This window comes from Erpetoichthys calabaricus, chromosome 1 (genome assembly GCF_900747795.2).
Source record: "Erpetoichthys calabaricus chromosome 1, fErpCal1.3, whole genome shotgun sequence".
In the NCBI taxonomy this organism is placed as follows: Eukaryota; Metazoa; Chordata; class Cladistia; order Polypteriformes; family Polypteridae; genus Erpetoichthys; species Erpetoichthys calabaricus.
In genome coordinates this window covers 167707124-167995481 of record NC_041394.2, presented here as the reverse complement: position 1 = coordinate 167995481, position 288358 = coordinate 167707124, and the positions used below count along the sequence as shown (strand labels likewise).

Sequence of the window (288358 nt, the reverse complement as noted above, 5' to 3'; positions counted from 1 at the left end):
TCATGAAATATAGTGTAAGACAAATGAAAGCATAATAAAGTGAAAGTAGATAAATCTTATGGTGCTTGAACACCTAATTAGAATACCACTTGTAAAAAATAATAATAAATGTAGTCTTTGTGGCAGTATTGCAGATTCTTGGCAGGTTCCCCATTAATTCAGTGCCTTTATTTTAAGAGTAGCATTTTTTTTTCATTTTGGACTCCATGAGGGACTGAAAACATTTGGTCTTCAGCAGCAAATTCAGACATATCCCACAATCTTTGCTCCTTTTTTGTCACAAAACTGAAAAACTAACCGCAGAAAAAATGGACAATCTCTTTAAAGTTTGTTTTTCTCCTGAAAGAAACAATAAAAAGACAGCGGAACTTTCCATTGTTGCTTTTTGGAGGGATTTTTTACTGGATGTGGAAGGTAAGAATGTATATCTCAGTCTTTACAATAGACAATGTGTTGAGAAATAAGTTTGTAGAATATAACCTCCACTGGTATTATGTTGATTTAATGATTAAAGCAAATGGAGTAATGTAATAATTAGCCCTAAACACCATAATAAGAAATAAGGGGGTTCCATTTCCTTGCTTTTTTTTGGACCTTTATAAGTGACACATGATTTAAATATGTATTCTATTAATCAAAACTTGAATTTTTGGCTAGAATTCTTAAAAGGCATCCCTATAACACTGATTATTATTTCAACCTTTTGACACTTAAATATTCCTTTTTTATATAGGGAAAGATTTCAAAATGAATTGAATGGTGTTACAAAATAATGGTATGTTTGTTTCTGTTCTAAACGATTGCTACAGTCAACAATGTTAAAATTGCTATTAATTTAGTTAAACAGATTTGATGTAGACCCTACTGTCTGTTGGCAGTACAGTCATGGCTACAAAGGTGACCTGAAAAAGCTCATGCGATTTTCAACTACACTTACGGTGAAGAGATGCACTTTATGTATGTTTGGTGATGATTGTCTTGAAAGTGTCTCATTTTCTTTTTACCTTTTTTTTCTTTTTCAGAAATGGAGACATCAACCACAATGGAAGGGATACTCATATTTGCTACAGGTGCTGAATGTATCCGTCCATGTGGCTTCTTCCCGGACCCTTCCATTGAATTTCTGCATCATTATGGTACTGCACATCCAGGGACTTTGCATTTTGCAGTACTCAGGGATATGGAAAAGAATAGTTATTTTTTTAAACCAGTTCTCAATTCTGTTACTGTTGTGAAGTATTTTATAATACAGTATATTTAACATTTTAGTGAAAGACCAATGTTTGATTCTAAGTTGATTGGTGTTACACATACACTTCTGTGTTGCAATATTTTTACAAGTAAAAAAAAAAGAAACAAGACAGGAATATACTGCATATTTTGCTAAATTTAGGCATGTTTACTTTTGACTAAATAAATTGTGTATCGTTTGCTTGGAAATTGATCTTAAACTTTATTTTGAGAGAATCAAAAAAAAAAGTCATTTCTGCATTTATTTTTCACCTACACAATTTTGGTGTCTGGTACATTATTAAATGACTAAGCCACTTTTGTCCATTAAGAAATGTAAGAGCTTTTACTTTCTGCGACACAAACAGATTTATTCTTTATTTAATCATTTTCCAACAGGTTTCTATAGGTCTTTTACAGTTGATTATTTAACATGTTCCCTTTAGTAGACACACATAAAATGGTTAACACTGTGATTATCAGAAAGCCCATAAACTTGAAAAGAAACATTCAATATCTTTGAACAAGAATTAAACTCCATCCATCCATCCATTTTCCAACCCGCTGAATCCGAACACAGGGTCACGGGGGTCTGCTGGAGCCAATCCCAGCCAACACAGGGCACAAGGCAGGGAACCCATCCTGGGCAGGGTGCCAACCCACCGCAGGACACACACAAACACACCCACACACCAAGCACACACTAGGGCCAATTTAGAATCGCCAATCCACCTAACCAGCATGTCTTTGGACTGTGGGAGGAAACCGGATCGCCCGGAGGAAACCCACGCAGACACGGGGAGAACATGCAAACTCCACGCAGGGAGGGCCCGGGAAGCGAACCCGGGTCCCCAGGTCTCCCAACTGCGAGGCAGCAGCGCTACCCACTGCGCCACCGTGCCACCCAGAATTAAACTCTTTAAGTCTTATTATATAATCAAAAGAAACAATTAAATAACTTTTACATTTGTATGTCAGTCAGTCAGTCAGTGAACTTATGGCATTGTATGTGTTGATACAGCATTGTAGATGTTAATATAAATATCTGTCATTTTCCAATGGATCTATATTATTACTTAACCACATTTGCATTTCTTGATCAGAAATATCAGGTGGTACTATTGTACTATTCTCTCTTTGAAATACTGACAGTGCAGGATGAATTTCACTTTCAAAATATTCCAAGAAATGGAATTTAATATTCTTAAATGCCAGAGCTGTAGTGGACAATACCCATTTTGTGTTGAGAGCCCATGGTTGTGTCATTGATTAATAAACTCTGTCAATGATCTTTGAATCTGGGGAGTGTACACATAGTGCAGACTGAGAATATGCAGTCCGTTAATAGTATTTAGAATGCCTTGTTGCTCCATAAACAGGAAAAGATTGCAGTAATGGGAGGTAACAACTGTTCTTCTCCCAGTGATAAAGCTTCCTCGATTAAGACCTCTTCGTTCTAAGATAAATCTCACAACCTCGGTGTTCTCTCCACCGTGATCATCACGCACTCTTGAGGGTAGCCAAAATGTATGACACCTTCTTCAAATGATGTAAGCATGCTGGAGGCTCTGTTGTTGTCAAGACAATTCAAATAAATGATTGTGCAACTGAATCCATCTATATAGCCATGAAAAGCCAATCTCCATGAGATCAGTTTATGATTACTGTCCATGTGCCTTTAAGAAAAAGTTCAATTTTATCAATAATATCAAGAATTTCTGTTAAACTAACAAAGTACATAGTCTATAAAAAGATTTTGATGTGTAAAATATATCTAATGCTTATTCTAAAATAGTGTTGAGAAATTTAGTAGGAGAAATTTCAAATTAAATACGATGGACAAATGTTTATTGTAGAGGTTGTATACTGATCTCCTTGAAATGGGTATTGTTCATGACTAACACTCTTATTAATAGATAAAAAGAGTCAATAGATTCTGTATGGCACAATATAAACAAACTTCACAATAATAATAATTAATAAAAGGGAATAAGCATGACATTCTTTACAAAACTGAGTGATCTGTGAGCCATACATGGCTTTATTTTCATGATACAGTGGAAACATACATGTACTGTATGTTGGAAAGTAGTATGTGGTTCATAGCTCAAAATTTGAGCTTTGAATTTTTATATCAATTACTGAAACTGATTAGCCAAATAGTGTTTGGGTCTGTGCATTTCTAGAAGACATGTTTTGCAAAAATGTTAAAATACATTACATATTTACTGTACTTACCACAATGCATTTGGGCATAACACGTTGTAAGCTCTTCTTCTAATTGCTTGCCTTCTACGGAAAGCTCTCCTAACTGAATCAATTTGCTGAAGACACTGACGACTGTGCCAACGTTGCCAATGAAAACCATGAGATCTTAGGCTACCTCTTACATAAGTTTCACCTGCATTTGGGATTCTAGTTAGGATCACTCTAATAATATTACATAAATGGATATCAGTATGTACACCAGTTTGTATTCTATGACGATAAAGTATCCTTCTGTTAACAACAAAAATCCTTGATATTATTTACCAACTCAGTCCTAATGACAAAAAATAACGGATTTGCTCAGCTGATATTGCAAATCTAGGTCTTCCACGCATTCCAGATTGTATTAACTCCAGAACACTTGAATGACAATTATAAATATCTTCATTTGTAAGACAGTGGCAAATAGTTAGCAACTGAAATATTGAACTATAGAGATTTTGTAAAAACATAACCAACTCTTGCCTTCTACATACATCATGTTCTGAGCATAAGTACAAAAATGCATCAATGACTTCTAAATGATCGCCTGGAATCCTGTATGCATGTTGTCTTAAGCAAACATCACCTGAAACCTCATACTGATGTATTGTCTCCAGGCATTTTCTTAATTCTTTTAAATATTCAATAATATCTTCATCATTAGATTGAAGAAAATTGATGCACATAGTAAAAATAAAAATAAGCATCATCAAAGAATTAATTTTTCAAATGAATGTTTTCCTTTCATATTTTTATTTATACCATGCAGTATGTGGTCTGTTTTGATCTATTGCACACAGCATACATTTAAAATGGAGTTTAAATATTCTCATGTAAATCAAAGGCCTTTTTTATGGAATGTATGTGACTCAGTGTTTAAAGTGTACAGTGTGTTTCATTATACTGTGTATGCATTTCAATATAGTGTATGTGTCTCAACAGACAGTATATATATTTCATCATATAGCTTATGCATTTCAGTATACAGTATATGCATTTCACTATGCAGTATATGTGTTTTATTTGACAATGTATATATTTCATTATACAGTTTAAGAGTTTCAGTATGCAATGTATACATTTCACTATAGAACACATGGGTTTCAGTATACAGTTTATTTGTTTAACTATGTAGTCTATGCGTTTCACTATACAGTATATATGATTCACTGCAGAATGTATGCATTTCACTATACAGTGTATATATTTCACTATAGACTGTAGGTGTTTCAATATATAGTGTACTCGTTTTACTATATACTGTATGCATTTCATTCTGGAATGTATACATTTCAGTATACAGTGTATGTATTTCAGTATAGAGTGTATGTACTGTTAAGAATGATTTATGTCTTAAATGGCATCTCATAGATAACCGTTCCACTTTGTCTTGATAAGTGGAATCTTTCCCCCCAGAGATGAGCCCCACTAAAGTGGTGTCATCCATGAATTTGATGATGCTGGTGCAGGCTTCTGATTAGGATAGACCCGGATGCATTTGTCTATGGTGACAGTGTCTGTGAAGAAGTTAACATAGCCCAGAACTGTTGTAGTGTACTCTTCCAGGTCCTGATGTTCAAAAATATCTGTTTGTTCTCTCGAAGCAGTCCTGTAGCTTTTGATAATCCCCTTCAGGCCACATGTTAACAGTCTTAGATGTGATAAGAACACTTTTCCTGAGTGGGGTATATGCCAGAATTAAAAACAGGGACATGTGGTCGGACTGGCTCATGTGTCGTAGTGGTTTAGCTCTGAAGTCCTGTTTGATATTGGGTAGAACTTGTCCAGTGCATTTGTACCCCTAGTACCACAATTAATGTGCTAATGGAATCTGGGGAGCACTGCTTTTAAATCCACATGGTTGAAGTCCCCTGCTATGATGTGAAGAGCTTCAGGATAAAAACTCTGCTGACTGCTAATGGTGCTATACTGTATAAATAACCAAGAGCCAAGTTAACATTTGCATCTGGTGAAATATACACAGCAGTTACCATGACTGCAGAAAACTTCCGGGGAAGATACACATACTCCACATCCAGTGAACAGTGACTCTGTACAGTCTTGGAGTGTTAGTGCACCCGCTGTTTGTTGACATACAGGCATAATATTTTTCTCTTACTGGAATCTCTGGTCCTATCCTACCAGTGTACTGTGGCCTGCTAACTCACTGTATCCAGCTGTATCCAGAATGGATGAATGAAGCCAGGTCTCTGTGATTAGCAGAATGCAACTGTCCTTAATGATCTTACTCACTGCAACCTGTAGCTTCAGTTAGGAGGAAGATCCTTTAGAAGAAGATGAGCTAAATGCTAAGGAAAGTGATAAGGGGGAGAGCTGTGAAGAAAGAGATAAGGAAATTGATGAGGAGAAAGCTAAAATAGGGATGTCAGAAGAAAGAATAACACAAGTTAAAAAAATAACTTAGGATATAGTACATAAGGACATTATGGGGTGTAAGCTGTGTTTATTGGACAAGCCTACCTGCATGCAGAGACTTCAGGATATGGAGAGCTTAAAGTCACTACATATATTAAAGGGGCTTCAGATGGCAGTATTGGTTAAAGAAAGGAGAGCTCAATATATTTCATGGAGGACCCAAGACTTACAAAGCCTGGTGGCTAGCCTACCCATCATGCTTGAGGGTTAAGTTACATAGATAAGAGCATTTGAACAAAAAACAATGTTCATGCCAAAAAGAGTTAGGTCATGTCTGGTCCCCTTAGTTAACAAACATTTATCAGCTTTATTGTTTAAAAAGATCATTAATTGTCTTATCAGTAACAGCTGGTCCTTCAAACTCCAAAATATTCTGTACCTTTTAAGAAAACAACTAGCACAAAACTATTTAAAATGTAAGAAACCCAGTTCATTACTTATTGTTAAACAACATGTATTTTCCTAGTCACTGGATTTAAAGTTTAAAGAGCAGAATACAAACCCTGAATAGACATATACAAATTGAGCATATATATTTCAACAATGTACACTGAAACAAAGAGTGTGAGGACCAGAGAAAAGAGTACTCTGTGAAGTTTGATCTGAAAGCATTAAAGGGATTGGCAATCAGGGACTCAGAAAACCCAGCCACTTATGTACACAAACAACTGCATGGATGGAAGCTGGAAACAGAGAAAGATCCACAAGGGGACTCCATTGATGACAGTACTGTTCAAACGGCGTGTTCTGTGACCATGTTGCTGACGTAGTGATAAAATAGCACAGAAAAAAAACTTAATGAACCAGAAAAAGAGGTCCATAGAAAACTGGCTCAGCTGCAACTGTGAGAGTTGACAATTAAGAATAAAAAGAAAACACAAGCCTCAGTAATAAGTGCTTCAGCAAAAAGAAACTAAAACAGTGGTTCCAATGGTTTCTCTGTCCCCTGCAGTATGTCCTGCATCTACCAAAACTCCGCTGGTGTCACCAAATCCTGTTAAGGTACATGTCCAGCAACTTAATTTGGATAAGAGACAACAAGAAGTAAAAAAGGTACAAATAAAATTACACCTAAAGTACCACCTGGGGTAGATTGGGGATGTGATCAACTTAGACATTGGAACATTTAAAAAATCTAGATGAGAATGAACCATTCTGCCCAATAAAGTTCGCCAGTCTTATCCACTTAATTGTTCTAAAATAACATCAAGTCTAGTTCTGAAAGTCCCTAAACTCCTACTGTCTACCACACTACTTGCTAAACTTATTCTATGTGTCTGTGGTTCTCTGTGTAAAGAAAAACTTAATAATGCTTGTGTGAAATTTACCCTTAACAAATTTCCAAATGTGTCCCTGTATTCTTGATTAACTAATTTTAAAATAACAGTTGTGATAAACCACCCCGGACACCAACAGGCAGACACTGGCAATTCCAAAACATATATGTTTATTTTACAAAACTATCCTACACACAACACAGTGCCCTTGCACAAAACACCCTCTTTAATCCGGGCCCTTCAATAGTCCTTCCTTCACCGCCTCCACTCCTCTCCTCTGAGCGTTATCTTCTTCCTCCCGACTCCAGCTAATGACTGGAAGAAGGCAGCCTCTTTTATACCCACCTGGACGTGCTCCAGGTGCCTTCTGACGATCTTCCTGCTGCACTTCCTGGTGTGGCGGAAGTACCGCATGAGCACCCGGAAGCACTTTGGGTGTCCCTAGTAATCCTCTTGGCAGCACTTCCGGGTGTGGCGGAAGTGCTGACATCCAGGGCTTCTCAATCCTCCGGGCGCCCAAATAAGGTTGAGCTTCCATGCTCAGTTCCCGTGGCCCCCATACAAACTAGGGAGGCTGCCCTCTCGTGGTCCGGGGAAGGCATAGTTCCTCTCCCGGTCCTTCCAGGTGTCTCGGCTGGACACAGCCCCCAGCCGACCGCCACACAGTCTAGATCCACTGTTCCAATTCCCTTAATAATTTTAAATATAGTAATCATGTCTCCTCTTAATCCTCTTTTGTTTAAACTGAAAAGGCTCATATTTCATCCCTTGTAGCCTGGGAATCAGCCTAGTCACTCTTCTCTGGATTTTTTCCAGTGTTGCTATATCCTTTCTGTAGCCTGGAGACCAAAACTGTACACAGTACTCTAGATAAGGCCTCACCAGTGTATTATAAAGCTTGACCATAACCTCCTTAAAACTACTCTGCACATTTTGCTATATAACCTAACAATCTGTTAATCTTCTTAATTGCTTCTGAACACTGTCCGTTGATAGTATACTATAGAGTCCACTATGACTCCTAAATCCTTCTCATAAAGTGTACTTCTGATTTTCAGACTTCCCATTGTGTATTCAAACCTAACATTTTTACTTCCTATGTGTAATATGTGACATTACTTACATTGAATTCACCTGCCACAAATCTGTCCAAACCTGTGCGCTGTCCAAGTCTCTCTGCAATAATTCAACAGATTCAAGATTATCTGTCAATCCACCTAACTTGGTATCACCTGCAAACTTAATCAGCTTGATACTTATATTACTATCCAAATCATTTATATATATTAAAAAGAGCAGCGACTTTAACCCAGCCACAGGGGATACACAAGCAAGAGTGTTTCTTTGTGCCGGTCCCAGGCTGGGATAAATGGGGAGGGTTATGTCAGGAAGAGCATCTGGTGTAAAATTTTGCCAAATCAATATGCAGACAACAATTGAAATCTCCATTCCTGATCGGTCGAGCCCCGGGTAAACAATGACCGCCACCAGTACTGTTAGCCAACAGGGTAATGGCGGAAATTGGGCTTCTTTTGGCCAAAGAAAAAGAAGAAGGGGGAGACGTGTCCGGAGGCAGGAGGAAAGGAAGAAGGTAAAAAGAGTGGAATTGAGAGTAGGAACTTTGAATGTTGGCAGTATAACTGGTAAGGGGAGAGAGTTAGACAATATGATGGAGAGAAGGAAGGTTGATATATTGTGCTTGCAAGAGACTAAATTATAGGGGAGTAAGGCCAGGTGGATCGGAGGTGGATTCAAATTGTTCTGTCATGGTGTGGATACGAGGAGAAATGGAGTCAAGAGTGTTTTGGAGGTGAAAAGAGTGTCAGACAGGGTAACGATTATGAAGCTGGAAATTGGAGCTGTGATGATGAATGTTGTTAGTGCATATGCCCCACAAGTTGGGTGTGCGATGGATGAGAAAGAAGATTTTTGGAGTAAGTTGGATGAAGAGATGAGCAGTATACCCAAGAGACAGAAAGTGGTGATTGGATCGGATTTCAATGGACATGTTGGTGAAGGGAACAGAAGAGACGAGGAGGTGATGGGTAGGTATGGTGTCAAGGAGAGGAATGAAGAAGGTCAGAGGATAGTGGATTTTGCCAAAAGGATGGACATGGCTGTAGTGAATACGTATTTTAAGAAGAGGAAGGAACATAGGGTGACATACAAGAGTGAAGGAAGATGCACACAGGTGGATTACATCCTATGCAGAGGAGTCAATCTGAAGAAAATTTAAGACTGCAAAGTGGTGGCAGGGGAAAGTGTAGTTAAGCAGCATAGGATGGTGGTCTGTAGAATGACGTTGGAGATCAAGAAGAGGAAGAGAGTGAGGGCAGAGCCAAGGATCAAATTGTGGAAGTTGAAAAAGAAAGACTGCAAGGTTGAGTTTAGGGAGGAGGTGAGACAGGCATTAGATGGCAGTGAAGAGTTACCAGACAGTTGGGCAACTACAGCAGATGTAGTAAAGGTGACAGCAAGAAGGGTGCTTGGCGTGACATCTGGACAGAGGAAGGAGGAAAAGGAAACCTGGTGGTGGAATGGGGAAGTACAGGAGAGTATACAGAGGAAGAGGATGGCGAAGAAGTGGGATGGTCAGAGAGATGCAGAAAGTAGACAAGAGTACAAGGAGATAAGGCACAAGGTGAAGATGAGAGGTGGTGAAGGCTAAAGAAAAGGCATATGATGAGTTATATGAGAGGCTGGATACTACGGAGGGAGAAAAGGACCTGTACCAATTGGCTAGACAGAGGGACCAAGCTGGGAAAGATGTGCAGCAGGTTAGGGTGATAAAGGATAAAGATGTAAACGTACTCACAAGCAAGGAGAGTATGTTGAGAAGATGGAAAGAGTACTTTAAGAGGTTGATGAATAAAGAGAACGAGAGAGAGAGAAGGTTAGATGATGTGGAGATAGTGAATCAGGAAGTGCAATGGATTAGCAAGGAGGAAGTAAGGACAGTTATGAAGAGGATGAAAAATGGAAAGGCCGTTGATCCAGATGACATACCTGTGGAAGCATGGAGGTGTTTAAGAGAGATGGCAGTGGAGTTTTTAACCAGATTGTTTAATGGAATCTTGGAAAGTGAGAGGATGCCTGAGGAGTGAAGAAGTGTACTGGTGCCGATATTGAAGAATAAGGGGGATGTGCAGGACTGCAGTAACTATAGGGGAATAAAACTAATGAGCCACAGCATGAAGTTATGGCAAAGTGTAGTGGAAGCAAGGTTAAGAAGTGAGGTGATGATTAGTGAGCAGCAGTATGAATTCATGCGAAGAAAGAGCACCACAGATGCGATGTTTGCTCTGAGGATGTTGATGGAGAAGTATAGACAAGGCTAGAAGGAGATGTATTGTGTCTTTGTGGACCTGGAGAAAGCATATGACAGGGTGCCTCGAGAGGAGCTGTGGTATTGAATTAGAAGGACGTCAGGGGTGGCAGAGAAGTATGTAAGAGTTGTACAGGATATGTACAAGGGAAGTGTGACAGTGGTGAGGTCTGTGGTAGAAGTGATGGATGCATTCAAGGTGGAGGTGGGATTACATCAGGGATCAGCTCTGAGCCCTTTCTTATTTGCAATGGTGATGGACAGGTTGACAGAAGAGATTAGACAGGAGTCCCCGTGGACTATGATAACAACAACAACAACATTTATTAATATAGCACATTTTCATACAAGTAATGTAGCTCAAATTGCTTTACATGATGAAGAAAGAGAAAAAGGACAAAATAAATAAGAATTAAAATTAGGGAACACTAATTAACATAGAATAAAAGTAAGGTCTGATGGGCAGGGAGGACAGAAAAAAAAAAAACTCCAGGCGGCTGGAGAAAAAAATAAAATCTGCAGGGGTTCCAGGCAACAAGACCGCCCAGCCCCCTCTAGGCATTCTACCTAACATAAATTACCTCAATCAGTCCTCATTGTATTCAGGGTTCTCGTGGAAGAATTTGATAATGATGGTCATGGGGACTTCTGGCCTTTAATCCATCAATGTAGGGACATCACGGTGCTTTGATTAGGTGGCAGTGGCACAGATCGCCACCACAGAAAACCGGAAAAAGAACAGAAGAGAAAGTAGGGATTGGTACAGATTTTAGAGCCATGATGAATAATAATGATAATTAATTGAATATACAGAGCATCAGGATTAAACTAAAATGAAGCCATGTGAAAGCCATGTTAAAGTAATGTGTTTTCAGCAGTGTTTTAAAGTGCTCCACTGTATTAGCCTGGCGAATTCCTATTGGTAAGCTATTCCAGATTTTAGGTGCATAACAGCAGAAGGCCTCCTCACCACTTCTTTTAAGTTTAGCTCTTGGAATTCAACTCATTTGAAGATCTAAGGTTACGATTTGGAGTGTAAGGTGTAAGACATTCCGAAATATAAGATGGAGCGAGATTATTTAAAGCTTTGTAAACCATAAGCAGTATTTTAAAGTCAATTCTAAATGACACAGGTAACCAATGTAATGACATCTAAACTAGAGAAATGTGCTCGGATTTTCTTTTCCTAGTTAAGATTCTAGCAGCTGCATTCTGCACTAGTTGCAATCGATTGATGTCTTTTTTGGGTAGTCCTGAGAGGAGTGTGTTACAGTAATCTAGTCAACTGAAAACAAAAGCGTGAACTGATGACATTGTGATCTATAGTGATAGTAGGGAGCAGGTTGAGAAGACCCTGGAGAGGTGGAGATATGCTCTGGAGAGGAGTGGAATGAAGGTCAGAAAGAGCAAGACAGAATACATGTGTGTAAATGAGAGGGAGGTTAGTAGCATGGTGAGGAAGCAGGGAGTACAGTTGACGACTGTGGATGAGTTTAAATACTTGAGATTAACAGTACAGAGTAATGAGGAGTATGGAAGAGAGGTGAAAAAGAGAGTGCAGGCAGGGTGGAATGTGTGGAGAAGAGTGTCAGGAGTAATTTGTGACAGATGGGTATCAGCAAGAATGAAAGGGAAGGTCTACAGGACGGTAGTGAAACCAGCTATGTTACAGTATATGGGTTGGAGATGGTGGCATTGACCAGAAAGCAGGAGACAGAGCCGGAGGTAGCAGAGTTAAAGATGCTAAGATTTGCACTGGGTGTGACGAGGATGGATAGGATTAGAAATGAGTACATTAGAGCAGGGGTCCCCAACCCCCGGTCCGCGGCCCACTACCGGTCCGCAGCCGTCTGACAGCCGGGCCGTGAGAGAACTGCCGGCAAAGGCGACTCACTCAGACTTTTCAGAACGCTTGGCGGGCGGGGCTTTGCAGCGGTGCAGAGAGAGGAGAGAGACTGAGGTGAGAGACTATTACAACAAAGTATTTTTATGGTCCCGACAGTTTCCCCATATGACATGAGTCTATAGAAGTCACGTTACTACGAAGTACATTCAACAGATGCTTTCATTACAACGAAGTGACCTTGAAATGCTTGAATGAATCATCCACAGAGCAGTTAGATCTGTGGTCGCAGCTCAGTTGTGCATGTTTGCACAACGATCCCCAAACAGAAACATTGTAAAAAAATCTCTTTCTTCGAACTTTCCTTGTACTGTTTTTTTTTTTTTTTTTTGCTGTTTTTGTTGTCTGTGGTTTTCATTGATTCCTTTTGCTTATTGCTTGTCAACATTTGAAAAACATCCATTGGAATTTAACTCATTGTCACCCTCCTATAGAAACGGCAGACACAAAAAAAAGATTGCAGTGTTAATGTTTGTGATGTGCAATCTGTTGGATTGGCAAATGTAAAGCATATGTCTTTGTTATATGCAAAAAAAGAAGAAAAATCTCAGATTGCAAACGTATGCGAACTGCTTAATAACTTTAATAATAATAGAAATGTTATGTAAATTGTGTATAAAACTGCCCCCCCCAACTAACCCCACCCCCCCCCACCCCCAACCGGTCCGTGGAAAAATTAGCATCTAATAAAGTGGTCCTTGCTGTCAAAAAGGTTGGGGACCACTGCATTAGAGGGTCAGCTCAAGTTGGACAGTTGGGAGACAAAGTCAAAGAGGCGAGATTGCGTTGATTTGGACATGTGAAGAGGAGAGATGCTGAGTATATTGGAAAAAGGAAATTAAGGATAGAGCTGCCAGGTAAGAGAAAAAGGGGAATGCCTAAGATGAGGTTTATGGATGTGGTGAGAGAGGACATGCAGGTGATGGGTGTAACAGAGCAAGATGCAGAGGACAGAAAGATATGGAAGAAGATGATCCACTGTGGCAACCCCTAACGGGAGCAACTGAAAGAAGAAGAAGAAAAAAAGAGCAGCGACTTTAGTACTGACCCCTGTGGAACACCACTCTTAATGTCGGCCAATTCTGGTAGGGTTCCTCTTACCATAACCCTCTGCTTCCTGCGTCTGAGTCAATTTTGCACCCATCTACAAACAATACCCTGAACTCCCACTTCTTTTATTTTGATGACCAGCCTCTTATGTGACACATTATCATATGTCTATGTCTATCAAAGTCTAAATAAATAATATCTGTAAAAGATAGTCCCGGACACAGACAGACACTGAGACAGCCAGATGTCCAAACCACACACATTTTATTTACAGTCCATCACACTCACAGTGTCCATGCACCAAACACCTTTTGAGTCCGTTTCTCTCCCTTCTGGACTTCTCCAGCCACCTTTTCTCCAGTCCTCCCGAACAATGCCTTCTTCCTCCCGACTCTGGCTCTCTTGCTCGAGGGAGGCGGCCTCTTTTATAATCACCCGGATGAGTTCCAGGTGCTTTCTGACAAACTTCCGGCGGCACTTCTTGGTGTGGCGGTAGTGCCGCATGAGCATCCAGAAGCACTCCGGGTGTCCCTGGAATTCGTTCTGCAGGTCCAGGTCTCCACAAACCTCCAGGCTCCCCCAAGGGCCCAAATAGGGTAGAGCTTCCATGCTCGGTTCCCGTCACCTCCATACAGACCAGGGCGGATGTCCTCTCGTGGTCAAGGGGAGGTATAATCCCTCTCCTGGTCCTTTCAGGCGTCCCAGCTGGGCATAAGCCCCCAGTTGTCTGCCACATATCATATGCTCCACTTTGATCAAATCATTTTGTTGTTTCTTCACAGAATTCCAGCATGCTTGTAAAACATGACCTCCCTCTTCCGAACCCATCCTGACTGTTCAGGGAAAGTCCACATGTTGCTCTATCTTTCCCATAATAATTCCTTCTGTCAAATTACCTGTAATGCACGTTAAGCTTTCTTGGCTTATAGCTTTTTGGATCTGCCCAGTTACCCTTTTAATATAAAAGGTGTCACAAAAACAACCAAGAGACATTAGGAAGGTTTGGGGCAGCCACCCTTATAATATTTCCCGGCTGATTAAATAGAACAGACATGTTTACACGACTGAGTCCAAAACAAAACTGACTGCTGTCTTAAGAAGAAGCAAAAGAAGTGATGTCATCAAGACTGGAACCGGAAGTGTCGTTGTTGGCTGCCCCATGACTGGGCGGGACTTCCCGAGAATGGTCTGCAAGGAATTGAGAAAGAGACTCAGTGCACTTCGCTACCCCCTGGTTAGGCGTGGAATTATGTTTATTCAAGCCCTTAAGTTGTCCCCTAATCACGCGTGTGTGACACAGGATAATGCTTGGAATTTTCCAGTCCTTCAAAATTTTCTAAATGCACAGTCACTTCCTAAAATATGTGTCAAGGGTTTATATATGTACTCTCTAACCTCATTAAGAACTCAGGGATAAATATTATCTGGTCTTGTTGATTTGACACAATCAGTGTCTCTTTTGCAGTCCCTTTTACTGTTGGGAGGTTACCTACTCCCTCACATGAGAAAACGTTACAAAAATACAAGTTTACAGCATCAGCTGTTTCACTGTCTGTATTTTTTAATTCCCCTTTACTATTCCTGATGTACTTCACCTCTTCCTTGATTGTTCTTTTAATACTAAAATAATGAAAGAAAGAATCTTTTCATTGACTTCAATTCAATTTTCAAAACAATCCTCCCTCAGAAGCTCAAAGGGAAGTCGAGTCTGCTAGTCCATAACACTTTCCTATGCAACCAGATCCCAGATAATCCACGTTAGAAACACCATCTCTAGTACCTAGAGAGAGCAACAGTGCCCTCAGGACTGTGTACTTGCCCACTTCTGTTCACTCTGTTGACTCATAACTAAACAACTGCATACATTTCTAACACCATCATCAGCAGTGGGGATGTGTCAGCTTACAGAATGAACATACGACAATTGGCAGACTGGTGAGGGTGCAACAATCTATTTCTTAATGCGAACAAGACAAGACAGATGATTGATGATATCAGAAAGGCCCATTCTGTTCACACTCCATTGCACATCGAGAGCGCTACGGTGGAATAGGTTAAATACACCAAATTAGTTAGTGTGCACCAGGCAATTGACCTTACTTGGCCAATTAACACCATCTCCATAGACTACAACAACATTTTTTTCTAAAGCATATTTTCATAGAAAGGATGTAGCTTAAAGTGCTTTAAAAGACTTTAAAGAATGAGTACAAGTAAAAAAATCTAAATTAGGTAATTAAATTGTATACAACAAATAATGCACATTAATATATACATCAGTCAGTCAGTCAGTCATTCTCTAACCCGCTTAATCCAAACACAGGGTCACGGGGGTCTGCTGGAGCCAATCCCAGCCAACACAGGGCGCAAGGCAGGAACTAATCCCAGGCAGAGTGCCAACCCATCCATCCATCCATCCATCCATTGTCTCCCGCTTATCCGAGGTCGGGTCGCGGGGGGCAGCAGCTTGAGCAGAGATGCCCAGACTTCCCTCTCTCCGGCCACTTCTTCTAGCTCTTCCTGGAGAATCCCAAGGCGTTCCCAGGCCAGTCGAGAGACATAGTCCCTCCAGCGTGTCCTGGGTCTTCCCCGGGGCCTTCTCCCGGTTAGACGTGCCCGGAACACCTCACCAGGGAGGCGTCCAGGAGGCATCCTGATCAGATGCCCGAGCCACCTCATCTGACTCCTCTCGATGCGGAGGAGCAGCGGCTCTACTCTGAGCCCCTCCCGGATGACTGAGCTTTTCACCCTATCTTTAAGGGAAAGCCCAGACACCCTGCGGAGGAAACTCATTTCAGCCGCTTGTATTCGTGATCTCGTTCTTTCGGTCACTACCCATAGCTCATGACCATAGGTGAGGGTAGGAACATAGATCGACTGGTAAATTGAGAGCTTCGCCTTGCGGCTCAGCTCCTTTTTCACCACGACAGACCGATGCAGCGCCCGCATTACTGCGGATGCCGCACCGATCCGCCTGTCGATCTCACGCTCCATTCTTCCCTCACTCGTGAACAAGACCCCGAGATACTTGAACTCCTCCACTTGGGGCAGGATCTCGCTACCAACCCTGAGAGGGCACTCCACCCTTTTCCGGCTGAGGACCATGGTCTCGGATTTGGAGGTGCTGATTCTCATCCCAGCCACTTCACACTCGGCTGCGAACCGATCCAGAGAGAGCTGAAGATCACGGCCTGATGAAGCAAACAGGACAACATCATCTGCAAAAAGCAGTGACCCAATCCTGAGCCCACCAAACCGGACCCTCTCAACGCCCTGGCTGCGCCTAGAAATTCTGTCCATAAAAGTTATGAACAGAATCGGTGATAAAGGGCAGCCCTGGTGGAGTCCAACTCTCACTGGAAATGGGTTCGACTTACTGCTGGCAATGCGGACCAAGCTCTGGCACCGATCGTACAGGGACTGAACAGCCCTTATCAGGGGGGGCCGGTACCCCCATACTCTCGGAGTACCCCCCACAGGATTCCCCGAGGGACACGGTCGAATGCCTTTTCCAAGTCCACAAAACACATGTAGACTGGTTGGGCAAACTCCCATACACCCTCCAGGACCCTGCTAAGGGTGTAGAGCTGGTCCACTGTTCCGCGACCAGGACGAAAACCACACTGTTCCTCCTGAATCCGAGGCTCGACTATCCGACGGACCCTCCTCTCCAGGACCCCTGAATAGACTTTTCCAGGGAGGCTGAGGAGTGTGATCCCTCTGTAGTTGGAACACACCCTCCGATCCCCCTTCTTAAAGAGGGGGACCACCACCCCGGTCTGCCAATCCAGAGGCACTGTCCCTGATGTCCATGCGATGTTGCAGAGGCGTGTCAGCCAAGACAGTCCTACAACATCCAGAGCCTTGAGGAACTCCGGGCGTATCTCATCCACCCCTGGGGCCCTGCCACCAAGGAGTTTTTTTGACCACCTCTGTGACCTCAGTCCCAGAGATGGGGGAGCCCACCTCTGAGTCCCCAGGCTCTGCTTCCTCATTGGAAGGCATGTTAATGGGATTGAGGAGGTCTTCGAAGTATTCCCCCCACCGACCCACAACGTCCCGAGTCGAGGTCAGCAGCGCACCATCCCCACCATATACAGTGTTGACACTGCACTGCTTCCCCTTCCTGAGACGTCGGATGGTGGACCAGAATCTCCTCGAAGCCATCTGAAAGTCGTTCTCCATGGCCTCCCCAAACTCCTCCCACGCCCGAGTTTTTGCCTCAGCAACCACCAAAGCCGCATTCCGCTTGGCCTGCCGGTACCTATCAGCTGCCTCCGGGGTCCCACAGGACAAAAGGGTCCTGTAGGACTCCTTCTTCAGCTTGACGGCATCCTTCACCGCCGGTGTCCACCAACGGGTTCAGGGATTGCCGCCACGACAGGCACCGACCACCTTACGGCCACAGCTCCGGTCAGCTGCCTCAACAATAGAGGCACGGAACATGGCCCATTCGGACTCAATGTCCCCCACCTCCCTCGGGATGTGGTTCTGCCGGAGGTGGGAGTTGAAGCTACTTCTGACAGGGGGCTCTGCCAGACGTTCCCAGCAGACCCTCACAACACGTTTGGGCCTACCACGCCTGACCGGCATCCTCCCCCACCATCAAAGCCAACTCACCACCAGGTGGTGATCAGTTGACAGCTCCGCCCCTCTCTTCACCCGAGTGTCCAAGACATGTGGCCGCAAGTCCGACGACACGAGCACAAAGTCGATCAACGAACTGAGGCCTAGGGTGTCCTGGTGCCAAGTGCACATATGAACACCCCTATGCTTGAACATGGTGTTCGTTATGGACAATCCGTGACGAGCACAGAAGTCCAATAACAAAACACCGCTCGGGTTCAGATTGGGGGGGCCATTCCTCCCAATCACGCCCTTCCAGGTCTCACTGTCATTGCCCACGTGAGCATTGAAGTCTCCCAGCAGAACGAGGGAGTCCCCAGAAGGTATGCCCTCTAGCACCCCCTCCAGGGACTCCAAAAGGGTGGGTACTCTGAACTGCTGTTCGGTGCATACGCACAAACAACAGTTAGGACCCGTCCCCTCACCCGAAGGCGAAGGGAGGCTACCCTGTCGTCCACCGGGGTAAACCCCAATGTACAGGCTCCAAGTTGGGGGGCAATAAGTATACCCACACCTGCTCGGCGCCTCTCACCGGGGGCAACTCCAGAGTGGTACAGAGTCCAGCCCCTCTCAAGGAGATTGGTTCCAGAGTCCAAGCTGTGCGTCGAGGTGAGTCCGACTATATCTAGCCGGAACCTCTCAACTTCGCGCACTAGCTCAGGCTCCTTCCCCTTCAGAGAGGTGACATTCCACGTCCCAAGAGCCAGTTTCTGTAGCCGAGGATCGGACCGCCAAGGTCCCCGCCTTCGGCCACCACCCAACTCACACTGCACCCGACCTCCTTGGCCCCTCCCATAGGTGGTGAGCCCATGGGAAGGAGTGCCAACCCACCACAGTTAATATATATAATATATATATGTTGTACATTGTGGTCCACCAGGCTGGCACCACCAGCCGAACCCGACACAGACACGCATGGGACACAAGTTCAATGCACACTCTTGATTTTATTTTCTTTTTCCCTTTTGGGAAATGCCTTACCTGTTCCCCACAAGTATAACACAGTCCCGGCACAAGCACAGCACAAACAATGAATCCCTTCCTTTACTCTTTTCCTACTCCTCGGGTCAAGCTTCGTTGCTCCTCCTCCCGACTCTGGCTCCCTGAGTAGTGCTGCTAGCTCCTTTTATAACGCACCCGGAAGTGCTCCAGGTGCTTGATTACTCGTTTCCGGCAGCACTTCCGGGTGTGGTGGAAGAACTGCCCATAAGGGCTCAGCAGCTCCTGCTGCAGCACCCCCTAGTGGCGCCTGCGGATCCCAACAGGGCTGCACCACACTCCAACTCCAATGCAGCCCTGTGGGATTTCAAGGCACTGCTGCAACCCAGGGGGTTTTCCATCTAGCGTCCCGAGGGAGGTAACAGTCTGGCCACACTTGCTGCCCCGGTCCTCCCAGCATGGAGGCATCCTAGCCGGGCAAGAGCCCTGGCCGCATGCTACAATAAATATATATATATATATATATATATATATATATATATATATTGTGACAAGAAATACACTCCAGACATTATAAAGGTTTGGGGCAGCCACCCGTATATTATTTCCTGGCTGCAAAAGTTTGAAAATAATTGAACAGAGATTTTCACAAGACTGAGTCCAAAACAGAACTGACCAAATGGACATAAGATGGAGGCTTTAAAGGCTTGGAGAGGAAGTGACGTCATCAGGGCCGGAACCGGAAGGGACATCCTCAACGGCACCAGAACTGGAAGTGACATCATCAAAGAGGGCAGAATCTGTGGGATTTCCTTAGAGCGGTGTGCAAGAAACTGAGAAAGACAGTCAGCACACCCTGCTGCCCCCTGGTCTGATATGGTATTGCCATTACTCAAGCCCTTTAGCTGCTTCCTACTCGCACGTGTGTGTGAGAAGTAATGTACTCGAGAGAGAGTATCGGCGTTGGCATGGAGAGAGCCCCTACGATGAACAAGCGAAAACTTGTATGGTTGAAGATCAAGAAACCACCTAGTGACCCGCGAATTCGACTGCTTGTGGAGGGCCATCTACTGTAGTGGCGCATGGTCCGTCATGAGAGTGAAATCACGACCCAGGAGGTAGTACCTCAACTGCATAATCGCCCATTTAATCGCCAGGGCCTCTCTTTCCACATACCTGGTCTCCCGATCCAGCAGTTTCCGGCTCAGGAACATAACAGGGTGCTCAACACCATCGATACCCTGGCTCAGCACGACACCCAGGCCTGTGTTCGAAGTGTCCATCTGGAGAATGAAAGGTAGAGAAAGGTGCTAGAGGTAGGTGCTTTCAAAATAGGTGTTGAAGTAAGGGCCTGCTTCAAGTCACAGAATGCAGCGTCCTCTGAAAACCGAGGTATGAACCGGTGGTAGTACCCGGCTAATCTGAGAAATGCTTGGACCTGCCGCTTGGTTCGCGGACGGGGCCATTTCAGAATGGCTTCTACTTTTGAACATTGTGGTTTGACAGTACCCCGACCCACCAGATAGCCTAAATATTTAAGCTCTTTCAGTCCAAAGAAACACCTCTTAGGATTGATTCGAAGCCTGGCTTCTGCTAGTGTCTGCAATACTGCTTTAATCTGCTGTACGTGACCCTTCCACATGCTGGAATAGATGACAATGTGATCTAGATAGGCAGCACTATACGCATTATGGGGTCGGAGCACTTTGTCCACCAGACGTTGGAAAGTCGCAGGAGCCTCGTGTAACCCGAATGGAAGGACACAATTCTGCCAATGTCCGCTAGGTGTGCTAAACGTTGTCTTGACCTTAGAGGATGCCGTGAAAAGAATCTGCCAGTACCCCTTAGTCATGTCAAGTGTGGTCAAAAACTTTGCTTGGCCAAGCCTTTTGAGGCGGTCGTCCACTTGAGGCATTGGATAAGTGTCAGATTGGGAGACTTGATTAAGCCTACGGAAGTCATTGCAAAACCTTCAGCTCCCATCAGGCTTACTAACCAAGATGATCAGACTGGACCAGGGACTACAGCTTTCCTCTATCAATTCTAGTTCCAGCATACGCTTCATTTCAAGCTCCACTTTTATTTTCTTTACTTCGGCAAGTTGATAGGGCTGCTCTCTAATGATAACCCCAGGCGCTGTCACTATGTCATGCGCAATCAGAGAGGTCCTTCCAGGTTTTTCACTCACCACCTCCAGGACAGACATGATAGCTGTTTCAAGCTCTCGTCTCTATCTGGAATTTAAATCTGCACTGAAATTCAACCTCAATCAGTGGAAGGGGAATGAGAGGCGCTCGGTCCCTCCTAGAAATTTGCCATTATTGAAAGTCTGGGCAAGAGACATCATCATGACTAGAAGTAACATCAAAGGCGCCGGAACCGGACGTGACATCATTGGAACAGGAAGTGACACCATCAAAAGGCTCCCCCAGAAAAATGGAAGTGACATCATCAAAGGACTCAAAACCTGGTGTGATTTCCTGGGAACGGTCTGTGTCACTACTCGATCTGCGGTGCCTGCCGAATCTGCGGGCACATGTGCACAAAGACAACCCGAGCGCGGACGCATGCGCAGAGCTTTACTATTACAACCGTTCTGGATCTGCATTTTTTTACTTTGCGACATGAGTCCCCATCCAATTTGTCTCACGCATGCGCTCTCTGCTTAATAAAAATTGATTTTGTGATGCTGCCCGATTTGTACTGCGCATGTCTAATATTTTACAACACGTGTCACTTGTCAGGTTTGAATTGTACTTGAGAATCATTTTTGTGTTGCCGTTTATCTCTGTCTTTAAGTGGACTTCTTACTGGAAAAGATGGCAACTTTTGAATTTTATAACATCTTGGAAGAATATTTGTCACCTGAAAATTTTAACTCCATTTGAATGAAGAGGGAGTGAAATGAAATGCGACGTATGTCTGTGAACTTTATAACGGATATGTATAGCTTTTTCTAAGTACATCATACTGATGAAAAAGGCAATAAGGATTTTCATTTATAATTGCAATTTGACATTCGTAATCTCGTGGTTTAAATGTGAAAGTTGCAGAATTTTCCGTATTTGGGTTAATGGATGTATTTATTTCATAACACCCTATTAGCATTTGGTGGTGTGTTTCTTTTAATATTTGTTCACATTTTTTATCTTAAAGAGTGAACGGCGTGCTAATAATTAAGCAAAACAATGTAATCGAGGAGTCGAATTAGGAATAGAATTAGGAGTGCACGTCTGACACGGTGTAAAGTGTGCCCTCCAAATCCCTCAGTATTTTTTATTATGTTGATAGCAGATTACATCAATACAAGAGTATATCTATAATAAAGTTAATAAAATATAATGATGAAGGCTAAATTACATACAAGAGTAGCAACAACTAAGTTATTACAAGAAAGCGGGATGCAGATAATAGCATTACAAATTGTTAATGAAGCAGCTCAGAATCTTACACTTTTTAATTGCTTTAGTGTATTTTATGTTTTTAAAAGCTATTTCTAGCATATGTGATAAATTAAGGTCTCCGTGACCCCTTGAACCCTCAGACTAGACGTCAGACACCAGGTAAAAGTCCAAATAATGGTTTATTAATAATAATAATAATAATAATTGTGCACAAAGCACCCTCCTCTCCACAATACTCAATAATAAATCAATAATAATAACCAATACACAATCCTCCTCACTCCCAGACGTGTTGCCCTCCTTCCACAAAGCTCAGCTCAACGTCTGGGATTTCCCATCGTCCTTTTATATTCCCTGACCCGGAAGTGTTTCCCATCCTACAGTCCATGTGATTTCTTATCACTTCCGGGTCAGATAAAAAGTCCTTTTCTTCAACCCGGAACTTGCCTACGACAAACTTCCGGGTTATAGGGCACAAACAACTCTCTGGGCCTCCCTGCAGCGTCATCTGTTGGCCCCTGTGATATCCAGCAGGGCTGTAAAGGAAAACTCCATCGTCCATGATTCCCTGCTGGTATTCGGGGCACTTCCATGCAGCAGGGACAGCTCCATCTGGCGGCCTGGGGGTGTTGGCCAGGGTGACAGTCCGGCCATATCCCACACATATTAATGTCCATACTGAAAGATGTAATAGAGGGTCTAACATTCTTAACTTTACACTTATGAATAGGAAATTTACAAAGCAAGGAAACCACAGTTACTGCATTTTCTAACATTTAGTCTTCAAAATTGTATACAGAAGAAGCACAATACTTAAACAGTGAGATATTGGTTTGTCATTCAAGACAGTAACAGAAATAAATCTTTATAAAAAGTTTTGGAAAAGAAGCAGAAGTAAAAGAAATGTGAGAGGGGATTTGTCTTCATTTGTACAAAAATTACATTTTGGGGATATATTAATGTCATACTTTTGAATTAATTTGTTAGTTGGGAAGTATTTATTCATAATTTTGAAATGGATTTCTTTAACCTTATTTAGTAGAAAAAATTCTATGGCACAAAACAGGCAATTTAAAAATTTATATCCAAAGCCATCAGAGAAGTGTGGTGTGCGTCTGATGTGGCACAGTGACCGGCTAGGCACCTGCTATTGTCATGTGTCATAAGCTTATAGAAGTACAAACACATACCTTTAGCTGCATATAATGGAGAAGGCTTGCTCCTTAGAAATAAGTTATTTTTTATTGCTGCAGTTAGAAAAACAATGCCACTTTATTGTATTTTTATTTCTTGACCCTATAGGATACCAGCCTTCCATGTGGCTGAACAGATGCCAGCGAACCCGAATTCTGAGACACTGGATGTTCTTTTCTTCTGCTTTTAAGATTCCCAATTCAAGATGATGTGCAGTTCATGTTAGATTTGCTATTTATACAGGTAAGACAACAGAGGCTTTCAGTTTCGGAAGTAATTTGTGCACAATTCCTGCAAAGCCTCTCCATATTTATTATTTGATCTGCAATATTTTGCTGGTTTGAATACTGTATTGTATGTTTGCTCACTCTGTCCAGTAACAAACATTAGCTTTTTAATTTTAGATAGGAAAGCCTCAGAGTGTGACTCCTCACAAACAAAGAGAATAAGGCACATCAGTACCAGCAGTCACTAAACAGGGATGTTGTTCCGTTTTGCAAAATAACATTTACTTTCTTAAGTTACTGTGCTTTGTTATTGAATTTTGAAAAAGCTGAGACTTAATTTTAACTTAAAGCAAAACTAAGGCAGGAGAGAAAAACGAAGATGTTTTCATGTAAGTAATGACACCTGTGCACATCACATTAGAAGTTCAGATATACAGAGATTGTAACACAATGTCTACTGTATATATAATGTAAAAGAAAAAAAAATGATGCTACATATAATGACAATTAAGTTGGGGTTCTTTCAAAACCCAACAAAAAAAAAACACAGTAATTAAAAAAATATATTATTAGTTTGAGTTTAGTTTAAGCAGACCTTTATCTATTGTGATGGTTAACTTTGGTAATAATTGATCTGCAGGTATACCAAGAAAAGAGGCGGAACAAGAAGTAAGGGTACAATTTATTAATGTTTGAGCTCCATGAGTGAACAGCATTTATCTATTGTGTTTATGTTTTTAACAGTTACAGTGAGGTGGAAGAGTCCAGCCGTGTTTTGGGGCAGCATTTAAAGAAGAAGGAAGGAGATATGTGTGCCATGTTGAAGTAGAGGCTGGCCCTCCTGCCCGGCACTTCTAGAATCCTCCATCTCAATCTCTGGTCTGATCTGCTGTGCCTTTGCCAAGTGATCAGGAGGTATTGGCCTATTTTGTTTTCTTTTCTTCTGAAAACTGTCTCGGTCTCATTACACTGGCTGCCTGTCTCACATAGAATTGATTTCAAGGTTATATTAAATATATAGAAAGTTTTGAGTATTTTAGACCCTGCCTGTATTTTGGAGTGTCTGATCCCAACATTTCATATTCCAAGATCAACCATAAAAAACGGCAGCTTTCTGTACTCATGCAACAAAATCCAGAATGCTTTGCCAACAGAGAAGTGCCTGGCTACAAATGTTGAGCATTTCAAAAAACTTTAACAAGCCCACTTCTATAATTTGGCTTTTTCTTAATTACTTGCATTGATTGTAATAGATTAGATATGGTACTGTGTACAGTTTGTAAGATCTGCACTGGGCAGTAACTTCTGATGCTTTTCTCATTTTCTTTTCCAGTTTATTGCAGTGGTGCCCACCTGCGTCTCCAGTGTCTGTTACATCAGCTCCAACTGCCTGTGATGCCAGAAAGAAACAAAGTTCACAAGATGTCCTGAAATGGAATTGTGATTGGACTGAGACGGCCACAATTATGTATACTGGGATGTGCAGAGGGGGCTTTGGCTTGAAACCCCCAGAGGTTTATTATCTCCAACATCCTTGAAGGTTGCAAGTTTATCCCTGGCCATTTGACCATGCAATGTATTTATTACAAATGACAAGTACCCATCCATTTTCTTCTTATTTACTTTTGTAATCCCTTCAATTTTTCTTTGTAACTGTATATTTTTATAGAGCAATTTGAGCTACACTTGTAAGCAAAGGTGATATATAAATATTATTACTGAACAAACGTTAAGGGACAGATTGGGAAAAATATCAGTTTAAATAGAACATATTTTTAATGGAATACTGCTGGATAATTACTCTTTGAGTAGTATCTTGTTCATAAAGCTAAATTAGCATTTATCCTTTTTGACAAATTTAATGATTCACTTTTACTGTGTTCAAAACCTTGGCTAACATTTTTTTTTAAATAGTAAGGTAAAAATCTGTAAATATGCTTGTGTTCCCTTTCCCTAATAGTTTTTAACACCTCCCCATTGTTGGCCATTTTCATTGTATTTGTGTTCTAGTTAAATGCATTTACCTTTTATACATCTTTATGATTACTGATTTATATATACTGTATATTTATACATATAAACACTGTTTATAGCATTCCATGCAGTTCTCGGCCAGCGGTATACATAGGACAAGCATCAAAAAGAATCGCAAAACATATACAGGAACATCGCAATGCTGGCAGAATCTTGGCTATCAAACAAAAACGCCATTAACTGATATTTGGACATAAACCCAGCATATACAAACTTAAGAAGAACATGTTCATAATAAATAAAAAAAATTTACGACCAATAACAACCCCCACCTTATTACCCCCCCCCATGCACACAGTGACTTAAGACCACCCCACCCCCCCACCACCACTTAATTTTGCTACATATTGCCTTTGATTCTTGTATGTCTAAATATTATCCTCTGATGACTGCACCTGGCAGGGGCTGAAAGCTCTGGAATAAAAACTACTTTATGATACGTGATTCATCTTCTCCCTTTGTGGATCTCCAGCTGCAAATATGCAAACCGTATCACAGACTGTCACTTCCATTCATATATATATATATATATAATTTGTGTGTGTGTGTGTTGTGATGGATGGCCGGCTAAATATTCTGGCCCACACCTCCAGGCCACCAGGTGGAGCCCTCCCAACAGCATGGAGGTTCTCCGAATTCCAGCAGGGCCTTATGGACCTTGTAGTTTGTATACACAGCCCTGCTGGATACCTTGGGGACCACCGGGAGTCGCTGTAGGGAGGCAGTCAGACTCTTACGTGCCCTATATCCCGGAAGTGCGTCATGATCACATGACAAGAAGAAACGATGTGCTTCCGGGTTGAAGAAACGGACTTTTACCCTGACCCAGAAGTAATGAGAACTTGTGGATTGTGGGACGGGAGCACTTCTGGGTCGGGGAATATAAAAGGACCAATGGAAAGCCCAGACGTTGAGCTGAGTTGGGAGGCAGGGTGGCTAAGCATCTGGGAGTGGAGGATTAAGTATTGTTTATTGTATTGATTATTGATTGGTTATTGAGTATAGTGGAGTGGTGGTGCTTTGTGCACTTTATTATTATAACAAATATTCATCTTTGGATTTTACCTGGTGTCTGACGTGTGGTCTGAGGGTTCAAGGGGTCACGAGACCTTAAACTGTCACAGTGTATATTTTTTTTTGTTGAGAAACATTGTTTACTGATCTTTCACTTTTGTTATTTTTAAACATACCATTTATTGAATAAAAAAATGCATGAAAAAGTGTATTGTATTTCCTTTTTTAAAGTTATAAAAATGAAATGGCTATGTATCAATATGGTTGAAAAAAACCATTCACATGAGATGAATCTGCACACAAACAATGGTATGTTATGTTGATTAAACTTGTAAGAAAGAATGTCACTGCCCTCTTTACACATGGTGTTAATCACAAACTGTACTATTTCATGCTGTTTAAATTTTGCTCAGTTACTGGAGAATATATTATTTTACAGCTGTTAAATTCGGTTCAGTTTTATTGTCTTAATAGGTAAGTTTGATTTCTTGGGGGGGGGGGGGGGTTACAGAGACACCTTGAAATAACATTAAAAACACTTATTACAAATATGAAATGTAGCAGCAAGCGCATTTTGATTTGACTAATGACTGATTCAAGTGATAACAGTTCATTCACTTAATTTAAGTCTGTGAATTTAAAGTTGAACTTTTTTTGTAAGATTAATAGCTGTTGGAATAAAGGAGGATTTGAACCTGTGGCTTTATACTCTTGATTCTTTCAGCATCTGACTTGATTGCTACAACTGAGAACGGATTAAAGAATCTTAATATGTGGATAGTCAGCACAATGCCATGCAACACAATATTACATTCTTTTGTTGAAAAAGAACTATTTGTTTCTATAAAACTGGTTGGCTACATTAGGTGTGGTAAACCTGATGCCTTCAGACTAATGGCAATTTTATTAATAATAATTGATATCTAAAGACATTTTTAAACAAACACAATTTGTCCATAGAGGGAAATTGCAACAATGATCAAAATGGAAAGGGGACTTTATATAATTCATTACGTGACTGGAAAAATAAAAACAGTACATATTTGTCACACACGTGTGCTTGGGAGTCAACTGAAGGGACCAGAAAACACCAGTTTCCATGCCAGGCCAGAGGGTGGTGGGTTTTGCTAAACCTCTCTATTTTCTCTCAGCAGACCAAATACAAGAAATCCTACCTGTCCCGGCCTGAGGACATCACTTCCTGGGAACAGACTATAAAAACCCGTCATCTTTCATATCTAATCAGTTCTACTTTGGACTCAAACCTGTACACATTGTACTCAACTAAAAGCTTTTTGCAGCTAGAGAAGCTATACAGGTGGCTGCCCTAAACCTTTGTTTTGTTTGTCAAGTTGTTTATTTAACATTGGCATAGTCGGCAGGATGGCCTCATTCAGAAAACAGGAGATGGACCCTAGAAGAGCCTGGACATGCCAGGCGAATAACCGACCACTGAGGAGACAGGTGGGAGATTATCTGACCCACATTCCTACTGGGGATGTCAGTTAGTGTTGGGGGGGGGGGTACCCGAGGTGCGCTTCAACCCAAGGGGCTGCTAAAATACCCCGGGCACATGGACAATAGGTCTACGGACTAGGGTACTGATTATGGGCTCCCGGGTGAATAAACCACTCCACAGGCCCCCACAAAGGGAAAAACCCTTAATAAATGTGGGAGTACCCCAGGCTGGCAGGCAAGGAGAGTGATGCAGTGGGAGTTCAGTTGCCGACTGCCTCCCAGGCCACACAATTATGGACTAAAGTTGGGTGCTGTTTAAAACCAGACCTCAATAGCACCCGACAAATAGTCGAGCAGGTGGCATTTGCACTACTGCTCAGAACTCTGCCGTCCAACCTTTCCCAGCTGTGGTCAGCTGATTAAGAACATGGCCTTGTTAATCGAGGTCATACAATCATTGAGAATGAGAACTTATCCTGGAGAATCAGAAAAGGAACCCTGTGAATCTGGACGTTCTCGCGTTCCTATCGCAATGCCTTGTCACCACACTATGAAGCAAACCCCGGGACCCTCTGACCTGCAGCGGCCGTCTTCCCGTGGGGAGAAAGGGGTCTGTGGAGGCACGGAGATGGGGAGGTGGTGTGCTCTCACTAACTCTCTGGCTTGTGCACATACAGGGGAGGTGTTGTTAAATGGAATTAAAACTTCAGCCATATTCGATTCTGGCAGTAACATTTCAATTGTTTCACGCCACTTAGTGTTGCCGCGACAATGGCTTAAACCCAAGACCAGAATAACCTGTGTACACGGGGATATCCGCAGTATAAGTCCGCTTATGCTTTGTCAGCTATGACGGGGCAGTAAAGAGACTGGCGGTAGCTGTAATGGAAGACCCTCTGTTCCTGGTAATACTCAGGAGAGTCTGGTATAACACTCACCACCCCTAAACAACCGCTGGGCCTAGTGATGGACGAAGAGACGGCGTACTCGGCTGACTCCACATTGTGTTTACAGCCAAAGGAGAGAAACTCCCAGACCGTTGTGTGTGAATGCGTCAAACGCAGACGCCGCGGCAAGGCAGATGGAAACCATGCCCCTTGAGGTCGCCTCCGACCCTCTCTTACAACCGCATTTTCAATTCAGGCAGACTCCAACTTCTTTTAAAAGGGAACAATGGAACGATGACTCCCTTAAGTTTGTAAAAAATGCAGTCGTTCTGATAAACGGCCACCGCACTCAGCATCCTATGCCACAGGGTCCTCACTTTGTCCTAAATAAAGACCTCCTATATCGGGTGGCTGAACACGAAGGAGAGGTGTGGTCACTGTTGCTAGTCTCATGAACTTACCGGCGACAAGTCTGTGAACTAGCACATACCCACTTCCTCAGAGCCCATTTGGGGCCCGAAAAGACCCTGGAGTGGATCAAGTTCCAATTTTTTTGACGGGAATCAACGAGGAGGTCTGCCGCTTTTGCGTGTCCTGCCTGGAGTGTCAACTGCAGCAAATTCCCAGAAGAGACCATGATCCTATCATTCCGCTGCCCCTCATTGATGTCCCTTTCAAGCTTGTCGGGGTTGACGTGGTAGGACCCCTATAACCCTCGGCCAGGGGCCAAAAATACATAATGGTCCTGGTGGATTATACCACCCGATATCCTGAAGTTGTTCCATTGTACTCAGCTACCACTAAAGTTATCACTCGGGAGTTGGTAGGGGTCTTCTCGTGAAGCGGCATCCCTAAAAAAATCCTGAAGGATCAAGGGACACCCTTTACCTTGGAAACGTTAAGGGAAACAGTTAAGTTACTGTGGATAAAACATTTAAGAACCTTGGTGTATCATCCTCAAACTGATCGTTTAGTGGCGTGGTTTAATCAGACCCTCAAACAGATGCTTCGTAAGGTGGTCAGTGAGGATGGAAGGAACTGGGATCAGCTCCTCCCCATCATTCTTTTTGCATACTGGGAAGTCCCGCAAGCCTCTACAGGGTTCTCACTGTTTGAATTATTATATGGATGACAGCCCCGGGGCATTTTAGACATTTCAAAGGAAGGCTGGGAGGAAGAGGCCCTCCCTTCCACAAACATCCATATTACTAATCGAGAATGCTAAACCGGATGATGGACGCAGGGACATCCGGCCATGGGCCGTAGCTGCAAAAAGACGTACTCCGCAGGCGCAAAAAGAGTCCGTGAGAGTCGGCTGAGGAGCCGAGAAAGGCGGACAAAAGAGGGCGAGAGAGGCGGATGAGGGTCTGCGAGAGGCGCAGGCGCAAAAAGAGTCCGCGAGAGTCGGAGAAAGGCGGACAAAAGAGGGCGACAAAGGCGGATGAGGGGCCGCGAGAGGCGGACAAGACCACAGAAAAAAGGAGTGAGCACATACAAAAAGGAGTCACAGAAATGAGGTGCAACAAGCACCGAAAAAAGGAAAAGGCACATAAAAAAGTAGTCAAACGCGGGCAAAGCACGAAACACATTGCACACGAAACTAAACACACCAAAAAAAAAGAACAGACGAGCACACAACAGCAAGGCACGACCACACCCCCCCCCCCCCCCCCACCCTACAGGCACGGGACGGGACACACACCAAGAGGGGGATTCAACAAGCCCATGGAAGACAAAAAAAAAGAACACAAAACCACCCCACAGACCCTACAAGCAAGGGACGGGACACACACAAAGAGGGGGATTCAACAAGACACAGGAACACAAAAAGAAAGAAGACGCTCGCGCAACAACAATCCTCACCCCCCCCCCCCCACCCACACACACACATCCATAAGAAGTGACACCCAAAGCCACATATTCTAAAGTGAACGTCAACACCTTCACACTAGGCAGCATAGGTGTCAGCATGGGTGGATCTCCTTACAATAAAGCACTATTAACCGTTCAACTGCAGAAAAGGAAACATATTAACAGAGGGATCACACTCCTCAGCCTCCCTGGAAAAGTCTATTCAGGGGTCCTGGAGAGGAGGGTCCGTCGGATAGTCGAGCCTCGGATTCAGGAGGAACAGTGTGGTTTTCGTCCTGGTCGCGGAACAGTGGACCAGCTCTATACCCTTAGCAGGGTCCTGGAGGGTGCATGGGAGTTTGCCCAACCAGTCTACATGTGTTTTGTAGACTTAGAAAAGGCATTCGACTGTGTCCCTCGGGGAATCCTGTGGGGGATACTCCGAGAGTATGGGGTACTGGCCCCCCTGATAAGGGCTGTTCAGTCCCTGTACGATCAGTGCCAGAGCTTGGTCCGCATTGCCGGCAGTAAGTCGAACCAGTTTCCAGTGAGAGTTGGACTCCGCCAGGGCTGCCCTTTGTCACCAATTCTGTTCATAACTTTTATGGACAGAATTTCTAGGCGCAGCCAGGGTGTTGAGGGGGTCCGGTTTGGTGGGCTCAGGATTGGGTCACTGCTTTTTGCAGATGATGTTGTCCTGTTTGCTTCATCAGGCCGTGATCTTCAGCTCTCTCTGGATCGGTTCGCAGCCGAGTGTGAAGCGGCTGGGATGAGAATCAGCACCTCCAAATCCGAGACCATGGTCCTCAACCGGAAAAGGGTGGAGTGCCCTCTCAGGGTTGGTAGCGAGATCCTGCCCCAAGTGGAGGAGTTCAAGTATCTTGGGGTCTTGTTCACGAGTGAGGGAAGAATGGAGCGTGAGATCGACAGGCGGATCGGTGCGGCATCCGCAGTAATGCGGGCGTTGCATCGGTCTGTCGTGGTGAAAAAGGAGCTGAGCCGCAAGGCGAAGCTCTCAATTTACCAGTCGATCTATGTTCCTACCCTCACCTATGGTCATGAGCTATGGGTAGTGACCGAAAGAACGAGATCGCGAATACAAGCGGCTGAAATGAGTTTCCTCCGCAGGGTGTCTGGGCTTTCCCTTAAAGATAGGGTGAGAAGCTCAGTCATCCGGGAGGGGCTCAGAGTAGAGCCACTGCTCCTCCGCATCGAGAGGAGTCAGATGAGGTGGCTCGGGCATCTGATCAGGATGCCTCCTGGACGCCTCCCTGGTGAGGTGTTCCAGGCACGTCCAACCGGGAGGAGGCCCCGGGGAAGACCCAGGACACGCTGGAGGGACTATGTCTCTCGACTGGCCTGGGAACGCCTTGGGATTCTCCCGGAAGAGCTAGAAGAAGTGGCCGGGGAGAGGGAAGTCTGGGCATCTCTGCTCAAGCTGCTGCCCCCGCGACCCGACCTCGGATAAGCGGGAGACAATGGATGGATGGATGGATTAACAGTGAGTGCGATCCTCCTTATTACTTATCCATATTTCGCATGCTGAGAAAGAAACAAGTCATGAATACACGATCACGGGTACAAAACGATTCGGAAAGGATAACAGGAACAAACACACGAACACGAAAGAAACAACAAAATAGACGGCGGAGCATAAAACGCGCTTCTGAAACTCCAAAAGAAAAAATGTCGCGGATCAAAAAACGCAAAGCACAAGTAACACCGTTACAGAGACGTGCCCAAATGAACAGACACGATGAACGTAGGGTCATACAGCGCGTGTCTCAAAGTGCTGCATCGAAACAAGCACGATTTCAAAACGAAAGAGCTCGCGTCTCAGACATACAAAAAAGGGAGCGAAGAGAAAAAATAAATGAACGCTGACGTGTACAAAGCGCAAATGAACTGCCAGAAAAAAAGAAAGCAAGACTCCAAAAGGAGAAAGCTCAAATGACCGACATACAAAAACGGACAAGGCTCGATACAAACAATGCAAGACGTAGACTGAAATGGACTTTGCGCGAAGCGGAGGCGAATAAATTAAAAGAAAAAATAGCGCGTCCCAAATACTGGACATGCAACAACGCGGCACTCAAACGCCAAAAGCAAAACATGCACGTAGCGGACATCAACGCCAGACACATATTAAACGCTTAAGCCAAATGGCTGAAAACGCCTTCAATAATGAATCCACTATTGAGGAAAATTCATTGGGATTAATGAATGTCTTTTGCAATCATTGTCATTCACTTAACTTCCCAGAAGAAACAACTGGCAATACAAATAATGAATTTACACGTTGTTGTCAAAAGGGGCAGATTAGACTGACTCCTTTACATTCTTATCCTGTATATCTACAGAGGCTTCTAACTAACGATGTGCCTGAAAGTAAAAACTTTATATGAACTGCATTAGATCCTACAATAGTTCATTTGCTTTTGCATCTACCGGAGTAAATATCAGGCCACCAAAAGGCAATGGCCCATACTGCTTTCGCATATGTGGACAAATATTGCATCGCATTGGAACAGTGCACCCTGAAACAAATCAACAACGCAAATATGCACAAATCTACATCCTAGATCCAGATGAGGCAATCTATCAACGAATGAACCTTCCTGAAAACAAACAATGCACAAATCTTATAATAAGAAACGTCTCTCATGTCATAAACAATCACCCATTGGCTAAGTCTATAAAAATGCTACATGAAGTTGAAAAGGAGGCCAATACAAAAGCAAATGCAGAAGGTATAGCGGCAACTACAATTGCTTTGGTCTTGATAAAGGACAAAGAACAAGATCCAAGACTAACCCGGCCGGATTACCACAACACAACCTTACCCTTAAAAACGGAACAATAATCATGCTATTAAGAAACCTTAACACTAAACAGGGTTTATGCAATGGCACACGGTTAGTCGTCAACACCATGACACACAATGTTATTCAAGCAACAGTTCTTAGAGGATCACATGCTAACAATACTGTTCTCATTCCTAGAATTGACCTTACGAGTTCTGACCTACAATTACCTTTTACATTGAAACGCCAACAGTTCCCCATTAAACCTGCATTTGCAATGACCATCAACAAATCACAAGGACAAACCATGGACAAGGTTGGCATCTACCTCTCTGAACCCGTTTTTGGACATGGACAACTTTATGTTGCCTTCTCACGTGTTCGACGTTCATCTGACGTTAAAGTTAAAATTATAAATGATCCATGCCAAGGAAGACTCATTCAAGGACAAGACACCATCTTTACTACTAATGTTGTATACAAAGAAATATTCCAATAAAACATTACTCTATGCCGAACACTCTATTTTTTATTTCTATACGCATCATCCAAACCTGCACACTGTACTATATCTAAATCATACATCTCACTCTTTGTCATGCCCCAACGCCAGGGGTTGGCGAGCGAAGCGAGCAGGGGGCGAAGCCCCCTAGTATTGGACTATATTGCACAGTTACGCGATAGATTCGATAAAATATGGCCCGTTCTAAAAACTCACATGGAAAAGGCGCTCTTATGACCATGGCACATCACTTCAGGAGTTCCAACCAGGCAATTGTGTCATGGTCCTCATTTCTACCTCACATTCTAAATTGCTTGCCCAATGGCAAGGCCCTTATGAATTTAAGGAGAGGAAGGAGATTGTAGACTATTTGGTTAAACAACCAAACCATCGACTGTATGAGCAGATATACCACATAAATCTGCTAAAATTGTGGAAGGATAGGGACTCTGACCCCTCCTCCAGACAGCCCCGTTCACTCTTTGCTCGTAAATCTGATTTTAACTTCCATCCTGATTTGACAATCCAGCAGCGCCAAGAGCTCGAAGCAGCCATCTCGGCTGTTCCTGAGGTAGTGAATGAAAAACTGAGGCGGACCTCACTGGTTGTGCATGACATAGTGACAGAGCCCAGGGTAATAGTCAGAGAATGCAACTTTCACCTTCTGGAGGCAAAAAGAGCAGAAGTGGAGCTGGAGATCAAACGAATGCTGGAACTAGGTGTAATAGAGGAGAGTCATAGTCCCTGGTTCAGTCCCATCGTGTTGGTCGGAAAGCCTGACGGGACTTAACCAGGTCTTCCAATTCAACACCTACCCGATGCTGAGTGTGGATGACCTCCTCGAGTGACTGGGGCACTCTAAATTCTTGACCATCCTTAATATGACAAAGGGTACTGGGAGGTTCCCTTAACGGATTCCGCGAAAAGACAGTGTTTAGCACCCATAGTGGACACTGGCAGTATTGTGTCCTTCCATTTGGGTTACATGGGGCCCTCGTGACCTTCCAGCGTCTGGTGGACAAAGTGCCCTAGCCTTATAACTCATACAGTGCTGCCAACATGGACGATGTTATCATCTATTCCAGCATACGGAGGGAACACCTACAGCAGGTACAAGCAATATTGCGAACGCTAAGTGAAGCTGGCCTATGAATTAATTCAAAAAATGTTTCTTCAGGTTAACAGAGGCCAAATATTTGGGCTACCTAGTGGGCTGGTGTATTGTAGGACCACAGTGTTTGAAAGTTAATGACATTTTGAAATGGCCCCATCCAAGAACCAAGCGGCAAGTCCAAGCCTTTCTAGGACTAGCAGGCTACTATCGCTGGTTTGTGCCCTGCTTTTCCGAGAGAGAGCGGTGCCCTTGACGAACCTCACAAAGAAGAGGTGCCCAAATCATGTTGTATGAGATGCTAAATCAGATGCTGCATTTAGTGACTTGAAAGAGGTCCTTATGTCAGCTCCAGTATTGAAAATCCCTGACTTTTCTTTGCATTTCAGAGACAGGTGTTGGTGCCACTTTGAGCCAATGCGTCGATGGGAGTTGAACACCCCGTCATGTATCTTAGCCGGAAACTGTTGGACCGCGAAACCAGGTATGTGGCAGTGGAGTGGAAAGCACTAGTGGTTAAATGGGCGATCACTCAGCTGAGGAACTTCTTCTCTTCACCCTGGTGACAGACCATGCTCTCCTACAGTGGATGACCTTACACAAGGAGTGGAACCCATGGGTCACAAGGTGGTTCTTGGACCTACAGCTGTACATGTTTTCAGTCCTTTACCGTCAGGGTAACCTACTGGCCAATGCCGATGCCCTCTCGAGGTCTCACAATCTCTCGGCCAGGTACGCCCGAGCTGAGGAGGCGCCATGTCACACATGTGCATTTGGGAGTCAACCAAAGGGACCAATCTCATGCCAGGCTTTGGGGGGGGGGGGGTTCAGGTTGTGCTACAGACCAAATACAAGAAATCCTTCCTGTCCCGGCCCGAGGACGTCACTTCCTGGGATCAGACTATAAAAACCCATCATCCTTCATATCTAGTCAGTTCTACTTTGGACTCAAACCTGTACACATTGTAGTCAACTAAATGCCTTTTGCAGCTAGGGAAACTATATGGGTGGCTGCCCCAAACCTTTGTTTTGTGTCCAGTCATTTATTTCACAATATCTTGTGATATATTGTAAAAGAAGTAGTCTCAACACACTAGGGCAGCCACCCGTATATTGTCCCTGGCTGCAAAAGAGTAAAGAAAAAAAACTTGCTGTGTTTAGGTTGAGTTTCAGGACTGAACTGATGAGGTTTAAAAAGATGGTGGTTTTATAAGAAGTGATGTCATTTGCCTGGAACCAGAAATGACATCAGTCTGGGCAACGGAACTGGAAGTGAAGTTAAATCAGGCAGGTTTTCCCTTATTTGGCCTGCAGAGATAACAGAGATAGATTTATTGCACCCAACACCCCCTGGCTTGGCAGGTAATTAAAAACCACCTGATCCACTTACCTACTTTCTAGTCTCACGTATTTGACTATCTCTATATATAATCTTCATTTGGATCTTGATCTTTGTTTGTCCGCGAATGAATTAGAAGAAGAAGCACTAGATGGCAGTAGAGAGACAGCTAAAACATAGGCATTGCATTAAGAATCTCCTCCAGGCTTATACTACTGAAGACTGTAGTACTCCAGTCACACCTCAAAACACAGACATTCAAACTAAACAAATTGTTGTGCTTTAAATTAACTAATCTTTATTTATAATCTTCATTTGTTATAATCTTGATCTTTGTTTGTCCGCAAATTCCATGCATGCATAAACCACCTTCCAGTTTAGTACGCTGTTGTTACTCACGGATATCAACAATGTGCTGGAATACCGAAAGGGGTGGTGGACAGTGTTACGCTGGTTAGCTCCTGAGGCCTGGTTAGAGAATGAGATTGCCGAAGATAAAAGGTATGTGCCTATGTAACATATGAATGAAAGAAAGACAGTGGGTAAAATGAATGACAACGTAACAGCATGTTCCGGAAATTATTATTGTTACGTTGTAGCCGGCGAGTGCTGCGCGTCTCACAGTTGTACCCTGGCTTGCTCACATGTCAGTGAAGTGATCCCTATTTATGCTTTAAAGAGCCTGGATACCTATGTGTCCCCCTTTTATAACCATTGCTCCGTGTATATTGCCTTACTCTTTGGATTGCCACAAAGCAACCTGCGAGATTGGAGAAAGGTTGAGAAGAGATCATGAGAGGAAACGACAGCGTCGTGATAACGAGATGGACTGTGAACAGAGAGAAGCAGAAATGCTCCTCCACCACCACATAATTACTATTTGGACAGTGATTCCGAGTGGGCCGTTCCTATCGAATCAATGTCCAAGGGTTTTGTTTTGTAATTTTGTTTCCCTTATTAAAAAATCATAATGCTGTGCGACGAAGGGCCCAGTTCACAACTGGCAGCCGCATTTAAACAGGGAGCCCTTCACAGACAATTTTAACACGTGCAACGTAGTTGGGTGCACATGGCTAGTATATATATATATTGTCACGCACAAGCGCATGGGGAGCGGCTTAAGGACCCAACGGGCGCCACGACAAGTCATACCAGGGGACAATAGGGGGTACTAACCACTCTTATTCTGTCTCTCCAGAAAGAATGAAGCACCGCCACCATGACTATACCCGGAAGACTGCAGATCCCACCCCTTTCCGGGTTCCTTTCTTACCTCAGGTCCCCTTCTGATGACGCCAATTACCCATCCACCACCACGACTTCCCCATCATTTACATCACTTCCTGTCCTCCCCTTTAAATTGTCTGCCAACCATTTTTTGTTTGCTGAATGTCTGTATAAAATTACTGACCGAAAACCACTTGCTTTACAGTATACGGGGCCTAAACACCCCAAACCTTTATGCTTTGTTTGTGTTTCTTTACGATATATATATATATATATATGAGCGCATGCGTGCGTATTGAATTGCTACGTCATTGTACACTTTACATTGCTGTCCAATCTGTTTAACGCACACATGAACACTTAAACGGCATGTTAGGCTTTCAATACACATGCGCGTGTGAATCGGACAGGCATGCAGTTTGGGTAGTGACAGGCACTGCAGATCGGGAAGTGACACACGGCCTAGACATGACGCATGCGCCTGCGGACGCTACTGCTACGCAAACATTGTACTGTTTTTGCTTGCCTGCGCACTTTACGAAAATCTGGAAGATTTCACAAGGTGGCAGTGCAAGATACCATCACGGTGAGAAAACATTCGGCTTCACTGTGTTGTGAATTTCCTGAAACATCCATTAAATTCCGAGGACACTTTGCCACAGTATCTCTGATAAGGATGGATGTTTAATGATTACATCCATCAATCCAGGGATGCACTCATTCCAGCAAGCATCAGGCTCGAGGCAGATACAGTGCCTGGACAGAGCATCAGCTCATCGCAAGGTGAATACAAGCACACACATACACTAGTGTCATTTTAGCATTACCAGATTCCCAAACCTTCATGTCTTTGGAAGGAAACCAGAGCACATTGTGGAAACCCACCAGGAAAACATGCAAACTCCAGGTAGGGAACACCTGGGACTGACTCCCTGTGAGGCAGCAGCACTACCGCTCTGCCACAGTGCCACCCCAACATGTGTAATTATTAACAGTATTCATTATTTAAATCTGTAAAATGTAACATACATACTGTAAAGGCCAGCCCTGACACAGACAGACGTAGGACACAACTTCAAAGCACACAGGGCTTTTATATTATTTTCCCTTGTGGGAAACACCTTTCCCGTTCCCCACAAGTATAATACACAGTCCCAAGCACAATACAACACTTTTCTTTCTCCTTTTCTCTTTCTTTCTCCTTCACTCTACCTCCGGCAAGCTTCGTCCTCCTCCTCCCAACTCTGGCTCCCAGAGTAGTGGCTGCTGGCTTCTTTTATAATGCACCGGCAGCACTTCTGGGTGTGGCGGAAGAGCTGTTCTGTAGTGCTCAGCAGCAGCTACAGCACCCCTTTACTGCTCCCACGGATCCCAAAAGGGCTGCACCAAACTCCAACTCCAATGAAGCCCTGTGGGAGTCCTAGGCACCGCTGCAACCCAGGGGGGCTGCCATCTAGCGTTCCGGGGCAGATACTGTCCTGACCAGGCTTGCTCCCCCGGTCCATATAAGGGAGAGGCGTCCCGGCCAGGCAAGGGCCCTGGCCATCCACCACATTGCCCCTCCCTCAGCTTAGCCATGTGGTGCGAAGTGGCCCGTCCCGTGAGGGCTGGCTTTCTCCATGATGGGGAGTCAATGCTGCTTGGTCCATGGTTCCTCCCTGCAATACAACAAGAAGAAAGGGATGGGGAAATGCTGCCCCGACTCCATGCCCTGGCATCCACTGCCATTCTAAATGGACAGCACCTCCAGATGTGACCCAGATTTTGACATTTATAACAGCGTTGCCTCCCCCTCCTGCTCCCATGCCCTGCGGACGTGAAAGCAGGACAGGAAGCCCCGCTTCACCTTGCGTCCAGCCGAGGTGGGTGTTTCTCTCCACCTCCACGCAGCGAAACTCTCTGCTGCACGTGAGTGGATGGGCTTTCACTCTGTGCTGTTAGGAGACCCAGTTTTCTCTTTCTGGGTCCTCCTCTTGCTCTGGGGTGCAATGACAGTCTGGGTCTCTCTATAGAAAGAGAAGAGACTCTGCGCTGTCTGCACCTCTTTAGACTTGTGTGAGATCGCCACCAGTATTTGGGGCGGCGCGCTCTGGCTGCCGGCACTTACAAGCTGGCGCCTCGCACACACCGTATCCACCCCCACCACGTGACCGTTCATCACACCTGAGTCTTCTGTTGGAGTTCTAGCTACTCACATTCCCTCAGGTGTAACATGAGGATGCAATTTGCTCCGAGCTCCCTCTTTATTTACGGTACAGGAAACACTCACCTGTACCACCACATCACTTCAGCCAGAGAATCCAGCGTTGCACCATGGGAACGCGTGGTAGCCATGATGAGTGTGCGTACATGTTCTGAGCATGAAGTATAAACCGGCCTTTAAAGGTGTATATTGCATACGGTGCATCTATTTTACTGGTAGTTTTGACAAAGTACCTCTTTTATGTGTGTTTTACTTTATTATTAGTTTGCATTTTCTATTACCCAGTTAGCTCTGAAAGACCAAAAATTGCAGGCAAAAAGACAGGGCAAGTGACTTTATTATCATATTATCCATGCACAGTATCAAAGCATACAGTGGCACCAAATAACATGAAAGGTAATAAAATTATACAATGCCATAAATAGATTGTAATTATTTGAAATAGACAGTAATACATAATAATAACATTCAATAATAAAATAATATAAGTAGCTACAAGTGTAAAAAATGTAATGTATATAAATAAGCTACTAGCAGCAGATCTGAGAGCAGGAAGGATGCATGGAGTTCAGTGTCCAAAGGATAGATGCTGTTGCAGAACCTGGCTGAACTAGTTTGGGTGCTACATTACCTTCTACCAGGTAGAATTGGGACAAAGAGTTTGTGGTAGGGTTGTGAGTAGTCCTTCACAATGCTATGGTCTTTGTGGATGTATCGCTCTATAAAGATGGCTTTAATGGAGAATAGAGAAGTCCCAGTGATCATTTCCCCTATCCATTGCATGGCATTACAGTAAGAGACACTGCAGTTCTCAAACCAGACAGTGACAGCTGGTCAGAACACTCATGATGGTGCCCAGTATGGCCTGTAGAATGTGATGAGAATGGAGGGAGGTAGGCTTAACCTTCTTAGATTAGATCATTTATTTATAAAAGCACAATTAAAATAACAGAGGTTGTGCCAAAGTGCTGTACAAAGAAGCATTAAAATAAACACAATGCATTACAATCATGCAGAAGCAAATTAATAAAACAACCAATTATAACATCCACCACAATACCATTATACAGAGTGAAAGACGGAAGAAAACAAGTAGGTCTTAAGACGACTTTTAAAAACCATCTTCAGCCACCGAAGGAAAGGAGACATTGCTGTGCCTTCTTCCCACACCCAAGATTTACATTAGCCTGCTGCAGTTAGTAAAGAATGCAGCTGAAAGAATCTTAGCCAGAAAGAGAAAATCTAAGCACACCTCACCAGTTTTAACGTCAATAAATTTGTTACCTGTGTCTGAGGTTCAATCCCCATAAGGGGATGCAAAGGTGTGTACACCTCATGAGCCCCAATAAGGGCAAAACACATGTAATTTACTCTTTGTATTATTTGGCAGATACTGTATAACATATATATATATATTTTAGTGTGCATTATTTGTTGTATACTATTTAATTACCTCATTTAGATATGTCATTTTTTGCTTGTAATAATTTCTTTGAAGTCTTTTAAGGCAGGCATGTCAAACACGCGGCCCCCGGGTCCTAGTTAGCACTGAACTTGTACAAAATGATTACTATCGTTTGTGATTGAATCATTCTGCATCTTTGGTGTTACTTATTGACTTTTCTTACTTCTGCCTTCTGACAAAAGCGCGTTTTCCCATGGCATTATGGTACCGGAAACGTCATCTGCTAGTATAGCCACGAGCCTTGACCAAAGTTAATGAGCCGCAGCATCACAACTGAAGTGCTAGGCTGCAGCAGGGGTGGCCTTAGGCATGTGCAAACTGTGCACCTGCACAGTGCCGCCAAATGCCAGGGGCCGCCACGCCAATATATATTGAATATAAAACAGAAAGAGAAAATAACGACACAGCTGACGGCAATGTGGCCGAAAAACATTGTGTTTCTTGTTAATTACTACGCTGTATTTACTAATGTCACTAGAGTTGGAGCAGTAAGCTATATGTAGTATTATAATGTTTTGCTGTAATGAGAATATCATGGGCCGCCACTTGGTTTTCAAGTTACTAACGCGTATATAGAAGCGTGTCATGAGCACGAGGTGGCTATGCAGTGTCCGCAACGGATGTGGCCATCCGCCGTGCATAACATACTGTATTGACATTGCCAGGTGAAGGGGCCACCGATTCTTTCTCTGCCCAGAGCCGCCACGAGCCTAGAGCCGCCCCTGCTAAGGCTACACTATTGACTGGGCTGCTGAGACTGGCCACTGGGCAGAACTGACCATTACGAGTAGTAATAGCCCGCATATTTTCATGTTTTTTTGCTCTAGTTTCATGTAATTTTGTGCTAGTATTGTAACGAACAGGTAGTGCAGACTACAGCTGAAGATCTGAAGTGGACGCGAGAAGTTGGTGAGTTGTTTATTAACATATTTTTGTGATTTTGAGTTTGTAAAGTTATTGTAGGTCAGGTGGCTTTTTGCATATCGGCTTATTTTACAATATAAACTTTGAAGTAAATTTAGTAAAGTAAAATTAGATTTTTGGAGGATTGGTTTTTCAACTTGAATTACTGAGCAATGAATTCAGTGAGCATTTCCGTGATTTCAGTTCACACAAACGGCATTGCGCTGTTCTCTTACAACGTTGAGAATGCGCCTGAGAATTTCAAAATGGAATTGATTGAAGTGCAGTCAGATTCTATTCTGAAGGCAAAATACAACGAAGTTGGTGTGCCAGGCTTGTATGCTTACCTGCCACCATCGTATGTGCAGATCCGTAAGTTGGCATCGAGAGAACTGTCAATGTTCGGAAGCACTTACCTTTGTGAGCAATTGTTTTTGTTAATGAAAGCTACCAAAACCCCACATCACTCAAGACTTACCGTCGAGCACCTTTCATCCCTCATAAAAGTTGCAGCTGCACAAGATTTCAAGCCTGATATTGACGAACTAGTTACTAACAAGAGATGCCAAGTGTCGGGACAAAAGAAATAAATCTCACACTTTGTCATTCCATTGTTCTCTCACACTGTGGCTCCTATATAAGCAATGAATATAATATAATGAATATCAATTATCAAGACACTATATAAAAGCGGTCGGGATTGTACTTCCGTCCCGTGAGTGCAAAGCGTAGCAGTATTCTGTTTATCACAGACTTACTACTTGCGGCTTGCGGTACGAAACGACGCGATGTGAGCAGAGTTCTGGTGCTCCCATCGTTCCCTTGCTTTTGTGCGCGATGCGCTGGAAAAATAGACAAAATTATGTCTCAGGAAATAATTAATGTTGATGGAGTACAAATGCCTCACCGCGTAGTAAATATTAGGGGAGATGGTGCTTGCTTATTCTCAACTATAGCTTATTTAGTGCATGAAACTCCGTCTTTAGCGGTACAGATTCGGGCTGACATTGTACGACATGTTTTAAGTAATTGGTCAAGGTTTCAGCCATTTACAATGATGCCGTCAGGAATCTCTTATACAAATGAGCTTCAGTATCTCACTGAAATGTCAAAGTCTCAAACTTATGGTACCATTTCTGAGCTAATGGCAGCAGGAGAGTTGTTCCTCAATGAGTTTCAAGTATATTATTATGGAGTCCTACACTCCAAGTTTGGACAGGCACTCGAGGAGATAAAAAAACTTAGGTTTTCGGGAGATGTTATGAATGGGCACTTTGATGTTCTCATTCCCTACACTTACATGCCTAATGTACACATGGAGCGCACACAAATTGAGGATAAAAGTCGGTCGCCTTAAAAGGAGGGTGAGCCTAGTAATATAATAAGGACCTAGCTAAGAGGTTAAGACTCTAATTCTACACTGTTGTATGGAGACTGCATGGAAATAAATTGCTTTTCTTTAAACTTTAAGTGTTACATTTTTTAAAGTTTTCAGTATTGGAAAGTAAGCTACAGTAACTTCGTATAATAGTATAATAGTATTTGTTACAGTACGGCCCGCTGACATACGTATGGCAGTCGAAGCGGCCCACCAATGGTAGTGAGTTTGACATGCCTGTTTTAAGGCACTTTAAGCTACATCCTTTGTATGAAAATTTATTTTGCAGATACTGTATAACATATCTGTGATGTGCTTCTCACAACCGTGAGGACAAGGTGAATGTTTGCCAACTAGCCGACCAACCACAAGCATTACCTGGTAGGTAACCTCCCAAATAATCAAATTGTGATTCAGACCTAAGAATATAATACTCCAATCTTCACCCTATTAAGTACGCAATCCAGCCACTGTGGCGCAACATCAGAGGCTTTGCCTCAGGCGCTGATGTCTGAGGTTCAGGGTATGGAAAGGTGCATACACCTGATGAGCCCCAATAAGGGGCCCTTTGTATTATTCATACTGCATTATATATATATATATATATATATACAGTATATATATATATATATTGTGAGCTGCGAAGCTGATCGCACCCCCAGAAGTTACAGACGCCCCTGGGAAAACCCCTAAGAAACTTAGACAGTTTACCTTCACATTCCTCCTTTCCCTTTTAGCCGGCTCTGTCGCGTAATATGCCTCTCGCGTGGTATTCCGCCTTCTTAAAAAGCCTGCACGGGCTTCTCTCAGTTTGTTAAATTGATTATCTCTCCTTCTCTCTCTCAGACCTCTCCTGCTCCTGGCATGTATTCCTCCGAGGAAGAAGAAGACCAAGGTTACTTTTAAATGTCAAGCGGAGGTGTTAACTCTTTCCTTTCAAGGAGCAAGTTTGAGAGATAAATGTTTGTTTGCAGTGTTTGAATAAAGTCTCCTCAACTTCCTCTGGTTTTCCTGTGCAATTTTGTGACCCAAGCATGACAATATATATACATATATATATATATATATTGTGAGAAGAAGAGACAAGAGACAATGCAAGGTTTTGGGCAGCTACCCGTATTATTCAATATCCTGGCTGCAAAAGTAAATGATTCGTTGTTGAGTCAAGTTTACAAGACAGAGTCCAAAACAGAACTGACTTCCAGGGAAAAGGTGTGAGGCTTTATAGGAAGTTTGGGGGAAGTGATGTCGTCCTCAGGGCGGGGACCAGAAGTGATGTCGTCCTCGGGGCCGGGACCGGAAGTGATGTCGTCCTCGGGCCCGGGACCGGAAGTGATGTGTCCCGAGTCGAGGCGGTGGCTCCTGGTGGGATTTCCCGGGAAAGGCCTGCAGGGAACTCAGAAAGAGCATCAGTGCACACTGCCCACCCCTGGGCAGACATATTATCATTCATCTCTAAGCCCTTCAGCTGCCTCCTATGCACACGTGTGTGACAAGACTCCCCCCTCAGCCCAGACCCGTCAAGTTGGGCGTCCTGCACCGAGAGGTCGTGAGCCCGGGAGAGGGCATCAGCGTTGGCATGAAGAGACCCCTGGCGATGAACGAGCGAAAACTTGTATTGCTGCAGGTCAAGAAACCACCTGGTGACTCACGGATTTGACTCCCTGTGAAGGGCCATCCACTTTAGAGGTGCATCATCTGTCACCAGAGTGAACACCCCGACCCAAGGGGTAGTACCGCAGCTGCGTAACCGCCCATTTAATCGCCAGAGCTTCCTTCTCCACCGCTGCATACCTGGTCTCCCAGTCCAACAGTTCCCGGCTTAGGTACATTACGGGGTGTTCAACACCGTTGACGCTTTGGCTCAACACGGCTCCCAAGCCTCTGTCCAAAGCGTCCGTCTGGAGGACAATTGGAAGAGAAAAGTTAGGGGCAATTAATATAGGTGCTGAAGTTAGAGCCTTTTTTAAGTCACTGAATGCAGTCCCTGCTTTGTCAGACCATACCACTAGGTTGGGAGCTCTTTTCTTCGTCAAGTCGGTCAAGGGCGCCGCTCTCTTGGAGAAGCGAGGCACAAACTGGCGGTAGTACCCGGCCAAACTGAAAAAGGATCGGACTTGCCGCTTGGTTTGTGGACGGGGCCATGTCAGTATGGCATTTAATTTGGAACACTGTGGCCTCACAGTACCTCGGCCCACCAGGTAGCCCAAATACTTGGCTTCTCTCAACCCGAAGAAACATTTCTTGGGATTGATCCGAAGCCCAGCTTCTCCTAGTGCCCGCAATACCACTGTGACCTGCTGTAGGTGCGTCTTCCATGTGCTGGAATAGATGACGACGTCATCCAGGTAGGCAGCACAATACGAGTTATGGGGTCGGAGCACTTTGTCCACCAGACCCTGGAAAGTTGCAGGTGCCCCATGTAACCCGAATGGAAGGACACGATACTGCCAATGTCCGCTAGGAGTGCTAAACGTTTTTTTTTCCTTCGCTGACTCTGTTAAAGGAACCTGCCAGTACCCCTTCGTCATGTCAAGTGTGGTCAGGAATTTAGCTGGTCCCAGCCTCTCGAGGAGGTCGTCCACGCGAGGCATGGGATAAGCATCAAATTGGGAAACCTGATTAAGCCGACGGAAGTCATTGCAAAACCTTCAACTGCCATCTGGCTTAGCAATCAAGACGATGGGACTGGACCAGGGGCTAAAACTCTCCTCAATCACTCCTAGTTCCAGCATTCGCTTGATTTCCAGTTCCACCTCAGCTTTCTTTGCCTCCGGGAGTCTACAGGGCCTCTCTCGGATGATCACCCCCGGGTCAGTCAATATGTCATGCGCAACCAGAGAGGTCCGGCTGGGTTGTTCACTCACCACCTCTGGGACGGAGCGGATAGCTGCTTCCAGCTCCTGCCTCTGCCGGGGAGATAACTGCTCGCCGAAATTAAGGGAACTTGTTTGAGCAAAGAGTGAGCGGGGCTGTCCGGAGGAGGGATCGGGGTCCCTCTCCTTCCACGGTTTCAGCAGGGTCACATGATACACCCGCTCGCTTGGTCGACGATTGGGTTGTTTCACCAAATAGTCCACCAAACCCTTCCTCTCCTTAATTTCATAAGGGCCCAGCCAATGAGCGAGCAATTTGGAGTGAGAAGTGGGCACCAACACCATGACGCGATCCCCGAGACGGAACTCCCGAAGAGTCGTGCCACGGTCATAAAGGCGGGCCTGTGCTGCTTGCGCCTCCTCCATATGACTCATTAGAATGGGTCTAATTGTATCAAATCTATTGCGCAACTGGGTGATATATTCCAGAATATTTGTTGAGGGAAGAGCCTCTCCTTTCCAGCCCTCTTTTAAGATATCTAATATACCCCGGGGCTGTCGTCCGTATAACAACTCAAACGGTGAGAAGCCCATAGAAGCTTGGGGGACTTCCCGGTAGGCAAAGAGGACGAGGGGGAGGAGTTGATCCCAATTCCTCCCATCCTCGCTGACCACCTTACGAAGCATCTGCTTGAGAGTCTGATTGAATCTCTCCACTAACCCATCGGTTTGAGGATGATACACCGCGGTTTTTAAATGCTTTATCTTCTTTAACTTGGCAGTCTCCTTGAACGTTTCCGAGGTAAAAGGTGTCCCTTGGTCCGTTAGGACTTCTCTAGGGATGCCAACACGCGCAAAGACTCCTACTCGTTCCTGTGCAATTATTTTGGAAGTAGCCGAGCGCAAGGGAATGCCTCTGGGTATCGGGTCGCATAATCCACGAGGACGAGTATATATTTATGTCCTTGGGCTGAGGGTTCCAAGGGTCCTACTATGTCAACCCCAATACAGTCAAAAGGGACATCAATCAGAGGAAGGGGGACAAGAGGAGCACGGTCCCTCCTGAGAATTTGCCGGAGTTGACACAGCGGACAGGAAATGCTAAAACGGCGAACCTCCTCATTAATCTCCGGCAAAAAAAACTGGAGCTTGATTTGCTCTAGTGTTTTGTCGAAGCTGAGATGGCCCCCAAGAAGGTGGGAGTGTGCTAACTCGCATACCTGCCGCCGGTAGGTTCGCGGGACTAACAGCAACTTCCGCTCCTTCCCCTCATGCTCCGCGACCCGATATAACAAGTCATTTTCAATGACGAAGCGAGGTCCCTGTGGCATGGGCTGATGCGTGCGTTGGCCGTTGACAAGGACCACTGCATTCTTTGCATGTTGCAGAGAGTCGTCATTCCATTGTTCTCTCTTGAAAGAAGTCGGCGTGACTCTAAGCTGAAAGTGCAACTCAGAGAGTGGGTCCGGTCTGACCTCAAGGGGTGGAGATTCCTCCCGAGCTGCCGGGGCGCTGGTAGATGACATAGCAGCCTTCGAATGTCCAGGAGTCTCTGTGTCACTCTCTTGGCCTTCCGCCCCACTCCCTGGCAGCTGATTACACGGCGTGGAGGCAGCTTGAGACGAGTCTTTCTCACCTATAACTAAGCCCAAAGCTTTTCCAGGAATACTCACTAGTCTACCGCTGTTACTTTCAGACCAGTCCCGCCTTAGGATTACTGGAAACGGAAGATCCGGAAGAACCGCGACGGTGAGTCTTTTAAGGGTTGTTTCCAGACATACGTAACACCGGGCGGATTTATGCACGCGGACATCTCCGTGTATACATTTAAGACTGGTCTTTCTTTTAATCCACTGTTGCGGTAAAACATAACGACGAGCAACGACAGACACGTTACTGCTGGAGTCAAACAAGGCCATCACTTTATATCCATTAATGAGTAGCTCCCCAGTATGGTTATCCGCCAGAGGGTTTCTAAGGGCACACAAGCAACACTGCTGTGTACCCCTGTAGTCCACCTCGTTCCCCGACAGGTCGCAGGCCAGGCGGTCTGGCGACTTCGGAACAGGCTCCGGAGCGAGCAGGAGGGACTTTCTAAGTGGGACATAGTCCCCAGGGATTCTACTAAGGGGCCATTCTGCCCCCCCAGGTTTCAAGGCCGGCCGTGGGGTCTTTAGGAGTTGTAACAGCTCCTGCATGGAATGGAAGTCATCCCAGGCTGGCTAGGCAAAGTCCTGGGGTAGATGTTGCAGCAGCAAAAAACAGGCAACTTGCTGCACAATTTGTAGTGGGGTCCTTTTAAATGGCCGTAGCCACAGACCCACCTGCTGCCAGAGAGCCATAGCTTGTTCTGGGAGTGCTTTTTTTGGGTTAAACTCCCAGGTCTGCAATTCCTTCACCTGCTGGCCTGGGGAAAGCCCATCTGTATCAGGGACCTTGGTCCTGATTTGCGGCTCAGCTCTCCCACCCCGGAGAGCATAATGTGCCCCTTTTGCATCCTCCCCGGAAACCAGTCCACGCCTGTGGGTCCCTTCAACACTCTCCACCAGATAGGGCTTCAGCCCAGGGTTGCCCTTGTGGAACGGAGCCTACACCGGGTCCTTCCTGACCCCCGATGCACTCCCCGCCCAGATACTTGGCCCCGGTACTTTCCTACCTGGTTTGTTTTAGGGTCCTGTCCTGGGTTCTGCAGGGACAGCATCCTGCCGACTACGCCACTGTGAGAAGAAGAGACTAGAGACATGGCAAAGTTTGGGCCAGCCACCCGTATAATTCAGTATCCTGGCTGCAAAAATAAATGATTCGTTGTTGAGTCAAGTTTACAAGACAGAGTCCAAAACAGAACTGACTTCCAGGGAAAAGGTGTGAGGCTGTATAGGAAGTTTGGGGGAATGATGTTGTCCTCAGGGCTGGGACCGGAAGTGATGTCGTCCTCGGGGCTGGGACCGGAAGTGATGTGTCCCGAGTCGAGGTGGTGGCTCCTGGTTGGATTCCCCGGGAAAGGCCTGCAGGGAACTCAGAAAAAGCATCAGTGCACCCCGCCCCCCCCCCCCCGGGCAGATGTATTATCATTCATCTATAAGCCCTTCAGCTGCCTCCTATGCACACGTGTATATATATATATATATATATGTATATTGTAGCAGTAGAGGCTGTTATCGACCTCTTGCACCCTCAGGTACCACGCCAGACACCAGGTAAAAGTCCAAGACTTCTTAATTTTATGATAATAATGTGCACTAAGCACCCTCCACTCCACACTGTACATACAATAATCAATAATCGAAATACTATAATCACTCCTCCTCTCCTAGACACTTCGCCACCCTACCTCCCAGCTCAGCTCAGTGTCTGGGCTTTCCCAGCATCCTTTTATACCCCCTGACCCGGAAGTGGTTCCTGTCCAATCATCCACAAATCCTCATTACTTCCGGGTCAGAGTGAAAGCCCTTCTCTTCAACCTGGAAGCACGTCGTTTCTCCTGTTCATGTGACCAGGACGTACTTCCAGATTATAGGGCACATAACAGTCTGTCAGCCTCCCTACAGCGACTCCCGGTGGCCCCCATGGTATCCAGCAGGGCTGTGCATACAAACTACAAGGTCCATGAGACCCTGCTGGAATTCGGGAAACCTCCATGCTGTTGGGAGAGCTCCACCTGGCGGCCTGGGGGTGAGGGCCGGAATATTTAGTCGGCCATCCATCACAATATATATAGTCACACACATACAAATTGGAGGCAGCTAAAGGGTTTGAGTAATAGTAATACCATATCAGACAGGGAGCGGCAGGGTGTGCCGACTGTCTTTCTCAGTTCCTTGCAGACTGTCGCTACCCGATCTGCGTGCCTGATCAATCTGCACGCGCAGGCGTATTGAAAGCCTAACATGCCGTAAAGTGTTCACGCATGCGTTAAACATATTAGGCAGCACTGTAAAGTATGCAATGACGTAGCCTTTCAATACGCACGCACGAAGGGGCCAGCAACGGGGATCAGGTAGTGACACACACCGCGTGTGCTAAATGAAAAAAACAAAAAAATCCACTTTACGACATGGCCCGATCTGAACTGTGCATGCTGATTCACAACTTGACATTACAGTATATTAATTTTAGTTCCACATTAGTTTACCATTGTTATGGTGTATAAAGTCTGTACATTTTGGTTTAATTTTCCATTATATTTTGGTCAAGATATAACAACAGATGAACTACAATTAAGACAAATCAAAGCAGGTTTTCTTACACCTCACTTTTAAAACAGCTGTTTCCAACATTGAAAGGAAGACATTCTGATGGATCAATTATTTTACAGCCTGGGAAAGGATGCTAAACTGACATCTCAGGCTATTGATTACTTTATGGATGGACACTAAGGAGAACATTTGGGGTTTATGGCCTGGGAAAGGGAAACTGAGGCAATATCAAAGAACTTTATTATCTGGGAAAGAATTTGAGCAAAATTCATCAATCATATTGACAGCCAGCCAATCAGGTGCATGGAACATTCATGTGCTGTGAAACCATGGCATGAAACTTTATAATAAATATGCCTTGGTTTGGGAAACAGAATGAGGAGAAGAAGAAAGAAACAGCATTAGAAGAAGAGGAACAGACGAAAACGTCACTGGTCGTCAGAAAGGCATCATGAACATCGATTGCTAAATCAAACGCCTCCCTGGGACATTCATCCTTGTCATCTGTAACTTTTTCGTAAGCTTTTCCTAAAGACTATATATATTCAGACTTTCTTATCAGTACCTATTTTCTATTATTCTTTGTTCCAGTGGTATTATTATTATTCTTGTAATAAATACCATGCTGCTTTTAACTTTCTATGCTTTGTCTTAATGTCTAGAGTGATTGAAGTAATAAGTTAGATTTCTTTGAGCACCTGGTGTAGACAGATTTTTTGCCATTATTTCTGTGCTGCGAGATTTATAAGGCTGAGAGTGAGGGCGCCACTCAATAGAAGGGACAGTACGATAAAAAGAAGGTATTCTTGGCTGATAAATGGCCTATAGTCAAGAGTGCTGAGTCTTTGTATGTTTAACTGTATTCTTATAGACCAAAAGTAATATTTAGGTCTGAGATATCACTAAAACATCGTATGTTGTTCGTGCCGATAATAAGTAAGTCTCTTGAAGTGCTGAGTGACAGGCTGATGTGTGGTTTAAAGTGCTAAGGGTTAATCAGCGTGTGTGTGTCATTCATGGGGCACTGTTGTGGTTAGGGTTTGTGTGTGTGTGTTTATCTATGTGTGTGTGTGTTCATTTTAAAGTGCAACAGTAGACCAAACCGATAACGAACTTGACGAGAACATTTACCCTTGAGAAAACAGGTAAAGGGTAAGTAGAGGGAAATACTGTGATAATACAACCATAATGAAAATATTAATCCTGCAAAATAAATGAAGCAGCTTTCGTGGCATAATATTGACATCCAAGGTTCGATCGCCGTAAGGGGAAGCATAGGTTTGCACACCTGATGAGTCCCAATTAGAGCGAAACACATGTTGTGCACTCTTTGTATTATTTGGCAGGTACTGTCTGTGTATGTGTGTGTGCATATATATATATATATATATATATATATATATATATATATATATATATATATATATATATATATATATATATATATACTGTATATATAAATATATATATATATATATATATATATATATATATATATATATATATATATATATATATATATATATATTAAACAAGTATGTAGTGTTTTTATTTTTCTACTCACGTAATAAATTATATAAAGTTCCCGTTCCGTTTTAACCAACCAGTTTTATAAAAATAAATGGTCCTTTTTCAACAAAAGAAAATAATTAACAATGTGTTGCATGGCATTGTGCTGACAATCCCCGCTTGTGTTAAATGTGACAGTCCACTTGTTAAATTCTTTAATTCGTTCTCATTTGTGCAATCAGGTCAGATGCTGAAGAAATCAAGAGTATAAAATCCTAATTTATTCCAACGGCTATTAATCTTACAAAGAAGTTCAACTTTACATCCACAGATTTAAATTAAGTGAGTGAGCAGTTATCACTTGAACCAATCTATTTGATGTTTATTACAGTAAGTTGCTTGCTGCTACAGTTCATGTTTGTTCTTAGTGATGTGTTTTTAATGTTGTTTCAAGGTGTCTCTGTAAAACCCCCTGAGAAACCAGCTTACCTATTAATATAATAAAACTGAACTGAATTTAACAGCTGTAAAATAAAAATATTCTCCAATAACTGAGCAGAATTTAAACAGCATGAAATAGTTCAGTTTATGATTAACACCATGTGGACAGAGTGCAGTGACATTCTTTCTTACAAGTTTAATCAACACAACACACCATTGTTTGTGTGCAGATTCACCTCATGTGTATGGTTTTATTCACCCATATTGATACAGAGTCAGTTCGTTTTTATAACTTTAAAAAAAGGAAATACAATTAACTTTTTCATACATTTCTTACTGAATAAATAAATGGTATGTTTAAAAATAACAAAAGTGAAATATATACGTGAGCAATGTTTGTCAAAAAAAATTATACACACACACACAAACATAATATCTATATATATATATACATTGGAACCTCGGTTCACGAACGTCTCGGTACACGTACAAATCGGTTTATGACCAAAAAGTTTGCCAAACTTTTGCCTCGGTTCACGACCACACACTCAGTATACGAACAAGCCAGTTTCCCTTTCGGTTTGTGAGTGCCGATGATTTCCGCACGTGTTGCATTGTTCTTGGTCAGACGTGCGTGCTTGCATAGTTAAAGAACTATGACACACTCTTAATAGTCAGCGACTTTAATTTTCATATAGATAATCAGTGTGACCAAAAAGTAAAAGAATTTATGAACCTCCTGGACTCTTTAGATTTGAGACAGCTCGTTAATCAGCCTACACATAAAGCAGGTCATACGTTAGACTTAGTGATTACTAAAGGACTAAAAGTTGATACAAAGCAGGTCATTGATACGGGTCTATCAGACCATTTTCTTCTACTTTTTAATATAGAAATAATGATAGAAAACACTCATGAGAAGCAAATTGTTAAAAAACGCTTCTTTGACTCATCAGCAGCTTTAAAACTTACAAACATTCTAAGCAATCAGTCCGTTTATAGTGCCAACTATAATAGCGAGGATAATGTAAATAATAAGGTGGAAAGATTTAATACTAAAGTGAGAGCTGCTGTTGACATAGTTGCACCTGTAAAGACAGTTAAAAAATCTTCTAGCATTGTTATACCATGGAAGACCCAAAGAGTGTCTGATTTAAAGAGAACATGCCGTAGAGCTGAGCGTAAATGGAGGAAGACTAAACTAATTATCCACTATGAAATATTAAAAGTCAAAATAACAGAATGCAATAACAGTCCGTCTTGAGAAGTGCTGCTATTTCTCTAAGATTATAAATAACAATGCTAGTAATCTCAGAGTCTTATTCTCGACGATTGATCGTCTGCTAAACCCAGGTAACTCAAAGGAATGCCTCCTAATTACTTCCAGTAAAACCTGTGAGGCTATTGCTGTATTTTTCAATAAAAAAATTAATGATATTAGAAATAACATAGTATATCTCCCCAACACTAAGGATCCTCCTAAACCCCAGTATTCCGTTACAAACAAATTAAACTCTTTCACTAGGATAGATTTACCTGATTTACATAAAATAATTTCTCAACTGAAACCCTCCACCTGCATCCTTGACCCAATACCAACAAATTTTTTCAAAGAAGTATTGGGCGTGCTAATCGATAATATTCTTGACATAGTAAATTCGTCATTAGATACGGGGGTCTTCCCAGACTGTCTTAAGACTGCTGTAGTTAAACCCCTACTTAAGAAAAATAATCTTGACCCCTCTGCTCTTGAAAATTTTAGATCCATCTCTAACCTGTCTTTCTTAAGTAAAATTCTAGAGGAGGCAGTCATTATGCAGTTAAATGAGCACCTCAATAAACATACTATTCTTGATAAATTTCAGTCAGGGTTTAGAACAAATCACAGCACAGAAACTGCACTCGTTAAAGTAGTAAATGACTGAGTGCCGCATTTGACACCATTGATCATAATATTCTTAGAAATCGCCTTAGTCAATGGGTGGGCCTCTCTGGCAGTGTCTTAAATTGGTTTGAATCCTACCTGGCAGGGAGAAAATTCTTTGTTAGTTGTGGTAATTACAACTCAAAGACACATGATATCCTATATGGTGTTCCACAAGGCTCTATCCTGGGTCCGCTGCTTTTCTCAATGTATATGCTTCCGTTAGGTCAGATTATCTCAGGGCACAACGTGAGTTACCACAGCTATGCTGATGACACACAGCTGTACTTATCAATGGCACCTGATGACCCCGATTCTCTTGATTCGCTAACACAATGTCTGACTTGTATTTCTGAATGGATGAATAGTAACTTTCTCAAGCTAAATAAAGAGAAAACTGAAATCTTAGTGATTGGCAATAATGGATACAATGAGGCTATTAGAAATAAACTGGATACATTAGGATTAAAAGTCAAGACGGTGGTAAAAAGCTTAGGGGTAACTGTTGACTGTAATCTGAATTTTAAATCGCATATTAATCAGATCACTAGGGCAGCATTTTTTTTCACTTAAGAAACATAGCAAAAGTTAGACCTCTTATATCATTGAAAGATGCTAAGAAATTAGTTCACGCATTTGTTTTCAGTCAAATAGATTACTGTAACGCAATCCTCTCAGGAATACGCAAAAAAGACATAAATCATTTGCAACTAGTGCAGAATGCAGCTGCTAGAATCCTAACCAGGAAAAGAAAATCCGAGCACATTTCTCCAGTTTTGATGTCACTACACTGGTTACCTGTGTTATTCAGGACTGACTTTAAAATTCTGCTTATGGTTTATAAAGCCTTAAATAATTTCGCCCCATCTTATATATCGGAATGTATGACATATTATATTCCAAATCGTAACCTCAGATCCTCAAATGAGTGTCTCCTTAGAATTCCAAGAGCAAAACTTAAAAGAAGTGGTGAGGCGGCCTTCTGCTGTTATGCACCTAAAATCTGGAATAGCCTGCCAATAGGAATTTGCCAGGCTAATACAGTGGAGCACTTCAAAAAACTGCTGAAAACACATTATTTTAACATGGCCTTCTCATAACTTCACTGTAATTTAATCCTGATACTCTGTATATCCAATTCATTATAATAACTATTCATGGTGGCTCTAAAATCTGTACTAACCCCTACTCTCTCTTCTGTTTCCTTTTCCGGTGTTCTTTTGGTGGTAGCTTGCGCCACCACTATCTACTCAAAGCACCGTGATGTTCCAACAGTGATGGATTAAAAGCCAGAAGTCTGCATGACCACCATCATCAAGTCCTTCTGTGAGAACCCTAAATACAAAGAGGACTATTTCATTTATGTTAGGTAGAATGCCCAGAGGGGACTGGGCGGTCTCATGGCCTGGAACCCCTGCAAATTTTATTTTTTTCTCCAGCCGTCTGGAGTTTTTTTTTGTTTTTTCTGTCCCTCCTGGCCATCGGACCTTACTCTTTTTCTATGTTAACTAATGTTGTCTTATTTTAATTTCTTATTTTGTCTTTTATTTTTCTTTTCTTCATTATGTAAAGCACTTTGAGCTACTTTTTTGTATGAAAATGTACTATATAAATAAATGCTGTTGTTGTTGTTGTGTGTGCGTGCTTTCGCTGCGAACTCTTTGTGCTCTATTTCATTTCCCTTCCGGTTCGTACGTGCCGATTACTGTATTAAAGCACGTGTTCATTGTTCTCAGTCAGATGTGCGTGCTTTACCTGTGAACTCTTTATGCTCTACAGTATTTCGTGTGCTTTTGCAGTTAACCATGGCTTCTAAGCAAGTGAAGAGTGGTGAGAAGAAAGTTTTGCAGAACATTGAAATCGAAGTAAAGAAAGAAATTATTGAAAAGTATGAGCATGGCGTTCGTGTTACTGATCTTGCCGCCGAGTACAAGAATTCGACTATTCTAAAGCAGAAAAAATCTATTAAAGCAACTGATGTTGAGAAGGAGTCACAGCGTTAACCAGGCAGAGGCCTCAAGTGCTGGAAGAGGTGGAAAAACTGTTGCTAGTGTGGCTGAACGAGAAGCAACTTGCAGGGGATAGCGTAAGCGAGGCAATGTTATGTGAGAAAGCCAGGAAGATTCATGGCGATTTGCTGCAAAACTATCTTTCTACGAGTGGCGAAAGTGAGGAATTGAAAGCCAGTAGAGGATGGTTTGAAAAGTTTGCAAGAGAAGTGGCATTCATAGTGTGGTAAGGCATGGAGAGGCTGCTAGTTCCGACGCTGAAGCTGCAAAAGAATTCGTGAAAAATTTCACAAAATTAGTGGAGGATGAAGGCTACATCCCGCAACAAGTCTTCAACTGCGACGAGACTGGATTGTTCTGGAAGAGGATGTCGAAGAGGACCTACATTACCCAGGAAGAGAAGGCTATGCCCGGCCATAAACCAATGAAGGACAGGTTAACCGTTTTGCTGTGTGCTAACGCTAGTGGCGACGTAAAAATCAAGCTGCTACTTGTTTACCAATTTGAGAATCCTCGTGCTTTCAAGCAGCACAATGTAAACAAAGCCAGACTGCCTGTGATGTGGAGGGCAAACACGAAGGGGTGGGTAGCAAGGACCTTGTTTTTGGAATGGCTGCACGAGGCTTTCACTCCTGCCGTGAAGCGATATCTCGAAGAGAATAACCTGCCTAAAAATGCCTTCTTTTGATGGACAATGCACCGGCACACCCTACAATTTTGGTTGATGATATAGTCGAGGAGTATGACTTTATTAAAGTCATGTTCATCCCCTCCAACACGACTCCTCTTCTGCAGCCCATGGACCAGCAGGTTATTTCAAATTTTAAGAAACTGTACACCAAAGGACTATTCGCCAGGGGCCTCATGTATAAACGGTGCGTACGCACAGAAATGTTGAGTAAGAACGTTTCCACGTTCAAATCACGATGTAGAAAACCTACACTTGGCGTAAAGCCACGCACTTTTCCATGGTACCTCATACCCTGTCGTATGCAAGTTCTCCGCTCGGCTTTGCAGACTGGCGGCACCCAGCGTCAAAGCAGTGCTACTGTTCCTGTGTGGTTACCCTTTCTTAGATCCACATCCACGACGGCGGCTTTATCAAATACACTGAAATTAACCGCATATCGTTCATAAATTTAATGCATCTGATTGTAATTAACCTGTAACAATATAATGGTCCATAGAATGGTCAAACTATTCTAAATACCATAACTGCTTTAGCGTTTGCTTGCACCTTCTTCTTCTTCTGTCAGCTGCTCCCATTAGGGGTTACCACAGCGGATCATCTTTTTCCATATTACTCTCACTGCACCACTCGGAGTATTCATATCACCGTATCTGAGTGTGAATCACAGATCTACAGCGATCGGAAAGAGAATTCTCGGTATACAGCACTCGCTGCCTCAGCCATTCGCTATTTGAACTGCTCTCATCCGAGCAACGCTTCACAGCCTTTCCTGTTTGGACCTCGCGGTTCACAAACAGTTCCATCCCAAGAACTCTAAACGCACTCAATCAGTCCATCAAGTGCTCCTTGTAGAACTGTTTGTACTTGCAAGTTACCGTGAGGTAACTGTATTTATGATACAGTTATAATATTGCACAACCTGAGCCACTTTATAAAGCACGTATTTACATATGATGACGATATCATTTTTAAGATGAAATGCAGCAAAATATGTGGATTATATTATACAGATAAAACTTTAACTTTAACTACACGGTGCCACAGCGCTAGCTAGCGTGAGCTTCGTTCACGGATTGTTCCTGCCTCACGCTGTATTCATACTGTGGCTGGCGCGACACTGGAAGGATAAATGGATAGAATAATTAAACATTACGAAGATATTTCGATGTTTCTTAAAAGTTTTGAAGAATCTGTGTTCTAAGCTTACAGATGGCTTAATGTCAATAATAGAGCTGATTGTGTGGCGATTGGGTATTTGGAGAAAGAAAAGTAAGGACAGGAATTGGGGGATAGTACGTTTGAAAAAGACAGTACTTCTGTAATAAAGCATTTCATTGAAGGTCACGCATGGCGCAGCAAGCATCTTGTGTAAGACATGAACAATCACTGTGCCACTGTGTTCCCATGTTTAATAACATGCTTTAACTCATATCATCATGAAAATGTTATCACGTATACTTCTCAGTATTTTAATTATTCAGAGAGCTGTAATATTACGAACGTAATGGATTCTGTGTCCTATCGGAGGAAGAGCACGTAGTGATTCAGGCACATAGAGCACATATAAGATCAAATACACAACAAAGCATTTAACATGCTACCTTAGTTACAATGGGATTTGAGAAACTAGTAAATTAAACGATTTTAAGATGAAGTTTATGATGTTCTACTTTAATGACAAAATAAACTACGTGATTAAAGTGGAAATTTCGTGCTTTTTTCAAATTGTGTGCCTTTTTTTTCACTGTACCCTAATAAGCTTTCATAAGACACTCAGACAATGGGCTACGAGTTGCCTTTTCACACCGACTTTGATACTGTATGTGACAACTTCTTTTTTATTTCGGGCACTGTACGACTTTGTGAACTTGAGCTTTCGAGTTTCTCCGACATGCTATGTCACTCGATCAACTTCCTTTTGTTGCTTATATAACTGTTTAAACCAACAAATAGTACGTTTTTCTTTGCCTCCTTTTGGTAATCGCTGAAATTCTTCTATTTTTCCTCGTACTTTTGCCATTGCCTTTTCACAGAACGCTGAGCTTAAGGGCTATTTATATTGATTTGCATATTCAAAGATGCTAAGATTTCGGTTTTTTCTTTATTTAATTTGAGAAAGTTACTATTCATCCATTCTGAGATACAAGTTAGACATTGTGTTAGCGAATCAAGAGATTTGGGGTCATCAGGTGATATTGATAAATACAGCTGTGTGTCATCAGCATAGCTGTGGTAGCTCACGTTGTGCCCTGAGATAATCTGACCTAATGGAAGCATGTAGATTGAGAAGAGCAGTGGACCCAGGATAGAGCCTTGTGGAACACCATATAGAATATCATGTGTCTTTGAGTTATAATTACCACAACTAACGTCATGTTATAGTGCAAATTCTACGCACGGCATTATGCATGAGGCCCCAGGTGTTTCAAGGTGACCGAGGAAATGTCTTTGACCCTGAAAGAGTTCTGGAAGAACCATTTTAATATTGTTCATTGCATCGGCCTCATTGACAAAGCCTGGGAAGATGTCACACACCGGACCTTGATCTCGGCCTGGAAGAAACTTTGGCCTGAATGCGTTCCTGAACGGGTTTTAGAAAGCTTTGAGCCTCCTGCTGTGGATGAGACTGTGTCCATGGGCAAGAGCATTGGTCTTGAAGTGGACAATGAGGACATCGAGGAGCTGGTCCTGGATCACAAGGAGGATCTGACGACGGAGGAACTCGCTGAACTCCAGCAGGAGCAGCTTAGGTTGCTCACCGAGGAGCAGTCCTCCGGGGAAGAAGAGGAAAGGGCGGTTATAAAAAGTGATGCGATAAAAGCCATCATGGAAAAATGGAACGAGTGCCTGGATTTTTTCGAAAAGAACCACCCTGACAAAGCGGTTATGAACAGCGTGATAAACATGATGAACGACAATTTCGTCTCGCATTTCCAAAAAATTTTAATGTGTAGGAAAAGGCAAGTCATATTAGACCGCTATTTCGTGAAGTCTGATCCACCAGCTAAACAGCTAAAAACACCAGAAACCCAAGAAATCACAAAGAAAACACCTGAAGGAGAACATTCCTTCATCGCGGAGCCGGACTCTCCCTCAAAACTGTAACCTCCTCTCCACTCAGTTCCTCCTCACTTCCTTCATGTCAGAACTCGACTCATGCAAGGTGAGTTTTCTTGGTGGTTTATGTTCATTTTTCAGTTCGTAGCGTGAATTGTTGCAATGTTACTTTTCTTGGTTGTTTATTAAATTTCTGATTTTTCAAATGCTCATTTTTTTCCCTGTGCTTAAAACTCATTAAAAAAAGTTTACACAGCGATCGGGTTGTAAGGCTATTTGCTTGAACTCCTGCAATGTTACTTTCTTGGTTGCTTATGGTTGGCTTTTAAATAAAGTTCGGATTTGTTCAAATGTTCCTTTTTTTCCCCTGTGCTTAAAACTCATTTACAAAGAGTGTTTACAGTGATCGGGTTGTAAGGCTATTAGCGTGAACTCCTGCAATGTTGCTTTCTTGGTGGTTTATGGTTGGTTTTTAAATAAAGTTCAGATTTGTTCAAATGTTCCTTTTTTCCTCCTGTGCTTAAAACTCATTTAAAAAGAGTGTTTACAGCGATCGGGTTGTAAGGCTATTAGCGGGAACTCCTGCAATGTTACTTTCTTGGTGGATTATGGTTGGTTTTTAAATAAAGTTCAGATTTGTTCAAATGTTCCTTTTTTCCCCCCTTTGGTTAAAACTCATTTAAAAAGTGTGTTTACAGCGATCGGGTTGTAAAGCTATTAGTGTGAACTCCTGCAATGTTACTTTCTTGGTTGCTTATGGTTGGTTTTTAAATAAAGTTCGGATTTGTTCAAATGTTTGTTCAAAAAAAAAAAAAGTGTTTACAGCGATCGGGTCATAAGGCTACAGTATAGCGCGAACTCTTACAATGTTAGTTCTCTCTGTTGTTCAAGGTTTTCTCAGTGTTATTCAATGTTTTTACATTTAGTTTACTACTAGCAAAATACCCGCGCTTCGCAGCGGAGAAGTAGTGTGTTAAAGAGGTTATGAAAAAAAAAGGAAACATTTTAAAAATAACGTAACATGATTGTCAATGTAATTGTGTTGTCATTGTTATGAGTGTTGCTGTGTTTTATATATATAAAATACACACACACACATATAAACATATATATACATATACATATACACATATATATACATATCTACATATATATATATATATATATATATATATATATATATATATATACATATACACATCCACATATATATATACACATATATACACACACACACGCTTTATGGGTGATGATTGTTTTACTGTTTTTATCTTTATTTTATTTTATTGTAGAATCAACTCCTATCTGCGCACAGCAGGGCAGCCGTGGGCGGATGCGTATGGTGTATTCACTCCATGTTATCGTGCATTGCGCTGTCAGTGGTATTTTGATAAAAGAATTTGAACAACATATAAGAAGCGTATAAATTATTAAACAGTAAAACATTAATATTTAAGAAGTAAACTTACATTAAGTACTACTGCAGTGCCTTTGGGTATACCTCATTTTTTGTTTGCCCATTACATGCTTAAATGTATACATTTTTTGGTGCACCTACCCGAGAACACGCGACATATAACCGAGCGTGGGAGAAGCATGGATTTTAAACACGCGTTGAGTTCATCTGCTGGTCTCCCTCGTGGAATAACTGGTAATGTTTGACTAAAATCTACAGCGAGTAAAACGACATTACCTCCTATTTTTTTTTTTACGATCTCTGAGATCTTGCTTTTTTCGGTTCAAGGCTTCATAAGCTCTTTTATGTTGTATGGTGTACTTATCCCAAACCATCATCTTTGAATGTTGCAAGACTTTCGCCTTGTATGTAGATCGGGGTAATTACATTCATTGCATTCCTAGTCTGAATCACAATCTGATTGTATGGGTGGTTACCTGGCACTGTAGGGTTGCCACCCGTCCTTTAAAATACGGAATCGTGGCGCGTTTGAGAATGAAATTGCGCGTCCCGTTTTGAATCAATACTGGACGGGATTTATCCCGTATTTTTTTTATCATTTTTTTTTTAAAGCAGCGTCTCATGCAAATCATCCCACACGCATTTTATGAAGATGCCTCCTTTCCTACTTTTGATTGGGTAATACTTGATGTCATCGTTAGTTTGATTGGTGTTTTTAACTGTGCAGTGAGGAGGGCGTGTCTTTTAAGTACAGTCTGCAAAGTGTTGGCACTGAGATGTGGCGTCAGCGCCATAGTTGAAGCCCCTAACGTTGCGGTCAGCAAGTCGGCTAACATCCGTCATGTGCCATCTTTCAGTTGCGAGAAGCAGATCATAGAATGGTTGAAACTGTTGCCCCTAACGTTGCGCCACGGCGTGTGGTTCGTTTATACCTCGTGTCTTCTCATTAAACTTTTATCTCACGAATATGTTATTGCAATCCGCAGCGGGAGCGTTTCTATAAACTTAATTTAAACTTACGTTTTACACCGTGCTTTGTTTCCCTTATGAACATGCTTGTATGCTTAACTCGCTCCGTTCTCAATTGTTTAATTAATTTTTTGCTCTTCGCTGTTTGCGGCTGTTCCTCCATTTCCCCCTACTTCGTTCTTTTATCTCGCGAATATGTTATTGCAATCCTTAACGGGAGCGTTTCAATAAACTGATTGAAAATAGTTTTGCATTTACCTTTTTAGTAAAAGGCGAGCTTTTAAGCCTGAGAAATCACCCCGTAAATGCACACGTTTAATTGCACATGTGTTAATATGTATGCTTACACAGTATTAAAAGACAGTGAACAACGTTAGTTACCTTCGTTCCCGCGTGTGACTCGTGCTGTAAATCTCTTCCTTGTTTTTAGTTCACGTGATTACGTAGGAGGCGTGATGACGCGATACGTGACTCCGCCTCCTCCATTACAGTGTATGGACAAAAAATATGTTCCAGTTATGACCATTACGCTTTGAATTTCGAAATGAAACCTGCCTAACTTTTGTAAGTAAGCTGTAAGGAATGAGCCTGCCAAATTTCAGCCTTCCACCTACACGGGAAGTTGGAGAATTAGTGATGAGTGAGTCAGTCAGTCAGTGAGTGAGTGAGTGAGTCAGTCAGTCAGTCAGTCAGTGAGGGCTTTGCCTTTTATTATTATAGATAACGCTGTGCATTCTATGGTTTAGTTAACTATATCTGTGCTTAAAAAACTTAAAAAATATATATATATTTACATACAGTTGGTATGGTCTGGAACGGATTAATTGTATTTACATACAATCCTATGGGGGAAATTGCTTCGGTTTACGACCAGAGTTTTGGAACTAACTATGGTCGTGAACCAAGGTTCCATTGTATATATATATATATATATATATATATATATATATATATATATATATATATATAATGAGTAGAAAATTCAGTAATAATAAATGAGTAGAAAATTCAGTAATAATAAAGATATCTAAATGCTAAATGCATTTAACTAGAACACAAATACAATGAAAATGGCCAACAATGGGGAGGTTTTAAAAACTATTAGAGAAAGGGAACACAAACATATTTACAGATCTTTAAAAAAAAGTGTTAGCCAAGGTTTTGAACACAGTAAAAATGAATAATTAAATCTGTTAAAAAAGGAAAAATGCTATTTTAGCTTTATGAACAAGATGCTGATCAGAGTCAAAGTGTTATTATCCAGCAATATTCCATAAAAAATGTGTTCTATTTAATAATAATAATAATTCTTTACATTTATATAGTGCTTTTCTCACTACTCAAAGCGCTCAGCAATTGCAGGTTAAGGGCCTTGCTTAAGGGTCCAACAGAGCAGAGTCCCTTTTGGCATTTACGGGATTCGAACTGGCAACCTTCCGATTGTCAGTGCAGATCCCTAGCCTCAGAGCCACCACTCCACCTATTTAAACTGAATTTTTTCCCTGATACGTCCCTTAACATTTGTTCACTAATAATATTTCTATATCACTTTTGCTTATAAGTGTGGCTGAAATTGCTCCACAAAAATATAGAGTTACAAAGAAAATTGAAGGTACTGTATTATAAAAGTAAATAAGAAGCAAATGGGTGGGTCCTTGTTCTTTGTAATAAATACACTGCATGGTCAAATGGCCAGGGACAAAGACAAACTTGCAGCCTTCAAGGTTGTTGGAGACAATAAACCTCTGGGGGTCCCAAGCCAAAGCCCGCACAGCCCCCTCTGCACATACCAGCAAACATAATTGTGGCCGTCTCAGTCCAATCACAATTCCATTTTAGGATGTTTTGTGAACTTTTCTTCTCTCCGGCATCACAGGCAGTTGAAGTTGATGTAACAGACAGTAGAGATGCAGGGGGTCACTACTGCAATAAACTGGAAAAAGACAACAGAGAAAAACAGCAGAAGTTATTGCCCAGTGTAGAGCTTACAAACTGTACACAGTACCATTTCTAATCTATTACAATCAATGCAAGTAATTAAGAAAAAGCCAAATTAGAAAAGTTGGCTTGGTGAAGTTTTTTGAAATGATTGACATTTGTAGCCTGGCACTTCTCTATTGGCAAAGCATTCCAGATTTTCTTGCATGAGCACAGAAAGCTGCCGGTTTTTATAGTTGATCTTGGAATAAAAAGCAAAGCAACGTTTGAGAAAAGAAATGTTGGGAGCAGACACTCCAAAATACAGGCAGTGTCCAAAATACTTAGAGCCTTCTATATATTTAATAGAACCTTGAAATCAATTCTATGTGAGACAGGCAGCCAGTGTAATGCATGGGACCGTTTCAGAACAAAAAACAAAGTACAGTGATCCCTCCTCCATCGCAGGGGTTGCGTTCCAGAACCCCCCGCGAAAGGTGAAAACCTGCGAAGTAAAAACCATATGTTTATATGGTTATTTTTATATTGTCACGCTTGGGTCACAAATTTGCATAGAAACACAGGAGGTTGTAGAGAGACAGGAACTTTATTCAAACACTGCAAACAAACATTTGTCTCTTTTTCAAAAGGTTAAACGTGCTCCAAGACAAGACAGAGATGACAGTTCCATCTCACAATTAAAAGAATGCAAACATATCTTCCTCTTCAAAGGAGTGAGCGTCAGGAGTAGAGAATGTCATAGAGAGAGAGAGAGAAAAGCAAACAATCAAAAATCAATAGGTGCTGTTCGAGCTTTTAAGTATGCGAAGCACCGTGCGGGAAGCATATCGCTTGACAAAGCAGCTGCAAGTAAACCCAGCAATGAAGGGAGCAATGTGAAGGTAGTCTTTCAGCATTTTTTAGAGGAGTGTTCGTATCCTCTAGGGGTGCGAACAGCCCCCCTGCTCACACCCCCTCCATCAGGAGCAGAGAATGTCAGAGCAAGAGAGAGAGAGAGAAAAGCAAACAATCAAAAATCAATAAATGCTGTTTGGGCTTTTAAGTATGCGAAGCACCATACGGGAAGCATATCGCGCAACAAAGCAGCCATAAGTAAGCTCAGCAAGGAAGGGAGCAATTTGAAGGTAGTCTTTCAGCGTTTTTTGAGGAGCGTCCGTATCCTCTAGGGGTGCGAACAGCCCCCCTGCTCACAATATATATGAGGAGTTTTATTTATTACGTAATACGTGCTCTGATTGGGTAGCATCTCAGCCATCTGCCAACAGCGTTCCCTGTATGAAATCAACTGGGCAAACCAACTGAGGAAGCATGTACCAGAAATGAAAAAAACCATTGTCCACTGAAACCCACGAATCAGCAAAAAATCTGCGATATATATTTAAATATGCTTACATATAAAATCTGCGATAGAGTGAAGCCGCAAAAGTCGAAGCGCGATATAGCGTGGGATTACTGTAGGCAAATACCACGTGATCACTTGGCAAAGGCATAGTAGATCAGAGCAGAGGTTCAGATGGAGGATTCTAGAAGTGCCGGACAAGAGGGCCAGCCACTACTTCAACATGGCACACATCTCTCCATCCTTCTTGTTTAATTGCTGCCCCATAACACCGCTGGACTCTTCCACCTCACTATAACTGTTAAAAACATAAATAATGTTCACTCACTGAGTTCAAACATTAATAAAGTGTACCCTTACTTCTTCTTCTGCCTCTTTTCTTGATACACCTATAGATCAATCATTACCAAAGTTAACCATCACAATAGATAAAGTTCTGCTTAGAGTAAAGTCTAACTAATAATATTTTTTTTTAATTACTGTGGTTTTATGTTGGATTTTGAAGGGACCCTAACTTTATTGTCATTATATATAGCATCATTTTTTTTCTTTTACATTACACATACAGTAGACATTGTGTTACAATCTCGGTATATCTGAACTTCTAATGTGATGTGTTCAGGTGTCATTAGTTACATGAAAACCTCTTCGATTTTCTCTCCTGCCTTAGTTTTGGTTTAGGTTAAAATTAAGTCTCAGCTCTTTCAAAATCCAACAACAAAGCACAGTAACTTAAGAAAATAAATGTTATTTTTCAAAATGGAACAACATCCCTGTTTAGTGACTGCTGATACTGATGCGCCTCTGTGTTTGTGAGGATTCACACTCTGAGGCTTTCCTGTCTAAAATTAAAAAGCTGTGTTAGTCACTGGACAGAGTAAGCAAACATATGGTACAGTATTCAATGCAGCAAAATATTACTGATCAAGTAATTAATATGAGGAGGCTTTGCAGGAATTATGCACAAATTACTTCTGAAACTGAAAGCCTCAGTAGTCTTACCTGTAGAAATAGCAAATCTAACATGACCTGCACATCATCCCGAATTGGGAATCTTAAAAGAAGAAGAAAAGAACTCCAGTTGTGTCTCAGAATTCGGGTACACTGGCATCTGTTCAGCCACATGGAAGTCTGGTTACCAACTGGATGCTCTTTTCTTCTGCTTTTAAGATTCCCAATTCGAGATGATGTGCAGTTCATGTTAGATTTGTTATTTCTACAGGTAAGACTACTGAAGCTTTCAGCAGTAATTTGTGCACAATTCCAGCAAAGCCTCCCCATATTTATTACTTGATTAGTAATATTTTGCTGCTTTGAATACTGTACTGTATGCTTGCTCACTCTGTCCAGTAACTAACATGGCTTTTTAATTTTAGACAGGAAAGCCTCAGAGTGGGAATCCTCACAAACACAGAGACCGAGGCACACCAGTACCAGCAGTCACTAAACAGGGATGTTGTTCTGTTTTGCAAAATAACATTTATTTTTTTAAGTTACTGTGCTTTTGTTGTTGGAAATTTAAAAGAGCTGAGACTTAATTTTAACTTAAAACAAAACTAAGGCAGGAGAGAAAAACGAAGATGTTTTCATGTAAGTAACGGCACCTGAGCACATCACATTAGAAGTTCAGATATACAGAGATTATAACACAATATCTACTGTATGCGAAATGTAAAAGGAAAAAATGATGCTACATATAATGACAATTAAGTTGGGGTTCTTTCAACATCCAACAAAAAAACCACAGTAATTAAAAAAAATATTATTAGTCAGACTTTACTCTGAAGCAGACCTTTATCTTATGTGATGGTTTACTTTGGTAATGATTGATCTACAGGTGAACCAAGAAAGGAGGCAGAACAAGAAGTAAGACTACACTTTATTAATGTTTGAACTCTGTGAGTGAATATCTACTGTGTTTATGTTTTTAACAGTTACAGTGAAGTAGAAGAGTCTGGCCGTGTTATGTGGCAGCAGTTAAAGAAGAAGGACGGAGAGATGTGTACCATGTTGAAGTAGCGGCTGCCCCTCCTGCCCGGCACTTCTAGAATCCTCCATCTCAACCTCTGCTCTGATCTGCTGTGCCTTTGCCAAGTGATCACGAGGTATTGGCCTTTTTGTTTTTTTTTTCTTCTGAAAACTGTCTCAGTCTCATTACACTGGCCACCTGCCTCACATAGAATTGATTTCAAGGTTCTATTAAATATATAGAAGGCTTTGAGTATTTTAGACCCTGCCTGTATTTTGAAGTGTCTGCTCCCAACATTTCTTTTCTCAAACGTTGCTTTGCTTTTTATTCCAAGATCAACCTTAAAAACCGGGAGCTTTCTGTACTCCTGCAACAAAATCTGGAATGCTTTGCCAATAGAGAAGTACCAGGCTACAAATGTCAAGCATTTCAAAAAACTTCAACAAGCCCACTTTTCTAATTTGGCTTTTTCTTAATTACTTGCATTGGTTGTAATAGATTAGAAATGGTACTGTGTACACTTTGTAAGCTCTGCACTGGACACTAACTTCTGCTGTTTTTCTCTGTTGTTTTTTCCAGTTTATTGCAATGGTGCCCCCCTGCGTCTCCACCGTCTGTTACATCAACTCCAACTGCCTGTGATAGAAGAAAAGTTCAGAAGATGTCCTGAAATGGAATTGTGATTGGAGTGGGATGGCCACAATAGGAATGCTGGGATGTGCAGAGGGGGCTGTGTGGGCTTTGGCTTGGGACCCCTAGGGATTTATTATCTCCAGTGTCCTTGAAGGCTGCAAGTTTGTCTTTGTCCCTGGCCATTTGACCATGCAGTGTCTTTATTACAAAGGACAATGACCCCTCCATTTGCTTCTCATTTACTTTTATAATGCCTTCAATTTTCTTTGTAACTGTATATTTTTGTAGAGCAATTTGAGCAACACTTGTAAGCAAAGGTGATATAGAAATATTATTAGTGAACAAATGTTAAGGGCCAGATCAGGAAAAATGTCAGTTTAAATAGAACACATTTTTTATGGAATATTGCAGGATAATAACTCTTTAACTCTGAGTAGCATCTTGTTCATAAAGCTAAAATAGCATTTTTCCTTTTTGACAAATTTAATGATTCACTTTTACTTCATTCAAAACCTTTGCTAACATTTTTTTAAATACTAAGGTAAAAATCTGTAAATATATTTGTGTTCTCCTTCCCTAATAATTTTTAACACCTCCCCTTGTTGGCCATTTTCATTGTAGTTGTGTTCTAGTTAAATGCATTTACCATTTATACATCTTTCTGATTACTGAATTTTCTACTCATAATATTTATACAGTATATATACATGCAAATATGGGTGTGTGTATAATTTTTTTGTGAGAAACATTGTTCATAGATTTTTCACTTTTGTTTTTAAACATACCATTTATTTCTTCAATAAAAAATGTATGAATAAGTGTATTGTATTTCCTTTTCTAAAGTTATAAAAATGAACTGGCTCTGTATCAATATGGGTGAATAAAACCATTGACATGAGATGAGTCTGCACACAAACAGCGGTGTGTTATGTTGATTAAACTTGTAAGAAAGAATATCACTGCCCTCTGTCCACATGGTGTTCATCAAAAACTGAACTATTTCATGCTGTTTAAATTCTGCTCAGTTAGTGGAGAGTATTTTATTTTACAGCTGTTAAATTCAGTTCAGTTTTATTATATTAATAGGTAAGCTGGTTTCTCAGGGGGTTTTACAGAGATGCCTTGAAATAACATTAAAAACACATCACTAAGAACAAACATATTACAAATATGAACTACAGCAGCAAGCACTTACTGTAAAAATAGATTGATTCAAGTGATAACTGCGCACTTCCTTAATTTAAGTCTGTGGATATAAAGTTAAACATCTTTGTAAGATTAATAGCCATTGGAATAAATGAGGATTTGAACCAGTGGCTTTATGCTCTTCATTTCTTCAGCATCCTACTTGATTGCACAACTGAGAATGAATTAAAGAATTTTAACATGTGGACAGTCACAGTTAATACTGAGGGGGACAGTCAGCACAATGCCATGCAACAGTTTTAATTTCTTTTCTTATTTTGAAAAAGGGCCATAAATTTCTATAAAACTGGTTGGATACATTAGGTTTTGTAAATCTGATGCCTTAAGACAAATGGCAATTTTATTAATAATAATTTATGTCCAAAGATATTTTTAAACAAACAAAATTTGTTCATAAGGGGGAAATTGCAACAATAGATCAAAATGGAAAGGAAACTTTATATGATTTATTACATGAGTGGGAAAATAAAAACACTACATACTTATATATATATATATATATATATATATATATATATATATATATATATATATATATATATTATATATACAGTGCATCCGGAAAGTATTCACGGCGCATCACTTTTTCCACATTTTGTTATGTTACAGCCTTATTCCAAAATGGATTAAATTCATTTTTTTCCTCAGAATTCTGCACACAACACCCCATAATGACAATGTGAGGTTTTTGCAAATTTATTAAAAGTAAAAAAACTGAGAAATCACATGTACATAAATATTCACAGCCTTTGCTCAATAGTTTGTCGATGCACCTTTGGCAGCAATTACAGCCTCAAGTCTTTTTGAATATGATGCCACAAGCTTGGCACACCTATCCTTGGCCAGTTTCTCCCATTCCTCTTTGCAGCACCTCTCAAGCTCCATCAGCTTGGATGGGAAGCGTCGGTGCACAGCCATTTTAAGATCTCACCAGAGATGTTCAATCAGATTCAAGTCTGGGCTCTGGCTGGGCCTTTCAAGGACATTCACAGAGTTGTCCTGAAGCCACTCCTTTGATATCTTGGCTGTGTGCTTAGGGTCGTTGTCCTGCTGAAAGATGAACCGTCGCCCCAGTCTGAGGTCAAGAGCGCTTTGGAGCAGGTTTTCATCCAGGATGTCTCTGTACATTGCTGCAGTCATCTTTCCCTTTATCCTGACTAGTCTCCCAGTTCCTGCCGCTGAAAAACATCCCCACAGCATGATGCTGCCACCACCATGCTTCACTGTAGGGATGGTACCAGGTTTCCTCCAAACGTGACGCCTGGCATTCACACCAAAGAGTTCAATCTTTGTCTCATCAGAGCAGAGAATTTTCTTTCTCATGGTCTGAGGGTCCTTCAGGTGCCTTTTGGCAAACTCCAGGCAGGCTGCCATGTGCCTTTTACTAAGGAGTGGCTTCCGTTTGGCCACTCTACCATACAGGCCTGATTGGTGGATTGCTGCAGAGATGGTTGTCCTTCTGGAAGGTTCTCCTCTCTCCACAGAGGACCTCTAGAGCTCTGACAGAGTGACCATTGGGTTCTTGGTCACCTCCATGACTAAGGCCCTTCTCCCCCGATTGCTCAGTCTAGATGGCCGGCCAGCTCCTGGAAGAGTCCTGGTGGTTTCGAACTTCTTTCACTTATGGATGATGGAGGCCACTGTGCTCATTGGGACCTTAAAAGCAGCAGAAATTTTTCTGTAACCTTCCTCAGATTTGTGCCTCGAGACAATTCCTTTGACTTCATCCTTGATTTGTGCTCTGACATGAACTGTTAACTGTGGGACCTTATATAGACAGGTGTGTGCCTTTCCAAATCATGTCCAACCAACTGAATTTACCACAGGTGGACTACAATTAAGCTGCAGAAACAGGATGCACCTGAGCTCAATTTCGAGCTTCATGGCAAAGGCTGTGAATACTTATGTACATGTGCTTTCTCAATTTTTTTATTTTTAATAAATTTGCAAAAATCTCAAGTAAACTTTTTTCACGTTGTCATTATGGGGTGCTGTGTGTAGAATTCTGAGGAAAAAAATGAATTTAATCCATTTTGGAATAAGGCTGTAACATAACAAAATGTCGAAAAAGTGATGTGCTGTGAATACTTTCTGGATGCACTGTATATATATATATACAGTAATCCCTCCTCCATCGCGGGGGTTGCGTTCCAGAGCCACCCGCGAAATAAGAGAATCCGCGAAGTAGAAACCATATGTTTATATGGTTATTTTTATATTGTCATGCTTGGGTCACAGATTTGCGCAGAAACACAGGAGGTTGTAGAGAGACAGGAACGTTATTCAAATACTGCAAACAAACATTTGTCTATTTTTCAAAAGTTTAAACTGTGCTCCATGACAAGACAGAGATGACAGTTCCGTCTCACAATTAAAAGAATGCAAACATATCTTCCTCTTCAAAGGAGTGTGCGTCAGGAGCAGTGACTGTCAGAGAGATAGAGAAAAGCAAACAAATCAATAGGGCTGTTTGGCTTTTAAGTATGCGAAGCACCGTGGCACAAAACTGTTGAAGGCGGCAGCTCACACCCCCTCGTCAGGAGCAGAGAAAGAGAGAGAGAGAGAGATAGAGAGAGATAGAGTTTGTTTTTCAATCAAAAATCAATACGTGCCCTTAGAGCTTTTAAGTATGCGAAGCACCGTGCAGCATGTCGCTTCAGGAAGCAGCTGCACAGAAGGTAGCAACGTGAAGATAATCTTTCAGCATTTTTAGACGAGCGTCCGTATCGTCTAGGTGTGCAAACAGCCTCCCTGCTCAATCCCCCTACGTCAGGATCAGAGAAAGTCAGCGCAAGAGAGAGAGAAAAGTAAGTTGGATAGCTTCTCAGCCATTTGCCAATAGCGTCCCTTGTATGAAATCAACTAGGCAAACCAACTGAGGAAGCATGTACCAGAAATTAAAAGACCAATTGTCTGCAGAAATCCGTGAACCAGCAAAAAATCCGCGATATATATTTAAATATGCTTACATATAAAATCCGCGATGGAGTGAAGCTGCGAAAGGCGAAGCGCGATATAGCGAGGGATTACTGTATATATATATATATATATATATATATATAGTACCTGCCAAATAATACAAAGAGTATACAGCATGTGTTTCGCCCTAATTGGGGTTCATCAGGTGTACACACCTAAGTTTCCTCTTACGGCGATGGAACATTGGACATCAACGTTACGCCACAAAGGCTGCTTCATTTATTTTGCAGGATGAAAATTTTCATTATGGTCAACTAATGTGGTACTAATGTACTAATGTGCGCAAAGACAGGCAGTGTCGCTACCTGATCTGCGTGCCTACCCAATTTGCGCGCGCAGGCGTATTGAAAGCCTAACGTGCCGTAAAGTGTTCACGCATGCATTAAACAGATTGGACAGCACCGTAAAGTGTGTGATGACGTAGCCTTTCAATAGGCACGCGCACGCAGATCGTGCCGGCAACGGGAACCAAGTAGTGACACACACCGCATGCGCTTAATGAAAAAAACATTAAAACTAAAAAATCCACTTTACGGCACGGCCTGATCGGAACTGTGCATGCAGTACAACTTGACATTATGGTTTATTCATTTTAGTTCCACATTAGTTGACCATAATGAAAATATTCATCCTGCAAAATAAACGAAGCAGCCTTTGTGGCGTAACGTTGATGTCCAATGTTCAATCACCGTAAGAGGAAGCTTAGGTGTGCACACCTGATAAGCCCCAATTAGGGTGAAACACGCTGTGTACTCTTTGTATTATTTGGCAGGTACTATATATGTTATACTAGCAAAATACCCGCGATTCGCAGTGGAGAAGTAGTGTGTTAAAGAGGTTCTGTAAACATATATATATACATAAACATATATACATATATATACATATCTACATATACATATACATATACAGTATATACATATACACATCCACATATACATATATATATACATATACAAATTTACATATCTACATATATATATATACATATAAATATAGACATACATATATACATACATACATACATTCACATATATATATATATATATATATATATATATATATATATATATATATATACTGTATATATACATATCTACTTATTGGCTCCTGTATTTAGGATATAGCGGGTTGGATAATGGATGGATGGACATTTGTATGCATAGCCCTATTTGCCCGTTTTCGTTTTTTTTCTTTCTTCAGTAATATTTCAGCAAACCCGGAGCTTGTCAGTTCAAATCCTGGTACTGACACCACTGTGTGACCCTGAGGAAGTCACTTCACCTGCCTGTGCTGCAAAAAACAAAAGTAATGTAACAAATTGTACCTCAGATGTTGCAAGGTGCTGGAATAAAGGCATAAGTAAAATAGATAAATATGTATTATACACATAGGAAGTATTAATTTATTTTCAGTCAAGTCATCTGCAGCAAACCTTTATAAATGAGGGTTTCTCCTTTTTAGATAGTGCAAACTGTTTCTTCTTCATTGAGGTTTTCTCTTGGAGAGCTTTTTTAATTTCATTGAAAATTAAAGCAGCAGCTGACAAAATATGTAGCTTTCTTATTAATTTTTCAACATTGTGTAAAATAACTTTATAAAGTAACATAAAAGGTTTAAATACTGGTTATCCTTTTACACTAAAATATTACTAAAGAGATACAAAAAAAGTAAAATGCATATGTTCTTTTTCTTTAAGGAGATTTAATATTACTGAAGGAAAAAAAAAAACTAAAACAGCCAAATGGGGCTTTGCATACAAACTTAAAAGGTTTAAATAAAACAGAAATATACACTTTTATTTTTACTTGCTTAACTTGTGGAGGGTGTATCCTGTAGCAAAGCCCTAACTTTTTTTGTGAAAGCCCGTTTCAGTCAATAAGTCTTAAAAACAGGTGTAAAGATATTGACAATAAGCTACGCAAACCCACCAAGACATGGAATCGTTTAAATCAAGTATCATTACATCTTCCTTTCTTAAAGAGAAGTAAGGCAGTACTTATAAGCTTACATATATATATATATATATATATAGACATACATACATATATATATATATATCTATATCTATATATGTATATCTATATATATCTATATCTCTATATACATCTATATATATATATATACATATATATATATATATATATATATATATATATATATATATATATATATATATACATACATCTATATATATATATATATATATATATATATATATATATATATATAGTGGAACCTCTAGATACGAGTTTAATTCGTTCCAGCACTGAGCTTGTATAGCGAATTTCTCGTATCTAGAACAAACTTCCCCATTGAAAATAATGGGAATCCAGTTAATCCATTCCGCACCCCAAATATATTAACATAAAAATCAATTTTCCTAACAAATAACACTGATAAATTATATATACTGTAGTCTACCTTTAATAAATAACACTGGTAAATAATATAACTGACTATTAAAAAAATGAAAACAGGTGTCTAAAGTGCAGTAGAGCATTCAATAAATCTTTAAATAAATAATCCTTAAAATAGTTGTGAAGTGGAGGTTTAAAATACACAAGAATAACAATCCTTTAACACGAGGTTAAAACGTCAATAGGAAGCAGTCTTTAAAAAACAGATGACAATCCCCGGTGCTTCTTCTCTGTTAGCGTCTCACCTGCGGGCTCTGCAACAGGCGAGACACTCTTAATGCAGCTGACCTTCTCTACACCGTCCTGCTTCAGCTGTTTGGCTCGCCTGTTCAGCTCACTGTTCAGCTACACGCGAGCCTGCACTCGCTCACGCACTCGCGGGCGGGTGGCCTGCCGGCCTGCCTGCCACCTCCGTTCTCTCTCCTCTCTTTTCTTTTACTTCTTCTCCCCCTTAACCGGCTCGCGCTTCTCTATATATGCGGGGAGGACATGGCAGCTGCAGCCCATCAGCCACAGGAACAATCATGGATGTGGGCAGTTTCCCACCTGTGCACTTAAGTGAGAAACGCAGACACCGCAGATCGCGGCTCGCAAATGCTACCACGCCCCCTCGCTAAGCTGAGAGCTATACCCACAGCCTGGCTCGTGGCTCGTTACGCGAGCAAATGCTCGCATTTAGATCTGAATTTTTCACTCATATTTTCCTCGTATTTTGAATTTCTCGTATACAGAGGTGATCGTATCTCGAAGTTCCACTGTATATATATATATATATATATATATATATATATATATATCTATATTTAAATCCCCGCGAAGTACTGCTTTTAAATTTTTATTAAGAAGAAAAGCTTTTTAAATTGAGGGAAAATATCCCAATAGCAATCTGTTCTCGTATACAGAGGTGATCGTATCTCGAAGTTCCACTGTATATATATATATATATATATATATATATATATATATATATATATCTATATTTAAATCCCCGCGAAGTACTGCTTTTAAATTTTTATTAAGAAGAAAAGCTTTTTAAATTGAGGGAAAATATCCCAATAGCAATCTGTTAAGGATCTGTTTTTTTGTGAAGCAGCATTAACACAGCTTTTCCGCTGTTTTATAAACAAACGCCATATAAGGTCTTCCTTTTTCCTTGCTTCGCCAAGGAAGGAGCCTTTTTATTAAATCCAAGGGTTCTTCGCTTTTTTTTTTGTTTGTTTATTACAATTGTTATAGTTCTGTTTGTATACGACGTTGTTAGTTCAGCACTCAGGTTGTAATATGACCAAGCTGTGCAAGCTTACTGTTAAGAATGCAACGTATAGTTGTACAGGAGAAAAGCAATCTTGCCTCAAATCAATGGCAACCTTTTGTAGGTCTATGAACTTAATGTAAAGTTTAGGTTTACACGGTGCTTTCTTTCTGAAGTACCTGCACTCATGAATATGTCTGTATGCGTCAGTCGCTCAAATCCCCGCGCTTCGCACCGGCGAAGTACTGCTTTTAAATTTTTATTAAGAAGAAAAGAAAACCTTTTAAAATTGAGGGAAAATATACCAATAACAGTTTGTTAAGGATCTGTTTTTTTGTGAAGCTGCCTTCACTCGAGTGGTCACTTCGAGCTGACTTGCTGGCTAACCATAAGCGTTACCTGGTAGGTAACCACCCATACAATCAGATTGTGAATCAGACTACGAATGGCGTGAATGTAATTACCCCGATCTACATGCTGTCAAATAAACGAACCACACGCCGTGGCGCAATTTTAGGGGCTTCGCCTCTAGCGCTGACGTCCGAGGTTCGATTCCTGTAAGGGAGTGAAGTGAGTGGGTGGTTACCTTCCAGGTAACGCTTATGGTTGGCCAGCAAGTCAGGTAACATCAGCCACGGTGCCTTCAGTTGTGAGAAGCAGATCATAGAATGGATGAAAATAGTTTACTGTCAAATAATGCAAAGAGTACGCGACACGTCTTTCCCCCTTATTCTTGGCTCATCAGGCGTACACACTCACTGCATTCGCTTACGGTAATCGAACCTCGGACGTCAGCGCTAGAGGGGCTTCGCAGCGGTGAAGTATTGCTTTTAAATTTTAATTAAGAAGAAAAGAAAACCTTTTTAAATTAAGTCTTAAAAAGAGGTGTAAAGAAATTGACAATAAGCTACGCAAACCCACCAAGACATGCAATCGTTTAAATCAAGGCGCGAGTCGAAAAACACCATCCCATAATATTAGTTAACGATTAACACATTTCTATATGTATTGTAAGCAAACAATACAACTGATAATATGTTGCGCTTATTTATCTGGTGTACTGACATTTTTGCGCGTTTAACGGCTGAAATCTAACGTGGTTTGTGCCCTTCAGAATGAAAAGAGTTTGCATTTACCTTTTTAATAAAAGGCGAGCTTTTAAGCCTGAGAAATCACCCCGTAAATGCACACGTTTAATTGCACATGTGTTAATATGTATGCTTACACAGTATTAAAAGACACTCAACAATTACACAGTATTAAAAGACAGTCAACAATTAACATCATTTACCTTCGTTCCCGCGTTTGACTTGTGCTGTAAATCTCTTCCTTGTTTTCAGTTCACATGATTACGTAGGAGGCGTAGTACGTGATGACGCAATACGTGACTCCGCCTCCTCCATTAGAGTATATGGACAAAAAACAGGTTCCAGTTATGACCATTACACGTAGAATTTCGAAATGAAACCTGCCTAACTTTTGTAAGTAAGCTGTAAGGAATGAGCCTGCCAAATTTCAGCCTTCTACCTACACAGGAAGTTGGAGAATTAGTGATGAGTCAGTCAGTCAGTCAGTGAGTCAGTGAGGGCTTTGCCTTTTATTAGTATAGATAAAGTATGTAGTGTTTTTATTTTCTCACTCACGTAATAAATCATATAAAGTTTCCTTTCCGTTTTGATCTATTGTTGCAATTTCCCTCTTATGAGCAAATTGTGTTTGTTTAAAAATATCTTTAGACATCAACTATTATTACATAAAATTGCCATTTGTCTTAAAGCATCAGGTTTACAAAACCTAATGTATCCAACCAGTTTTATAGAAATATATGGTCCTTTTTCAAAAAAAGAAAAGAATGAACACTGTGTTGTATTGCATTGTGCTGACTGTCCCCCTTAGTGTTAACTGTGACTGTCCACTTGTTAAAATTCTTTAATTCGTTCTCAGTTGTGCAACCACTTGTTAAAATTCTTTAATTCGTTCTCAGTTGTGCAATCAGGTCAGATGCTGAAGAAATGAAGAGTATAAAGCCACCGGTTCAAATCCTCATTTATTCCAATGGCTATTAATCTTACAAAGAAATTTAACTTTATATCCACAGATTTAAATTAAGGAAGTGAGCTGTTATCTATCACTTGAATCAATCTATTTGATCTATTTTTTTTTACAGTAAGTGCTTGCTGCTATAGTTCATATTTGTAATACATTTATTCTCAGTGATGTGTTTTTAAATGTTATTTCAAGGTGTCTCTGTAAAACCTGATGAGAAACCAACTTATCTATTAATATAATAAAAATGAACTGAATTTAACTGCTGTAAAATAAAATATTCTCCACTGAGCAGAATTTAAACAGCATGAAATAGTTCAGTTTATGATGAACACCATGTGGACAGAGGGCAGTGATATTCTTTCTTACAAGTTTAATCAACATAACACTGCTGTTTGTGTGCAGACACATCTCATGTCAATGGTTTTATTCACCCATTTTGACACAGAGCCAGTTTATTTTTATACCTTAAAAAAAAGGAAATACAATACACTTATTCATACATTTTTTATTGAAGAAATAAATGGTACATTTAAAAATAAAAGTGAAAGATCTGTGAACAATGTTTCTCAAAAAAAATTATACACACACCCATATTTATATGTATATATACTATATGTATATTATGAGTAGAAAATTCAGTAATCGTAAAGATGTATAAATGGTAAATGCATTTAACTAGAACACAACTACAATGAAAATGGCCAACAATGGGAGGTGTTAAAAACACAACACAAATATATTTACAGATTTTTACCATAGTATTTAAAAAAAATGTTAGCCAAGGTTTTGAACACAATAAAAGTGAATCATTAAATTTGTCAAAAAAGAAAAAATGCTATTTTAGCTTTATGAACAAGATACTAAGCTACTCAGAGTCAAAGAGTTGTTTTCCAGCAATATTTCAGAAAACATTGTTCTATTTAAACTAAAAATTTAGACATTTTAACTGATCTGCCCCTTAACATTTGTTCACTAGTAATATTTTTATATCATCTTTGCTTATAAGTGTAGCTTAAATTGCTCTACAAAAACACACAGTTACAAAGAAAATTGAAGGTATTATAAAAGTAAATAAGAAGCAAATGGAGGGGTCCTTGTCCTTTGTAATAAATACACTGCATGGTCAAATGGCCGGGGACAATGACAAACTTGCAGCTTTCAAGGTTGCCAGAGATAATAAACCTCTGGGGGTCCCAAGCCAAAGCCCACACAGCCCCCTCGCACATCCCAGCATACATAATTGTGGCCGTCTCACTCCAATCACAATTCCATTTCAGGACATCTTGTGAACTTTCTTCTATCATAGGCAGTTGGAGTTGATTTAACAGACGGTGGAGACGCCGGGGGGGGGGGGGGGGGGGGGGGGTTGGTGTTACCATTGCAATAAACTGAAAAAAAACAACAGAGAAACACAGCAGAGGTTAGTGCCCAGTGCAGAGCTTACAAAGTGTACACAGTACCATTTCTAATCTATTACAACCAATGCAAGTAATTAATAAAAAGACAAATTAGAAAAGTGTGTAGCAAGGCTACATAACGGACAGTCGTGTTAGCCTTCTGGATTGTCCGTCACTTTATAATGTTGGCTGGGAGGGTGTTTTAAATAGCCCTTCAGGCACCTTTGGTGACACCCTGGTCTGGAATGATCCCACCCGAGTAAATTTTCCAGCTGCCTGTTGCTGGCGTGAGGTTCCCATGACAACCGTGAGGGGCAAGGATTTTCGGCGGAAAACTTTTTCTTTTTAAGGGGAATGGCGGAACAAGTTGGGGAGGAAAAAAGAAAGGATAAGGCTGAAGGCATCGCAGCGACTATCCACGCTCTAAGAACTATTCAGGATTTTACTTCACCCAGGGACGTCTGCTATTCATGGGTGGCCACCCCGAAGAAATATTCAAGGACGAATCCCAGAGAAGAGGCCAGGGTCTGGTGTTCTCTGGGTGCTCCCGTCTGGTGAGTCAGATTCCTGAGTTTCATTCTTCGTGATAGTCCACGGAGAAGCCGTTCTGCCAAAGGACGGTTGTGTTTCCTGCCTTCATGGAGGAACTAAACTGCAGTGTTTCTTGTTTTCCTATATTTTGGACTAAGTGAAATCTTCCTTTTGCATTCTCAAAGAACAGTTTTTCTTATTATTTACTTTTTTCCTTTTTTTTGTCTGTGTCAAACCGGGGGTTAGTATTTGGGCGCTAGGGAGGGCGTCTGGGGAAGGGGTTCACTAAGGGGCACTCAGGCACCGGTCAAGTTAATGTAACAGCAACTGTTAATATATTTTTTCTGTTCCACTTCCTGTTGCGTTTTATTTGCTGCAAATTATTAAGAAGGGAATCGTGGCAAGAGGGGACGAGGACCGAATATGGTTGTGCTATTATGCTTTCAAACATCGTCCACCCCCCTGTACGGGTTGTGAAGTGTAGGAATCGCGTTTCCGTATTTTGCGGTTGCTACAAGTGGGCTTGTTGAAGATTTTCGAAATGCTGGACATTTGTAGCCTGGCACTTCTCCATTGGCAAAGCATTCCAGAGTTTGTTGCATGAATACAGAAAGCTGCCGGTTTTTATGGTTGATCTTGGAATAAAAAGCAAAGCAACGTTTGACAAAAGAAATGTTGGGAGCAGACACTCCAAAATACAGGCAGGGTGTAAAATACTCAAAGCCTGCTAATTATTTAATAGAACCTTCAAATCAATTCTGTGTGAGACAGGCAGCCAGTACAATGAGACCGACACAGTTTTCAGAAGAAAAAAAAACAAAATAGGCCAGTACCTCGTGATCACTTGGCAAAGGCACAGCAGATGTTTAGATGGAGGATTCTAGAAGAGTGGGCAGGAGAACCAGCCAATACTTCAACATGGCACACATCTCTCCATCCTTCTTCTTCAACTGCTGCCCCATAACACGACCGGACTCTTCTACTTCACTGTAACTGTTAAAAACATAAACACAGTAGATACATGATGTTCACTCACGGAGTTCAAACATTAATAAAGTGTACCCTTACTTCTTCTTCTGCCTTCTTTCTTGGTATACCTGTAGATTAATTATTACCAAGGTAAACCATCACAATATATAAAGTTCTGCTTAGAGTAAAGTCTAACTAACAATATTATTTTTAATTACTGTTGTTTTTTGTTGGATTTTGAAAGAAATCCAACTTAATTGTCCTTATATGTAGCATCATTTTATTTACTTTTACATTATGCATAAAGTAGACATTGTGTTACAATCTCTGTATATCTGAACTTCTAATGTGATGTGCTCAGGTGTCATTACTTACATGAAAACATCTTCATTTTTCTCTCCTGCCTTAGTTTTATTTTAGGTTAAAATTAATTCTTGGTTCTTTCAAAATCCAACAACAAAGCACAGTAACTTAAGAAAATAAATGTTATTTTGCAAAACAGAACAACATCCCCGTTTTGTGACTGCTGGTACTGAAGTGCCTCAGTCTCTGTGTTTGCGAGGATTCACGCTGTGAGGCTTTCCTGTCTAAAATTAAAAAGCCGTGTTAGTCACTGGACAGAGTGAGCAAACATAGAGGTCAGTATTCAAGGCAGCAAACTATTACAGATCAAGTAATAAATATGGGGAGGCTTTGCAGGAATTATGCAGTAGTCTTACCTGTAGAAATAGCAATTCTAACATGAACTGCACATTATCCCAAACTGGGAATCTTAAAAGCAGAAGAAAAGAACATCCAATTGTGTCTCAGTATTCGGGTACACTGGCATCTGTTGAAACACATGGTAGGCTGGTTACCACTGGGCATCCTGTATGGTCAAGAAAAAATATATAATAAAGGGGCATTGTTTTTCTAACTGCAGCAATAAGAAATGTTATTTCTAAGGAGTAAGCCTTCTCCATTATATTCAGTTAAATGTATGTGTGTGTACTCCTCCTAAACCAACAGCTTAAACGATAAGCTAATGACACGTGACAACAGCAGGTGCCCAGCCTGTCACTGTGCCACATCAGACACACACCACAATACTCTGATGGCTTTGGACATAAATTTTAAAATTGCCTGTTTTGTGCCATAGAAGTTTTTTCTACCAAACAAGGTTACAGAAATCCATTTTAAAATTATGAATAAATAGTAGCCAACTAACAGATTAATTCATAAGTATGACATTAATGTATCCCCGAAATGTAGTTTTTGTACAAATGAAGACAAATCGCCTCTCACATTTCTTACTTCTGCTCCTATTCCAAAATGTTTCATAAAGATTTATTTCTGTTACTGTCTTGAATGACAAAACAATATGTCACTATTTAATTCTTGTTTTTCTTCTGTATACCATTTTGAAGACAAAATGTTAGAAAATGCAGTAACTGTGGTTTCCTTGCTTCATAAATTTCCTACTCATAAGTGTAAAGTTCTGAATGTTAGACCCTCTATTACATCTTTGTGTATGGACATTAATATGCTAGAAATAGCATATTAGCATATTATAAAAACGGAAAACACACTAAAGCAATTAAAACGTGTAAGATTCTGAGCTGCTTCATTAACAATTTGTAATGCTATTATCTACATCCCTCTTTCTTGTAATAAGTTAGTTGTTGCTATTCTCCTATGTAATTTAGCATTCATCGATATACCCTTGTATTGATGTAATCAGATATCAACATAATAAAAAATACCGATGGCTTTGGTGGGCACACTTTACACCAGTTGAGTGACAGTCGTGCACTCTTTATTCTATTCCTAATTCGACACCTCGATTACATTGTTTTGCTTAATAATTAGCACGCCGTTCACTCTTTAAGATAAAAAAATGTGTACAAATGTTAAAAGAAACACACCACCAAATGCTAATAGGGTGTTACGAAATAAATGACATACATACATTAATCCATTAACCCAAACACGGAAAATGCTGTGATTTTTACGATTAAACTATGAGATTACAAAGTATTGCAACTAAAAATGATTTACTTACAAAAACCTGTACATGTCCATTATAAAGTTCACAGACACACGTCGCATTTCATTTCGCTCCCTCTTCATTCGACTGGAGTTAAATTTTTCAGGCGACACATCTTCCAAGACTTTATAAAATTCAAAAGTTTCCATCTTTTCCAGTAACAAGTCGACTTACAGACGAGGATAAACGACAACACAAAAATGACTCGCAAGTACAAGTCAAACCTGACAAATGACGTGTGTCGTAAAACATTAGACATGCGCAGAACAAATCGGGCAGCGTCGTGAAATGAATTTTAATTAAGCAGAGACAAATCGGATGGGGACTCGTGTCGCAAAGTAAAAATACGCAGATCGGGCAGGGTCGTAATAGTAAAACTCTGCGCATGCGCGCGCAAATTGGGTAGGAGTCGTCGCTACCCGATCTGCGGTGCCTACCCGATTTGCGCGCGCATGTACACGCATGCGCAGAGCTTAACTATTACGACCCTGCACGATCTGCGTTTTTTTTACTTTGCGACACGAGTCCCCATCCGATTTGTCTCGCGCACGCACTCTCTGCTCAATTAAAATTCATTTCACGACGCTGCCCGATTTGTTCTGCGCATGTCGAATGTTTTACGACACACGAGAAATAAAGTTACCACGGGATTTTAATTTCTTGGTCTGCATTAACAAATAGAACTTCCGCCATTCGAGTGAGAAGGAGAAAGAACAACGCTGTAAAGAATAGGAGCATATTGAATTTTTTTCCTGGCAGAAGAATATTTTTCACTTCTTGAAAAAATGAAGACTTTTCAATTTTACAACGACTTGAAAGAATATCTTTTACGGGTTAGAATTTAGCAACAATTTAACGGTCAGAGAGCGAAGTGAAATACGACATGTGTCCGTGAATTTTATGATTAAAGGTACTGTATGTAATGTTTATTGAATGCTTTTCAATTTTTGAGAATACAGTATATACTGTAATATAATCTAGATATATTTAGGATTATCTGATGTTTTGTTTAATAATTGGAATATTACAAAATTTACCGTTTTAAATAGGCTGTTGATTTCAATGAACGCGCATGAATATTTTGAAATATGCAAAACTTTTAATAAATTGTGTTATTAAAAAAACTGCTCAGGTGGACTTTCCTGTTATTTACTGATTTATACTTGATTAATGGATTAGTAGGTTTTCTCTTTTTGGGAATATGAAAAACTGAACTGGCTAGATGTATCTCAGATCAGGTGTCTAAATTTTACAATTCTTTTAAAGAGAGAAGTAAATTGGTATCCACTAACGAATGTTAAAATGTGTTTTTTCTTATGCAACTCCCCAACATTAGAGCACAATATCTTAGTCTGTGTGTGAATCCTCGCAATCCCAGTAACTGTTGTGTTTTTCTCATTGTATGAGTTTCAATAGAAACAAAACCAGGCTGTTTCATTTGCAAAATAAAGCACACATTCTTAGGGTATTATGCTTTGTTACTGGGTAATTGGTGTATGCCTTCACTTATAATGTGATGTGGTCATATTTCAGTTACATGCAAGCAACTTTTGTATTCTGTTCTTTCTTAATTTTGGATGGTCCATCATCCATGCCCTGGCTGCTCTACAGGGTGTATCAGGACAGGAGGCAGAAGACTTACTTCTTGGTGGCCCAGAATACAGTATCAGGTAAAAGTCAAGTCTATGAATGTTTGAAGTAAGCTTTTAAATATTTCTTGTTTATTATTTTTATATTTTACTTGCCTTAGTGAAGTGGAAGAATTTAACCGAAAGATAGGGCAGCAATTAAAGAAGGAGGGAATGCTGTGATATCTGTTGGAATAGAAGATGATGCTACTGCCCAGTGCTTCCAGAATCCTTCATTTGAGTCTTGGGTCTGAATCTACTGCGTCATTGCCAAGTATTCTGGGGTAATGGATCTTGTTTTGTTTACATTTTGTTTTTCTCCATATTCCAAGCTCATTTACTTGACCTTAGCTTTAATAAACTGGATGGCGGTCTCCTTCACAGTTGATTTTAAAGTACTATACTGTTCATTACATAAAAAGCTCTGAACAATTTAGTCCCTTCCAGTATTTGGTACTGTCTCTCCCCCAACACTCCTCAGTGTAATCTTTAATCCACAACCACTAATTTGCTTATGAAAGAACTGGTGAAGCAGCTTGCACATGTATACCAAAAATATAGAATGCCGGCTATAAATGAAAAACCTTTCAAAATACTTTTAAAACTCCATTTTTAAACTTCACCTCTGCTTAATTCCCACTTCTATCAGTTTATGATTTACTTCTGGTTTATGAATGGAACTGCATACACTTTGAAAGATTTACACCAGATAATAGCCATTGTTTGTTTTTTTTTTTTTTTCTGTTTTCTTTTTTTTGTCCAGTGATGCCCTTTACCATGCACCCTGGTCAAGTCTCATGCAACTGACTGTGGTGCTGAAGAGAGAAGATTTCTGAAGACCCTCTTGAAGTGGAGCTGCAATTGGATTAACACCACAACAGTATGCTTGGTGAGAATATCCACAGGGGTCTGGGGAGGCTGTGACCTTGTGACCCTGAGACGTTGTTTTGTCAATCATCCTGACCAACTGGACCTTTATGTGTTCTTCAACAGGGCCATCTGACCAGCAGATATATTTAAGGAGAAGGACCTTTCAATTTTCCTCTTGTGTACTTTTTAATTGTATATATATTTTTTCGTTTTCATAAAGTTATATATATTTGTTAAGCAGTTTGGGCTTTATTAGTATTAAAATATGTTAGAGAAGTTATTTGTGGAATAATTTTAATGATCAAAATAGCAAAAAATGTAACTTTAAATTTTCTGTGCTCTGGGTAAAATATGTTAAAGCTATATGGTGATTTTTTACAATTTTTTTTTTGTACATTTGATATGTTTTTTTAGGTGCATTGTTCTCACATTGTTCACTTTTGTTGTTCTCATAACATTTATTCAATAAAATTTGCATGAAAAGTGTTTTTCCTTTTTCATTATTCAGTTATTAACTCACAGTTAAGACACTATATGGGTGAATAAAAGCCATTTAAATTTGAGTACAAGACGAGCAATAATATCACAGAAGATGGTGCTGGGGTTGTGCTTTATGTGGGTTAGACATGAAATGAAGATTTATTTTTCTTGAAAATGACTGTTTATGCAATCCACTAGTTATCACCGCAACAGAGTTTTGTAAACCATGATGCCCTATGACATGTGTATTTCATTAATAATAATATGTAAAGTTATTTTTAAAGAGTTTTTCCAGGGATGAAAAGTGCATCAACAGTTCATTTTTACATATATACACACTTATTTTGACTAACTGCATGAAAGCCTGTGGATCATAAAAACATCACAAGACGTTCAATGGAACTGACCTGCCATCACTTGATCATCGATACAAGATTCCCTGTGTAAGATGGGCTAAAAACATCATCAAGGAGAACACTCATCTTGGACCGAACTTGTCTGAGCTTCTCCCATCTGGCAGGCATTTCAGATATATAAATGCAAAGAATTATTATTATTATCAATCTGCATGCTACAAATAGACAAAAAAAAAACTTTTTTCCAACTGATATAAACTTATTGAACTCGTATATCTCCTCAATCTGAAATCGTTTTCATTGATCATGTACAATTAATGTAGGTAGTGCAGGTAATCTATACTGCTGTACATTTATGAAATAATAATCCATCCTGGTTACTTTTAACATTTTTATATGGCATCTTGCCAATATTTTGAACATATTTTGTATGATTACTCAGTTTTTAGTTAATACTTTATTTATTTATTGTATTGTTATATATCTGAACTATTTCACATTGGAATTTAAATGCAACGTGAAGTTGACACGAGTAATTTCGTTGCGTTACTCAATGACAATAAAGTACTTGAATACATCTATTTTTAAAACTGTCATTTATTTTTTATATGTAGACTATAATAACATATGCAATGGTTAAATACTTCTTTGTACAATGGGAACTGAGAAATGAAGTGCTATGTAAACTAAACGAAGCGATCTCAGTGATAAAGAATTAACGTTTATAACGAGGAGTACGACAAGCTTAATTTAGCCCTGAAAACAGAACGTACAATGAATATTTAATAATATTATCGTTATGGTCAACTACTACGGCATTTAAATGAAAATACTGTACTGCCCGTTGTGTATCGACATGCGCAGTTGAGAGCGATCCGTGCCGTAAAGCGAAATGTTTAGTATATATTTTTATTATTACTAAGCGCATGCGGAGTGTTATTGCATACGTATTGAACGATGTCGCTACCCGATCTGCGTGCCTACCAGATTTGCGCGCGCAGGCGTATTGAAAGCCTAGCATGCCGTAAAGTGTTCACGCATGCGTTAAACAGATTGGGCAGCACCGTAAAGTGAGCGATGACGTTTTCGTTCAATACGTATGCAATAACACACTCCGCATGCGCTTAATAATAAAAAAAATATATATACTAAACATTTCGCTTTTCGGCACGGATCGCTCTCAACTGCGCATGTCGATACACAACGGGCAGTACAGTATTTTCGTTGAAATGCCGTAGTAGTTGACCATAATGATAATATTATTAAATATTCATTGTACGTTCTGTTTTCACGGCTGAATTAAGCTTGTCATACTCCTCGTTATACACGTTGTTTATCAATGAGATCGCTTCGTTTAGTTTACATAGCACTTCTTTTTTCAGTTCCCATTGTACAAAGTATTTAACCATTGTATGTTATTATAGTCTACATATAAAAAATAAATGAGTTTTAAAAATAGATGTATTCAAGTACTTTATTGACATTGAGTAACGCAACGAAATTACTCGTGTCAACTTCACGTTGCATTTAAATTCCACTGTCAAATAGTTACGATATATAATAATACAATAAATAAATAATGAACTAAAAACTGAGTAATCATACAAAATATGTTCAAAATATTGGCAAGATGCCATATATGATGTTAAAGTAACCAGGATGGATTATTATTGCATAAATGCACAGCAGTATAGATTACCTATACTACATTAATTGTACATGATCAATGAAAACGATTTCAGATTGAGGAGATATACGAGTTCAGTAAGTTTATTGCAGCTGGAAAAAAGTTTTTTTTTTTGTCCATTTGTAGCATACAGATTAATAATAATAATAATTCTTTGCATTTATATATCTGAAATGCCTGCCAGATAGGAGAAGCTCAGACAAGTTCTGTCCAAGATGAGTGTTCTCCTTGATGATGTGTTCAGCTCTTCTTACACAAGGAATCTTGTATCGATGATCAAGTGATGGCAGTTCAGTTCCATTGAACGTCTTGTTCCACTGCAGGGCTTTTTTGGCAGGTTTGGTGCAGCTGTTGTACCAGGCTTTCATGCAGTTAGTCAAAACAAGTGTGTATATATGTAAAAATGAACTGTTGATGCACTTTTCATCCCTGGAAAAACTCTTTAAAAATAACTTTACATATTATTATTAATGAAATACACGTCATAGGGCATCATGGTTTACAAAATTTTGTTGCGGTGATACTAGTGGATTGCATAAACAGTCTTTTTAAAGAAAAAGAAATCTTCATTTCATGTCTAACCCACATAAAGCACAACCCCAGCACCATCTTCTGTGATACTATTGCTCGTCTTGTACTCAAATTTAAATGGCTTTTATTCACCCATATAGTGTCTTAAATGTGAGTTAATAACTGAATAATGAAAAAGGAAACACTTTTCATGCAAATTTTATTGAATAAATGTTATGAGAACAACAAAAGTGAACAATGTGAGAACAATGCACCTAAAAAAAACATTTGTCAAATGTACAAAAAAACCCAAAAAAGTAAAAAAAATCACCACATAGCTTTAACATATTTTACCCAGAGCACAGAAAATTTAGTTGCATTGTTTTGCTATTTTGATTATTAAAATTATTCCACAGATAACTTCTAACATATTTTAATACTAATAAAGCCCAAACTGCTAAACTGCTTAACAAATATATATAACTTTATCAAAACGAAAAAATATATATACAATTTAAAAGTACACAAGAGGAAAATTGAAAGGTCCTTCTCCTTAACTATATCTGGATGATCAGATGGCCCTGTTGAAGAACACATAAAGGTCCAGTTGGTCAGGATGATTGACAAAACAACGTCTCAGGTCACAAGGTCACAGCCTCCCCAGGTCTCTGTGCACATTCTCACCAAGCATACTGTTGTGGTGTTAATGCAATTGCAGCTCCACTTCAAGAGGGTCTTCAGAAATCTTCTCTCTTCAGCACCACAGTCAGTTGCACAAGACTTGACCAGGGTGCACGGCAAAGGGCATCACTGGACAAAAAAAAGAAAAACAGCAAAAAAAAAAAAACAATTATTATCTGGTGTAAATCTTTCAAAGTGTATGCAGTTCCATTCATAAACCAGAAGTAAATCATAAACTGATAGAAATGGGAATTAAGCAGAGGTGAAGTTTAAAAATTGAGTTTTAAAAGTATTTGAAAGGTTTTTCATTTATAGCCGGCATTCTATATTTTTGGTGTACAGTACATGTGCAAGCTGCTTCACCAGTTCTTTTAGTGGTTGTGGATTAAAGATTACACTGAGGAGTGTTGGCGGAGAGACAGTACCAAATACAGGAAGGGACTAAATTGTTCAGAGCTTTTTATGTAATGAATAGTATAGTACTTTAAAATCAAATCGTGAAGGAGACAGCCATCCAGTTTATTAAAGCTAAGGTCAAGTAAATGAGCTTGGAATATGGAGAAAAACAAAATGTAAACAAAACAAGATCCATTACCCCAGAATACTTGGCAATGACACAGTAGATTCAGACCCAAGACTCAAATGAAGGATTCTGAAAGCACTGGGCAGTAGCATCATCTTCTATTCCAACAGATATCACAGCATTCTCTCCTTCTTTAATTGCTGCCCTATCTTTCAGTTAAATTCTTCCACTTCACTAAGGCAAGTAAAATATAAAAATAATAAACAAGAAATATTTAAACACTTACTTCAAACATTCATAGACTTGACTTTTACCTGATACTGTATTCTGGGCCACCAAGAAATAAGTCTTCTGCCTCCTGTCCTGATACACCCTGTAGAGCAGCCAGGGCATGGATGATGGACTATCCAAAATTAAGAAAGAACAGAATACAAAAGTTGCATGCATGTAACTGAAATCTGACCACATCACATTATAAGTGAAGGCATACACCAATTACCGAGTAACAAAGCATAATACCCCTAAGAATGTGTGCTTTATTTTGCAAATGAAACAGCCTGGTTTTGTTTCTATTGAAACTCATACAATGAGAAAAACACAACAGTTACTGGGATTGCGAGGATTCAATGTTGGGGAGTTGCATAAGAAAAAACACATTTTAACATTCGTTAGTGGATACCAATTTACTTCTCTCTTTAAAAGAATTGTAAAATTTAGACACCTGATCTGTTGTAAAATTTAGACACCTGATCTGAGATACATCTAGGCAGTTCAGATTTTCATATTCCCAAAAAGAGAAAACCTACTAATCCATTAATCAAGTATAAATCAGTAAACAGGAAAGTCCACCTGAGCAGTTTTTTTAATAACACAATTTATTAAAAGTTTTGCATATTTCAAAACATTCATGCGCGTTCATTGAAATCACCAGCCTATTTAAAACGGTAAATTTTGTAATATTCCAATTATTAAACAAAACGTCAGATAATCCTAAATATATCTAGATTATATTACAGTATATACTGTATTCTCAAAAATTGAAAAGCATTCAATAAACATTACATACAGTACCTTTAATCATACAATTCACGGACACACGTCGTATTTCACTTCGCTCTCTGACCGTTAAATTGTTGCTAAATTCTTCCCGTAAAAGATATTCTTTCAAGTCGTTGTAAAATTGAAAAGTCTTCATTTTTTCAAGAAGTGAAAATTATTCTTCTGCCAGGAGAAAAATTCAATATGCTCCTATTCTCTACAGCGTTCTTCTTTTTCCTTCTCACTCGAATGGCGAAAGTTCTATTTGTTAATGCAGACCGAGAAATTAAAATCCCGTGGTAACTTTTTTTCTCGTGTGTCGTAAAACATTGGACATGCGCAGAACAAATCGGACAGCGTCGTGAAATGAATTTTAATTAAGCAGAGAGCGCGTGCGCGAGACAAATCGGATGGGGACTCCTGTCGCAAAGTAAAAGAAACGCAGATCGTGCAGGGTCGTAATAGTTAAGCTATGCGCCTGCGCGCGCAAATCTGGTAGGCACGCAGATCGGGTAGCGACAGGCACCGCAGATCGGGTAGCGACAGGCAGCATAGACCGCAGCGCATGCGTAAATTTTCGCGCGCGGCTCGGGTTGGTTTTGTGCGCATGTGCCTGAGGATCGGGCAGGCATCATCGGGTATGTTGGGCAGCTTTATCTATGACTGACAGTCACTGTCTCCAATTATATGCGAAGGCATGTAAAATGGGTGTCCCTATTGGCCGGAAAAGAGCTTTTCCTCATTCGCTGTTAATCTCCCAATTATACGCGAATACACAAAATGGGCGTTACTTTAACGGGAAGTTATTTTCTTCGTTTAAGAACTGCGCTGTTAAGGTAAACAGGTAAGGTAGGTAGAAATTGTATATTTTTTTCTGTAGAGCATGGTTTAAATTGTGAGGAAATATCCAAGTACGATTACCTATAAATAATTGATGTTTTTCATTTATTTGTTTTTATTCTTGGAATACGTTAGTGTTATAGACATTGCATTCTGTCTAGCGAGATTTCCGTTGCTTATGCAGAAATCATATATCATGTACAGTATAAACTATAGAAAAATGATTAAATTGTGTACTTATAAATTCAGCTGCGACAACAACGTACAGTAATTGATTCATATTGCTTCCTGGTCAACTGCCTCAGAATCGAGCTGACAAGACATGGTTTACGTCTTCAATTGCATAAATCTTAATCGACAAAATGTAATATTTTATTTTAATAGAACTCATGTGTTTTCACTCAGTCTATCTTCACCAAGCCAGATTTGTATGAGCTTCGGGCGCATGACTGAGGGTTATTTTATTACATTAAGGGTTAAAAGAGTACTTTTGGTTTACATTAAGTTAGGATAATAATAAGCGAAACAAAACGAAACGTCGACAGGTAATAAAACTGAATTAAGTATTATTTACCATCCTTTTAATTTCCATTTAAATTGAAACTTGTTGGCTGTGAAACTCCTCGAGAATAGTTGATTTTAGTTTGGTGTCTCTCTCTTTGTGTGTGTGTAAGGTTAAAATTGATTTTCACGTCTTAAAATACTATTTTTGCGTTGTGTAGCGCTCTGGATGACTAAATCCCAGCAAAATAGTAAATTTTAGAACAAGCATTTCCGAGATACCCACCATAAACATATGTATAACAATAGTTTACGAAAAAAATTACCAGTTTCAAACAAGTTGAGTTTTTTTGTCTCGTTACGGACCCAAGCCTTTTGTTTTTTTGTCCAGTTTGGTCTGGTACTTATCCCCGTATCATTCAAAAACTATTTGACCTGTGCAATGATAACAATTTTCTCCGTTTAGTCCTGGGACCAAGGCTAATGATTTGCAAAATATTTCCACGAGTAAATTTTAAGATAATTTATTGTGTACAGTATACACAGACACACTCTCAAACATTAATTTAGGTAAAAATAGCCGATTGCTTGTTTGCCTTACAAGATCATATTCTTGATTATGAAGAAAAAAGAAACGCACACACCCTAAATCTGTAAAAGCTGATGTAGATGGCCATTCCATCCCCTGTCTGTCCATGCAGCTTGTTTACTTCATTGACCTAATGTGTTTAGTTTCAAATTAAGTATTATTTAAGTTGTTCATTTGGTTTAATTTGATGTTCATTTCACACTAGATTTATTATACATAATAAATGTTATATAAGGAGATGTACTTGATTCCATATTATTGTACAGTATTTAGAGTTGGATTGTAAAGTCTTTTGTTGAGTAATATCCTGTAGTTTACATAGGAAGCACTCTATGGATCATTTCTTTTATATCAGTATGTCACAGAACAGGCAACACCAGTCTAAGGATGTCACAATATCAGAAATTTTATATTCAATATCAGTACCGGTGAAATTTTATAATACTCAATACCTTTTGATGCAAAAACAGAAATGTCATTCAGAAACCTTTTTATTAAAGTACCTCCATTGCTGAAATAAACAATATTGTGTCTTTTTCAATAATAGAATATTAATTATATAATTATTAACTGTAACAACAGCTTTAAAATACTGGTATATCCATCAAGTCATTCCCAACACACATTTTAGGAAATAAGTATAGTTATTCATAAATATTAAAATACAATTAATTTAATACGTGGCAGAGATGGGTATCCCACCCAGTACATTAACAAACTGGTGAATTTATAATCTTGATTGATTTTAAGCAATGTTTTTTTTTTTTTTTAAAGATTTTTATCATTATGAACTACCTGATGTATCTTAGCAAGTGCACATTTTACATTTACTCTCTGATGTTTTCTGGCCAGCATCTGACTACTTAAAGTCCATTATAAATATAAAAATTCAAACATTGTTTTATATATATATATATATATATATATATATATATATATATATATATATATATATATATATATATATAATGTATGTATGTGTGTGTGTGTATGTATGTATATGTATATGCACTGTAAATATACTGTTAGTGAATTCCATGATAATGACTAAATGTTTTCTTGGCAACCAATTACAAACAACATGGTGTAAGTAGCATTTCAAAATAAATCTCAGTTTTTGGGTTGAGTGTTACTTAAGCAGTTGTGGATCTTAAGCATTGAAAGTGCAGGAAAAAAGATTCTGGTTTCAATTCCCAGTAATTAGCTCCATTGCATCCTGATAATGTACTATTTAACTGAAATTTAGTCAGGTCTTTACATGAAAGAAAATCTTCTATCATGTTTTAGGAATTTGTTACCCTTGTGGCTACTAAAGATTCAGAAATGGAAGTGGTTTTGTAAAACTTGAGTTATTTGTATGGAATGTTATTTGATTTTAATAAAATCTATAAAATCAAAAAAGAAATGGGAATGGTTTATGTGAAGGATTTTTTTTCATTAACACTTTTCTCTACTTGCATGAAAAGATCCAATATAGGGGTGTTTTGTTGCAGTCACAGTTACTATTTGTTATTAACAACTTTTATTGTAGATAGTTGGCAGGATGAATTCATTGACTCACCAATATTCTGATTATCAATCCAGTCTGTGTTTTTTCCAGTTTTTAGTGGCTATGCTCACGTTCCTTAACGCACTGACTAGTACATTGTTACATTTTGTTTTTTTTGCTGGTGTCATTGACAGGCTACAACAAGCTGTACTGTATGTTCTGATACACATTTTTCACTACCACTATCCTGCTTCACTTTTAGATCACAGACTCTGGACTATTAAGGCAGAATCCTACTACTTGACTTTTCCAGCAATTTTTAGTTTTAACCTTCATTTGCATAATCTTAGCATATAGCAAGTAAATTCCGTAGTCAAGAGTTGCTTTTTCCAGCTTCATCTATTAGGTAAGATCAAGCCTTTTTTATCTTCTAGGGATCTTGAGAAAGCTACTCATGCTTTTATTTTTTCTCGCCTCGATTACTGCAACTCGCTGTATTTTGGGATTAACAAATCTCTGATACACAGGTTACAGCTGGTCCAGAATGCTGCCGCTCGCTTTCTGGTTGGGGCAAGAAAGTATGACTCTGTTTCTCCTATTTTAGCTTCTTTACACTGGCTGCCTGTCAGTTTTCGAATTTTAAAATCTTGCTACTAGTTTTTAAATCTTTACACGGGCTTGCTCCTGCCTATTTATCTGAATTGTGTGTTTTACACCAGCCATCCAGAGTGCTTAGATCTTCTGGTCAGTTGTCTCTTGTCGTACCAAGTGTAAAACCAAGGGGGACAGGGCTTTTGCAGCTTCTGCTCCTCGCCTGTGGAACTTTTTACCTCATCACATAAAGGAATCATCTACAATTGAACTGTTTAAAACAAGATTAAAGACTCATTTCTATTCACTTGCATTCCGTGACCTTCAGTAATACTGATGGTTTCCACATTGTGATTATATAACATCACTTCTATTTATTATTTATTTTACTTTTATTTATGTTCATATATTTTTATTTCTATTTATGTTATTTGTTATTTTGTTTGTTTTTTTTTTTCTTTTATTCTATTATTGTAAAGCACTTTGGCCACAGCATTCCTATGTTGTTTTAAATGTGCTATATAAATAAATTGACATTGACATTGACATATACATTGGTAAGCAGGTTTAGAGTTTATATGAAACTTCAACTTTCATTGTAAACATGAAAATGATTTGTTCTTGGTAAACATGGTTCTATTGTTGAAGCTAAAGATAAATGTCCATCCATTATCCAACCCGCTATATCCTAACTACAGGGTCACGGGGGTCTGCTGGAGCTAATCCCAGCCAACACAGGGCGCAAGGCAGGTAACAAACCCCGGACAGGGCGCCAGCCTACCGCAGAAAATATATGTCTGGTATGCTTATATTGTCTGAAACCAATTATGAAATGATTATTATATGATACATTATATTATGTGAGAGTGAAGGTCTGTGATATGGTTTGCATATTTGTACCTGTTAATCCACAAAGGTGGAAAATGAATCACATATCTTAAAATGTTTTTTTTATTCCTAAGCTTTTGATTCCTTCCAATAACTATCATCATTATCATCACTTTGACAGAAAACTCACTTTCATTTTAATGGTATATACTACAGATAAAAAGAAGGCATGCCAATGGGATCACCATTATCAGGACCCTTAGTGGAACTGTTAATACAGTGATTTGAAAGCATGGCTGTAACTCCGAACACACTAAAACTATGGATACAGTACGTTGACGACACATTCATCATATTAAAAAGTGACCGGCTGAATGTTTTCCATAACCACATCAACGCAGTAGTCCCTGCAATCCAGTTTACTATGGGAAAAGAAATAAACTGATGAAATCAATTTCCTGGACATATTTATTGAAATAGGTAACAATGCCACCCAGATTAAAGGTGTTTATCTTAAGAAATATTATGCAGACAAAATATTATACTTTGCTAGCATTTACCCATCATTGTAAAAAAGGAGCTATGTTAAGATTCGGAAGAGTTCACACCCATTGTAATACCACAGAGACTAAAAAGAATGAAAGGCACTATCTTTTCCAACTATTAACATCAAATGGAAATCTAAAGACATTCATTAGACAGTGCTTACATAGGAGACATAAGAGACCTCAGCATATAATCTAACCTGACACCTTATCACACCTGGTATACACTTCCTTATCATCATGGTGTATCGGAAAGTACAGCACGTATCCTGTCCAGATCAGGCATCAAAGTAGTGCACAAACCTACAAACACTCTGCGCACAGTCCTTTTTAATGCTAAAAGCAGGAAATCAGCCGCAGAAACATGGAACATCAAAAATACTCCCCTTACGTATACAGGAACATTGCAATGCACTCAGACTTCCACACATACAAGTTTCACTGGACACACATTTAAATGGGACATGTAAAATTCATGGCTAATACTAAAAGTGCCAGAGAGCTGGCTGAATTGTGGCTGTATAATGAAAATGCCATTAACAGACATTTGGACATTAACCCAGCATATGCAGGCTTGAAAAGAAGAACATGCAAATAATAAATAAGACTTTATAACCAACAACCTCCAAACTGCACCTTATCAATCATCATCCCCATCCGCCTACCTTCCCTTCCTTATTTGCTATATATTGCCTTGGATTCCTTTAACACTAGAATTACCAGAGCATACGAAAAAACTCGTAGATCCGTCCCACCTTAAATCGCTTCTTAAATCCGTTCGCACTTCTCCGCCATCGTCTTTTGTCTTCTAAATGTGCAGATAAAGACAAGCTGCAAACAGCCGACTATTCCATCCCCCCACCGACTTAGAATGTGCACGAACTTCTCCCAGCTCATGCCTTGATTGATTATCTGGGAGTGAAGTGGAGTTTTAGAGTGGAAATAATAGATCATTATTTGGAACACACGCATTTCATGTGTGTTCCGTTTCTACAGTAATCTGTGCAAACACATTTTTAAAACAGAAACGTTCTAGTAGTAAATGACAAAATGTAGGCATAAACTATATAATGTATGAAGCCTGAAGTCCAAATATCAAAGAAACACTTTCACGAAAGGTACAAATATAACAGAACAAGTACGCTTTTATTCAAAAATATAACTGCAGAAAAAAAAACGCCTTAGTGTGCGACATTGACACTCATTTACTACGACGGCCCCATGGAGCAACAGTATCAGTTGCTGACTGGGAATTAAAAGGTCGTGAGTTCGATCCTGCATGACTCCCTTTTGAGATTTGAACTGCTCTTATTTTTACTATTTCAGAATAAAAAGATGCATTTGATTTCAGTCTATAACAGCTGGCGTAATTTATGATATTTGTAAAGGTTAGCTTTGTTTTTGTTTTTTTTTTTATTTACTTTTCATTTTCTCAGTTGCGTTCAGGATCCTTCCCTACCCCATCTGACACTGCTGTTTTCACATAAAGACGCGCTATAGCTCACCCAAGGAGTGCCCTTCCTACATTTACGACATGTGTACTTGTTGCAGTGTACACACCTCTCTGTTCTGTGGTTCCTATTACACTGAACAAGCACCTGTAATTTGCAGCTCTATTCATTATCTCAAAACAAATATATGTGACGTTTTGAAGAAATAATTTCATGACGCGAATAGTACCAATCAGAAAACATCGTCGAAGTAATGCAATATTATTTGAAAACGAACAGTGTCAGATTGGGTGTAATTTATACTGTCACTGTTACTTAGAGTCAGATCAGAAGCTGAATAAGCTCCTGTTCTGACTCTTAAGTAAAAAGCATGAATTAATCAACAGAAAGAACCGTGATCAACATTTTAAACTTAACGATTTACAGTGCATACCAATTTATTAATTTTATGTCCGTTTGAGGCTACAAAGAAAAAAAAAACCACTTCCTCCCCAGCGGGGAATCGAACTCGGGTCTCTACGATGCGGAAGGGGTGCCATGCTCTGAGTCAGCAAATTTCAGCATTATGCCACAGAAGGTGTTGTGACATCCTTGAACCTTTTGTGAAAGTGTATATTTGATGTTTGGCCATCAGGCTTCACACATTCTATAGTTTATGCCTACATTTTGTAACATTTATTACTGAAGTATGAAAAATGTTTCTGTTTTAACAATGTGTTCACAGATTACTGTAGAAACGGAACACACATGAAATGCGTGTGTTCCAAATAACGATCGATTATTTCCACTCTAAAACTCCAGTTCAGTCACTCCCAGATTATCAAACAAGGCCTGAGCTGGGAAAATTTAGTGAACGTTTTGCGATGGTGGGGGATGGAATAGCCGGCTGCTTGCTGCTCGTCTTAATCGGCACATTAGAAGACAAAAGAGAGGCGAGAACGGTTTTAAGGTGGGCCGGATCTACGAGTTTTTTCATAGACTCTGGTAATTCTAGTGTTAAGTCTAATCATGTTCCTCTGTTGATTATTCCTGGTAGGATTCAAAAGCTAAGGAATAAAGCAGTGTTTTAAGATATGTGAATAATTTTCTCCCTTTTTGGATTTCCAGCTACAAATTATATTATGTATTCATAAAGATCATCAGAGTTGGTCAATCATCTTCTGTAACATAACATTTTCAGGGTTTTGGGGGACATTGGAGCATATCCTGACAGTTCTGCATGTAAGTCAGAAATCAATCCATCACTGGGCGCAGTTATTCTCTCATGCTTACTTAAGAACAAATTAGAATTGACATTTAATCTATTACACATGTCCTTTGGGGTAAATATCTTGTGAAATTGTGGTCATACATCTCAACCTTTGCCCCATCTGTCCAGAGAACATTGCTTCTTTTTTAGAAGAATTAAGTGGCTAGAACTGGCAAGCATTGTTGTGCTGAATGGCCTTTTCTCATCTAGATTGTTCTTATATTCTAAGAGGTGTTGTCTGGCAAACTTCATTCATAAATCTTCTTTTTCTGAGAACAGAGGTTCACACCTTTCTGACCTTTCATGTACAGGGAAATTGTACAGTCACTATCTGATGACTCGCCTGTTGAATTTAATAGTGACTGAGGTAAGACGTATATGTAAATTCCGTGATGTTATCCAATGGTTCTTGAAGACTTGGTTCCTGAAGCATTTTTGGTCAGCTCTTGGCCTGTATAGATTTGCCTCTGGTTTGAAATTATCTCTGTTTGCAGATAATTTCTTTCAGATAGTGGAATAATTCACTAATATTGCTTTAAAATGGCTTTATGGTCTTTCTTCTTGGGGCCTCAGAGAAGTCTTTTGACTACATGATGTAACTTTAATTCTTGTTTCCAAGTTTAGATACTTGACGTATGTAATAAAAGTTAGGATGTACTAAGGTTTTCTAAACAATAAAATTGCACTTTTGTTGATTTTAAATACATGCATGGTATAAGTGGGTTCAAAATGTGATTTTTTTTTTTTTTAATGTTCTTTTTTATTTAGATTCATCTGTTAGTATTTTTGAAATGACAATCAAATATCCTATTGTCCAAAAATATAAAAATGTATTTCTTTTGACAATGTGTACTTCTGTACATGTAGATCAGTAGTATAGTTCCTTGTGAGTATTTTGTTCTTGGTCCAGCTAATACCCTATTGAACTGAAAGCTCTGCTGAAGATCTATTAAAACAGCATTTTTGGGCATAATCACAAGAAACGCTTAAAGCAAACACAGTATTGATCATCGAAGAGTATATTCCTTTTACCTCTGCCTTATATTATGCTGACACCTTTTTAAGAGTGCCTATTCTAGTTAAATATTTTGGTTGGCTGGGTTTGTCTTTATGCTGCCAAAGGGCAATGTATGTAAAGTAGTTAAACTGTTAAAATGTACTTCAAAATGTTTTAAAGTCACCAGCAGAGTATTTATTCAAAGCTGAAATTCTTTTCTTGTAGCACCATCATGGAGCAGACTCAGTTGATAGATGAACCATTTTTTATAGAAGAGACTGATAATGAAGTATCAATTAGAAGACCTATGGCAAGGATAAAAGTCTTTAATAATGCTCACTGCCAAGAAAAAGGTATGCCTCTAAAGAAACTTTTTAAATATTTGTTTACTTTTTCAATTTAAAGCCTAAATTATGTAAACCTGGAAATAAGCAGTTCTCTGGTTAATGAGAAATAACAATTTAAATGAAGAGCTAAACATCATCCTTTTTAATATAACATTATAGGTTCTGAGTGGCACTTAATTAGGTACTGTATGTATGCATAACAGCAAGCAGGTCAAACATCTGCCTTCAAAAAGATTTGATTTATTGGAGCAGGAAAGTAACAAAATGTGAACAGTTTGACCCTAGAGTGCTAACTTGTGTCAACTCTAGTGCGTCCAATACTTTTTCAAATTTGTTGTGGTGACATTTTGTACTAAATAGCATTTTTCATCTCATCCAAAGATGCTCAGATGGATTAAGATTTGTACATTAGGAAAGGCACTGAAGTAACTGAAAGTTGATGTCTTTTTCATGGAGAGGTCACATGACTTTTCTAGACTTTTACCATGGGGAATTGTCATACTAAAAAAGACCTTTCCAGAGTTGGGAGACTGCTGGTTTTTCTCTCTTTCTCTCTGTCTTAATGATGACTAGCAAAATACCTGCGCTTCGCAGCGGAGAAGTAGTGTGTTAAAGAGGTTATGTAAACATATATATACATAAACATATATACTTATATACACATATCTACATATATACATATATATATACATATATCAACATATATATACACATACATATACACACACACACACATATATATATATATATATATATATATATATATATATATATATATATATATATACATATTTACATATCTACATATATATACACATATATACATATCTACATACATACACATCTATCTATCTATGGGCTCATCAGGTGTACACACTCCACTGCACTCCCTCTCGGGAATCGAACCTCGGACGTCAGCGCCAGAGGCGATGCCCCTAACGTTTGCGCCACGGCATGTGGTTCGTTTATTTGACAGCATGTAGATCGGGGTAATTACATTCACGGCATGTGGAGTGTGTACGCCTGATGAGCCCAGAATGAGGGCGAAACACGTGTCGCGTACTCTTTGCATTTATTTGACAGTAAACTATTTCAACCATTCTATCATCTGCTCCTCACAAACTGAGGGCACCGTGGCGGATGTTAGCAGATTGCTGGCCAACCACAAGCGTTACCTGGTAGGTAACCACCCATACAATCAGATTGTGACACAGACTACGAATGCCGTGAATGTAATTACCCCGATCTACATGCTGTCAAATAAACGAACCACACGCCGTGGTGCAAACGTTAGGGGCATCGCCTCTGGCGCTGATGTCCGAGGTTCGATTCCCGAGAGGGAGTGCAATGGATTGTGTACGCCTGATGAACCCAGAATGAGGGCGAAACACGTGTCGCGTACTCTTTGCATTTATTTGACAGTAAACTATATATCCATATCTATACATCCCCGTGCTTTGCAGCGGCGAAGTACTGTTTTTAAATTTTTATTAAGAAGAAAACCTTTTTAAATTGAGGGAAAATATACCAATAACAGTTTGTTAAGGATCTGTTTTTTTTGTGAAGCTGCCTTCACTTGAGTGATCACTTCGAGCTTTAAGCCTGAGAAATCACCCCGTAAATGCACACGTTTAATTGCACATCTGTTAATATGTATGCTTACAAAGTATTAAAAGACCCTCAACAATTACGCAGTATTAAAAGACACTCAACAATTAACATCATTTAACTTCGTTCCCGTGTTTGACTCGTGCTGTAAATCTCTTCCTTGTTTTCACTTCACGTGATTACGTAGGAGGCGTAATACGTGATGACGCGATACGTGACTCCGCCTCCTCCATTATAGTATATGGACAAAAAACAGGTTCCAGTTATGACCATTACGCGTAGAATTTCGAAATGAAACCTGCCTAACTTTTGTAAGTAAGCTGTAAGGAATGAGCCTGCCAAATTTCAGCCTTCTACCTACACGGGAAGTTGGACAATTAGTGATGAGTGAGTCAGTCAGTCAGTGAGGGCTTTGCCTTTTATTAGTATAGATAAATATCTCAAACATTCACCTGCTTTGAACAAAAAGAAGGTTGCTATAATTTTTTTTTTCCTCAATGGTCCTCGGAGAAAAAAAAAAAGCTAAACATATTCTTTTGCACCACTAAATTTTAGCTGGGTTTGGCGACACCTGCATTTTGTCATCAATAATTGAGAACCTTTTTTTCTAATCAGTACCTTTCACTGTTTACATCACCACAAGATGCTTTATGTAAAACAGGACATCAAGCAGATTCTAAATGACTTTCTCTCTGTGGTTTAGGAAAAGCAAATAAATAAGGTTATGAAAGATCAAATTATTCTCCGTTGGTCAATCCAACATTGTTCTTGGTGGTTAAGGAATCTTTAAACCCTGCAGTATGATGGATAGGTTCTGTATGTGGCACTTTTCACAAATTGCAACAGCGACTCATAGCTCACATCATAATTTGTATGCAAATTGGGACAATATGACAAAAAGTCAAAATTAAAAAGTAATGGCTGTTTATTACTCCAGGCTGAAAACTTAGACTTGGGCAAAATTAACATGGAGATGGTCATAAAAGCAAGTAGACTAAACAGGGCATGTAAATACACAAGAGAAAGCAAATCTAGAAACTGAAGAAAAAAGAATCACTTAGACCACAAAAGGAGTCTGACTTTAGGCTTTTACAAGGGAATGATTAATATTGCAGAACAGCAGACCCTTTCTGGAACAAGTCACTGGCAAAATGAATGGTTAGGGTCAAAGCCCCAACCACACTTTAACACTGGTTCCATGACATGAAGTAAGGTGGTTTAAGCTTATCAACTAATGTTTTCCAAATGTGCAAAATAATTTCAAACTTCATGGACCCCAGTTAAATTTCCTTTTCACTTTTAAATATTCTTTTTGGTTATATGTATGTGTGTAGGCTTGCAAAGTACTATTTCTGTCTGTTTAATTCCCTGCAGGAATATTTATATTATCTAAAGGTAAAATAGCTGTGTTTGCCCAGTTTAATTGATACCTTTGAAATCTTTTCATTGCTATGACTTGTAGTGTTCATTAACTCTTTTAGGGCTAATTTTTTTTTTAGTTTTTTCTTTTCTCCCAGGGCTGAATATTTTTTCAAAAACTAACTTTTTTTAAAAAAGAACACAAAGCAATGGTTTAACATATCAAATCAACAAAAAATATTTACTTTTGATAAATGTTACTGTCTTGCATGTTGTATGAGCCTGCATACTATATGATTTCACATACATATCACATACATGTTACTTTGCAGGACTTTGCTGTGTATGATATTACTGAAAGCAGCTAATTGCATGCATTGCCACATTGGACTGCTTACAATATGTGTTGCACTGGTGCTTCCTTTTCAATTGTCTGTTGCTGCACTTTCTCACATGTATTGTTAGTGTGTACTGTAGAGAGACAAGTCACCCGTTTGACATCGTGCCATGCCACTGCCACCAAGTTTTCTGCCCGCACGAAAACCGTATTGTCACCTCTTTTCAAATTTAAGCCTGTCTGTCTTCATCTGTGAAGGCATGCGCCTCCTGTTCACCCTCACTGTGCCACAAGCCCCAAATCCGCTGCTCTGTAGCTCCATGAACAATTCTGGGGATATGTAAAAATTGTCCATGTACACAACATGACCCAAATGTTCATAGCCCTGAAGCAGCTCCAGCACAACCTGACTTGTCATTGGACAGTTCCCTCTTTGACAGGAATACTTTTCTGTATATGTGATTACTTTCAGGCAGAAACCAGTGTTTACTTCTGCCAATATAAAATCCTTTATGCCATACTTTGTGGGCTTTTCTGGCATATATTGGCATCCCTTGTATTTTATCATAGATTCATGCACAGACAAATCACAGCCAGGCTGATAAAATTGTTTATATGTCGGTTCCACAATGTTAAGCAGGGGCTGAACTTTATACATGGGGTTATAGCCTAGCTCACCCCTTGGGATTTGCTTCTGGTTATCACAGAAAGTGAATAAAACTTTGCAGCAGCACGTACCTATCACACGGCATAACCTGTCCAAAGCCACCAGGGGATAAAGCACATTTGGACTAATGCTCCATGAAGTTATATCACCAGTCTAGTCCCATCTCTATTTGTAATGCCACAACGCCCTTCATCTCATCTTTTGTTGTGGGTTTCCACTTTGAAAAACGAGAATGTGGTGCAAGTGCAGCCTGCGATTAAAAACATTTCTCTGCCTACCTATTTGTCTCGTCTGACACTAGCTGAAAAGCAGCATCAGGAGAGAACAACCTGAAGTAGTCCAGCAGCTGGTAATCGTGTCCAACAGCAAGCCATGCTGTCTTGTGAAGTCTGGTAGCCAGTTTGGCTCCCACGGATCAATGTCTGGGTATTCCTCCCACATGAACCTTGCCGTAGGTGCATCAGCTGGGGTGGCATCAGCTGATGCCACTTCCTCACTCTCTTGCTCAATCTCCTGATCACTGTCAACAGAATCAGATTCTGAAAAATCGGAGTCCGACTCCGCGAGAATGCACAAAACATCGTCTGCTGAGTATTTTCTTTTCTGCACTCGCTTCGCTCCCTTGTGAGATGTTGATGCCATCTTGCCTTAGTTTACATTTCGTAACTCACGTACAAGCAAGGATTAGATGCAGAGTCAATGAGTCTAACATTCCTTCAAGCAGAGAGGGAATGCCTGTGATGTAACAGTGAGTTTTGTCACCATTAACATCTGATTGTCACCATCTACACCTGGATGTCGACTTTTGTCGACATGTGCCCTCAACCCCTCCTGTAGACAAAAGTCAACATCCGCCCTAAAAGAATTAAGGTGCACACGGGCAAATATCTACATTTGTTTTATCATTGGCTGGAGCAAAACTGCTAAGATATTTAAATTATATTTGTTTCCTTTTTTTCGTTTACTGTAAAACCAAATTCAGTTTATTTTCCAACTCTTTCATTGCGGGGGGCTTTTTCACGGAATAGAAACCCAACAGACCCTACAGTTAACTAGAATAGTTTTTAAATGTTTCACAACACTATAGGAGATTAACTAAATAATAAGTAAAATAATTAATAAAATAATAATTGCGACAAAAAAAAAAACCTGGAACCATATGACTTTATTTTTCCAATGAAGGTAATGACAAGCTTTGACATGCTATTCTTAAGGCTGCAAATTTGATTACACTTAATTATTTTATACAGAAGATCAGATATCGACATTACAAATAAAATAGAAATAAACATATAAATAATTTGACAGTACGTACAAAATAGCTGCTTATTATTTATCTTTGTGCATACATAGTGGATTCTACTGTTTTGACAATCTTTTTGTGTACTTGATGTTTTATAATATGTGCACTGTAATGTAATCTTATTTATTTTAATTGCAGATTTTTTATTATTTCTTGGAGAAAACACAGTAGGTCGGGAGGAGACATGTACTGTGGCTGTCCCTGTTGGGTCTGTGTCAAAGTGCCATGCTGTTATTGAAATTGAGAGTGATTCACATTTATTGTGGGATTGTGGCAGCCTTAATGGCACTCGCAAAGGACGCAAACTGCTGAAGCCAAGAGTCCATTATGATCTGCAAAATGGAGATCTGATTATGTTTGCAGATGTGCCCTGTCAGTATATCATTCTGAACAATGAAAGTCCCAGAGGGAGCCAAAAGGACTCAGAAAATGCCTCACACACTATGGCAGCAACAAATACAGTGGCTGATAAAAGCAAACAAGAAATCAACTGCAGTAGTTTGCTATCACATAATGGCTGTACATTAGAACAGCCAAACAATAAATCTGTTGGTATAAAATTGGAAGAAGAGGTGGATGCAGACGAAGAGGAAGATGATTCTCTCTTGCCGGACACGCAGACTCATACAGTAACACACCCTTTGACATTTGAGAAGACACCAGTAACAACTTTAAGAAGATACAATCTTCCACTTGTCTCTGACTCTGATTCTGAGGAAGAGGATGACAAAAGAAGAAAACAGAAAAAAAGTGCATATACATCAGGTTTGTGTTTCATTTTTCACAATGTCATGGATTATTGATTCTGTTTTTGTAGGAATTGTCTTATTCATACTGACCTAACAAGCACCCTATTACTATTAAGTTATTGAAAGTATGTACACACTTTTAATCTGTTAATCTACTATTCAGTCTTTTCTGTTTTTTGTCTTTCATAGTGATACAAGCAAATTAAAAAAAAAAAATAGGAGTACCGTGAAGAGAAACCTTAAAACTTACAGAATACACCCACTTTGAAGTAACAAAGGTTTTGATTTAGTATAATGTGCCTTCCATGTTTCAGAGGCATGCTTGTGACAAGTGGCTGTAGTGCATCAGTATATGTGTTTGCCTTGGGATGGACTGGCGTCCTGTCTTGGGGATTGTTCCTGACTCGAGTCCACTGTTTGTTGGGATAAACATGTTAGGAAGATGGTGGATGGATGCCTGTAATGTCTCATCTGTTCTTGTCACTTGATTGCAAGCATGCATGGTCAATATTTTCTCTCATTGGAGCATACATTCATTTTCAACCCAGTTGCAACAGGGAGTATCTTTGCAAAATAATTTAAACAAGCTTTTGTCAAGTGAAACAACAGAAGTGATAAGTGTGACTTTTTTCAGTTATTATTGTCTAGTTGTCTACAGAACAAAGACAGCAGTTCACATCTACATCTAGAAATGAACATTCAATGTCAATAACTGCACTTGGTGATGACTTTCCAAGGTGAATCCATACCCCTAGGGATATATGGTGCCATAGAGGAAGACGAGAGGCAAGGTAAAACACAAAGCAGATCTCCTTTTAAAATGGATGAATGTCACATCAGTGGTTTGCTTTTTTGCCCTTGTTCTTTTAAAAACAACATGGACATAATGTTTTTACAAAATGTATGTAATCTCAAGATGCGGATCAATACTAATTAAGAAATGTTTCTTAATCAGCAGATGAGTAAAAATGGCAGTGAAGTTATTGCTTCAGTTTAGGATTAAATGCTAAAAATCCAAAAATTATTGGGGTCCCAAAGGACTGAACCTGAAAAATATTAACTTAAATCAGATATCCAGTGAATGGGTGATGCCGATAGTCCTCTTTCATGTCTATCACTGACACTTGATCAGAAAAGATGAAGGTGTGGACAGTGAATCTGGATGCCTAGTCTGGCAAGTGGCATTCTAGTTGCATTCCCCACAGAATATTTCAGACGCCAAAAGCTTTTGTGTAACGTTAGCCATTCAGTCCAACAGTCTTTTTTTCTTCAGCATAAGTAGATGACCCAGTGACAACAACGAGCAAACCAGATGGGCTGCAACAAGTAAGGCTGGGACCTCCTTATTTATAGCTTTGTCCATGTGGATCAAGCAATGCTAAATAGGACTGGTTGGTCACTTAGTGTTCTGTCAAATGTAAGTTTTTTGTTTAATCCATGTTAATGAGCTTCCTCGATGCATGTTTAAAACTACTGCTTTGAGTGTTATCCTGTAGTTAATAATGTACATATAAAAAGTATTCACTCCGTTGGACGATTTCACGTTTTTTTGTTATACAACATTGAGTCATAGTGAATTTATTTTGGATTCTTTGACACTAATAAACAGAAAAGGACTTTAATGTTATAGTGAAAACAGTAAGTATTCACCCCCTTTAATGTGACGCACCTAAATCTTCAGTGGTTCCGCCAGTTGGTTTAGAGGTCGCACATTTAGTTAAATGGAGACCACCTGTCTACAGTCAAAGGGTTTCTATTGATTTATATTACCTATATCTGGAAAATCTAGGTTTTGGTGAGTCAGTATCATGGCCTAATTCATGCAAAAAAGACAAACACTTCAAGCAGCAGCATGAGTAGGTGATGAAAAGCACCTATCAGTCAGGGAATGGATACAAGAAAATTCCCAACTCACAAAAATAAACCTAAATCAATAATTAAATCAATAATTAAGAAATGGAAAGAGTATGGCATAACTGTACATCTTTTTATATTTTATTTTATTAAAATCAAAAAATATTCCATTCATGCAAGTAAAGTTGAACAAAACTGGTTTGAAACAAATCAACCCCGACCCATGAGAAAGAAAGCTAGGTCAACAGAATAGCACTTTAATAATAGTAAAAAATATGTAAATAAATAAAGATAGATAGATATATAGAATAGAAAAAGACGGGAGAGAATCCACTTCCTCAATTTAAATGCTTATTCTAAAATGTTATTTATCAGATCCTGCCAGGTTTTGAAAACGTTTCTCTAAGTGAGAATTTGATTTTTTTTCCAATTTTAGGAAATATATAAAATCAATTATCCACTGACTTAAAAGAGGTGAGTTAGGATTCTTGCAGTTGAACAAGGTAAGTCTACGTGCCAATAGTGTAGTAAAGGCAATTACAATTTTGTTTGTCCTTATCCATTTTAAGCCCATTTGGTAGTACACCAAACACAGCTGTTAGTGGATTAGGTGGAATTGTGACACCCAGGCTGTCTGAAAGGCATTTAAAAATTTGGTCCAAAGTGATGTTAATTTGGTGCACGCCCAAAACATATGGCCCAGTGAGGCTGTTACTTGGTTGCAACGTTCACAGGTTGGATCTTGCCTGGGAAACATTTTGGACAATTTTAAATGAGATGCGCTCGATATATAATTTTAAGTTGAATAATTATTTGCTTTACGCATATGGATCTCAAGTGAATTCTGTGCATTGCTACCTTGCCATTCCTTTTCTGAGATGTTGAGAGAGAGATCCTTTTCCCACTACAGTAATCCCTCCTCCATCGCGGGGGTTGCGTACCAGAGCCACCCGCGAAATAAGAAAATCCGCGAAGTAGAAACCATATGTTTATATGGTTATTTTTATATTGTCATGCTTGGGTCACAGATTTGCGCAGAAACACAGGAGGTTGTAGAGAGACAGGAACGTTATTCAAACACTGCAAACAAAGTTTAAACTGTGCTCCATGACAAGACAGAGATGACAGTTCTGTCTCACATTTAAAAGAATGCAAACATATCTTCCTCTTCAAAGGAGTGCGTGTCAGGAGCACAGAATGTCACATAGATAGAGAAAACAATCTCTAGCAAACAAATCAATAGGGCTGTTTGGCTTTTAAGTATGCGAAGCACCGCGGCACAAAGCTGTTGAAGGCGGCAGCTCACACCCCCTCTGTCAGGAGCAGGGAGAGAGAGAGAGAGAGATAGAGAGACAGAGAAAAACAAACATGCAAAAATCAATACGTGCCCTTCGAGCTTTTAAGTATGCGAAGCACCGTGCAGCATGTCGCTTTACTAAGCAGCTGCACAGAAGGTAGCAACGTGACTTTCAGCATTTTTAGACGAGCGTCCTTATCGTCTAGGTGTGCGAACAGCCCCCCTGCTCACATCCCCTACGTCAGGATCAGAGAAAGCGCAAGAGAGAGAAAGAGAAAAGTAAGCTGGGTAGCTTCTCAGCCATCTGCCAATAGCGTCCCTTGTATGAAATCAACTGGGCAAACCAACTGAGGAAGCATGTACTAGAAATTAAAAGACCCATTGTCCTCAGAAATCCACGAACCAGCAAAAAATCCGCGATATATATATTTAAATATGCTTACATATAAAATCCGCGATGGAGTGAAGCCGCGAAAGGCGAAGCGCGATATAGCGAGGGATCACTGTATACTCTGGGATCTTTGAAAGGGAGGGAGTTTAAAAAGTTTTTATATATTACAGAAATGCTATTTGAGTCCTCAAGATTGATCAAAATTTCTTCCAGTATAGAGGTAGGTGGGAGGTGAGGGAAATTGGGTAGGTTTTGTTGAACAAAGTTTCTAATTTGAATGTAGTGAAAGAAATGTGTTGCTGGAAAGTTAAATTTGAGTGTAATTGTTCATGAGATGCGAAGACATTATCTATTACAGATCTCTAAGTGATTTAATCCCGGATGTTTTCCAGACATTAAAAACTATGTATGTTTGAGAGGGTGGAAAAAGGTTGTTATCGTACCACAGATAGAAGCTTTCTCTGTCTTAAAATACTTCCTACATTGGTTGCATATTCTGAGTGAGTAAAGCACTATTGGATTGTTAGTATACTGGCGATGACTTGTACTTATTGGGGTACACAGCAAGGAATATAAAGAAGTACTGCAGGATTTTATTTCTATTGCAGACCAAGGATGTGTCTGCTCACTTATTTGTGTCAATGTCCATGTTTTTATAGCTTGTATATTCGCAACCTAGTAATAAATTGAAAGGTAGAGCCATGCCACCTTCCTCCTTAGGTCTTTGTAGGGTCGCCTTTTGGATACTTGGATGTTTTGAATTCCAAATAAATGAGGTTATGGTTGAATCTAATTTCTTAAAAAATTATTTATTAATGTATATTGGAATGTTTTGAAATAGAAAAAGAAGCTTAGGAAGGATATTCATCTTGACAATGTTAATTCTTCCAGCTAAAGTGAGATGAAGGGTAGACTATCTATGCAAGTCTTGTTTAATTGTTTCCATGCAGACAGCAAATTTTTTTTGATAAAGAGCTTTATGTTTACTCGTGATGTTTTCCCCTAGGTACTTAAACTGATCAGCGATGATAAAAGGGAAGGTGTCCAATCTAATTTTGTGTGCTTGAGAATTCACTGGAAAGAGCACACTTTTGTTCTAATTAATTCTGAGACCAGAAATCTTTTGAAATTTTGTAAGTGTTGTTAGGACTGCAGGCACAGTATTTTGTGGATCAGATATGTACAGCACCATATCATCTGCATATAGAGAAATTTTCTGTTGAAGTCCTTCTTTGATGATCCCCTTTATCTCATAAGCATTTTGATATTGAGCAGCCAGTGGTTCAATGGCAATTGCAAACAGCAATGGTGACAAGGGACATCCTTGTCTAGTACCCCGTTCTAGTTAGAAGTAGTCTGAACTAATGTTAATACAAACTGAAACTTCTGGACAGGTATACAGTAGTTTGATCCATGCACAGATGTTCAGGCCAAACCTAAATTTCTCCAATATGGTAAAAAGGTAGTTCCATTCAACCATATCAAATGCTTTTTCTGCATCCAACGATAATAATATCTCCAGGGTGTGTGACTTTGTGGGTGAATATATCTCATTAAACAGGTGTCAAAGATTGGAAGCTAAGTGTCTGCCTTTAATAAATCCAGTTTGGTCTTGTGATATTACTGAAGGAAGCACTTTCTCAATCCTTCTAGCTAGGACTTTAGAAAGTATCTCTACATCGTTATTCAAAAGTGAGATTTCTCTGTATGATGCACATTGTAACAAGTCCTTATTTTGCTTAGGAAACACAGTAATTAGAGCTTGGCAAAACGTTTCATGTAGAATTTTATTGTCTCTAGCTTCAGTAAATGTTGCTAATAAAAGTGGAGCTAGCTTCTGTATGAATGCTTTTGTCAGACACAGTTCCTGCGCTTATAAATGTTTACATTTTCCTCACTTTAAGTTCCCAACCAAAGAAGACTTGTTATGTCCAAATCTTAATGAAGTATTTCATCCCGCAGGGTTATCAACAGAAGAAATGAGTACACAGGCAATCCTAGCACAGAGGAACGATGAAGTCAAACGAATTAATGTGAAAACTATTGATCGGTTACATGGCAAATTGGTTAAATGCGTATCAATAGACTATGCCGAAACAGTTGGTGGTGACTGTGCGGAAGATAAAAATATCAACTTACAATATCCCGTAGAATATCTATAACCATTAACACTGTTTCACCGCCCGAATTACTGTTGAAAGAAAGATGCATCAGAATGTTATTGAGTAATCTATGTATGAGTGATGGGCTATGCAATAGGACAATATTAGTTGTGATCAAAATTGGTCGAACAATTCTGACATGTAAATTTTTAACAGGTGACAAGAAAGGTAGTGTAGTACATCTTCCGTGGAAAACATTAGACACCAAAGGAGATCTTGATATGCCATTCGCATTAAAACGTTTACAGTTTCCCTTTAAAATAGCTTATGCTATGACAATTAACAAATCACAGGGACAAACATTCGAAAAAGTCGGTTTATTTATTAGAGAGAAAGAAGTGATATTCACTCACGGGCAGTTATACGTTGCGTTGTCACGATGAAACTCCAAACACGAAATCAAAATTCAAAGCGATATTGACGAAAAGTTAACTCCAAATATTGTTTTTTTACTGAAGTTTTACAGTAAAAGTGTAAGTTTAAAAAGTATTTGTGCGTTAATTTCAAAGCCAAACACAACAAATACCTATAATGCAACATGAAACAAAATTTTCTTTCAATTTATTATGTTTTACTATTTTTTACTATGGTTAATTACTTGCTGTAATGTAAAATAGTTAGGTCTGTTACGCATATGTAACAATTCCCATGAAAATAACAATCTGTTTAAATTGTACATCCGCTTTCCCATACGTGAATGGCAGATCCGTGAAGTGGCTAGCGTGTAGCGCCTGCACGGGGTTTGGTGAGTGAAGTGTGCAGGAGGCAAAGCCCCTAGTCTTTGTTTAAATCATTCTTGAGTGGTGGCCATCGAGGTGATCATTACCTTACGCTTGGACAACTTGTTTCGGTCTTCCCCATGTGCCGCTCAAATAACAATATACTGTTTACCCTATACAATTCCAAACACCTCACTGCCAGATAACCTTCAGCATCTGAGTTGACTTCAGCTGCCTCGGTGGGCTGGCTGCCTGCTGCCAGTGCCAATCGACACATTGGCAAGACAAACACTCTGATGAGGAGGTGCGAAGGAGTTTAAGGTGGCCTGGGATTGCAACTTTTTTCATAGGCTTCAGGGATTCTAGTGTTAAATACATTCTGGTCTCAAAGAAAGCTCTTTATTCGTTTACTGCTTCAGTAAAACTGATTGTTAATCCACTTGAGTTAAAAAATAACAGAATATTGTTGTGGTCTGCATCGCTCTCACTCAAAAACATGTTTTCTATATTTAGAGTAGTTTCCACCCATCCACCCCTGTAAATCACTGACACAATTAAATTTTCATCAAAGAAACGTCAATTTGTTTTAAAGAAAGGTGTAGCTGGGTATTGTCTGCATACAAGTAAATGTGAATGTTAAATTTTCTAAGGACTAGGGGGCTTCGCCCCCTGCTCGCTTCGCTCGCCAACCCCCGTATTTGGTTTTCCGGATACACACTTTTAAGATTGTTTGTTTTTTCTTGGAATTGTTGCTATTTCATTAGTTTCACTTTTATTTCAGAACTTCTGTAAAAACAATATTTGTAATCTTGCGAGTCCCAATATGCTGAATCTTTTTAATGAGGTCAGGATAGGTTTCTCTGTTTGGAATTTCAGCATAGATAAAACGATCTACATCATCAGCATTTAATAATTTTTTTTTTTACAAAGTAACAAAAGTAAGTAGAGTTCTGCATTGGACTCCTGTCTGTAAAGTAGTGCTATTTTCCTCTCACAGTTCCAAAAGTACGTGGGTTTACCAAGGTGATACCCCAGCTTTTGTCTAGGTTTTTGTACAAGGGCTAGACAGAGCGTTTTTGACTCCTGGGGTAAATTTTGGTTTTTAAATAAGCAGACAGATAAATATATATACATTAACAAAGTAACCAATAAATGCATGTGTGGTAAACTCCGTTTTTGAAATTCTCAAGATTCTTTATTTGTCACATGCATAGTTACACAGGACAACACGCAGTGAAATGCATCCTAATCTGCTTATCAAAAACTGTGCAAAGTTAGAAGAATATCATTTAGATTAACAAAAAGTCATAGATCGAAAGATAACAGTATAGTAGAACATAATAAATAAGTAAAATTATGTGAGTAAAGTAGAATTAAGTGTTAAGGTGCAATAGTGTAGTAATTATTGTGCAAAACCAAAGTTAGACTGGTGCATAGTTAAATGAGGCAGTTTGTTTGTTTGCGCTACTGCGATCTTTACTTTTTTATATTTTGTAATTTTCCTACTTTCATATCCTTTAACTTTCTCCACGTGTATAGCGCCATTTTTTTTGTTTGTTTGTTTTTTTTGAGCCTTTCTTATTTCACTGGTTTCATAGTCTCTAACCTGCTCTGCATGTGTTTAGAACGTCAACGTTTGTAAACATCTCTATGAAGTTCTACTTTGTCTTTTACTCACTGTCATTTAATTCTGAGCCGGACTGGACGTGCTTTTTTTTTCAATTCCACTTGTTCCAGGCTGATAATTACTTTCCTTATTTTCTGAATTTGCACCTCGATTATTCTTTTTTGCTCTTTTTTCTGTCCAACGCATTTGAGTCTCTTTTCTCCACGCTTTTCTTTATTCTTCATTTAATCGTCGACGTTTCATTTCTACCCTATTCATTTAATTTCTACCCTATTCATTTCTACCGTATTGACCTTATACACTTTATATGCGCTGAGAGCCCTGGAGCTGTGTGTGCTGCATGACTGCCTTTACACTACTGATTTGTTTTTTTTTTTGATCTTGCTTGTAAGTAGGGTGTGTCTTGCAAGACTCTTGTTCTATGTTCCCGTGAGACGCACCGTGGTAGGTCTCTTTCGTCTCGTGGGTCTTTAAATTACCTTCCGAGAAAGATCACGTATCGCAGACTATCAGGACAGGGGACAGGATTTCTTTTTATAATAGATAGATAGTTGCTGTATGAAAGAGTTTTGTTTTACCATCCCCACTAGAGGGATGCCAGTAAATGTACGTATGGTTTATTAATTATCAGTTTTGCCTTTGGCAATACCAGTAATTAATCAAATAAGTCAGCAAGGCTCCTTCTTTATTTATGTTACCCTTCACTGTTGAAGGAGACAGATCTCTGACCTTTAGACTTATATTTAGGTAACTGAAGCATAGTTGTTTTAAGGAACAGAACAATACAATCCATATTACTAACCGAGAATGCTAAACCGGATGATGGACGCAGGCACATCCGGCCATGGGCCGTAGCTGCAAAAAGACGTACTGCGCCGGCGCAACAAACAGTCCGCGAGAGTCGGCTGAGGACCCGAGAAAGGCGGACAAAAGAGGGCGAGAGAGGCGGATGAGGGTCCGCGAGAGACGCAGGCGCAAAAAGAGTCCGACAAGAGCACAGAAAACAGGAGTGAGCACATACAGAAAGGAGTCACAAAAATGAGGCTCAACAAGCACCAAAATAAGGAAAAGGCACATAAAAGAGTACTCAAACGAGGGGAAAGAGTACTCAAACGAGGGGAAAGCACGAAACACATTGCACACGAAACTAAACACACCAAAAAAAAAAGGACAGACGAGCGCACAATAGCAAGGCACGACCATACACCCCCCCCCCCCCCCACCCTACAGGCACGGGACGGGACGGGACACACACCAAGAGGGGGATTCAACAAGCCCATGGAAGACCAAAAAAAAGAACACAAAACCACCCCACAGACCCTACAAGCAAGGGACGGGACACACACAAAGAGGGGGATTCAAACAAGACACAGGAACACAAAAAGAAACAAAACGCTCGCGCAACAACGATCCCCCCCACACATCCATAAGAAAAAATGTCTCGACTCCAAAAACGCAAAGCTCAACTAAAGCTTCTAACTAACGATGTACCTAAAAGTAAAAACTTTATGAACTGCATTAGATCCTACAATAGTTCATTTGCTTTTGCATATACCGGAGTAAATATCAGGCCACCAAAAGGCATTGGACCATACTGCTTTCGCATATGTGCACAAATACTGCATCGCATTGGAACAGTGCACCCTGAAACAAATCAACAACGCAAATATGCACAAATCTACATCCTAGATCCACATTACGCAATCTATCAATCAAAGTGCTGCATCGCAACAGGCACGGATTCAAAACGAAACACCTCCCGTCTCAGACATACGTTAATGGCAGCGAAGGCTACAACGGGCTTCTCACACAGCACAGGCAAATCGATTACAGCTCCAAAACAACACGTCCCAAATACTACACATGCAACAACGCGCCTCTCAAACGGCACAAGGAAAACATACACCAGGAAAATTCATTCGGATTAATGAATGTCATTTGCAATCATTGTCATTCAGTTCACTTCCCTGAAGAAACAACTGGCAATACAAGTTATACATTTACACGTTGTTGTCAAAAGGGTCAAATTAGACTGCCTTCTTTACATTCATATACTGAATATCTACAGAAGCTTATAACTGACGATGTACCTGAAAGTTAAATCTTTATCAACTGCATTAGATCCTACAAATCGGTATCCACTATGAACATTAACGGTGGCACTGCACGTGACATCCGTCTTGAAAAAATGTTGTTTATTGATGAATGTTCAATGGCATGAAGTCACTTACTCAACACTATTCATAAACTTCTACAAACGTTTATGAATAATAATATTCGATTTGGAGGAAAGGTACTTTTATGAGGAGGAGATTTTAGACAGTGATTAGCTATTCTTCCAGATGCCATGCACTCAGCTATTGTTCAGTGCACCTTAAAATACGCAGACAATTGGCATTACTTTCAAAAGATACAGTTAGTAAAAAAGATACGATGTCCAGAACCAGATCATAACAATTGCTTATTACAACTGAGAGATGGTACACTCACCAATACAGATGGACTTCAGCCACATATTATTACAATTCCTCAAGCCTTTATCTGCGACGACTTAGTTACAGAGACATTTGGAACAGCAATCTCATTAGACCAAATGCCCCTTTTAACACAACGCACTATATTATGTCCAAAAAATATTAATGTGGAAAACATAAATACCCAAGTCATTCCATTACTTCCTGGAGAGACACAACTCTTTCTAAGCTCTGACAAACTTGACTCTGATCACAACAATAACCATCTTAAATGACCTTACAAGTTCTGAGCTGGAATTACCTTTTACACTTAAACGGCGTGTACAAAGAAATTTTCAAATAAACCTTTACACTGTGCCACACACTTTATTGTTTGATTTCTATTTGCATCATCTACACCGTCACACTATTCTATATCTCATTCATACATCACGCTCTTTATCATTCCCAACACCAGGGGTTGGCGAGCGAAGCCCACCCCACAGACCCTACAAGCAACGGACGGGACACACACAAAGAGGGGGATTCAAACAAGACACAGGAACACAAAAAGAAAGAAGACGCTCGCGCAACAACAATCCTCACCACCACCACCCCCCCCAACAAACAAACACACATCCATAAGAAGTGACACCCAAAGCCACATATTCTAAAGTGAACGTCAACACCTTCACACTAGACAGCATAGGTGTCAGCATAGGTGGATCTCCTTACAATAAAGCACTATTAACCGTTCAACTGCAGAAAAGGAAACATATTAACAGTGACTGCGATCCTCCGGAGTGGCAGCAAATCTGTTAATAAATGGTCGTACATGTCACTCAATATTCAAAATACCGGTCCCAATCACAGACGCACTATATTATGTCCAAAAAATATTAATGTTAATCACATTAATAACCAAGTCATTTCATTACTTCCTGGAGAGACACAGATCTTTCTAAGCTCAGACAAAGTTGACTCTGATGACGACAATGAACATATAAATTTCCCCTTAGAATATTTGAACACTATTAACCCTGCCGGATTACCACAACACGACCTTGCCCTTAAAATCATGCTATTAAGAAACCTTAACACAAAACAGGGTTTATCCAATGTCACACGGTTAGTCGTCAACACCATGACACGCAATGTTATTCAAGCGACAGTTCTTACAGGATCACATGCTAACAATACTGTTCTCATTCCTAGAATTGACCTTACAAGTTCTGAGCTAGAATTACCTTTTACATTGAAACGCCGACAGTTCCCCATTAAACCTGCATTTGCCATGACCATCAACAAATCACAAGGACAAACCATGGACAAGGTTGGCATCTACCTCTCTGAACCCGTTTTTGGACATGGACAACTTTATGTTGCCTTCTCACGTGTTCGGCCTTCATCTGACGTTAAAGTTAAAATTATAAATAATCCATGCCAAGGAAGACTCATTCAAGGACAAGACACCATCTTTACTGCTAATGTTGTATACAAAGAAATATTCCAATAAAACATTAATATATGACAAACACTCTATTTGTTATTTCTATGGGCATCATCCAAAGCTGCACACTATTCTATATCTAATTCATACATCTGACTCTTTCTCATGTCCCAACGCCAGGGGTTGGCGAGCGAAGCGAGCAGGGGGCGGAGCCCCCTAGTTTCTATATAAACAAGGATTACAGAAATATAACTGCATATACACATTGGTAATGTAAGACAGGACACAGACAACCTAGACCAGTGCTATTCAACTTCATGTATCTCAGGGACCAAAAGCTAGGAATTAGCCTGACTGAAGGGCCACAATGCAAAACACTTTAATATTTCCTCAAGTTTTTCGCATTAGTTCTTACCTAACAATTTAAGTTAGAGTGTTTTAAAACTGGCAAATCTACTTAAAACATTTTCTTTCCATTTGGGTTTAAGTTTAATAAACAGTCACAAATTCAAAAGAATAATGTAGCAAGTAGCACTTTATTCTGAGCTTGGCTACTGTAAGATTTCTCTTGTAATCATCACTAGATAGGAACAATTTTAATCAAATAACATTTATCTGAAAAAAAGTGGTAAAGTAAAAATGTAACTTAAGATAATTATGAAAGTTAGTTGAAACTTTAATATCTTAAATGTTTTCATATAATGAAAAAATATATGCAAGTTACATTTAAATATTTCCATGTCCCTCCATAAATATAAATTAATACAATCAGGAGGTTTATTACCATTCCCTCCTGTCTGCCTGAAACAGTTTATTCATACAACTGCAAATCTAAAAGCAACTTTTTAAATAATATTTTACTTGATGAAAATTCAGTTATGATAATTATATACCGTATCTAGTTGTTTATGTGCTCTGCAGTTATTTTCAATGATAACTTGAATGTCCATCATAGTACATTTAATATAATACTTCACACAATACAGAACACATACTGTAAACTTGTCTAATGTGAAGACTGGGTTTGCGTTTTACTGACCTAGTTTATTTTCAAGTTAATTTCCAGTTTTTATAGCACACAGATAGTCGGTGTGATGCTTACCAGTAAGGGAATTGCACTGTTTGTGCTTGATAATATCCATTGCTGAAAATGCACTTTCACATGTGTAACTCAACAATAAACAAGTCAATTTTTTTTTTCACATTTTTTTTTATGCATCCAGAGGATTAAAACTGATTCCTCTTTATACTTTTGTTGTAAAATACAGTTATTCTGCAGATTGATAAGCTCATTTTCAAATTTGCCTTTTGAAACATCAAACCTGTTTAGTAAGAAGATTTTCAGCTGCACAGATCATTGGGATTAGTGGTTTTTGGTCATTAAAATTACCCTTAAATTCCCTTGAAAGTTCAGCAAAGGTAGTCTGTGAACTCTGCTGGATGGAAAGTAGTGCTGAGCATCTTACCTACCTCAGGGATGCAAAATAAATAGAATCATCTTCTTGATGCTGTTCTTGATAGAGAAACAGCTTTTCTTGTAAAGCTAAAACATTACTAATATGAACCGGGAGAACTTTCTTGTTTCCTTGTAATTTCAGATTTGGTATGTTTAAATGCCCAGTGAAGTCGGTGAGAATAGACTTTAATAAAATGCTAACTCGGCTTAACCATTGAACTTTGGCATGTATTACGAGGTCATGATGGTGCGTTTTATGTTTTTCCATTAAAGATCGAAACTGTCAATGCCTTAGTGATTACCCTCGGATGCAATTTACAATCCTAATTACCTTTTTTGTCGTCACCTTCGGATTTTCTTTTTCCAGTTTGCAGCATAATTGTTCTTGTTGGGGAATGCAGTACTAAGCAAAATAGTGGAGTGTGACTGGAACTTTTTTCAGCAACGCTATAAGACTCTTCTCCTTCATGACCATTGATGGAAAAACTTAGGCGGTAACCAACACCAGCTTACTCAGGTTAATTTTATGTCCTGGACACTTTAAAAAAAATTCAAATGCAGTTAAACAAATGTCCCTTCTCTTGTTTGGCCTTTAAGTGGGAGAAGTGTATGCATTTCCTCAACAAAACTTACGCCATGAATGCACACCCACACCTTGAGCTGCACTGTGTCTGATGTATCAGTTGACTTCTCAATGGCCAGACTAAAATGTTATGTGTTACTTAGGTCTTTTATAAATTCCTCAAAAAGATTATTATTTTTATACTGTATTAAGGATATATTCTGTTCTATGTATTGTACTGTATTGTATTGACCCCCTTCTTTTTGACACCCACTGCACGCCCAACCTACCTGGAAAGGGGTCTCTCTTTGAACTGCCTTTCCCAAGGTTTCTTCCATTTTTTCAATACAAGGGTGTTTTTTTTTTTTTTGGGAGTTTTTTCTGGTCTTCTTAGAGGGTCAAGGCTGGGGGGCTGTCAAGAGGCAGGGCCTGTTAAAGCCCATTGCGGCACTTCTTGTGTGATTTTGGGCTATACAAAAAATAAATTGTATTGTATTATTGGATATTGTTTCAGCTCTTTTGGCTAGTGTACAATATGATAGGTTTGGAATCATAATTGCAACTATGATATCCTATTTTTTTTTAAATCGGCAAAAAGAGATTCACTACACTTCAAGAAACAGTTCTTAATAAGTCTGTGGCCCTTTACAACATTCCGTGTTATTTTATATGATGATGCTTTTATTTTGCATCATAATAAACTTTGCTGGCAAGTTAGGTTGTTTTAAATTGGCTCTGAATGGAATGAGATTTTCCAAAATCAGCATGACCGCTTTCCTGGTAACACTGAATATTTCCATGTTTTGGTACCACTATATATCACTGATAGATAGATAGATTAATAAAGCAGACATAAAGATTTATTGTTTATTTCAGTGAATGTGAATCTTCTTCAGGTGTTTTGTTAAATGTCTTATGCTTGTCTGAAATTTTGTGTTACTCTATTTTCTTGTCGTTTTCACCAGTAGCTCTGTAAACTTTGTCTACTTTGCGCTGTCATACAGAAAGAAGATGACATTGCTTGAGTTGAAAAGACATGAAATGATAACGTGCCCCCTTTCTGAGCGAAAACTGATTTTTAAATCCTGAAAGTGATTTGTAGATTAGAATACATTTCTTACAACTGGGGGTAACATAAAATGTTTTTGGGGGCAAAATGTGACCCAAGGCCACGTGTTTAGTAGCCTGGAACTAGACAGACAAACATACAACATAGGGAGGCTGGCTGTTTACTTGCCATTTAGCGCTCTAATTTATCTTATTTAGTTAGTTTTAAGATAGAATGTGTTTAAAAAGAGATGTCCGCTCTACATCTGATTTATACATTTGTTATCGGATGAAGTACAGGCAGATTCTGGTACAGGCAGCAGTTCATTCACTTAGCTTGGAATACAAGTGAAGGAAGGAGCAGCTGGATTCCTGTTAAATCTGCTTTCTTAACAGGCCTGTTGTGCTTCTAAAGCCTAGCAGAATGGACAATGACCACTTTGTCCTACACTGCCAATGGAAGCATGTAAATTGAAAATGGTAAAGTTGTGAGTACCCTGGGACACTATTAGGGAATCCATGAAACTGCTATAATTCCCGAGAAAACGGGAACGTTCAAGCTTGCATATATAGCGTGTAAAAGTGTAAAAATCGATCAAGAAATAAGAGTTATAGTTGAAAATAATTAAGGTGGCCCCATTGCTGCAGCTTGCACTTCATCGGGCAACAGCTTTGAACAGCAACTTGAAATTGCAATGCGTCAGTCTGTTGCAACTGCATTATCTGTGCCAAGAAACTTGCCATCACAGAATGATGACAAGAAACTGGATGCATCAGTAAAAGCTGAAATGGCGGTGTTTCAGAGCAGCGGCAAGCGTGGGCGTTGTTTAGAACAAGTCAATCAGTATCTGATGACTGTGCCACCTACTACAGTGGAGGCAGAGTGTGCTTTCTCAGCGGCTGGTGTACTCTGCACGAAGGTGCGCTCTCGCCTGGACAACCACACGCTGGACACGTTGTGCTTTCTACGCTCTTATTACCGCAACTAAAGATACATGTACTTATATGACAGCATGAACTGCTTGTAGATAAGGTTAGTCTTTTATTTGTGTCAACATATTGCAGTAGTTTTATTAAAAATAAGTGTCGGTCGTTCTAAAACCGTTCACATGTGAGATGCCGTGCACTGTGTCATCCCCGGGATTCCCGAGTTCCCGGGAATGGATTAACCCCATTCTGGGAATGAATTCCCTAGGCACTATATTTAACTTCGGTGTACAGTGGTGGAGTACTCTCAGCATATTTTTATTTTCACAGAAATTAATAAATATAAACTAAACTACACAAGGAAATCCCTGAGAGCCCAATTTAATTCTCCAGCCTGTGTAATAGAATAGAATAGAATGGTCAATGGTGTCAAAATGCTGCACTTAAATCTAACAACATATTTATTGCGGAATTTCCTTCATCATAGTTAGTTATTTTGTATTGCGGTTCAGTATTCCCATTTGTTAGATCAGCAGCTATTGTAAACATCCACCCATCCATTTTCCAACCCGCTGATTCTGAAAACAAGGTCACGGGGGTCCGCTGGAGCCAATCCCAGCCAACACAGGGCACAAGGCAGGAACAAATCCCAGGCAGGGTGTCAACCCACCGCAGCTATTGTAAACAGTCACAAGGATTGTTTTTGTTGTCATCTAGTAATTTAGAAGAGTAATCAGAGTGGGCCAAAAAAGGAGATTTTTTTTTACACTCTGTAGCACTGTTTGTTTATGCATTACTGGAGACCGGCAGCTTTGTTGTTCCCCCACCTACTCTCAAAAGTTTTTGTCACTCTAATTTAGCAGCATGAGTACTCTTCACTTAACCAGGGTGAGTTTCAATGTGCTTTAAGCTCTTTTGTTTTAAGGGGAACCACCCTATTAAAGCCTCTTTTAAAGTCACATTATAATTAGATGTCACTTGATCTTTTGATGTAGATTTAAAATTGTGATGTTGCACTGCCCTTGTTTTAAATTGTGATTGTATTGGTAAGGGCAGAAACAAAACAAATATTTAAGTAGTGATCAGAAATTTTTAGTCTCGTCTCTGTAAGTAATGGTTAGATCCATTGTGTGATTATGACAATAAGTCGACCATTGGTTATACCTTTTGAACTGTTAATGATAGATGCATGAAATTTTTAGGAATTGTTATATGGTGTTTGATAGCATTAACATCTAAAACAGTTGGTCCTCAATTGTGTGTGTGCCAATTTATGGCTTGCTAAAAATTGTATAAAAAATTTCTTTCATTCTTTAGAGCGGTGTTTCTCAACCACTGCCAATGGCGGGTTGCGGGTTCCTGTTGTTTACAACGGTAGTGGGTCACATATTTCATGATACATTCTCTGAGTTGATTCTAATGCTGTTCCTTCCCTGCAATCATTGCTAATTTATGGAATATATTGCCCTCTGTGTTGTGATTTAGTTGAAGACAGAGATCACAAAAGGTTTTGTCCAAGTATGTTTGTTTATTCCAGCCCAAAACAAAACATGCACAAGGTATCAATCACCAGCATGCTCTCTCAATGGTTATTACATAATGTGCACACTCAGATACGCACATCCTTTTCCTTTGGAAGGTTCCATTTACATGGCTGGTGTGTTGGAGTTAACCTCATACAGTACTAGTCCTGCTGAAATGAAATTTAACAAAATATTCCTGGGTTTTTAGCCCCTTTAATTAAAATAACAGAAAAAATAATAATACTGGATGGATGTAAATGAAAAACTACTTGATATTGCACATGAACCGTGCGTGTGTCTAAACCCTGTAATATAGGGAGATCCTTCTTGATGGAAGCACGCAACATTGATATGTGTAATTCAATTGGAAGGTACTGGAGAAAGGCTGGAATTGGCTGTGAAAATCTTGCAGACAAATAAATCAGCGTGGCAAACATTAGAGGTCGTTCTTCTGTGTTTTTATCATCTCATCTTCTAGATCTAGTAATGTTATGATCCTTCTGTTGGAAAGAAGGCAGTATAGTCCCTGCAGTTAATTCCTTAGATAACCCCTATAAAATGGATGTAGATTTCGGGTGGTATGGTGACCTTGTAGTCGTTGCTTTATTTTTATTTTTATGTGTAGTTTCTTTCTTTTAGAGATCTCTTCTCCTTGGAAAATGTCAGAAGGGAAAATAATTGGATTGTTTTGTTTTCTTTCTTGTTTGTTTTCACCTATTTTTACACTTATTGTTTGATGGTATCATTGCATTTTTACTTTTTTAAATGATAATTGATTGCTTGACATAGGACTTTGATTTTTTTTTTTTTTTTTATGGCACCTGATAAAATGAACAGTTTTATTATTTTTCTGTATCTTTTTGTGTCTGTGTCTCTTTCTCCCACTCTGTTTTATTTTGATCATGAATTGCATTCCCACTTTGAATGTGCCAGTTTTGAGCACTTTCTTGTTTTCAGCCTTGCAAAATATGCTGCTGAGTGCTGAATGTTTGTTCTGGGTTTGAACTGGTGAAAGTCCAGGTCCTAAAGGGCTAAATTGTCTTGTCTTAGAATCCAGTTTTACTGTTACCCACTCACCCTGTTACTGAATTGGTATTTGCTGAATTTTTGCTTTGCAAAGACTACAGTGGGGCCTGGTGTCACATATTATCTGTCTCTAACAGGCTAAAGGGTGAGAGAGATGAGGGCAATGGTGACCTTAGGGTCCATAAGATTCACCCTGCCTGTTACAGGTCTCTGGTCCTTGCTTCTGAAGTTGAGACTTTAATAGGTTTGGTTACCTGATGCCAGCCAGTGTCTCACAGCATTTAACATTCTGCTACTCTGCTTAAGCCTTCAATGAAACCCCTAAGTTGACCTTGTTCCCCCAACTGGACCTCTGAGACCAGAAAATTTTAAAAATCTTGACCAAATAAATATTTAAAGAGTTTTAACTTATTTATTAAAGCACATGAATTAAAAACAAAGAAAAAGATTTGAATTTAAAATATAAGTAATAATAGAAATAATAGTCTTACACCATTTTTAGCAATGATGGCACAGACCATGTGTTCAGTTCAGTACTTAATCTTAAACTTTTCCAAAGTAATAGCCACATTTTTAACAAGTCAGTTTTTGTATGTTATCATCTGATTTTCTTGAGTACATTTCTGGCTCAGTTTGGTTTAGGCACAAGTTTTTGCTCATGAGTGTTTCTGGAGCTGAATCAAAAAAGTTTAAATTGTCTAAACAAGTAAAGTCAATCAAATTTTCTGTTTGCCTAATCACTACCTGGTTCCAAACACAGTTCTCCATTCCTGAAAATCATGATTAATAAAAGATCTTTTGTGCTTCTCTGATCAATTTTATTTTCTTGCTTATGAAATTTTATGTCTGTTAAAAATGATTTCCCCAATTTAATCCAATTTTGATTAGATACTGTATATGTTGCTCAATTTTGTTTTAATAGTAACGTTCTTTAATTCGCTTGTGATACAAGTTAAGCAAACTGTCCTTTTTCTCATTAGGATATGTCCAGTCATTTTTTTTTTTTTTTTTTTAATATAATTGAACAAAAGTTTGTGAACTTCTAGTCTTTAGGAATTTAATAGGAATTCACTCATAATATGCTTCACTTACTAGGTTAGCCGAACAGGCCATTTCAGAATGTATAGGATAAAGTAAACAACAATAATATTGCTCATTCTCTGAATATTAATTTTCACATACACTAGTAAGGATTATTATGCGATACAATTTCAGTAAAATAATATCAATCTCACCTTTCTGTCTCATTTTTAGATTCATCTTCTCCAAGCGTGTCTGATCCCAAAAATTCAACCTTCATGTCTCCTGGAGTAACTGTTATTCCTGAGAGGTACTATTCAGAAGAAATCTATTGTTAAATGAAATTGCATTTTTATTTGATAATCATACAAGTTTATCCATCCATCCATCCATCCATCCATTTTCCAACCCGCTGAATCCGAACACAGGGTCACGGGGGTCTGTTGGAGCCAATCCCAGCCAACACAGGGCACAAGGCAGGAACCAATCCCGGGCAGGGTGCCAACCCACCGCAGATCATACAAGTTTAGACTCATTATATTCTTGATTTGAAAGTATACTGTAGTCACTTGGTATTTACCAAGGTTAGCACAACTTTACATTAACATCTGAAAATGAAAGAAAAAGCCTCATCACATAATACACCAGCAAAAATAGTATTGTTCAGTTTTATTTATATTTATATTTATACATTGTGCCCATCAATCCATTTTCAAATCTACTCAGAGCATTTCAGGGTCATGGGGGCTTGAGCCTGTATCAGTTTTGTTGAAGTACAAAAATGAAATCAGACATTATATTAGTTCTGAAAAAATATTAAAGAAGTAATATAGTAACTTAGAAACTCTCGACTTCCAATCAAAAGTATGTAGCCATTTTCGTGTGAGCCAATGGTAGCCCAATCACTGATACACTACATAATTCAGGTATACAACAGAATGCTAGCGTGCTTGTGCAAAGCCTTTACATAAAATATTAGATATATTTATACATCTATTTGTTTATTTGTTTTTTCTTAATAATGCAGGGGTTGCATACTACTTTGTGTGTATGTTTTAAGATTCTACTTACTGAAAAAAGCTGCAAGTAACACCATCAATGAGGTAGCTACACATTTGATTCCATTGTCTACTGATCTCGTAGAAATTTTGAGGAACTAATATGAAAGCAGATGATGTCATACACTAATAAATTTATCTGTATATCGGAGTGCAGTATTAAATTCTTAGTTCTGAATTGCAATCTGATTATTTAGGTGGTTACCTACCAGGTAATGATTATAATGATTATGGTTGGTCAGCCAGTCGGCATCATCCGCCACGACCTCTCTGGTACTGTATCACACATCTGCTGCTTCTCGCAACAGAGAGGACGTGGTGGATGTTTGTTGACTGGCCAACCAATGACAAGTGTTACCTGGTAGGTAACCACATAAATAATCAGATTGTGATTCAAAAATTTTTTGTTTTTTTTTATAAAATGAGCATGTCTGTATACATAATATTAATGTTGGATTTTACCTTTTTCAGAATTCTTTTTATCACCAGTGATATTTATAACATGAATATTTTGGTGATACCTTATCTGAATTTTCTTTATTGACATGCAGACCACCCAATCATTAGCATTAACTTCCCTTGCAAATACTATCTGTCCCTCTTTTGTTAATAACTAGTCAGGATGCAAGTTCAAACTCAGTTTGTATCACAAAGTAAATCAATCAAACAGTGGGATGCCAGTGCATGGCCTATATTGATTTGCATTACATCAGTGTGATACTCTCTGACATCATCATCATCAGACAAAATATGGCAATATAGATTAAAACATTAAGTAAACTGAGAGTCTTGCACTAACCCGCTACAAAGAAACTCTATTAGTATAGACTGGCTAAATTGAAAATTGAGTCATCAGGCATACTGTCTATTGCCATCGATGTAAAAGAACATACTACAATAACGTGGTAAGAACATACCGGCTATACATACTGCATGATTTGAACATAAGACTGTTGCTTTGTCTACTAGCAGTGCAACTAAACTCTGTGCACCTGGAACATTACAAGGCTGGCAAACAACTGAAACAAAATGATTATCTGTATACTTGTTCTTCCTGCACTAGGAGTCTGTGGTTATTGGAAATGGGTAGCATACTGCCGGCTTCTTTTTCATAAATTGAAAGGAGCACACACTATGCTTCTTTGGTGGCCTTTTCAAATTTAATGCCATCAGGCAGTCATTATCAGAGGTGAGTGAAGATCAGGGTGCTGCTTAGTCCAGTTATGGTCAGAGAAGTGTTTAGTTATTGACAGATTCCTGATGTTGATCTGCTTTTTTTTTTTTTTTAAATACTCTGCAAATAATACTGGGCTTTTTGTACCTGGAAGTGCAACTACACCATTAAAAAAAAAAAAAATTTAAAGGAATGTCCATGTTTTAATACTGAGGATATGGAGCTCTAAATTTAATAACTCTAAATTTGTGCACTCACAACCAAGGGTAAACTGAGAACACTGCAATAGAGATAGCCACTCAATTTGAAGCAGGCTGGCAGCACTTCCACAAAGACATTTTAATATACCACAGAAAGCAAGTTTTTAAGCATATGATAGACAAAATATCTTAACAAGTTGAGAGTTGTTGTAAATAGCTTAGTAATAAATTACTGAGACATGCTTATTACTTTAAGTATTTTGCACAACATCTTTCACAAAAACTTAACAACAACAACAACAACATTTATTTATATAGCACATTTTCATACAAAAAGTAGCTCAAAGTGCTTTACATAATGGAGAGAAGAAAAATAAAAGACAAAATAAGAAATTAAAATAAGACAACATTAATTAACATAGAAAGGAGTAAGGTCCGATGGCCAGGGTGGACAGAAAAAACAAAAAAAAAACTCCAGAAGGCTGGAGAAAAAAATAAAATCTGTAGGGGTTCCAGGCCACGAGACCGCCCAGTCCCCTTTGGGCATTCTACCTAACATAAATGAAATAGTCCTCTTTGTAGTTCGGGTTTTTCACGGAGTCACTTGATGCTGATGGTCATACAGATTTCTGGCTTTTAATCCATCCATCATTGTTGGAACATCATGGTGCTTTGGGTAGATGGTGGTGGCGCACGCCACCACCAACAGGACACCGGAAAAGGAAACAGAAGAGAGAGTAGGGGTTAGTACAGATTTTGAATGAATAGTTATTATAATGAATTAGATATACAGAGTATCAGGATTAAATTACAGTGAAGTTATGAGAAGGCCATGTTAAAATAATGTGTTTTCAGTAGTTTTTTAAAGTGCTCCACTGTATTAGCCTGGCGAATTCCTACTGGCAGGCTATTCCAGATTTTAGGTGCATAACAGCAGAAGGCCGCTTCACCACTTCTTTTAAGTTTTGCTCTTGGAATTCTAAGGAGACACTCAGTTGAGGATCTGAGGTTACGATTTGGAATATAAGGTGTCAGACATTCCGATATATAAGCCGGGGCGAGATTATTTAAAGCTTTATAAACCATAAGCAGAATTTTAAAGTCAATTCTGAATGACACAGGTAACCAGTGTAGTGACATCAAAACTGGAGAAATGTGTTCGGATTTTCTTTTCCTGGTAAGGATTCTAGCAGCTGCATTCTGCACTAGTTGCAAACGATTGATGTCTTTTTTGGGTAGTCCTGAGAGGAGTGCGTTACAGTAATCTAGCCGACTGAAAACAAACGCATGAACTAATTTCTCTGCATCTTTCGATGATATAAGAGGTCTAACTTTTGCTATGTTTCTGAGGTGAAAAAATGCTGTCCTAGTGATCTGATTAATATGCGATTTAAAATTCAGATTACAATCAACGGTTACCCCTAAGCTTTTTACCTCCGATTTGACTTTTAATCCTAATGCATCCAGTTTATTTCTAATAGCCTCATTGTATCCATTATTGCCAATCACTAAGATTTCGTTTTTTTTCTTTATTTAATTTGAGAAAGTTACTATTCATCCATTCTGAGATACAAGTTAGACATTGTGTTAGCGAATCAAGAGATTTGGGGTCATCAGGTACTATTGATAAACACAGCTGTGTGTCATCAGCATAGCTGTGGTAGCTCACGTTGTGCCCTGAGATAATCTGACCTAATGGAAGCATGTAGATTGAGAAGAGCAGTGGACCCAGGATAGAGCCTTGTGGAACACCATATAGAATATCATGTGTCTTTGAGTTATAATTACCACAACTAACAAAGAATTTTCTCCCTGCCAGGTAGGATTCAAACCAATTTAAGACACTGCCAGAGATGCCCACCCATTGATTAAGGCGATTCTTAAGAATATTATGATCAATGGTGTCAAATGCGGCACTCAGATCTAAGAGGATGAGAACAGATAAATGGCCTCTGTCTGCATTTACCCTCAAGTCATTTACTACTTTAACGAGTGCAGTTTCTGTGCTGTGATTTGTTCTAAAACCTGACTGAAATTTATCAAGAATAGCATGTTTATTGAGGTGCTCATTTAACTGTATAATGACTGCCTTCTCTAGAATTTTACTTAAGAAAGGCAGGTTAGAGATGGGTCTATAATTTTCAAGAGCAGAGGGATCGAGATTATTTTTCTTAAGTAGGGGTTTAACTACCGCAGTCTTAAGACAGTCTGGGAAGACCCCCGTATCTAATGACGAATTTACTATGTCAAGAACATTATCACTAAGCACACCCGATACTTCTTTGAAAAAATTTGTTGGTATTGGGTCAAGGGCACAGGTGGAGGGTTTCATTTGAGAAATTATTTTATGTAAATCAGGTAAATCTATCCTAGTGAAAGACTTTAATTTGCTTATTATGGGGTACTGGGGTTTAGGAGGATCCTTAGTGTTGGGGAGATATACTATGTTATTTCTAATATCATTAATTTTTTGATTGAAAAATACAGTGATAGCCTCACAGGTTTTACTGGAAGTACTTAGGAGGCATTCCTTTGAGTTACCTGGGTTTAACAGATGATCAATTGTTGAGAATAAGACTCTGGGATTACTAGCATTGTTATTTATAATCTTAGAGAAATAGCAGCGCCTCTCAAGACGGACTGTGTTATTGTATTCTGTTATTTTAACTTTTAATATTTCATAGTCAATAGTTAGTTTAGTTTTTCTCCATTTACGCTCAGCTCTACGGCATGTTCTCTTTAAATCAGACACTCTTAGATAGATAGATAGATACTTTATTAATCCCGATGGGAAATTCACTCTTTGGGTCTTCCATGGTATAACAATGCTAGAAGATTTTTTAACTGTCTTTTCAGGTGCAACTAAGTCAACAGCAGCCCTCACTTTAGTATTAAATCTTTCCACCTTACTATTTACATTCACCTCGCTATTATAGTTGGCACTATAAACGGACTGATTGGTTAGAATGTTTGAAAGTTTTAAAGCTGCTGATGAGTCAAAGAAGCGTTTTTTAACAATATGCTTCTCATGAGTGTTTTCTATCATTATTTCTATATTAAAGAGTAGAAGAAAATGGTCTGATAGACCCGTATCAATGACCTGCTTTATATCAACTTTTAGTCCTTTAGTAATTACTAAGTCTAACGTATGACCTGCTTTATGTGTAGGCTGATTAACGAGCTGTCTCAAATCAAAAGAGTCCAGGAGGTTCATAAATTCTTTTACTTTCTGGTCACATTGATTATCTATATGAAAATTAAAGTCGCCGACTATTAAGAGTGTGTCATAGTTCGTCATTAAGATTGACATCAAGTCAGAGAATTCCTCAAAGAAAGACGCGTTGAATTTTGGAGGTCTATACACGGATAATACTAGAACGTGAGAATCTCCCTGAATAATAATGGCGAGATACTCAAAAGACTTGAATTTACCAAAACTGATAATTTTACATTTTAACCTGCTTGAGTAAATGTTTGCTAGCCCTCCACCTCTCTTTCCTTGGCGATCAGCACGAGTAAAACTGTAATCCGGAGGCGCAGATTCGATTAAAACAGCTGCGCCATCTGAGCTAAGCCACGTTTCACTTAGTGCAATAAAATCTATTTTTTTATCACTAATAAGATCGTTGATAAAAAACGTCTTGTTAGTTAAAGCTCTAACATTTAATAGAGCCATATTCAATGTTTCGGAGGAGCAGAGATGAATACTATGTGCATTATTGATATATGGAACAGGAATTAAGTTATTTTTATTAGCGCCGCTCTGCGTGTATTTTTTGTTTAATCTATGATATGTTTTTATAGTTTTAATACATTGTTCATCTAAAGTAGTAACTTTAATTAAATTATTGGTGTTTATGCCGTATTGCCTAGATTTTTTATGTGCATTAAGATTGGTTATTACAGTATTTATGTTGTGCACTTTTATGGAAGATTTTATTAAACAATTATCATGACCAAGCACAGGAGTGGCAATTCGGAAGGGGTTAAAAGCAGAGATAGATTAGTCAAGATAAACGAATTACCTTGGAAGTGGTAATTAATTGTAATACAGCTAAAGCACATTACAAATGTTACAGTGTAATGTCCCTAATGAATTATAATGATTATCTTTGCTAATAACATATGAGGTACGCCCAAAAAGTTTCCGCACTATTTTTAAGTCTATTTTATTAAGAATTAAATTTCATTACTTTTCTACATAGTTACCCTGATTTGCAATTCAATTTTCCCAGCGTCTTACCAGCTTTTTAATGCCATCTGTAAAAAATGTTTTTGGTTGAGCGTGTAGCCACTGATATACCGCTACTTTCACATCAGGGTTATTTCTTCATTCCTTGTGGTCATGGCTGTAACTGGATGTCCGGAGCGCTGCATCTGTCACATTAGTACAAGCATTTTTGAACATTTCAATCCACTCATAGACAACTCTGCGAGAGAGAACTTTATCACCATACTGAGCACACATGCAGGAATGAATTTGTGCTCCTGGCACACATTCTGCTCACAAAAAGCGTATGACAGAATGCTGTTCCTGTTTGGTGCAATTTATAAGTTTTGCAGCCATCTTCACCACAGGGTGACAATTCTTATACTAAACTGCAAGGGCAATTGGCTTGCCAGACAAAACTAGTCACATGACACTCTTAGACATGCCCAACGACTACTCCTCAGGCCTTCACTGTTTCCAACAAAATAAAAAAGTGTGGAAACTTTTTGCATGACCCTTGTATTATTGAAATAAAACAATAATTAGGAAAACAAACTATCAGAAAATAATGCATTCAGAGTAACATAAAAATTATTAAAACCATTACTTCTTTATCCTATAAATAGTGATGTAGTAGCATCACAAATGTATTGTTTTATATGGCCAGACTGCAGTGGAGGAGGTGCAGGTTAGTATTTTATGACTAGAAAGACTTTATAACCTAGGTCAAATGCTCACCCAGGCTTTCCTATGAATTCTATAAAACATTATTATATTATCCACACTCTGTTGTGAAGTTTTATGATAGTAAAGAGATTGTGTTTTAATCTGATGATGCTATAGGATTGATGGGAAACTTTGACAGTGATGCAGTGGCACATGGTTCCACAGTAGGGTTCCAAGAATTTTTATTACATTCAAACGGCAATCATAACAGCCATTAAGGTAAACAGCCATATATCAACTATGTGAAACAAACTGTAAGCTATAAAATATGATTAAACAGGAAACATTTAGGCTAAATTAGAAATGTGTGTGTGTGTGTTTATCTATATTACTAAACCACAGTTAATATATGTACGGCGGACGCACCGAGGCGCATGCACACTGCGGCCTTGGCGCCCGCCCCAGGGTCCAGAGTGAAACGCAGCGGCTTTCGAAAACGCGGCGGCTTCCCAGAGTCAGTAGGTGGCGCCCAAATAACACAACATACTGCGCCGTGGCGCCCGCCCCAGAGTCAAACGCAGCGGCTTCCCAAAACACTGCGGCTTCCCAGAGTCAGTAGGTGGCGCCCAAACAACACAACCTGTACAGTCAAACGCAGCGGCTTCACAAAACGCTGCGAATTCCCAGACTCAGTAGGTGGCGCCCAAACAACACAACCTGTAAGCTCCCAAACAACACCACCTGTAAACTAGACTTGCTCTAATCCACTGTGCCATTAATATAGATCACATAACGGTCATATCCTTGTGGCGCCTGCCCCAGAGTCCAGAGTCAAACGCAGAGACTTCCCAAAACGCGGCGGCTTCCCAGAGTCAGTAGGTGGTGCCCAAATAACACAACGTAATGCGCTGTGGCGCCCTCCCCAGAGTCAAATGCAGCGGCTTCCCAAAACGCAGCAGCTTCCCAGTGTCAGTAGGTGGTGCCCAAACAACACAACCTGTGAGCTACACTTGCTCTAATCCACTGTGCCAGTAATATAGATCACATAACGATCACAGACTCTAACCCAGCAGCTTCCCAGACTCGGTGGCTGGCACACGAACACCACAACCTGAAAACTAAACTTGCTGTGCTCCACTCTGCCAGCAGTCGGTGTCAGCAAAGGCAACGGAATCACGTCTCCACAAAACGAAACCGCTTTAGTACAGATATGCTTATTTAATTAAATGACATTTCCCCAGACGCACCCACCCTCCATGATATGTCATCCATCCAAATATCGGACGGAACAGAAAATGATTGCCAGTCTTAGATTTCCGATTCGCTAGCGAATCGCGGGCTTACTTGTAAAAATAGAAATCCATATATTCTGCATTTGTAATTATACAGACCCAATAAGATTTATAGAAAACACCTTTTGATATACGTAATGCTTTAATCCTAGTAAGGGCTATTAACTTTCCAGTTTTTCTCTTTTTCTTTAGAGAGCTTTGACCAATTAGTTCTGATCAGTATTGCATTAGTTCTCTCCCTCTTTCTCATTAAAGTTAAGATAATAACACTGACTCAGGCACTTAGGCACATTTTTCTTATTTTCCATGAACCATTCCAGTGTAGTGCAGTGCTGTGCAGTTCTTTGTCCAAAATTGTCCTGTTACAAGGTGAATATTCACTTTCTCTTTTTTCCTTGCAATTTCTGGCAGTGTTTTAGTCACTACTGACCAGAATGATCCTTATAGCATGATAAAACCTTCATACTTCACAATTGCTCACTTTCAAGTCTCCTTCTTGCACAGTTCTTAGATTTGAAAAAAGAGAAGTGTTGATGTTATGATGCATCTTCCTTGACTTGAGTAAGCAACTTTCAGCGTCTGTATCCATATATTTTTTATAATTTTACATTCTCAATGTTTTGATAATTTCAGTTCTAACTTTCAGGAAGAGTTTTTAAATTTTTTTTTATTTAACCTTACCTATTTTTCCCCTCTCCATTTACAATCCTAGTGGTAATGTAACAAAGAAATGTGTTTTTGTTGTTTGTATAATATTGAAATCATAACACACTTTTATTGCTCTTGGAGGGCTTGACAGCTCATTGGCTTCATTGTTTTTCTCCAGAATTAGCATAGAGATTATGGAATCATTCTGTTTTGAGTTGTATTTTATTCAAACTATCTGTAAAACTTTTCTGCACTTTTTTATGGTTAAGTTATATGTAGTAGATTTTATTTTTGATAAATATTAGGTAATTTTATTGTATAACACAATGAAAAACTTTCTAATGGTTTTTAAACAATACAGAAATGACAATGATTTTATTTTGTCTTTTAAATTTGTGGCAGGTGCTTATACATAACTGTTTTTAATTGTCTTTATTTTACAGTGAAGATGAAAGCTCTATTACACCAGGCTCTGGACCAGATTTGCAAAGAAAACAATTCCATTACGATAGTAATACTGATTTAGAAGAAGAACCTCTTGTCAGTCAATCAAAAAAATCTGTTCCAAGTATAGCATCATTTGCAAGTGAAGAATCAGAAATTGAGAATTCAGCACTTTGCTTAAAAGGCAAATCCACGATAAACAAAAGCATTAAAAAATCATTAGAGCAGCACAACTCCAAAGAAAGCCTAGATGAAGTAGTTGAAGTTGAAGAAAGTGAAACCAGTGACACAGATGTAGATGACAAAGTCCTTAGTGAGCAAAATTCAAACATCAGTGTCGCAGAAGTCAAAGAAGCTAAAAATGTAAAGGCAATGGGTCATAGTTCAAGTGTGGTCCCCTTTGATATGAATCCAATAGAAGATAATTGCAGTAGAAGTGTATGTGTTAGTTTAGGGGTTGAAAAAAAATCTCAGTTTAAGCCTTCTGCAGTAGATTACAAGAGGAGTTCTTCTGTGGCTGAGAATGAAGAGGGAAATGAAAAGCCAAATCTTATAAATCAAATTGAAGCCTGGGAAGATGAAAAGCAGCTGCTTTCAAAGCAACATTTAGAGCTATCTTCCCCTTGTCTTTCTAATTCTAGAGCTGAAGCTAAGGTTGGGGCAGATGCTGCAACTAAAAACACAAATTCTGAGAGCAAACCTACTGCTGACCTTGTACCACTAAGTACCTTCACTCTTGAGAATGATACAGAAGAAGAATGTGAAGGTGATGATTCCGCAAGGGGAATTTATGATGCTAAAATAAAAGCAACACTCCAAGATGATGTTTTTAATGATCAACAACCTTCTATAACTACATCAGCTGTAGACCAAAGAAGTCAAGTTGCATCCCACTTTGAGAACAGCATAGATATTGAAGACCAATCAGCATTTCTTGTGCAAAGACCTTGCAATGTTAAGTCATCAGAAATGGTACCTCAAACTAACAAACAAGACGTGCCAGTAAGTAGTTCTGTCTCCACAGAACTGCAAACATTTCAGTTAGATAGTGATACTGACTGTGAAGATGAAGTGGAGAATACCACTCAACAAGCTTTGTGTACTGAAGCTTTGTCCTCCATGGAACTTGGCCATGAACGACAAGTTCCCACATCCTTACCTTCTTCAATACAAAATATTAATTTTAATGTTCACAGTGTCACTGATGTTGGAGATGAAAGGCAGACTGTAATAAAAAGTACTGATTGTCAAAGTTCTTCTTGTTTAGATCAGATAGCACCTACAAGTGTTTCTGTAACTCAAGGCCTGACCCACTTTTGCCAGGACAATAAAGTTGAAAAGAGCAATAATAAATTATTAGCAAAATCTTCAGATCTGTGTGTAAGTGAGGCTGTGGATAACAGTTTATCTCAGTTGCAGTCCCCTGTAAATGCATCAGCCCCAGGTGTGTTGAACATGTTCCATATTGACAGTGATACTGACAGTGAAGAAGAACCAGTTTTGGAAGGAGATGATACATTGCCAACACAAGAAGAGGGTGATTCTAGGAGAACCAGTTTGGTTGGAGTGCCTTATAGCCCTAATACAAATGATGACAGTGATACAGATGTTGAAGTAGAAAATGTGCTACCACAATGTAGTAAGTCTTACGTGAATCCTCAAGAACTGCATGGGAATAATAATAATGATGGTAAGAGCAAAGTCCATGTATATATTTTACTTACTCAAACTGTATATTATTTTAGTTATTTATCTGCATGTTCTTTGCTAAGAAGAGTGTTTCCCATTAATATTGAAAGGTGAATATTGATATAAATGTAAAAGGCATAATGAAACCAATGTTAAAGATCTTAATTTTTTCTCAGAGATCCTTACACTTTAACCTGAATTTACCGAAAAAAAATGTTGGTTAGGTAAGATGGTAAAACTTTATGTTAAATGGATTGGGTTAAAACCTCTTGTCATATTGTGGACTTGTTACTCACTTTTAAACTGAAAAGTTGTCATTTCAGTTCTTCTTCATGTCTTTGTTTTAATCCTTTGTCTTTGTTTCTTCTCTGTCTTTAGTATTTTTCCTTGTTTCTTTGTCTTCTGTCATTGTCTTTGTTCCACTTTGTGGACATGTCTACAAAGTGATAGGTGACAAAGCAGTTCTGTAAGTCTTATTTTCATCATTGGACTGGTGTCAACACTCAAACTTTGCTCTTGGGCATTCATTGTAACAGCTTGACACTTGTGGCACGCTGCTGTGATGTTCTAGTTGTAATTCGGTCTTCTGTTTGTTGCGCTCACTATTTATTACCTGCATGTGATGGTGCAGGTCCAGCTACATGCTCCTTCTTCTCATTTGGGAGCTTCTTGAACCCGAGACTATTAATAGTCATGACCGGGATGAGCTGTACAAATGAGGATACCACATGAAGCAAAGGGAAGGTGCAAAAGTGTTCAGTGCTTTTATTAAAAACAATCCAAAACAAGTGTTCAAAAAGAAAGTGCAGTGCTTCATAATTCATAAATAAATAATAATAACCTATAAACAGGTTGGACAGTTGGAGGTTAAAATCATAATAAATAAATACATTACAAACGAGGTTAAAATCTGCTGGCAGGAAACTGTCTTTACTAAAAAGCCCGGTGCTTTCTTTCTCACTGGCAGCTCCTCTTCTTATCCCATATGGGCCTTGCAGCAGAGGAGTTACCTTAACAGCAGACACAGCTGACCTTCCTCAGGTCCAGGTCCCTGCCATCCCATGGCTACGGAAAGGCTCCCTATCCGGACCTTGTCTTGGGTCCCCAACGGCTCTCGTGTATCCCCAAGCCTCATCAACCCCTGCTGCCTTTCCAGTCTTCCACGCCGAGCTGTCTAAACTCCCAGTCACTCCCGCTCCTCATTGCAGCTCAGCCGGAGTGACCCATTCCAACCACCCCTCTGAGTGTCAGCTACACACTCCTCTTCAGGGCTCACTTGCTACACCTGTGCACTTAGTGTAGGGCCATCCGCTCCCACATCATGCCCAGGAACTGCTCTTGCCACGCTACCATGCCCCTTAAGTTTGGCGATTATATATTTAAAAAGATGCCAGTCAGCCACAGACTTCACTTTACCACACTGTAATCTAAAGTCTGTAAAAAATGCAAAAGTAACATTGCTTTAAAAGCTCAGGAAAAGGAAAAAATAAATAACTTTATTTTCACTTTCCTATACTCATGCAATCTTCCATTTTTTTCAGTGCCTATGTCTCCTTTTTTCTATATTTAAACTATGGCCTGAAAATGTGGGCTAAAACCTCTTCAAAATTCAAATACCAAATCCAGTACACACACTGTATATCACTTTGTTCAGACTCCTCTCACTGCTCTTCCTCTTAATTATAGTAACTTTTACAAGTTTCTGTTTCTCTTGACAATAATACCCATTCCAAACATTTTCTAAACTTTCCTACTCCCACAACAGACATTATTAAACAAGAAATAGGACCCCTTTTCCTGTTTCATTCAAACCAACTGGTAAACCAATGCACTTTCTTTCCAACTGGTTCACTCTTGCACTAGCATTTTCAGACCTTTCATGGAAAAGCACTTTGCATTTGTTTAATTTTTGCTATTTTCTTAATTCTACGTTATCCCCACTCACTTCCTAGACTCCATTATCCAGCTCATGCCCTGCAGTTAAAAATGGTCATGCAAGCTCACCACCTCCGCTGCCTTCCATTTCATTTATTTTTTTTTATATCAAATTTTATCCTACCCCTGCTTACCTTTCCTATCAGTTGCGAATCAACCTTTGGTGTAGCATATTCTTGAAATGCCAGATGGACTATAGTATTGCATAGGGAATGTTGTGCATTGCAGAATAATGAAACGAAATGCCCTTGCTCTTTATCCTTCCTTTCAGCCCTATCATTTTTCTTACACTGATATTCCCACTCTTTATCTAAGCTCTCATTAGTCTTAATTAAGTCACCTAACCATGTTTAGGTTGCCAGTCAGATCCCAGTACTACTGCCCTGACTTTTATAATGGGCTGCTAATGTTCCATTTTCCACTGCTTTCTCTATTTTCTTCTTTGGAATTTGCTATCTTCCTGCTAGCACCTCACATTTTTTATGCCAACTGTTATATCAGATGCCAACTTTAAACATTCACTGATTGCCACATTGTCACTTTCCCCTGCTTTACTATTTTCTTCCTCATGTTCTTCTTCCTTGTTACTAGTAATGCATGCCAGTAACTTTCTTATAACAGCAGCTGTCTTCTGTACTTCTGATCTCCATTTTCCTAACTTTTAATTCTTGTAGCTCCCTTCCATTTTCAGGTGCACTCTGCTCAGTTTCTGCTTTGTCTACCTGTATAACCGGTTTCCATTTCCTAGCTTCAGCATGTTTGCCTCTGCCACTCCACTGGAAAAAGGCTGCCTTCAATATGAATTTAGGCATTTCTAAGTAAACAATGCTAAACTATTCTACTTCTTCTTTTAGCTGCTTCCATTTGGGCCTGTCACAGTGGATCATCTTTTTCCATATTTTCCTTTCCTCATCATCTTGCTCTGTTACACCCACCACCTTCATATCCTTTCTCACCACATCCATACTATTTGCCAAATTCATTATGGATTGGCTGACTTTTGCACCTGCAAACTTCAGTGCACACACTGTTCTCATCCACACAAGCACTAGCAGTGCGATGCCTACACTTCCAGTCACTCCTTAATACTTTGCAGAAGACTGGATAAGATTCCATCCATACAGGTATGTACGGGTGATGCCTGTACAGACTATCACGCTTCAGTACTCCAAAAAAGGAACTTGCTTACCTTCAGCACAAATAACACACATGTACCCAGATGTAACCTAGACCTAAGGTTGACACATCTTGTTCCCTGAGAATAACCTAGACAAATTAGCCCCATATACCTTGGTTAAAGCCAGTTACCAACCAAGGATATTTACTCCCACTGTACTGTTCACTGTTTTTCTTTTTTTATATGTGATGCGGTACCGAATCCTCATCCTCACCATTATAAGCCATTTGCATATGAAGATGTTACTCACATTTTGTTGTGCATTCCAGAGTAATTTGTCTACTTTCAGTCTCGCATGAGTGCACTTTCACTTGGCACCAGTAATGCTGTACAAAAAAAAGCTAGTACCGTTATGTTTTCAGAACTTTGGTATCCACTTGGTACTGGAGTATTAGTTCTTGTTACATCTCTATTGAGGATAATGATAGGTCTACTAGTACATTAATAACCTGTTAACAGTAATTTTTACAAAAGAAAGCATTTTATTGAAGCTTTGATCTGTCACCTAGTTATGCCCAGCTTTTAGCTCGACTGGCATGTACAAAGCTAAAACTGATAAGTTCTGGCTGCAAGTGGGAAAGAAAACATTTGAACCTCAGGGCATTGTTTACCAGTAACTCACAAGGACAGGGAAGGAAGTCACATACTTCTGCAATTCACTGTGTATTTCCGAAGCTAATCTGTAGCTATAAAGTTGGTCATTGAATTCCTTGTGCTGTGTGACTCCACCCGTGAAATAAAGAAACTCCTCCCACCCGGAGAAGAGCTCGTTGAATTTGTCTTTAACAGCTTGGCGCTGCAATTCACCATGCCCCCTAATAAGGCAATACAGTACTTTCTGTCAATTTAACATGGTGACTGGGAAGAGTGGGAACCTAACGACCTGCATGAGCCTTCCAGGATAGGTAAGTCCCAGTCTCTTTTGGTTGTAGCACTGGACTCCCCATTGGGATGTACAGGTGCATCTTAATAAGTTACAATATCATTGAAAAGTTAATTTATTTCAGCAATTCAATTCAAAAAGTGAAACTTGCATGTTATATAGATTCATTGCACACAGAGTGATAACTGCTCATTTATTTGGTTCTGGCTTTACATGGTGACCCAATACTTGTCTCATTGCAAAGCACTCTATTCCTATACTATTTATAGCTGAGTAAACTTCTTCCATTATGCTAGTTAATTTAAATATTTATCTTATTTTAAATGTGTCATATTAAGTAATGCTTCAGACTGATTAATACTGTATATCATATGCTACATACACACACAAAAGAATCCTGCATGTATATGGGGAGTTGCCTGCATTTAGTATCTTTGCAAGCACTGATGATGATTTTTTAGCCAGGTGTAAATGTAATCTAGTTAACTTAAATCTAGATATGAAGTACATCTTCTTGTAAGCTGGAAAAATATATAGTATAGTTAAAGGTAGTGGTTGGGGGGGAAAAAAAAAAAATAACAGTAACAGTTCGGTATTGTTCTATTGCAGTTGTGCTTTTGCCTGTTGCTGACAAAATCTTTATTTTACAGCAAAGTATTTGTTTTATGTAAATGTATGTAATATATATTATAACGTTATAACACTGAACACTGTTTTTTTTTTTTTTTGGTACTCCGTGTTCTAGAACCATAGGCTGGTAATAAAACTGAAAGAAGTGGGAGTTCACGGTGTTGTATGTAGATGTGTGCAAAGTTGTCTAACAAACAAGAAACAAAGGGTTGTGGTGTAAGGAACATTATCAGAATTAGGTTGTATTAAAAGTGGTGTCCCTCAGGCGGCAGTTCTGGCGCTGCTGCTATTCTTAATATGTATAAAGGTATAAAGGTCAAGTTTGCTGTTATCAAGTTGGTGGGATGGCTGATAATGTAGAAGCAGCAGAATCATTACAGACAGACCGAATACAAATTTAATGTAAGTCATTGGAAGATATTACATGTAGGAAGTAGAAATGTTAGGCAGAAGCTTGAAAGTGTCCCTAATGAGAAAGACTTAGGAGCAATAGTGGACTTGTCATTATCAGCATCAGATTGTGTACAGATAGATGCCATTAAGAATGCTAACATAATGTTAGCTTGTATAGTATGATATGTACAAGTCAAAGGAGGTTATGCTTAAGATTTACAAACACATTGGTGAGGCATGTCCTAGTGTACTGCATGCGGACATAGACATAGAATCATTAGAGATAGTCCAGAGAACAGTGACTAGGCAGATTTTAGGATTGCAGGGGATGAGTTTTATGGAAAGATTAAAGGAGTTAAATCTTTTCAGTTTAAGAAAGTAGAGAGTAAGAGGTGACATGAATTGGCATTTTTAAAATTATGAAAGTAATTAGTACAGTGAATTGAGACTGTTACTTTAAAAACTGTTCAACAAGAACATGGGGTCACTGTTGGAAACTAAATTTCGCACAATCATTAGGAAGGTTTTCCTCACACACAGAAACATACTCACGTAGAATAAATTACCAAGTAGCATGGTAGAGAGTAGGACTTCAGGGACCTTCAAAACTTGAGTTGATGTTATTTTGAAGACATTAGGTTGACAAGCTTTGTTGGGCAGCATGGCCTGAAAACTCAAATTTTCTATTATTACTCAGAAATTTGGATGTAATTTTCCCCTGTCCTTCTGTTTTAAAGGTCAAAATTGTTTAATTTGCTGGAGTTTTTGCCCTGATAATTTCTGACTCTCATGAGGTACCTTATCAAATGGTTTTTGAAAGGTTGCGCACATATAAGGATACCAAGAAAGTTTATCAATAAAGTTATTTTATAGCTTGTAATTTATTGTGGAATTCTCAGACGATACTCATTAGAAGACATAGAGAAATGAATTGGATTTTATCCAGTTTTGAGTAAAATAAGATATCCTCTTACATCCTGTTTTGTGATTGGTGTGTTAGGATTTTTCCAAATAATCAAAAAAGGCAATGTGCTAACAGTGCATTGCAAGTTATCAAAATAGATTTTTCATTGAACAGTTGTGTCCTCTCAATTATTACCCTAAACAGTACTGTTGAAATATTAGCGATTATTTTGCTTTCTAGATTGAAATATCTGATAAATAAGCAAAGAAGATCAGAGTTTAGATAGATAGATAGATAGATACTTTATTAATCCCAATGGGAAATTTATGACATTCTTATAACATGGCCTATTAAAGCAGGTGTATGACAGCATCAGTTACAAGTAGAAACCCACATATATTTTGGATGGTCTGTGCTGAGAAATGAGAATACAGTATTATTTACCTTGACTTTCAGAAAGTATTTGATAAGGTACCACATGATCAAATTAAAAGAAGTGTGAGTCCAGATGTTTGTAGATGGGGACAGAATTGACTGAAACACAGGAAACATGGGGTTATGGTGCATGGAGCTGTATGTGAATTTGCTGATGTTATGAGTTGTGTCCCTCAGGGGTCAGAGCTATATAAATGTGTAGATAAATGATTTGGATAAGAATATAAATCAGAAGCTGGTTAAGTTTGCAGATGATACCAAGACAGATGGATTGACAGAGTGACTTGGACAGCATACAGGCTTGGTCAGAATTGTGGCCGATGAAATTTAAGTAAACATAAAGTCTTACTCATAGGAAGCAAAAATGTTAGGTTTGAATACACAGTGGGAAGTCTGAAAATTGAAATTACACCTTATGAATGGAATTTGGGAGTTGTAGTGGATTGTTCACTATCAACTAACAGAATGTTCTCAAGCCATGAATGTTGACAGACTGACTGTTGTGATATGCAGCGCAATGTGCAGAGTACAAGTCAAATGAAATTATGCTCAAGCTGTATAATATACTAGCCAACCTGCGGCGTAGCCGCATAATTATTTATTGATGGGTGAACACTTCATGAAAGACACAGTTGTCCAAATGGTGTGGGTTTGAGGATACGACTGTGAGTGAATGAAAAGATGGAACTCTGGAGAGAGCAACATACAATTGTCCGTGACTGAAAACTGGTTTTGGCAGATACAGGCATATCTTTTTGAAAGTTTGGCCCTGTGCCTTATTAATTGTCACTGCAAAGGCCAATCTAACAGGAAATTGTCTGCGTGTAAAAGTAAAAGGCAAATTTGAATCTGATGGGGTCAGGGATATCTGGGGAATAAGGACAGTTTGTGAGGTAGCAGCTGCGATTGTCTTACACTCCAGTACATTGCGGTGAATGCTGGTAACAGAAAGTCTAGTGCCATTACAGAGACCTTTTGCTGGCAGGAGGTTTCTGAGAAGCATGATGACTGAACCAATTTTAATTTTGAGTTTATGCGGAGGCATGCCAGTGGGAGTAAGACTATTAAGAAATTCTTCGGGGAATGAAAGTTGATCTGCAGGATCTTCTGTGACAATGGAGTCAACGCTGGTGAAAATCACTTCGTCAGTAGGGATAAGTTTCAGCACTTGTTCAGTAAGGTGTAGCGAGTCTTCGTTGGTGACGCTTAATATAGCTCGTGTGCTGAGTTGTTCCAGAGTGACAGTTGAGAAGTCGATGTCGCCATATAGTTGTTGAACGGGATCAGAAATAAAAGGAAAACAATGTGAAGGCAGTGTCACAGGTGTTCTGTTTTTCCCGTCTCCAACATCGAGGAGCCATTTTGCGAAATGTTGTTCTTCAGGAAGAGCTTTCATATTTGTCGTCAGTGTAAGAACATGTATGTGACGCCACAAATGTTGCTTGTTAATGCAACTGGCAACAGTAAGTGCTCGGGAGCCACGCATAATGACGGAGAGAATTTGTCAGAAATCTCCACCCAATAGTATTGTTTTGCCTCCAAATGGCTGCGTGTCACCCGTGAGGTCACGTAATAACCTGGACGTGGGAGGAGGGTTAGAGTTGGTGGGTGGGGCTCTGTGGTGCATTCCCCATGACGCGGGAGGAGGGTTAGAGTTGGTGGGCGGGGCTCTTTCATTCGTATCCCATGGTTGGGCGACTTGGTGGATTATATATAGAAAAGCAGCCGGAACCGAAAAGAACAATGAAAAGTCAACGTGGCTCAGAGGTGCATGTGGACTGTAGCAGAGACGAAAGCGACTGAGGCGGTGTTTGGTGAGGTGTTGCGTGCGGGCACATGAGCAGGCAGTGTGCATGCCTCGAGAGCGAGGGTGGACGCGGGAGGAGGGTTAGAGTTGGCGGGCAGGGCTCTGTCGTGCGTATCCCATGACCCGGGAGGAGGGTTAGAGTTGGCGGGCAGGGCTCTGTTGTGCGTATCCCATGGTTTTAGAGTTGGCAGATAGAGGCATGTCTTTTTGAAAGTTTGGCCCTGTGCCTTATTAATTGTCATTGCAAAGGCTAATCTAACAGGAAATTGTCTGCATGTAAAAGTAAAAGGCAAATTTGAATCTGATGGGGTCAGGGAAATCCGGGGAATAAAGACAGTTTGTGAAGTAGCAGCTGCGATAGTTTTACACTCCAGTACATTGCGGTGAATGCTGGTAACAGTTAGGCGGGCGGGCAAGCCAACAAAAACACTATGCTCTTAGTATGGTATGAATCAGGTTTTTGTAGACAAAGGTTTTCCCTGTTCCTGCAGGACCATCTAAGAAGAAGCATGTTTGTCGCGGATGGGAATCGCTGTGTGCAGCGTGTAAAACAGTCTGTGAGGGTGGACGCGGTCATGCGTATCCCATGATGCAGGAGAAGGGTTAGAGTTGGCGGGCGGGGCTCTGTCGTGCGTATCCCATGGTCTCTGTCTTGCGTGCCATAATCGGCTGATTAGTTAATTATATATATAGATTCATTATGCCTCTTCCAGAGTACTGTGTGTAGTTTTGGTTTCCAAACTTCAAAAATAACATAGAAGCTGTAGAAAAAGTCCAGGAAGTGTGACTACCCCAATTCCAGGACTGCAGGAGATGAGTTATGAGGAAAGATTAAAGGAGCTAATCCTTTTGAGTTTAAACAAAAAAAAAAATTAAGGAATTACTTCAGTTGATTGAGGCTGTTACCTTGAAATGAGTTCAACAATAACATCAAGACACAGTTGGAAACTTGTTAAGGGAAAGTTTTATTTTTTATTTTTTTTACATTTTTCTTCACACAAAGAACCATAGATACATGGAATAAGTTGCCAAGTAGTGTGATAGATAGAAGTATCTTCACAGCTAGACATGATGTTATTTTGGAAGAATTAATTGCGTATGACTGAAGAGATTATTCTCATGGTCACTGGAGCACCGAAAGATGTGTAACTGAATCACAGTAACAATTAGGCTCTGTTTTATTTAAGTGTTATGGTGGGAATTTAGTAAAGTAAATTGAGCTGCTAAGAAAGTAGTTTTTGTTGTTTGCTTTATACCGTTTACATTTGGATTGCTTATGTGCATGCATAAGTGCAATTTGTTTTGCATGAATGGTCACAAAATATAACCATTTTATAAAAATTTTTATAGTTATTATTTGGATTTATTTTTGTTTGGTTTTAACAGAAAATACTTGCAGTGCATCATGAAAGTATTCACAGCGCATCACTTTTTCCACATTTAGTTATGTTACAGCCTTATTCCAAAATGGATTAAATTCATTTTTTTTCCGCAGAATTCTACACACAACACCCCATAATGACAATGTGAAAAAAGTTTACTTGAGGTTTTTGCAAATTTACTAAAAAAACAAAAAAACTGAGAAATCACATGTACATAGGTATTCACAGCCTTTGCTCAATACTTTGTCGATGCACCTTTGGCAGCAATTACAGCCTCAAGTCTTGTTGAATATGATGCCACAAGCTTGGCACACCTATCCTTGGCCAGTTTCGCCCATTCCTCTTTGCAGCACCTCTCAAGCTCCATCAGGTTGGATGGGAAGCGTCCGTGCACAGCCATGTTAAGATCTCTCCAGAGATGTTCAATCGGATTCAAGTCTGGGCTCTGGCTGGGCCACTCAAGGACATTCACAGAGTTGTCCTGAAGCCACTCCTTTGATATCTTGGCTGTGTGCTTAGGAATGTTGTCCTGCTGAAAGATGAACCGTCGCCCCAGTCTGAGGTCAAGAGCGCTCTGGAGCAGGTTTTCATCCAGGATGTCTCTGTACATTGCTGCAGTCATCTTTCCCTTTATCCTGACTAGTCTCCCAGTCCCTGCACTGAAAAACATCCCCACAGCATGATGCTGCCACCACCATGCTTCACTGTAGGGATGGTATGGCCTGGTGATGAGCGGTGCCTGGTTTCCTCCAAACGTGACACCTGGCATTCACACCAAAGAGTTCAATCTTTGTCTCATCAGACCAGAGAATTTTCTTACTCATGGTCTGAGAGTCCTTCAGGTGCCTTTTGGCAAATTCCAGGCGGGCTGCCATGTGCTTTTACTAAGGAGTGGCTTCCGTCTGGCCACTCTACCATACAGGCCGGATTGGTGGATTGCTGCAGAGATGGTTGTCCTTCTGGAAGGTTCTCCTCTCTCCACGGAGGACCTCTGGAGCTCTAACAGAGTGACCATCGGGTTCTTGGTCACCTCCCTAACTAAGGCCCTTCTCCACCGATCGCTCAGTTTATATGGCCGGCCGGCTCTAAGAAGAGTCCTGGTGGTTTCGAACTTCTTCCACTTACGGATGATGGAGGCCACTGTGCTCATTGGGACCTTTAAAGCAGCAGAAATTTTTCTGTAACCTTCCCCAGATTTGTGCCTCGAGACAATCCTGTCTCGGAGGTCTACAGACAATTCCTTTGACTTCATGCTTGGTTTGTGCTCTGACATGAACTGTCAACTGTGGGACCTCATATAGGCAGGTGTGTGCCTTTCCAAATCATGTCGAATCAACTGAATTTACCACCGGTGGACTCCAATTAAGCTGCAGAAACCTCTCAAGGATGATCAGGGGAAACAGGATGTACCTGAGCTCAATTTTGAGCTTCATGGCAAAGGCTGTGAATACTTATGTACATGTGCTTTCTCAGTTTTTTTATTTTTAATAAATTTGCAAAAACCTCAAGTAAACTTTTTTCACGTTGTCACTATGGGGTGTTGTGTGTAGAATTCTGAGGAAAAAAATGAATTTAATCCATTTTAGAATAAGGCTGTAACATAACAAAATGTGGAAAAAGTGATGCGCTGTGAATACTTACCGGATGCACTGTATATAGGCCTCTACTGACGTTAAACAAATATTATTTCCAAACTTATTAAGTCTAAAGTTTTCTCAGTGTGACACAGAATTAATCTCCATAACATTGCTTTAACCATACCATAATTACTAAAACTAAACTGAAGTTAATATACAGTTGTATGGAAAAGTTTGGGAACCCCTCTCAGTCTGCATAATAATTTACTTTCAACAAAAAAGATAACAGTGGTATGTCTTTAATTTCCTAGGAACATCTGAGTACTGAGGTGTTTTCCGAACAAAGATTTTTAGTAAAATCAAATGTGAAAAATCAAATAAAATTAAATCAATTGTGAAAAACTGGCTGTGCACAAATTTGGGTACCCTTGTAATTTTGCTGATTTGAATGCATGTAACTGCTCAGTACTAATTACTTGCAACACCAAATTGGTTGGATTAGTTTGTTAATCCTTGAACTTCTTAGACGGGTGTGTCCAATCATGAGAAAAGGTATTTAAGGTGGTCAATTGCAAGTTGTGCTTCCCTTTGATTCTCCTCTGAAGAGTGACAGCATGGGATACTCAAAGCAACTCTCAAAAGATCTGAAAGCAAAGATTGTTCAGTATCATGGTTTAGGGGAAGGTTACAAAAAGCTGTCTCAGAGGTTTAAACTGTCAGTTTCAATGGTAAGGAATGTAATCAGGAAATGGAAGGCCACAGGCACAGTTGCTGTTAAACCCAGGTCTACAGGCCAAGAAAAACACAGGAGGGGCATATGTGCAGGATTGTGAGAATGGTTACTGACATCCCACAGATCACCTCCAAAGACCTGCAAGAACATCTTGCTGCAGATGGTGTATCTGTACATCGTTCTACAATTCAGTGCAATTTGCACAAAGAACATCTGTATGGCAGGGTGATGAGAAAGAAGCCCTTTCTGCACTCACACCACAAACAGAGTCGCTTGTTGTATGCAAATGCTCATTTAGACAAGCCAGATTCACTTTGGAACAAAGTGCTTTGGACTGATGTGACAAAAATTGAGTTATTTGGTCATAAGAAAACGCGCTTTGCATGGTAGAAGAAGAACACCGCATTCCAAGAAAAACACCTGCTACCTACTGTCAAATTATTCTTTGGGGCTGTGTGACTAGTTCAAGGACTGGGGCCCTTGTTAAAGTCAAGGGTCGGATGAATTCAACCCAGTATCATCAAATTCTTCAGGATAATATTCAAGCATCAGTCAAAACGTTGAAGTTGCGCAGGGGTTGGATATTCCAACAAGACAATGACCCAAAACACAGTTCGAAATCTACAAAGGCATTCATGCAGAGGGAGAAGTACAATGTTCTAGAATGGCCGTCACAGTCACCTGACTTGAATATCATCGAAAATCTATGGGATGATTTGAAGCTGGCTGTCCATGCTCGGTAGCCATCAAATTTAACAGAATTGGAGAGATTTTGTATGGAGGAATGGTCATAAATACCTCCATCCACAATCCACACTCATCAAAGGCTATAGGAGGCGTCTAGAGGCTGTTATATTTGCAGAAGGAGGCTCAACTAAGTATTGATGTAATATTTCTCTTGGGGTGACAAATTTATGCACCTGTCTAATTTTATTATGATGCATATTGCATATTTTCTGTTAATCCAATAAACTTAATGTTGCTGCTGAAATACTACTGTTTTCATAAGGCATGTCAAATATTAAAAGGAAGTTGCTACTTTGAAAGCTCAGCTCAGCACAAAAATCCAAAGAATTAAGAGGGATTCCCAAACTTTTTCATATGACTGTATGTATATAAAAAATAAAAAACAAAAAATGTCTTTGTGAAATAGAAACTAGAACTAAAAATATGTCTGAAGGCTAACAAAAACTAAATGAAAACTAAATGTTCAGTTAAGAAGAAATATAAAAATTAGTGTAAAAAGGTAAAACTATAGATAAATAGATAGATAGATACTTTTTTAACCCCAAGGGGAAATTCACAATATATAATAACCTTGCTCATTAATAGAACCAAAAATTTCGCTGTGTTGGGTTGCCCTGCGGTAGGCTGGCGCCCTGTCCAGGGTTTGTTGCCTGCCTTGCACCCTGTGTTGGCTGGGATTGGCTCCAGCAGACCCCCGTGACCCTGTAGTGAGGATATAGCGGGTTGGATAGTGGATAGATATGTTGGGTTTATTTATAGTCATACAAAAAGCAGGTTTGACAGGCTTAAGTGCCAAGTAGGTCAAATGAAGCATCCTGCCTGGGATAGAAACTGAGTTCTTGCCCGGCCAGGATGCCATAATGAAAGGACATGAGGATTGAAGACACAATAGGGTAATGCCTTATAATCTTTAACCCTGGATGAACTCAAAACTGTAATGAATGGACTGGGTGAACATAGATACTGGGAGCTTTTCATACGCAGTGTTCCTTGAGACTGATCCCAATCAAGACCTGCAGGATCACTTGAGAATTGAGATGCGGAAGTACAGCCCAGCCAGCGTCCTTAGTTGCCACCAGAGGGTGCTGCTAGGGGGGAAAAAATACTGGTGTCCACGTCACCTGGAAGTGCTTCCAAGATGCAGGACAGTGACACCAGAAACAGTCGTGTCGAAGTCAAATGGTAGGGGCAGCACTCTTGGATGAAGAATTTGATAAGATACTGTATTTGCTGTTGATATTTTGATGGATGATTATTGGAAAAGTGTGGTGAACAAATATCATTTTTTTTTTTTTTTAAACACAGAATTGTGTTGGGCAATACTGTGTCAGCAGTTTGAGGCTTACACACGGAAATGCCACATTTAAAGGAGAACGTTACCACAGTATCAGAAGATGTTAACATATTATCAGCTATTTAAAATGGATCATTTAAACCTTTCTCTGTTGGCCTTGGCAAAATCCAGAACATACTAAAATGGTGGTTTATCAGGTCTTGGGTATACAAGGAGATTATTAATTGCGGAACATCTCCCAAAATTTTAAAGCAGTATGGGATTTCGTTAAATTCTTTTTCATAACCTAAAGTGAAATTAACTTCAATTTAAAGTAAAAAAAACATTGGTCTCCTGCTGGGATCTGTACAGTGTACATTGTATTTTTGCATGCATAAGTTCTTTGCATACTCTGTATTATTTTTACAGTTTAAACTTTTGCCTTTAAATTTAACTTACAGCTTTTGCTTTTAGACAGTAATGACAAGATAAATTTGATTTTTTTTCTTCCTAAAAATGACTTATGTATTCTATAGTTGTTTTAAATTAAATATTTAGTTATTCAAAATAACTTAGTGAATTCACTGTTGTGATCTTGGTACCATTCTAGGTGGTGAATAGCATATTCAACCTTGTTTCACTAGTGCTGGTTTGGATAGAGGTCTTGGTAGTGGAAAAGCTGTTGTACTAAAGTGAATTTACTTATTTTTTTAAAGGAGAGTGAAACATTCAGGTTGTAAAAGTTTATTCATGATTTTTTTTGTTGTTTTGTTATAAATGTTATTGTCATTTAAATGAAAGGTGACCTGTGGTCTCATTTAACCCAGAAAGTGGAAATTATATTAAGAAAGCTAATTTTGTTTGTATACTGCAAATCAATTTAAGGTAGTTTGCAAAACTATTTGCTGTTTGCTGCATTTAAATGGAAATTAGATAGATACAGAAGAGGATATTTACTGTATAGTGTAAAATATAAACTGTCAAGCAACAGTCTGAGGAGCAGAAGTTCTATCTGTGTCATATACCAGCCCAGGTAAGATTGAAGAGATTAGAAGGTTTAACACATGGCCCAACTCTTGGTGTAGGCTAGAAGTGTATATAGTAGTGTTGGGTTGTATGACCAAAATTCTATATCAAGGTATTTTTCAAAATTATACTGGTTTCACGGTATTTTTTTCCCATGCATGAGTGGATGTTAACCACATTTTCTACTGCAATTACTGCAGTAGACTGGATAAGAATAACCTTTTCCACTGTCACGAGAATTGTACATTGTACAAAAAAACATTTTAATGTGCACACAAGTATTAATACAGGTTTGCATGACCCCATAAAGTAATAGTTTTCAAGGGGGTGGCACTAATGAAAAGAAGGAATCACATTGCATGACAGTTGCAGTCAAAATATAGAACTTTTTTATTGAACAAATTTTGCAAACAACTTAAACTAAAATTTTGACAGCATTTTTTTCAACCAACCAAAGAGGCATTTAGACTTAGTAAAATATCCAGAGGTGCTTGTCAAAAGTTGTATTGCACTGAACATGTCTTAGAAAAGGAATAAATATTAAATATTTTTTGTAAACCAACTACACTTTCTGTTAATGTTAACAATCTCTATCCACTGACACGTTTAAGTGATTTTTTTAACAACTTTATCATCAATGAACTGCATAACATTTAAACTAATGAATAATAATAAAATAAATAATAGTGAAGCTTCCAGTAATAATGCTATTACTTCAAGCCTTCAAGCCCAGATGCATTACACAGTATTCACCAAATAAAATAAAACAAGTGCAACTTGGTGATGACATCTTTACCAACTGAACCATCATTAAGGCAAACTGCATTAATATGGACCATGCTTCAAGCTAACCTATACAGTAATCCCTCCTCCATCGCGGGGGTTGCGTTCCAGAGCCACCCGCGAAATAAGAAAATCCGCGAAGTAGAAACCATATGTTTATATGGTTATTTTTATATTGTCATGCTTAGGTCACAGATTTGCGCAGAAACACATGAGTTTGTAGAGAGACAGGAACGTTATTCAAACACTGCAAACAAACATTTGTCTCTTTTTCAAAAGTTTAAACTGTGCTCAATGACAAGACATAGATGACAGTTCAGTCTCACAATTAAAAGAATGCAAACATATCTTCCTCTTCAAAGGAGCAAAAAAATCAATAGGGCTGTTTGGCTTGTAAGTATGCGAAGCACCGCGGCACAAAGCTGTTGAAGGCGGCAGCTCACACCCCCTCCGTCAGGAGCAGTGAGAGTGAGAGAGAGAGAGAGACAGATAAAAAAAATCATTACGTGCCCTTTGAGCTTTTAAGTATGCGAAGCACCGTGCAGCACAGTTAAAAGCTGCACACAGAAGGTAGCAACGTGAAGATAATCTTTCAGCATTTTCAGACGAGCGTCCGTATCGTCTAGGTGTGCGAACAGCCCCCCTGCTCACACCCCCTACGTCAGGATCACAGATAGCGCAAGAGAGAGAGAAAGAAAAGTAAGTTGGGTAGCTTCTCAGCCATCTGCCAATAGCGTCCCTTGTATGAAATCAACTGGGCAAACCAACTGAGGAAGCATGTACCAGAAATTAAAAGACCCATTGTCCTCAGAAACCCGCGAAGCAGCGAAAAATCCGCGATATATATTTAAATATGCTTACATATAAAATCCGCGATGGAGTGAAGCCGCGAAAGGCGAAGCGCGATATAGCGAGGGATTACTGTATACATAAATAATAAAACTGCAACTTGCATTTATAATGCTATTTGTGGTATAGCCCTACGGAAGCGTATTAGGGCCACGGTGAAGAAAAACAAATACGGACACAGTGAAGGAAAAAAAAACTACGTTGAGAATAAACTCAGCATATTGACTTTATTCTCGACATTTCCACTTTAATCTCTGTTTATGTTGAGTTTAAAGTCGACATTTCCACTTTATTCTTGCCGTTTATGTCGAGATTAAAGTCGACATTTCCACTTTATTCTCAGTTTATTTTGTCATTAAAGTAGAATGTCGAAAACTAAACTTCATCCTAAAATCAATGTTTAATTTACTAGATTTTCTCAAACCCTGCCATAAGTTAATGTAGCACTTTAAATGCTTTGTGTTAAGTGTTCCCCGATCCAGTTCTTAATCACTACGCTTCTTAAACTGACTTCCTCTTGCACTAAGAGGAGGCGCAGGCAGTGATCGCCGCACAGAATACATTCACTTCATGATATTCCTGCTCTCTGAAAATTTAGAATGCTAAGATAAATACTTGATATCATTTTCATGGTGAAATGCATTAAAGCAGGTATAAAAAAAATAAAACAAGTACAACTTGGCTTGCAGTATTATCCAGTAGTATAGAAACAGTACTCACACATTTGAACATAATGGTCCACATCCGATTTTTAAAACCAAAGTATCTCCAGACAACAGACACGGCTCCTTTTTTCTGCAAAAGTTCTTCTGTGTCATCATGTTCAACTTTATCGTCTGCTACAGCTTCAGTTTTGGAATGTTCTCTGTCCATTTTCACCGTTCAATACCTCCACTAATGCATGTACTCCGTTGCATGCGTGTTTAGCGGTGCAGCAGTGCAAAAGGTCCCCCCTTAAACAGTTTCCCGCTGCGCCACAATCTGAACGTTGTTTAGGCTATTGAAACTGGTGTTGCGGTATAAGAAAAATCTATATCATTACAAAAATAAAAAAACAGTTTTTGGTATGAACTATTATACCGCCCAGCACTAGTATATAGCTTTATAGGGCATTGGGACGCCTTTTGAAACAAGTAAACCTGTTCTGCTGTGACGCTTTTAGCTTAGGGGGGCACTTGGAGTTTAGGACAGGCCAGGTTTAGAACTGTACATGAGAAGATGAGCAATAGTGTAAAAAATATGCATAGTAACATAAATTCTAACCCAAAGTTTAGGTGCAAAAGTAAAATAAAAAATGTTTTAAAAATATTTTCCTTAATCCAGGAAATATCAGAAACATAACAGAGTGAGTTGGAGTTGTATGTAGCTGAGCATAATTTACGGTATTATAGCAATAACAAAAACCTGGCTAAATTACAAAGATGTGATTAGTATAATAGAGATTGGTGTACATTTTCAGGAAGGATAGATATAATAGAAAAGGGTGTGGGGGGGAGGGGGAGTGGGGGTTGCCATTTATGTAAAGCTAAATTTAAATGCAGGTCTCCTTAAGTGAGCATGAGCCACATCATAGTGAGGATATCTAGATTTGTCTAGAAAGTATTGGGGAAAGAGGCCTTATTTAGGAGTGTGCTATAGAACTCCCAAAGCAGACAGTAATTTCAATGCACGTCTTTTTAATAATATTAAAAGGTCAAGTTTACAGGGGGTATTATCGTCATGGGAGACTTTTAATTACTCGACTATTGACTGGGCTAACTTTGGAACTAGTACACCGCGTTCCAAATTATTATGCAAATGATATTTTTCTCTGATTTTCCTAAATAGTCGATGCAAGAGGCAGTCAGCATAATTTTTGAATCATCAACCATTAGAGTATAATTCGAATGTTACTAAACAAACCTAATGATAACGGTATGTTTTTCAAAAATAAAAAACTTAAAATGCACTGTTCCAAATTATTACGCACAACAGAGTTTCAAAACATTTTATAGGTTGTAAAGAACTGAAAATGGTCATTTGTTGAATTTGCAGCATTAGGAGGTCATATTTACTGAAATCAAAAGCTATTTCAATCAAAAACATCTTAACAGGTCACGTTACATGTTAACATAGGACCCCTTATTTGATAGCAGCTTCACAATTATTGCATCCATTGAACTTGTGAGTTTTTGGAGAGTTTCTGCTTGAATTTCTTTGCAGGATGTCAGAATAGCCTCACAGAGCTGCTGTTTGAATGTAAACTGCCTCCCACCCTCATAGATCTTTTGCTTGAGGATGCTTCAAAGGTTCTCAATAGGATTGAGGTCAGGGGAGGATGGGGGCCACACCATGAGTTTCTCTCCTTTTATGCCGATAACAGCCAATGATGCAGAGGTATTCCTTGCAGCATGAGATGGTGCATTATCATGCATGAAGATGATTTTGTCGGTTCTTTTTTTTTTTTTGTACCATGGAAGAAAGTGGTCAGTCAAACTCCACATACTTTTCAGAGGTTATTTTCACACCTTCTGGGACCCTAAAGGGGCCGACCATGATTCCGGCCCAAAACATGACTCCGCCACCTCCTTGCTGACGTCACAGCCTTGTTGGGATGTGGTGGCCGTCCACCAACCATCCACCACTCCATCCATCTGGACAATCCAGGGACGAACGGCACTCATCTGTAAACAAGACTGTTTGAAAATTAGTCTTCATGTAGTTCTGGGCCCACTGCAGCCGTTTCTGTTTGTGAGCATTGGTTAGGGCTGGCCGAATAGAAGGTTTATGCATAACTGCAATCCTCAGGAAGATCCTGCTCCTTGATGTTCGCGGGACACCAGAGGCACCAGCAGCTTCAAATACTTGTTTGCTGCTTTGTAATGACATTTTAGCAGCTGCTCTCTTAATCCGATGCATTTGTCTGGCAGAAACCTTCCTCATTTTGCCTTTATCTGCACAAACCCGTGTATGCTCCGAGTCCGTCACAAATCTTTTAACGTTACAATGATCATGCTTAAGTTTTCGTGAAATATCTAAGGTTTTCATTCCTTGTCCAAGGCATTCAACTATTTCACGCTTTTCTTTCCCATATTGCTTGAAAATGGTGGTCTGCTTAATAATGTGGAACATCCTTCTTTAGTAGTTTTTCCTTTAATTGGGCTCACCTGGCAAACTAATTATCACAGATGTCCGAGATTGATTTCAGTGATCAAAAGAGCCCTGGGACACAATACCATCCATGAGTTTAATTGAAAACAAAATATTTAATCTTTGACACTTAAATACAATTTGCATAATAATTTGGATCGCGGTGTAGAGTCTAAGAGCAGGAGTTTATAGACATAATCACTGACTGTATTTTAACACATTATGTTAATGCATTAACACATGTCTAGATTTAGTACCTTGTAATAACCAGTACAGAATTGAGGGTGTAGAGGTGATTGAAGTACTAAGGTCAAATGACCATGATATTATACAAATATTAGTGTTGCAGCAGAGCACAGATGAAAAGACAAACTGTTATGTTTAACTTTGGTATGGCAAGTTTTGAACAAATATGACTAACTCTAAAAGGGATAAACTGGGATAAGATTTTAATTGTGGGAACACTGGAAGAGCAGTGGAACAGGTTTAAAAATGTTATACTGTACATATAATGCAGGACAGATTCATCCCAAAATAAGAAGGAAAAAAAAACAGTTGTATAAGGCTTGTAAGACTGATAATTCCAATGCAAATACAATGCACTAGTGAGGCCTGATCTGTAGTACTGTGTACAGTTTTGGTCTCCGGACTGCAAAAAAGACAAGTGCTAGAAAAAGTTCACAGAACAGCGACTAGACTGATTCTAAGACTGTAGTGAATGAGTTGAAAGGAAAGATTAAAACAGCTGGGCCTTTTTGAGTTTAAGCAAAAAGAGATTAGGAGGTGACATGATTGTTCAAATTATTGAAAGGAATTAGTATAGTGGATCAAGACTGTTACTTTGAAATGAGTTCAAAAAGGAAAAGACACAATTTGGAAAATTGTTATAGGGTACATTTCTCACAAGTATTAGGATGTTTTTCTTAACACAGAGAATCATAGACACATGTAATAAGTTGCTGAGTAGTGTGGCACATAGTGTAGGATTGTCAGAACTCAAGTTGATGTTATTTTGTAGGAATTAAGTGGATCAGACTGGCTTTGTTGGGATAAATGACATGTTGTTGTCAATTTTTTTTCTATTGTTCTAATTAAGAAATATAAAAAAATTAGCTGTTTGTAAATCTAACAAAATCCATGCATTTGCTAAATTTACAGATGCACGGGATGTTGAACAAGAGACTCAGTGCTATATTTACACAACTGTAAATGAAGATAATATTTTCAAAGGTAAACGGTGACATTTCTTTAAATCTTATAGCTGAAATGTGTGTTCATTTAAAAGAATTTGTTTAATAATAGTAAATACTTAAGCATTAACAAGATGATGTATGGCTTTTTCCCCCAAATAAGTACAGACATGGTTGAAGGTTTATGAACCCATTGCATAATCTGAGATTATTTTGTTTTGTATAACCACAAAATGTATATTTAATTGGAATTTGTCACTTTCTGATTGAAATTAACAGTGTTGGAGAATATTGCTTTGAAAAGTAATAATCTTGCTTACATTACTCAGTATTTCTAAAAAAAGTTAATTATTATATTACATAGTTACTTGTAAAACATAATGTGTTATAAACTTTGCATAACTTTTCGTTACTTTTTCTTAATTTGTATACAACCCTGCACATTTAACAGACCAACATTTGTTGTTTTATCCTAAACCCATGAACATACCAGAAACACAGCCAAAATTGATCTTTTTCTTGTATTTAATAAACACCATAGTGCCCTTGGGTTCAGAATGAGACGGACACGCTCCTCAAGTGCCCAAGACCTGTATTAAAGGATAGGAATACCTGGAGAGGCCAGCTAGATAAACAGCCTTCTGAACATAGCAGGACAGGGTGCTCAGTTTGATGAGCACGTTCATATTCTCATTGTCAGTAGGTGACAGTGTTGGGTCAGTTTTGCATACCTAACAATTTAACTGCAGATGAAGTGAGACTCTGCTGATGAAAGAAGAGTTGTGACTGTTATTACTGACTTTTTAAGAGGGGAAAAAAAGGAGATGGTGGAGTGTCAGAGTCATGAACCAAAAACGGCACAGGGAAGGTAAGTATAATATTGCTGAGTGTGGGTGACCTACATGATGAACAGATGCACTTCATATATTTTGACATGTCTTCTTTGCACTTGGATGACCTGTTGTATCCTAAATTATGATTTTCGAGAATAATACATGTTGCTGTGTCCATCTATGAGAGACTGTGTGTGCTTCCACAATATCCTTGAACCTGTGACTGTCAATATGATCAGAGTGAGCTGGGCAAATGAATTCTTAAACAATAAATACAGTGGAACCTCGGGTCACGAACGTCTCGGACCACATACAAATTGGGTTACGACCAAAAAGTTTGCCAAACTTTTGCATCTGTTCATGACCACACACTCGGGTGACGTACAAGCCAGTTTCCCTTCCGGTTCGTATGCGCCGATGATTTCCGCATGTGTTCAGTCTCTCGCTGTGCAGCGAGAGCGCGAGCGAGCGTATACAGTGATCCCTCGCTATATCGCGCTTCGCCTTTCGCGGCTTCACTCTATCGCGGATTTTATATGTAAGCATATTTAAATATATATCGCAGATTTTTTGCTGGTTCGCAGATTTCTGAGGACAATGGGTCTTTTAATTTCTGGTACATGCTTCCTCAGTTGGTTTGCCCAGTTGATTTCATACAAGGGACGCTATTGGCAGATGGCTGAGAAGCTACCCAACTTACTTTTCTCTGTGTCTCTTGCGCTGACTTTCTCTGATCCTGACGTAGGGGTTGTGAGCAGGGGGGGCTGTTCGCACACCTAGACGATACGGACGCTCGTCTAAAAATGCTGAAAGATTATCTTCACGTTGCTACCTTCTGTGTGCAGCTGCTTAGTGAAGCGACATGCTGCACGGAGCTTCATATACTTAAAAGCTCAAAGGGCACGTATTGATTTTTCACTCTTTGTTTTTATCTCTCTCTCTCTCTCTCTCTCTCTCTCTCTCTCTCTCTCTCTCTCTCTCCCCCTCTCCCTGCTCCTGACGGAGGGGGTGTGAGCTGCCGCCTTCAACAGCTTTGTGCCGCGGTGCTTCGCATACTTAAGCCAAACAGCCCTATTGATTTGTTTGCTTTGCTCTCTGTTTCTGACAGCCTGTGCTCCTGACACGCACTCCTTTGAAGATGAAGATATGTTTGCATTCTTTTAATTGTGAGACAGAACTGTCATCTCTGTCTTGTCATGGAGCACAGTTTAAACTTTTGAAAAAGAGACAAATGTTTGTTTGCAGTGTTTGAATAACGTTCCTGTCTCTCTACAACCTCCTGTGTTTCTGCGCAAATCTGTGACCCAAGCATGACAATATAAAAATAACCATATAAACATATGGTTTCTACTTCGCAGATTTTCTTATTTCGCGGATGGCTCTGGAACGCAACCCCCGCGATGGAGGAGGGATTACTGTATATATTTACATATAGCTCATACGGTCCGGAACGGATTAATTGTATTTACATACAATCCTATGGGGGAAATTACTTTGGGTCACGACCAGAGTTTTGGAAGAAATTACGGTCGTGACCTGAGGTTCCACTGTAGTGTTCTAAACAAACGTACAGTGCAGTCTTCAGAAATAAAGTCAATGAATACTTCAGGGTAAAATTCTGCTCTTTAGTGGAGGATAAACGTCACAGTAAATAATCCAAATAGTTAAAATCCAGCACAGGAAGGTGAAATCAACACATTTACATCAGCTCTTTCCTGGTCCTCATCAGGACCCATTGGCATCTTGGGATGCAGCCCACCACACCTTTCCAATCCACCACCTCTGGCGGTACTGACGGAAAGCTGCCACCTTTGTCAGTCACAGCAGCTCTTTCCCAAGTGATGCCACGTCAGGACCCCTTCCTGCTTTCTTGGCTTTTCTCTCCAGCTCTGCGTCAGGCTTGCAGATTCCATGAACACAGCCATCACATAGAGTTTCTTTAATCCTCCCTAATGCTCCCTGTTAACCAGTCAGCAGTGTGGTGCTGTCAAAGTCATCCTTCCACTGTTCACCTACCTTGACTCAGTGGTTTTTGTCTGTTTTCTCTTCCCATGTCTGCTCAGGCTTTCCCTTTATACATCTGTGGGTGTGACATTCTAATTCCCTGCAAGCTGCTGAGTGCCCATGGAAATAGCTGACTAATTAATCAGTCAGCTTGCTGTCAACTGCATGTACTGTGGCTGCCCAACTCCACAACTGTGCACACATCCATGGAACATATGAGTGCACTGTTTTTTAACAACTCGTGCTGCCATGGTCCTGTTCCATTAAGCCATCTGTTAATTGGTTGTAGGAGGTGACAGTGTGACTTTATTACTACTAAAGGAGGTGCCACAAGTTATTGACAGAAAAGACTTCATTTACTTTAGCACACAAAATTATGTGGTGATTTATGAAATATTAGTTTGATATGTAACTTTCAAACCCTTTAAGTTTGGTAAGTAGTTATTTAGGATATTTATTCTATATGTTCATTGATAGTTCTGATTTCAGTATATCCTAAATATGTAAAATAATGGCCATCTTAAAATGTTCACAAAATACAAACATGACTAAATAAAATTTATTTTTATATCTCTGTATTATAAAAAAAAATAAACTTGAGATGAGACTTTTTGGCGACGAGACATGATCTTTTGAAGAGAGATACATTTGAAGAAAGACAGAGAGACACTTGAGAGAGACACTTTCATGTCCTGAGACACGGTCAAGTCATATCATATTGACATCCTTTGGAAACAAGTCCTGTGAGACGGTGACCCTTGCAAGTCACACCCTACTAAAACACACATTTTCAAACAAGGTCACGGTCATCTAACTTCTCAGTTGTTGAATAAAGCTTCAAAAACGACAAAGCTTAGAAGAAAGAGCAGCTCTAAAAAAATTTAAAAGTTAAAAATGACACATCCAAGATTAAGCGAAGAAGAAAGAGCAGCGTGTTGAAAAGAGACCCAAAAGCAAAGATCGCATTAGCGCTAAAAAAAGGAAATTATTACTCGGTGAAATAACGGAACAGCAAAAAGAGATTGAATATATGGACATAGGTGATATGTCAGAAGTATGTAGATATTGTAAGGCTTTAAAGTTTAAGTCAGAGACATGTAGATTGTCTAATTCGTGTTGCCATCAGGGAAAAGTAGTGTTGCTTCCCAATGAAGAGGCATATCCGCGAGAATTAAAAGATTTGTTGTTTGGTGAAAGTGAAATACACAAACACTACAGGCAAAATATACGCGTCTACAATAATCTTTTCGCGTTTGCATCATTCAATGCACAAAATGTAGATTTGCATAATAATGGACCATATGCTATGAGAATCTGTGGTCCCGCAACAATTAGAACTACGACAAGTTTAATTTCGAAGAAACCACAATTCGGTCAGGTGTATATTTATGATACGGAGAAGCGATGCAACATAGAATCGAAAGAGTTAAACAATCGGATGTAATAGAAATTATACAGCCAATAATGGATACAAATCCATACGTACAAATGTATCGCACTTTACACAAAATGTATCTGCAAAACACTGGCAAAGAAATTTTCTTGGATTTCTATATGAATCCGAAAGATCACAGTCGTATTTATAATAAACCAACATGTGACAAATTGTCAGTGCTAATAATTTCGAAAGACGGAGATATCAAAGACAGAGTAGATATTCGTGTATATCCAAAAGCAAAGCATGATTCATCATTTTTAACAAATAAATCACCACATTCAGATCCTTTACTCAATAATGGGGTTTGCCTCACATGAATTTATTGGTTACTTTGCAAAATAAATTATTAACTGCTGATGATGTAGATCAGTTTGTCTGTGCTGAAATTCAAAACGGAGAAACCAATCCTGAATTATGGTACAAAGTCATTACACATATATCTCATGGACCACATTTAAAAGATTCAGTATGTTGGGACTCAAAAGAAAAAAAGTGTTTTAACGAAATTTCCGAAAGAGTTTGTTCAGACAACAGATATGACTAAGGCTGGCTTTCCTGATTATTGTCGAAGAGATAATCGTCACGAACAACACACTTACCACGGAAAGAAAGATGGTAAAATTGTGATGCTTGATAAATCAATGATTGTACAATATAAACCGTATTTGCTGAAATGATTTGATTGTCATATTAATGTCGAGTATTGTGCATTGGTTACGAGTATTAAGTACATCTACAAGTACATTCATAAAGGGTACGATAGAGTATGCGTAACTTTATCGAAAGAACAGTCTCAGGACGAAGTTCAAGCATATTTAGATACTCGGTAAGTCAGTGCAGTGGAAAGCGGGTAGCATTTAATGGAATTGCCATTGCATGGTCAAAGTCATTCTGTTGAATTATTACCGATTCATTTACCAGGTCAGAATATGATTCAATTTAAAAAGGGCGAAGAAGCAGAAGATTTAGAGATAGCGAAAATTAGAAATACGAAATTGGCTTATTTTGAACTTAATAAAACAGACGTAAATGCAAAACCATATATGTATGCGCAAATTCCTCAACATTACACATGGCAGAAACAAAAAAAGAGTGTGGCATCCAAGAAAAATTAATTGCAAAATTGTTGCTCGATTAAATATTGTATCACCAAAACATATAAAATGGTTTCATTTAAAATTGTTATTATGTGAATTGAAAGGAGCAACATTGTATAAAGATTTTCTAACTATGGATGGAACTACGTATAGTACCTTTCAAGAAACGGCACAAGCAGCTGGGTTATGTAAATCAGACAACTATATGTTTGAAATGATGTCTGATGCCACTTCTGTAATGATGCCTGACAAATTAAGACACTTTTTCGCAAATTGGCAACTAGACATTGGCAACTTCAAAATTAAAAATCTTAAAATAAATGAAGACTTATTATGTAAAAATCAAATTGAAGAATTTTATCCTGAAGGATTGTCAACAAAAAAAAATGAGTACACGGGCAATCCTAGCAGCGAGAAACGATGAAGTCAAACGAATTAATGCGTAAATAGTCGATCAGTTACACAGCAAAATGGTATCAATAGACTATCCTGAAGCAGTTGGGGGTGATAGTGCGGAAGATGAAAACATCTCCCACCGGCTCCCACCGGCTGAATTATTGTTGAAAGAAGGATGTATTGTGATGCTATTGCGTAATTTATGTATGAGTGATGGGCTATGCAATGGGACAAGAGTAGTTGTATTGAAAATTGGTAGAACAATTCTAACATGTAAAATTGTAACAGTCGAGTTGCATTATCATGATGTAAGACCAAACAAGGAATCAAAATTCAGTGTGATCTTGAAGAAAAGTTCATTCCAAATATTGTTTTTACTGAGGTTTTAAAGTAAAAGTGAACATAATGCATATGTAACAATTCCCATGAAAAAAACAATGTCTTTAAATTGTATTTCTGGTTAACCAAACCCGGGGGTTGGCGAGCGAAGTGAACAGGGGGCAGAGCCCCCTAGTTTTATTATAGATTTATTTTGTATACAAAATTCATATTGTATTGAAGGAACAAGTCTTTCTCTAGCCAGCAACTGAGCACTGTATGATATGTAGGTATAAAATATATCACTGCTATGATAGAAAGAAATTAAACTAACTTTGTTATATATATTAAACCCAAACAAAATTGTTATGCAGTACAGAACATTTAATTTTGTAAGCACATAATGCTACTGCTACAAATGCAGTATTATATATGTGAATTGAAAAATTATATGCACAAATAAACGGACCCATACATGAATTGACAGTGGTTCTTTTCTTAATTTTTCTCTATTTCTGGAAATTTTTAGCACTGAAATTCATCAGTTCTTCAGTAAAAGTCTAATATTAGATGAATGACATGTAAGTGAACAATTTAAACTTTTTATCTTATTTTATTAATTTTTGAACATATGTATCCAAAACCAAGCGGCACTGCATTCAACTTAAATTAACCCAATTAAAGATAAAACTCAACCTGGTTTGCTTAGTATGACCCTGACCTATTTTAGCTCATATCTTCACAGTGAATTTGCCAACCCAAAGGTTCAAGATACATGTAATGCCATGATTAACACTAGAATTACCAAAGCCTATGAAAAAACTTGTAAATCTGGCCCACCTTAAATTCCTTTGCACCTCTCCGTCAGCATCTTTTGTCTTGTAAATGTGCCGATCAAGACAAGCAGTAAGCAGCCTACTATTCCATCCCCCCACTACCGCAGAACGGGCACAAAGTTCTCCCAGCTCATGTCTTGATTATCTGGGAGTGAAGTGCTGGAGTTTTAGAGTAGAAATAATAGATCGTTATTTGGAACACATGCATTTCATGTGTGTTCTGTTTCTACATTAATCTGTGTAAATCCATCCATCCTCTTCCACTTATCCGAGATCGGGTCGCAGGGGCAACAGCTTGAGCAGAGATGCCCAGACTTCCCTCTCCCCAGCCACTTCTTCTAGCTCTTCCGGAAGAATCCCGAGGCGTTCCCAGGCCAGCCGAGAGACATAGTCCCTCCAGTGTGTCCTCGGTCTTCCCCAGGGCCTCCTCCTGGTTAGACGTGCCCGGAACACCTCACCATGGAGGCGTCCTGATCAGATGCCCGAGCCACATCATCTGAGGAGTAGTGGCTCTACTCTGAGCCCCTCCCGGATGACTGAGCTTCTCACCCTATCTTTAAGAGAAAGTCCAGACACCCTGCGGAGGAAACTCATTTCAGTCACTTGTATTTGTGATCTCGTTCTTTCGGTCACTACCCATAACTCATGACCATAGGTGAGGGTAGGGGCGTAGATAGACTGGTAAATTGAGAGCTTTGCCGTAAGCTCCTTTTTCACCATGGCAGACCGATGCAGAGCTCTCATCACTGCGGAAGCTGCACCGATCTGCCTGTCGATCTCACGCTCCATTCTTCCCTCACTCGTGAACAAGACCCCAAGATTCTTGAACTCCTCCACTTGGGGCAGGATCTCGCTCCCAACCCGGAGAGGGCACTCCACCCTTTCCCGGCTGAAGACCATGGTCTCGGATTTGGAGGAGCTGATTCCCATCCCAGCCGCTTCACACTCAGCTGGGAACCGATCCAGAGAGAGCTGAAGATCACGGCCTGATGAAGCAAACAGAACGACATCATCTGCAAAAAGAAGTGACCCAATCCTGAGCCCACCAAACCGGACCCCCTCAACGCCCTGGCTGCACCTAGAAATTCTCTCCATAAAAGTTATGAACAGAATCGGTGACAAAGGGCAGCCTTGGCGGAGTCCAACTCTCACTGGAAACGGGTTCGACTTACTGCCGGCAATGCGGACCAAGCTCTGACACTGGTTGTACAGGGTCTGAACAGCCCTTATCAGGGGGTCTGGTACCCCATACTCTCGGAGTACTCCCCACTGGATTCCCTGAGGGACATGGTCGAATGCCTTTTTCAAGTCCACAAAACACTTGTAGACTGGTTGGGCAAACTACCATGCACCCTCCAGGACCCTGCTAAGGGTGTAGAGCTGGTCCACTGGATGAAAACCACACTGTTCCTCCTTAATCTGAGGTTTGACTATCTGTAGTTGGAACACACTCTCTGGTCCCCCTTCTTAAAGAGGGAGACCACCACCCCGGTCTGCCAGTCCAGAGGCAATGTTGCAGAGATGTGTCAACCAAGACAGTCTTACAACATCCAGAGCCTTGAGGTACTCCGGGCGTATCATCCACCCCCGGGGCCCTGCCACCAAGGAGTTTTTTGACCACCTCGGTGACCTCAGTCCCAGAGATGGGGGAGCCCACCTCTGAGTCCCCAGGCTCTGCTTCCTCATTGGAAGGCATGTTAATGGGATTGAGGAGGTCTTCAAAGTACTCCCCCCACCGACCCACAACGTCCCAAGTCGAGGTCAGCAGCGCACCATCCCCACCATATACAGTGTTGACACTGCACTGCTTCTCCCTCCTGAAACGCCGGATGGTAGACCAGAATCTCCTTGAAGGTGTCCGAAAGTCATTCTCCATGGCTTCCCCAAACTCCTCCCACACTCGAGTTTTTGCCTCAGCAACCACCGAAGCTGCATTCCTGTTGACCTGCCGGTACCTATTAGCTACCTCCAGAGTCCCACAGGACAAAAGGGTCCTGTAGGACTCCTTCTTCAGCTTGACGGCATCCCTCGCCGCCGGTGTCCACCAACGGGTTCGGGGATTGCTGCTACAACAGACACCGACCACCTTACGGCCACAGCTCCGGTCAGCCGCCTCAACAATAGAGGCACGGAACATGTCCCATTTGGACTCAATGTCCCCCACCTCCCTCGAGACGTGATCGAAGTTCTGCCGGAGGTGGGAGTTGAAGCTACTTCTGACAGGAGACTCTGCCAGACGTTCCCAGAAGACCCTCACAATACATTTCGGCCTACCAGGCCTGACCGGCATCCTCCCCCACCATCGAAGCCTACTCACCACCAGGTGGTGATCAGTTGACAGCTCTGCCCCTCTCTTCACCCGAGTGTCCAAGACATGTGGCCACAAGTCCGACGACATGACCACAAAGTTGATCATCGAACTGAGGCCTAGGGTGTCCTGGTGCCAAGTACACATACTGTATGAACACCCCTATGCTTGAACATGGTGTTCATTATGGACAATCCGTGACATGTATCTGTGTAAATACAGATAGGTCCATAAATATTTGGACAGAGACAACTTTTTTCTAATTTTGGTTCTGTACATTACCACAATGAATTTTAAATGAAACAACTCCGATGCAGTTGAAATGCAGACTTTCAGCTTTAATTCAGTGGGGTGAACAAAATGATTGCATAAAAATGTGAGGTAACAAGCATTTTTTTAACACAATCCCTTCATTTCAGGGGCTCAAAAGTAATTGGACAATTGACTCAAAGGTTAGTTCATGGGCAGGTGTGGGCAAGTTTGTCGTTATGTCATTATCAATTAAGCAGATAAAAGGCCTGGAGTTGATTTGAGGTGTGGTGCTTGCATGTGGAAGATTTTGCTGTGAACAGACAACATGCAGTCAAAGGAGCTCTCCATGCAGGTGAAAGAAGCCACCCTTAAGCTGTGATAACTGAAAAAACCCATCCGAGAAATTGCTACAATATTACGAGTGGCAAAATCTATAGTTTGGTACATCCTGAGAAAGAAAGAAAGCACTGGTAAACTCAGCAACGCAAAAAGACCTGGACGTCCACGGAAGACAACAGTGGTGGATGATCGCAGAATCATTTCCGTGATGAAGAGAAACCCCTTCACAACATCCAACCAAGTGAACAACACTTTCCAGGGGGTAGGCGTATCGATATCCAAGTCTACCATAAAGAGAAGACTGTATGAAAGTAAATACAGAGGGTGCACTGCAAGGTGCAAGCCACTCATAAGCCTCAAGAATAGAAAGGCTAGATTGGACTTTGCTAAAGAACATCTAAAAAAGCCAGCACAGTTCTGGAAAAACATTCTTTGGACAGATGAAACCAAGATCAACCTCTACCAGAATGATGGCAAGAAAAAATATATGTAGAAGGCATGGAACAGCTCATTATCCAAAGCATACCACATCATCTGTAAGACACGGTGGAAGCAGTGTGATGGCTTGGGCGTGTATGGCTGCCAAAGGCACTGGGACACTAGTGTTTATTGATGATGTGACACAGGACAGAAGCAACCGAATGAATTCTGAGGTGTTCAGAGACGTAGTGTCTACTCAAATCCAGCTAAATGCAGTCAAATTGATTGGGCGGCGTTTCATGATACAGATGAACAATGACCCAAAACATACAACTGAAGCAACCCAGGAGTTTATTAAAGCAAAGAAGTGGAAAATTCTTGAATGACCAAGTCAGTCACCTGATCTTAACCCAATTGAGCATGCATTTCACTTGTTGAGGACTAAACTTCAGACAGAAAGGCCCACAAGCAAACAGCAACTGAAAGCCGCTGAGGTAAAGGCCTGGCAGAGCATTAAAAAGGAGGAAACCCAGCATCTGGTGATGTCCATGAGTTCAAGACTTCAGGCTGTCATTGCCAGCAAAGGGTTTTCAACCAAGTATTAGAAATGAACATTTTATTTCCAGTTATTTAATTTGTCCAATTACTTTTGAGCCCCTGAAATGAAGGGATTGTGTTAAAAAAATGTTTTAGTTGCCTCACATTTTTATGCAATCGTTTTGTTCACCCCACTGAATTAAAGCTGTTGTTTCATTTAAAATTCATTGTGGTAATGTACAGAACCAAAATTAGAAAAAAGTTGTCTCTGTCCAAATATTTATGGACCTAACTGTACATTGTTAAAACAGAAATGTTTTTCATATTTTAGTAATAAGTGACAAAATGTGGACATAAACTATATAATGCATGAAGCCTGAATTCCAGAGATCAAATAAACACTTTCATAAAAGTTTCAAGGATGATACAACAGTTTCCGTGGTGCAGCGGTAAGAATTGCTGACTTGTAATCAAGAGTACCCCGGTTCGATCCTGGCTGCCTTGTATATTTACCTTTTTGAGTAGTGAGCTGCTCTTATTGTTAATATTATACAGTAAACACATACATTTGGTTTGCATCTGTAACAGCCGGTGTACATTTATAGTACTTGTAAAAGTTAGCGTTTTTGCATCAGGTACACATGTCATACTATAAATGTAGGAAGGGCGGTCTTTGGATGTGTGGGAACTGTTAACATTTGAATTTGATGATTGCAGCATGGAACTGACCTCTCTGTACTATTCTTTCCTCTGCATGTCCTGGAGTACAAAAGAAACAACACCATGCACGAATAAGTGGAGACAGGGCAAGATCGATTGTTTTTTTTTTTGTTTTTTTTTTTTTAAAAACATGCGGTCACTGATTACAACCGCAAGATGGTATGCGAATGAATATGAATAATATGAATAATGTTTTCCGAAATGTACTATACAGATCATAAAATGAATAATTCCAAATATCATACGTATATACCTACAGTATGTCTCTGTTTTTTGTCAGTGCAGCTTTCACATCATGGACCATAAGGTGCATGCTAATTCAGTGTAAGCAGGAAACTGCAATAAAACTGAATAACAAAAAAATCAAGTGACAGTGAGATACGAATAAGGCAGATTCACCAGCGTTTCTGTGTCAGCTTTTATCCATCCAGATCAGAGAATGTTCAGTTCCATTTTTTCAAAACACCACTCACATCTACAGTTATTCCCAGTTTCACATAAAAACTAACAGCGTCGGATCCCTGGGGGGGCAGTAGTATGTATCGTGATCGTGACTGAGAGAATAAAAGTGAAAAAAAAAACACTAAGTTTTACAAGTACTATAAATGTACACTGGCTGTTACAGACGCAAACCAAATGTATGTGTTTATTGTATAATATTAACAATAAGAGCAGTAAAAAACAGTACATATACAAGGCAGTCAGGATCGAACTGGGTTACTCTTGATTACAAGTCAGCAATTCTTACCGCTGCACCACGGAAACTGTTGTATCATCCTTGAACTTTTTGTGAAAGTGTTTATTTGACCTTTAGACTTCAGGCTTCACACATTATAAGGTTTATGTCTACATTTTGTCATTTATTACTAAAATATGAAAAATGTTTGTTTTAATGATGTGTTTACACAGATTATTGTAGACATGGAACACACATGAAATGCATGTATTCCAAATAACGATCAATTATTTCCACTCTAAAACTCCAGCACTTCACTCCCAGATAATCAAGGCATGAGCTGGGAGAACTTTGTACCCATTCTGCGGTGGTAAGGGGATGGAATAGTAGGCTGCTTGCTGCTTGTCTTGATCGGCACATTTACAAGACAAAAGATGGTGACGGAGAGGTGCAAAGGGATTTAAGGTGGGCCGGATTTACAAGTTTTTTCTTAGGTTTTGGTAATTCTAGTGTTAATGGAAGAGATCTAAAAATAGTTGCTGATATCTGTCAGTCTGAAAAAGGCTATAAGAAAAGGCTCTTGTACTCCACTTAACCATAGTTAGAGCAATAATATCCAAATAGAACAATAGAACAAAACTTCTAAGAGAGTGGCCTGCCAAAACACTCTAAATGTGTAGTGTAAAAGCATCCAGAAAATAAATAAGAATCCTAAAATAAATTATAAATAACCACTTGCTTCTAATGCAGATGTCTATGGGCATGACTCCACAATCAAAAAGACTTGGAAAAATGGGCTTCAGTGGAGACAAGGCGGAAACCACTAGTAACCAAGAATACCTGTAGCTGATTCATACAACAAGGCTCTAATTCAAAGCACATAATAAAGTTCACATTAGAATGGTTGAGAAGCAGTAAAAGTGCAGACTTGCGTCCAATTTTGATGCAGTTTTAGGACCTGAAACTAAACATTCCAATGTTTCTGAAATAAACTTCACAAAGGAGAGAGGACTTAAATTCCTTAACAGACATATGGAAGATTGAACGATAGGAAGTACTTTGTTGCAGTAATTGTAACTAAAAAATGTAAGCATTTTTTAAGCACAAGGGTAAAAACTACTTTTTCAGCCAGTGCATATACTGTACATAAACACACTGACACCTTCATATAATATATGAGAGAATACATAAATAAGCAAGGAGAGCATGCTAAATTGCTTGTTTATGAGAGCTATGGCTCTGTGAAAGAAAGTTTTTTGGTGTTTGTTAGTATTAGTTTTAATGGCCTAAAGTGTTACCAGAGAGGGAGTTTTTGCAGCAAGTGATGACATGTGTAAGATGAATCAATAGTATTCCTTTTGACCTGATTTATAACACTAGATGCATACAGGTCTGTAACAGATGGAAGAACACAGCAAATTATTTTCTCAGCAGACCTCTCAAAACATGGTGTAATTTTTTTTTTTTTTTGGAGCAGAATACTGCTGACCCAAATCAGACAATGGAAAATATAATCACACTTTCAATTATGGCTTTGCAGAATTGTAGGATTGGCTGGGAAATATTTAATTTCTTTTATTGGTAAAAAAAATACATCCACTGCTGAGACTTATTAGTGGAAGGAGTGGTGTTACTATCCCAGCTCAGAATGTTTGTGACAATTGTGCCCAAAAATTTAAAAGATTCCTCCAAATTGACCATAGAATCATTAATTTCTGGTAGAAGGGGTGGTAACTGCAGGTTATGAAAGTCAATGACCATTTCTACTGTTTTGGTGGTATACAGTAGATTACCTTATTATTTTTAGCACAAAAAGACAAAAGACAAGATACCTCCTTTCTACAGCATATGGTGTTTCACTTCTATTAGTAATTAGTCCAATGATGGTGGTGTCATCTGTAATTGTAATGGTTTTTACTGAATGGTCAGTGAACCTGCAGTCTTTTCTTTAAATGGAATAAAGTTTTTGGAAGTGCACAGTCTTAAGGGGCACCTGTGCTGATACTGAAACAGTCTGAGACGTGGGAGTCCATCTAAACATACTGTTTCTTGTTTCTCAAAAAACTGTGAACCAGTTTACAGATAGAAGCATCCAGTTAAGTCAGTAGACGTTTAGTTAACAGCAGTTCAGGGACAGTGGTGTTAAATGCTAAACCAAAGTCTACAATCAATATTTTGGTGTTCAGTTCCTTTTCAGTCTTGATGCTTTAGGACTAATTGTAGCCCCATGTTTATAGCATTTTCCACAGATCTCTTTGTCCTATATGCAAACTAAAGTTTGTCAAAATAAGGAGCAGTAACAGACTTTAAGATGGTAAAGAACTACCCATTCATATATTTACATTATAACAGACATATGAACAATGGGCCTATAATCATTGAGGCAACTTATTTCAAATTGTTTGGGAACTAGGACAATAAACAAAATTTAAAGCAATCTACAACAATTTCAATTTTCAGTTCTTTATTGTCATGTGTACAAGTACCATGTACAATGAAATGCTTGCTTTCATGTGCCCCTGCAGACAGTGAACACAGACAAAAAAAATCCACACACAATAAATAAATGAATATAAATAAGTAAATAAATAAAGCCAGAATGCTAGGAATAAATAGAGACAGTGGTAGAAGTATACAGTATGTGCAGGTAGCAGTGGAGGTGACACAAGGTTACTGATTGTTCATGAGTCTGATTGCAGTTGGGTAAAAACTGTTCCTGAACCTGGAGCTGCGCGCCCGAATGGACTTTAGTCGCTTCCCAGATGGGAGGAGGGTGAAAAGTGACAGTGCAGGGTGGCTGGGGTCCCGCCTGATACAGTTCACTTTCCTGAGACAGCGTGTAGTGTGGATGTCATGGATCGCAGGGAGCTGTGTGCCCGTGATCTGCTGTGCTATGTTCACCACACGCTGTAGAGCTCTGCAGTCCTGAACTGAGCAGTTGCTATACTAGGATGTGATGCATCCTGTCAGGATGGATTCCACAGTACACCTGTAGAATCTTCACAGGGTTGTGGGGGACATCCGGGCTTTATTCAGTCTCCTGAGGAAGTAGAGGCGTTGTTTAGTTTTCTTGACTACTGCCGCAGTGTGACTTGACCCTTTAAGGTCATCAGTGAGGGTGACTCCGAGGAACCTAAAGCTGCTGACCTGCTCCACAGCCTCACCTCCGATGTAGATGGGGCTGTGCTCTGTTGCCTGTTTGCGGAAATCCACAATCATCTCCTTAGTTTTGCTAACATTGAGGTTGAGGTTGTTGTCCTGACACCATTCTGACAGGAGTCTGACCTCCTCCCTGTGTAAGAGTTCTTAAGTGAACCAAAGCTTTCCATTGTTATAAATCACAATATTTTTCTTGGAATTCAAACCTCTTCACAGTACCTGATATGTTACAGTGTCAGTCAGCTCATGAATGTCTTCACACGCATTTTTGAAAGACAGTACTATTCAAGTAACCTTGTAATGTATAAATTACCTTAGCAGACCATAAATGTATGGATTTTCTTACTGGTTTAGCTGATTTCAGCCTTTGCTAATAAGCGGGTAACAAAAAATACCCTATAAAGAGGAAAAGTGGTAAAAATATGGCACTGCTCCATAGTGGCAACTAAAAATAAACATTAAGATCTAGTGCCTTAATTTAATTTAAACTTGCACCACAAAACACACAGAAATACCACATAGCTCTCAGCTAAGCAATGAAAAGAATGACAGCAACACGCCTCTTCTTTTAGGTCAACACCCATTGATAGAAAGGAGGATATCAGTCCATAGTATCCTAGTGTCTTTTAGTTGGGGAGTTTTATATAGAGTATGTAACATGGTACTCTCATAATTCAAAACATTCAAACAAAATATATAACATACCTACTCAAACCTGAATTGTTCATTTCTAGGCCTCAGTAGCCCAGAGCCTATTTCAGCAGTATATATAATACAATACAGTTTATTTTTGTATAGCCCAAAATCACACAGGAAGTGCCACAATGGGCTTTAACAGGCCCTGCCTTTTGACAGCCCCCAAGCCTTGACTCTCTAAGAAGACAAGGAAAACTCCCAAAAAAAACCTTGTAGGAAAAAATGGAAGAAACCTTGGGAAAGGCAGTTCAAAGAGAGACCCCTTTCCAGGTTAGTTGGGCGTGCAGTGGGTGTCAAAAGAAGGGGGTCAATACAATACAATACAATACACAGAACAGAACAAATCCTCAATACAGTATAAAAGTATAATAAGTTATTTTTGAAGTAAAATAAAAAATTTTAGAAGTACGGAGCAGAATTTAACAGTAAATTATATCATATAATAAGATTTGGATATTTTTAGAATCCTGGAGCCCTCACCCATCAAGCTGCCTCCCCCATTTGGCCATTCCATGGCTGAAACAGTGCTGGGCCAGCCAATCCGATGAAAGACCCCTCTTTCCCACGATTCCTGCGATCCTCCATCAGGGATGAGTTTACCTTAGGCAGGCAAAACAACTTGGCAGGTGGGCCGTGGCACCAAGTGCCACATTTGAGTACCGAGAAAAGAAACAGAAGAGGTGAGGGTTAGTATCCAATTATAACTATCATGTCAGTATAGATCTGTCAGGCCTTCAGATGCTGGGCCCACTCATGCATACACTCACTCAAGCCAATTAAAAATTAGCAATTGACCCAACAATATTCTCAGACAAAAACCCACACATGGAGAATGTGAAAATCCCATACATACAGCTGCAAATGTGTTGCATGTGGGAAGCTGGCTCTGTAATTACTGGAAACAAAAAGGAAACTCAATGAACACATTTTTAAGTCATTGCCAGACGTATTTACTGGCTCAACACTTTCTATCATCCTTTTATTTTAATAAGTATACAATTTGTGTGACAGCTTTAAGTAGAAGCCTTTAGATAGTTGGTAATTGTACCCAGGTTTTCAAAACTTATATTGGGTATCTTGGGAAAATACACACTTCAGTAAAAATAGTTCTAATCATCCAGTTGGTACATATTTTAAAGTGTGCCAAGGATAGAATAACTAATCTTAACTACATCATTTCAAATTTCAATACTAATTATTCTTCACTTTAAAAATAGTATCAATTCTAAATTACCATCAGAAATAGCATTATTATGAACTTGGGAAAACCACTGAATATATTCAAGCAGAATTTTATGAGATTTGAAAAGGCTAATAGAAATACCCTGAGCATTACTGACATCTGTGCCAATGAGTTCTTTATTATAATATTGTTTATTTATTTCTTGTTTAGTGGTGAGTTGGCTTCGATGGTGGGGGAGGATGCTGGTCAGACCCGGTAGGCTCAAACGTGTTGTGATGGTCTGCTGGGAACGTCTGGCAGAGCCCCCTGTCAGAAGTAGCTTCAACTCCCACCTCCGGCAGAACTTCAACCACATCCCGAGGGAGGTGGTGGACATTGAGTCCGAATGGGCCATGTTCCGTGCCTCTATTGTTGAGGCGGCTGACCGGAGCTGTGGGCCGTAAGGTGGTCGGTGCCTGTCGTGGCGGCAATCCCCGAACCCGTTAGTGGACACCGGCGGTGAAGGATGCCATCAAGCTGAAGAAGGAGTCCTACAGGACCCTTTTGTCCTGTGGGACCCTGGAGGCAGCTGATAGGTACCGGCAGGCCAAGCGGAATGCGGCTTTGATGGTTGCTGAGGCAAAAAGTCAGGCGTGGGAGGAGTTTGGGGAGGCCATGGAGAACGACTTTCGGACGGCTTCGAGGAGATTCTGGTCCACCATCCGGCGTCTCAGGAAGGGGAAGCAGTGCAGTGTCAACACTGTATATGGTGGGGATGGTGCGCTGCTGACCTCGACTCGGGACGTTGTGGGTCGTGGGGGGAGTACTTCGAAGACCTCCTCAATCCCATTAACATGCCTTCCAATGAGGAAGCAGAGCCTGGGGACTCAGAGGTGGGGCTCCCCCATCTCTGGGACTGAGGTCACCGAGGTGGTCAAAAAACTCCTTGGTGGCAGGGTCCCGGGGTGGATGAGATACGCCCAGAGTTCCTCAGGCTCTAGATGTTGTAGGACTGTCTTGGCTGACACGCCTCTGCAACATTGCATGGACATCAGGGACAGTGCCTCTGGATGGCAGACCGGGGTGGTGGTCCCCCTCTTTAAGAAGGGGGACCGGAGGGTGTGTTCCAACTACAGAGGGATCACACTCCTCATTCTCCCTGGAAAAGTCTATTCAGGGGTTCTGGAGAGGAGGGTCCGTCGGATAGTCGAGCCTCGGATTCAGGAGGAACAGTGTGGTTTTTGTCCTGGTTGCGGAACAGTGGACCAGCTCTATACCCTTAGCAGGGTCCTGGAGGGTGCATGGGAGTTTGCCCAACCAGTCTACATGTGTTTTGTGGACTTGGAAAAGGCATTCGACCGTGTCCCTCGGGGAATCCTGTGGGGGGGTACTCCGAGAGTATGGGGTACCGGCCCCCCCTGATAAGGGCTGTTCGGTCCCTGTACGATCGTTGCCAGAGCCTGGTCCGCATTGCCAGCAGTAAGTCGAACCCGTTTCCAGTGAGAGTTGGACTCCGCCAGGGCTGCCCTTTGTCACCGATTCTGTTCATAACTTTTATGGACAGAATTTCTAGGTGCAGCCAGGGCATTGAGGGGGTCCGGTTTGGTGGGCTCAGGATTGGGTCACTGCTTTTTGCAGATGATGTTGTCCTGTTTGCTTCATCAGGCCGTGATCTTCAGCTCTCACTGGATCGGTTCGCAGCCGAGTGTGAAGCGGCTGGGATGGGAATCAGCACCTCCAAATCCGAGACCATGGTCCTCAGCCAGAAAAGGGTGGAGTGCCCTCTCAGGGTTGGTGGCGAGATCCTGCCCCAAGTGGAGGAGTTCAAGTATCTCGGGGTCTTGTTCACGAGTGAGGGAAGAATGGAGCGCGAGATCGACAGGCGGATCGGTGCGGCATCTGCAGTAATGCGGGCTCTGCATCGGTCTGTCGTGGTGAAAAAGAAGCTGAGCCGCAAGGCGAAGCTCTCAATTTACCAGTCGATCTATGTTCCTACCCTCACCTATGGTCATGAGCTATGGGTAGTGACCGAAAGAACGAGATTGCGAATACAAGCGGCTGAAATGAGTTTCCTCCGCAGGGTGTCTGGGCTTTCCCTTAAAGATAGGGTGAGAAGCTCAGTCATCCGGAAGGGGCTCAGAGTAGAGCCGCTGCTCCTCCGCATCGAGAGGAGTCAGATGAGGTGGCTCGGGCATCTGATCAGGATGCCTCCTGGACGCCTCCCTGGTGAGGTGTTCCGGGCACGTCCAACCGGGAGGAGGCCCCGGGGAAGACCCAGGACACGCTGGAGGGACTATGTCTCTCGACTGGCCTGGGAACGCCTTGGGATTCTCCCGGAAGAGCTAGAAGATGTGGCCGGGGAGAGGGAAGTCTGGGCATCTCTGCTCAAGCTGCTGCCCCCGCGACCCGACCTCGGATAAGCGGGAGACAATGGATGGATGGATGGATATTTCTTGTTTATCTGTTAGTCATTGGTTATGCAATAACTGCACCCTTTCAGAGCTTTAGTTTGCATGGCTTATGTAGTGGGAACCAAGCGTTCTGCAACTTTAAATAACATAATAAAGTACAAGTATGTGGCCTTTCTTTGTTTTTGTCAGTTATGTTAGTAAACTTTATAGTGTGCTACATTATTTATTCAGACTGCTTCTGTTTTATTGTTTCACCATAATTTGCATATTTATGGTATTAAGTTTGTAAAAGGTTGTTTGCTGCTAGTGAATTAAATTGCCCAGTTCTGTATTTAGTGAAAGAGCACTTTACAGAGATAATCTGAATATTTTGCTGATCTTTATTTCAGTTTAACTTAGGTATTTTTATTTTACTAATGCATTAACAGGATTTGAGTACATAGTGCAGAAAAATATGTATATAGATTACTGATTGCATACAGAATATAGATACAGTATATATATACAGATTTCATACAGAATTTAGGCATTGTTGTTTACAAATCTATTTTAAATAATCTCCATTAACATACGTTGCATTATTTCTTGTGAATACTACTATCCCAAGAAATCAGTGCTTTGGTCTTTTATACAGTTTGCATATAAGGAAATTCCAGTTAATGTTTAATCTAGTTTTTATATGTAAAAGAGGCTGTACAGGGTCATTCTTACGCATTTCTTTTTCAGAGCCTTTACCATCTGACTTGAAAGGAAGATCACAGATTTCATGTTCTTCTAGCTGTAAGATAATTGAATCTTAATGTTTTATGTTATTTTTTCTGTTTTATTAATGATATAAATTGCATTTATTTTAAAATGGTTATATTACATTTAGTATTACATGGTGGCACAATGATGAGCTGTGCTCCTTCGCAGCTTCATGGTCCTTGATTCTTAATTCTGGCCTGGATAATGTTGATGTTTAGTTTGCACATATCCCCATGTGTGAATGGATTTTTTTGCCATTCTGATTTCCACTCATCTCTTAAATAAATGCGTAGTGGGTAGTAGGTTATTTGGCTACTTGAAATTGTCCATATTTGAGCAATTTTAATATTTTTTTTAGTTTTTGTGATTGTGTAGTTTAGTGGTCTGGTCCAGTTTTGATTATTGGCTTGTGCTCAGTGCAGGTGTAAGAGGCTTCAAATCTTGGAGAAAAAAACAAATTTAGAAAGTAATTGTGTCAATTTTTCATTTTGAACATATTAAAACAAAATAATAATTCTAGTAAATAAAAAGATATTTTAGCCACTATTATTGCTTTTACTGTCTTGTCTGAAATCATTGACCTTGCTCAATCATGTCCTAAAATTTAAATCTCTTATTGCAGCACCTTGTAACTTCCCTACGTTGCCTCCACAAGGAAAGAATGAATATGATTTAATCACTGCACCAACACAGAGTTTTAATTCGGTGGATATCGATCACGATGATATTGCATTGGCAGCCACCCAGCCATATGATTTTGAGCTGAATCTATCAAGAGATGCGAGTATTGATGAAACACCAACCCAGGCTTATGACTTTAATCATAGAACATCTAGCACAACAAAGGCAAATTGTGTTCCTGCCAATTCTGAATGCCAGTCAGAAAACAAAAGTGCATTTAAACTGACAATGTTTAAGAATACTGACATACAGCCTGATAATGCTTTCATAAAATCTGGAGAGAATAGTAGCACTGGAATTACCGATATTGTTGAACCCTTGAATGCAGTGCACAAAGAGGATGAAAATTGCACTAGCTTGGACTCAGAAACACCTTCATTCCTTCTGGAGACACAAGGAAATAAACAAAAAAATGCACCAGTTACTGGCAAAGGTGATATTCAAGAAACTCTTTCTTCTCATTCTGAGTCTGAGATAAAAGCAAGTGAACCTGTTGCTGTTGCAGAATCTGATGAATATTTTACTCAGAATACAGTTCCTGTAAGTGTTTGGGAAAGAAACAAAACCTCAGAAAGCCATGTTAACAAATTCGTTGAGGAGGCGAACATCGATAATACTCCAGATATTGAACAGGATAATGTAAAGCAAAGAGGTTATTGCGCTATGCAGGCTGCTGCTGCTGCTGATGTGCTCCATACTAAGAATGAAGCTTGCACTGAGGAAGAAAAGAAAGATAATGATACTATACCTCTAGACTTTGTGGATGGACAATTACAGACATCAAACACAGAAAATAAGTGCAACAAAATAAGGGCTGATGATTCTGAAACATGTACATTGATAGGAGAAAAAAAGAATAACAATCATGAAGTTTATAAAGAAGACATTTCTTCTGTTGATAATGTAAATAGCAATGAAACACTGAAAGACATGGATGACCACGTGACAGAAAAAGCTGGGAAAAAGCAACACCTGGACACTGTTCTATCAACTTGGAATATATCGCATGATGTGAATCTTGTCGAATCAAAATGTTTTGAAAAAAATGATATTAATGTAACTTATAAGCAATTATCAGTCAATGGCAGTAGAATTGATTCAGGTACTTCATTCGCAGAAAAGGAAATAATATGCAGTAGTCATAATACTGAAATTCAGTTGACAGTCAAAAACTCAAAGGGCACTGTTACTGATTTACCTAGAGAGGTTCAGAGTCCAAAAATGGTGAAGAACATTAATGCAGAGAAGAAATGTTTAACTGAAAATTCCCTTAACCCTATTAGTAATACTGTTCAGAACACTGCAATAGGCTTGTGTCTAGAAGCCAAAAAAGATGGAACTATGGATTATGAATTTCAACCTCCTAATAAAGAAACAAACCCATGTGATGCGCAAGATAATAAAAAGATAAAAACTGCTCCAATCTTTCTGGAGACAACAGAACAGAGCATTAGCTTAAGGAAAAGTAACAGGTTGGCTTTAGCTTCACAAGGTCGAGAAGCTTCAGAAGCGCTAAATAAACCAAAATCCAACAGAAAAAGAACTACATCAGTTTCTAAAAATAATGATGGAAAGAATGGGGACAATAATATTGCACTGGATGAAAATGATGCTAAAGCTCAGAAAAAGAGGCGAACTATGAAGAAGCATGTAAGCCCAAAAACTGCTGAGGCAGTCTTGGAGGATTTAAAGGTACAATTACCATCAACAAAAAATAAAGGCACTGTAAAAGCAGAAAAGGCTGGAAAAAAAACACTTATGCCAAAGTCAAGTTCTATACTAATGGCAATGAATGAGGAGTCTGATAATGCAAAGATAAATCATGAAAGTCAAGACAAAGTCAGTATAGTTGAATCAGAAATAAACCAGCAGAAAACAATACCTGAGACTGAGGAACGTGGGAGAAGGCAGTGCCAGTCAAACTCTAACCTCCCAGCTAATCCTAAAGAAATTGTAAAGACCAATGAAACAGAGGCACCAAAACGAAGAAACAGGAGGCAAGGGAAATCTGTAATAGTTCAGTCCTTGGGAGATGAACATGTTGGAGAAGTATCAGGTAGGAAAAACGAACATGTTGCATTTGACAATGGCAATTTGGAGTCAATAAATAAAATTCCTTGTACAAAAAAATCAAAAGAACTAAAGAGAAAGGGAAAGAGACACGAAACATCTGTAACAGTGGAATCTGTTTTTCATGACCTAGCTGATGAGGAACTTCCAGAGAAAAGGAGTAGGAAAGAAGTACCTATTGTGTCCTGCAATAGACGGTCAAAGAGGAATGAAATGGAAGTTTGTAATGTTGAACAAAAAGAAGAGAAAGCGAATAGTAGGAAATTGCAAACATCAGTTGAAGAAACTGACAAGAAGCAAGATGAATATTTGGAAGATGTTACAGAAAATATGAAAAATCCTTCAGAAACGCAAGAAGTGCCCCAGTACCAAGTACGGCATACTCGGAGGAAGACCAGCTTAACATCTTCAGTGGTGGAAGATGACTTGCTACAAACGACAGAGTCATTTTCAAGAGTATGTGTAAGAGGGAAAAGAAGTATAAAGCAGATGAGATCTAAAGATGAGCAACAAAGAGTGGATGAGCAAGGTGGAAGATCTGAGATTATTGAAGATGGAGAGAAAGTCGAGGAGACGATTAAACAAATCTCCAGCACTACTACTCCTAAACAAAAAGGTTGTTTGCAGGGAACCAACAGGAGAACAAAGAAGGAGGTATTTTTTATTTTTTAATCCGGCATGCACAGGTCTTTAATTATCCTGCTCTCATATTTCTTGAATTTCCAGTTATTTTCCATATGCTTTAAAAAGAGTGCCGAAAGTTATTAATAGTAGGATAAAAAAAGAAGATGCATTCATATAAAGTAGAATGACTGTTGGAGGTTTCACCAAATTAACAATATTATTTCATGTTAGATAGATTTTATTTCCATATGCTAGATGGTATAAATTTACATCAGTTCAGATTTTTAGATGGTATAAATTTACATCAGTTCAGATTTTTCTCACGATTATAGTGCATTTTTGTTTGACCCAGGCATATGCTTTGTTTTAATTAATGGTGTATTTCAACTTTATTCAGTTTATTTTATTTTTATATAGTGCACTTTACAAAGGATGGGCTTTGAGCGCTGTAACCATTTCATTGATAAAATATGATTTAAAATTTTACAACTTATTGATTAAACAAAGAATATATAAAGATATAGATTCACTTAAACACATAGCACCTGTATAAAAAATGTGTAACATCAGGTTGCTTTCATTGAAAACCAAGAGAACACCAGTCTAAATGAGATGCAAAAAGCCATAAAAAGAATTATATCCATTTTAAAACAAAGTGTTCCTTAATATTAATTGCAATAGATTATACGCATATTACTTAAACATATATTCAAATTGTTTTCACAGAAATATTTTTTTTTTTTTGGCTTGACACCTGTTAAACTCCATGGCTAGTGATAGCTACATTCCTGAAAGTAACCGATGCAGTTTTATGGATAATATTTTATTTTTAAAGTTTTGGGGGAAAATGTATTTCCACCACACCAAAGGCTTATTCCCACTACACACAAAAAATTGGGTTATTTTTAGATAGGTTCTTATGTATATCCTGCTGGTAACAGGATGCAAATGTGCTGCTGCTTTCTCAGAATAGGCAAAAAGCGACACATGCTTAGCTGAAATCCAAAGGGCATCTATTAACAGACGTTGATTGTCTTAGAGCAGATAATGTTTTGAAATCCAAAAAACCTAGTGGCATAGTGAGTTAGCACTTGATTCTAGCTTTACCATAGTCTGCATGTGAAGATGGAGACCTGCATCATTATTTGAAATGATTTTCAGGGTAAAAGATTTACTTGCTTGTGCAAAGCTGCTAGCATTACATTTGTACTTTTTCCCATGAGAATGGGCAGAAAAATAAATTTAACATACTTGTAGCAGTGAAAGTATGAGTGATCCAGTACTGTTGCTCTGATAATTAATTGATTGAATTATGTTAAATGTTTTGAGCATTCACTCGTGAACAAGACCCTGAGATACTTGAACTCCTCCACTTGGGGCAGGATCTCGCTACCAACCCTGAGAGGGCACTCCACCCTTTTCTGGCTGAGGACCATGGTCTTGGATTTGGAGGTGCTGATTCCCATCCCAGCCGCTTCACACTCGGCTGCGAACTGATCTAGAGAGAGCTGAAGATCACGGCCTGATGAAGCAGACAGGACAACATCATCTGCAAAAAGCAGTGACCCAATCCTGAGTCCACCAAACCGGACCCCCTCAACGCCCTGGCTGCACCTAGAAATTCTGTCCATAAAAGTTATGAACAGAATCGGTGACAAAGGGCAGCCCTGGCGGAGTCCAACTCTCACTGGAAACAGGGTCGACTTACTGCCAGCAATGCGGACCAAGCTCTGGCACCAATCATACAGGGACCGAACAGCCCTTATCAGGGGGTCCGGTACCCCCCACAGGATTCCCCGAGGGACACGGTTGAATGCCTTTTCCAAGTCCACAAAACACATATAGACTGGTTGGGCAAACTCCCATGCACCCTCCAGGGCCCTGCTAAGGGTGTAGAGCTGGTCCACTGTTCCGCGACCAGGACGAAAACCACACTGTTCTTCCTGAATCTGAGGCTTGACTATCCGACGGACCCTCCTCTCCAGGACCCCTGAATAGACTTTTCCAGGGAGGCTGAGGAGTGTGATCCCTCTGTAGGTGGAACACACCCTCCGGTCCCCCTTCTTAAAGAGGGGGACCACCACCCCGGTCTGCCAATCCAGAGGCACTGTCCCTGATGTCCATGCGATGTTGCAGAGACGTGTCAACCAAGACAGCCCTACAACATCCAGAGCCTTGAGGAACTCTGGGCGTATCTCATCCACCCCCGGGGCCCTGCCACCAAGGAGTTTTTTGACCACCTCGGTGACCTCAGTCCCAGAGATGGGGGAGCCCACCTCTGAGTCCTCAGACTCTGCTTCCTCATTGGAAGGCATGTTAGTGGGATTGAGGAGGTCTTTGAAGTACTCCCCCCACCGACCCACAACGTCCCGAGTCGAGGTCAGCAGCACACCATCACCACCATATACAGTGTTGACACTGCACTGCTTCCCCCTCCTGAGACGCCGGACGGTGGACCAGAATCTCCTCGAAGCCGTCCGAAAGTCGTTCTCCATGGCCTCCCCAAACTCCTCCCACGCCTGAGTTTTTGCCTCAGCAACCACCAAAGCCGCATTCCGCTTGGCCTGCCGGTACCTATCAGGTGCCTCCAGAGTCCCACAGGACAAAAGGGTCCTGCAGGACTCCTTCTTCAGCTTGACGGCATCCCTCACCGCCGGTGTCCACCAACGGGTTCGGGGATTGCCGCCACGACAGGCACCAACCACCTTACGGCCACAGCTCCGGTCAGCTGCCTCAACAATAGAGGCACGGAACATGGCCCATTCGGACTCAATGTCCCCCACCTCCCTCGGGATGTGGTTCTGCCGGAGGTGGGAGTTGAAGCTACTTCTGACAGGGGGCTCTACCAGACGTTCCCAGCAGACCATCACAACACGTTTGAGCCTACCGGGTCTGACCGGCATCCTCCCCCACCATCGAAGCCAACTCACCACCAGGTGGTGATCAGTTGACAGCTCTGCCCCTCTCTTCACCCGAGTGTCCAAGACATATGGCTGCAAGTCCGATGACACAACCACAAAGTCGATCATCGAACTGAGGCCTAGGGTGTCCTGGTGCCAAGTGCACATATGAACACCCTATGCTTGAACATGGTGTTCGTTATGGACAATCCGTGACGAGCACAGAAGTCCAATAACAAAACACCGCTCGGGATCAGATCGGGGGGGCCATTCCTCCCAATCATGCCCTTCCAGGTCTCACTGTCATTGCCCACATGAGCATTGAAGTCTCCCAGCAGAACGAGGGAGTCCCAAGAAGGTATGCCCTCTAGCACCCCCTCCAGGGACTCCAAAAAGGGTGGGTACTCCGAACTGCTGTTCGGTGCATACGCACAAACAACAGTTAGGACCCGTCCCCCCACCCAAAGGTGGAAGGAGGCTGCCCTCTCGTCTACCGGGGTAAACCCCAATGAACAGGCTCCAAGTCGGGGGGCAATAAGTATACCCACACCCGCTCGCCGCCTCCCACCGGGGGCAACTCCAGAATGATAGAGAGTCCAGCCCCTCTCAAGGAGATTGGTTCCAGAGTCCAAGCTGTGCGTCGAGGTGAGTCCGACTATATCTAGCCGGAACCTCTCAACCTCGCGCACTAGCTCAGGCTTCTTCCCCTTCAGAGAGGTGACATTCCACGTCCCAAGAGCCAGCTTCTGTAGCCGAGGATCGGACCGCCAAGGTCCCCGCCTTCAGCCACCACCCAACTCACACAGCACCCGACCTCCTTTGCCCCTCTCATAAGTGGTGAGCCCATGGGAAGGGGGACCCACGTTGCCTCTTCGGGCTGTGCCCGGCCGAGCCCCATGGGTGCAGGCCCGGCTACCAGGCGCTCGCCATCGAGCCCCATTTCCAGGCCTGGCTCCAGAGGGGGGCCCCGGTGACCCGCGTCCGGGCAAGGGAAAACACGTGAGAAAAAGAGTGAGGGAAGAAAGGAGCGTGAGATCGACAGGCGGATCGGTGCGGCATCCGCAGTAATGCGGGCTCTGCATCGGTCTGTCGTGGTGAAAAAGAAGCTGAGCCGCAAGGCGAAGCTCTCAATTTACCAGTCGATCTATGTTCCTACCCTCACCTATGGTCATGAGCTATGGGTAGTGACCGAAAGAACGAAATCGCGAATACAAGCGGCTGAAATGAGTTTCCTCCGCAGGGTGTCTGGGCTTTCCCTTAAAGATAGGGTGAGAAGCTCAGTCATCCGGGAGGGGCTCAGAGTAGAGCCGCTGCTCCTCCGCATCGAGAGGAGTCAGATGAGGTCGCTCGGGCATCTGATCAGGATGCCTCCCTGGTGAGGTGTTCCGGGCACGTCTAACCGGGAGGAGGCCCCGGGGAAGACCCAGGACACGCTGGAGGGACTATGTCTCCCGGCTGGCCTGGGAACGCCTCGGGATTCTCCCGGAAGAGCTGGAAGAAGTGGCCGGGGAGAGGGAAGTCTGGGCATCTCTGCTCAAGCTGCTGCCCCCACGACCCGATCTCGGATAAGCGGAAGAGGATGGATGGATGGATGTTTTGAGCATTGCATTGTATACAGTGCAAAACAAATTACAATTATCAAGTACACTGAGTATGTAATAGCAAAGTCTTTATTCCTATGAGATGAGAATAGTTTGCAATTACCACATAAATCATTCCTAAATGTACATATGCTCTATATTGAAATGCATTCATAAGGAAACAGATGTTCATGTAATGTAGCCTCAGGAGCTTGGTAATATCTTGAATACCACTGCAATCATAAGTCTGCCATAAAAACACTTTAAAAAAATTTTGTATGATTACAAATTAATATCTTCTCTTTTCAAAATATGGAGTAGAGAACTATGAGTCCATTCTTTTACATACATTACTTGCCATTCTCAGTCTTGGGTGCAGCTTCTCCCCTGGTTTGACACAGACAATTTTGGCTACTTTGCTGAAAGTGCAGTCTTGTAAGCCTAATCACATTGCTGATAGCTTCTTCTATCACTTTCAGCACCTGGTTCTGCTACCAATAATAATGACCCATTCCCAGGGGCATTGAGTAACAACAAAGGATGTGCTCATGGGATGCTTTTCTTAGGTAGAAAAGGCATGCTTATATGCTACTCTAAACTAATACCCTTTATGCACTTTGGGCTTAATGTTTAGCTTTTAAAATACTGTTCTGTAAATAATGAAAAACTGCACCAACCAACTGATATGAGATATTGCTAGGTTACAGTAGTTGTTCTAGTTAGTAAAAAATATTGTGTGTAAACATCCACACCACTATGAAAACACAATAGCTTTAATAGTTTAACTTGCTTACAGAACCTTTAGCAGCAATAGTCACAACTTAGGGCTTTCTATAATTTGATAATAAATCATTTTTTGATTTAGTTTATTTTTGAGTGTTTACAAATTACTAATTCTGTAATGCATGTACACAAAGATACAGATTTATATAAACACACAGCAAAACAAAACATTGTCATAGGTAGTCCATGGTGTCGGGCAAATTTTAAAGGAATAATTGTGCCCCCAAAAGTACAGTTTTGCTCCACAGTTAATGGAGGTGTGCTGGCTTACACATGCAGTGGTGGGTGGATCAGTCATGTACCTCAATGGTGCTGCGGAGGAAGTGACCTGCACCTAATTAGGCAGGTGATATAAGAGGAGCCTGCACGGCAGACAAGGGTGAGTGAATGAAAGAAAGAAAAGATGAAGGAAAGACAAAGGTTAAAAAAAGTAAAATTGAAAGGAAATGAGAGGCAGGAACGAGAGAATCATGCTGATATAAATGAAGGCAGGTAGTTGGTAGTGAGGCTCATGGCTGCAGGAGCCTGAGGCTGAGAAGAGATGCTCCGGCTGAGAGATTGTTGAGAGTAGGAGTGACCCAATGTGTCTGTCTCCCATAGGGAAAATGCGGTGGGAGATGTATTTGGCTCGGTGAGGAACCCCAGAATTGCCAAGGCCCTAGCTATGGAGACCCAAGCCAGAAGTTCTGGGTTAACTGCGCCTGTAGGTTGGGCGTCTCCTTAGTTGCCTGATCCCATGTGGGATAAGCTGAGGAAATTCAGCATTGAGAATCTCTCTGATTTGTTTTAACCTTGTTTTTATAGGATATATTTATTATATAACTCTGTAACCTCCACATGGACATGTACAGTTTTTGTGGATTATTTATTTATTTATGGAAGGAGCACTGCACTATTTATTTGAACAGTTTTTTTTTTTTTTGTTGTTTTCATAAAAGCACTTGAGAACTGCTAAACCTACTCTTTGCTATATGAGCGTCTTCATTTTCCCAGCTCATTCTTGTTTACGTTATCAATGGTGGCAGTTTCAGGAGGCTCCCGAAGGCAAACAAGAGCTGGAACCAACCCGTATTGTCACAAAAAATTCCAAATTGATTAACATAAATGGAACCTAAAAATATGTGCCCATTAACATTATTGTTGAACTGTGACAGTTGGCAACAGAGGAGACAATAGAAAAACTCCATTCAGTAACATTATTGGAGAAAATAACAGGCAAAATCAAAAGGCAAAGCCAGTCACAGCCTTAGACCTAGGCCAACTGGTTGCCCACACCTTACTGGGAATTCCACAGTATGTCTGTATTGGGCTGTCTTATATAGTGACAGAATACTTCCATCCTTTTAATCCAGTGCTCCCAGTATCTCATATGTAGTCTCCATTTTGAAGAACAGCTTGGCAGTGGCCCAGTAACACAAAGTTCCACAACAGGAAGATCGGAATAGAAATAGAAAAGGATTATTAACAGTTTATAGTTTCTTATATTACTTAGTAATGCTTTGTAATTACTGTATTACTTATTTTTGTGCACAAATTACTAACAAACAAATGATGCATTATACACAGTTAATCAGCAGCTATAGTCCAGGTATGCTAGACTAAAGTAGTTAGTCTTCAGTCTGGATTTAAAAACTGATACTTAAGGGGCATCTCTTACGCAGAAACATGAGTCCAAAGCTTTTGGTCCAGTAATTGAAAAGCCCAACTCCCAACTATTATTTTATTAATTCTTGGAATGTTAAGTAGGCGTAAATATTGAAATTTTAATGCATGCTCTGGTTTGTAAGTAATGATAATTTCAGGTAAGTGAACAGGACACTGGCTTTTTAAGACATATGTCAAAAATGAGAATTTTTAAATCAGCCCTAAGCTTAACTGGGAGCAATTGTGAGGACTTGAGAACTAGAGTTATGTGTTATACCTTATAGGTCTCGTAATGGTTCTTGCAGCAGCATTTTCAATTAATTTAAAGTGTTATAAAGATTTTAATAGCCTGTGAATAATGTATAGTCAATTCTACTAGAAATAAATGCATGAATTAATTCTTAGTATCCTGCATATAAGAAAACATCTTAATTTTCTAACATTTTTAAGATGGAAAATGATGTTTTAGACAGCGTTACAATGTGTGTTTTAAAAGATGATTGTGTCAAAGATGATGTCTAAGTTGCATGCTAATTCAGTTAAACTAATGGTGATTGCAGACATTAAAAGGGAAAGAATGTTGTTCCTGTCGGCATCATTTCCCCTAGTAAGTAACATTTTTGTTATTTTTTATAGGTAGGGCCTGCTCCCAGCCAGCCTGAGAGTCCAATGTAATGTTCCCTCCTATATAATAAAATGGAATCGTCAGTGGTGTCAAATGCTGTGCTTAAATCTAATATATTTTCTATGGAATTTCCTTTATCAGAGAAAAATAGATTGTTGTTTGTAACACGGGTTAGTATCATTTCTAAGGAATGGGCAAACTGTAAGTGCATGTGGTAGTCTGCCAGGCTATGTGCTTTGCAAACTCGGTAGCCCAGCTTTATGTACAGTATGGGGTGTAGTGTTACCTGAAACTTTATACTGCAACGTTTATTTGTAAAGTTTTGCTTTGCACAAATGCATAGCACTCTTCTACCACAATACAAACATAGTCTACGTCTTGGAAGAAAATATTTTAGCAATTGGATGATTTTAAAAGAATTATATCATGTTGATGTGTAGTCTTTTTCCAATTTACATGAAAATAGTTTATTAAAAATGAACTAAAGTTACTACATCAATATTGTATTCTCAGATCTTCTTTTCAGACCAGATTTAAACCCTACCAATTCGTTTCTGTGTCAAAAATATCAGTTCGACATTGTCCTTTACAGAGTTTTTTAGTTGACCACAGCCAGTGCTCTGTGTGTAGAGCTACATTAAATTTTGTCACGGTTGGACTATTAAGATAATCCTCATTTTAGTAAAGCTAAGATTTAGGCCTGAAAAAAAATCTCCACACTCAAGTGTTTGGACTAATGGTGTGGAGCATTTTCACATCCTTCAGTAAACCTGTTAGTTGCCCAGAGTACATATTGGTTAATGGTGAGAGTCATATTTATTTATTTTTTTTAAGATTCCTCTCTTGTGATTGGCAAGGCAAGGTCTGATTGCAATGGAGTATATATAGCACTCTGATTGTAAAATGTTAATGTCCATTTCCTAAGGCCAAACACTGATGGAACATTCAAGCTGTAGCAAGCCCTGTCAGTTGAAAAGAGTTACCTGCCATATAAGTGTACATTTTAGTTTAAAAGTTCTACATTTCATGAAATAAGCATCATTTGTTACATATTGCAAGTTTACTACTAAATAGTCTTTTACTTTGCTTTTTCACCTTTTCAATTCTATAATTATTTTTTCCTGAAAACAAAGGACCTCTTTTATATGTGGTTTCTGAATGCTCTGTGCATACAGCATGCTATTCTGACATTGTAATGCTGTCCAATTTCTCCAATCATCGCTGCTTTGCGAGAAATCATCTGTATTTAATCTGCTAAAAATATTTCCAGTATTTCATTTATTTTGTGTTTATTTTTTCATATTTCTACTTGTAACTGGTATTGAAGCAGAACTGGAATTGTTCTCTCCTCTCCTCTGTGTGTTTTTTTTTTATTTCAACCATAACAAAGCATATGTACATTTTTTTTCTTTATTTGTATCGCGGTAAATGACAAGAGGATATGATTAACTTTTGCTACTGCAATTGCTTTACTTCTAATGCTGCTGTTTCTCTTGCTTACTTTGTAGACTTGCTGCACAGTTTCACTGTATTGCTCACAAGTTTGTGTTTGCTTGCAAACCCTTTAACCAAAAGCAGAGAATGGAGGGAGAGTATGATATTCTTGTGATTAAGTGACGTACATGATAAAGAGTTGCACTACAAATATTTTTGCATGTCTTCCTTGCACATTAATGAACTGTTGCTTTATATTTAGACCTTCGTACATCATTCTGGCACCCATGTAACCAGCATCTCCTCGAAAATCAACATTTAGGGTTAATAGAGCCTCACCTGCATTGCCACGTAGTAGGAAAAAATTATATGCGTAGCACACACCAAAAACCCAGTACAAGTTGCTACATCAAATGTCATTTTTTGCTATGCTTACCCGCAACCAGCATGAAAGTGTCAAATACAATATAAACCAGGATTTAGATGGAGTTACAGCAGTCTGTTGTGCCATAAGCAGCATTCTTTTAACACCAAAGATCGTACATAAAGAATTCGGTCTTTTGTTTTTATCAAATTGTGTTTGATTAAGTAAATATTGCTTTGTGAGTTTGTAGTTTTGTTGCCCAGAATTTAAAACTGGTAGTCCCAGGCATCTGGACTATTGATTTCCCCCCCCCCCCAAGATTTTTGTACTGTGACCAGTGCGGAAGTAAGACTGGTATTTCTAAAATAAATTGTTATGTGTAAGGTGAGATTGAAGCTGTGTGGCAACTATGTTTTTAAGTATTTTAGAGAGAAATGGTAAATTTGAGATGTCTGTAATTGCTAGGCATATGTGGGTCTAGCTCTGATATATTTTTTTTTTTATATATCTGTAACAGCCTGATGACTGACAATTTTATTGCATCAGTTACTGCACCATTCAGTAAAGAACTATTGATATTGTTAAAAATGAGTGCTGCAAGAATATCAATTGAGCTTTTCACTTGTTTTGCTGGATATGGGTCTCAGGGACAGGTAGTCAACACAGCTCAGCTTTATTTTCATTAGAATGAATGTTTATCAAACAACATTTTAATCTGCAAACATATTTTTAAAGTGGTATTGTACTTTTTTGTTTTAATTTGAATTAAGTTACAAATATAGGTGAAGAATGTGATTTTAACTCTTGGTATAATTATGCTTGTTATTCTCTGGTTGGCAGCTGATTTACATATTGCTATAGGACTAAATTCATAACAGGGCCCACAACAGTGGTTTCTGAGTCCATCCATCCATCCATTATCCAACCCGCTATATCCTAACTACAGTGTCACGGGGGTCTGCTGGAGCCAATCCCAGCCAACATAAGACGCAAGGCAGGGAACAAATCCCGGGCAGGGCGCCAGCCCACCTCAGGACACACACACACACCCCAAGCACACACTAGGGACAATTTAGGATCGCCAATGCACCAAACCTTCATGTCTTTGGACTGTGGGAGGAAACCGGAGCACCCGGAGGAAACCCACGCAGACACTAGGAGAACATGCAAACTCCATGCAGGGAGGACCTGGGATACGAACCCAGGTCTCCTAACTGCGAGGCAGCAGTGCTACCACAAGTCCTCACAGGTGGTGCAGTGGTAGTGCTGCTGCTTTGCAGTAAGGAGACTGTGGAAGATTGTGGGTTCACTTCCTGGGTTCCTCCCTGTGTGGATAGCGCTTTGAGTACTGAGAAAAGCACTATATAAATGTAATGAATTATTATTATTACCACTGTGCCATTGTGCCGCCCGGTTTCTGAGTCGAAGCTACAAAATAATAACAGTCACGATAACCTACAGCCTGCTATTTAAGATCACAGTGATGCAGTCTGGATGGTGCTGTGATTAGTCTGCCAGGCAATTTTGCTGCCATATTTTAGGATATAATAAAAGATCTTGTCGGATGAAGATGAAAAATCCAGGCCTTGCCGCACAATTATTTACAAATGCTATGGTTTTATTTGTTCTCCAGGATTGTAACCATATAGTGATTCCATGTATATAATCTTAGTAAGGGTCCAGAGACAATTAACAACATGTTCTTTTAGTTCATCTTTAATACCTCAGATTGCCGACATTTCATCATCAGCCAGGGAGTTAGTTTTAGCGTTTTTGTTGGATACCTTCACTCTTTTTGAGGCGTTTTATTAGCGTGAATAACTGCATGATTATGAGTGTTTGGAATTGCATTAAAACATTTGAACAATCTAAACAAAAGCAGGCCATTCAGATCAACAAAGCTTGCCACTTTTAGCCACTTAATTCTTCCAAAATAACATGAGTTCTAGTTTTGATGGCCCCTAATGCATTAACTTGCATTCTATATCATTAATTATACATCTCAAAATTATGTCATTTGTGTTCAGGTTCATTCATGTAATTTTTCCTTCAAGATGTTTCCTGCTGATGAAAGCAATGTAGATGCATTATAAAAAAAAGAAAAAAAAGTGTTACATCTTGCAGAACCTGTTCAAAATAGACTACCTTCTGCCAGGGTTCTTCTCAGCTTATCTGGCTTCTCATCCTTTAGATTTTTTATTTTTCCGTTCTTGGTATATTCTTTAGCTATTTCAAAGAGTATCAGTAATTTATCCCATGCTGTGACATTCTTTTGATTATATCACAAAGCTAATAAAATTAACTTCCAAAAATTAATTCATCACTACTCTACCAATAGTCATACACATCTGCATGTTTAAATATAATTGATTCAGAACGAGGTGCATTTTTGTGATCATTTTTTTCCTCATGCTTATATGAAGTATTAATGTAAATTTGGTAATTATTAATTTAAAGAACACCAGGTGTCACCCACCAAACACTACGTTGTCCCCACTTATAGTATAGTCTGTGCCACGATTTCCCAAATCTTCTTGAAGAAGAGTTTTTCAAGCTAAAGGTGTTAAGTGAAGTATGAGAAAGGAAAGCTCTTGTTATTTCTTCACACAGAAAAGCACAGACTCCTAGATTAAATTTAATAGTATGGCAGATAGTATGACTTTAGGGAATTTCAAAACTTAGGTGGGTAGGATTGGTGAGCTTTGTTGGGCTGAATCACCTTTTCTTTTAAACATTTTTCTTATGTTCTAATGTTGTCAGGGTAATGCCTTCTTAATCTAAGGAGGAGAGAGTTCAAGGTCTGATAGAGGACCAGAAAGAGAATACAGGAGGGTAAAGTAAATTATAATGGAAAGTTTCTGAGGCACTGCTGACACTACAATTTGTGGTGAATTCTATAACAGCACTCACAAAGTTACCTGGTAATGCTGGTAATTTGTATTTTTAGAACATAATATTCCTGAAAAAAGCATTTCAGCAAAGTGATTGTCCTCAGGATGGTAGTGTCATTAGACTATATATTAATATTGCAAATAGGTTAATAAATGAACTTGCAGAATTTAAAGAAAAGATACCAGTGTTTTATTAGGTGTTACATAACGTAGAGTAATGGTTGACATAGCGAATAATGTGGGAGGTATGTGGCATTTCCCTGAACCTAAGTACAGGATGAAATTACAGGTACAAATAAAGGTATGGAGGGTGAACATGAAATGTTGTGCACACATTCTGGAATGGGCTTAGTCCAGCTCCATGAAAGTTATCACCCACTATCTGTACTCTGTTTAATTAAAATTGTTAATAAATTGATATTTCAAAACTCCTGGAAGACAATTGGGCAGACCTGTGGTTGTTTACTGCCAGTTTCTTTGTCTGTATAGTGTTACAGTTGTGAATTGTTCCCATAGTTACATTTGTTATATTTTAAACCGGGGAACCCCAAGTGGAATCAACTGTAGTTACAGGAAGGCTTCAGTTTTGTGCTATAATGTATGCCTTTCAATGCTCTAATCTGCAGTTATATCCAGCAGGCAGCCCAGTAGATGCTAATGATGAGTACATTAGCGCAAATAGTAAAATTTGTGTTTCCATATACATCTCCTATACATGAAACCATAAACATTTCCACTTGCTCCTTTTCTTTTGTGTCACGGGTCTCAATTATTTGTGGATTATTTAGGTACTAGCTGCATGTGGTCTTTGGGACAAAAAACAACAGCAAAAGTATGATGTAAGCTCATTGTGTGAATTTACAACATGCATGGACCACAAAGCTGAGTTTGTCTGCTTGGGTTGAATGAGAAGTGAGGTGCATGCATGCTCCATTTCACCAAGTGCAAGTCACACTTTTGTAAGTTTATGAATCGTCCGTAGATTTCATACCGACTCCCGTGGTTGAGTGTGAGCAAAGTGGACTGCTCCATACACGCACACATACACATACACAGGTCTTTTATTATATATGTCTCATGCCATTGTCGTATTTTCATTGGTTTATGTCACCACTGCTATGCATTAAATTCATTATTTTAAATCATAAATATGTTTCAGGTAAAGTACACATAAATTTTGATGTAAGATGGTTCTACTTATTAATCATGGCACTGGAGAGTGGTGACTTGTTGATTAACACATGAAGTAAGAAGTCCACTTTACTCCATACATATGACAATATTAACCCAATAATTGATATCAAGCTAAGTGTAACATCAGTAAGCAATGACGGAACATGTGAGAGTTAATCCTTGAGAAAATTCTGTGTCATACCTGTTTTTGTAAGTACAAACCCCTTTGTCAACCTCTAGCTTTAGTGCATCTGTTTTTCTTGGACTTCATTTGAAGGATCAACCCACATGATATGTTCCTGCACAGCTTTAGATAGCAGACAGGGCTAATAATTATCCTTCTTTTGTTTCCTGGATGCATGGATGCCTTCCTGAGAATGCTCTTACCATGCATTTACAGTGTATACATTTGGTAAACCAAGTGGGACTTGACTCCAAGTAGCAACTAGATGCATTCTAGACTGAGCTTTTTGATATCCCATACAAGCACAACTGTCAATAACAATATTTCAAGAATTAAACTAAAAATTTAAACTAAAAGTTTGTAGATTGTTTCTATTGAATAGTTCAATAGTACTTCCTTTGAATTTTCTACAGTGTAATCACAGAGTTTCTTATCTTTATGCAATGTGGGGTGTTTCAAGCTAATCTGTAATGATTTACCTATAATTGCACTTGATTGAAATTATACTCAATTAAAAGGTGATAACCCCAGTGGTTCACATACTTTTGTAATCAAGCCAATTTTTATTTATCCATTCTTTTTCTATTGCATCAGTTAATTACTGTAAATAATGGATGTTTCATTTTTCATCTGTAATCCGTAGTTTTCCTTAAAAAAGCATTTCATAGTGAAAGGGTATATCTGTAGTACTAGGGTGTTGTACCGTGTTAGCCATTATGAATGTAGAGAAAAGCCAAGCAAAATGACACCTTTTATTGGCTAACTAAAAAGATTACAATATGCAAGCTTTCGAGGCAACTCAGGCCCCTTCTTCAGGCAAGATGTACATCTTGCCTGAAGAAGGGGCCTGAGTTGCCTCGAAAGCTTGCATATTGTAATCTTTTTAGTTAGCCAATAAAAGGTGTCATTTTGCTTGGCTTTTCTCTACATAGTGAAAGGGTAACACTATATAAGGGCTACAGTGTAATTTCACAAACTTTTATCAAACACTGTATTAGATTACTAAGGTGGCCAAGAAATTTACTCAGTGATGAAAATGCTTTCTGAAACAGCCTGGGGTGGGTGATCAATTATGCTACAGGAATGAAAAGAAACACTTTAAATAAATAATTTGCATGTGTTGTATGTTCAATGCATCTAGTTGAGCTTCAGAAGTAGCGATGCAGTGTCTGCTTTACTGTACCCACATAGCACATACACAAGGAACAGGTATTTGAAATTATTTTGTAAAAAGACAAAGCCACTTGCCAACCACCCTTATAGCAATCATAAGAAAGATTTGAATGAGTAGAATTTTATGTGAATGAGTTGAAAGTGCATGTGAATGAGATACCCTTTTGCAAAGAACAACTAAACTACCTGCTAAGCACAGTGGTTTTATGTAAAGGTTTGTGTCTACCATTTTTAGAAGTATGCTTGTTTTAACCATACTTTAAAAATAATTTAAATAAATCAATTTGCATTGTTTAAAACTTGAGGAGCAACACCAAAACCATAATTTAGTGGCATAGTTATTAAAGTGAAGATGTTTTTTATTTTGTGAAATATAACATGAAAGTCAAAAAATCCAGGCAACTATAAAGTAGAATGTTCATTACAGTTTTTATGAAGATTCTAGGGCTTTAAAATTAATTACTCAATACAGTAGGTCTCTCAACTCATAAATCAAATAAGCCTTTTCTAATTGTTTATAATCATTTGTTTTATTCCTATTTTCAATTTTTATGGCAGTAATAACATGTTTTTCATTTTTACTGCTGTGGTTTGTCATAGGTTTTAAATTAAACGGTTTTTAATTTATTTTTTTTTCTTTTCCAAGTTTCAAGTTTTCCAGGTTTATTTTACATGTTCTTACTTACTGCACCATTTTTGTTTTTAAGGGGACTCCTCAGAGACTGACCGGTCCAGCCACTTTGTGCTTCAGGAACCAAGATCTGAATCTGACTCCTCGGTCATTAATTAGTCGTACTCGATGTAGCAGTAGCCCACGTGCATCTGGGATTGTAAAGGTACACTTAATCTTTAAGAAATGCTTCATTTTTATTTTGCATGTTCACACACTATTGCACTTTTACATGTACTAAAAACACGCTTAATTTGAAAATTATAAATATGTTTTTATTTAGTTTAATTACATTATATGCCAGTAACAACCCCAACTTATATATTAAAAATGAAAGGTTCTGAAACTTCAACTCATTGGTGCATATGTAGTGGTAAACACTGTCTGTGATTTAAAAAAAAAAAAAAAAATTACCACATTTTCTTTCTTTTTTTTTTCCTTGTTCAGGTTAACATTTTAACTAACTTTCAATTTTCAGGCCTGTGCAGGATGATTAGAAATTACTAGTAACTGCTCTGTCCTTCTTCCTTAATGAGTGTTATTTTTTATGACTGATTTTTTTTTTGTATTCTTATTTACAAGATAATGTTCACTGGAGTTGAAGATGATTTAGCAGAAAAGACGATTCATCAGTTAGGTGGAGAAATGGCTGAATCAGTTCAGAACTGCACTCACCTGATTACTGATCGTGTGCGACGCACTGTCAAGTTTCTGTGTGCTTTGGCTAGAGGAATACCTATTGTTACACCAGACTGGCTAGATAAGGTTTGTCAGATACATTACTGCAAATTTTAACCTCATTAAAACAATGTTGTTAATAATATATTAACAGTAGATTATTTACTATTTAGTGATTGATGCAGATGCTTAGTTTTAGAAGTAAACATTAACCATTTTACTACTGTTAAGCCAACAGACTTGCTAAGTAATTTATTAGTGTTTCAGATAAGAAAAATGACTTCTGTTTTCTCAGTGTCCGGCTTTATTTGAATTTTGCTGCAATATCCACATTTGTAAGGAAGTCCCAAGGTAAAATACAAACATACATAAACCTAAGGTGTGTGCAACCACACATTCTTTCCTACAGAATGTCTCATTGGAGGTTACCACTCTGAAATACATTGACCTTAAATTTCCATTTGGAAATTGATATATTCCATTTTTCCTGTAGCATGTAAATATAGCAGAGGAATCAGATGAATCACATTGTTTTTAATTGGTTCCCAATTTTTGGGAAAGTACTATTACACACAGTTTATATATATATATATATATATATATATATATATATATACACAGTGATCCCTCGCTATATCGCGCTTTGCCTTTCGCGGCTTCACTCTATCGCGGATTTTATATGTAAGCATATTTAAATATATATCGCGGATTTTTTGCTGGTTCGCGGATTCCTGAGGACAATGGGTCTTTTAATTTCTGGTACATGCTTCCTCAGTTGGTTTGCCCAGTTGATTTCATACAAGGGACGCTATTGGCAGATGGCTGAGAAGCTACCCAACTTACTTTTCTCTCTCTCTCTCTCTCTTGCGCTGACTTTCTCTGATCCTGACGTAGGGGGTGTAAGCAGGGGGGCTGTTCGCACACCTAGACGATACGGACGCTCGTCTAAAAATGCTGAAAGATTATCTTCACGTTGCTATCTTCTGTGCAGCTGCTTCCTGAAGCGACATGCTGCACAGTGCTTCGCATACTTAAAAGCTCGAAGGGCACGTATTGATTTTTGACTGTTTGTTTTTCTCTGTCTCTCTCACTCTCACTCTCTCTCTCTCTCTCCCTGCTCCTGACGGAGGGGGTGTGAGCTGCCGCCTTCAACAGCTTTGTACCGGCGGTGCTTCGTATACTTAAAAGCCAAACAGCCCTATTGATTTGTTTGCTTTCCTCTGTCTTTCTGACAGTCTGTGCTCCTGACACGCCCTCCTTTGAAGAGGAAGATATGTTTGCATTCTTTTAATTGTGAGACAGAACTGTCATCTCTGTCTTGTCATGGAGCACAGTTTAAACTTTTTTGAAAAAGAGACAAATGTTTGTTTGCAGTGTTTGAATAACGTTCCTGTCTCTCTACAACCTCCTGTGTTTCTGTGCAAATCTGTGACCCAAGCATGACAATATAAAAATAACCATATAAACATATGGTTTCTACTTCGCGGATTTTCTTATTTCGCAGGTGGCTCTGGAACGCAACCCCCGCGATGGAGGAGGGATTACTGCATATATATATTGTGATAAGCTGCCCGGACACAGACAGACGGACACCATGTTTAAGTCCACCACACGTTTATTAAACACAATAATTAGTCCAATATGTGCACAAACCCAGTGCCAAAGCACCAATCTCCCCCAAAGTCCAGGCTCTCACTCAGTCTCCAAAACCTTGTCCACTCCTCACCCGACTCCAGTCCTTCTCTGCAGGGAGGCGGCCCCTTTTATAAGTGCCCGGATGGGCTCCAGGTGATCCCCGACACTCCCTAGACACTCCCCTGTGTGGCAGAAGTGCCGGCTGTGTTCCCGGAAGCCCTCTGGGTGTTCCCAATCTTCTTCCCCCGAATACTTCCTGGTGTGGCGGAAGTATTGGGGTTCCGGGTCCTTCAGGCATGGGGGCGCCCCCTGGCGGAGACCACGGGCCCCTACAGGGTTGGGCTTCCAAGCCCGGCACCCGTGGCCCTCAAAGGAACCAGGGCGGCCGCCCCCTCGTGGTCCGGAGGAGGAATGAGCCCTCCTCCTGTCCTCCTGGGCGTCCCGGCTGGGCACCACCCCCAGCCACGTGCCACAGTACCCCACCGCTAGCTGAGACCCCTAGATCCAGCGGCTAATCCCGTGAGGGCAGGTTTTCCTCGGCGGGAAGCCGACACACTTCGTTCCAGGGTCCGGTCCTATAAAAAAGAAGACAGAACAAGGGGCGGAGACGCTGCCCTGACGCCGCCACTTGGCGTCTCTCTGACGTCTATACGGGCAACGCTCCCCCCTTTGACCGGCACCCCGGTGCTTGCCAGCTCGGCCCCCCTTTCGTGGCACCCTTGCCCCTCGTGGTGGGACACGTGCGGTCCCGTCTCCTCAGCCTTCCATGGGTTTGCCCTCTGCACCCGCAGAGGGCGGCCCTTCTCCAAACGTGAGCATCCTGCCTCACGTTTGCCCTTATCGGAGGAACCGGCATTCTTCCCTCGGCTCCCCCTTTTACTCTTGGACACGGTGACGGACTGAGTCTCCTTATAGCGTAAAAAGAGACCCCGTCACGTCTGCGTCCCTTTAACTCGCCTCGAGGCTGCGGCCGGCTTAGGGCAGAGGGCATTAGGACCCAGAGCACTTAACAGCCCACGTCCTGCTATCCCCCTCACCCTGCACGCAGCACTCACCACCACATCTCCTATAGGAGATCCCCCTTTTGGACTCTGATTACGGGGTGCACGGATCCTGTCGGTGGGTCCTCCAACATGCTGTACGGGATCGATTAAACTTACCATTCCCGGCGTACCTCTCCGGCCGAAGGTTTGCTCGCCGCGCCGTTTCGTCCGCTCTTCCAGCGCCTCCTCTGATGCGACTGGCCTCCCCTCCAGCATCTGCTCCCCAGCACGGAGGGCACGTAGCACTTGTGGATGCGACTCCACAGAACACTGATCAACCGCCAGCGCCTGTAGAGCCGCAGGCATGGACAAAAGTACAGCCAGCAGTGAGCCTTCCTTATTGTCAGCTACAGCTGCTGGCTGCTCTTTAGGGCTCTTTGAAGAACGCGCGCACCCAGCTGCACGTTCTCCCTTATCGGAGGAACTGGCTTCCCCAAGCCGCTTCCTCCGTTTACTGTGGGACGCCGCGACAGTTCGGATCTGCCCATTGTAAGAGGGCAGACCCAGCCCCGATGGCATCCGGAGCTTCACGGGGTCGGTCTCCCTTACCTTCCCCGCTGTGCCTCTCCGTCCAGGAGCTCCTGCAGCGCTCCGATCCCCTCCTGCCTGCGGCTCTCGATCCGACGCCACTGCCATCCCTCCTGAGTCCAGCGTCTCCGCCCGGAGGGCACATCGCTCGGCCGGCAGCGACAGCACGAGCTGGATCTCGCTCTGCAGCTCCTGCAGTATCGCTGCCAAAGAGGAAGAGACAGTCGGTGGTGTGCTTACCTTCCAGGCGGCGCCACTCGCCGACTGCTCTCCGTGGGCTCTTTCCTGCAGCCCACTCGGGTTACTTTGGAGCACGGGACAGACATTCCCTGCTCTCGCCTCCGACCAGTCGCTGGCGAGAGGACAGGACACGCTGTCCAATCCCGTGCCTGTTATGAGGAGGGACTCCTGGTCCGCCGCCATTTTGGCTCTATTGCCCCTGGTGCGGCGCCATTCTGGCTCTTGGAGTTGCAGCTCCATACTTTCTGCAACTCTCCCGACTGCCGCCTCCGCGCTGCCGACGGCCCGTGGACCGGCACGCCTCTGCCACAGACGCGGATCCGGGCATACCCTGCCGGTAACAAAAGAGGGGAGTCCTACCCCGCAGGGCAGACCGCTGTTATGCAGGGCACTCACCTCCCGGATCCTATCATCCAGCCATATCTGCTGCACACCGGCCTTTCCTTCAGCTATACTGTCCTGGCCGCCATTTCCGACAGCGCGTCGGTCGGAGTCTGCTGCACTCCAGCCACGCCCGTTGGTGCTCCTCCGCACCCAGGGATCAGAGCCTTTTTGCGGACCACTGGCAGTCCCAGGGGAGAATCGCTCCCGCGGAGTTGTGCATGTGTCGCTCCCGCGGCGCGTGTGTGTGGGGATTCCGCTGCTGCGCCGGGCTGCTCACAGAACATTTTTTTACTGCAGGTTCCTGCCTTGAAGCAGGCAGACCCTCCTGCCGACTACGCCACTGTGATAAGCTGCCCGGACACAGACAGATGGACACCATGTTTAAGTCCACCACACGTTTATTAAACACAATAATTAGTCCAATATGTGCACAAACCCAGTGCCAAAGCACCAATCTCCCCCAAAGTCCAGGCTCTCACTCAGTCTCTGCCTGCTCGTCAGGCCGCCGCCTCTCCTGCCTCCAAAACCTTGTCCACTCCTCACCCAACTCCAGTCCTTCTCTGCAGGGAGGCGGCCCCTTTTATAAGTGCCCGGATGGGCTCCAGGTGATCCCCGACACTCCCTAGACACTCCCCTGTGTGGCAGAAGTGCCAGCTGTGTTCCCGGAAGCCCTCTGGGTGTTCCCAATCTTCTTCCCCCCAATACTTCCTGGTGTGGCGGAAGTATTTGGGTTCCGGGTCCTTCAGGCATGGGGGCGCCCCCTGGCGGAGACCACGGGCCCCTACAGGGTTGGGCTTCCAAGCCCTGCACCCGTGGCCCTCAAAGGAACCAGGGCGACCGCCCCCTCGTGGTCCGGAGGAGGAATGAGCCCTCCTCCTGTCCTCCTGGGCGTCCCGGCTGGGCACCACCCCCAGCCACGTGCCACAATATATATATATATATATATATATATATATATATATATATATATATATATATATATATATATAAGACTGGGCTTGGGGCTTTCCTGGAATACTGTCTGGAGGTTGGCTGGACGTGGATTATAGAACTATATCCCCTCCTACATGCCCTCTCAAACCGCCGACCGGCTAGGTATATCCTATTAATAGCCCATTCAGTATTTGCACAACAATTGCCTCTACAATGTCGGGTAAAAAATCGAACAGTGAATCAACATCAAATTTCTCGCAAAATTGAACAAAACGGCCACATAAACTTATGAAATGATAAAAACAGTGTACAGTGATAACAGTTTGTTTCGCACAAAAGTTTTTGAGTGGCACAACCGTTTCAAGGTAGGACAAGAAAATGTGGAAGACGTTCAACACCCAGGTCACCCACGCTCGTTTTGGACAGATGAAAACATCAAACTGTGAATCAGATTGTTCGAAATGATTGTACTGCTTTTTCCCTAAAGCAGTTTTTGACTGGCAAAAACATTCCTGTCCTCAATCAACCTCATTTGCCCGATTTATCTCCCTGTAATTTTTACTTGTTCCCAAAAATCAAAAGTGACCTGAAGGGAACACATTTTTCTTCAATGGATGAAGTGAAGACAAAACAGCAAACCTGTTGAAGCGCCTCAAGCAAGAAGACTTCCAGCACTGTTTTAATCAATGAAAGATACATATGGAGTAGTGTAGAAATTGGGAGGGGGAGTATATAGAAGGTGACAATGTTTAGAATGCTGTAATTCTTCAATAATATTTTTTTTTTTTACCAATCCAGTTATTTTTATGTCTCATAAAATTATATATAAAATTTTTTTTTGGGTAATTCACCAATTCGGTTCTAACAAACAGCTGAGAAATACTATAATACAACATGGGCCAAAATGAGTCTTTGTGTATTTCACCATTGTGGCAATGGAGTGAAATAAATAATTGTATGTCAGTTTTCAATGGTTTGTTTCCGAGACATTGACCTTCATGTCGTTGCAGTAATGATGTTACGCATCTCGTGTTCCCAGTCGTCAGGCCTAGCAATGGTATAGTAATTGTCAAGAAACTTTCCAAAATGGTGATACCTATAAGGAAAACAAAACAGCGCAGTGGGACATGAATAATATTGAACACTGGTTTAAACACATGGGATCAAAATTAAATATTACAGTAGATTCATTGACATTCTGAACCATGGAACTACACCTAAATAATTTTTAGAGGCCAAGGAACAGTTGGGGGGTGGGGGTGGTATCAAAATCACTACCACCATAGGCTTGATCATGACATACATCTCCCCATAAGGCAAAACCTCTTAATGTACTGATCAGGCTTGTCGAGATTTTGTCTGTGAAAACTATAATAGTGTTGGGACCCTGACATGATACAAATTCAAGGTCAGATCTTGACTTCATGGCCTGCCAATGAAACAAGTACTCATTTTGATAACCACAATGTAACAAATCCAGTACTTTTTGGATCTCATATTCCTCACTCCCATCATATGATGTAGCATGCTTAATCTTTGAAAACTGTACTACTTGAGCTGTCATCATGGAGAAATCAAATTATTTGGAAACCACAGTGTTAACTGTTGTAAATGCTTCTTCTTCTAATCTATGCTCTGGTTTTTTTCATGCTTAATATTGCCAGACTACATGGGATTTTATTTAATGTTCTGAAGAAGTTGTGGAAAATTAAGAAAATGTGCTGAACACCACAACATTGGCTTTTGCATATCGATTTTATTAAACATTGAACTAAATCCAAATCACACTTTATCAGGATCAGGATGTTCAGTCTGAACAGAATGTCATCAACCAAATACTACACTGTTTAAAAAAAAAAAAAAATTGGAAAAAAAAGTTAAATTTGCAGTAAAAAAAAAAAATACTGGCAGCTGTGGTTGCCAGAATTTTAGTGTAAAAATACAATGACAGTATTTTTAGGTCTATAGTAGAATTTTTGAAGTTGTATATTATACAATTAATAACTGTTTGTTTGCAGCACATTATAATAAAAATGAAGGTTTTACTATAAGCTGACATGCACACTGTAAAAAAAATAAAACATTGTCAATAGTTAAACTAACAAAAAAAGCTGTCAAACTATTTTATAAATAGAGTAAAAGCAGCCAGTAACAAACATGTTATGCCATCTTGTTGTATACATTGAAACAAATTCAATGTTTACTTGAGTTTTGTCCTGTTGTCTGGTGGAGAAGAATAAATTGCTTTTGTAGTTTTTGGTGTAGTACAGGTTTGCCAGTTTATTGAAAATGACCCACCATAAATCAGCTTTCTTAGCCTCAAAAAACCTTCATCACTCAAGGAAAAATAAGTTGAATAACTGTGTTTAAGTTTTCTTCCCCAGTGTACGGGTCTCCAAAGATAGTATGGTAAAAGGAGGTATCCCCTTAAACAAATATTGTAACTGTGCAAATTTAGAAATTGGTGCCAATTGGAAAAAAAAAACATAAAATGTTGAAGCTCTGAAAAATTGCATCATACTGTATATAGCAAAAACACAAACTTATTTTACCTTGGGTCCACATCAAGGTTATTATAGTTTTGCCTTTTTATATTAGTTTTTATTTCTAAATTTTTTTCTGGCCTTACTTGGAAATTCAGTTTAGTTTTAGTTTTTCTTTATTGTGTATTTTTAGTTTTAATTTAGTTTTTATTTCACAAAGACATTTCAATTTTATTTTTATATGCATTAGTTTCAGTTTTAGTTTTAGTAATTATGGCATGGAGCTCCCTACGGAGTTTAGTTTTATGTCACAATCAGACAGAACTATACACTTAACGGTTTTGGATATGAGTTTAATGTTAGTGGAAGCTTACTACATTACATGGTTTACTATCTAGTTTTATTTTTGTCTGATAAAAACAAGCATAATCAAAAACAGATACTAAACATGAACAATTTTACACAATTTTATAATTGTTAAAATATTTTCTGTGTCATTTGTGCCGAAGAAATCTGCCCTGACTGTTGCCACTTTTTATCTTTTCCTTTTATTGCCCAGAATGGGCCAATTTGTAATGAAGTGTAGGTTAATTTTAAGGTTTGAGGTTTTTTTTGTTTTGTTTTTTTTAATACTCTAAATGTCTATACCACACAACATATCTTGCTCCAAGACAAAGTGCTTATAATGAATGCCTTCAATATTGCATTCAAAAATCTCCCATACTGGGCTTTGTTATTTTCTACCAGCCATATTGATCTCTGATTCCATCTCAGGCACATACAATTTGTAGACATAATTTTGCCACCTGCAGGCCTGAAAAGATTTCAAAATCAGAAAACATATTCTATTGTGTTCTGACAGGTGTGATCATGAAAATCATGGGGGCTTAGGAAGAACAGGACTTTTAGACTTGAATCAGTATGCGGACCCACCTAGCTGTATTGAGGGAAACAAAGAAAAACGAGCATTTAGTGTGAAGGTTAGGGGTAGTGAGACTTGAATAGCCAATGTATAAGAATGGCAAACCCTTAATGCGCAGAGTAAGAGCAGGTAATAGGAGTATAGACGGGTACAAAATGACAGAGTCAGCATCTGACATTAAGAACAATATACAGTGATCCCTTGCTATATCGCGCTTCGCCTTTCGCGGCTTCACTCTATCGCGGATTTTATATATAAGCATATTTAAATATATATCGTGGATTTTTTGCTGGTTCGCGGATTTCTGAGGACAATGGGTCTTTTAATTTCTGGTACATGCTTCCTCAGTTGGTTTGCCCAGTTGATTTCATACAAGGGACGCTATTGGCAGATGGCTGAGAAGCTACCCAACTTACTTTTCTCTGTCTCTCTTGCGCTGACTTTCTCTGATCCTGACGTAGGGGGTGTGAGCAGGGGGGCTGTTCGCACACCTAGACGATACGGACGCTCGTCTAAAAATGCTGAAAGATTATCTTCACGTTGCTACCTTCTGTGTGCAGCTGCTTCCTGAAGCGACATGCTGCACGGTGCTTCACATACTTAAAAGCTCAAAGGGCACGTATTGATTTTTCACTGTTTTGTTTTTCTCTGTCTCTCTCTCTCTCTCTCTCTCTCTCTCTCACCCTGCTCCTGACGGAGGGGGTGTGAGCTGCCGCCTTCAACAGCTTTGTACCGGCGGTGCTTCGCATACTTAAAAGCCAAACAGCCCTATTGATTTGTTTGCTTTCCTCCCTGTTTCTGACAGCCTGTGCTCCTGACGCGCACTCCTTTGAAGAGGAAGATATGTTTGCATTCTTTTAATTGTGAGACAGAACTGTCATCTCTGTCTTGTCATGGAGCACAGTTTAAACTTTTGAAAAAGAGACAAATGTTTGTTTGCAGTGTTTGAATAACGTTCCTGTCTCTCTACAACCTCCTGTGTTTCTGCGCAAATCTGTGACCCAAGCATGACAATATAAAAATAACCATATAAACATATGGTTTCTACTTCGCGGATTTTCTTATTTTGCGGGTGGCTCTGGAACGCAACCCCCGCGATGGAGGAGGGATTACTGTATACATTATCTAAACCTGTTTATCCAGAGTAGGATCGCAGGAAACCTGAAGCCTACACCAGCAGGTTTGGATGCAAGGCAGGAAAAATCCCTGGTATGCAATATGTATGATATGGCTGATGTTAAGAACAAAAAGAAGATAATATTTCAACTATCTATTTTGAGAGAGAGAAGAAACATTGAAAAAAGGGGGGCAAATATTTTAAATATACGTTTTTATATATGTTTTTAAAGCAAAAGTGATTGGTAATAATATGCTGATCTTGTATGATGACCTAGTGAGTCTCTTGATCAGTGTTGTTTTATTTTTAAAAATCGGGCGTGGTCTCCTTTTTCTCGTATACTCAGATATAGGGATGGATATTTGAGGAGTAAACTGCAAGACAATGATTATATTTTTATATTATGTACATTAAAGAACCATCAACAACAAATGAAATCAAATTAATAATATAGTGAAAAATTATTATAAAAGTAAAGTTGAATGAATAAAAAAAAATTGAGTATATGTTCAAGTAAAGTACCACTTCCAGTTGATGGATTTGGCCCAAAAGTTAATTCAGATCTACAATTTTGGTGTAACAACCACATGCCAAATTTCATTCCATCTCGTTGCATTTTTAAGTTTATACAATACAATACAATACAGTTTATTTTTGTATAGCCCAAAATCACACAGGAAGTGCCGCAATGGGCTTTAACAGGCCCTGCCTCTTGACAGCCCCCCAGCCTTGACTCTCTAAGAAGACAAGGAAAAACTCCCAAAAAAACCTAGTAGGGAAAAATGGAAGAAACCTTGGGAAAGGCAGTTCAGAGAGAGACCCCTTTCCAGGTAGATTGGGCGTGCAGTGGGTGTCAAAAGAAGGGGGTCAATACAATACAGTACAGTACACAGAACAATTTCTCAATATAGTAAGAAATAAAAAAAATATATATATATATAAATTTTTGAAGTACAGAGCAGAATTTAACAGTAGATGATATATCCCATAATAAGATTTGTATTTGTATAGAGTCCTGGAGACCTCATCCTTCAAGCTGCCTCCCCCATTTGGCCATTCCACAGCTGAAACAGTGCTGGGCCAGCCAATCCGATGAAAGGACCCCTCTCTCCCACGATTCCTGCGATCCTCCATCTGGGATGACTTTTCCTTAGGCAGGCAAAACAGCTTGGCAGGTGGGCCGTGGCACCAAGTGCCACATTTGAGTACCGAGAAGAAAAACAGAGTAAGTGAGGGTTAGTATCCAATTATAACTGTCATGTTACTTATGTTTAAGTGCTAATGACTAACAACAGAGATGCAGTCTGTACAGTTAATCAGCAGCTCTAGTCAGGATATGCTAAACTGAAGTAGTGAGTCTTCAGCCGGGATTTAAAAGCTGAGACCGAAGGGGCATCTCTTATAGTAGCAGGCAGACCATTCCACAGTTTAGGGGCCCTGTAACTAAAAGCTCGACCCCCCACTGTTATTTTATTAATCCTTGGAATCATAAGCAGACCGGCATCTTGAGATCTTAATGTGCGCTCTGGTTTGTAAGTCATGATAAGTTCAGACAAGTAAGCCGGACCTCGACCATTTAATGATTTATATGTTAAAAGAAGGATTTTGAAATCTGCCCTGAACTTAACCGGGAGCCAGTGTAAGGATTTAAGAACTGGAGTTATGTGTTCGTATTTTCTTGTTCTTGTAATAATTCTCGCAGCCGCATTTTGGATTAACTGGAGGCTGTATAAAGAACAGTTTGAACATCCAGTGAACACCGCATTGCAGTAGTCAATCCTACTAGAGATAAATGCATGAATTAGTTTCTCAGAATCCTGTTTATTTAAAAAGCGCCTTAATTTCCTAACATTTTTAAGATGGAAGAAACATGTTTTGGACAACTTTGTAATATGCGCTTTAAATGACATGCTAGAGTCAAAGATAACTCCTAGATTGCGGGCTGATTCAGTAAAATTGACTGGGATTCCCATTGAGTTAAATGATGACAAAATATTATTGTGATCAGCATCATTCCCTCCAACAATTAACATCTCTGTTTTATCTGTATTTAAAGACAAGTAGTTCTTATTCATCCACTCCTTTAATTCACTAACACAACTAATTAAAGACCACATTGGAGAAACTTCATTTGATTTAAATGAAAGGTATAACTGGGTGTCATCTGCATACGAGTGAAAATTAACATTATGTTTCCTAATGATAGATCCCAGTGGAAGCATGTACAGTGAAAACAGTAAAGGTCCCAGTACTGAGCCCTGCGGGACACCATATTGAACTTCTGTGTATAATGATGGAGTACTGTCAGCACATTTCTGTACATATTGGAATCGATTTGATAAGTAAGAACTAAACCAAGCGAGCACGGTGCCTGTAAGCCCAACATCATTTTCTAGCCTGTGCAGTAAAATAGAATGGTCGATGGTGTCAAATGCTGCACTTAAGTCCAACAACATAATTACAGATGAGTTTCCTTCATCAGAGGATATCAGAATGTCATTTACAACCCGTGTTAGTGCCGTTTCTGTACTATGACCAGTGCGAAAACCAGACTGGAATTTCTCAAATAAATTGTAATGCATAAGGTGTGTCTGAAGCTGACTGGCGACTACTTTTTCTAGTATTTTAGAGAGAAACGGTAAATTTGAAATAGGCCTATAATTATTTAGTATATGTGGGTCAAGGTCTGACTTTTTAAGTAATGGTTTAATGACTGACACTTTTAGTGTATCAGGTACTGTGCCATGCAATAATGAACTATTGATAATGTTTAGGATAGGCGCTGCAAGAACATCCATTGCACTTTTTACTAGTTTTGTTGGCACTGGATCTAGGGAACAAGTAGTGGGCTTCATTTTAGAAATTAAACTTAAGACTTCCTGCTCAGTTACAGGATTAAAATTACTAAAGTGCTGAGTGCAATGTGAGACAGGGTCTGCTAAGCTAGTATTTGGTTTGTACTGTGATGCAGAGATCTGGGATCTTATATTTTTAATTTTCTCATTGAAGAAGTTAATAAAGTCTGTACTGCTAATGTCTGTTGGTATTTTGCACTGTTGATCTGAATTTCCATTTGTTAATTTAGCCACTGTTCTAAACAGTGCCCGAGGATTTTTATTATTGCTATCTATTAATGTAGAATAATATTCTGACCGAGCTTTAAAGAGGGCTTTTTTATATTTATTAACACTCTCTGTCCATGCAATTTGAAAGACCTGTAGCTTTGTTGTTCTCCATCTGCGTTCCAGTTTTCGACACTCTAATTTAAGAGCTCGAGTGTTTTCATTAAACCAGGGAGAGTTTCTATGTGCTTTGATCACTTTTGTTTTAAGGGGAGCCACTGTGTCCAGAGCATCTCTCAAGGTCACATTATAATGTGATGTTAGCTCATCTAAATTGTTTTCTGTGTTTACATTTGATGTTAACTGATCTAAATGGTTTTCCACAATTACACTCGACTTACTCAAAGTATCTATAAATTTTGAAGCAGAATTACAATCTAGATGCCGCACTGTCTTTGTTTTAATCTGGGAGTGTGTTCGCAAGGGCAGGACCAAATCAAATGTAATTAAGTAGTGATCAGAAATAACTTCATTTAATGGAGTAATAATTAAATTTTGAATTTCAACTTTGTAAGTTATAATTAAATCTAATGTGTGGTTATGATTATGAGTTGGACCTTTGACATTCTGACAAAATCCTACTGAATTTAACAAATAAGTAAAACATTTGCTAAAAGTGTCAGTTTCCACATCAATGTGTACATTAAAATCCCCCATCAGTACTACGTGATCATAATTTATAGCCAAGTCACATAAAAGGTTGCTAAATTCAGACATGAACAATGAATACGGCCCTGGTGGTCTATAGACTAGCACTATAATTGTGTTGGAATCTGTTTTAATATTTAAAATGAATGCTTCAAAGGATGTAAAGTTGCCTAAATTTTTAGAAGTGATTTGCATTTTGTTACAATGAATTATTCCAAGGCCCCCTCCTCGACCTGAATCTCTAGACTTATGAAGGAACGAGTATCCATCTGGTGACGCCTCAGCTAGGGGGACAGTGTCACATTTACTAAGCCAGGTTTCGGTGAGAAGACACAGATCAGATTTTGTACTTAATATAATATCATTTACCAAAACAGCTTTAGTGCCAAGAGAGCGAATGTTCAATAAGCAGCATTTAAAACTGTATGCTTCTTTCTGAATTGGTGATATACTTTTTGTTTAAATTTGTAGTAAATTTCTATTACAGATGCCCCTGGTGGAGGGTCTGGTTTTATCCCTTGGTCTAATTATACACCTTATTTTTTGGTTATCAATTAATTTAAGGTTTGTATCAAGACTAAATTTACTGGATGCCCCAAGACAAGGATTATGGGTAACAGCTTCAGGAAAGTAACAGGTGGGATAAACAACAGCCTGTGATTTAAGATCACATGACTGCGGCCTGGATGGTGCTCTAATCAGTCAACCAGGCAGTTTTGCTGCCATATTTTGGGATAATACATAAGATCCCCTCCAGTTAGGATGAAGACCATCTCTTCTGAAAAATCCAGGCCTTTCCCAAAAATCATCCCAATTGTTCACAAACGCTATGCTTTTGTTTGCACACCAGGTTTCTAGCCAGCAGTGAAGGGAATGCAATCTGCTATAAATCACATCCCCTCTATATAATCTTGGTAAGGGGCCAGATACAACTAAATTCCGACATTTTCTTTTAGCAAACACACACACACACACACACAGACATAATTCCTAAAAATTGTATTTTCGGATTCTGAGAGGTCTAAAACGTCAAGATTCATCAAAATCTTGAGGTTGAATTTTTTTATGACTACTGTATTTTCCCTATGCTTCGTATATGAGAAAGTAAAAATGATTTCTCCTGTGCAAAGTGGCCCATGAATTACTGTCAACAAAAAGCAGGCACCTGAGTAATAAACTGAAACATTACTCACTTGTAATTTTTCTGTCCATACGGTAAAGGTGTTGTTGACCATCACATTCCGATTTCAGGCATTTGAATTACATCTCAATATACAACAAGCACAAAGAAAGGAAGCACGTAAATCGCTTTCTATTTCACACGCTTTACTCGGCCATTTTCAACTTGCTCTGTTATCAGAAATGCAGTGTGAACACCCGTCCTCCATCACCAGCCACCATTCATTGGATGAATATATGCGGGCGGCTCGTGGCGGATGACTTTGTGTTTTAGAGTTAAAAGTGACAAGGGTTAAATGACTATCGGCAAGAATACTCATTTAAAAACAATAACTAAAAATATTTTTAGTAAATTATTATTTTATTTCAGTTTGTCTTTCCAGCTACTTAAATAGTTTTGTTTAGTTTTAATTTTTCATTGCGGTTTTGTTAATTATTTTATTTCAGTTAATAAAAATATATTTTTTAATAACCGTTTCAGTTTTGATTTTAGTTTTCGTTAACTATAATAACCTTGGTCCACATTAATTAAAAGAAGAAGAAACCGCTACATAAAGCCAGTACATATTATCCATCCATCCATCCATCCATTATCCAACCTGTCACATCCTAACACAGGGTCACAGGGGTCTGCTGGAGCCAATCCCAGCCAACATAGGGCGCAAGGCAGGTTTGAGTTAAATTAATGTAACATAGATGTGTAGCCTCCTTAGCTTTACATTTTTTCTCAAAAAAACATGTAAAAAAGCATTGCATTTTTTGGCTTGAAACATCACATATTTATTAAATCTGATCTTACTACTGTAAAATGTGTAAAACATTAAAAGTATATCGTCAGAAGTATAGAAAGTATAATGATGATACTGTATAAATAATAATGAATAATAATATAAATAATGCTAATACCATATACAGGTATGCTGTCAAAATGTGTTGTTTGTGTGGTATATCTTGAAGCACGGTGAAGTACACAATCCAGTGTCACAGTCGTGACAGTGTGATTCCTTGCAGACTTTTTTCCAGACTGATCAGTTTTTGAACAGCACACTGCACATTCACAATTGACATGAGTGTCACTTTCAGATTCATCAGAATCACTTTCGATATCACGTTCTGTTTCAATTTCACTACCTGAAGACAGATTCACTTCTTCGTCACTGTTCATATCACTGTCAAGAACATGCAACACTGGGCTGCTGAAAAATGTTTCTTATGAGACACCATTATGAGGCCTAGGAAAAGACATGTCTGCACCATTGCCTGTGACGATGCGGGTTCGGCTCCACGCTCCCATCGGCTGTTAGGGAGCCCTTGAACCCAACACTGTCAGTAATGTCACCGATGAGGTAGACAGTGAGGCAATAACAATTGAGCAAGGGGATGATGTATAAGTGCAAAAGTGCTTTTATTAAAATAGAACAAAACAGTGTTCATAATAAAGTGCTGTGCAGTTCATTCAAAGTCTTCTTTAAACAAATAAATAATCCAATAAAATGAAACGTGAAACGTGGAGGTTAAAACCAATAGAAAAAACTCTTCTAAAAACCACAAGGTAAAATAGTACAGGAAGTAATATGTTAAAACCAAAAGCCTGGTGTCTTCTGTTTCCATGGCGGCTCCCCTGCTACACCCATCTGGACTGCTCTACAGGAGAGTCGCCTAACTGCAGGATCAGCTGCCCTTCAATCAGGTCCTGTAGCCCTCCGACCCTTGGCTTCGTCAGGCTCCCAACCGAACCAAGACTTTGGACCATTCCCCAGCGGCCAAGGCTCTCACACTGAGGCTACACCAGACCAAAGCCTCATCGACTCCCGCTGCCTTCTACGGTCAGTCAACTTCTCCACTGGTCACTCCGGCTCCTAAATCGCTCAGCTGGAGTGACTACTTTCTCAGCCCCACTGAGTGTCGGCCAAACACTCCCCTCGTGGGCTCTCCTCCCAGCTGCCTGCTTTCTCCCTCGCTCATTCTCCTTCTTCCTCACACCAGCTCTCTCCACATGCTTCCTGTCTTCTCCTACTACCTCCTGTTCTCTCTTTACTTCTTTTCTGTTTCCCCCTTAACCTGCTCGTGCTTCTCTATATATGCGGAGAGGACATGGCAGCTGCAGCCCATTAGCCACAGGAACAATCACGGATGTGGGCAGTCTCTCACCTGTGCACTTAGGTGAGAAATGCCCACACCGCAGATCGCCCTGCGGCTCGCTACAGTTACCACGCCCCCTTGCTAAGCCGCGAGCATGGCGATTATTTATTTAAAACAAAACGGCCTTTGCTGGAAGAGCTGTGGACCCATAACACTACATTGCCAAGGTAGCACTCAGCCTACACTATATTGCCAAAAGTATTGGGATGCCTGCCTTTACACACACATGAACTTCAATGGCATTCTATTCTTAATACATAGGCTTTAATATGGAGTTGGCCCACCCTTTGCAGCTATAATAGCTTCAGGTCTTCTGGGAAGGCTTTCCACAAGGTGTAGGAGTGTGTTTATGGGAATTTTTGACCATTCTTCCCGGGGAACATTTGTGAGGTCAGGCCCTGATGTTGGACAAGAAGGTCTGGCTCACAGTCTTCACTCTAATTCATACCAAACGTGTTCTGTCGGGTTGAGGTCAGGGCTCTTTTCAGGCCAGTCAGGTTCCTCTACACCAAACTCGCTCATCCATTTCTCTGTAGACCTTGCTTTGTGCACTGATGCACAGTCATGTTGAACAGGAAGAGGCCATATTCCTGAACAAAAGCGCACTTGTTTTGTTATACTTGTACCTTTTGTGAAAGTGTTTATTTGATATTTGGACTTCAGGCTTCACACATTATAAACTTCATGTCTACATTTTTGTTAATTATTACTAAGACATGAAAAACGTTTCTGTTTTAACGATGTGTTTACATAGATTGTTGTAGACACGGAACATACATGAAATGCATGTATTCCAAATAACGATATATGATTTACCCTATACAACTCTAGGCAACTCGCACGCAAGTAAACAGACTTGAGCTATCGACACATTTACAACACAAAAGATGTTGACGGAAGTTGTGAACAGATTTAAGGTGGGCCGGGATTGCGTGTTTTTTTTTTTTGTAAGCTGTGGTAATTCTAGTGTTAAAAGGACTGCTTGCCTTTTGCTGCACTAGTTGGAAAAGGCACCTGCAACTCAGCAGAGCTGCAGTTTTTGTAGGTTCTCCTGCTATATATGATGTAGTGCCAGCTCATTCTTTTGGTGATTCATCCCTGGCTTAAGTAACTTGTCTGCTGCCTTTGCCATATCAATAGACGTGCAGTTGACCACTTGGATTACATTTGGAAAATGTGATTTTGCTGAAAATTGCGCTTTTATATTTTCCAGTTCAATCATTGTGTAAAGAAATCTCATCTATCTGGATGAACAGCGGATAATACCATTGTATACAGGTGGCATGGTGAGACTCAGTGATGACTGAGAAATACCTGATCAGTCAGCAAGTTCACGTTGAAAAGCTCCTGTGGCTAAAAACCCAAGAGTGGACAGAACTTGCAAACAAGCAGGTAGAACACAATTCCTCAAAGTCTGCCTTTGTAAATCTGGTGCCAGTTCAGCACACAGCTTCAAGAGGGATGGCACTTGGAAATCAAAATCGACTTAGAAGCTAGTCGTCATCATCTATAAATACTCTCTTCTAATTCCTCCATTTGCAATGTCTTCTAACAACGCTAAAGCAGCTATGGTAGTAGGAATAGTTTGGCCATTCCGTGCACCATTATATTGTTACAGAATAATTACAATCAAGTGAATTAAATTTGTAAACGATATGCAATTCATTTCAGTGTATTTGATAAAATCCACATTATAGATGTGAATCTAAAAAAGAAAAGCAGACCACAGAAACAGCAGCACTGCTTTGGCGATGGGTGCCACCAGTTTGCAAAACCAGGCAGAAACGTGCATACGCAAGATTGGACCCTGCCGTGAAAATTTGAATGACTTTACACCAAGTTTAGTTTTTATACATCTCAAAGTGAGAGTGGAAACGGGCATATGCCACATTTTTATGCGTATGCATCGTTTATACATAACACCCCTGATCCTTAGCAGGTCATAAAATTAGGTAAATACAACCTCAGATGAAAAGCAACATATGACATATAACAGCGTATCTTTATTTATTTAACAAAAACAAGCCAAAATGCAGAAGCAGTGTGTGAAAAATTAAGTACTGCTTTCATAGGAATTAAGAGGGTAAGTAGCAGCCAGGTTCTGCTAATCAGACATACTTGTTTAACTGATCATCAGCAAGTGTGAGAAGTTTTGGCAGTTTGCTACTCTGGAGCATTCCGGTGTGTGTTAACACAATCTCAAGGAGGAAAGACATCAGTAATGATCTCAGAGAAGCAATTGCTGCTGCCCATCAATCTGGGAAGGGTTATAAGGTCATTTCCAAACAATGTGAAGTCCATCATTCTACAGTGAGAAAGATTATTCACAAGTGGAAAACATTCAAGACAGTTGCCAATCTTCTCAGGAATGGATGTCCCAGCAGATTCACCCCAAGTTCAGACAGTGCAGTGCTCAGAAAAACTGAAGAAATCCAAGTGCCACATCTTAGACTCTACAGGCCTCAGTTAGCATGTTAAATGTTACAGTTTATGATAGTACAATTAGAAAAAGACAGAACAAGCATGGCTTATTTGAAGAGGTTGCCAAGAGAAAGCCTCTTCTGCCTAAAAATAACATGGCAGCATGGCTTAGGTTTTCAAAGTTTCATCTGAATAAACCACAAGACTTCTGGAGCAATGTCCTTTGGACAGATGAGCCCAAAGAGGAGATGTTTGGCTATAATGCACAGCGCCACGTTTGGCATAAACCAAACACAGCATATCATCACAAATACCTCATACCAGCTGTCAAGAACGATGGTGGAGAACTGATGATTTGGGCTTGTACAGGACTTGGGCACCTTGCAGTCATTTAGTCAACCATGAACTTCTCTGGAGGACAGTAATTCCGAGCACACCAGCAAATCTACAACAGAATGGCTGAAAAAGAAAACAAACAGGGTGTTGCAGTGGCCCAGTCAAGGTGCAGACCTCAACCTGATTGAAATGTTGTGGTGGGACCTTAAGAGAGATGTGCATAAATGAATGCCTGCAAACCTCAATAAACTGAAGCAATGTTGTAAAGAAGAGGGGGCCAAAATTCCTCCCCACCAATGTTAGAGACATACAGAGTCATACAGAAAATGATTACTTCAAGTTATTGCTGCCAAAGGTGGTTCTGCAAGCTATTGAATCAAGGAGTGTAATTAGTTTTTGAAACATGACTTCTCCATTTTGGCTAATTTTTGTTAAATAAATAATGACACAGAATCTGCTGTGTGTTGTTTTACACTTGAGGTTAGATTTAAATAATTTTAGAACCTGGTAATGACCAGATGTTTTTTTATAGAATGGTAAGAAGGTGTACTTTCTTGTTCAAATGTCACAAATTGAAAGTGTATTAGAACAAACTTGTCAATAAACAGAAACATTTCTTTAAACTGCTGGTTCAGTAAAATAAAAGGTAATAAAAAAAACAAAAGCCTCCACCATTATTACTACAATTTGAAGTAAAGCAGGGTTCTTAATAATATTATTGGAGTTCTACTCTAATTTATTTTCTGCTCATTCAGACCCAAGTCATGCTGAAATCGACTCCTCCGTATCTTTTTTTGACTGTCCGTAGGCTCTCTGAAGATTAAGATGGTACTCTAGATTTCCCATTACCATTATTGAAATCAAAGAGGCTTTAGATTCTATGTAATCCAGGAAGTTACCAGGCCCAGATGAGTTGCCTCCGGAACTTTTTTCAATATTTTGGAAGCAATCACTGGTCCCCCTGTTTAGAAATGCTAAGCTCTTCTATTTTCTGTACTCGATTGAAAGATTCTGCTAACACTGCTGTTGTCACCTATTGTCAAAAAAAGGTAAACAGTTCACCAACTATTTAAGCTTTATCTTATCTTTTTGATTAATTTCAATACTGTTAAGCTTTTGGCACAACGCTAGTATTTTTAAATTAATTTATCCTGATCGGGCTGGATTTATTCATTCCCACCAGGCAATGGATAACATGAGCCTTGTTTTCCTTAGATGTTGAAAAGACATCTACAAAATTAATTGGTAATTTCTATGGCAGGTCATGTATCAGCTAGGGTTTGGTGTGGATTATATTTAAATGATCAGCATGCCTTGTTCATCCCTTTCTGCTGTTAGTCTACATTTTTTTTTTTTTTCATTTATTTGCTTAGCACACACTTTTATCCAAAGTGCCTTACAAAATAGGTCGTAATCAACATAATCAAGTAAACATCAGTCGGGGGGGGGGGGGTCTTTTTGGAAGAAAGAATTAGAGGACAGGTTACAAAACTGAGCCTCACAAGTGAAGAACTCAAAACAAAATACGGGATATTTACAATTCTTAGGTCACAAAATCTAACAGCTAATTTCAATTAGACAGAAATTTACCAATCAAGAGATTCTTCATACAGTTATTAAACACACTGCGGGAGTCAGAATTTCAAATAGTTCTTGCAGATATTCTCACCAACTTTATTATATTGCAGTCTTTTAAGATTTTTATATGAACCAGGGAAAGGCTGCCCAGTCTCCCCTCTCCTTTTTAGTCTTTTTTTCCAAACTTTTCACCATAGCTGTTCATGTGACAAACTTTACTTTCCCTTGTATGACAATCACAACAAAATCCCACTTTATATTGACAACATTGTCCTATTTCTGAATGATGCCCTTTTCACCTCCTATATATTTTTAACTTATTTATCTCTTTTGGGACTGCATCGGGTTACAAAATCAACTAGACTAAGTCCTTTCCTCTTGCCCTCAGTGTGTACAGTAAAAAGTCTCATTCTTTTCTATCAGTCTAGCTTTCAAAGTCTTGTCAGATGTCTGGATATTGATGCATCTCCTTCCCTACTTGATACTGTCCTCATCAAATTATAAATGCTTTCTTTTAAAAAAAGGCATAGACTTTTGTGCCTCTTGGTTTATATGCCTCTGTAGACTTGGTCTAGATTGGCTATTATGAAAGTGCCCCTCAATTTAATTTTATAATTGTCATGCTCTCTCCCCTAAATGCCAACCCCATCATGCCCCACCCCCCTTTCAAAAATTAAATTCTGGTCTGAAATCTGGTTTCTTTTTTTATCTAGACTGACCAGAATTTCAAGCACCTGAAACGGGACACAATTAATTTATCCAGCAAGTATGCTGTACCCAAATTGAATTAAAGGTATAGGTTTCTCCCTGTAAAGTTCCATGCCTAAAAATTAGACATTCCATTAAATTCCAGGATGCGATACGAACAAAACATAACTGTTCCGGATGTCCAGTCAACATAGTTTTATCCCTGACCTCATTTATTTGGAATTCAAAACCTCCACACACACAAGGGGCGACCCTACAAAGTCCTAAGGCAGAAGGTGTCATGGTTCTACCATTCAGTTTATTACTGGGTGGCAAATACAGTAATCTCTCCTCGATCACGGGGGTTGCGTTCCAGAACCCCCTGCGCAAGGTGAAAATTCGCAAAGTAGAAACCATATGTTTATATGGTTATTTTTATATTGTCATGCTGGGTCACAGATTTGCACAGAAACACAGGAGGTTGTAGAGAGACAGGAACTTTATTCAAACACTGCAAACAAACATTTGTCTCTTTTTCAAAAGTTTAAACTGTGCTCCATAACAAGACAGAGATGACAGTTCCGTCTCACAATTAAAAGAATGCAAACATATCTTCCTCTTCAAAGGAGTGCGCGTCAGGAGCAGAGAATGTCAGAGAGAGAGAGAGAGAGAGAAAAAAGCAAACAATCAGAAATCAATAGGGCTGTTTGGGCTTTTAAGTATGCGAAGCACCGCTGGACAAAGCAGCTGCTAGGAAGGGAGCAATGCAAAGGTAGTCTTTCAGCATTTTTTAGAAGAGCGTCTGTATCGTCTAGGGGTGCGAACAGCCCCCGTGCTCACAATATATTTGAGGAGTTTTATTTAATAGGTAATACGCGCTCTGGTTGGGTGGCTTCTCAGCCATCTGCCAAAGGAAGCATGTACCAGAAATTAAAAGACCCATTGTCTGCAGAAATCTGCGGACCAGCAAAAAATCCGCGATGCATATTTAAATATGCTTACATATAAAATCCGCGATAGAGTGAAGCCGCGAAAGTCGAAGCGCGATATAGCGAGGGATTACTGTATACAAGCTATAAAATCCTAGACATTGACACAAATAGATGAACACATATAGGCTTGGTCCGCAATAGAAATAAAATCCTGCAGTACTTCTTTATATTCCTTGCTTTGTACCTCAGTAAATACAAGTTATCACCAATGTACTAACAACCCAATTGTACTTCATTCACTCCGAATATGGAACCAGTGTAGGAAGTACTTCAAGATAGAGAAGTTTTTATCTGTGGCACCTCTGCACGATAACCACCTCTTCTCACCCTTTTCAAACGTATGCAGTTTTTAATGTTTGAAAAACATATGGGATTAAATCGCTTAGAGATTTGTACACTGATGATGTCTTTAAATCCTACAAATAATTACACTCCAAATTTAGCTATCCATCAACACAATTCTTTCACTACCTCCAAATTAGAAAACAAAATCTGCCCAATTTTCCTCATCTCCCACCTACTTCTATTCTGGAAGAAATATTGATCAGTCTTGAGGACTCAGACAGCATTTCTGTAATATATAAAAACATTTTAAAGTCTCTTCCTTTCAAAGATCCCAGAGTACAATGGGAAAAGGGGAAAACCTCTTACTCAACATTTCAGTAAAGGAGTAGAAGGCAGCCACGCACAGAATTCACTCTAGCTCCATATGTGCAAAGTATACCATTATTATTATACCATAACTTAAAATCTTTTATCGAGCGCATCTGTCTTGTTTACAATTGTCCAAAATGTTTCCAGGGCAAGATCCAACCTGTGAACATTGCATTCAACTTCCAGCCTCATTAGGCCACATGTTTTGGGCCTGCACCAAATTAACGTCATTCTGGACCAAAATCTTTAAATGCCTTTCAGACAGCCTTGGTGACACAATCTCTCCTAATCCATTAACAGCTGTGTTTGGTGTACTCCCGGATGGGCTTAAAGTGGAGAAGGACAAACTGTAATTGCCTTTACTTCACTTATTGGCACGTAGACTTACCTTGATCAACTGAAAGAATCTTAGCCCACCTCTTTTAAGTCAGTGGGCAACTGATGCTATATACTATTTGAAATTAGAAAAAATCAAATTCTCACTCAGAGGATCTGTGCAAAACTTTTTAAAAACCTGGCAGATTCTAATCAATGACATTTTAAAATAAGCATTTAAATTGGGGAAAAGGATTTTATCCCTTTTTTTTCCCCTACTCTTAAGGTTTTTTACTCTGTCTCTTGGCCTAGCTCTCTTTCTCATGGAGGGGATGGTTGATTTGAGCTTAGTTTTGTCAAGTTTGACTTGCTTGTATGGAATGTTACTTGCTTTTAATAAATTCAATAAAACGTTAAAAATAATAATAATTTTACAATAATTTTAATTAAACCTACATCATGAATTCTACCCTGATCCATGACAGGTCACCTGCTGTATGGTACAAGGTAGAGAAATATTTAGACCTTTGCCTGTCTTTACACTCCCGTATTTATCAGTGCTATACCCATTTTTTTCCTGACCAGGATGCAGAATAGAATTACCGTGCTTATTAGTATTTTAGGTGGCTCAGGGCTCTGATCTTTCTCATCATTGAGGTCTGGGTTCTCTGTGCCATCCACCTATTTTTCTTCAACTCTCCAACTTAAATCTGTTCATAAGCCTCATGGTACCTGTCCTCTCCTGTTCCTCCTGTCCTTTGCTCTCCTTCATTTAGACTTTTTCTTTTTAAACAAAACCAGTTTCTATGTTGTACGAGACTGTGTGAAGTCACTTTTAGGCCATTGTCAGCTCAGATGGTTTGGGAGTATGACTTTCTCTCCTTCACTGCTCTTGACAGGAATGTGATTTTTAAAAATGTTAAATTTGCACACCATTATTATTTGATCCCCCAAAACATTTTGCAATGGGCCTTTCAGATTATTTACTGTTTTTTTCTTTGTTATTTCAAGACCTTCTTGCAAATGATCTGGAAATGTACCATGGTCTTTACATTTTGATACATCTCAAAATTTGTACTATTCTTTTCCTCCTCAACCAAATTTTCTTTCTCATGGTTTTTTTCTTCTGTCTTCTTCTTTTCAGCAGAAGCTACAGTCTTTGGGTATTATCACTGTTAAATTGGCCCTAGCATCCAGCATCCATTTTTATCTTGTATTATTGAATTACCTGTGACATGAGTGTGTCTAGCTGCCATTTTGCTTCCCTTCAGGGTTATCCTTGTTCTGGGGTGGGTGCCATGGGGTAGATGTTCTAGTATTTTCATGTTTTTTCTTATGTTTTTATTAATATTTGTGACATTATTTTTGTAATTCTAGTTTTATTAGTAAAATAAATTTTGTCATTTCAGTCAGTGCTAGTAAAAATTGACACTTAAAAATAATTTTCTACTATACACAAAATACACCCATAAAGTGGTGTCAAACGTTAGAATATATTCATCTCAAGACTAATGTCCTGAAAATTGAAGTAACAGCTATTAGAGCTCTTGATCCTGACACCTAGGTTTTCAATTTCTGTATTTTTGAGTTTTCCAGTGGCTTTAGCCAAAATAAAGCAAGTGAAAAAATGTATATGGATTTATTGCAAGTTTGTTTTTTTTTTTCAAGAGGCATATTTACTTTTTACAGTGTGGCAAGAATGGCTGTTTCTTATCTCCAAATCCATTTCTTGTGAAAGATAGAGAACAGGAGAAGAATTTCAGCTTCTCTCTTGCAGACTCCCTTGCCATTGCAAGAAAAAAATCATTATTGGAGGTAAGCCTTTCTTTGTTCCTTTTTAACTTATAGAATTATGTTGGTTGATTTCACAAAATGCACATAAAAATGAATAAATGCACTGAATAGGCTTGCAAACAGGAGAGTCATTTAAAAAAAATTTTTCTCTGTAGGGCTTTGAAATCCATGTCACTCCAAATGTTAAACCTGATCCACCACAGATGAAAGAAATCATTGAATGCAGTGGAGCTGTTTATCTGCCAAAGATGCCTGGGAAGTTTAAAGCAAGTATTTTCTAAAACCTTAAAATGTTTTTATTAGTTTAAAGTAAAGCACCTGTGCATGTTAGTATCATGATCAAGAGCACATTATTGTATTGGACAATGTTATAATGAAGTTAAAAGAACTTTACATTTGAAAATCCCATCCAGTACCAAATGGAAAATTGCAAAAAATAAACAAAGTATTATGCTATTCAGTGATCATTCTGTCCAACCAAATGCATTAACAAGCTGCAGTATAGTCAGCCAGTCTGCAGTAGTTGACATACAGTGCATCCGGAAAGTATTCACAGCGCATCACTTTTTCCACATTTTGTTATGTTACAGCCTTATTCCAAAATGGATTAAATTCATTTTTTTCCTCAGAATTCTACACACAACATCCCATAATGACAACGTGAAAAGGTTTACTTGAGGTTTTTGCAAATTAATTAAAAATAAAAAAAACTGAGAAATCACATGTACATAAGTATTCACAGCCTTTGCTCAATACTTTGTCGATGAACCTTTGGCAGCAATTACAGCCTCAAGTCTTTTTGAATATGATGCCACAAGCTTGGCACACCTATCCTTGGCCAGTTTTGCCCATTCCTCTTTGCAGCACCTCTCAAGCGCCATCAGGTTGGACGGGAAACGTCGGTGCACAGCCATTTTAAGATCTCTCCAGAGATGCTCAATCGGATTCAAGTCTGTGCTCTGGCTGGGCCACTCAAGGACATTCACACAGTTGTCCTGAAGCCACTCCTTTGATATCTTGACTGTGTGCTTTGGGTCGTTGTCCTGCTGAAAGATGAACCGTCGCCCCAGTCTGAGGTCAAGAGCGCTCTGGAGCAGGTTTTCATCCAGGATGTCTCTGTACATTGCTGCAGTCATCTTTCCCTTTATCCTGACTAGTCTCCCAGTCCCTGCACTGAAAAACATCCCCACAGCATGATGCTGCCACCACCATTCTTCACTGTAGGGATGGTATGGCCTGGTGATGAGCGAAGCCTGGTTTCCTCCAAATGTGATGCCTGGCATTCATACCAAAGAGTTCAATCTTTGTCTCATCAGACCAGAGAATTTTCTTACTCATGGTCTGAGAGTCCTTCAGGTGCCTTTTGGCAAACTCCAGGTGGGCTGCCATATACCTTTTACTAAGGAGTGGCTTTCGTCAGGCCACTCTACCATACAGGCCTGATTGGTGGATTGCTGCAGAGATGGTTGTCCTTCTGGAAGGTTCTCCTCTGTCCACAAAGGACCTCTGGAGGTCTGACAGAGTGACCATCGGGACTAAGGCCCTTCTCCACCGATCACTCAGTTTAGATGGCCGGCCAGCTCTAGGAAGAGTCCTGGTGGTTTCGAACTTCTTCCACTTACGGATGATGGAGGTCACTGTGCTCATTGGGACCTTCAAAACAGCAGAAATTTTTCTATAACCTTCCCCAGATTTGTGCCTCGAGACAATCCTGTCTCGGAGGTCTACAGATCATTCCTTTGACTTCATGCTTGGTTTGTGCTCTGACATGAACTGTCAACTGTGGGACCTTATATAGACAGGTGTGTACCTTTCCAAATCATGTCCAATCAACTGAATTTACCATAGGTGGACTCCAATTAAGCTGCAGAAACATCTCAAGGATGATCAGGGGAAAGAGGATGCACCTGAGCTCAGTTTTGAGCTTCATGGCAAAGGCTATGAATACTTATGTACATGTGCTTTCTCAATTTTTTTATTTTTAATAAATTTGCAAAAATCTCAAGTAAACTTTTTTCACATTGTCATTATGGGGTGTTCTGTGTAGAATTCTGAGGAAAAAAATGAATTTAATCCATTTTAGAATAAGGCTGTAACATAACAAAATGTGGAAAAAGTGATGCGCTGTGAATACTTTCCGGATGCACTGTATAATGGCTTATTCTTTGGAAAGGTTTTAATTATTTTCTAATCCACTTTGTTTTTACATTTTTATTAAATTGTAGACTTAAGTGAACACGATTCAGCCACACACAATTGTAGCTCCCCAGTCTTGACCTTTGCCTGTTACTGACCTTTACATTGTGAACAAGTATGTCAGGTGAAAAGAGCTGTAGTTATTCATTCAAAATTTCATTGCAGATATAAATTTTAATTTTTGTATTAAAAAAAAAAAAAAACTTTAGGAATTTAAAGCATCTTTTAGAAAAAGAATATTGTTTAACACTAGAATTACCAGAGCCTATGAAAAAACTCGTAGATCTGTCCCACCTTAAATCACTTTGCACCCCTCCATCAGCATCTTTTGTCCTGTAAATGTGTTGATAAGTAGCAAGCAGCCTACTATCACATCCCCCACCGCCACACAGTTTTCTCAGCTCAAGTCTGTTTACCTGCGTGTCAGTTGCTTGGAGTTGTATAGAGTGAGAAGTCAAGCAAAATGACACCTTTTATAAAAACTATATCATTATTTGGAACACATGCATTTCATGTGTGTTCTGTGTCTACAACAATCTATGTACAGTAAACACATCATTAAAACAGAAACGTTTTTCATGTTTTAGTAATAATTGACAAAATGTAGACATGAAGTGTATAATGTGTTAAGCCTGAATTCCATATATCAAATAAACACTTTCACAAAAGGTACAAATATAACAGAACAAGTGCGCTTCTATTTAAGAATATAACTGCAGAAAAAGAACCCGCGTTAGGGTGCGACATTGACATGCGTTTGCTACGACTGCTTCGGTGGCGCAACGGTATCAACTGTTGGCTGGTAATCAAAACTTCTCGGGTTCAATCCCGGGCGAGTCCGTTTTGAGAAGTGAGCTGCTCTTATTCTTACTATTTTAGAATAAAAAGATACATTTGATTTCAGTCTGTAATAGCTATAACAAACTATAACAGAGGTGAACTCGGATCATGACGACAGTTCTACATCGGAGCAAGAATGCACGTCGCACTTTTGCCGTCGCTGTACTTTGTATATGTACACGGGAAACTCTGCAGTCTACATGTGACTTTACGCTGTAGGAAGTAAGTACATAACCACATACTGAAGAGTCTATAGCTGCAAGTGGAAGCTGCCGTTGCTGTATTTTGTTTATAACAACCAGAACGAATGTTATTTACTTATTTACCTTTATTTATTTATTTACTTCCTACAGCGTAAAGTCACAAGTAGACTGCAGAGCTTCCCGTGTACATATACAAAGTACAGCGATGGCAAAAATGCAACGTGCATTCTTGCTCCGATGTAGAATCATCATCTTGTTCTGAGTTCACCTCTGTTATAGCGCATCTTTATGTGAAAACAGCAGATGTCAGATGGGGGGGGGGGGAGATCGTGAGCATGACTGAGAGAATAAAACTGAATTAAAAAAAAAAAAAACCTAACCTTTACAAGTATCATACATTTACGCCGGCTGTTACAGACTGAAATCAAATGTATGTTTTTATTCTAAAATAGTAAGAATAAGAGTAGCTCACTTCTCAAAACGGACTCGTCCGGGATTGAACCCGTGAAGTTTTGATTACCAGTCAACAGTTGATACCGTGGCACCACCAAAGCGGTCATAGCAAACACGTGTCAATGTCGTACCCTAACGCGGGTTCTTTTTCTGCAGTTATATTCTTGAATAGAAGCGCACTTGTTCTGTTATATTTGTACCTTTTGTGAAAGTGTTTATTTGATATTTGGAATTCAGGCTTAACACATTATACACTTCATGTCTACATTTTGTCAATTATTACTAAAACATAAAAAACATTTCTGTTTAAACGATGTGTTTACTGTACATAGATTGTTGTAGACACGGAACACACATGAAATGCATGTGTTCCAAATAACGATATAGTATTTATAAAAGGTGTCATATTGCTTCACTCTATACAACTCCAAGCAACTGACACACAGGTAAACAGACTTGAGCTGAGAAAACTGTGCGGCGGTGGGGGATGTGATAGCAGGCTGCTTGCTGCTTATCAACACATTTACAGGACAAAAGAAGCTGATGGAGAGGTGCGAAGCGATTTAAGGTGGGACAGATCTACAAGTTTTTTCGTAGGCTCTGGTAATGGTAGTGTTAATGTATTCAATATTTTAAAGTGAGTGTTAGATTAAAAGCCTATAGTTTTCCTATTCTTATCAGAGTAAAATATGTTATCTGTGCTATTTATTTATTTATTTTTGTCAAGCATAGTAATAACTTTTGAACTTTGTTTCAATTTATGGTCTGTTATGTAAATGAGCCATGTCTTTGTTTGCCACCACAACTGCTGTTGGTTCTTGTTGTGTACTCAGTGTTTTTGGAATGGACACTGACTTCCTACATCAATGAATGGAGTAAGCTACTTTGAAAATACACTGCTCAAAATAATTAAAGGCACTTTTTGAAAACACATCAGATCTCAATGGGAAAAAAGATCATGCTGGATATCTATACTGATATGGACTCGGTAATGTGTTAGGAACAAAAGGATGCCACATCGTTTGATGGAAATGAAAGTCATCAACCTATAGAGGGCTGAATTCAAAGACACCCTGAAAATCAAAGTGAAAATGTGTATGCGGCAGGCTAGTCCATTTTGGCTAAAATTTCATTGCAGCAACTCCAAGTTGTACTCCATAGTTTGTATGGCCCCCATGTGCTTGTATGCATACCTTGGCAAAGTCGGGGCATTCTCCTAATGAGACATTAGATGGTGTCCTGGGGTGATCTCCTTCCAGATTTGGACTAGGGCATCACTGAGCTCCTGGACAGTCTGAGGTGCACCCTGGCGGCGTCGAATGGACCAAAGCATAATGTCCCAGAGGTGTTCTATTGGATTCAGGTCAGAGAGTGGGGGCCAGTCAATGGTATCAATTCCTTCATCCTCCAGGAACTGCCTGCATACTCTCGCCACATGAAGCCGGGCATAGTTGTGCACTAGAAGGAACCCAGGACCTACTGCACCAGCATAGGGTCTGACAATGGGTCTAAGGATTTCATCCCAATACCTAATGGTAGTCAAGGTGCCATTGTCTAGCCTGTATAGGTCTGTGCGTCTCTCCATGTATATGCCTCCCCAGACCACCACTGACCCACCACGAACCTGGTCATGGTGAACGATGTTACTGGCAGCATGACATTCTCCACAGCTTCTCCAGACCCTTTCACATCTGTGCTCAGAGTGAACCTGTTGGACCTGCCAATTCTGGTATTCTTTGGCAAATGCCAGTCGAGCTCCATGGTGCCTTGCAGTGAGCACAGGGCCCGCTACAGGATGTCGGGTCCTCAGGCCACCTTCTTGAAGTCTGTTTCTGATTGTTTGGTCTGAGATATTCACACCAGTGGCCTGCTGGAGGTCAATTTTTAGTGCTCTGGCGGTGTTCATCCTGTTCCTTCTTGCCTAAAGGAGCAGATACAGGTCCTACTGATGGGTTAAGGACCTTCTATGGCCCTGTCCAGCTCTCCTAGAGTAACTGCCTGTCTCCTGGAATCTTCTACATGCCCTTGAGACTGTTCTGGGAGACACAGCAAACCTTCTGGCAATGGCACGTATTGATGTGCCATCCTGGACTACCTGTGCAACCTCTGTAGGGTCCAGGTATTGCCTCGGAAAAGATGAAGAGGGAAAAATGTCAGTGACATCCAGCTGTTAAACCATTCCTGTTTTGTGGGTCATCTCATTATTGCCCCTCTAGTGCACCTGTTGTTAATTTCATTAACACCAAAGCAGCTGAAACTGATTAACAACCCCCTGCTGCTACTTAACTGACCAGATCAATATCCCAGAAGTTTCATTGACTTGATGCTATACTCTGATTAAAAAGTGTTCCTTTAATTTATTCGAGCAATGTTCACTTACCAAAGTGTTTTTAAGCTATTAGTGATTTGAAGAAGTCAAATAAATTGGCAGGATTAAATAGCAATGGACACTGCTAAAAGGCATGCTGGAGAAATAGTGATGTTTAGTCATATTTTGTGAACAATAATAGAGGGTAATGCTACAAATTCACATTTTTTGATCTGCCAATGGTATATTTACCTTGGGAATATGGTATGCTTGTTTACTTAACTAGTGTCACAAACAAAGCATTTATTCCAACATTGGATAAATAATAAAAATATTGTTGTCTATTTGGATTTTGCACATGTCCTCTATATCTCTGTTTAGATTTTCCTCCAACATGCGGGTTTTGTTAATTTGTAAGTCTAACCAAATCCTGTATTGTTGTTGTCTGTGAATGCAAGACTGGGTTCTGTGATGAACCAGTTCTTTTCTTGTTTACAGTGAGGTTTGGGATACTGTAAGTCCCTTCACAACCATGAACTGGATAAAGGGAGTTTGGGAATGTTATATGTTTTTGAAAACAACTTTCACTTTCAAAACTATCCTGAAAGTGATTATAAAAGTAAAATATTTTTATCTGTTTTCAGGAGAAGAACATTGTGGTGTCTTGTGTAGAGGATATAACTAAATGCAAAACAGCTTTTGGGGCATCCATCCCTGTGGTGAATTCAGAATTTCTCCTAACAGGGATTCTGCAGCAAAGCATTGAGCTGGAGCGTTACTGCATACAGATGCCTGGCATTGAAAGGCAAGGACCTGCTGATGGACAAATTACCTCTGGATCCAAGAAGAAAAGGAGATAACTATTCAAGATTAATTATTCTTTAAATATATTTACAAATGTCTGTATTCTTAATATGTAAATTTGGGAGTTATTAAATAGTGCCTTTATGTAAACTTGCTAAGAAGAATAAAATGAATATCTTTTACTGTATTCTGCATTTACAGGAGTGAAGCTTATTGATGTGTAAAAAGAACAAATTTGCTAGTAGCAAGACTTCTGTCATCAGTAGTGCTTTAAAATTTTTTAAAAAGTAAATAAATCAGGAATATGAAAAACAGCTGTTTTCTTTTGTTTACTTGCACATGCATTGTTTATATGTGAGCTCTTCATAATATTACTCATCTAGTAAATGCCTCAGTTGCTTATGCAGAAGACACAATGTCTTGACAATACACAGTCTGTCAGTGCACATGTATACAGTGTTTCAAATGTTTTTCTTTCTTTTATCTGTGGTAAAGTTGTTTGATTTGAAAAACAGAATATCTATACTAATGAAAGGCAAAGCCCTCACTGACTCACTCATCACTAATTCTCCCAACTTCCCATGTAGGTAGAAGGCTGAAATTTGGCAGGCTCATTCCTTACAGCTTACTTACAAAAGTTAAGCAGGTTTCATTTCGAAATTCTACGCATAACGGTCATAATGGTCGACAACGTTTACCATGTTAAACTTTCTTATTTATGGCCCCATCTTCACGAAATTTGGTAGGCGGCTTCCCTGCGCTAACCGAAACCGATGTACATACTTATTTCGGTGGTATGATGCCACTGTCAGCCACCATATTGAACTTTCCAACGGTCTTTGTTAGTTATGGGCCCATCTTCAAGAAATTTGGTACGCGGATTTTTAACGCTAACTGAATCCTACTTACGTACATATATACGTCCATAGCCTGCAGCTCAGTCGCCGTGTGAGGCGCCGTTGGGTCCCCCATCCCCACACCTCCCATGTAGTTGGCTGCCTGCCTATATAAGGCAGTCTGTCGCTCCGGTCTCTTCATTCCCTTCCTTGCTTTGCCATGGTATTCACGTCTCCCTGCTGATAACTACAGCCTTTTTATTTAATCCACGGCTCCTCCGCTGTTTTATTGTTCGTTTATTACGATTATAGTTATCGTGTAGGTATTTTAGACTTAGTTTACATTGTTCAGGTACCCGTTTCCTTTATCGTTCCAACCGTACCCCCATTAACATGTCTATCGAGGTAATCACCATCAATCAAAGAACTGTCACTTACCGAGTGGTTTCCATGCCCGGAGATGGCGACTGCCTTTTCCATTCTCTGTGTTACATATTGCACGGCCATATCAGGCTCACTCTTGATATCCGGAGGAACATTGTGTCTTATGTATTGAATGACTGGGACAGGTTCAAGGTGTGGACTGTTGATGGTACAGGGGATAATTATACTACATAGGAGCACTATAAGAGTGAAATGCTTAAGCCCTTCACCTATGGTTCTGCATGTGAGTTGATGGCTGCCGCTTAATTGTTCGGTTGTCGCTTTCAAGTGTACCGAAATGGCCAAATATTTTACACCATTGGACAACCGCCAATGCCTCTTAAACATCTTAGATTCACAGGTGACGATTTGAGTAGTGGACACTTTGATGTTTATAAATGTTTAAACTCTCAAAAGCTGGATGCGAAGTTATCGATGAAACCCATTTCAATTCAAACACCTCCAATTTCCAGTAAGGCGCTGCTTCGCAATGACAATTAAGTCTCAGGGACAGACCCTACAAAAGGTTGTCATTGATTTGAGGCAAGATTGCTTTTCACATGGCCAGCTATATGTGGCATGCTCAAAAGTAAGCTCAGCGCACACCTTGGTCATATTACAACCAGAGGGCCGAACTGACAACGTGGTATACAAAGAGATCCTTAACAAATAATTATTGGTATATTTTCCCTCAGTTTAAAAAGTTTATTGTTCTTCTTAATAAAAATTTTAAAGCAGTACTTCGCCACTGTGAAGCGTGGGTATTTTGCTAGTCTTAAATAAATACATTTAATGGACAAATCTTAATCTTAAATGGACAGGTATATAAGAAAGGGGTTATTTGTTACAGTGTTCAGTAATGCTGAAAATAATAACTTTGTATACATTTCAAATATTTCAACTCTTTGCAGAACTGTACTGGATAATGTAGTGACGTCGTAGGAGTACAAAGCTGTTAAGTGTTGGTGGTTTATCAAATGGCTTTCTGAAAGATATTTTGTCAAACATAAAGTGTAGCTGTGTAATACAGCTTTAAACCCCCATTGGTGGATAACTTTATTAGATTGGAGTTTGTCTTTGCTAAACTTTTAACTTTTCTTTGCATTATTTCTGTTTATTGTTAAGGGTTTATGTTTATTAACTGAACAGTGACCAAGGGTCGATAGAAGTCTCTCCATAGAACTACATTAGTGAAAGAGAAGACAGATCAGTCTTGTCATCAGCCAGAAAGGCAGCTGCTTATTTCTGCTAGTGTATGTATGTACGAACTGGAAATTGAAGTTGATAGAATAAAGCAAGATCCATGATTTTCAGTAGTGGCCACAACATAATCGCAAAAGAAACAGGGAGCTAGTCTGTTTCAGTTGAAATTAGTTTTTGGCATATTTATTAGGCTGTCATTAACTATTTTTTTTAGTTTGTAAATGGCCATCTTCAAAATGTGAGAGTCTAGTTTGTCTGTCCAAATATCAAACTTTGAGTAGTAGTGTTTTTGCAGTAGTATACATTTTACTGTTTAGATCATCTTGATCATTGGTGCTGTGTCTCACAAATGTTTGTGTTGATTTAATGTATACATATTTATTGGCAGTTTGACATAGCAGAGGGTTTATATTGTAAAGAACTAAGGAGATCCTTAGCACTTATGTAGACTAATGGTGTTTGAGTTGTACAATTATGTAAACGTTTGTGGTACATCTGCTGAACATTTTGGATTGAGGTTAGGACTAGGAATATTCTATGTCAAATGAAGCATGTATATACAGTCCGAACGGTTAGAAAGAAAGAGCCAGTCAGGTTTCAAAGCATTGTGGGATGTTGCACTAGTTGAAAGAGACAGACACGTGTAGTCATCTCCACAAGGGGAATAATAATAATTTGTGTTTAATTTGTATTTAATTGTACTGATGTTCCCTGAGATACTGTGCTTGTGATGACAGAAAACTACATTCCTCTCTGTACACCCATTTTCATTCACTGGAGTCTACCTATAAATACATATATGCCTGTGTAGATTTACCTTCCAATAAATCATCATTCAGTTGGTGCTGTATTTTTTGGTCTGAATCCTTACAGACTAGAGGGCTCCGCCCCCTGCTCGTTTCGCTCGCCAACCCCTGGTCTTGGGTAACCCGAAATACATTTGATAGAGATCATTGTCTTTCTTGGTGATTGTTACATATGTATCATGTTCACTGCCACGATATCTGCAGGTCTATGCAATATATGTAAATGACAGTAGCAGTTTAATTGTTATGTTATGTAGGTATAGATGTGCAGATCTATGTATGAGATATATTGGAGTGTAAAGGTGTAGATGACGTATATAGGAAGTACAGATATACACAATATTTTTAGTATAGATGGCGTGTTGTCCGTGAATGATTTTTCCTTGGTATGGAGTTATTATAATCTTAACGTTAACGTCACATGAATGCCGAACTCTTGAGAAGGCTACATAAAGTTGTCCATGTCTAAATACAGGCTCAGAGAGGTAAAGGCCGACTCTATCCATGGTCTTTCTTTGGGATTTGTTGATTGTCATGGCAAATGCAGCTTTAATGGGAGATTGGCGTCATTTAAGTGAACAGTATTGTTAGCAACCATTAATAATGTATCACTGTCATGTGCTTCACATATGTTGTGTAGTTTGGACGTTTGGGGATTCTGTCCGTATAATACGGAGCGTTCGTTTATTCATATTATACCTCTGGTGTCGTGTGTGTGTGTGTTGTCTGTGGTCGTCGTTGTAGGCGCTCCGTACTATGTCGGGTTTGACCATGCTGTGGTTTGTGGACGTTTGGGGACTCCGTACTTTCTCTGGTTTGATTGTGGGGCGGGACGCTGAGGCCTCTTGTGTTTGTTATTTCCATGAGTACTTATAATATTGTATTACTGTAATGTGATTCACATATGCTGTGGAGTCCGGATCTTTGGGGCGTCTGTACTATCCTGGGTTTTTGTCTGCGGCGTTTTAGACGTGCGTTGTAGGCGCCTGCACCTTCCGTACTATGTCGGGTCTGACTATGCCGTGCAGTGTGGGCGTGTACGGTTCCGTACTCCTCCATCTGGTCTCGTGTCTGTGTGTTCTGTGGTTGTACTGTTAGTAATGTATCACTGTAATGTACTTCACATATGCTGTGTACTCTGGACGTTTGGGGATTCTGTCCGTTTAATACAGAGCGTTCGTTTATTAATATTATACCTCCGGTGCCGTGTGTGTGTTTTATGTGGTTGTCGTTGTAGGCGCATGCGCCCTCCGTACTATCTCGGGTTTGACTATGCTGTGTCTTGTGGACGTTTGGGGACTCCGTACTCTCTCCGGTTTGATTGTGGGGCGGGACGCCGAAGCGTCTTGTGTTTGTTTTTTCTGTGAGTACTCATATTATTGTATTGCTGGAATGTGATTCACATATGCTGTGGAGTCCGTATCTCTGGGACTTCTGTACCATCTCGGGGGTTTGCCTGCGGTGTGTTGGACGCGCGTTGTAGGCGCCTGCACCTTCCGTACTATATTGGGTTTGACTATGCTGTGTAGTGTGGGCGGTTAGGGTTCCGTATTGTCTGGGCTCGTTGTAGTGTCTTCCGTTTGACTCTGGGGTGCAGTGCAGAATCCTCTTTTCTGTGTGGCTGTGTCGTTAGTCGTTAGCTATGGGCGCATTGTTGCTTCATGTCTTATTTATGTTAGTTGAGCTCTTTCGTTTTTGAGCCATAACTCCTTCGTTCGTGGTGGATCAGTCTTCGCTTGCGGTTTATGAGACGCACGCTGTAGGCGCCTGCGCACTATGTCTCCTGGGTCCATCGCCGTGTACCTGTGTCTGTGCCTTCCGGTTTACCGAGACCTGCATCTGTGCCTTCCGGTTTACCATTCTCAGTTAGTAATATGGATGTGTTAACTGAAACTTCTGGATGAACATTACCCTGTCCAGGTCAAACTCTACAGTCTTACAGGTACCTCTTCACCATATCAACATTTCATGTATGGTTGGTTTAAAATGTTTAAGTACAGTACTGTATGTATAATAAAGCTAGCCACTGTATCTTCTGGCTCATTTTGCAAGTAGACTAAATTGGATATGAGTTATTTACAGAATACAAAATTTTGTTTAAGAAGAATTCCAGGTTAGAATACTGCTTAAAACCACACTTCACAACTTTGCACAGGTGCCTTGTTCTAATTCAGTAAAACAGAGAAGGGCAATAATGGTTCTGAATGTCTGTACTGGTCATTCTCTTAGTCAGTGAGTAGTTAATAAGATAACCATTTGTCAAATTACTATTTAGTCAAGGATAAAATGTGCGTAATACTTCACTCCATGTCTGTAAAGGTCATGGTAGCAACCCAGTGAGTTGGACAGGCCACAACTGGTTAGGCAGCACTGACATTAACAGCAGTTTCCAGGTGTTTTTGGAGAGTTTCCGGGCACTCACAAACCAGATAAAATCTGTACTGAGTTAGTGTTGCTGCCTGGGAAAGTTCAGAAGCAAAAAACAAGTTCATAAGTGAATAGCTTGGTTCTCAGAGCTTGTCTAACTAGGGAGCTGAAGGCAGTTTTGACAGTAAAGATACACATATTCTTTGCAATGATCTATGTGAATTTACTCATTTTTAAGAAGACTTCCAAAGTGATGTGCCTATGATGTAGATAGGTCAATTCACAGGTGGAACAGAGCATGTTCAGAATCACAGCATTATACTGAGCCCCAACTCCTAACTAGCAACAGCAACAACTGAATGCTCTCTGTGGATCTTACCTGAACTGACTGCATATTTCCATCAATGCCAAGAAACCCAAAGAAACTGCTGTCTTAACTTACTTTAATTAATACCAGTTTCCACAATAAGTCCTTTATTTGTTGACATTTGGACCGGGCTGGGTAATGTACTGAGATCAAATCATAACATATGGAACTCTACTTTCTCTGTATTCTTAAGCAATATGAGGAGAAAGCAACTATTTTCTCATAGGCTACTTAATATCCATGCAGCTTAGTCATTTAAAGACTGAGAAAACATGCAAGACAATAGCCGCAGGTTATTAAAAGTAAAGCAAAACCCAACACTGAAGATGCAAGATGAGCCTTCTCCAGCTTAACCACTTATGCATGAGGTGTTCCACTGGTAGAACACTGCCATATTTCAAAGTTGTTTGAGCACAATGCAATAAACCCACAAGGCAATCAAAAGCAATAATGATGTTTTTACATACCCAAAGGTGTCTTCTTTCAAATAAATCATACATTTACATGTTGTCTGCACTTTCTTTATCAAAATATGCGATTTGTACACTTATACCCCACGACAAGCAGCAGATCACAGCTGAGTTAGTCTGATTTTTATCAATGGTTCCACCTGCATTGAGCCACAACTATTAAGGGTTTATTGCCATTGGATAGCTGAGGTTCAGAGCATCCTAATGATGTATATGTGCCTGATTGGTCATTTGTACTACATGTCACAGCTGTGTGAAAATGGCAACAAATATAATTCTTTTGTAATCTCTCATCTTTACTCATTATGCACAATGCTTGAGTCTGATTCTGAAAAAAGATTTGACTTGATTGAGAATGACATGTTTGATGAAGATTCAAGGTTATGTTTGATTTTTAAGTACTGTTTTGTATTAGTTAGCATTGAGGTGTGCAGTTTTACAGTTCAAGTGTCATGGGCTCAAGTACCATACCAGGAGGTTGTCTGCTATACATCTTCTTCCCTGTTTGTTTTCTAAGCAGTGCTCTTTCAATTTCAATTTAGAGTATGCCGGCAAGTTTTCTTAGCATACCGATGAGTAATTGTTATGTAGCACTTGTGCTTCTCACACTTTTGTAGCAGTGCTACTTAAGAACTGCATCTCCCAGCAGTCCCGGCTGGGGCTGCTGGGGGTCAAAGGTAGCCACAGGCAGTTAAAAGGAGGGCAAAGAGGAAAAAAAGTTTTTTGTTTTGTTTTTGTTGCGGTTATCTGTCGTTTCTGCCTGCTGTTATTGGTTTTCTAATCTTTTTGTCCTGGACTGTATTCGTTTGTTGGGAGTCTGGATTGTCTGTCTACCTGTACACTGAGAACTGTGTTGGATTATTTGGTTTTCCGGAAGAGTGGAGCGCTCCTGAATCAACCATCAACATCATCAGTAACTACCGGTAGGACTGTATTTTTCCTTCTCCATTTCAACATACAGATCGCTGGACTTAACTTGGTCACTTTTCGTCTTTCAACCTGTTTTGTATATATGGACTTTGCTGTGTGGTGTTTGTGTTTATTTTGTTTATGTGTAATATCGCCGAAGGGGTCAGGGGTGGTATTACTATTTCATTACTTATTTCGGGTCATTATATTTGTAATTGTTTGCCATTCCCAGTGTGCTTTATTGTCTCTGGTGTGAGTGTGTGTGTGGGTCGATCCAAGGCTGGGGACGTTCCTGGGATCTCTGCTATTAAAATAAATAAATCACCGTCATCTTTGACGGTGTGAATCTTAGCGGCCCCTGACCGCTACACTTTCACACAAGGACCTCCAACCCGATGAATGTCACTGTAGCACACCACTGTGTCATGAGCATATGAGGGAATAAAAAAACGTTTCAGGTAGTGGTATGATCCCACCAATTGCAAAGCAGGGATAGATGGTACTGTGAAGTTTTTTTTTTTTTCGTTTTTTTTTTTTTTTTAGACAATTTCTAATCCTGCTCATTTCACTTCCAGATCCCCTGCCAACCCGGGAATGAAGAAACAAGCTCAATTAAAACAGAAAAATTAAAATGGAGTTGTGGCTAGGAGGTCAGTAAGGTTGAATAGGTCACAATTAGAAACAGGATAAAAAGTGATCAAGTCAGGAAGCTGTGTTGATCCTTTTGGTGATGTTGCAGGGGAAGCAGTGGGAGACGGATTATACTAGAAACAATCCTCATATACTTGTTTTGAGAATGACACAAGTATTGGTTTTCACAAAGTTTGCTGCTTCAGTGTTTTTAGATCTTTTTGTCAGATGTTTCTATAGTATACTGAAGTATAATTACAAGCATTTCATAAGTTCAAAGGCTGTTATTGACAATTACATTAAGTTTATGCCAAGAGTCAATATTTACAGCGTTGGCCCTTCTTTTTCATGAACTCTGCAATTCACCCTGGCATGCTGTCAATCAACTTCTGGGCCAAATTCTGATTGACGGCAGCCCATTCTTGCATAACCAATGCTTGGAGTTTGTTGGAATTTGTGGGTTTTGGATTGACTACAAGTTCTCAATGGTATTAAGGTCTGGGGAGTTTCCTGGACATGGACCCAATAATTTGATGTTTTGTTCCCCAAGCCACTTAGTTATCACTTTTGCCTTATGGCACGGTGCTCCATCATGCTGGAAAAGGCATTGTTTTGTCACCAAACTGTTCTTAGATGGTTGGGAGAAGTTGCTGTTAGAGGATGTTTTGGTACCATTCTTTATTCATGGCTCAGGATCAAGCAATTGAAAAGGGGATTCATTAGAGAAAATGACTTTACCCCAGTCCTCAGCAGTCCAATCCCTGTACCTTTTGCAGAATATCAGTCTGTTTCTGATGTTTTTCTTGGAGAGAAGTGACTTCTTTGCTGCCCTTCTTGCCACCAGGCCATCCTCCAAAAGTCTTCGCCTCAATGTGCGTGCAGATGCACTCATACCTGCCTGCTGCCATTCCTGAGCAAGTTGTGCACTTGGTGGTGCCTGTGATCCTGAGCCATGGATAAAGAATGGTACCAAAACATCCTCCAAGCATTGATTGTGCAGGAATGAGCTGCCATCAGTCAGGATTTGGCCCAGAAGTTGATTGACAGCATGCCAGGGAGAATTATAGAGGTCTTGAAAAAGAAAGGCCAACAGTACAAATATTGACTCTTGACATAAACTTAATGTAATTGTCAATAAAAGCCTTTGAAACTTATGAAATGCTTGTAATTATTCTTCAGTATACCATAGAAATATCTGACAAAAGGTCTAAAAACACTAAAGCAGCAAACTTTGTGAAAACCAATACTTGCGTCATTCTCAAAACGGTTGGCTACGACTGTATTCAAGACTGCCTATTTCCTGCCCTGTATCCAGCACTACCAGAAAAAGGCATTGACCTCACACCAGTAATCCAGAACTATGTATTTGATTTATTCCAGAATTGAAATGCATGAGAAAATAAAAGGTAAAAAAATAAATATAATTTTGTGGAGTAACAGAAGGAAGTAGAAGATGTGTGAATTGTAGCAGAAAACCCCAAATTTAGGGTATAAAATGTAAACTTCTGTGTCTAGTGATAAAAAAAAATTGTTCCAAGGACTGGCATGAAAAATTGTTCTGAAAGTATAGCTTCAGGTGAGTTCATAGTTATACTTAAATCTTTGTGTATATCAACATTTTTTTCTTGGAAATATATATACATATATGTAACTGCAACTACAATATTTGTTTTGAGAGATTGTTTTGGTGCAAGAGACTAAACTGTGTTAGTTTCACAGGGACTTCCCCGTGCCAAAGTATAATCGGTTAGAAGACTCCCTAAATTTTAAAATTAAAAATGAGTAGGAAACCGTGGATGAGCAGAATTGGGGGTATACTGTAAATAATTACTTAACACTAGAATTATCTGAGCCTACGAAAAAACTCGTAGATCCGGCCCACCTTAAATCCGTTCGCATATCGTCCTTGAACCTTTTGTGAAAGTGTTTTATTTGATCTTTGGACTTCAGGCTTCACACATTATATAGTTTATGCCAACATTTTGTCATTTACTACTAAAATATGACAAACGTTTCTGTTTTAACAATGTGTTTACACAGATTATTATAGAAATGGAACACACATGAAATGCATGTGTTCCAAATAACAATCTATTATTTCCACTCTAAAACTCCGGCACTTCACTCCCAGATAATCAATCAAGGCATGAGCTGGGAGAAGTTTGTGCACGGTCTGCGACGGTGGGGGATGGAATAGCAGGCTGCTTGTCTTAATCGGCACATTTACAGGACAAAAGACGCTGAGGGAGAGTTGCGAACGGATTTAAGATGGACCAGATCTACGAGTTTTTTCGTAGGCTCTGGTAATTCTAGTGTTAAAGTACAAGACCTGCATGCGTGTACAGACAACGCTCCATTATATTAGGAGCGCATAATCGTTTGCAAAGACCTGTGTTCCTCTTTATTACGGAGGGCTGAATGGGCAGGCAAAAATCCTCTGGGTACCACTCTGTTACGGAGGGCTAAACAGGTAGGTCACTAAAGAGTACTGGCTTTTATACGGCACTGTGGTATTTGTTGCAGTGTATCAGATAGGAATTTTAGGATAGGTGTAGAGAAAAATTGTAATATGGACTTAAGTTTGGATTTCAGAACTGAAGTTTTTGACTTTTAGATTGTATAGGGATATTTTAAATACAAATTGTGCAGAGTAGGTTTTAGTATCAGTGTAGGTTTTATTGGTATAGGAAAGATTTGTATAACAATAGTGTAGTGTAAGTTCTATACCAGTGTAAATAAGCCAATAGTGATTAAGTATGGTATAAACACATACATGTGAGTGCCCTATCCCTGAATGAGAAAAAAAATTGAATGTCTGACTGTGCTAGGGAGTCTGCTCACAAAAACTGTGAGAAAAATGCATCTGTCTTGGATAGTCACTTAAGGGTGAACCAGCAGAGGAAAGCTCTGATCCTGCTGCATATGAGAGAAGGTACTTAACAGGTGAATATCTATAAGCTCCACTATCCTTCAGTGGTAGTAACATAACCCACAGGATCAGAGACAAGTGTGACTGTGAGCTCTGGAACCCAAGTAGTGGGTAACGAGAGACAACCAAACACATAAAAGTGTGAGTGAGATCTTGTAATAGAGCACCTTTCCATAGATGCACGTTAAGAAACGTTATGACAAGACAGTGCCACTGTTAAAAGGAGTAGAAACTAGAGACATAAGAGCTAAAGTAGTTCAAATACAATGAGTGGTAAATTTAAAAAATTATACATATAAAAAGAGAACGGTGGCAACTGAGAGCATTCCATTTCATGCTAATAAAGTAGACAAAAATGATTAAAGTGCAGGGGAGTTAGGTGTGGGCTGGCTGATCATACTCAGTAACAAGAGAATACAAGGATTTCATAAAAAGACAAATTTACAGATGAAAATAAAATAAACTTGTTACTGAGAAGCATAACTGAATAAGAAAAATAGATGTAAGAGAGTAGTGAATATATGTGTATATATTTATGTATATGTATACTTATGTATACTTTTTGGAATCTGCCTGTGTCTGGCTTTATAGACTAAGCTGCTAACTTCAAATTCTTGTCCTAGCCCCACCTTTTCTGTGTGTATGCATGTGTGTGCTTGCTTAAAGGAGGTCAGTTCTATTGCAGCTTTATGTCTTTTCTTTTAGTTGGCCCCCTAACTTTGGTGTCTGTATTCGGTTTTGAAGGTACTCGGTGCAAGCTGACTTCTGTTTTTGTTTGTACGTGTCTCACATAAATCTGTGGCCTTGGTGCAAAGTCACTTCAAACCCCTTATCCTCTCAATGGTGCTGTGTGAATTGAATGCAGTTTGCTGGAATTTTAATGTGTGCAAGCTTTGACTAAGCTGTGTGTGTATGTGTGTGAGTGGGTGAGTGGAGAGAGAAAAATGAACATGGAAATCTCTGGTTAATGTAGTTCAAACGTGATGAGAGGGACTATTCTTAGGCTGAATTGAAAGTGTAGAGAATAGTCGGAGCTGTGACGTTTTGAAGACTTACAGACTGATCCAGTGGTGTTTGAATGAATGGAAAGATCTTACGCAACGTGGTTGAGAACACTAGTTAATTCATTTGGTTAAAGTGAAACGATGGAAAAGAAATGTCATAAGTGGATTTTAAAAGGAAGACAAGCATGCTTGAAGTGATCTGAAAATTAATTCTTTAGCTCCTTTAATCTTAAAATTGTTGTTGGTACCATTTAAATAAATTATAAATAAACAGTTGCTGAAAACTAAGTACATTGTGTGTGCACAAGGTGAAAAATGTAAATAGTCAAATAAGCAGAGCTCTGAATTAATTTAGGACAAATATTACAATTAGTTTTGAAAATGTTTTGAAAATGTATACTTTGGGAAATAAAAAGTTCTCCACATTAGTTTTAAAGCTAAAAATGTATGAATTTATGATGTCTTCTTATAGAGCTCTGACCACGCTATGTTGGAAGATGTTACTTTGATAAGTGCAAAGTATATAGAAAAATATATATTAAAAAAAAAAAAAAAGTTGTACTGAAAACTATGGAATGTACAGCTGACTGTGCAGTGTCATGATGTGTGTATTTATTATTGTGGTTATCTGTAAAGAATAAGAAGATTGCTTGATTGACTAATTTGGATAAAAGTTTTGGGAACAAGATACTACCATTGCTAAGAAATAAAAATATATGAGAGAACAGAAGAATGATCTTGGTGGGAAAAAAAAAATCTAATGATAGGCAATAAAATTATTAGATGAGTACATGGCAACCAATTTAGAAGTAAACCAAGTACCGAGTGAAGGTATAAAGGCATACCATGACACAATATTGAGACAAGGATTCAAAACTATGCAGCTCCCAGGAAGGGAACACCCACAGTCTAAACTGCAGCACAGAACACCAGATCCAGCAGATTTTATTGTCTTTTTAGACCATAGTGAAGGCACTGAAGAAAATTATGAGGATTATCTACTAAATAAAACAATTGAAATTATTAAAAGAGAGATTGCAGAAATAATTAAAGAACTTCACAAAAGTAATATACAGTGTAAATAAATAGTGGGAGGGTAAGCTGTGGATGAAGGATCCTCTTTCTCCTGACAAACAGAGAGGGTAGAGTGGACTTCAGGATAGCACAACCTTGAAGCCACCAAAAAGATGTGGTATGCAGAAAGATTATAATACAGGTAAAAATCAGATGCCAGTTTTAATTAAGGGAAACAGAGCTCAGTACACTCCATTGGCGATGAAAGATTTAGAGAACCTGGTGACTAGCCACCCCAGCATGCACGAAGGTCCAGCAAATGGATTAAAGCATTTGAGGAAAAAACAATTTGAAAGCTGCTGCCTGTGGGGGATTTGAAAGTGATACTAGCAAGAGCAGTGGCTACAAGCCAAAATGGAACATACTGGATAAATATGGCATGGTTGGCATCATCGGCAGGCTGCTGTTAATGCACACACCTTTAATACCCTATTAATTGATTTATGGAGGGCCCTGAAACAAGACTACCCTATGAGGTTTGATCCAAGAGCGCTGAAGGCAGAGTCGGGGACACAAAGCCCAGAAGAAGCCTACTTTAGAGCACCATTGTACTTAACAGCCTAGCTCAAGGAGGACACAAAGTTTCAAACTCAAACAGTAATGTGAACCTGTAGTTGAATATTTAGGAAGGATTGTCTCACAAGGAAGTAAAGCAATTGCTTTAACACAATTTAAGGGAATTAGCAAGGCCCCCAAACCCGATAACAGTAAGCCAGATGATGGCTTTCTTGGGAATGACTAGATTTAGTTTGGATTGGGTTCCAGTTTATGTTATAAAAACCTAAACCTACACAACATAATGAAAAATTCTGGATTAAATAATCTGAAGAATTGCTTAGAATGGACAATGATGCTGATGTAGTTTTTGAAAGCCTAAAATAAGAGAGGCAATCAGCACTTGCAATTACATTTGCTTTTTCAAATTATGACAGACCTTTTCTCTTGTATGTTAGAAACAGTGGATTTGCTACAGCAGTCCATGATTCATAAAACTTGCAAAGGAAGGGGGAATCAACTTTTTGCTTATTATAGAAGTAGATGTTGCTCAAGGGTACCCTCTGCATTTCCAAGGGTTAGCTGCAGTACAGTACTCTTATGACAATGCTTCATCCATTATAATGGGATATCCTGTTACAATTTAAACACATAAGTTTGAAGAGCTGATAATAAACACAGGCACGTTGGTTCTGACACCAGCAAGATTGACATCTGCTCTGCCCTTGTTGACATACCTGCACGTCACGCTTCAGAGATGTGAGCCATTTAACACTGCAGAATTTGTACCTGTAAAAGGAGAACCACATGAATGCATAGTACAATCAGTAGCTGTCACTAGGTTATGTCCAGATATAGAATGTTCTCCTCTCCAAGACACAGATTGTACATATTTTGTTGATGGCTCTTGTTAATGGGATCACAAAGTGGTATCATGCTGCCTATGAAATTGTTGAGTAAAAATGGAAAAGTTGGTATTACTATTTCCCAGAAGTGTGTGCAACCTTGCTCATTGCAACTTGCAGGGCTCAAGGTACTTACTGAAGCATACAGATCAGGAAAAGGCAAAGGTGTAAATATTTTTACAGACTTGGCATATGCTCATGGTGTTTGTCATTTGTTTGGGGCAATTTGGAAACAAAGGCGATTCAAGAAAAGTGATGGGTTTCCTGTTCAGCACTATGAACAAATTCAGAAATTGATTAAAGCTATGATGTTACCAAACTGTCTGGCCCTAATTACGTGCCAGGCACTCAGATAGGGAGGTGACTTAGGATATAAACATAATAACCTTGCAGACAAAGCCTAAAATGGTCTCTAAACCATTTTTGCTGCACTTACACCTTTTGTCATCATAGAACCAGGAGCTACTGAAAAATACATAATTGCTATGCAAGACAGAGATGTAAGATAAGTATAAGGAACCAAAGAGGAGCTCACAAAATGCTCAAGGACTGTGGAGGTCACTTGACAGCCTCATTGTAGCCCATTCAGTGCTCTTAAATCTATTGATAAAAGATGTGCATGGTTTTGACCATTGTGCAATTGGGTACTTAGGAAAGTTAGCAATCAAGGTGACTGGTCTCCCTACATGCAAGCAACAGTAGAAGATTTTTTGACAAATTGTGAAATTTGTGCAAAAATCAATATGAGGAAAGGATTTACCACACCATTAGGACATATACCAACATCAGAAGGTCTGTTTAAACACCTGGTTATAGTCTATGTTGATAGGATAAAATCAATACCAGGCAAAAGGTACATGGTAGTGGTAGCTGACAGAATAATGCATCTACCACCACAGGTTAGGTTACATTAGGTTAGGTTTACTTTGTGTTGCAGTACAAAAGATTGGCCATTCTTCTTGACAACAAATGAGTAAAAACAGAGACACACACACATAGAATTCAATTCTCGTACAATAAAAACACGTGATGAAATAAAAGGTTTCATGAAAACACACAAAATCGTAAAAATGAATATAATAAATAATTCCTAAATCTAAGATGTATTAAGCTGTGTGATAACTGCTGGAACAAAGCTATTTTTATATCTTTTTGTTCTGCTTTTGGCAACAGTAACCTTTTTCCAGAGGGAAGTAACTGAAATTCAGAGTGCAATGGATGGGAGACATTACTAAAGACAGAAATGATGAGCTGAGTTGTGAGTCACCAATCAGACCATCCATCCATTATCCAACCCACTATATCCTAACTACAGGGTCACGGAGGTCTGCTGGAGTCAATCACAGCCAACACAGGGCACCAGCCCACCACAGGGTGCACACACACACACACCAAGCACACACTAGGGACAATTTAGAATTGTCAATGCACCTAACCTGCATGTCTTTGGACTGTGGGAGGAAACTGGAGCACCTGGAGGAAACCCACGCAGACACGGGGAGAACATGCAAACTCCACGCAGGGAGGCTCCAGGAAGCGAACCTGGGTCTCCTAACTGCGAGGCAGCAGCGCCACCAACTACGCCACCGTGCTACTACTTGACCTTTGAATAATTTGTTCCATTTCGCTTCTGTGTTTAAAACACAGATTTCCAAACCTCTCCTCTCCTCTTTCCTCCAGACACGTCTACCTCCTCTTCTTCTGCTTCTTCGGCCAGCCGTAGCCCAATTTCCACCTGCACCCTGTTGGCTAACAGTACTGTTGGTGGTCATTGTTAACCCGGGACTCAACTGATCCAGTATGGAAATCTGTATTATTGTCCGCATGTTGATCTGGCAAAATTTTACACCAGATGCCCTTCCTGACGTAACCCTCCCCATTTATCTAAACTTGGGACTGGCACGAAGAAATACACTGGTTTGTGCATCCCCTGTGACTGGGTTTTTCTCTTTTCTACATATAAGAAATCAAAATTTTTAAAATGATTGTTCTCTGCTGGAAATGTCTATAGGTTGTGGTTGGAGGTGCCATGTTTTAGAAAAAACTTTTAAAATCTAATAACAAATTAGCAATTGTTTGATATCCTGATCAGACAGGGGTCATTGACTTTAACAAATTTTAATGACTTCCTGTTCTGCTTCTGTCAGTTGCTTGTTGTATTTTTTTCTCTATTCCCAGCTTTTTTCAGAGTCTCTCAGTAGGCTTACTTCAGCCCACAGCACCTGATTCTTAATGTGTTTCATTTTTTTTCAGTCAGATTTGACTGTTCTTCAGGATAGGTGTGCTGGTGCCAAAACAAGTTAACAGGGGGATGTTCTTTTATGATGATTTTTTTTATGTACTATGGATAGTTATCTGAATGTAGAACCCCTAGCCAACAACATGGCACAGATGAACAAATGATCTACAATTAAAACATGTTGCTTGAAGAAGTGAAATGCAGATGAAAGCATTTCGGGGACCAGAAAGCTCACCTCTGACAGACTTCACCAATGGGTTATTTTGGCTACCTCTACTCCTAGTGGAGCTGCTTGCAACCTGAGCCGAGTTAGTTTTTCATTGGTTCCTGCTCTAGACAATGACAATGTAGGCAGGGGCCCAAGTCAAAGTCATCTCAACTTCCTCAATCTAGCATCGTCACTCACAATCCTTCTGACCCACTCTGCTCCCCCTCTGTGCCAACACACAGTGGTGACATGGTTGTTATGAGAGACTTGATCTTGTGCCACCTGATCTGACTGTAAAATGTTTCTGTTATGTGTCTCTGGCACACAAAATTAAAGATGTAGAAAGAAGAGCCCCAATAGTCAGTGAGAAGCACAAGGGCAGGACTACTGGGAAAACTGTAATCCACAGTGGCATCAACAAATGACAGTCAGAACTCCTGAAGATGGACTTCACATCCTTCATTCAGGCCACGAAGGAGAGGGCCAGGGCTGCAAGAATTGTTGTATCAGGGCCACTTTCAACACTCTGTAGATCAGATGAAACCTACAGTCGGCTCCTGGTCCTAAGCACATGGATGAGAACCTTCAGTGGAAAATAGGCTTTGTTGACAACTGGGACTTCTTCTGGGAGAGAGCATTTTTTTTTATTAATGTCATGGCCTGCATCCAAAGACATTTGTTGCCTAGGTCCTCTCCAGCAATATTTCAAAGGTAATCTGTCTTCCTTGACTAAGTAATTTTAGTCCTAATGTTTTCTATAATGTTGCGTTAGAATGTGATAAATCTGTAGTGGGTTCATCTACAGTATAAACGTGCACTGTATTAACACTATATTAATGTGAATAACTTAATTACCATTTCACATATAAAAATTAGAAGTATAATAACAGATTACAGATTAAACAAAAAATCCGCACAAAGCGGCATAAATACAAATAACTTGAGTACCTTTTCAAGCTGCCATAACACTCCAAATCTGCTCTGCTCTTCTGAGACCTTAAATGTGGCTTTACTAAATATTACAGCATTAACCAGCAAGACTTTTTACATTAATGATCTTATTAGTGATAGGAAAGTCTGCTTTCTTAGATGGAGTGAAACGTGGCTCAGCTTTGATGGTGCAGCAGTGTTAATTGAAACAGCAGTTCTGAATAGCAGTTTTTACTTGAGCCAATTAAACTGTAAAGGTGATGGCTTTGGTACTTTTGCCTCTTTCGAGTATCTTGCTGTGGTTATTCAAGGAGTGTTTATGTCCAATGTATTAACCTTTTATAGACCTTGTCACAAACTCGACACAGAGTCATATAAAGGTTTGGGCAGCCACCCGTGTAATTGTTTTCCTGGCTGCAAAAGTTGCTTTCAAATGAAATAGTATACTGATGTGCATACAACCGAGTCCAAGATGGAATTGAGGGAATAGGGAAAAGGTGCAGGCCTTTAAAGGGGAAGACAGGAAGTGAGGTCATTGGGATCGGGCTCATGTTCTTCAGCCATTGGTTCGAGCCCGGATGTGACATCACAGGGGCCGGAGCCGGCAAGGTTTCCTTCCATAGGCTCAGTCCCGGAAGTGACGTCAACACAGCCAGGTGGAATCTCCCGTGAATGGTCTACAGGAAAGGGAGAGAAAGAGTCGGTGCACTCTGCCACATCCCGGCATGCCTCAGAACTGCCCTTACTCAAGCCCTTTAGCTGCCTCCCATGCACACGTGTGTGACAAGGCCCCCCCCTTAGCCCAGACCTGTTTGGTCAGGTGACCCTAACCGAGAGGTCGTGAACCCGAGAAAGAGCATCAGCGTTGGCGTGGAGAGTGCCCCGATGACGAACAAGCAAACACTTGTACGGCTGTAGGTCAAGAAACCACCGACTGACCCGCGGATTCGACTTCTTGTGCAGGGCCATCCACTGTAAAGATGCATGGTCCGAGACAAGGGTCCTGGCCCAACAGGTAGTAATTCAAGCTGAGTTATTTCCCATTTAATCGCCAAAGCCTCCCTTTCCACCGCTGCATACCTGGTCTCCTGGTCCAACAGTTTCCGGCTCAGGAACATGATGGGGTGTTCCACACCATCGACACTTTGGCTCAGCATGGCCCCCAGGCCTGTGTCCGAAGCGTCCGTCTGGAGGATGAAAGGCAAAGAAAAGTTAGGTGCCATCAAAATAGGTGCAGACGTAAGGGCCTGCTTAAAGTCATTAAATGCAGCGTCTGTCTTTTCAGTCCATACCACAATGTTTGGGGCCCTCTTCTTTGTCAAATCAGTCAAGGGCACCGCTCTCTCTGAGAACCGGGGCACAAACTGGCTGTAGTACCCCGCTAACTCAAGAAAGGCTTGGACCTGCCGCTTGGGGCCATTTCAAAATGGCATCTACTTTGGAGCACTGTGGCCTTACGGTACCCCAGCCCACCAGGAAGCCTAAATATTTGGCTTCACTCAATCCAAAGAAGCATTTCTTGGGATTAATCCGGAGCCTGGCCTCCCCCAGCGTCCACAATACCTCTTGGACATGCTGTAGGTGTTCCCTCCACGTGCTGGAATAGATGACCACGTCATTCAAGTAGGCAGCACTGTATGAGTTATGAGGCCGAAGCACTTTGTCCACCAGACGCTGGAAGGTTCCTGGAGCCCCATGTAATCCAAATGGAAGGACACGATACTGCCAGTGTCCGCTAGGGGTGTTAAACGCGGTTTTAACCTTCATGGAGTCCGTTAAAGGAACCTGCCAGTACCCCTTAGTCATGTCGAGTGTGGTCAAATATTGAGTCTGCCCAAGCCTCTCAAGGAGGTCGTCCACTCGTGGAATTGGGTAGGTATTGAATTGGGAGACTTGATTAAGCCGACGGAAGTCATTGCAAAACCTCCAACTCCCGCCAGGCTTACTGACCAGCGCAATGGGACTGGACCAGGGACTATGACTTTCCTCAATCACACCTAATTCCAGCATGTGCTTGATCTCAAGCTCCACTTCAGGCCTTTTTGCCTCGGGAAGACGATACAGGTGTTCTCGGACAATAACCACGGGCTCTGTCACAATGTTGTGCTCAACCAGAGAGGTCCTTCCAGGGTTTTCACTCACTACCTCCCGGACAGACCGGATAACTGTTTCCAGCTTCCGCCGTTGTCTGGGACTTAAATCCGCACCAAAGTTAAGGCTAGCCATGTGAGCAAAGAGTGAGCAGGGCTGGCCGGAGGAGGGATTGGGATCCCTGTCCTTCCACGGTTTCAGCAAGTTCACATGATAAACCCACTCCCTTGGCCAACGATTGGGTTGACTCACCAAATAGTCGACGAGTCCTTTCCTCTCTATAACTTCGTAGGGGCCTTGCCAATGGGCAAGCAATTTAGAGTGGGAGGTAGGCACTAGGACCATGACATGATCTCCCGGGCGGAACTCTTGGAGAGACGTGCCGCGGTCGTAATATTGGACCTGTGCTGCTTGGGCCTCTTCCATGTGACTTTTAAGGAGGGACCGAATTTTCCAAATCTATCGCGTAATTGCGCAATATACTCCAGTATGTTTGTAGAGGGAAGAGCCTCTTCTTCCCATCCTTCTTTTAGGATATCTAATATGCCCCGGGGCTGTCGCCCATACAATAATTCAAAAGGGGAGAACCCCGTGGAGGCTTGTGGGACTTCCCGATAGGCAAAAAGGATGAGGGGGAGGAGCTGATCCCAGTTCCTTCCATCCTCGCTGACCACCTTATGCAGCATTTGTTTGAGAGTTTGGTTGAACCTCTCTACCAAACCGTCGGTTTGAGGATGATACACCGCGGTCTTTAAATGCTTTATTTTCAGTAACTTGGCAGTCTCCTTAAACGTCTCCGAGGTGAAAGGTGTCCCCTGGTCTGTCAAGACTTCCTTGGGGATGCCTACGCGCGCAAAGACCCCTAGTAATTCCCGTGCGATGGCTTTAGAAGTGGCTGAGTGCAACGGAACAGCTTTGGGGTATTTGGTAGCATAATCCACAAGGACAAGGATGTACTTGTGTCCTTGGGCTGAGGACTCTAGGGGTCCGACTAAATCGACCCCAATTCTATGGAAGGGAATATCAATCAGGGGAATAGGAATAAGAGGAGCATGGTCCTTTCTAGGAATTTGTCGCAATTGACACTCAGGGCAAGAACTGCAAAAGCGACGAACCTCCTCATTGATTCCCGGCCAGTAGAAGCGGAGCTTGATCCGCTCCAGGGTTTTCTCGGTGCCCAAATGGCCACCTAGGAGGTGGACGTGTGCTAACTCACAGACCTGCTGCCGGGAGGTCCTCGGGATTAGCAGTAGCCTTCTCTCCTGCCCTTCATGCTCAGCTACGTGACACAGAAGGTCATTTTCTAACACAAAGTGAGGTCCCTGTGGCATCGACTAGTTAGTGCGCTGGCCGTTGACTAGGATCACTGCATTTTTTGCAAACTTCAGGGAATCGTCACTCCACTGCTCCCTTTTAAAAGAAGCCGGCGTTTATCTAAATTGAAATTGCAAAAGGGAGAGATGGTCTGGGCCAACCTCAAGGGGCGTGGTTTCCTCCTGTTCCGTCTCAGCGCTGGTGGATGACGTATCAGCACGTGATGGCCCGGGAGTTGCCACATCACTCAGGGCGGCCGCTTCGTCTCTCTCTGCCGGCTGATTACGCGGCGTGGAGGCAGCTTGAGACGGCTCATCCCCGTCCATAACTAGGCCCAAGTTAACCCCAGGAGTGGTATGTGTCACCGCTTTTAATATGAGACCAGTCCCGCCCTAGTATCACCGGGTGTGGAGGATCTGGGAAGACCGCCTGTTGTGATGTGAGATTTTACATATACCTTGATGAATATTTTGTATGTCTGTATTTGATTTTTAGGCAAAGCAATGTAATTTAGTGTTACTTTGGTGAGAGGCATTCGTGTTTGCCCCCCCTTTTACGGCTGAGCCTCTTTGAATTTTACGACAGGATTTGGGGGAAGATGTGCCTTAAACTGGTTTCGTTAGTGTTTCTTCGCTTAATTCATTTCTACCCGCCCCGCAAGAAAGACTTAAAGACATATGGTCTTGGTGGTGGCAGGTATTAAGATGTTCTATTCCCCCATTGGTCTGAGGTATGGCTGTTTGGAATTGGCTTGTCTCAGAGGCCTTTAACCCTTTAACCGCCAACTCCCTAAATATTCCCCAAGCCAGGCGAAATCTGAACAATTTTCGTTTTTTTACTTTTTTACATTTTTTTTACATTTTTTACATTTATTCAAGCAGTATTGACCACTAAATGTTGTGCAAGTTGCCAGTGTATACACGAAATCTATAAATGTAACCTGAATTCTCAGCTAAGCAAAACATCTTGATACCAAACCGTGCCCTTTTCAATGGTAGATACTGTCGAAACTGTAAGCGGCCCTTCCACGACAATAAACTTTCATCAACTGCAACTGACGGTCCTGGCATGTAGGGCAACTGAAATGCTTCAAATAAATGATCAATCAAAGGACGTAGCTTGAACAAGTGGTCGCGGTTTGGATCTTTCTTATCTGGCTCGTTTCTGTTGTTATTCAAATGAAAGAATTTCAGCAGCAAAGAGAATCGGTTACGTGTCATGACAGCTGCAAAAATAGGTGTTGCATACATAGGATCTGTAGACCAGTACATCTCAATATCTGGTTTTCTGATTATTCCCATCAACATCAAAATCCCAATGAATTTTTTCATTTCGTTTTCATCAGTGTCAAACCAAGCACGAACACGGGAATGTGGAGGTAAATTGGGATTTTTCTCAATAAACTGTGCTGCATACAGATTTGTCTGATGAACAAAATGTCTGATCAAATCAGGTGACACAAACAGCTCATAAAACTGCTCAGCAGTGTAATTGTTTACATCAACAATAAAGCCACACGTTCCCTCAAACGAATGCAGAAAAGGTAGTTCACCACGGGCAGCAGCCCAGCTGAGATGCTGGGGATACACCCACTCAGCGCCGTCATCCGATGCGTCTTCATTCACAGTATCATGCAGCGCACGTTGCTGCTCATCACTGTCGCTAAAATCTTCTTCAGAACTGCTACAATCATGATCAGAACTGTCCAAAATCGCCTGCAAAGCCTCACTTGAAGTCAGTTTACGTTTCGCCATATTCACAGCTGTTACATGCGAATCACGTCACATGACCGGCCAAAACAACCACAGACTTGTCGAAATACAACGTAGTAATAATACCCACGCCAAACCGTCAGTTATACTACTTGCCAGGCATTCATATAACCACAGGCAAATGTGCCGGATAATTCCGGCAGTATGGCGTTAGCAATAAAACAACGGTGCCGGATATATCCGGCAGAGGGCGGTTAAGGGGTTAAGTACCATGATGTCCTATTGGCTCTCGGGGTTGGACAGAACATCTATAAATGTATGTGTTTAACCTCACAATCTCTCTCTTACTAACCAACATCTGAAAGAAGCATCTCTCTTGCTAACCTGTGATGAAGAGACACAATGAAGAGCACAGCTCAGCAGCCATTTTGAACAGACATGTGACTGAAAGCTGAGCACCAATGATGCCTTAACTAGAGACATTTAAGTAACCACAAGTCTGTGTGCCACCTGAACTACATATCATCATTTAATCAGGTTGTATGGTTGCCAATATTCAAATATACTTTGCATTTTGTTATTATTTCTGAATATTATCAATAATACATTATTTTATGTGTAACTTCTGCTTGTCTTTTTACATCTAATTGCCTAAGGTAATAGATATAGAAGGGAAGGTGGGGATAAGTTATATACAATAATACCTTATAAACAGTGGAAAGTCTGTGAGATTAGGCATTCTAAGGCTACATATTAATAATACAATAGGGGAAAGTAAAGCAATATATATTAATCTACCAAGACAAAACACCGCCACGGTTAATTTCTGAACTGATCCTCCGTAACTGATGACACAAGCGGCGGACCTGTACCAGCGGATTTCTCTGTGGACACAGGTTATACTGGTCTTAAATTTCAACCACTGTTGTGGTAGCAGAAATCGGCAGGCAACAATGGAAATGTTGCTGCCGGAATTGAACAAAGCAGAGGTTTTATACCCGTTTACGATCACCACGCCTGTGTGTGGGACTGCCAACAGGTTAGTCAGAGCACACCAACCCTTCCTCTCCCTCCACCTGCATTCCTCTTCATTCCCAAGCGGTTTGTGCACCCGTGACTTTGGGGATGTCAGCACAAGCTCTGGGTTGTACGTGGGGTTGGAGATGGGTTAGGTTTTGGGAGGTACTCCGGTTGACTTTGACCAAGGGATGGTTTAGCTCCCCCAGATTGTGAGGCCGTCCTTTGTGTTTCTACGAGCTCTATGAGCTCTGCCATATTCTGAAACTGTTTACCTCAGATGGGCTGGGTGAAGCCACGGGGTAGTGTTTTCAGAAGCAATAGTGAGCCACCTGCTCTATTACATGGGAGGGCTTATTTTCCTGTGGCCATAGCCACTGCCCTACCTTTGCCCATAAGGACCAGGCTTGTTGAGGGGTCGGCCACTCTGGGTCGAACCTCCAGTTTTTGACTCTATTCACCTGCCAGTCTGGGGCACCCCTAGGTGGGGATCGGGGGTCTGGCTTCACAGGGAGGCAGGCACTCTCCTCCGAGAGAGCATAAACAGCCCTCTTTGCCTCCCCCTTCTGGAGCAGCCCAATTCTGTGAGCCCCTCTTGAACACTCCCTGGCCTGCCTAGGTTGCCTAGTGAAGCATGCTGGGTGCAGAGCTTGTACCGGGTCACTCCGAAACACGGGACACCCTCCCCGCCTAAAAATTCGGCCCTGGTACGCTCCTACCTGGGTGTATTGCAGGTCCTGTCCCCTTCTCTTCTGGGACTTCTCCATCCTGCCGACCACACCACATTCACAAACTCGACACAGAGTCATATAAAGGTTTGGGGCAGCCACCTGTGTAATTGTTTTCCTGGCTGCAAAAGTTGCTTTCAAATGAAATAGTGCACTGATGTGCATATAACTGAGTCCAAGACGGAACTGAGGGAATAGGGAAAAGGTGCAGGCTTTTAAAGGGGAAGACAGGAAGTGAGGTCATAGGGATCGGGCTCATGCTCTTCAGCCATTGGTTCGAGCCCAGACGTGACATCACAGGGGCCGGAGCCAGCAAGGTTTCCTTCCATAGGCTCGGTCCTGGAAGTGACATCAAGATAGCCAGGTGGAATCTTCCGTGAATGGTCTACAGGAAAGGGAGAGAAAGAGTCAGTGCACTCTGCCACATCCCGGCATGCCTCGGAACTGCCCTTACTCAAGCCCTTTAGCTGCCTTCCATGCACACGTGTGTGACAACCTCCAAAATATAATGCATCTTTTATTAAGAAATTCTCAGCCTTGGCATCTATAATAATAACTAACTATAACAGGTTCCTAATTGTAGGTGATTTCAGTTTTCATGAGGATAACCAGTGTGACCCAAAAGCAAGAGAATGAATGAACTTACTACACTCTTTTGATCTTAGCTAGCATGTCCGGCTGCCCACACATAAGGAAGTACACACACTGAATTTAGTCATTTCAGGAGGATTAAAAGTTGAAGTGAGGAAGGTCGTTGATATTGGTACATTGGACCATTTTTTCATATTATTTGATGTAGAAAAATTCATAACTGCAGCTAATGAGAAGTGCATTGTTAAAAAACGTTATTCTGATACATCTGCAGCTTCAGTGTTTGCTGATATTCTAAACAATTAGTCCAGTAGTAGTGCTTACCTCAATAATGCTAGAACAATGTGAGGTTTTTTTACAGTGGCTGGAGTGCTAATCCTGCCATAACCCCTCAAGCTTTCCCTGTACGTTGGAGGACCTGCTTGCAGTGCTGGATGCAGATTAATATCCTACCCAGGATGGAGCAATTGCAGGTTAGGGGCCTTGCTCAAGGGGTCAACAGAGTAGAGTAACTTCTGCCATTTATGGGATTCAAACCAGCAACCTTCCAATTGCTGGTGCAGATCCCTAGCCTCAGAGCCACCACTCTGCCCAAGCATAAGTGGAGAAAAACTAAACTGATAGTGCACTATGAAATATTGAAGGTACAACTAACTGAATATAATAACGCAATTCACCTTTTGAGGCAGTCCTATTTCTCCAAAATTATAAATGACTAGCAAAATACCTGCGCTTCGCAGCGGAGAAGTAGTGTGTTAAAGAGGTTATGTAAACATATATATATACATATACATATCTACATATATATATACATATCTACATATACACATATCAACATATATATACACATACATATACACACATACATACACACACACATACACATATATACATATACACATACATACATAGTGCGTTGTAACACGGGCTGTGATTGTTACATGGAAGGGAGACAACAAATCACAGCTTCCCGCTTTCTAATCCGGCCTGTGATTGGTGCTTTGACGGATGCCCAGATCCCACAGTATCTCCCCTTAGGAGAGGCGTTAGGCAAGTGTAATTGAATAGCGGTGCTGCAAGTTTAGCTTTACACCTGTTTTTAAGGCTTATTGACTGAAAGGGGCTTTCATGAAAAAAGTTAGGGCTTTGCTACAGGATACACCCTCCTCAAGTTAAGGAAGTAAAAATAAAGGTATATATTTCTGTTTTATTTAAACCTTTTAAGTTTGTATGCGGGCGGTATGGTGGCGCAGTGAAAGGTGCCAGTTAGGACACCCGGGTTCGCTTCCCTGCGTGGAGTTTGAATGTTCTCCCCGTGTCTGTCTGGGTTTCCTCCGGGTTCTCCGGTTTCCTCCCACAGTCCAGAGACATGCAGGTTAGGTGCATTGGCGATTCTAAATTGTCCGCGGTGTGTGGGTGTGTGTGGGTGTGTGCGCCCTGCGGTGGGCTGGCACCTTGCCCGGGGTTTGTTTCCTGCCTTGTGCCCTGTGTTGGCAGGGATTGGCTCCTGTATTTAGGATATAGCGGGTTGGATAATGGATGGATAGACATTTGTATGCATAGCCCCATTTGCCCGTTTTCGTTTTTTTTTCTTTCTTCAGTAATATTTCAGCAAACCCGGAGCTTGTCAGTTCAAATCCTGGTACTGACACCACTGTGTGACCCTGAGGAAGTCACTTCACCTGCCTGTGCTGCAAAAAACAAAAGTAATGTAACAAATTGTACCTCAGATGTTGCAAGTTGCTGGAATAAAGGCATAAGTCAAATAGATAAATATGTATTATACACATAGGAACTATTCATTTATTTTTAGTTAAGTCATCTGCAGCAAACCTTTATAAATGAGGGTTTCTCCTTTTTAGATAGTGCAAAGTGTTTCTTCTTCATTGAGGTTTTCTCTTGGAGAGCTTTTTTCATTTCATTGAAAATGAAAGCAGCAGCTGCAAAAATATGTAGCTTTCTTATTAATTTTTCAACATTGTGTAAAATAACTTTATAAAGTAACATAAAAGGTTTAAATACTGGTTATCCTTTTACACTAAAATATTACTAAAGAGATACAAAAAAAGTAAAATGCATATGTTGTTTTTCTTTAAGGAGATTAAATATTACTGAAGAAAAAAAAAAAAAACTAAAACAGCCAAATGAGGCTATTCATACGAACTTAAAAGGTTTAAATAAAACAGAAATATATACCTTTATTTTTACTTCCTTAACTTGTGGAGGGTGTATCCTGTAGCAAAGGCCTAAGTTTTTTTGTGAAAGCCCGTTTCAGTCAATAAGTCTTAAAAACAGGTGTAAAGATATTGACAATAAGCTACGCAAACCCACCAAGACATGGAATCGTTTAAATCAAAGCGCAAGTCGAAAAACACCATCCCATACTATTAGTTAACGTTTAACACATTTCTATAAGTATTGTAAGCATACAATACAACTGATATGTTGCGCTTATTTATCTGGTGTACCGACATTTTTGCGCGTTTAACGTCTGAAATCCAACGTGGTTTGTGCCCTTCAGAATGAAAACAGTTTGCATTTACCTTTTTAATAAAAGGTGAGCTTTTAAGCCTGAGAAATCACCCCGTAAATGCACACGTTTAATTGCACATGTGTTAATATGTATGCTTACACAGTATTAAAAGACACTCAACAATTAACGTCATTTACCTTCGTTCCCGCGTTTGAGTCGAGCTGTAAAACTCTTCCTTGTTTTCAGTTCACATGATTACGTAGGAGGCGTGATGACGCGATACGTGACTCCGCCTCCTTCATTACAGTATATGGACAAAAAAGAGGTTCCAGTTATGACCATTACATGTAGATTTTCGAAATGAAACCTGCCTAACTTTTGTAAGTAAGCTGTAAGGAATGAGCCTGCCAAATTTCAGCCTTCCACCTACACGGGAAGTTGGACAATTAGTGATGAGTGAGTCAGTCAGTCAGTCAGTCAGTCAGTTAGTGAGTGAATGAGTGAGTCAGTGAGGGCTTTGCCTTTTATTAGTATAGATAATGCTGGTAATGTAGGAGTTTTATTTTCTACTATTGATCGTCTTCTAAACCCAGCTCACTGAATGAAATGCGTCCTAAAAACTACTAGTGAAACTTGTGAGGCTTTTGATATATTTTTAAACAGAAAATAAATGATATTTAAAATAATATAGAACATGATTTCAAAGCTAATCCTGTTGAATCCCATCATGCCCTCTTAAGCAATGTAATTTTATTCACTGAAACAGATCTACCCGAAATACATAGAATAATTTGACATCTTGTAAAACACTTTGAGCTCCACTGTTTCTATGAAAATGTGCGCTCTTTGTGTCGTCCAGAATCAGATGGATGTCACTTACCTGTTAAGAAGGCATAGCTTTATTGTTCGCAATGTGCACATGTAAAAGTGACATTAAGTCTTTACACATCAGTGAGGTTCCATTTTCCATTATGAAAACTATAGCCTCGGTGGTATGGCTATGGAGACACACACTTATAGTGAGGCACCCAAGTTCAGGGATATGAGACTTTGAATACGTCAGAAGTCTCACTATAATAATAATAATAATTCTTTGTATTTATATAGCGCTTTTCTCACTACTCAAAGCGCTCAGCAATTGCAGGTTAAGGACCTTGCTGAAGGGCCCAACAGAGCAGAGTCCCTATTGGCATTTACAGGATTCGAACCGGCAACCTTCCGATTGCCAGTGCAGATCCCTAGCCTCAGAGCCACCACTTCGCCTGTCACTATATGTTTTGTCAGAGGAATGTTGCTGAAGTGATGGGTGTAAATACAGTGTGGCAAAATTGAGACTGATGAATGTCGACAATTGGGTCCAGTGAGCAGGAATGTGAGGATGGAGCTGCAATTTCCACTGCACAGGTAATTTTAGCAGGTGTATGTAATGTATTTTCTGTATATAGTACAGTAACTTCTGGCAATTCAACCTCATGCCCTTCCTGTACTGGGTTGGGAAGAGCAACACACTTTAGCGAGAAACAAATAATCCATAAAATCCACTGATTTGTAGAGGTTAGAATGTCCAATAAATAAATTCAATAAAAATGAAGTTAAAATCCCAGACAGAATCTGTCCTTTAAAAGCCAATCCTGAACCACCGTGCTTCCTTTCTAAAATCTGATGTCTCCACTGCGACAGGATCTCTGCAGCAGGATGAGACAAAACATCATTGGTTTAATTCTGAGTCCAATAATGAAAACACTACAAAACTGTGGTAATCCATAATAAAAATGTACAAAAAGCTTTAGCATAAACAAGGAACTCAATAATAATAATAATAAATCCATCAATGTAAAAAAAAAAAAACAAAAAACATCCATATCCTACCCACTGAGAACTTTTTTCCTGTTAAGGATGCTTCCTGTTACGAAAGGTCTGTCTTCACATGAGTGGTGTTAGTTTGAGATATCACAGTAGATTTTTCCTCATGGCTTCTTCCTATCTGCTGTTAAGGGACCAGCAAGGGCATTCACTTGATGGATTTGGCTCTACATAAACATTTACAGTAATCATCAGTTCAGTCGGCCTTCATATACATGGGTTCCACATCCTCTTATTCATCCAACCACTGATTGAAAATATACAACAAGAAGACTACAATTTTCTGAAAAGCAAAACTTTAAAAATGAATGCAAGGTAATCTATACACATGCATTCAAAAAGCTGTTCAGGCTAGAAACGGCTTGGACAAACACACAGACTGCTGTGACGATGCGGGTTCCACTCTGTGCTCCCATCTTCCTTCTGGGAGCTCTTGAACCCTACACCGTCGGTAATGTCACCGATGAGCTAGGCAGTGAGGCACAACAATGAAGCAAAGGGATGGTGCAAAAAGTGCAAAGTGCTTTTATTTAAATCTCTACAAACAAAAACAAATATTCAAAATAAAGTGCAGTGCATCAAAAGTCTTCATTAAACAAATAATCCGTAAAAACAAGTGAAAGGTGGAGGTTAAAATCCAATAGAAAAAAAATCCTTTTTAAAACCCGAGGTTAAAACAATGGCTGGAAGCTGTCATTTAACACAAAGCCAGGTGCCTTTCTACTGGTGACTCCCCTGCTTCTCCCATCCAGGCTATACACCAGGAGAGCCACTCTACCTGCAGCTGACCTTCTATCTGCATTCTCCTGCTGGTCTGTTCGCCTCGCCATACCCTGGCTCCAGTAGGGCTTAACCAGACCGTGACTTGCGCTCCCCAGTGACCAGGGTGCTCACGCTGGGGCTTTCACATCTCAAGTCCTGACTCCCGCTGCCTTCTTGGCCTTACGCGGCAAGCCATCCTCTTTCCGGTCACTCCCACTCTTTACAAAAAGCTCAGTGGGAGAGACCAGACCACAATCGACTGCTCCTCAGGTGTCAGCCAAACACACAGGCTCACTGCTCAGCTGCCCGCTCTCCTGCACCGGCTTTCTCCTCCCTGCTTCCAGTCTTCTTCTCCTGCAACCTCCATTCGTCTTTTCTTCTTTTTCTTTTTTCTCTTTCATTTTTTTTTTCTCTTCAAATAACCACCTCGCGCTTCTATTTATTACGGGGACGTGGATCAGCTGTGGTAATCAGAAGCTCCCGGGAACAATTATGGATGCAGACAACTCCTCACCTGTGCACTTAAGTGAGGACTGCCCGCATCACGAATTCCCCCGCGAACCACTCGGCCACGCACACACACCATGCCCCCTCAATTAGCCGCAAGTGCGGCGATTATTTATTTTAAAAAGTGGCCCTGTTAACTTGAGCTGTGGACCCGTTACACCACAACTGCCTGTGGGTGATCAGTACACTGACAGTAAAGTTTTAACTGGCAAAACTGTTACTATTGACAGGGACACATGCGCACAACAGCAAGCGCTGTCAGGCGTTTCTTTAAATCAAAGCCATTCAGTCGACAGCCCTGACTATAAGATGCTGTGAGGCTTTTGGAATCACGTTGTTTACACCCTTTGTTTACATTTAAAAATGGTCAATGCATCCCCTCAAAGGCTAAATGGGAGCATAAAGTGCCATCTCGTGTTGAGAAAATACAAATCCTAGGTCTTTTGTAAATTGGCGTGTTGCTTGCTGAGGTCGTCATTCCCTAAACAACACAATATGACAAATGTTTACATTGTATCAGGTGTTGAAGTAACCTAGAGATAATTTAAAGTATACAGGAGGATGTGCACAGCATATTTGAAAATACTATACCATTTTATATAAGGGACAAGAACTTCTGCAGAGGGTCCTGGAACCAGTCCTCCATGGATAACAGCAGGCCAGCTGTACTCGCATGCATGTTTGTACGGCCTATTAGTAAGAGAGTCACAATTCAGAAAAAAATTTTCATTTACAGTAGAAGAGCAGGGTGTCACAGTAATTACCAAGGACTCCCCACAGCACAATAAGACCAGGCTTGAACCCAAGGCCTGGCCACAGCTCTTAGGTTAACTGGGCACTCTAAACTAGCCCAATTTGACCAAGTGGGGCTAGTTCGATGTGGCACTGGACTGCCATCATGTCCTGGGTAGTTTCTTGGTATTGGGTGAGGTGCTGCTGCAGACTGGGCTGTGCACAAATGGGTGACAATGGTGGCTCCTTCCCCTTATTGGCCCAAGTGTTTTTTTTTTTTTTTTTTTTTTCAATAAAGAACCACCTTATTGCTTCTGATCACAAGAAACAGGCCTTGTTAAAGGGTAGGCTGTTGTTTACTGTCACATTCGGAAATAAAGTGTGGTTTGCGATAATTACTGCTTATTCCACAAAAAAATTTGCAATAAATATGTGTATGCTGATCTTGGTTTGGATGATATTGTGATGTGTATTGTGATATTGTGATGACACTCTCAAATGAGTGTCTCCTTAGAATTCCAAGAACAAAACTTAAAAGAAGTGGTGAGGCGGCCTTCTGCTGTTATGCACCTAAGATCTGGAATAGCCTGCCAATAGGAATTCGCAAGGCTAATACAGTGGAGCACTTTAAAAAAACTGCTGAAAACACATTACAGTTAGGTCCATAAATATTTGGACAGAGACAACTTTTTTCTAATTTTGGTTCTGTATATTACCACAATGAATTTTAAATGAAACAACTCAGATGCAGTTGAAGTGCAGACTTTCAGCTTTAATTCAGTTTGGTGAACAAAACGATTGCATAAAAATGTGAGGCAACTAAAGCATTTTTTTAACACAATCCCTTCACTTCAGGGGCTCAAAAGTAATTGGACAAATTAAATAACTGGAAATAAAATGTTCATTTCTAATACTTGGTTGAAAACCCTTTGCTGGCAATGACAGCCTGAAGTCTTGAACTCATGGACATCACCAGATGCTGGGTTTCCTCCTTTTTAATGCTCTGCCAGGCCTTTACTGCAGCGGCTTTCAGTTGCTGTTTGTTTGTGGGCCTTTCTGTCTGAAGTGTAGTCCTCAACAAGTGAAATGCATGCTCAATTGGGTTAAGATCAGGTGACTGACTTGGCCATTCAAGAATTTTCCACTTCTTTGCTTTAATAAACTCCTGGGTTGCTTTGGCTGTATGCTTTGGGTCATTGTCCATCTGTATCATGAAATGCCGCCCAATCAATTTGACTGCAGTTAGCTGGATTTGAGCAGACAGTATGTCTCTGAACACCTTAGAATTGATTCGGCTGCTTCTGTCCTGTGTCACATCATCAATAAACACTAGTATCCCAGTGCCACTGGCAGCCATGCATGCCCAACCCATCACACTGCCTCCACCGTGTTTTACAGATGATGTGGTATGCTTTAGATAATGAGCTGTTCCACGCCTTCTCCATACTTTTTTCTTGCCATCATTCTGGTAGAGGTTGATCTTGGTTTCATCTGTCCAAAGAATGTTTTTCCAGAACTCTGCTGGCTTTTTTAGATGTTCTTTAGCAAAGTCCAATTTAGCCTTTCTATTCTTGAGGCTTATGAGTGGCTTGCACTTTGCAGTGCACCCTCTGTATTTACTTTCATGTAGTCTTCTCTTTATGGTAGACTTGGATATCGATACGCCTACCCCCTGGAGAGTGTTGTTCACTTGGTTGGCTGTTGTGAAGGGGTTTCTCTTCACCATGGAAATGATTCTGCGATCATCCACCACTGTTGTCTTCCAGGTCTTTTTGCGTTGCTGAGTTCACCAGTGCTTGCTTTCTTTCTCAGGATGTACCAAACTGTAGATTTTGCCACTCGTAATATTGTAGCAATTTCTTGGATGGGTTTTTACTGTTTTTGCAGCTTAAGGATTGGCGTCTTTCACCTGCATGGAGAGCTCCTTTTATCTGCTTAATTGATAATGACATAACGACGGACTTGCCCACACCTGCCCATGAAATAGCCTTTGAGTCAATTGTCCAATTACTTTTGAGCTCCTGAAATGAAGGGATTGTGTTAAAAAAATGCTTTAGTTGCCTCACATTTTTATACAATTGCTTTGTTCACCCCACTGAATTAAAGCTGAAAGTCTGTACTTCAACTGCATCTGAGTTGTTTCATTTAAAATTCATTGTGGTAATATACAGAATCAAAATTAGAAAAAAGTTGTCTCTGTCCAAATATTTATGGACCTAACTGTATATTAGAGTAAATACTTTGTGCCATGTGATTTGTCAAGGCAAACAAGTGTCTCAATCTTTGTTGCTTTCAAACACTCTCTGGGTGAATAGTTTATTCTTATTTATCTTTTTCATGTACATTCACTTTCACAAAGACAATTTAAGAAAACGTCAATACAAGAACTGTCCAGCCTTGTCTCATCGTAGAAGTCTTCAGGTTGCTGTCCAGATGAACAAGCTGCTAGGACAGTACAGTGAAAAGACAAGCGTATGACATTGTACAGTAGACACACGTCTAAGATCAGAAAGAAAAAGTAAGCCTGAAGAACTTCAACCAGAAAAACAGTAGGAGAAGATACAACGTAAGACCGCCTCACCATAATGTAATCTCCAAAATATTCCAAATCAGTCCATAACAGCACTTGCAAAAGCAGAAACTGCCCGTGTGCAACTCTCATGTGCTGTAAAAGAAGACAACATAAGACAAAAAGCTAAACCTGAAGCAGGTCTTCACATTCTCAAGCATCAAACTACACCTGCTACAGCTTCATCTTGGATGGTGATGAACTGTTATAAGAGTGACTCTACCATACAGATATCACCGATGGTGTGGAAATCCTTAACTGCCTGGGCTGCTCCTGAGTCAACTCTTTGGGAATGGCTTGGAGTGTCAACTCCCCGTAACTTCTTAGGAGTCATGCTGCCAAAACTGTTTTTGATTGTGCTATGCCTCCAAAAATCAAGAATACTGTCTGCCCCCTCTCAACACCTGATCAATCCCACAGCTGACACCAACTACCCCACCGCCAGCTCCTCACACATAAACCTGCTGAAGTCAAAATTAAAATCCTCAAGGAAGTGCACCCTGCACTTTAACAATTTTAAAAGGTAAGTGTTATTTCTTTTTACTACATGCAAGTCGACTTTACACTCTTCCTAAGACATTTTTCTTTAAAGTGGTAAAAGTGGTAATGCCTGGCAGGTGAATTAGCACACACCCTCCCCCTTAAGCTTTTAGACTGCTAGATCTGGACAAATAATCTGCTATGAGGTTTCTTTTATCAGATACATAGTGGACCTGAAACCGATAAGGCTGGAGTGCCAAATACCAGTGCGCCACCTGAGCATAGCCAAAGACCACACTGACCCTTGTTCACTGTCAAAAGAGTGTCATATTCTTTATATTCACTGCAAAGCTTGGTGGTCACTCTCAACAGTAAATTAATCTGACAGATGTTAATACTTTAAACTATCTTTAGCCTACTTAATTTCAAGTCCTTCCTTTTCTAAAGTTGCATTCTTCTTTTCCTTATTAAACTGTTTTCTGCTGATAACAAACTGGCCTTGGCTCATCCCATTCCCCTTACATCAAAGTCACTCCCAAACCTTCCCCTGTAAAAGAAAAGGATTGTTAAAATCAGGACAGTGAAGCATCACATCTGTACAGAAGATTTATTTCAATAAATTGAAAGCTTTTCGCAATTTTCTGTCCAATTAATGCTTCAAGGTGCTGCGACTTTGAGCAAGTCAGTGAGGGGCGCTGCAATATCTGAAAAGTTGGGGATGAACCTATGGTACCACCCCACCCAACCAAGGAATGACCTGACCTGTTTCTTGGTCTGAGGAATTAGACGATCCTTGATTGTGGCCATTTTGTCCACTAGGGAGAGATGAGACTGCCCTCTATGGTATACCAAATTTATTACACTTCTGTCTTTGTAATAACACTTTTTTCTGAGTTTACCACTAATCCTGAAGATTTCAGTCAAATATATCCACTAAGTGTTGGAAGTGCTCCTCCCAGGTTTTGCTGTACACTACCACATCATCTATTTATTTTCTGGGATATGCTTCAGCCCTTTATAGCACTTTATCCATCAGGTGCTGAAAGTTGTCTGTTGCTCCATGCAGACCAAATGGCATCACCATGAACTAATATATTCCACAAGGTGCATAAATGAAGTGAGAACTTTTGCCTCCTTGTTCAGTGGAACATGGTGATAACCCTTGATTGATAGTTGTTAAATATTTTGCAGGATCCAGCTGCTCCACCAGCTCATACACTCTAGGCATGGGGTAAGTATTCAAAGCTGACATTGCATTAAGCTTGCTGTAATCAACACGGAAACATCTCTGTCCATTCTTCTTAGACACAAGGACTACACGGCTACAACAGTCACTCACAGATGGTTCAGTGATCCCTAGTTGTTTCAGCTCTTCACGAAACACCTCCTGCAGACATGCAGGGATTCTGCAGTATGCTCTTCAACCAGATGATCAACCAGATGTTCCAAGCAGGGCAATATTCCCACGACCTTACCGCGGAGTAAGTACCGCTCTTCTACATCTTCCTTTTCCAGGACACTACAAATCAAAAACTGATAGGAAGGATTAGCATTTTCATACCAGGGCTTCTGCATGTTTATATGAAAAAGTCTGCTTTGGCTTCCTGGGATAATCAGGCATTTCAATTTCATATGTGATTGGCCTTTTTTGCACAATCACTGTGTAAGGCTCCTGACACTTGGTTAGCAAACTGCTTTTTGATGTGAGCAATAACAACAATACTTTTTGTCCAATAGTGAGGTCTCAGTCTTTGACTGCCTTGTCATAACCATGATTTCTGTTTGGCTTGTGCGTTCTCCATATTTTCTTTTACCATTTGAGATAGGTTAGCACATTTTTCCTTTGGCGATTCTAAATTGGCCCTAGTGTGTGCTTGGTGTGTGGGTGTGTGGGTGTGAGGGTGTGTGTGTCCTGTGGTGGGTTGGCGCCCTGCCTGGGATTGGTTCCTGCCTTGCGCCCTGTGTTGGCTGGGATTGGCTCCAGCAGACCCTCGTGACCCTGTGTTCGGATTCAACGGATTGGAAATGGATGGATGGATGGATAGTAGGAATAGAGACAGTTAATCCACAAGGTTAAAAGTTTGCTACCATACACAAGTAGCCCATTAACAAAGCAGCAAGTAGAAGCTTTCAATGGCTTGGCAGGATACTATCACTGGTTTGTACCTCATTTTTCCAAGGGGCACATAGTTCATAGTTACAAGTTGTGTAACTTAAAAGAAATCAATAACAACAGCAACATTTATTTATATAGCACATTTTCATACAAAAAGTAGCTCAAAGTGCTTTACATAATGAAGAAAAGAAAAATAAAAGACAAAAAAAGAAATTAAAATAAGACAACATTAGTTAACATAGAAAAGGAGTAAGGTCCGATGGCCAGGCTGGAAAGAAAAAACAAAAAAAAAAAACTCCAGAAAGCTGGAGAGAAAAATAAAATCTGTAGGGGTTCCAGGCCACGAGACCGCCCAGTCCCCTCTGGGCATTCTACCTAACATAAATGAAATAGTCCTCTTTGTAGTTAGGGTTCTCACCGAGTCACTTGATGCTGTTGGTCATACAGACTTCTGGCTTTTAATCCATCCATCATTGTTGGAACATCATGGTGCTTTGAGTAGATGGTGGTGGCACAAGCCACCACCAAAAGGACACCGGAAAAGGAAACAGAAGAGAGAGTAGGGGTTAGTACAGATTTTAGAGCCACCATGAATAGTTATTATAATGAATTGGATATACAGAGTATCAGGATTTAAATTACAGTAAAGTTATGAGAAGGCCATGTTAAAGTAATGTGTTTTCAGCAGTTTTTTGAAGTGCTCCACTGTATTAGCCTGGCGAATTCCTACTGGCAGGCTATTCCAGATTTTAGGTGCATAACAGCAGAAGGCCGCCTCACCACTTCTTTTAAGTTTTGCTCTTGGAATTCTAAGGAGACACTCAGTTGAGGATCTGAGGTTACGATTTGGAATATAAGACGTCAGACATTCCGATATACAAGACGGAGCGAGATTATTTAAGGCTTTATAAACCATAAGCAGAATTTTAAAGTCAATCCTGAATGACACAGGTAACCAGTGTAGTGACATCAAAACTGGAGAGATGTGCTCGGATTTTCTTTTCCTGGTTAGGATTCTAGCAGCTGCATTCTGCACTAGTTGCAAACGATTTATGTCTTTTTTGGGTAGTCCTGAGAGGAGTGCGTTACAGTAATCTAGTCGACTGAAAACAAATGCGTGAACTAATTTCTCAGCATCTTTCAAAGATCAAAATGTGAACTGTGGGAGTTAACACTGATTAACTTGCTAGCAATAAGGACACCTGAGTAAAAAGCCAGCAATTAGAAAAACTAAACCTTTTGACTTTATTTAAACCTGCCTTTTGAATCAACAGAGTGTTAATTTATTAGGTCTGGGGTAATTAGGAACTGAATGGACAGACAGCCTGAGAAAGGCAAACACTGATTAATTATTCTAGTAAATATTGTTAATTTGAGATGAAGTTAGGCCTTGAGTTTGAGATGCATGCTGGGCAGATCAGGAAGGCAGTTAGAGCAGAGCAGGAGAGAGAAAAGCAACGAGAGCAAAGAAGAATAATAAGATAATAATAAGATCTTTTTCAAATTAATTTCTGAACCTTCAAGGTCTCTTTTCAAATACATTTCCCACTTTTGCTATCATTGGTTTTACAGTGTTTTTATTAATGTTGCTTTATAATAATATCAATTTATACTGTTTGATTGGGTCAAGGTATATTGGTAAGAGCACCTGGTGTTGGTAATTGCCATATTCCCACAGGGATTATCAGTTGAGAAGAGACGTCTTCAATACAAAGCAGTGTGGTGAGCAGCTACCTGCTTTGTTGACTGGCATAAGCACAGCTCAGGTCTGAAGAGAACATCTGGTCTGCTTGAGCAGAGCTAGTAAGTCTGTTTGCTTCAGGCAGCTTTCCATATTCAGTTAAGGCTGTACAAGTGAGGCACTATAAAGCAGATACCTAACAAACAATTTAGTTAACAGTAACTATAGAGTAGGCAAATCAAAATAACGAATACAGAAATCACTATAATAATATATTCAAGGTATAGCACCTGGAGTGAGTGATTACCATATCCCCACAGGGGTTAGCAGCGTGAGGAAAAGATGTTTTCCAATAGTAGCAGTGCAGTGAGCAGGCAGCTGCTTTGGTGATTAGCACAGGTGTAGCTTGACTGCTTGGTCTGCTAATGCTAAGCTAGTAAGTCTCTTTGCTTTAAGCAGCTGTCCATGTATAGATAAGACTACACATGGGAAGCTATAAAGCAACTATTTAAGTCAAAATTTCACAATAATACAAGCAGTTTTATTTTCTCTTAGCACCTTTGATTCATTTTTTTTTGCTCTTTCCCTGAAAATGCATGGACAAGCCCTGTGGGCATTGCTTTGGCAGTGGAGGCTGTCACTGCTATTTACTAACATTTTTTTAACTAACCAAAACTGATACGTTTAACTTGTTGTTGCTCCTGGTGGCATTGCTCCAGTCTTTTGCCGCATCATAACCTTTGTGCTTTGTGCTGAGGAACTGCAAAATATAACAGACAACTCCCAACAGTTTCTTCATTTCCATGGAGAAAGCCTGTAAGGGTTGTTTTGACTATTTGTGGGGACTTGGGCCCTTCGATGGAATGTACCTTGTTGTCTGTCTCGTCGAAGAGGTCCTCTAGACCAGACATGTCAAACTCACTACCATTGGTGGGCCGCTTCAACTGCCATACGTGTGTCAGCGGGCCGTACTGTAACAAATACTATTATACTATTATACAAAGTTACTGTAGCTTTCTTTCCAATACTGAAAACTTTAAAAAATGTAACGTTTAAAGTTTAAAGAAAAGCAATTTATTTCCATGCAGTCTCCATATAACAGTGTAGAATTAGAGTCTTAACCTCTTAGCTAGGTCCTTATTATATTACTAGGCTCACCCGCCTTTTAAGGCGACCGACTTTTATCTTCAATTTGTGTGCGCTCCATGTGTACATCATGCATGTAAGTGTAGGGAATGAGAACATCAAAGTACCCATTCATAACATCTCCCAAAAACCTAAGTTTTTTTATCCCCTCGAGTGCCTGTCCAAACTTGGAGTGTAGGACTCCATAATAATATACTTGAAACTCATAGGGGAACAACTCTCCCGCTGCCATTAGCTCAGAAATGGTACCATAAGTTTGAGACTTTGACATTTCAGTGAGATCCTGAAGCTCATTTGTATAAGAGATTCCTGACAGCATCATTGTAAATGGCTGAAACCTTGACCAATTACTTAAAACATGTCGTACAATGTCAGCCCGAATCTGTACCGCTAAAGACGGAGTTTCATGCACTTAATAAGCTATAGATGAGAATAAGCAAGCACCATCTCCCCTAATATTTACTATGCGGTGAGGCATTTGTACTCCATCAACATTAATTATTTCCAGAGACATAATTATGTCTATTTTTCCAGCGCATCGCGCACAAAAGCAAGGGAACGATGGGAGCACCAGAACTCTGCTCACATTGCGTCGCTTCGTACCGCAAGCCGCAAGTAGTAAGTCTGTGATAAGCGGAATACCGCTACGCTTTGCACTCACGGGATGGAAGGACAATCCTGACCGCTTTTATATAGTGTCTTGATGATTGATATTCATTATATTATATTCATTGCTTATATAGGAGCCTTACAGTGTGAGATTTATTTCTTTTGTCCCGACACTTGGCATCTCTTGTTAGTAACCAGTTCGTCAATATCAGGCTTGAAATCTTGTGCAGCTGCAACTTTTATGAGGGATGAAAGGTGCTCGACGGTAAGTCTTGAGCGACGTGGGGTTTTGGTAGCTTTCATTAACAAAAACAATTGCTCACAAAGGTAAGTGCTTCCAAACATTGACAGTACTCTCGATGCCAACTTACGGATCTGCGCATACGAGGGTGGCAGGTAAGCATACAAGCCTGGCACACCAACTTCGTTGTATTTTGCCTTCAGAATAGAATCTGACTGCACTTCAATCAATTCCATTTGGATATTCTCAGGTGCATTCTCAGCGTTGTAAGAGAACAGCGCAATGCCGTTTGTGTGAACTGAAATCACGAAAATGCTCACTGAATTCATTGCTCAGTAATTCAAGTTGGAAAACCAATCCTCCAAAAATCTAATTTTACTTTACTAAGTTTACTTCAAAGTTTATATTGTAAAATAGGCCGATATACAAAAAGCCACCTGACCTACAATAATTTTACAAACTCAAAATCACAAAAATATGTTAATAAACAACTCACCAACTTCTCCCGTCCACTTCAGATCTTCAGCTGTAGTCTGCACTAACTGTTCGTTACAATACTAGCACAAAATTACATGAAACTAGAGCAAAAAAACATGAAAATATGTGGGCTATTACTACTCGTAATGGTCAGTTCTGCCCAGTGGCCAGTCTCAGCAGCTCAGTCAGTAGTGTAGCCTTAGCAGGGGCGGCTCTAGGCTCGTGGTGGCCCTGGGCAGAGAAAGAATCGGTGGCCCCTTCGCCTGGCAATGTCAATATGGTATCTTATGCACAGCGGATGGCCACATCCGTTGCGGACACTGCATAACCGCCTCGTGCTCATGACATGCTTCCATATACGCGTGTCCGTAACTTGAAAACCAAGTGGCGGCCCATGATATTCTCATTATGGCAAAACATTATAATACTACATATAGCTTACTGCTCCGACTCTAGCAACATTTGTAAATACTGCGTACTAATTAACAAGAAACAGAATGTTTTTCTGCCACATTGCCGTCAGCTGTGTCATTATTTTCTCTTTCTGTTTTATATTCAATATATATTGGAGTGGCGGCCCCTGGGATTTGGTGGCACTGTGCAGGTGCACAGTTTGCACATGCCTAAGGCCACCCCTGCTGCAGCCTAGCACTTCAGTTGTGACGCTGCGGCTCATTAACTTTGGTCAAGGCTCGTGGCTATACTAGCAGATGACGTTTCCGTACCATAATGCCATGTGAAAACATGCTTTTGTCAGAAGGCAGAAGTAAGAAAAGTCAATAAGTAACACCGAAGATGCAGAATGATTCAATCACAAATGATAGTAATCATTTTGTACAAGTTCAGTGCTAACTAGGATCTGTCATGCGGGCCGCACAGATTTCTGTTGCAGGCCGCATGCGGCCCGGGGGCCGCGTGTTTGACATGCCTGCTCTAGACTCCCTCTTGCCATTAATCTGGGTTAGGGGAGTGACAGGAGAATTGCTACCTTCCAGAATGCAAAGTGTCTACTGTAAAGTTAAAATGATCTAGGGTTGTTTATCAGGGTTTAGGCCAGACTTTTAAGGCCAGGTTTGAGTAAAGGTTACAATTAATGCTACAACAGAAAAAAGAAATTTTAGACAATAAGCACTTCCAACTTTGTGGAAACAATTTGGAAAAGGCCATTTTTTTCTGTTTCAGACTGAGCATTTGTGCACAAAGCCAGGTCTTTATCTGCACATTTAGAAGACAAAAGACGATGGCGGAGAGGTGCGAACGGATTTAAGAAGCGATTTAAGGTGGGACGGATCTACAAGTTTTTTTGTAGGCTCTGGTAATTCTAGTGTTAAGAGAGAGAGAGAGGTTAGGAGCAAGGTAAGCTAAAAAATTGTAAATACAACTTTTTTGATAAGTCAATAATTCTTACAATAAGAAAAACAAGATTTAATGTCATGATATAAATGCTTTTTACATGCTTAGATTTCATTTTTGCAGTGTACTCATAGATTTTATATTGTATTACACAAAAAGGAACAATACCGATTACTTAAATAATAGAGGTACTTTTAATTTAATTTGCTGTGGTATTGAGTACTGTGAAATTTCACTGGTATTGTTATTAAATACAGAAAATCTGGTATTGTGAAAGCCCTATTGCCATATAGTGTAATTGTTTTTATCTATAGGACTCTCTAGTTGGCAGCACGGTGGTGCAGTGGGTAGCGCTGCTGCCTCGCAGTTGGGAGATCTGGGGACCTGGGTTTGCTTCCCGGGTACTCCCTGCGTGGAGTTTGCATGTTCTCCCCGTGTCTGCGTGGGTTTTCTCTGGGCGCTCCGGTTTCCTCCCACAGTCCAAAGACATGCAGGTTAGGTGGGTTGGCGATTCTAAATTGGGCCTAGTGTGTGCTTGGTGTGTGGGTGTGTTTGTGTGTGTCCTGCGGTGGGTTGGCACCCTGCCCAGGATTGGTTCCCTGCCTTGTGCCCTGTGTTGGCTGGGATTGGCTCCAGCAGACCCCGTGACCCTGTGTTCGGATTCAGCAGGTTGGAAAATGGATGGATGGATGGACTCTCTAGTTAAAAGGCATATAATAATTACTGTGGCTGAAATTTCAGTCAAGATGAGACTTCCTGTAGTTTAAATACTAAAAAACATTTTATCTAAATGACGGTTACATATTAGAATTCCTAGACTCTTTAAAGTGTTTTTACACATTTACAGGATTCTTAGGAGTTACACTTCAGGGTTCAATATAGCATAACTAATTGTATTAGACTCTGTTCTCTTGGCACTTTACATGGCAGCAGGACAATGTATAACTAAAATTCTGACAGAATGTAATGGCCTTAAGGTTTAGTTACAAGATCTTAAACTAATGTAATCAATCTTCTTTCTGGTTTCAGAGCCAAGCTGTATTTTGCTTGCAAACTTGAGGACACAAAATGACGATTGCCGTTTTACACAACCATGTGAAACAAGTCTAAGCATAGCACCGTTACAAAAATCCTTCTCCCACCTATACTTCCTAAATGTTCTGTTCTTCTGCTAAATCTATTCTGTTTATTATTGTGTATCTCCGTGGCAAGCATGTGTTCCTTAGAGGGCAAAGGGATGTGTTTAAGTGTATCCAATGTCACCCTGAGCTCACATGATTTGTTTACTTGTGCAGATGGATTACTAGGTATTCACTGATCTATCTCTATATTTACCAAGCAAGTATTTTTTCCGCAGCCTGGTCCCAGATTCCTTATTCATGGAAGGCATTTATTTGGACTACAGCCACTATTAGACATGGGTTGCTGAGATAGATGTGATTGAAAACTGTTAAGCAGCAATGAGGCTAGAAATACATTTCATTTAGCTAAACAGCTGTGCTAGGAGTTAACTGTTACTAGCTGTACCTGTCTAGATTTTTCAGATGCTTTCTGATAGTTAAGTGGATATTGGTATTGGTTAAATAACAACCATTTCCTTTGACAACAATGACCTGCACCAGTAATCAGTGGTGCAAGGGCTCCCTTATGAATAGCCTACTGAAACCTCAGTGAGGATTGCTCACCAAGGTAAAGTTTAAATGACCTCTACTTCAAGTATTTACGGCTTTGAAACTATCAAAGTAACTTTCTTATCACAATAAACCAAAGTAACTTTCTTATCACAATAAAGACTGGAGGGTACAACTGTGGCATTTTGCCGACCTTTACCAAGGTAAGTTGTCTCCACTTTCATTTATGACCCATTGCAGAGTTTACTAGACACCATGTTTGATTTGGAAACACATGGTAACCTTTCTTCAGCCAAGGATTTTGACTTTCAGTGCAATGTGTTGATTTCTAGTAATACAGCAGTGTAGCTCTGTTTAATTACCAAAGTTCAGCAGCTTTAGTTTGCTTCATGGGATTCTGGCAATAAATAGCTTAATAGGTTGAAATGATTCCACAGACAAAATATTTTCATTTTTAAAAGCTTTAGTAAAAATTCAAGGCAAAACACTTCATACAAAAATAGAGAAAAATTTGATATAGCAAAGAAAAGTTCTGTTTAACGCTTATACTGTATATCTTGTTTCACTCTTTAAGTTTAATCATACAGTCGAACCATTTCTAAATGGTCAGAAAACTGTATGCCTATCCCATTTACAAACTGCTAATGGGTCTTTCAGTCCATGTTAGCTATGAGCCTATTCCAAAACACACACTGACTTAATTAACAGGTTCTATCTCATGTTAACTTACAGGGGTAAAAGGTTATACCATAATATATAGTTATGAAAGAAAATTGTATTCTATTCCACTTAAGCAAACACTAGTATGAGTTAAACTTAAAGCTTTAACTTTTGACGATTGGCTCTTACAAGCAGCATACTGGCTATGTGTTGCCTGTATGCTGTATGTTTTACCATTGAACATTCTGTGTGATTATTGTGCACACACAAATGAGACATCCCTGGGTTCACACTTTTTTTCTCTCCTTAATTCACTGTATTCCATGTACTCTACTTTGGTGTGTTATGCTCAGCAGTAAACTCTGTAACAGAGACCACTGAGATTATAGAATGCATGAAAACCTGTGACATACTACATGTGTTTTATTTATGTGTACTATATTTGTACCAGCATACAGCACTTCAGTTTATAATTGGCAACAACTTTTACAATGTTGAATTGAATTAAAAGAATCAGTAAATGGATGAAGGACTGGAGTAACTGGTATCTGTAAGCAAGAATGCTGCACTATTGCAGTGAACATTTCTGACCACTTGGAAGCAGTATTAGACATCAGATGTACAAAGGTTGAGCAAGGCATGTACAAACTACAGGACAAAATTTGGGTAAAATTAATTTGCCTATTTTGCAGGACCAGGTACTCAATTCGTCTGGTTTCCTCAATTACTACTAAAGTAATTTATTGATTACCTCCAGTTTGCTTAATTACGTTTATCTCATTTAAGTAACTCCCATGAAAATGTTCTACTTCAATGTTAACAGTAAGGACACGTCAGGACAGGTCAAGTTGGGAAGCACTCAAACTCCTCGCTCGGTCACTTGAAGGCCCTGATCAGAGCCTCCATTGACTCTGTCAATATCACAGCATCGTCTGCAAATTCAACATCAGTGAATCTTTCTTAACCAACAGATGCCCTACAGCCGCTGGAGCCCACAGCCTTTCCCAACACCCAGTCCATGCAAGCAATGAACAGAGTAGAGCAAGAAAACACCCCTGGTGAACCCCAGAATCAACTGGGAAAAACACAGAGGTTCTGCCTCCACTATGCACAGCACTCACAGTACCAGTGTAGAGGCCGGCCATGATATCCAGCAACCTTGAGGGGATCCCGCAAAGTCTCAGGACATCCCATAGGGCAGCTCAATCAACAGTCGAATGCTTTACAAAAATCGACAAAGGCTGCAAAGAAACTCTGCCGATATTTGCGTTTGCGCTCCATGAGATCCCTCAGTGCCAGGATGCGGTTACTGGTAGACATCTTAAGCATGAAACCAGACTGCTCTGCTTGCTGGTAGGTTAGCAAGTGATCATGGATCCTATTGAGGATGACCCTGGCAACTTACCTGGCACCGAGAGCTGTGTGATCCCCCTGTAGTTGCCGCAATCCAGGCAATCACCACCCTTCCCTTTCCAGATAGGGACAACAAGTCCCGTTTTCCAGTCAGTTGGGATGATGCACATCTCCCAAATGAAAGCTAAGATTGCTTGCAATGCCAGGAAGACAGCCTTACCACCACCTGGAGAGGTTCACTCCGGATACCACAAATCCCTGCAGCCTTCACTACTTTTAGCAGGTTCACCACCTGTGCAATCTCAGTGAGATTGGGTGGTTCATAGCTAATTGAAGGATCAGCCTGAAGAACCGTGGACCCAGAGATATCCAAATTCCTAGCCGGAGGATCACCTTTAAACAGCTGCTCAAAGTAGGCAGCCCAGAGAGTCACAACTAGAGTGTCACTCGTAAGGACCGTTCCATCAGCCGCCCTGACTGTGACACTACAAGGAACAGATTTGGATGTGCATAATGCTTTGATTCCTCTGTATGCAGGACGTGGGTCACTATGGAAGGTGTGGATGGTGTGTCACTTGCTCACAGATTCCTCTAACAAATGCCTCCTTATCTGTCCTCGGAGTCTTCACAGCCAACCTTCTTTGTTCCCAGTGCCACCAGAGCTGTCATCAAGCCGTGCACTGCAACTCCTCTTGATGATATCTAGAGTGCCCTGTGAGATGAAGCACCTTCTTCTGGGAACACTGGTAATACCAACACAGCTCTCAGAAATGTTCATGGTCTTGTCATGGAAGGTCTCCCACATCATATTAGGATCAGCAGTCACTTCCAAGTCCATAAGTTCCTTGCTCTAAGGTTGATCCCTGCTTTATGTGCAAAGCTGTCACGATGGTCTCTTGCTTCCCCCTAATCCTGATTTCAATTCAGTATGCTTGAGAATGTTTGTGATATGTCCTAAAAAAACTCAAATTTTAAAAACAAATGGTGGACCAGCCACCTATTTAGGTAGGTTTACTTAATTTAGTGGCCAATTATTTCATACTGGTTTTTGAAGAAATACATACTTGGAGAAGGTGGTCCTTATGACTTTTAAACAGATAAAAGCACTAACTTGGAGAACAGTGCCATCCTTTGGATCAGGAACTTTATAACATTAAAATAAAACTTTTCTTCCTAAAGGAAAACAAACGAGTGTTTCTGGAATGGAAATGCTGTTTTTAGGCTTCTGACCTGTAAAATTCTCAACCTAGAAATAATCTAAACATAATTTCCTTATAGAAGAGGAAATCACAGCTTCTTTTCTCCCCAGTTACAGCAGCTCATAATAAAGGCAACTATCAGAAATTTGAGGAATGCTGTATAAATCAGATTTTATTCACTGGTTGCATTTGCAAGAGAGCTTTTGGCATTTTGTGGTACTGTAGGTCAAAAGCTCAGAAAAAGGTGGACAATTTTTAAATAAATAATTGTGCCCTGAATGTGCAGGCTCCAATCAGGTGCGTGTGTGCAAGAGTGCATTTTGCTCTGCGATTAACTGGGGAATTGGCTGACTGCGCTGCATATATGTCAGGCTGATACTCAGGGGAGAGCCAGGGAGATGCAGTTCTGAAAGGGACAAATCACCGCATAAGTCTGGGAAGCCAGCAAGGGTCGGTGAGGCTTGAACTGAGAGCCCCATAGTGAGCACCATGGCCTTTGGGGACTTGAGCCTTGGGTTTAGAAGGGGAAGCCTGTTGTAGCCATGGAACGATGGGGACCCATACTCGTGGAAGGTCGGCTGTGTCTGTCGGCAGGGTGACTCTTCTGTTGTAAGGCCCCATGCGGGATTATAGAAGAGACGTTAGTCTTAAAGGGATATCCATCCCTTTGTTTAATGGATTACTATGGGCCGGTGCTATATATCATGTCTATGATCTACTATATATATATATATATATATATATATATATATATATATATATATATATACACACACACATTTTATATATATATATATACCGTATATACAGTGCATTGGGAAAGTATTCACAGCGCATCACTTATTCCACATTTTGTTATGTTACAGCCTTATTTCAAAATGGATTAAATTCATTTTTTTTCCTCAGAATTCTACACACAACACCCCATAATGACAACGTGAAAAAACGTTTACTTGAGATTTTTGCAAATTTATTAAAAATAAAAAAATTGAGAAAGCACATGTACATAAGTATTCACAGCCTTTGCCATGAAGCTCAAAATTGAGCTCAGGTGCATCCTGTTTCCCCTGATCATCCTTGAGATGTTTCTGCAGATTAATTGGAGTCCACCTGTGGTAAATTCAGTTGATTGGACATGATATGGAAAGGCACACACCTGTCTATATAAAGTCCCACAGTTGACAGTTCATGTCAGAGCACAAACCAAGCATGAAGTCAAAGGAATTGTCTGTAGACCTCCGAGACAGGATTGTCTCAAGGCACAAATCTGGGGAAGGTTACAGAAAAATTTCTGCTGTTATGAAGGTCCCAATGAGCACAGTGGCCTCCATCATCCGTAAGTGGAAGAAGTTCGAAACCGCCAGGACTCTTCCTAGAGCTGGCCGGCCATCTAAACTGAGCAATCGGGGGAGAAGGGCCTTAGTCAGGGAGGTGACCAAGAACCCGATGGTCACTCTGTCAGAGCTCCAGAGGTCCTCTGTGGAGAGAGGAGAACCTTCCAGAAGGACAAGCATCTCTGCAGCAATCCATCAATCAGGCCTGTATGGTAGAGTGGCCAGACGGAAGCCACTCCTTAGTAAAAGGCACATGGCAGCCCACCTGGAGTTTGCCAAAAGGCACCTGAAGGACTCTCAGACCATGAGAAAGAAAATTCTCTGGTCTGATGAGACAAAGATTGAATTCTTTGGTGTGAATGCCAGGCATCACGTTTGGAGGAAACCTGGCACCATCGCTACAGTGATGCATGGTGGTGGCAGCATCATGCTGTGGGGATGTTTTTCAGCGGCAGGGACTGGGAGACTAGTCAGGATAAAGGGAAAGATGACTGTAGCAATGTACAGAGACATCCTGGATGAAAACCTGCTCCAGAGCGCTCTTGACCTCAGACTGGGGTGACGGTTCATCTTTCAGCAGGACAACGACCCTAAGCACACAGCCAAGATATCAAAGGAGTGGATTCAGGACAACTCTATGAATGTCCTTGAGTGGTCCAGCCAGAGCCCAGACTTGAATCCGATTGAACATCTCTGGAGAGATCTTAAAATGGCTGTGCACCGACGCCATTCCCATCCAACCTGTTGGAGCTTGAGAGGTGCTGCAAAGAGGAATGGGCGAAACTGGCCAAGGATAGGTGTGCCAAGCTTGTGGCATCATATTCAAAAAGACTTGAGGCTGTAATTGCTGCCAAAGGTGTATCGACAAAGTATTGAGCAAAGGCTGTGAATACTTATATACATGTGATTTCTCAGTTTTTTATTTTTAATAAATTTGCAAAAACCTCAAGTAAACTCTTTTCACGTTGTCATTATGGGGTGTTGTGTGTAGAATTCTGAGGAAAAAAATTAATTTAATCCACTTTGGAATAAGGCTGTAGCATAACAAAATGTGGAAAAAGTGATACGCTGTGAATACTTTCCGGATGCACTGTATATGTAGTCCACAGGAGCGCAGACAGCATGGGGGTCACTTTTTGTCCCATAGGGAGACTCAGACTGTTGTTGCACCCCTGAGTAAGAGGAAGACACAGAAAAGGAAAACTGGGTCTCCCATCAAGGTGCAGTGTGAGCCTCTGTGCTCACTTGCATGGAAGAGCCGCTCTCCCTAGGAGCGGAGAGAAACGCCGAACCTGGCTGGGGACGAGGCCGAGCGGAGTTACACATCCTGTTTCCATGTCCAGAGGGCATGGGGACATGGACAGAAGTGCCAGTAGTATAAGTGCTTAAATCTCGGTCACGGGTGGAGACATTGTCTGCAAAGAGCCACAAGGGACGCCATGGGATGGTGTCACAGCAGCATCTCCCCGCCCTTTTCTTGGTTGTGTTTTTCAGGGTAGAACTATGAACCAGGACATGCTGGCATCCCACCCTCGCGGGATGGGCTGCTTCACCCTACGAGCTTCAGCTGAGGGAGGGGCAGTGTGGCAGACGCCTGCAAGATGGCAGGACAGGGAGAGAGGTAATCCCTCCCCCGGGACACAAGAAGGCAGCCCGCCTGGTTTGCATCGGGGCCACGGGACTGGAACTTGGAAGCTCAACCCTGTTGGGGACTGTCGCCCCTGCCAGGGGGCGCCTAGACAATCCCAGAGCTCTGGACTGCAGCACTTCCGCCACACCAGGAAGTGCTGCCAGAAGAAAATCCAGGTACACCTGGAGTGCTTTCGGGTGCCCATGCAGCACTTCCGCACACACCAGGATGTGCTGCAGAAAGATCATCAGGGAACACCTGGAGCACATTTGGGTAAACTATGGGGGCCGCCTTACTCCATTCTTGGAGTCGGAGTTGGGAGGTGGAGGATAGAGCTTGTGTTGAGGAGTGAAGGCGTTACAAAAAAGGTAGAGAAGAAGAGAGAAAGAAAGAAGGGACTGAGCAATAGTGCTGTTGGGGATTTGGGCATGGTGCTGTGAAAAGGGCGAAGAAAATAAAATAAAAAGTGTGTTTTTGGACTTCTGTGTCACTGTGCCAGCGTGTTTTGGGGCTGGACTTTCCACTATATATATATATATATATATATATATATATATATATATGTCAAGTCAACTTTATTTATAAAGCACTTTACATACAACAGCCGCTGACCAAAGTGCTATATATATATATATATATATATATATATATAATATTGTGAAGCCTAGGGGGCATACCAGCCATCCTACCCAACACAGACAGGCAGACACAAATACTGTCCAACACACACCTTTTATTCCAAGTGGGGCAACGCTTTCTCCTCCCTCCCCACTACAGAGCACAAGAAAGCCAAACACAATCCTTTCTTCTCATTCTTTCTCTCTTCTTCTGCTGCCTCCACTCCTCTCCCAGCAAGCTTTGTCCACCTCCTCCCCACTCTGGCTTCTCGAATGGAGTGAGGCGGCCTCTTTTATAGTGCACCCAGAAGTGCTCCAGGTGCTCCCGGATCCTCTTCCAGCAGCAGTTCCGGTGGTGGTGGAAATGCTGCAGTCCAGGGGCTTCATGCATAACGCCGTGCGTAGAACTCACACTATAACATGGCGTAAGTACAAAAGCAGGAATGTGTGTACGCACAGAAAAATCCAGATGCAGGAATCTGTACGTACGCAAACTTCCACGTTCTTCCGCTACATAAATTCCGATCAGCGTGAAAAGTAACGCATGTGCATGCGCCTTCTGTCCCGCCCCAACTCCTCCCAGAATTACGCCTCTTTGAATATGCAAATCAATATAAATAGCCCTTAAGCTCAGCCTTCTGTGAAAAGACAATGGGAAAAGCACGGGGGAAAATATAAGAATTTCAGCGAATACCAAATGGATGCAAAGGAAAAACGTATTATTTGTTGGTTTAAACAGTGGTATAATCAACAAAATGAAGTTGATCAAGTGACAGAGTGTTGGAGAAACTCGAAAGCTCAAGTTCACAAAGTCGCACAGTGCCCGAAATAAAAAAGAAATCACATATCAAAGTCGCCGTGAAAAGGCAAGTCGTAGCCCACCGTCTGAGTGTCATATGAAAACTTATTAGGGTACAGACAAAAAAAATAGGCACACAGTGGGGAAAAAAGCACGAAATGTCAACTTTAATCTCGAAATTTCCACTTTAATCACGTAGTTTATTTTGCCATTAAAGTAGAACATCATAAACTTCATCTTAAAATTGTTTAATTTACTAGTTTCTCAAATCCCATTGTAACTAAAGTAGCACATTAAATGCTTTGTTCTGTATTTGATCTTCTATGTGCTCTGTGTGTGAATCACTACCTGCTTCTTAAACGAGCTTTCTTTTTCTCCAACAGGACACAGAATCCATTACATTCGTGATATTACAGCTCTCTGAATAATTAAAATACTGAGATGTATATGTGATATCTTTTTCATGATGATAGGAGTTAAAGCATGTTATTAAACTTGGGAACACGGTGGCGCAGTGCTTGTTCATGTCTCACGCAAGAGGCTTGCTGCGCCATGCATGACCTTCGATGAAATAATTTATTGCAGCAGTACTGTCTCTTTCAAACGTACTAACCTCCAATTCCTGTCCTTACTTTTCTTTCTCCAAATACCCAATCGCCACACAATCAGCTCTGTAATAGACGTGAAGCCATCTGTAAGCTTAGAACGCCGATTCTTCAAAACTTTTAAGGAACATTGAAATATCTTCGTAGTATATGTTTAATTATTCTATCCGTCTATCCTTCCAGTGTCGCGTCAGCATGAGCAAGAGTACAACGCAATGCAGGAACAATCCATGAACTAGCTAGCGCTGCGGCACCGTGTCCTCACATGTTTAATTATTAACAATACAGATTATTTAAATGAAGTTAAAGTTGTATCTGTATAATATAATCAACATATTTTGCTGCATTTCATCTTAAAAATGATATTACCATCATATGTAAATATGCGCTTTATAAAGTGGCGCAGGTTGTGCAATATTATAACTGTATCCCAAGTTTACAGTGAGGTGATTGTACTTATAAGTCCAAACAGTTCTACAAGGAGCACTTGATGGACTGATTTAGTGCGTTTATAGTTCTTGGGATGAAACTTTTTCTAAACCGCGAAGTCCGTACAGGGAAGTCTCTGAAACATTTTGCCGTGGCTGAGTCAGTGTCTGCTTCATGCTGTATACTGATAATTCTCTTTCCGATCAGCTGCTGCTGTGATTCCCCACTCAGATACAGTGATATAAATACTCCGAGTGGTGCAGTGAGAGTAATATGGAAAAAGATGATCTGCTGTGGCAACCCTTAACGGCAGCAGCTGAAAGAAGAAGAAGATGCATTGAGAGTAACAATGCTAAAGCAGTTATGGTATTTGAAATACTATGGCTATTCCCTGGACCATTATATTGCTGCAGGTTAATTACAATCAGATGCATTACACTAATAAACAATATGCAGTTAGTTTCAGTGTATTTATAAAGCCGCGTCAGGAATGTGGATCTAAGAAAGAAAGGGTGACCACACAGGAACAGTAGCACTGCTTTGACACTGGGTGCCGCCAGTCTGCAAAACCGAGCGAAGAAATTGCGTATGCCAGGACATGAGGTACCGTGGAAACGTGCGTGGCTTTACGCCAAGTATAGATTTTATACATCGTGATTTGAGCGTGGAAACGTTCGTACACAACATTTCTGTGCGTATGCACCGTTTATACATGAGGCCCCTGGGCTCCAGGACTGTTCAGGTGCCCCCTAGTGGTGGTCCCGATAAAATCCGGGGTATTGCCCTCTCGTGTTCTGGGGGAGATATTGCCCTGGACATGTCCTCTCCCCCGGACCTTCCATCATCATTAACCCCTCTTAATTTTTTGGATTTTTGTTTATCATTGGCTGAGCTTCCAAAGTAGCAACATCCTTTTAATATATGACATGCCTTATGGAAACAGTAGTATTTCAGCAGTGACATTAAGTTTATTGGATTAACAGAAAATATGCAATATGCATCATAACAAAATTAGACAGGTGCAGAAATTTGGGCACCTCGACAGAGATATTACATCAATACTTACAGTAGTTGAGCCTCCTTTTGCAAATATAACAGCCTCTAGACGCCTCCTATAGCCTTTGATGAGTGTCCGGAATCTAGATGGAGGTATTTTTGACCATTCTTCCATACAAAATCTCTCCAGTTCAGTTAAATTTGATGGCTAGGCATGGACAGCCCGCTTCAAATCATCCCACAGATTTTCAATGATATTCAAGTCAGGGGACTGTGATGGGTCCAAAGACATGCAGGTTAGGTGGATTGGTGATTCTAAATTGGCCCTAGTGTGTGCTTGGTGTGTGGGTGTGTTTGTGTGTGTCCTGCGGTGGGTTGGCACCCTGCCTGGGATTGGTTCCTACCTTCTGCCCTGTGTTGGCTGGGATTGGCTCCAGCAGACCCCCGTGACCCTGTGTTCGGATTCAGCGGGTTGGAAAATGGATGGATGGGACTGTGATGGTCATTCCAGAACATTGTACTTCTCCCTCTGCATGAATGCCGTTGTAGATTTTGAACTGTGTTTTGGGTCATTGTCTTGTTGGAATATCCAACCCTTGCATAACTTCAACTTTGTGACTGATGCTTGAACATTATCCTGAAGAATTTGTTGATATTGGGTTGAATTCATCCGACCCTTGACTTTAACAAGGGCCCCAGTCCCTGAACTAGTCACACAGCCCCACAGAATGATGGAACCTCCACCAAATTTGACAGTAGGTAGCAGGTGTTTTTCTTGGAATGCGGTGTTCTTCTTCTGTCATGCAAAGCTCTTTTTGTTATGACCAAATAACTCAATTTTTGTCTCATCAGTCCAAAGCACTTTGTTTCAAAATGAAGCTGGCTTGTCTAAAGGAGCATTTGCATACAATAAGCGACTCTGTTTGTGGCGTGAGTGCAGAAAGGGCTTCTTTCTCATCACCCTTTGTTATAATAAGTTTGTTACAGTATAATATTAAGTTTAATATCACTGTCTCTGTGCAGACATTTTAAATGTTTTTCTTTTTTTTGTACATGCATAGCTGAGCCAGATTTAGTATGAAGGGGCTCAGCATTTAGAATTGCTGGGCCAAGCATAGGACAAGCTAGACAAAGACAGCTGGAGGAATGTACAGTCAGCCTAAAGACAGATGTATACTATTTTGTCCTCTGTTAAAAGTCAGCACAAAATCTTCCCTTGTTTGGAACCTAAGTAAGGGCCTGCATGTGGAGAAACCAGTATAAAAGACTTGGACAGCAGCCAAACACTTTGAAGCCGATGAACGGATGAGTGATATCGTCATCCGTACTGAAAAGCCTTCCAGCGCTGCGACGAAAAATGGCAGACTGTATAGATCAAGAACCCACCTTGGTTGTTTTGCTATAGGCTTCCCCTCTGTAAATCGTCATTAAAGAATGCTAAGTTATTTTCTCTTATGTAATTTTTACCACCGTATCACTATGGGAGGGATATCGCCTTTTAATATTAGATCTATATATTTTTCGGTTACTTAAAACGCTGCAATTACAAAAGAACTTATTTCAACTAGGGAGGTATCACCCCCTAAAGGAACACCCTGCCATACAGATATTCTTTGTGCAAATTGCACTGAATTGTAGAACGATGCACAGATACACCATCTGCAGCAAGATGTTCTTGCAGGTCTTTAGAGGTGATTTGTATGTTGTCTGCAACCATTCTCACAATCCAGAGCATATGCCACTCCAGTATTTTTCTTGGCCTGCCAGACCTGGGTTTAACAGCAACTGTGCTTGTGGCCTTTTATTTCCTGATTACATTGCTTACAGTTGAAACTGACAGTTTAAACCTCTGAGATAGCTTTTTGTAGCCTTCCCCTAAACCATGATACTGAACAATCTTTGTTTTCAGATCTTTTTAGAGTTGCTTTGAGGATCTCATGCTGTCACTCTTCAGATGAGAGTCAAAGGGAAGCACAACTTGTAATTGACCACCTTAAATACCTTTTCTCATGATTGGACACACCTGTCTACGAAGTTCAAGGCTTAACGAGTTAATCCAACCAATTTGGTGTTGCAAGTAATCAGTACTGAGCAGTTACATGCATTTAAATCAGCAAAATTACAAGGGTACCCAAATTTTTGCACAGACAGTTTTTCACATGTGATTTAAATTCATACAACTAAATACTGCTTCACTAAAAATCTTTGTTCGGAAAACACCCCAGTACTCAGATGTTCCTAGGAAATGAAGGACATACCACTGTTATCTTTTTTGTTGAAAGTAGCGTAAATTATTATGCAGGCTGAGAGGGGTTCCCAAACGTTTTCAAATGACTGTATAGTACCGTTACCAGTCAAAAGGGAACTCTGGTACATTGACCATAATATAATTTTCCAGTCATCTTCCATCCAATGTCTGTGTTTTTTTGCCTATTTTTATTGGGCATTTTCAGGTATGACATTTTCTTTGAAACCCTGCCTTTTTTGGCCAGCATCCTAGAGTTGTTTTGCCCCTATTGCAGATGACACTAATATATTAAGTGTACAGACTCTAATCCACTTGGTTAGATGCAGTTTGCCCTGTTCTCTCAAGGCAATAATAGACACCTTTGTATGAAATATTCAGTTTCTTGGCATGGAATAACCATCATTCTGCAAAAAATAGTATAAAACAACAGACTAATGTGTTTAATTTTGGTCATATTTAAACCCAGAATTGAACTTTAGGAATGCCAGTAAATTGTAACCTAAGTGAACAAGCTTCACCGGTGTTGATGCAATGGTATCTCTAATAACCGATTAGCATTTAAAATGATTAATGTGGAAAAAAGTGTGTTGCCCTAAGAATCCTTTCAGTATATATATACAGTGCATCCAGAAAGTATTCACAGCGCATCACTTTTTCCAACTTTTGTTATGTTACAACCTTATTCCAAAATGGATTAAATTCATTTTTTTCCTCAGAATTCTGCACACAACACCCCATAATGACAACGTGAAAAAAGTTTACTTGAGGTTTTTGCAAATTTATTAAAAATAAAAAAACTGAGAAATCACATGTACATAAGTATTCACAGCCTTTGCTCAATACTTTGTCGATGCACCTTTGGCAGCAATTACAGCCTCAAGTCTTGTTGAATATGATGCCACAAGCTTGGCACACCTATCCTTGGCCAGTTTCGCCCATTCCTCTTTGCAGCACCTCTCAAGCTCCATCAGGTTGGATGGGAAGCGTCGGTGCACAGCCATTTTAAGATCTCTCCAGAGATGTTCAATCGGATTCAAGTCTGGGCTCTGGCTGGACCACTCAAGGACATTCATAGAGTTGTCCTGAAGCCACTCCTTTGATATCTTGGCTGTGTGCTCAGGGTCGTTGTCCTGCTGAAAGATGAACCGTTGCCCCAGTCTGAGGTCAAGAGCGCTCTGGAGCAGGTTTTCATCCAGGATGTCTCTGTACATTGCTGCAGTCATCTTTCCCTTTATCCTGACTAGTCTCCCAGTTCCTGCCGCTGAAAAACATCCTCACAGCATGATGCTGCCACCACCATGTTTCACTGTAGGGATGGTGCCAGGTTTGCTCCAAACGTGACGCCTGGCATTCACACCAAAGAGTTCAATCTTTGTCTCATCATATCAGAGAATTTTCTTTCTCATGGTCTGAGAGTCCTTCAGGTGCCTTTTGGCAAACTCCAGGCGGGCTGCCATGTGCCTTTTACTAAGGAATGGCTTCCGTCTGGCCACTCTACCATATAGGCCTGATTGGTGGATTGCTGCAGAGATGGTTATCCTTCTGGAAGGTTCTCCTCTCTCCACAGAGGACCTCTGGAGCTCTGACAGAGTGACCATTGGGTTCTTGATCACCTCCCTGACTAAAGCTTTTTCTGTAGCCTTCCCCAGATATGTGCCTCGAGACAATCCTGTCTCGGAGGTCTACAGACAATTCCTTTGACTTCATGCTTGGTTTGTGCTCTGACATGAACTGTCAACTGTGGGGCTTTATATAGACAGGTGTGTGCCTTTCCAAATCATGTCCAGTCAACTGAATTTACCACAGGTGGACTCCAATTAAGTTGCAGAAACATCTCAAGGATGATCAGGGGAAACAGGATGCACCTGAGCTCAATTTCGAACTTCACGGCAAAGGCTGTGAATACTTTTGTACATGTCCTTTCTCAATTTTATTTTTAATAAATTTGCAAAAACCTCAAGTAAATTTTTTTCATGTTGTCATTATGGGGTGTTGTGTGTAGAATTCTGAGGAAAAAAATGAATTTAATCCATTTTGGAATAAGGCTGTAACATAAATGTGGAAAAAGTGATGTG

At 40.2% G+C, this 288358-nt stretch overlaps 1 protein-coding gene and 3 long non-coding RNA genes across 4 annotated transcripts; 3 read left to right on the top strand and 1 right to left on the bottom strand.

Annotated features, from left to right (window-relative positions):
- The first annotated feature begins 67596 nt into the window (after positions 1 to 67596).
- Positions 67597 to 70255, top strand: LOC114656713 (uncharacterized). Its single transcript, XR_003717069.2, has 2 exons — positions 67597 to 68448; positions 68892 to 70255. It is a non-coding gene; the product is annotated as an uncharacterized LOC114656713 (long non-coding RNA).
- Positions 70256 to 84849: 14594 nt separating this feature from the next.
- Positions 84850 to 86759, top strand: LOC127529196 (uncharacterized). The gene is made up of 2 exons (XR_007935888.1): positions 84850 to 85444; positions 85525 to 86759. It is a non-coding gene; the product is annotated as an uncharacterized LOC127529196 (long non-coding RNA).
- Positions 86760 to 89511: 2752 nt separating this feature from the next.
- On the bottom strand, positions 89512 to 92064 carry LOC127529199 (uncharacterized). The gene is made up of 4 exons (XR_007935890.1): positions 91581 to 92064; positions 90824 to 90912; positions 90582 to 90743; positions 89512 to 90115 (listed from the first exon to the last, which is right to left on the bottom strand). It is a non-coding gene; the product is annotated as an uncharacterized LOC127529199 (long non-coding RNA).
- A 160-nt stretch (positions 92065 to 92224) lies between these two features.
- Positions 92225 to 230837, top strand: mdc1 (mediator of DNA damage checkpoint 1). Its single transcript, XM_028808334.2, has 13 exons — positions 92225 to 92396; positions 100853 to 100980; positions 106387 to 107013; positions 126746 to 126821; positions 136203 to 137893; positions 158714 to 158785; positions 179074 to 179127; positions 179717 to 182499; positions 197928 to 198056; positions 198473 to 198655; positions 223617 to 223742; positions 223877 to 223987; positions 230366 to 230837. Exons 2-13 carry the CDS (start codon positions 100860 to 100862, stop codon positions 230579 to 230581), a joined length of 6189 nt encoding a protein of 2062 aa, XP_028664167.1. The 5' UTR covers positions 92225 to 92396; positions 100853 to 100859; the 3' UTR covers positions 230582 to 230837.
- Positions 230838 to 288358: the final 57521 nt, after the last annotated feature.

Excerpts from the sequence above, each read along its gene's own strand:
- mdc1 (XM_028808334.2), top strand. The coding sequence starts at position 100,860 with ATGGAGCAGACTCAGTTGATAGATGAACCATTTTTTATAGAAGAGACT. Across the intron at positions 179,128-179,716 it reads GATTTCATGTTCTTCTAGCT|CACCTTGTAACTTCCCTACG; the intron begins GTAAGATAATTG and ends CTCTTATTGCAG. Across the intron at positions 223,988-230,365 it reads AGATGCCTGGGAAGTTTAAA|GAGAAGAACATTGTGGTGTC; the intron begins GCAAGTATTTTC and ends ATCTGTTTTCAG.